Source organism: Apteryx mantelli, chromosome 30, assembly GCF_036417845.1.
Source record: "Apteryx mantelli isolate bAptMan1 chromosome 30, bAptMan1.hap1, whole genome shotgun sequence".
Taxonomy (NCBI): Eukaryota; Metazoa; Chordata; class Aves; order Apterygiformes; family Apterygidae; genus Apteryx; species Apteryx mantelli.
In genome coordinates this window covers 4,720,309-4,988,651 of record NC_090007.1, presented here as the reverse complement: position 1 = coordinate 4,988,651, position 268,343 = coordinate 4,720,309, and the positions used below count along the sequence as shown (strand labels likewise).

The window sequence follows — 268,343 nt, the reverse complement described above, 5'->3', positions numbered from 1 at the left end:
GGAGGCGGCAGCGGCGGCGGCAGGCCGGGCCCCGGCGGAGATGGAGCGGAAGAGGTGGGAGCGCTCGGCCCTGCCGCAGGGATGGAAAAGGGAAGAAGTGACCAGAAAGTCGGGGCTCTCAGCCGGCCGGAGCGATGTCTGTTACTATAGGTGAACGTGCCATAGGGGGCCCGGCCTACGTATACATCCCCAGCGTGGGCCCGTGCGCCCCGGTAGGTAATTCCGCCGGGCCCCGGGAGCTGCGGCAGGTTGCCTCGCTGCAGCCCCGGCGCCTGTTGCGGCAGGGCATCGTGGGCCGGAGGCGCCCGCCCGTTGGCGGGGGTCTCCGCGCCCCCCGGGATGCCGCGCCGCGAGGCTCCGGCGGGCCGAGGTGGCATGAAGCGGTGCCCGGGCGCGAGCGGCAGGCTGCAGGGGAGCCGGGAGAAGCACCTGCCCCGTCAGGTGCTTGTCTGTTGCTATAGGTGGATGTGCCGTGGGGGCTGGGAGCTCGCCCTGCTGCTTCGCTGTACTTATCGGATGGCACGTTCACGTGTATTAATAGACATCGCGAAGGTTGGGCGAGCACGCCCGCGGCAGCCGCGTTCCCCGGTGCCGGCTGTTGCCCTCAGACAGCTCTAAAAAAAGTGCCGGAGGTCCAGAGCGATGTGTGTTACTAGAGGCGCCTGTGTTGTAGAAGCCCCCTGAGCTGGGGTTGCGGAAGGCTGAGGACTGTCTGCTGTAATTGCATGTTTGGTGGTGAACACGTCGGGAGGTGAGCGCCTTTGGAAGGGGGCAGGGATCTTTGGGGAATGCCACTTATCCTTTTGGAGTCTTTTATGCCTGCCAAATCTAAACGTTTTATGTCAGAAAAGGTATTTGCAGAGTAGCCAGCGTATCGGAATGAGTAGTTACCTGCCTTCTTGAAGCTGTATCTGTTTCTCTTCCTAAATGTTAAGGATTTGGGGATAGGGTGAAGAAAACAATTTACCTGGTTACGGTGATACCTGCTACTACAGATGAAAGTCCAGGGGGAGAGCTCAGCCTGCGCTGCCAGAAGATGCATTAGCCTGTGAATGTTGCTATTGGGAAAAGCATATGGTTGGGGAGCCGCTTGCTCTGCCTGAAGAGTTTCTATTAATATAATTGTGTGTTTCGTATGGCTGTAGGTGGGCCATATGGATCCCTCTTGCATCCATAAGAGGCAGTCTCTAATGCACCCATGGGCTGTCCGCCACCCAAGAGCGATGTGTGAAGCTTGGGTCCATCAGCAGTTGGAGGAGCATAGCAGAAGTTAACGTGCTGTCCTTATCTGGCCTTTAGCGTCAGTGAGATGTATGCTGTCTGCACATGTTAGGTTTCATGTTCGGAATCAAATTATAATTATGAAAATAATGTTCCATGCTGAGCAGTATGTAAACCAGCAAATAGTCATCTTAATGAGCGTGAAGCTGGAAGTTTCTGCTCTCCTGTTGCAGCCTAGGATCTCTGTGGGAAGAAGAAAAGGCCACCTGTAGCAGCGAGAGGAGGTGCAGCTGAAAACCTACAAGATCCCTATTTTTCAGAGGACTTGGTTCATTTGTAAAGTTGTGATCTCAGAGCTGAACTTAAAAAAAAAAAAAAGAAGGGCAGAGAGGCCAAGTAGCATATTTTTATTTCCAAGTTATAATGGATTTTCCCTTTATATCAGTTTGGACCGAGATCAAAGGTATAATATGGCCCTGCTGCAGTAATTTTTGGTTACTGTTGCATTTTACATTACTTCAGAGTGGAAAATGTGTGTGTGGCAATTTATTAATACCTCTGCTATTTCTGCCTTTTGTTTACCTGGCTCAACTGCTAGGAACCTATAGATGCATTAAGTGTCTGTAAAAATTGCATGCATAGTCTCACATTGAAATTAATTGGAAACAAGCTCTTTCATGTGCAATCACCAGCCTTGAGCATTAACACCAATCTGAGGTGAATGGCGGTGGGGTGGCCATCACCACTTTTCTGAAGCGTTTTTTGGGGCTAGTGTGTTTTATATTTGGAAGTTTCCTTCTGTAATCCTAAATGCTAGAAGCATATGCTTTCTACACAAAAGTTTGCCTTCCCTTGAATGTGAATCTGCGTCGGGAGGTAAGACAAATGCCTGGAGCTGAATATGTTCAACCTGTCAGATGCGTGTCTGAATGTGCCTGGTGACTGGCTGGAAATTTAACTCTAGTGATGTAGTCCGTGGTCAGAAATTTTAGAAACACTCCTAGTAACCTCTTGCTTACCAGTAGTTGATTGGGCAGAAACTTTTTCGCTAGAATCTCTTGTTTCACCTATTTGGGACTTAAGATTTGGAAAAATCAGGAGGGTACCTGTGGCCAGTTTGGAGCTTTTGCACCAAATTCGGGGTGAGCAAGGTAAGTGCGGGTGCAGAGGATTTACTCCAGGTTTGAGGAAGGGAAGCCTGTCGCGAGGTTTGTGAAGCAGCAGGTTGCCTTTGAAAGAGTTCTGGCTGTAAATGCTTTCCTCGCTGTTTGTTCCCACTTACAGAAAGGAGTGCTTTGTATGGCAGTCTTTTTCTTCATAATATTTTCTGTTAAAAGTTTGAGAGTGTCTGAGATGTTTTGGGTTGTTGTTCACCTCTGGTTCAGGAAGGTGTGGGCACGTCTGCTCTAAACAGCTGGCTACTCTCTTTACTAGGCGAAGCTTATTTTGTTGTGGGTTTCTTACCGATGCAGCGCCTACGTAAAAAGGTCAGAAAAACATTTTTCAAAAAAACAAAACTCTCTTGGTCCGAATATTTTTTTCCCCAAAAAAATTGCGGAGGAGAATGCATTTCCTGAGAGCATCCTATGCTCTTTCTCCATTAGTCTGTATTATCCAAAGCTCCTTAAGTGAAACTCTTACGATTCCTGAGCTAGACCTTATAAAAATGGATGTTTATATCTGGGTTCATTACTCCATTACGGGACTGCCACTCAGATTTTTATTTATCAGCGGGGTGGTGTGTTTCTAGGAACTTGAGAGTTTTTATGTGTATACTCCCTTCAAGTTTTTTGCGGTTGGAGGCTATTTTCTCTCCCAAGTTATTGATCAAAGAAAGGCTCGGGAGCAGGGCGCGTCCTTTCCATGCTGCTGCTGGCGGCCTCGGTGTGCCCGTAAATATTCCTTGGGACAGATGTGGTGGCGAATGACAACTAGTAATTACCAAAGGATACTCTGCGGGCTGGTGGATGAGTAGAGGGCGCCCGTGTACTGAGGAGCCTGGAAATATCTCTATGCAAATGTGCCATTAAGTGCATAAAGATGTGAGGTGGGTTGTCACGGGAGTGGCTTGAAAAGGTCACCTGGTCTTGCTTATTACTTTACATCAGGGCTTTTATGTGCCTTTATAGGTGGGCGAGAGCCGTGAATATGTACGTGTTATCCCGTTGCAGTTACTGTGTTGGAGTGTGGGAACACCGAGGCAGATTTATGACTTGGTAGGGATACTGCAACCGGTAATTACATAAAGATACACTGCAACCATTAATCCCTCTCTCTCTCTCTCAGTACAATTTCTTTCCTAGAAAAAGAGGTGTACCTTCAGGCGGAAGTATTGCGAGGATCCAGGGATGTATAGCGTTATGAGTAGCCTCCTGAACTGGCAGGAGGGTCGCCTTCTCCTGGAGGTGGGATAGTGGGATGTGCAGCACCTTTTATGCTAAGCTAAGAGCTTGCAGGTTTGCACCGCGAGACGAGCGGTCGCTGTAGGAGAGGGCAGTGCGGGCTGTAAATACGAAGGTCCTTGAATGGGTTGGTGAAGAGCTGATTTTGCAGGAGGGAGCACAATTAAAAAAAGAAGGAAATGTGTTTCGTGTTACGCCCATCATCCCGCACTAAGGAAATGAGGTTTTTAAGCGTATGCTTTTGATCACCCTTTTTACCTAGGCTATTGCTATCTCCCTTTCTTTAAAAGGCAGACAACATCTGGGTTGTTGGGTTGGTTTTTTTTCCTTTTTCCTCTTTTGTCTTTAGCTTTCCAAGTTCTGCGAGTCTGGTGTATGCTAAATGGGGAGAGAAAAAGGGGAGGCGATTTCTTTAATGAGGCAGGGGGAGGGGAGAGGGCCTAGGCTTGCAGTCGGTTTTCTCCTTAAGAATATAAGGCGACGGAACAAAGGCCGAGCTGCACATGGAGAGCAGACACCTGGCAGCGGCCAGCTGCTGAATAGGCTGCGATGCATTCATCGTAATGCGCGCCCCGAAAAAGTCCCTGAATAACAAACGAGGGTTTCTTGGGTTTGGTTAATCCTGCCGTTCGTTTTTGCTTGCGTTTGTTTTGTTAACGCTGAGGCAGGCTGCGCGCACAGATAAAGCGTGGTACCTTTTGATGGACAAGCGTGTGAAATCGTTTGTAACTTTGCAGCGGCCTTGCTCTTCTAGCAACGCGGGGAAGGGTAAAAGACCTTAATCCGCGAACTAAGTACAGTGCACGCGCAATAGCAGTACCTGCAGTACTGTTTAAAGAGGTTGATTTTTTGCAGTTTTGTATCAGAACTTTCCTTCTGGGTCTCTCAAGCCTTAGTATACCAAAAAATATGAACATAGAAAAAGCCTTCAAATGTTTCACTCTGCAGTGGAAGGAGAGGATTTTCACGTTTTGAGCTGTTCTATGACGTTGAAGAAAGCACCCGAGCATTTTAATGCCTTTCAGAGTCCACAAATGCTGCTTCACCCTTTTTGTCTGTTGTGACTTACAGTAAGTATGAAAAAAAACTTTCCTGCTGCTCAAGTTTCATAGGGGTTTTTTGGCTTTTTTCCTTGCTTTTTGACCCTCTCAGCTACCTGTAGCTGGAGGCTCTACCGAACTGAGCATGCTCCTGGCACAAGGACAGCGCTGCCCCAGAGCACAGCCCTCAGTTTCTGTTTGCTCTTACCGAGTAAGTTTACTCCTGGCTCCAAGCTAAGTTGGAGCTTATTTCCCTGCTCTGCCGTTGCTCAGGTAGAGCTGGGTATAGCTGCCTTTTTCAGGGCACGTAGTCAGAACAGAAGTTTTTCTTCTCAATGCTTCGGCGCTGGCTGCTCTTTGGGGCCAAGCTTCCCAAAGAAGAGCTAGGACTCTTGAGTCATGGCAGATGCCTTTTTTTGTAGGTGTCTCTCAGGTCTGAGCTGATTTGGAGCAGTTCTTCAGATTTGTTGTAAAACCGTTGGAATGCGTAGGGAGCACCGCCACTGTCACGCGTGAAACTGTTTGTGATATCTGCTGCGTAGTTGTGTTTTGGAAGCTTTGGCCGTCCTTAAAAGGCAAGCTCAAAACTGCTTTTGTTCCTTTTTATTTTTCATGTCTCGCTATGAGTTGTTCTTGGTAGGTAAAACTGAATTAGGCTTCGATCTCAAGAAATGGTAGGCCCATTCATGGCCCTTTCATTTAAAATATTGTGATCTCCGAGTATATCTAGCTCTTTTGTTCTAGAAGCTGTCTCGCACTTTTAGGTGAGAGAACAAGGTGCTTGCCGCCTCAGCACAAACCAGTGTGGCACGTTATTCTCAGTGAATAATGGTGGATATTTCTACTAAGCCACTAAATCGTAAATTGGCGCTGAAGATACTGGAAGAGGAAGCAGTGTCATATTTTTCATACAGAAGAAATTTCTCTTTTTGACTTCACTGACGGCAACGGTGGCTGTGGCCTAAAAGCTGTTGGAGGTAGTTTTTCCTCTTTCTGGGTTGAGGCATATAACTCCCTTTATATCCTTAAGCTGTGGTTTCACACTGGAAGTCGAGACCCAGTCTCTTCCTCTCTGCTTATGCCTGCCACAGTGTCATCTTTTGCCCTGAGCGTTTGTGCACCTCCGCAGTGAACTGGCCCAGCTGAAGAATAACCAGCGATAAAGTGTTTCCTCTTCTTCTCCCTACACCCTAAAGCTGGGATATTTTCCCTCTCTGGTTAACTGCATCCGCATGAATGCTTTCGTGCTTGCAGAGTAGGTGTGGGAGGGATAGGTGTGGGGCAGCATAAGCAGCTGGGAGCAACCAGGGCTAGAACCTTCTCAGTTACTGAGCTCTAACAGGGGATGTGACCTTATATTTTCAAAAGGAGAGTCTCAGTAGATCAAAAACTGAGGGCATTTGTAGGCTAGTGGGGAGGTAAGCTTGCTTCTGAGGGATTTGTCTGAAAAAAACATTATAACACTACTGAGCTTTCTTTAAAAGTATGTCTCCATATATATACAGTGAAAAAATAACTGTTATTTTCAGTCATAAGATGCCTGTTGCCAAACTAACCTGTGTTTCTGTACAACAGAAATATATGGAGTGAGCTTTCGCCAGGCTGGTACTCAGGTTGAGTATGCAGGCTGCCTCATTGATACATAGGGGTGTCCTTGGCTTGCCAGAAAAGAGAATATTTAAAGATGCAGAAAATACAGAAATTAAAAGAAGAGGCATTGCTGTGATGCTAAATGGGAACTTTAAAAATACTCTGTGCTCGTTGTCTGTTTAGTTTTACACTGCATTCACACTGCATTGACTTATGTCTGCTTTATGCGTGAAATTATATATTCATTTAGCAGTGCTTTTTGTAGTAACACAAAAGTTTGTGTTATATTATTAAAAAGAATGAAGAGGTTGGAGCAATTTGTATCTGCTTGCCAAGTTGTGGTCTATCATGTACAATCAGATGCTTAAAAAGAATCTCTTCTGTTTTGCCTTTAATGCAGAGTTTTCTAAGGCTTCGACCTTTACTCTGTTGTTAATTAAACTTTGTAATTCTTTGCTTTGCAGCTCGTCAGCAGCTGACTTCCTTACTCTCTACTTACTCCTTAATGCTGTGTTATCCTGGAATAAGGTGTTCAGAGTGCTACCAAAGACTTGTAATCAAGGCTGAATGTACAATTCAAGGAGGGGAAAAAGGAGTCTGAGGAGCCATTTGTGGTGCTAGTCGAACATAACGCTCCTGTGAGAAGAAGCTAGGCTTGAAAATGGGCATTTATTATTAGAGACAATGGAGTAATGAGAGCTTTTGTGCAGACATCTTCCGTTTCAGTACTAGCGTGAATTATGCTTTATTCATTTATGCCTGGACTGAATTTTGCTCTTTGCTTATAAATTAAGTGCAGAATTTGTTCAAGTGTTTTTGTCTTTTCCACAATGGTCATGAAAAGGAGTTGACATGAATGCACTAATATCCATCTAGAATTGAATGCGGGCGGAGAAGGGGGGACTTCACTCTTGGAAGTTCAGTGTTTGTCTTCTCTCCTGAAAGAAATGAAACTTGCCTCTCTCCTGTTTTGCAACTAACACTGCTGCTGAAGTCCAGAGCGTTTTAATTTTCCTCCTTGTTTCTTTTCTATATCTTTTTCAGCCCAAGCGGTAAAAAGTTCCGAAGCAAGCCCCAGCTGGCACGGTACCTGGGGAGCTCCATGGACCTGAGCACTTTTGACTTCCGCACAGGGAAGATGTTGATGAGTAAAATGAACAAGAACAGACAGAGGATGCGCTATGACTGTTCTAACCAAGCCAAAGTAAGCCTAAGATGCAGTGGAAGCTTTCGCCTCTCCATCTGTTATTGTATTGGCCGTACTGCTTCTCAAAACGATGTCTGTGAGAGCATGCAAATTTGGTATTTTTGAATTAATGCTTTAAACTGGAGTTGTATGATACAATATCTCTATGGTGGGGTGTAGGACAAATACCGCAGTTCATTGGTTCTTCCACAGTGCTGATACCACTAAAATATTGCAGTACTGCTAAATCTTTGTGCAGAAGGGTTGGAGATAGGGCTGGAATCTGTCTCTCTTCTCTCGTCACTTGCCAGCCAGGCAGATGGTGGGGGCACCCACCCTTGGGGATTTTCACCCCTTCATGGAGACTTCAGTGCAACACAGAGCTGGGATTCCCTTCTCTTCTTTCACCTCCTGGGAATGCAAGATCACCTGCTCTGGCACAGTCTCCTCCAGAACCACAAATCTCCACTTGGCTCCTGTGCCTGTGCAGCAGCTCCGCTCTGCTCGAGCATTTTGTTTGGGGGAGGAGGGAAGAGTGGTGCTGGTCAGCAAGAACGAAGGGGTAACGCAGCCGGCCTCAAGCAACTTTCTAGAGCTACGGGCAGGCCATGCTGCGCTCTCAGCTTTGGCGTTGATCTAGGGAGAGAAAGCTTTTCAGGCAGAAGGATGAAGAGACGAGAGCGTAGCAAGGTCTTATTTGCAGAGCAGAATAAGGAATCTGGTTTTGACCCCTGGTAATTTTGATCGTTACGGTTTAATAATGATTGTAGTCCTACTGTGACACTGCCTGTCTGGCTAAATTGGCTTATGTTGTTCTTGAGTATTTGTAACAGATGCTGGAAGCTTTTCAGAACCCCAAAGTTTATTTGGTGTTTATCTGTGCACCCAGAAGGCTTAATGTGGAAAATAGCATGATGTTTATTCTTTAGAATATGTCAACCAGTCAAGAATAAGAACAATATTCTGATGTAAGTGACTGGAGCATTTACTTCCAGCACTAGGTGTTCTGGTGATGTTTTTAAAAGAAGAATGCCTTGCCTTGCAGAGACTACTAGCACGTGTGCAAACACACATGCGCGCACACACACTCCTCCCCCACCTCTCATTTCAAATTTATCATCAGCTTATAAACGAATTAGCACGCAGGTAATTCAGAATTATATTTGTCCTGAATACTTTGCTGTATATCATGAATAAATATGTTAAGCAGACACTATGTCTGCAATCTCAAGAACAAAGTATGTCCTAGAGCCATTTCAAGATTTGCAGGTTAGATCTCGGAACAAACAGCGTTGTTCCTAAGTTCCCCCTAACAAAAATGTCATCATATAGTGAAAACTTGATTATTATCAGCCCTGCTAAAACCTGAATTTAAACTGAGTTTTTTAGCTTTTAGATTTGATGTGCTTTAGTTGTTAAGATCTGGAGGTAAAAAAAGCAATCAAAATTCTCACTGCATTGTTGTGTTTATTGGTACCCACAAATGAATTTAGACATGCTTTTACAATGTCTTCTGGATTTGCAAACTCTTATCTTAATTCTGTGTAATATTTTTTCTAATTCTTACAAACTCAGCTTTAGTGACCCAAAGGTGACTTGTCATATTAAAATGCTAAAGCAAATTCAGCATTCTGACTTTAAGCTCTGTCAAAATTAAAATAAAACCAGTATGTATAAACTATAATGAGAGGAATCAGTATCTTAATTAGAATGTGAAAGAGTGGGAAAACTTCGTTAAATTTGATAGACCTGAGCCAAAATTTGAAGGTAGTTATGCATTTTTAGCAGTCTAAGTGATATAGCTTGAACATCAGACAAGTTTTCAAGTACGTAAATGCTTCTTTTCACCACTATATATCTTTGTTAGCCATTGTAGCATTTATTCAAACTGAAAATATTGTGTCTTTTTCCCTCTTTTTGTTGGAAATTTTCAGGGCAAACCTGATTTGAATACTGCACTCCCTGTCAGACAGACAGCCTCCATATTCAAACAACCTGTCACGAAGATCACAAACCATCCCAGCAATAAGGTGAAGAGTGATCCTCAGAAAGCTGTGGACCAGCCCCGGCAGGTAAGGTTTTCAGCTTAGTAGCTACTTTTCTAGAGCTAAGAAACTTCTGTCTTTGTTGTTTGGAGGGTCACATAATAAAACAGTTTAATTTTGTAACACTGAACAAGTGTTCCATGACAATTTGAAGAGTCTGAGATTTCAGAAACAACAGCTTATAGCGCTCCCAGCTTTTAAAATCAAAAAGCATTTCCAGTATATAGTTAATGTGCCATCTGCACTGAGTTTTGTAACTAGATTCCAACCTTTGTTAGGTCACAATTTCATTGTAATTAAAACTGCCTTTCCTTGATACTGAAATCAAGTCTAACTACAAATTTAAACAGGAGTCATAACCGCATTAGGGGACATTTGCATTATAACTAGAATTGCTGTCAAACGTTCCAACTGTATTAAGGGTTCTGTGTTTCAAGAAATCCCTGTTCCAGTATAGACTAGACTGTGGTGCTTCTGATGTACTAAGAGATTGCACCCCTGCGTGGACCTTTTCGTAGATTGGTGTCTCATTGATAATTATCTCTATCCATATGAATAAGGTCAGAAATTCATTTGGAATGTCATTATTAAGTATAAAATCAAGTGGTGTTTTGTACTGTGTATTTGCAGACAACAGAATACAGCAAAATTAAAGGAAATCTTTCAGCTTAATTTAATCTAGTGAAAGGATGCAAAAAGTGTGCTCAGGAACAAATGCAGCTTTGAAGCTAAGGCATTGGTAAAACGAGGCTTACATGTTCAAAGCAGCCTTTGGAAGGCGTTCTCATTTCATTGCTATTACCTGGAGCTGACAGCCTGTCACCTCAGCCGAGCTCCCAACAGGGGTTCTGTGAATCCTCTCCTGTAGCGAGTCTGTCTTTATACCTTTTGGAAACTAGGTATTCGGCTTCATTAGTCTGTTCAGACAGCGTCATCTGCATCGGTTATCAGTATATTTTGAACTCTTTCAGGTCTAGTGGAATTAAAATATACTGTATACCAAGAGGAATATGGTTTCTTTTAATAAAAAAAATAATAAAGGAAAGAAAAACATTCATAACTTTTCTCAAACTTCAAAAGTATCTTTCTGAAGTGAGATTTAGGGTGTATTTGAAATGAATTTTTTTCTAAAAGCAAGATGGTGGGTTTTTAGCACCATTTCCTAAGGGAGTGTGGCATGTGCATTTGTAGTGTTGTTTCTCCTTCAGTAAACCCCTTGGCTAGTTAAGACACTAAAAGGGGATGCTAACAATACCCTTTTAATGTGTTTTACAAAAAGTTGAGGTGGATAGAGACTGTACTCCTGTTGAGGGAGAGAGTGATATGTGAGTGCAATCTGTATTAGACAGCAAAGATCAGCTGCAATGCACAAAGATGTAAATCTGTAAATCTCTGTAGTTCTGCTGCTCACATTACTACCTGTTGTAACGCAGCTTCTTAGACTCTAACATTTGTATTTTCCATATTTAACCTTTCTTGTTTTTGCTTTTATGACAACATCAGAGCGTGTGTGTGTGTAGATACATATAAAATTTTTTTTATATTCCACTTTGTATTATATAGCATGGAATAGGGCAAACTTACTCTTTCTTGCATCCTTCTCTGCATTATGCATCTAAAAGTCTGTTAAATCAGAGCTTTAAAATATTTTACTGGACCATAGTGTATTTTAACCTCTGGTCAGCTGAATCCAGATTTTTCCTCAAATTTTCAAAGCAGTGCTCAGCCCTGTCGTGCACTTGGCTTAATATTCACCTATCTGAAAGTCACAGGCTAGAGGATATCCAGCCTGTCTCTTTTGGCTTTGACTGTCCTTATTCCCTTGTTAGGAGCTGGCAATCAGAAAAGTAATAGGGGTTGAGTTACATTCAGATTTTGGTGGCATGAAAAAGGGAAATGTGTGGACTGGGGTAAATTTTTGGTTTCTCAAAGCCTAGATAAAGCTGCTTTGTTGCAGGAGAAAATAGTGCTTTAGCTATTCATTGATCGTTCTTATGTTCAACTCACAGTCTCTATGTATATGTCTTTTTGTAATATTATCTGTCTTCCTACCAAAACAAAAGGGTTCACTTGTCATTTTGAGTACAAGTTTGAGAAAATCTGTTCTTTAGAATACCGGGAAGGACTAGGACTAGACATGGTGGTTTTCATAAGAAACTACTGCAGAACAATAAAATAATGCTTTACCTTGGAAAGAGCTTGGGTACAGTTTTCACATTCTTTAACTTAAATTCTGTGGCATATGTGAGACAGCAAAATAGGAATAGTAGTCTGAAAGAGCTGCCCCTTCCTGTGTGCCCTCTGAAAGAAAACAAGTGTTGCCTTACAGTTCAGAAGCAGAAAGAAGCAGTGAAAGTACCAGGCCCTGGAGGAAAGGAAAATCTTTGTCAAGGCAGTAAATCAGGACAGAGATGTTGTGAGATTGATTCTCTGTTGGCAATGAGGATTGCTCCCTGTCTTTGGACATGTCAGGCCCCTTCTATAGTAAATCAAGTATAAAATTGTCTGCACCAGCGTTCTTCCTTTTTTTTTTCTTTTTTTTTTTTTATAGTAGCAGGTGCTTTGTGTGGTTGTCAAATGCATTTCTCTGTTTTGTACCAATAAACACTTTCTTTGATGTCAGCTCTTCTGGGAGAAGAAATTAAGTGGACTGAATGCTTTTGACATTGCAGAAGAGCTGGTGAAAACAATGGACCTTCCTAAAGGTTTACAAGGTAATCGGAGTCTGCTCTTAACTCTAGGGTGGCATTTTGATATCAATCAGTGGTGATCTAAAGGTATTGTGTTTGACCTGCTTGTTCTCCGGTGTTCTTTAGCTGTGTGGACCATTCCTACTTCAGCAGGAACGGTTAGTACTCTGGCTAGAAGACTTGCATGCCCTGCATCCTGAGGGGATACTGAAGCATAGGGAGACAAAGTGGCAAAGTAGTTTCTTGACATTTTTATTTTCCAGAAGTAGTGCCTGTTTAAACAGCTCCCTTCTGCAAGTTGGGTTTTATGTAACAGAATGAGGCATTGATCTAGGTTTAAATAACCTTTGAGCCAGTCGTACCGAGGTTCTTGGAAGTGTTTAGGACTGAGACTTCTTGTGTGAACTTCTCTAAATGACAATACACAACTTTTCCCATTAATTGATTCTGTGGTCTTGATTCACTGTTCTTTAACTTGTGGAATCTTGGTTGTCTTTTTTGCCCCCTGCTTGTAGGGGTTGGCCCTGGTTGCACTGATGAGACCCTTCTGTCTGCTATCGCTAGTGCTCTGCACACCAGCACTATGCCCATCACTGGACAGCTGTCTGCTGCCGTGGAGAAGAATCCTGGAGTTTGGCTAAACACCTCACAGCCGCTTTGCAAAGCGTTTATGGTGACAGATGAAGATATTAGGTATTAACTGGAAATATCAGTTACTGTCTCTTTTGTGTGTGTGGTATAACTATACCCTCTTTTTTCAATGGCACGTTTAAATGTGTGATGGGGCCTATGGCTGACTGAATTAATTTGAATACTACTTCTTATGAAGGGGAGAAAAAATTGTTGTACAAAGTTGCTCTCATACAGAAATGTACTTAAAGCCTGTTATTACTAATTCTTTATTTTGGCCGTGCTCAGTTGTTCTGAGGCATCAGGGTTCCTACCTACATTTTTCATGTCAAAGCATGTCATTTTGTGTTGGAAAAGGTATCTTGAGTTTGAGCAACCTTGGTTAAGGCACCCCTAAAAAATGAAGGAGGGGTGGAACCCTAAACAGTGCAGTTCTTTTCACCGTTCCAGCCTGGTCTAATTAATTGCACTGGGGATTTCAGTTAACAATTTTTGCACTTTACTCCTGTGTGTCATCACAGGGCCAAATAAAGCATTAACTGCTGCTGTGGCAGCCAACAAGGATGTAGTTTATTTAGGTGTAGCTTGCTTTCAGGAACAAATGACGTTGCTGAATCGAGGTTGGTCAAAATTCAGCTTTAAGCAGCTGCTAATGTCTTTGTTATATTCAGATCTCTAACTTGAAATTGCACTACTCTGCATCCATTAACATTGTACAAAAGTAGAAATTTTTATTTGCTAGGTAAATCTTTTTGAATTTACAAGATGACTTTGACCAGGAAAAACTGTCTGTGTATAACTTTCTGATTTCCTGTGGCTGAGATGAAATAGGTGTCCCGTGAGCCACGGATTGCTGATCACTGCTTTACAGCTTCGACATAAAAGTAGCTGTAAAATTTAAGATTGTGACTGAAAATGAGAATGAGCAAAACCATGGAAATCAGAAATTTAATTTTCTCCGGTCTCAGTTTTGGAAATCTGAAGGTTTTATATTTTCTTGTTTAAAACTGTATTAGTGGTAATAACAAAAAAGGGCTTGAGTCAGCTGCTAGATTAGGTAAATTTCAGCCAAAATAAAAAAGGTACAATCAGTATTAAGGACTTGTAATAGAAAATGCTGGGTAACCTTAATGTTTCTTTCAACTTCACTTACAGTATAATGCAGAGCAATTTTTTTACAACATAATTCTCATAGAGGGCTTTTTGAAAGTCATGCTTTCCTGCCCGACCTCATGTATGAAGGATTTAAGATTCCTTTCCCCCCAAAGTTGGCAGCTCTGAGAATTAATGCAAGTGTTCATTAACTTGGGACAGGAAGCAAGAAGAACTGGTGCAGCAGGTGCGAAAAAGGCTGGAGGAAGCCCTGATGGCTGACATGCTTGCCCACGTAGAGGAAATAGCAAGAGATGGAGAAGCTCCTTCAGAGAAAGAAGGAGGTGAGGAAGAAGGGGAAGAAGAGGAGGAGGAGGAGGAGCAGGACCATGACCAGGAGATGGAGAATGTATAGTCCAGGTAATATGACAACTTCCTTTCTCGCCTTAAACTGTGCTGAATAGTGTTTCATTGAAGGCAGGAATATTTTCAAAGGGAATCTTAGCATATATTGACAAAATATTGTTTTCTAGCGCACACTTTTAAAAGTGAAGTAGCCATTCTATCAGGCAAAAATTTGTAGAAATTCAACATAATATTTTTAGAAGACACGTTCGTAGAAATTCAAAGTGACTATTCTTAGAAGTTAGAAAGGATAACCTGACTATCAAAAGAGGGAAGCTGCTGAAATGCATTATATGTGGCAGGAATTTGTAAGATGAAAATAACAGAAAAATACACTTTCTCATAATCTGGAAACAACACAAGTTTAAGATCATTTAACAGTAGTAACTACAGGATTCACAGAAGTGGGCCTTTACGTTGTGCTGCATGCCTTCTTGAAATCAATACGCCCTTTGCGATAACTTAAGTATATCTGACTTCCACTTGTGCAGTGGAACTTTCTAAGGGTGCAGTTACAATTTTGTTACCATCTTGTAAACTAAAATAGTTTGGAAGAGTAAATAATTGGTTTAGTAATTCAGAACAAAAGCAGAGGTATGATCTTCAACTCTACACATGAGGCCAAGCCAATATACACCAACTGAAGTTCTCTTAAATTTAATAAATTAGATAGGACAGAGTGAGCCGTGCTGTGAAGCAGGATGTTCCTTTGCTGTATTAATTTTGAAGTAACCCTAGCCAGGAGCACAATGTATCATCAGCGGAGCTCATGCAGTGAGATGAAAACAGAACTCGCTGATTTTAATTTTTGCCTGTTTTAAGTCTTACCCTAAGAAAAGCAATTAATGTTCTGTCACTGAGATGGGATAGCCAGTAGCCTTTGCTTCATTATGTAGACTCCAGTTGTGCCAGCCTGTGAGGCAAGAAACACGAATGTAGAGGAGGGAAAAAGACATCTTGGGATGAATAGCAGAAGAAAAGCAAAGCTCCTTTGAAGGGAGTGACAGCTGTATTTCAGTATCAGGTGGAATCAAGAGTGATTTATGTTCACCAATCCTTTAAGCTGGAAGTTGATTATAGTTGTGATATTTGTTCAGCTTTTGGAAGATACCATATTGTATCTGGGCTCTCTTCGAGTTTCTGTTTTACTGCATGATTAACAGTGGCTTTATTTTGGCACTAAATATCTTGCATTTCTTTCTACTACAAAGGTCTGACAACAGTAAAGAAGCAGAATAAATTATCTGCTGAAGGTGAAAAATGGGTGATAAAGAACTGGATATGTTGCAGATCAAGACTGGCGATGATGCTTTGTCCTTTAAGAGCTCACTTGCTGCAAAGATATATCAGTGCCTCTTAACTTACTGAGTCTTTTCTCTTTTTCTTCTAGGGAGTTCCATCTACGAATTCCCAGTATAAACCCTATCAGCAGGGTCAGCACAACTATTTACAAAGCCAAGAGTGTCTGCAGAGTAAATTGCACCAACAACCCAACTGTACCTATGAGCATTTTTGATGTACGCTTCAGGAAAAGTTGAGAAGCTGATGGTTCATTAATTGCTGGGTAGTTTTGAAGATGGAACTTGACTAAACTCTACTCCCCCTCCTTTTTCTAAAGGGGTAGGGTAATAGGGAATACAAAAGTGGGAGGGAATAAAGGAATATAAAATGGTGGGAGGGAAAATACTAGGAACCAAATTTCCTATCTTTTTTTTTCTTTTTTTTTTTTTGTGGGTCAGTGATAGGTGATACATTTTTTCAGGCTTTTCTATCAAAGTACTTTTAACAGTGACCCATAAAAACAATTTTCTCTCTAATACAAGTGAGAGACGCTGTTTCACTCCTTGGCTACTCTGCTGTAGGCTACCTGTTTGTACCAGACTGTAGGGAGGTCATTTTATGTTGTGGATTGTCATTCCATATGTCAGTTCAGGTCACTGAATTTCACTGTCCTCACAAGACCACATTGGTCTTGAAGTGTAGTCTCAGAGATGAACTGCCAGCGCCTCTTCCATCTGAGGCTTGATTTGTAGGGGAAGTTACACTCGAGGAATCGGTCTTACGTCAGTGGCAATCTGTTTTTATAGTTAGTTCCAGCACCACGCTGAATGCACTATCGTGCAAGTTCTCAACATGGAATTCTGTGCATGTCCGAGCATAGCCTAATAGCGTTTTGAAGGTAAATATACCCGCTCTATGGTATATTCTGCTTTGGTTAAAGTCTGGTCAGAAGGACCTTTTCAGCTCAAAAGGGAAGGATGACTCATTTCTGACCGACAAGGAGGACATTTTCCTCCTTTCTCTTCTGGTGCCAAGAACCCTGACCTCTGTTTTTGTGAGTGTGGAGGGAAGGGAATCCATTCCAATAGGTGTGTCTACACTTCTGCTTTCATGTGCAGTAATATTCTGACCTCTTTTAAAAACACGAAAGGAAAAAGGTTGATTTTTCTATAATTGATATCTAAAAATGAATCTAAAGCTTTTTATTAAGTATTAAATCTTTCTTATTTGCATGTGCAGTGAAGTGACCAGCATTTTGTGTCCAAAAATGAAACGACGTGAAACCTGCCTTAATGTGTTTATAAGTATTTGGCTTCACCATGGGTACCTTGATTGATTCCTCAGTCTCTTCTAGTACATCTGTGAGCATATTGGGGTAATTTGTGGCTAAAACCAGATTTATCTAGGAAGGATAGGGAGAGGGGAGGAAGATCAGAGTTTATAGTTTGGAGAATGTGTTGACTAGGTTGCAAAAATTATTTTAGTCTTAGGGTATTCATTGCATAATTTATGCATGGAAGTCTCAGTTGAGAGTACAGTATAAAGTGGTGGATTAAATATTGTGCCACTAACCAATTGTACAAGTTGTTGGTATCCCAAAACTTGGGGAAGAAAGTAGCTCCCAGAGCCTTTATCATGTAAGAATGATTAGCAATAACAGCAAGGGGCCAGGGGAATTGCCTGGAAAGTAATAGCCTTTGGGAGTAGTTCAGCTTAGTGGCCTGAATAGGTGCAAGCTCCTTGAAAAACATCCCATGCCAAAGTGATTGATGCGATGTTAACGTTTTTCTTAAAGGTGTGAAAATACAAAACCTCTTTGATATTGCTCATTTGGAGTACTGCAAGAAGACTGAATTGTACTTTGCTGCTGCTCTACCAGGTATTGCTTTGGGGAACCTTGCCTGGTACAGCTGCCAGTGAAAATTACTTTCCTTTTTGAACAGTCTGTTACGGTTATGATTCTGTAAATCTGTCCTCTTGTAATTCATTGTGTTGAATTAAATGTTTCTCACAAAGTAGAGATTCTTCTAGTCTGCGTCGAGCCCCTGCTTGGAGTTTTTGTGCTAGGCCACTTCCAGTTATCTCAGCAGAGAAACTCTCGTGTTTTTGTCATGGGCTGCGTTCTGAGATTTGGACCTCTGTGTCTGGGACCCAGAAGAAGGGAATACAGAGTTGTCAGCTTGTCTGCCAACTCTTTTGCTTTCACTGCATGTACTTTCCCTGTTAGCTTTCTGTTTTCCTTCAGTCCTTTAAAAAATTTATTAATATTTTCACTCATATGGAAGAGTTGATTGTTCAAAATACCAAAAAGGGGTCCAAGACTCCTATCACATCCAAAGAAACTTAAATAACTTTACCTGCTTGCCAAGACAGGTAAGTAGATAAAACATTCCTTTTAAATTAGCCTGTCTTCCTTATCATGTTGCTGCAATAATAATTGGATTAGTTTGTCTTATCACAGCTTACCGCTGTGGACATGACTGATGGGCATATAGTGGTTGGCCATCATTGAATAAATCCCCAAGATGGAGAAAGCAGTTGTTACTTGAGGTATATCTTATTAATCAGATGATTAGTAAAGGAAATACATAAGACAAGTAGATAGTAATTGAATGGAGTTGGGGCAAAACTTATTAATCTGTGGTTAATATGTAGCAGTTGTTACATGTGAATGTACTTGCAGTGGCATTGCCCATTTTTCAGTCTGAGACCAAGTTCATGTGTGCGGAGAAATACCAGTGAGGTGACGCTTATGAAACTCTTAATTCTTTCCAGAGATGGTAATGGCACCTTTCTGTAGCCCTCAAAGATTATAAATATATGCAATATAAAGCTGCAAGGCAAAATAGCCTTTGGTTTGTCCTGCACGCTGTTTGCACTGCTCAACTCTTTTGCCTGATTATTTTCTACAAAAATAATGGTACCAAAATAAGCTCTGTGGGCAGCTAATTATATTGAACTAGTTTAATCCTCTTTGGAAATGCTGTACAAGCATACTTTAATGGTCTTTGTGCATCTTCACCAGGAGGGTAGGCAACTGAGAGATGTGGCTTGAACGTGTCCAGTGCAGTTAAGGTTTTGCATCTTTTTCTGTAGTTAGTCTAGCTTTGGATACCTACCACTTCAGTTCACAGAAGCTGTATTTCTGCATTGCATCGTGCTCGGTCAGGGGGGCTTTAGGTTTTAAGTGGAAACAACAGAGCTGCTAGAGAGCCCTGGTTGGAGGAGATGGGGAAAAGACACTGGTTTACTTGATGGTCATAGATAGGGTGAAAACTCTCAAAATGCAGTTTTGCTCCCCAAAAGTGACTTTTAAAAAAGACACTCCATGTTACTTAAGAGTTCTGATTGTGTGTTGCGCAAAGTGCATTGGAGCTGTTAAGATCACTCAGGGTTTTTTTTTTTTGTTTTGCAAAACTAACAAAGTTAAAGGGAATTCAATTATTTTCCTGTTTGTGTATTACCAGCGTTGTTCTTACTGAATTCTAATTGGATAAAATTTTGTGCAGTCAATAAAAATCATGAGTTTGCATGGATCGTGGTACAGCCTGGATTTGGCCTGCAGAGCTTCTGTAGCTGGTTCTGCCGAAGAAAAAGTTAGCTTGATTCGCATCTGAAACTGAACTCGCTGAACTGGCTGTTGAGCAAGAAAAAGGGAGGAGTCTTGCTTGCAAACTGAGCATATTAGAAAGGGAAAACAGCCATGAATAATATGGTTGGACTCTCAAATCCAGGCATGGTCAGCCCTGCATGTGGAGCCCTTTCTGTTACAGCTTTGATTTTTTTTTTTTCCTAGTGATAAAAGGGGAAAAAACATTTTAAGTTAGAAGCCACTAATAAATGTGCACTCTGACTCTACTTGCCTTGTGACAGGAGGCTAGCTGAAACGAACTTTCCAAATCGAAAACATTTGTTTTCATCAATAAAATAGTTGTACTCTGGGAACTAAAAGCTTTCACTGTGTACAAGATGAAATCTGATGAATGAAAGCTTTTAGTCAATGCTGGTTTATCAGCTGCTGGTTGAGGTAATTTTGCTTTTGTATACGTCTAAGAGACTGTCCTATCCTTTCTATAAACTAAGAAAATGTTGGATGGGACCGAAAGCGAAGGTAAAAAATGACTTGTATTTTGCAGCTCTCTTGTGGAAAACTAATCTGGCACAAGCTGACTGTAGCAATTTGAGGAATACAGGGGAGAGGTGGCAAACTATCTGGTTAATTAAAAATTTCCTTGGGTCAAATTAGTATTTGTGCCAGTCCTGTGAAAGGAACACAGTTGTAAAACTCAGGACTATATCCACACCTTTTTAAAAGACTTAAAATCTGCTGGTGCTACTGTACCTTCTGCGGAGCTGCTGTATAATCCTGCTTCCCTAGTACATATTTTGCAGCCCCACAGTAGTATTCTCCCTGGTTTAAGACCTTCTCCTTTGAACCAGACAAGCTATTAATCTGCAGCTTTCTTCCCACGCCTGTTTCTTTTGTTTTTAAGACCTTAGATATTCCCTCTATTCCTTTATTCTTACAGTTTCTGAACTAATAGTTATTCATCCCTATTTAACATCGACTTGACTGTCACAGTTCACTTCTTTATCAAAAAAAAAGGACTTTTTAATCAAAACTTTTAATTGTTCTTTTAAGATCATTATCAACCATATTCACATTTCTCCTTTGCTGCTCCCCATTGGATGTTGGCTCCGTGGCGAGCGTAACAGTTCCGTATGTGGGAGAGCATTGCAGGCAATTACCATGTTCATAGCGGCTGCTGATGAAAGAGGGCAAAGGTACCCGATGCGGCAGCTCCCTCCAGGCTTCCAGGCAGCAGTCACTGGTTAGGAGCCGCTGTTGCAGACGGCGGGAGGCCCTGACACCTTAAAAACATAGCCTCGCTCGTGAAGGAAGCGAAGCCATGTCACCTCCATCTGGGCTCCTCGTACCTTCTGTTCAGACTCTTCCTCAGGTCTGATACCTACCTACACGCTTGACTCTTCCTGCTGACTGTTGCTTCCTTTTTTCCCACTCCTACGCCCTTGCAGGAGGTAGGTACAGCAGAACAGATGAGAGGGTGACTGATCTTTGAGCGCTCCTGACTCACGTCCTTTTTGTCCCGCTTTAAAGAGAGCCGGCTCTATCTAGACTTGATTCCCTTAGTCTCCTGAAGGAGGGTGGGATAATAGGTTTGAAGGACTCGAAAGTGTGTGTGCGTGGCGGGGGAGATGTTGGTGTGTAATGAAGACAAAGTAGGTTTTTCGGGAGTCAGATGGCCTTGTTTATTGGGGGTTGCGTACGTAAGACCAAACTCCAAGAATCCAGGTGCCCATGCAAATCTTTGGAAAATACCAGGTAATCCGTATGAGATAAAATGCATATTCTTAGCCATTGTCACTCTGGGCAGAAGTTTCCACGCACACAGTGGGACTGCTTTGTAACGGGCCCTTCCTTTACGACTGTTTGCAGTCCCTGGCGTTATGTATCTTCGCTCCCCGCTTTAAGCAGCGTACAAATAGACGCGAGACGGTGGTATGCTGGTTCATGCTCGCCCTTGGTCAGAATCCATTTTGCAGCACAGAAAATAGCGTCCTGTGTAGGAAGTAGCTAGCTAAAACTCGGATTTGTTAGCAAGGATCCAATGTGTTCCCCCCAGCAAAGGAGGGAAAACTGTTTCCATTTAGTTTGACCCCGTGACTAGCTGCACTATATGAGAGCAGCAGCACAGGAACCTGTGTCAGCTCATCATTCGCTAAATGCTGTCTGCGGTGATAGAGCTTTTATGAGAATGAGGAGTAAAAACATCCTGAGCTTTAGAGTGACCCACCAAATTGCATTTTAAAGTATTGGCAGGGTTATTGGTTAGCAGTCCGATTTAGTATCGATAAGTACTGGTGTAATGCTAACTGCTAGTAGTAATATTTTTCAGGTGTGTTGCAAAGCTCTTAATATTTACCGGGTTTTTCATACCTTGCAGAATCATAGATTGAAATATTTTGAAATCGTGCAGAGCTGGAATAGTAGGGCAATGAATAACCTCTTCAGTGGTTTGTCTGTAGTAGCAAATTGAGAAACTGCTTAGCTATAGACAGCTGGTTTTATTTGCGTGCATAAAATAACGGCCTTTTGATTAATAGACAGAACTCCCAAGTTTGAGCTTTCTGAAGCGGACGTAGAACAAACAAAGTTATTACCCGAGTTTGTTCGTAATTTGAGTCCAGCTTTATGTCCTAGATTAGCCTATCAACCACACTTTATTGGCATTTAGTGATCTGAAGGGCTGTGAAACTTTTGAAAGCTTGGCGTGCAGTCTTTTATTTTTCATGCTTTTATCTGATATGCAATTAATTCGTAGTTTTGTATTGGTTGGCTGCTCCACAACTTCTGGGAAGTCATTACCTGAGCGCTAGATTCTTCATTACCCTAATACATGGAAAAAATAGATTTTTCCTAATGGCTTCCCCCCAAGTGCCTTTTTTATGTGCTGCTTTAGTGGGGAAATGTGTTAAGATAACATTGTTGTGGGTGATGCTAAAAGGTTACAGGAAAAAAGACTGCTCGGCCTATAAAGCTGAGAGAATACTGTTGTCCATATTTTAAATAATATAATAGTTGGTCAGCTGTAGCATGTGCATCTAATACATTTTTTTTTTCCCAATGTCATATTGTCATTGACTCTTGTCACCTGGATCAGTCTCCATATGTTCCCTCAGTCAGCTACTTCCCGAAATGATTGATCTCAGACTTAGGTCATTTTTCAAGTTACAGATCTTGTCAATCTGTCTGGCTCCACCTACATGCAGTGATTCAGCTCCTGATGTGCTGAAATATTCCCTTAAGTCTTCCCACACACAAGTAAGGACTCCAGTTTTATGATTCTTCTCCGAGTTGCAGCACCTCTTCTGCACTGTGATGTACAGTAACCTGCTGCAAGCGTGTATTTTTGCTTAATGCTGGCATGAGCTTGAAGAATAGTGCAAAAAGTAAAGTCTGACCTCCTAAAGAGTGAGAGGAACTGCCAGAAGAGTTCTCAAAAAGTATTTCCCCCCCACCCCAAACTTTGGATGCCGTTTGTATTATCTGGCTAATGCGTTGTGCTTTAAGATATTGGAGAAAAGAGTTTTTTTTTTCCCCCCAAGTGCGTTCAGATTTCACCACTTTAGGGTTTGCCTGCAAAAGGATGGTCTTTATAGCAGAATAAATATTCTAGCTAGGGTGTTTTAACTTTTTGCACTCTTGATCTGGAATAAAAGTGGCTCGCAGAATTGTACTTGAGGGCGTTATACTCGCATAGCTGTGGTAATAATAATTACTGTGCTGTAGTTCCATTGATCTGTTTCCCCAGAAGATGGCTTAATGTGCAGTTACACCCCTGTTTTGCTTTAGTGCTGTTCTTTAATTCCCTGTACATACGTGTTTGTATTGGTCATTTTGGGGGGAGGCATCAAGGGCATCTTTGTTCGGATGCTCGGAGACTTAGTTGGGCAGAGGGCAGCGCCAAGCACCCTACTTCCATGCTACATCGAAAGCGCAGTCAATGTCCGTTCACGTAATGGGCGGCAAGGAAAGGCTGTGCGGTAAGCATGATGCCACGTGGTGAGGAGTGAATTCAGCGGACACCTTATCTGGAGGATAAATGATTTCAGACAGCACAAGCAGTGGTGAATGAACCCTCAGAGGAGGTGGGGAAAGCTCCTGAGATGGACTGGCGAGACAGGTTGGAGACAACACGTGAGTGCCGCCTCTGTTCTGTTGTGTTCAGGGCAGTTGGACCTTCTGTTTGGTTGGGCTTTTTGATAAGGAAATGGAATTGTGCCAAGGAATATGTCCAATTTGTATAATCCTTTTTCTCCGTTAAGGGAAGAAATGGGTCCTTTAAGAATCTGCTAGTGACTTGGTTTAAAAAAAAAAAAAAAAAAAGACGGCTTGGTGTCATGAGTGGAATTAAGAATCTAAGGAAAGAAGAAAGTGTGAGCTAGTTCTGCTGAATATGGAACAGATCAGAGACATAATATCTACAAGCCAGGTTTGCCAGAAGTACTTAAAATTAGAACTGGCAGTTTCTCTAGGTGTTGCTGGAGTTGATTTAGTGATTTCCCAGGACGACTAAGAGTACTGGAGGCAGAAATGGAAATGTTTGGGGCAAAAGCTGCAGCTTTTCAGGTGAGTTTGAAAGCCCGTGGGCTTGTCTCGTGGAGATGTGACGGCCTGTGGTGGAGACAAGGAGTGTTTTGGTCAGCTTTGCTGCGGTAGTTGAGTTGCAGCGAGGACATAGGGAGTAGTTTAGACAGGCTCAAGCTGCAGTTGCAGCCTTCTACCTTCATACAGATGGCCCAGAGAAGCTAAGTGAGACATGGTGCTGGTTGCTAATGATAGTTTTCTACACTTTCTGGAAATCAGAATGGCTCAGAAGAGAGGTTGTATGATTCTATCTCAAGTAATGGAAACCCCACTGTTTTTAGTAGTTTAGTCAAGTGTTTTAACTTACCAGATTAAATATTTGGGGAAATGAGAGGGGAGCTGCGTCTCACAGCCAACTGGTGTGGCCTGAAGCTGCGGGTTTTGCCAAATCTGTCCCTAGGGAAGTGGCTTCAATCCGCAGTAAGCACGAGCTCTTCATAACCAGTCTGGAGCCTGCCAGTTCTCTGAACTACTTGTGGTGCGAGGACTAAAAAGGGGAAAAGGATTCTGAGCGGAGAGGACTCCAGGAGCTGTGTAAGACCTGAAGACCCGGGGAAGGGCTGGTGTGTGGCTGCTGACTGATCTTGGTGACACTGAGCCGGGAATGCTTCGTGAAAAGCCTAGAAATGGCTACAGCCACTTTGCAGGAACCAACCAGGAGAAAAAAACAAACAGCTGGTCAAACTTGCTACCAAGACCTCGGAAGGTGAAACAGGAGGGAGTGGAAACTTCAAATCTGGTTCATGAAACTTCAGCAGCCAGAAGACGTTGATGTAATTGCCGGGTAAGAGAAATGGAAAAAAGTAAGGGAGGCAGTTGCTCTAAATGCTGTTACCCTGGTAGAAAGATTACTTAGAAATTTAAGATGAACCATTCAGAGAATCAGAAGTACCGGGTGAAAGACCCTCATTCCGCAGAGGAAAAGGGGAGTCAAGTCATCAACTGGATGGCAAAGCTTGGAAGCGCAAGAACTGGCCGTGCGGCTCCTGTGTTGAGGCCCCCGAGCAGCAGAAGTTAATGTTTAATAGGAACTGTGAAATGCGGGAGCGGAGTTGGCGTTCTGAACTGAGGGGTTTTAGGCCAGACACTGATAGTTCTCGTGATTTAAAAAAAAAAACCCAAGATGAATTGTTGAAATAGTCCCAGAGACAGTGATTGGGGGAGACGATTACTTGAAAATGGAGAAAATTAGGCTTGAGAATTGGACTTTGGAATTTGAGCAGGGAATTTGGACATTTGAGGTAGTGGGAGAGCTAATACTTGATCTTGGTATCATTACAGTGAATTAATGTGCCATCACTGCCAGGAAAGGTGTTTTAAAGCTCAGTTTGTGAAAATTCCCTTTAAAGCAATGGCCCGGGTGGAACAAATGCTTTGGAGGTAATTGTTTTGCAGGGAGCCGATTGCCTTTATCTGCTGGGAGAGAAACTGTTAAAAGGGCTATCTGCTGTGGTGGCTTTCCAGCAAGGGAAGTTTGGAAAAGGGTCGAGATCTCTGTGGTCTCAGGGGAGTTTTAGCTGCTGAAGTTTTTGTGGATCTGGAGCAGAAATGGATTTTGAATAAAATGACTTTTGCAAAATATGAACTAAAGGACCTAGTGAATGCAGGCCTAGAAGAAAAAAAAAAAGCTGGGAGAAAGGACTGAAAGTGAACCTGAAGATTTTTTTGAACTGTTCTCTTAACTTTTGTAACTTAAATGTATTTTGACCACTAAAGAAGAAGGAAATTTTTTCTCTGGTAAAACAGCGGCAGAACTGATCAGCTGCCTCCAGAAGTGGAGGCTGAAAGCGTCGCTGTGGGTTGCCTACAAGACAAGAATATGTGATGGCTCCCACCTCATACTCTGCAGAAACGGTGAAAACGGGTGGACAGCCACTTTAAAAAAACCACCTTTTTTTGTTGACCAAAAGGGTATTGGCTGGAAGAGGAAAGCTCAGAGTTGGCTTGGGTGATAAAGAACTATTTTATGTCTGGAACGAGTCATTCAGGGAGCTTTTTGGATGTCAGGCTGGAAGGTGTAGCTCTGCACCCTCAAACGCACACTAAATTTCATGAGATCTTGGTATATGTGGAAGGGAAGGAAAAGAAAAGACTCCACTTCCAGGTGCAATGAAGAACTGCTAAGTTCCCCTTACAACAGCAGGCATTTTGCTGTCCTGAACAAGGGCAGAAGGCGACCCCTTGCCTCCCGGCTCCTAACTCCCTCTGGTTTTGCATCGCTGGTGAGGTATTGGCCCAAATGAGGGGCAGGCTGCATCTTTGCTATAGCAAAGACTTGGTGTTAGACCCAGCCTAGAGCTGGCCGTACAGGGAAGGAGCGTGGCCCTGCGGCCGCAGCTTTGACGGGGATGCGCGGCCCCCAGAGCAGCGCGGAGGGGAGCGGAGAGACTCGGCTGCTCCCTGCCCACCCTTAAATGTGCCTCGAGGTAAAAGTTGCTGCGCGCTGCTGCGCCTGGCGCAGGTTGAGCCTCCGAGCAGAGCCTAAGCCGGCGCGTGGGAGCGCGGGCGGCCTGCACACCGCGTCTCCGCGTAGAGCCTTGGCGCGGGAGACGCGCTTTAAACGCTCCGAGCAGCCGGGTGCCCGGGCGCGTCGCGGGCCGCCCCGTCACTTCTCGTGAACGCGGGCGCAGGTGCGCGGTGGGTGTCTTGGAGGGGGGACGGCAGCGGTGTCAGCTCTTAACCTTGCGCTGCCTGCAGGTTGAGCTCGGTTCGCCGCTCCGCGGAGCGGGGTCAGCGCTGCCTGGCTGCGGCGGGGCGCTAACAGTGCGATGAGTTGTCTCAGGTCTCTGCATGCCGTGCGGAGTGTCTGCTCTCCCGTTACCGGTAGGGGCCAGCTCGCTTTTTTTTTTGTCGGGGGGGGGGGGGAAAGCTGTGCTTGCTCCCCGCGTTTGCCGCGCGGCCGGTCCTTCCCTTCCCCCCCCCCCCGTGCCCGGCGGCGGCGGCGCCCGGCCCCTTCCTGCCGGGCCCGGGGAGGGGAGGGGAGGGGAGGGGGCGCGGCGGCGGCGGGGCGCATGCGCGGGGCGCGCCCATTGTGGGGGCGGGTGACGTCGGGGGGCGGGGCGGCGGCGCGCGGCGGGGCGGGGCGGGGGGCGGCGCGCGGCCGCGGCAGCCGCGCTGCGCTGCGCTGCGCTGCGGGGGGCGCGGGCGGCGCGCGCACAAAGGCGGCGCGCGGCGGGGCAGCGGCACCGGCTCCGGCAGCGGCACCGCCCCCGGCCCGGGCCCGGCCCGGCCGCCGCTCGCCGCCATGCCCGGCTCCATCTACCAGCCCGACGGCGGCGAGGCCGCCCGCCGCCCGCCGCGCCGCCTGGCGCTGCTCAGCCCGCCGCCGCCCGCCGCGCAGGAGCCGCCGGAGCCCGAGCCGGAGCGGGAGCGGGAGGGGCCGCCGCAGGACGAAGCCGCCGCCCTGAGGTTCGCCCTGGACCAGCTCTCGCTGCTGGGGCTGGAGGAGGCGGGCGAGGCGGCGGAGGCGGCGCTGGCCGAGCCGGAGCCGGGCGGGAGCCCCCGGGCCGCCGGCGCCGCCTCGCCGCCCGCCGCCTTCGGCACCTTCGCGCCGCACCTGGGCGCGCCCGGCGCGCTGCTGGCCGAGCAGATGAGCATCCTGGGCGGCAGGAAGAAGAGCGTGAACATGACGGAGTGCGTGCCCGTGCCCAGCTCCGAGCACGTCGCCGAGATCGTGGGCCGCCAAGGTAACGCGCCCGGCCCGGCCCGGCCCGGCGCCGCCGCCGCCGCCGCCTTTGTCCGCGGGCGCCCCGGCGGCGCCGCCACCCCCCCCCCTTGCAGCCGCTTCGGTTCCCTCCGGGACCGGACCCCCCCGTCGGGGCAGGGATGTGCCCGCCCGGGGCCCGGCTGCTATTTGGGTCAGTTCTGGGGCTTTGTTTCTTTGTGCCGCGGCAGCGTGGAGGCGGAAACTTGCTGGGAATAAATCCCTCGCCCCTCCGACTCCTCCTGCGGCCGCCCGCTTGCGTTTTACGAGGAAGCCGCCGCTCTTTGTGCCGTGTTTTTTTTTCTTTCTTTCTTTTTTTTTTTTTAATGCAACCTTTGCAAAGATTAATTAAACTGTGTAGGCCGGCCGTACGGCACGGGTGAATAAACCCCTGCTGCATGCAGAAAGTTCTCAGGATTTGCCGGACTTCTTGCAAGCGCAAAGAAGCAGGCTAGTTAGAGAAGGACCCGAAATGGGTGAAGAAGCTTTAATTTTATTTTAGTTGCTGCCCTCCTTTTTTCGCCTCCCCCCCCCCCCCAGCTCTCCCCCTCGCTCGGGGTAACGCTTGGTGTTTCAGGCTCCGTGTGTGTAAAGGATATTCGTCGGTTCTGTGGGCTCATTTAAAATATGTGAAACTCTTCGGATATGCGATGGGGGGGGGGGGGAGCCCTCCTTGCACAAATCTGTCACCGAAGGACACGCGGGCACGCCTCAGCCCTCTCGCTGGGCGTGCGTGCCGAGCGTGGGCTTTGTCTCGAGGAAATCCAGAATAGGCTTTCGCCTCGGTTTCCCCTTAGAGCCAAGGACCCCCTATTTACGGAGGGGGGGGGCAAAAAAGGGTGGGGGGAACTTGCTTAGGGCAGCGATCCAGCAAGAACTGGCTGGTTTTGCCCAGGGGGGAGCGTGACCTCCGGGGCGTTTTCCCGTTGCTCAACTCTCGCACCCCGCCGCCCGCCTTGACCTGGCCGGGGCCTGGCGGCAGCGACGACAGACGGCGACGGTGACGACGACGACGGCGGCTCCCTCCTTGCCCCCCAGCCGGCCGGGGGGTGCTGGGGGGCCGGGGGTCGCCCGGGCCCCTGGAAGCGGGGCGCCTGGGCAGCCTCATTGTTCTCTTTGTTAGCCAGAGCCATGCTGTGATTAGCGTGGTGACATCATGCTCCGCGCTTCCCATTGGCCTGCGCCGCCTTCGGAGCCAGCGCCGCGCACGCCGGCCGGCCCCGGCTGCCCAACTTTCTGGGCTCCGCCGGCTGGGCCCGGGGTCCCGCCAGGCTTCGGGAGCCGCGTGCAGGAGGAGAGCGCCATGGCCGAAGCCGTGGGCTTGGAGGAGCTGGAGCGGAGCAGCTCGCCGCTGCCCCGCTCGGGAACGGCACCGGGCTGCTTTTCTCCGGGCGGGATGGGGATGCGCGTTGGGGGACCGCAGAGGAGTGGCCTGGCAGCTGCAAAAACCTCCCTGCCCTGGGGATGCCTTGGGGTCCAAGAGCTAAAAAGTAAAGTGATAAAAGGGTCCGCGGCTCCGCTGGAAAATGTGCAAATTCAGGGAGGCTGCAAGACCATTGCTGACTACTCCCGTCAGATGGATCAGGGTCACGAGCTGTCAGTCCGCACCCTTTTTCGGAGCCGTTTTGGATTAGTTGGAGCCCGGCGTGACCCTAGCGAGTTAAATGTCTGTGGAGGTCCCTGCCCCCGGACGCCTCGTGCGGGGTTTGGGTGCTCGCGAAGCGCTGCGGGCTGGCGGGGCTCACGGAAAAGCGCTGCAAAAGAGATGAATGTTGCATTGCCGGGGGGGGGGACGTGTAGCGAGGAGGGGCGACGTGGGGCATTGCGGGCCACGGAGGGGCCCTGGGGCCGGTGGCGGGACGGAGCTACCTGCTGCTGCCCCGGCCCTCTTGGAGAAGCAGCTTTCGGCGTGGTTCGTTGGCACTGAAATCATTCCAGGGGTGAAATACGCTGCTTGTGATAATGTGGGATAGGGTCCGATCCCCTTAAATCGTGTCCTTGTCACTCCAGGAAAGCAGAATCCCGGGAGAGTAGCAGGCCATAGCACTAACCTGCAGGGGATTAAGACCAAGCTAAATGGTTTTATTTAACTGACATTTTGGTGGAGGGAGAGGCCCCCATTTTGCTTGTTTATATGCAAAACAGGTTGCTTTTGCTTTTTCTGGCCTGGGGTGTCCCGGCTGCGGTGGGCACTCGGTGCTGCGCTTGGAGCCGAGGAGGGGGCAAAGGCTCGGAAACCAGGTGGCCTGGAAGAGTCTCTCCGCGCCGGGGCAAGGCCGGTCGAGTCCGTGGCTCGCTGCTCGGGGCCGGGACCGCTGCGACCCGTGCCTCCCCGGGCTGCCGCTCCGGTTCTGCGCCCTCCCCTCTGCTCCCGCGGCTGCGGTAACAAAGGAAACGAGTCTGAGGAACGCCGTGCTCCGAGGACGCTCGGATGAGATGGTGCCGGTGGCATCTGGGGAGTGACAGCCAGCCACGGGGTGGGGGACCAAGGTGGCACAGCCTGAGCAGCTGTGGATACCTGCCCTGATCAGGCTGTGACCCTCCAAGTGGTCTCGAGGGAGGGTTTGGGGACAATCCTGAGCTGCAAGGTGAGGCTGCGGGTTTGTGAGCTTTTGTGCAAGCCGGCAGTGGGGTGTGTGCAGGTAAATGGCTCTTGGAGGGCTTTGGGGACCCGTCTGCTTGTCCCAGCAGCCCTGTCACTTCTGTCGGGATGAATATTAACACGGGTGGAAGGCCCTAGCAGATGAGACCACAGTGCGGTTGGACAGTGCTTTCTCCATCAGACTGACACAAGGCTGTCCTGGCCAGGCCCATGCGTGACAAAGGGCGTTGGCCGTGATTTCTCCTATTCTCCTCTTTTTTTCTTTGCTTTTTCTCCCCCAGATCTATCAATTTAATCCTTTCCAGCAGGTAGCAGCAGCTCATTAAGTAAGTCTTTGTGTAAAGCAGACCAGCTTTTTCTTGACTGAGTTGGAGAGAGCGTTGCCATGAGCCCTCGTCCGGATCGGCGGTGGTGACGGGGTGAAGCGGTGTGTGCGAGCCGGGATCCGAGGCCCTTTTCGTCCCTCCACCTCCTGGTTGCTTCAGATGGCCCCGCGCGACTGCCGAAAGGCAACGTGGCCAAGCAGGCTTCTGTGGTCTGCCTTTGCATGCAAGCCCGTTCATGAGTCTTGCCGTGGGAGGGACCGTCTCCACGAAGTGCTGTGGGCATTAATTGCGGTGATGTGGGCTGATCTTCCTAACCAGCAAAAATAGAGTAATAACAATAATAAAACTTGTGCCAGGGATGGGGGAGATGTGGAGCACCCGATGGGTTGGGCATTGCAGAGTCGCCCTGGTCTCAGTGTCAACACCGTGCCGGGGTTGTCTCCCTGGTGTCCAGGTTTCATTGGTGCTTCTGGTGGAGATGTTTCCAACATCTTCTGCCTTGATGAAGCCAAGAGGGTGATGGTAGCCAGAGCAGCCAAAGGGCTCTGAGCTCGGCTCTTACCCCAAGCGCCTCTCGTGAGCCCGAGCCAGCCGCTGCTTCTCTGCTGGGCTCAGCTTCCCCATCTGTGATGCAGGGACTGTTCTTGGCTTTGCAAAGGATTTGGGAAAGTTGCTGTTTATAGAAGACGCTGGGGTGCTTGAAGGAAGATGTAGGGAAGGATGAAATCCAGCAGCTCTCCTCTCCGCCAGAGCGTAGCGGGTGTTTCAGCGCTTGGAGGATGCACAGAGACCGCCGGCCTCAGTTTCTGGGCCAGCCTGAGCATCTGTAAACTTGCGGCGTGTTGCTGGGCCTGCCGATGAATTTTCTCTTCTTTCTGAGCCCTGGGCTGCGTCTCTGTCCTGCCCTCTGCCCACCATGCCACATCCTTTTAGGCTGACCTGGCTGCCTCCTCCCACCTCTCTTGGTCTTAGCAGAGCCAGAAACTCCTGAAGTGGGTAGCACGGATTGATGCGATCGCTGAAGTATCTGCCTGTGAATCTTGGCTCCGGCACCAGCTTCCTCCTCTCTGGCCTCAGGCGAAGAGCCCAGCCTCCCTGCCTCGTTTCTCCCAGTGTCTGGAGAAGAAGCAAAGGTGCGATGTGCCTGCCTCCCGCAGTGGTGTTGCGAGGATGAATTAATTACTGTTTGCAGGGAGGTGGAAAGAAGGGCTCAGCGAGAGGGGAGATGAGATGTGATGGAGGCGCAACGTGTTCTTCTCCACGTCTGGCCCCGAGTCCTGGCACACCCCATGCTGGTGCTGTTTGCCTGCAACGAGGGGAATTGGGAGCTCCATAATGCAGGGCCTGAGACGGGAAGGAGAGGCTGGAGAACTGTCAAAGAGGAGGTGCAATGTCTTTTCCCAGCACGTAGCACATTCCAGAGGGCTCAGTGCGAGGTGTTAGTCTGCTCTGGTGCTGAGAAGGGAGCAGCCCTGCTGGTTAATGCCACCAAAGACTCCTCCTGGTTGCTCCTTGGGTTTTTGTAGCTTGGAGTTGGGTACTGCAAGCCTTGTGCAAAGCTCCATGTACAAATGGAGCTGTGGCCCAGCCGTGGGCCAGGGTAATCAGCTGGCATTGTCCAGAAGGGCAGCCCATGTGTGGAGGAAGCCACGCTGCGTCAAAGCGGGCTTTGGCCAAGCCATACTTGGGACCAGCGAAGAGGTCAGCAGGGTGTCGCGTGCTGCAATGGGGTTTTTCTCTTACCTGTTGCTTGAGTTAACGCCAGGCCCGGGTGGAGAGGCACTTTCCAGCCCTCTGCCCCAGGCTGTGCTCTGCTGGTTTTCATGGGCTCTTGCGGTAGTTGCAGCCCTGATCTGACTGTGCCTGGGCTGTGTCCTGGCAGAGGGTGAACCCTTCTTTGGTGGTGGTGCCAGGAGATGATGCTCAGGGAGACCAGCCGCCTTCCTCCCCGCATGAGCCTGGAGTGACGGAGGCTGGGCTCAAAGCAGCCCCCGTGTGGCCCCACCAGCCCTTCTCAAGCAAAGACACTTGGGCCCTTCGTGAGCTGCTCAGCCCCAACCCTGGGTTTTCCCTGTGGTCCCTTCTGTCAGCTGCGGTTGGGGTAGGTGACCATGGGTGGTGTGATGGGGTAACAGCTTGGACCAGGGGTTATCCTAAACCTTTCCAGCTGAATTCACCCACATCTGTGTGGTGGGACTTTCATCATCAGCTCCCTCTACCATCACAGCCTGGTTTTGGAAGGGAAATGCTACATTGGGACCTCTTCCTGCCCCGTGTTCCTCCTCTACCCGGAAGACATGGTGAGCAGGGCTGTCACAGCCCTGCTGCCTCCATCACTGCCTCGTCCTGGGGAGAATCCCTGGGGAGTTGCTGTGTCTTGTCCTAAGCTGCTGGTGATTTCTCAACCCTAGAGCCAGGTGGGCAAGAAGGGTCCAGAGCACTGTTGTGTTGCAGATCCGTAGAGCAGTTTTACAAAGCAAAGCATGTCGGGAGCCACACGCGGCCGGCAGAGCGGAGCTCATAGCTGACAACGGAGGGAGGGAGAGAGGGGGGTGAGCCTGCGAGGCTGGAGACGGGAGGATTGGGAGAGGAGCATCCAATGTGCACCCGTCTGGTGGCGTCTCTGCGGGCAGAGCTGGGCGGTGGTGTGACGTCTGGGGACTTGGCAGGGCTGTGCGTGCCTGAAACCCCCAGGATGAGGTTGGTTGCTTGCAGCTGAGCAGGTGCCTCTGGTTGCCATGAATTTGGCCCCTGGGGGGTTCGGAGCTCTCCCAAAGAGCCGTAACTCGGAGACTGAGTGACTCCCAGGCTCCAGTGAAACCCAAGCTGGAGCAAACGCAGTGAGAAGGGTTCTGTTCCGCCTGCATCTCCCCTGGATCTGCCTCTTTTTGGAGGGGGGACAACGGAAACCTGCTTTCAAAGCCACCTTATTCTTAGACTTGTAGCAAAGTCTGGCACCTCGTTTCCCTCCTCCCTCGTAACGTGTAATTAGTGCTGCACGTCGGCCCTCGGCCACCCCCGGCAAGCTAAAACACGGGAACGCCAACCGCTTCCACGGGGTTGAGACGAGGCGCTTTATCTAGCGACGGGGCGAGGGCACGCCGGTGGTAGGGTCCGGCGTTGAGCCCGGCCTCCTTTCCGGCGGGGCTGCACTCGGCTCTGCGTGGACTTCAGATGGATGCAGCCATCTGGGATGGGGGTTTTCACAGCGTGCTTGGGTGGGGGCGTGTTGAGACTGATAGAAGAAATATAAAAATGTCTCTTACCGGTACAGTTTACTCCCCCAGTTGCAGGTTGCCAGTTAAACCACGTGTGTGGCGCGCAGCGTGGATAAGGCTGGATATCTGGGGTCCGCTAGGCACATTTTGGGGCGCTTGGCCATAGGTTTTGGCATCTCGGAGCCGCCTAGGTTGCGTGGGAAAGAGCAGCCTCAGCTTAGCCGCTTGCTAGCGTGAGGACTGGATGGAGGATGGAGGTCCTACCTACGAGGTGGCATGTGTTTGCAGACCCTCAGCTCACTGCTCAGAGTGTGTTTAAATGCTTTGCGAAATCAGAGCGCCGGGAACCTGCCCGGTTTCTCTCCCGCTTGTAGCTGTGACTTTTACGGCATTGCAGCCAGGGACCGGCTGCCTGGAAGCCCCTGCGGCAGGCAGGGACCAGCCACCAGCTCCTGGGTTGCAGTTAGGTCCTGGGAGACATGGCAGGACTGGTTGGTCCCTGGTTGATGCCCGTGGGCTGGTGGGGCCGCGTGGACCAGCCGTGGCGCTGCCGCCTCCCGGGTGGGCGAGCTCCGCTCCCGCCGCGTCCCCGAGCGCCCGGCTGCTTGTCGTGCCGATAAAAGCTCCTTGGGTTGAGCCGCGCGAGCGCTATTCCTGGCTTGAGTGCTGACGGGGCTGCGGGCGAGCGGCTTCCCCTTCCCGTGCCTCCGTTTTTAAGGCTAGGAAACTCCCAGCACCTTTGCAGGGGACCTGGCGGTTGCGGGCAGCGAGGGGACCCCGCTCGCCTCTGCGAGCATCCCCACTGGGACGTCCCCATCCCGCCTGCGTGCCGGCCGGGTGCGTCGTTCCTGCCCTGCTTGTTTGAGCAGGGTGGAGCTGGCCGAGCCGGGCACCCCTTTAATTTTTAACCCGGGTTTCTGGCTTTGCCCTTAGGAAGGGCTGGGAAGGAGCAGCCGTGCCAACTCTTCCTCCGTCGCGCGCCGGCCACGAGCTCCGCGCTAGCGTCGGTGCGGTCGGTGCCGCCGGCGCGGCCCGCCTGGCCGAGCGGGGCGAGGGACAGCCTTGCCGTGCCGTGCTGCGCCGCCACGTCCCCCCGGCCCGAACAACTTTCCCAGCAGAGAGCTGGTGGAATCGCTGGAGCAGAGCCAACGGGGCCGATCCGTGGGAGCCTTGCTGCTGCCGTTGGCTCTGGAAACCAGGTTGCCTAAAGGCCTGGGGAGGTTCTGCCTTGGGGCACCTGGTGCTCCCCCTCGGCTGCTCTGCTGGAGAGTCTCTCCATGCTTTGCCGAGCATGGGAACTATTCTGGTTGGGGCGCACATCTGGCGTGAGCCCCACAGCTGGGCTGTTGTCCCCCTCCAGCCCGTGGAGGACACATCCATACCCAGCACGTAGAGAAATCGAGAAGAATTTCACTTTTGGCAAATTTTTTTGACTTTCTGGCATGAACCCTCAGGCTTTGCACCCCTCTTTTTGGAACGACTGAGTCCCGGGTCTGAGTCTGATTTCATCTCCAGTGCTTCATCTCTTTGCCACAGTCCCTCAAACAGCATCTCCCCTGGGGATATGTCACCGATGAAAGTGTCAGGGGGACCCAGATGGGGAAGGAGACTCGATGGCTTTGATCAGCACCTGATGTGGTGCCTCGTTGGCCATTTGAGGGCTTCTGTCTCTTTGGGAGAGCTCTAGCTGCGATTTCAGTCACGGCAGGGCTGGTCGGCCCAGGGATGAGGCAAAGGACATGTGTGAGGAAGGCAGAAGCCGGCCTGTGCAGGTCTCCATGTCGTGGATCCCCTCCTCGTGCAAGATGGGCACTTTACAGTGGATCGGAGCAGTGGGAGGAAGCAGCTCCCGTGGGCTAGAGATGTGGTTTGGTTTCCACGTTGCGCCCTGGAAAAGTTGGGCAGCGGAGCTTGCGCGGGGATCCTGGTGCGGGGCTGGGTCCCAAAAGACCATCTTTAGTACTCATCTCAGATGGTCGCTTGGCTCCTGGTGTCCCTCACTTGTCCTCTGCTGTAAATGAGACAAACCCTCATGGGCTACGTCTCCTTGAGACTGCAAGCCCTGTGCTTAATTTTGCCAACCCCTTCTATGCTGGCCTTGTTTTGCCAAGCCATGGAGCAGGGAAAGAGCTTGTAGCAAGTGCTGGAATAAATCTGGGAGAGGAGCACGGCACTTGGAGGCTCCCCGCTGCACACAGCCTCGCGGAGCCGGACACACGCTTGCTTAAAGCAGCCCGGCTTTGACGGCGGCTGGTTCTGCCCTCTGCCCTGCCCCAGTGACGGGGCCATTAGCTCCTTTGCTTCCCCCACCCCCATGCTGCCCCCAGCCATAAATACACCTTCCAGTTGTTGTCCTAAATTAGGAAAAGCCTGGACAAACCCTGCTCCGCCCGCATTCCTCCTCCGCCTGGTCCCGCGGCTGCTCAGCGGCTTCCCCGGACCCGGGGAGCAGGCGTGGAACCAGGCGGCTCTGTGCCCTCTCCGGCCCTGCATCTGCCTGGTGGAGTCCAGCAGGTTGCACGAAGGGATGAATTTGGACTTGCCCGACTGCCTGGAGCCAGGAACGAATCCCTGGGGCGATGCGAGGCGGGAGGAACACTTGTTTGATTGCAACAAGCGCTGGGAGATGACCTCCAAATGCTTCTGCTGTGACCTGTATGAAATCCAGAGTTGCTCCATTTTGGAGCTGTTGGGAGAGCTCGGCTGCTTTCCTGCTGCCCCAGCCGTAGCTGGCTGGTTACCTCCCTGTTCCCCTCCCAGATTCACCTCGAACGAGCCTGTCCCCGACCTCAAGTCAAGTCCTTTGCAGGCAGCAGGACGGCAGAGGGGAGATGTTCCCCTCCGGGCTGCTTGGCCACTCTAAGCTCAAGAACGGAGGTTTTGGGAGCTGGGCAGGGGCTGGCGCGAGCTGCATTCGAGGTTTTCAGTGGTGGCGTCTGGGGACGCTGGCTTTCGTCACCGCTTCGAGACTTCCCATGGGTCTCGGCTGCGGTTTCGAGCGCCGTGCCGCGGCGTCGCTCCGCTGCCCGAGTTGCCCTGGTGCCGCGCTGGCCCGCGGGGATCGGGTTGATCCTCTTGGCAGCACCGAGGAGAGCTGCGTCTGCGCTGGGAGTTGCTCTGCCGGGGGCTCGCGTCCTCGGCGCTGCGAGGCATCTCGGGTCCCTTTCCCTTTGCGCCAACCTCGAGGCCACACGGCCCCGGCCATCGCCGGGGTCTGCGGCTGGTGGGTCTTCGGAGGGCTCCTTTGGACCGCATCCTTGCCTGCCTCTCCTCCTCCAGCTGCCTCCTCCTTGCCCTGTGCTTCCCTCGGAGCGAAGGACAGCTGTGCACGCATGAGGCTTCGGTCGCGCCTTTATCACCCATCGGCTCCTCTGGTCAGGTCCCGCTCCCACATCCCGATCCCCAGGGCAAATGGGCTGGATGTGGCTAGCAGATGGGTCAGCGCAGCCGAAAAGCCGGGATGCAACACCCGGAACAGCTGCTGCTCGCCTAGTTTGACAGTTTTTTTACTTTAAATTATTCATGATCCTTAATGCCCTGGTAAATGCACTGCACTCCGGTCTCCAAGAATAGCACGGCTCCTGTTCGGGCTCCGCTCCCCGGCTGTGGCGAAAGGCAGCCGAGATCGAGCGCGGCTCGATGCGCCTGCTTGGGACGGACCTGCCTGGACGTCCTCCTCTGCCCCTGGCCCCGGCTGAGTCACCTCAACCTCTTGAGGCTTCTGGACTTCTTCCAGCCTTGCGATGGTCGCAGCAGCCCTGCCCTTCCTCGTGGGGAGGCTGCGAGGAGGAAGAGGAGCGCCTCGAGCGCGCCGTTCGCGGCGGAGTCAGCCGGGCGGCTGTAGCCGGGTCGGCCGCGGCTGTCTGCCAGGAGTCGAGCTCTCCCCGGCCCCGTGCGGCTGTTTATCGCCGGGGATCTTTGCAACCGGCAGCAAGGGACAGGGACGGTCTTCTGGCTCTGTTCCTTCAGCTTCCACCCCGGGGGGGGGCCAGGCTTTGCTTGGGGACGCGCTGGGCGCCGTGCAAAGCCCGGGCGGTGCGTGGGGAGGCGGGAGGCGAGGCGGAGGCTCTGCCTCGCGTGCCGGGAGCAGAGGGCAGTCGGCCGGGCTCGTCTCCTGGTGCGGCGCGCCTGGCTTATGCGAATTTAATTAAGTGCATGCGCTGGAGCGCAGGCAGAGCGGATGCAATGGGGCTGCAGGGAAGAGCGGTGCGCCCGCGGCCGGAGAGCAGGACCCTTCGGTTGGACGGGCGCTGCCGGGACTCGCCACCGAGCTGGACCGCGGGAGGAAAGGGGCAGGCGCTCGCGCGACGTTGTACGAGGCGAAGGCAGAGCTGGCGGCGAAAGCCCGGTCTCGGGCATCCCAGCCTGGGCTCTGCCCGCTGAATCCCGTTGCTTGTGCAGGGTAAACGGATCTTTCCAGAAACGGGAGAGCTGGTGCTGCCGTGTCCGGGGTTTTGCTAGCGCCCCTTCCGCCGAGCGGCTCCTCCAGCCGGGGAGGTTTTAGGCAGGAGCAGAGGGGCCAAGCGTCGCGTCACGTCCGTACGGGGAGAGGAGTTTGGAGGGAGCTGTGCCGGGGGCAGGAATGGAGCCGGCTGTGCCGGGGAGCCCGGATGTGCCCCATCCCTCCGGATCCCTCACTGCTGCTGCTGGGGGTGCTGCCCTGGCCGTTCCGGGGTTAGCCGCTGCCCGAGAGGCGGTGACAAATTTGCAAACTCCAAACGACCCTTTTCCTTCCCTCCCTTTCTCAGCGTCCTCCCTCCCGCGCGTCTCTCTGGCCGGGCAGATGCCCCCGTTGGCTGCCTGCCCCGGCCTCTCCCTTTCCCTCGGGGTTGTCCAAGCCCCTGGGAGCGGTGCTGGGTCGGCCCCTGCGTCCAGCGGGTCCCCACGGGAGGTGGTGGTGGAGGTGGTGGGCAGGTGCCAGGAGGCTCAGGTGTCTCGGACGAGCCCAAGCAGCACCCTGGGGCTGAGCCGTGAATTCCTGGCTGCGTTTGACCCGAGAGGCCCCTCTCTCTCCAAGGGGTTTTGGGTTTTTTTTCTTGTTTGTCTGTTTGTTTGCTGCAGGTGCAGAACCAAAGGGACCTGCGGGGACCTGCTGGTTCTGCACCTCTCCCTGCCGGGCGGTGGGCAGAGGAGTCAGCGAGTTCTCAGCCTTGACCTGTCGTTTTCCCGTCTCCTCCTCGCTCTGCAGGCTGCAAAATCAAAGCCCTGCGCGCCAAGACCAACACGTACATCAAGACGCCCGTCAGGGGCGAGGAGCCCGTGTTCATCGTCACCGGGCGGAAGGAGGACGTGGAGATGGCGAAAAGGGAGATCCTCTCGGCTGCCGAGCACTTCTCCATGATCCGGGCGACGCGCAACAAAGTGAACGGGCTGACGGGAGCCATGCAGGGACCCCCCAACCTGCCGGGACAGACCACCATCCAGGTGAGGGTCCCGTACCGCGTCGTGGGGCTGGTCGTGGGGCCCAAGGGAGCCACCATCAAGCGGATCCAGCAGCAGACGCACACCTACATCGTGACGCCCAGCCGGGACAAGGAGCCCGTCTTCGAGGTGACGGGCATGCCCGAGAACGTGGACCGGGCTCGGGAGGAGATCGAGGCGCACATCACCATGCGGACAGGCTCCTTCGTCGACGTCAACGCCGACAACGACTTCCACTCCAACGGCACCGACGTGTGCCTCGACCTGCAGGGCGGCGCGGCCGGCTTGTGGGCCAAAGCCCCCAACCCTGCCCGGCGGCCCTCGGCCGGCCTCCGCAACGACAGCCTGAGCTCCTTGGGCAGCGCCTCCACCGAGTCCTTCTACAGCGGGCGGGTGGCGGACGCCAGCCCCACCAGCCCCTACAGCACCAGCAGCGGCTTCACCTTCGGCGAGCCGCAGGCGCCGCTGGGCTCGGACGAGTGCGACTTCGGCTTCGACTTCCTGGCCCTCGACCTCACGACGCCCACCACCATCTGGTCGCCCTTCGAGCGCTCCGGCAACGCCTTGCAGGCCTTCGGCGGCTGCTCGTCCTCCGTGGGCGGCTCGCAGCGGCGCCACAGCGGCGCGGCCACGCCGCGCCACTCGCCCACCCTCCCCGACGCCGGCGCGGCCCTGGACCACCCGCTGGCCCGCCGCATCCAGAGCGACCCCGTCAGCGCCTTGCCCTGGCTGCCCGCGCAAGGCTCGCTCTCGTCCTTCTCCAACAGCACGGGCTACTCCTCCTCGTCCTCCCTGCCCGGCAGCGTCTCGGCCGCCTCGGGTTCGCCCACCGACTCCAGCAGCTCCGACGGGCCCCGCAAGAGCTCGCGCGAGTGCATGGTGTGCTTCGAGAGCGAGGTGATCGCCGCCCTGGTGCCCTGCGGCCACAACCTCTTCTGCATGGAGTGCGCCATGCGCATCTGCGGCAAGGCCGAGCCCCAGTGTCCCGCCTGCCACGCTCCGGCCACCCAGGCCATCCACATCTTCTCGTAGCCGCCCGCCGGGGCGGCCGGCCCTCCCCTTCCCACCCCCCCCCCCCCAACCCAACAACACAGCTTTTTAAGGACTTTTAACTGTTTAAATCAACCTTTTTATTTAACGGATCAGAGCGGGGACGCGGGGCGGGAGGGGGAGAAGAGGTGACTATTCCGTGCCGGATGGAAAGCCGGAGGGCGACGATTGCGGGGGCGGGAGGGACGGCCGAAACGAGAGGGGTCGGGAGGGCTGGGGAAGAAGGGACCGAAGACGACGATGACGACGAGGACGAGGAAGAGGGGCGCGAAGCTGCAGAGAGGAGAGAGGAGGGGAAAAAAAAAAAAACAAAAAAAATCAAATGTTTACAGAATAGCTTTAACTCTTAACCCGGCTGTGGCGGCTGGGAGGAGAAAGCCCAGCTGTTCTTCAACAGTCCTTTCCAAATAACAGTATTCAGTTTGCAAAGTTAAATAAACAGAACGAAAAGGTCCGGTTGCACTTTTTATTTTAGGACACGCAAGGGTTGTCTTTTATTTTTTTAAAAGCATTCTATTATTATTATAATTGTTTTGTCGTCCGTTCTTTTTGTATGTAGTTATTTTTTTGGATGAGTCTCGATGGTTCTATAAATATATATATATTTTTTTTGTAACACAGGTCTATCTTCTATTTTGCCAATGTGAAAGCTGCCCCAAATGTGTTAAGAAAGGACGGGGGGGGTCTTGGCCGGAGGGGCCAGGCCGGGGCGGGGGCGCCTCGTGGGACGGAGAGGGGCACGATGAACACGTCACGTCGCAAAAAAACAAAAACAAATTTCTATCTCCTTTTTATTTTGTGGTTGTTTTTTTTTTAGTTTTATTTTTTTATTTTTTACCTCTTTATGTATATGTAGGGAATTTATAGGAAAATATGTACTTTATTGAATAAATTTTAAAAACTAAAATATATTTTATTTTAAAAAGAAAATAACGGACCTTTAACCTTACATGGCTAAAGTACTGATTATATATTTGCTGAGCTGACTTGACGGTTATGAAAATTGTATCAAGAGTTTTATTTTTTGACTTCAAAGCCTTCTTAATAAAGACTTTTTACTATATATGAATCCACGGCCTACGTACGGTGTGTTGCCGCCTGGGACGTCCCGGCGCTGGCTCTGGGCTCCCGTTGCGTCCTCCGGCATCCGCTGCCGCGTCCTCGCCCCCCGGGGTGGAAGCGCGGCTGGGAATGGGGTTTTGGGCTGGGTCTACAGGGCACGAAGCTGCCTATGTGGTTCGTTAATGAGGCCGCCGGCCCCGGGGGCAATTAGAGATTCGGTGGTTTTGCAGCAGAAATTGCCCGTTGCAGGATGCCGGTGCTTTCTGCTGCCGGAGGGGGACGGCGGCACCGCGGGCACGGCGTGAGGTTGCTGGTCAACACCTCTACCGCCGATTTGGGGACTCCGGCTGCGCGGGGCAGGAGAGGGCGCCTGGGCACTGCTGCGTCCCCTCCGCTTTGTCCCTATCCCGGCGGGATCACCCCAGGACAGGGCCTGGCCTCCGTCCCCACTGCAAAGTCGGCACCGGCAGCGCCGTGGGGCTGGTCAGGCCACCGCAGGCCAGCGGGGACCATCCACTCGTGGGGGACCCGTTGGGCACCCATGGGCAGTGGCACCCCCATAGGGCAGGGACTCCAGACAGCGGCACCCACAGACAGCTGCCAGCCCACCCCAGGTCCCAGGGGGGCAAAATCCCCCCCAAAGACAAGTGAGAACCACCTGGGGACCCCCCCCCAGCTCTCAGTGGGTGCTCGGGGTGCCCTGGGTGCAGGGGGCTTAGATGGGGGGTCTGGGGTGCCCTGGATGGGGGCTCTGGGTGCCCTGGGTGCAGGGGGCTCTGGGTGCCCTGGATGGGGGGAATCTGGGGTGCCCTGAGCAGGGAGCCTGGGGGGTGCCCGGGATGGGGGCTCAGGGTGCCTGGGATGGGGCCAGTCCTGGGGTGTCCCAGACAGGGGGGGTGTCAGGATGTCCTGAGTTTGGGGTGCTCCAGACAGGGAATCTCAGGGTGCCTGGAGAGGGGGGGCAGAGGGTGCCCTGGCCGGGGGGGCCCTCGGGGTGCCCTGCATGGGGCCGGTCTTGGCGTGTCCTAGACAAGGGGGGCTCAGGGTGCCCCGGCCGGGGAAGGGGGGTCCCAGCCAGGCTCAGCACCCCCCCCCCCCCCGAGGGTCCCCACGGCCGGGGCAGGGGGTGGAACCGGCGGCCGAGCGGGGCGGGGACCCAGGCGTCCTGCCCCCCCCCCCCGCCGCCCAATTAGCGGCAATTAGCGGCCGCGCTGCCGGGCTATAAAAGAGCCCCGGGGCCCGGGGGTGCGAGGCACCGGTACCGGCGACACCGGGGGGTCCCGCCATGGCGGCGGGGGAGCTGTACGGGCAGGTGAGGCGCTGCCCGCGTGCTCGGCGCTGCCCGCGTGCTCGGCGCTGCCCGCGTGCTCGGCGCTGCCCGCGTGCTCGGCGCTGCCCGCGTGCTCGGCGCTGCCCGCGTGCTCGGCGCTGCCCGCGTGCTCGGCGCTGCCCGCGTGCTCGGCGCTGCCCGCGTGCTCGGCGCTGCCCGCGTGCTCGGCGCTGCCCGCGTGCTCGGCGCTGCCCGCGTGCTCGGCGCTGCCCGCTCAGGCCCGGGCTCGGCTTGCAGGTGTAGCCGAGGGGAAACGATTTCCCCTCGGTGCTTTGTGTTTGCCTGTTGTAATCCGGCAGGTGAACCGCTGCCGGGGACCGGGATGAGCTCCTCGAGTCCGTGCTGCGCTCGCTGCCTCCTGTCCTTGCTCCAGCCTGGAGTCGGAGCTGGGCTTGAGCTGTCAGGGGCCTCTTGCAGGCCTGGGAGCGCTGCCCCGCTCTTGAGGGTGTCTTGGTCATCTCGTCCCCGGGGCTCTGGCATCCTGACCTTGGGACTATGTGAGGTGCCATCCCTGATTGAGAAACCGGGGATTGAGCCTGGTCTGAGCGTGGCTTCCTGGGTGCTTTTTGCAGGAATGCTCTTGGGAGAGCTGCTTTCCCAGCTGCTGCTCTGCCTTGCATGCAGCTGGAGCTGGTGCCACCCCTGGGTGCCCACCAGCTGGTTGGGGGCCTGGTGCCCCACACGATGGTCCTGAGGGACCTATGTGGTGGGCCTCAGCTCGCTGACACTTTGCAGGGTGAGATACCCACCAGCGCTGGTGCATAGCACCTGGTTCTGCTCCCATGGCTGGTCCTGCCCCGCATGGGTGCTGTGGGCAGCCTGGCTGTGCAGGCGGCATCCTCCTTTTGAAGGAGCAGGGGGTCTCTGAAGCCCACAGCAGCCCCTCGCACATCTCCAGGCATGCCGACAGCGGGTTTCCCCCTCCAAAGCATGTTGCCTGCATTAGTGGCACTTGAAGCTTTTGCAAAGAGCCCTTCAGCAGGAAGGGCCGTCTGACTGCTTCCTTCCTGTGCCCGTGACGTGGGAAGGGATAGAGCTCAGCCAGCTGCACGTGTGCCTGGCAGCTGCTGCCTTTGTGGGTCTGCAGAGCTGGTGGTGCCTGGTTGGAGATGCCACCGGTGTGGGCAGATAGGATCTGAGGTCAGGAGGGCCGGAGGGGCACACGGGGACATGCAGGCTGGCGTGTGTCCCCCTCTCCCCGAAGAGGCGCAAGCCCGCAGGGGAGGTTTCTGCAGAGCTCAGGGGTGCGATGCAGCATCCCTGCACGAGCAAGGTGCCGACCTGGGTGAAGCAAGGAAGGTTTTCACGGCTCTGGTGGAGGCATCTCCCCCATATGTGGGTTGCCTTGGCCCGAATCACGGGTGGTGCTAGAATGGAAATGGCTGTGCCTAGCAAACCTGCCCTTCGGCTGGAAGTGGCTCAGCTGTGAGCAAAGCTAGAGAAACTAATTCCCCTGGAAACTGGAGGGGGAGAGTTGTGGTGCTCTGTGTGGGTGAAGGCTGCGTGGGTAAGGAGAAGCCACCATGACCGAGGCTTTTGTGTGCCGTGCCGGTAACCTCAGTGCTGAGATTGTGCAGCTGTTCCTCGAACGCGGGCTCGGTTGCCTTGAGCTTTTCCAGGTTGTGCATTTGGGCTGGAGGTTTCCTTGCTGTGTGTCAGCCCTGGGCTTCCTTGGAAAAGAGGTGGTGACCGGAGCACAGGCTGAGGGTGACCTGCTTGCCGCCGGGCAGGCTAGTGGGGATGCTTGTTCTTCCAGCCCTGCTTTTGGGCTGAAGCCTGTTAGTGCGTTAGTGGGAAGCTTTAGATCATGCAATTTTCACTCCCCCCAGCGGCTAGGACTCATAAACGATAATGGTTTCCTGTAGCAGAGTTTAGCAGTCCCTGCAACCTGATCTTGTTCCTTCCCCTTTTTTTTAAAAAAAAAAAAAAACCCTGCAAAGTCAAATGTTCGGTCTCCTAATGACTTCTTGGCTGTAAACCCCAAGTGCGGGCCCCCTTCCTTCCCCTGCTAGACTTGCAGACTATTCAGGACTTGTTTTATCCACTTTAATGATGCGTTAACACATGTGCCTTGCACACTGCAGCCCCGGAAAGCTTTGCTGCAAGCCAAGCTTCCTGGATTTGCAAAATCAGCAAAACGGGAATGTTTTTCTAGCCCCTGTTTCTAGCGAGAGGCCAGCAGCAGCCCACTGGGGCGGGAGCACGGTATGTTAGAGCCCCTTTGCTGCTCTGAAATGGCTCCTGGAGCTGGCGGAAAGGGATACAAGCTCCCCCCCGCTCCCGTCGTGGCCTGAAAGCAAAGCTGCATCCATTAGGAGGAGGGTTTTTTCTTTTTTAAACGCGCAATATGGCCTCGTCTCTGCCTGCTCGGAGCAGCAGGAGGGAGCGGCCTCCTGGAAGCAGACCTCGTTCTCGTCAGTCTGGCAGGGTTGCCGAGACGGGCGTCTGACAACTCGGTGTACAGAACAAGGGGACGCGGGCGCCTGTGCCAGCAACGGGGCCAGATGGAGCACCGGCTTCCCGGAGCGCTCATTGCCCTGCACCGGCTTGGTGCTGGGTGTTTGCCCCTGCTCTTGCCAGTCCAGTGGGGCACCTGCAGCATGATTTTTCTCACCTGGGTTTTGCACCTTGCAAAAGGAGCCTGGTGGTGTCGTGCTGGCTATTGCACCAGTGCCGAACATCTCCAGCCCTGCAGGGTGACTTCAAAAAGGCTTTTCTCATGTATTAGTGCCTGAGTCTAGGGGTCCAGAGCAGAGTTAGGGTTTGCATTTTTGCTTTCTGCCTTTAACATCTTTAACATCTGGTGTTTGGAGGCAGCCCTGGGATGGTGGAGGGGAGACTTCAGCTGGCAGCTGGGCACCGGAGGCAGGAGATGCTGATGGGTGCCTTGCACAAGGCTGGCCACTGTGCCCGGCCATGGGAAGCTGCAAGCATCAGGGAAGGGTACAAGGTGATTTGTCTCGTTGCTGTCCCTATGCTCTGGGCTGCAGCTGGGTTTCCAGAGCTGGAGGTGGTGTCTGGATCAGTGCAGCAGTTGGCTGAGGACCTTGCTGCATGTATATCTGCTTACAAGCTAGTTATCCCTCCTGGGAAGAAGCTAGGGTAGGAGTTGTCTTGTGGCTTCACCACTGGCTACTAGTGGATCCTGTTACCTTTATGTGAAATGACATTGTGGGACCTGGCATGAGCTGTCCTCTCCCCTCTGCCTCCTGGTGGGGATGAGCTGGGAGTTGAGCAAGGTGCTCTGAGGGTGGCCAGGCTCAGCGCCACAACTGCAGACCCTTCTTGCTGCTGTTAGGCCAGACCCAGCTCCCACCCTGCTGAGGCTGGAGCGCTTGCTGGAAGAGCAGAGACCCAAGGAAGCTGCTCTGACCCTAAGACTGGGGTCTCCAGGCTCGGAGAAAAGCAGAGTCCTGCCTTTGCAAGCAACACGGTGGCTCTGAAGCAGGCAGAAAGGTGCTTTTAAGCCAGTGCAGAGGACGCAGCGGGTTCGCTTGCAGGGGAGGCGGAGGAAACGGCTGGTGCTGCGTTACCGCGCTTGGGGCGCGGGGAAGCGGCTGCGCCTGTGGCAGATGGCGGTGCTGGACTGGTGCTGCTGCTATTTGAAGCATGTGGAGTGTGGGAGGGAAGACACCTTTTTATAGTCCCTCTTAATCCTGCACTCACTGGAGGAGGGGCTTTAACCCACCAGGCATCGCCGCTCACCGGCGGGGACTGGAGTCACTGCCCAACTTGCTGCTTGAGCTGGCCTTGGAGCTGTGCCAGGGTCAGTGCTGGAGCATCTTCTAAGCATCTTCCTTGGCTCCAGGGAGATGATGGTGGTGGCTCTGGCTCTGGGGTGCTTCTAGCTGGTTTTGAGCTGTTTCTTGCAGAAACTTTTCAGTGACAGGGAAAATCCCACAGGGTCTGTCTGCTGGCAGGGGGGAGGGACTGCAGGACTTGCAGTGCTGCCAGACCCCAAGGCTGGGGTGGAAATACTGTGGAGCAGTTGAGCTGCAGGAGCAGGTGCCTCTGCTAGAGCGATGCTGTGCGCCGGGCAGCCTGTCCCAGGCAAGAGCTGCACTGTGGCCTGCAGAGAGGGCTGCGGCGGTCGGTTCAGACCCTGGTGGCTTGGTGCTTTCCTTGGCTCAGCCTCTTTGCCATGGGTCTCTGCAGGGGTCCTCTCCTTCCTGTGTCCCTGCAGGGTGCCCGGGTGTGGATCCCTGACTGCACTGAAGTCTGGAGGGTGGCAGAAGTAACCAGGGGCTACGAGGAAGGAGACAATGTTCTCCATCTCCGCCTGGAAGATGGTTTGGTAAGGCTGGAGCTGCGTGCCCTGGTGGGTCCCTCCTGTGCTAGCTGAGCATCCTGTGCCTGCAGGTGGGATTCACCTTTACAGCCCCAAATGAACCTGGGCCCTTAAAGCAGGGAGCAGAAAGGCCAGTGGTGGTTTTGAACACTGCCTGGATGTGCCCAGTGGCCACTAGACATCTCTGACAAGTCTGCTCCAGCTGTTGAGGCCAGACAGTGCAGACACTCAGCACTTACCCCTGCGACCAGTCCTGCATCTGTCTGTACCATTGCTCCAAGCAGGAGCCAGGCTTGCTGGGTCCTGCCTGGCCCCCAAACTGCCTCCAGCTCAGCTTGCTGGGCCAGCTGGGCTTGCAGCTCCTGATGGCTGTGACCAAGGGCCCAAGCATGGCCTGCAAAAAGCCCCCTGCGTGGCCAGTCCTGCCCTCTGCAGGCTGTTGGCCAGGCTCAGCGCTTATCCTGCTCCCTGCATCCCCGCAGGAGCTGGCCTACCCCTTCGGGTCCCAGCTGCCACCTCTCTGCAACCCCGACTGCCTCTCCGGCGAGGATGACCTGGTGGCCCTCAGCTACCTGCATGAGCCGGCTGTGCTGCACTCGCTCCGGGTGCGCTTCCTGGAGGCCAACGCCATCTACACCTACTGCGGTGAGTCCTGCACGCTGCTGTGCCTGGCTCCCACCCCGGCAGGACTGGCGTGGTGTGCCTCTTGGGTGCTCAGTGGGGTGCAGGCACATGTCGTGCCCCAGCGTGACGTTGGGTTTGCATGTTCCTTTTCCTCCAGGTATTATCCTGGTTGCCATCAACCCGTACAAGCAGCTGCCCATTTACGAGGAGGAGGTGATTTATGCCTACAGCGGTCGGGAAGTGGGGGACATGGACCCCCACATCTTTGCCTTGGCAGAGGAAGCGTACAAGCAGATGTCACGGTGAGAGCTGTTGCTGTGCCAGGTGGTTGCTGCCCGCTCTCCCAGATCCCACCATCCCTGCTAGCGTGGGGCAGATGGAGGGAGGAAGGACAGCAGCCACTGCTTAGGGTGATGCTCCCAACTCAGGAGCATCCTCCAAGGCTGCAAATGGGGAGACTGAAGCGTGCTCTGGACCACGGTCTCTCCCCACGAGCCTTCCCCCTGTGGCTGTCCCAGTCTTACATCTCCATCCTGCAGGTACGGTAAGAAGCAGTCCCTCATCATAAGCGGCGAGTCGGGCGCAGGGAAGACTGCGTCGGCCAAGTATGCCATGCGATACTTCACCACTGTTGGGGGCAGCCTGGGTGACTCCAGCATGGAGGACAAGGTGCTGGCTTCCAGCCCCGTCATGGAGGTGGGTCCCCTGTCTCCACAGGCTGTGCCCAAAGCCAGCTCTGCATGGAGGCAGCTGGGCACTCCTGCAGGCTGCCCCTGTGTCCTTGAGCTCCTCATAGCCCTGGTTGACTCCTCACATGCTTCTGGGGCTTGAAAGTGCTCAAATCTCAGCCCTGCACTGCCCCAAGCCACATGGTCATCTTGCTCCCTGGATGCCCGTGTCCTTGTGCTGAGGCAACAAGCCATGGCAACTCCAGGTGTGGTCTGGGGGAGCTCACATCCCACATTGAGGAAGGGGTCCTTGTCCCTGGGTGCCCCAAGCACAGCTGGGCATGGCTTTATCCAGGCTCCCAGCACTGGTTGTGCTGCCTGCTGGGCTGATTGGTGAAGGAGGGAGAGGCAGAAGTCCTGGGTCCTACTGGTTTTGCTGCAAGTTTAGTGGGTGATGCTGTGTCTAAAATGAGTGGTGGTGGGGATCGAACTTCTCTACAAAGCCCTTGCAGGTGCAGGGTTAGCCAAACCTGCCTGCCTTCCCTCCCCACCAGGCTTTTGGGAATGCAAAGACAACCAGGAATGACAACAGCAGCCGCTTTGGGAAGTACATAGAAATTGGCTTCAGCCAGGCATATGTCACAGGGGCCACCATCAAAACCTACCTGCTGGAAAAGTCCCGGGTCACCTTCCAGGTGGGTCTCTGGGGTGGATGGGGACAGGGCTGTGTGGGAGCTGCAGGAGCTTGGAGACTTGCTGAGTCCCCCCATGTCCTGGTGCTCCCAGGGGTGAGCTGGGCTGAACCCTGCCCTCCAGGGCATCCTCCTGGGGAGCAACCCCAGTGTTGCTGGATTGAGCTGGGAAAGGGGAAGATGTCCCTTAATCTCTGAATCCAGGGCACCAGCGCTGCTGTGGGTGGACACAGCCCCAGGGTCCCTGCCCTTGCTGGGGGAGTGGGATGCCCTGAGGTGACCAGGCCACTCAAAGCTTTTTCCTTCTCATTTTTTCTGCAGGCAAAAGCAGAGAGGAACTACCACATCTTCTACCAGCTCTGTGCCTCAGCAGCCCTGCCTGAGCTCCAAGGCCTGGGTCTCCGTGAGTGCCACCATGTCCCCCCACAGCACAGCTCACTGCCAAGGACAGACAGTGCTTGGCCCCCTCCCCTTCCCCTGCCTTCTGCCCTACCCCAACTGGCTGGCCAGGTGCAGGGCCACCTGTGCTGTCAGCTGGGTGCTGGAGGGTGGCCCCTGGACCAGCTCTGCTGCCGTGGATGGGCACCCCAGTGCTTGGGGCAGGGTAAGGGCTAAGCCAGCCCAGCAGTGCCTGGGAGGCCAGTTGTGCCAGTTCCTGAGCTGATGCCAGCTGGTGTCTTGTCTGCAGGTGGGGCAGAGTCCTTCCACTACACCCGCCAGGGCCAGTGCACCTACGTGGAGGGCACTGATGATGCTGCTGACCTGGACAGCACACGGCATGCCTTCTCGCTCCTGGGTACTGTCCTTCCCCGGGCACCAGGGTGGGGGAGCCTCATGTGGGGTGGGCTAGTCCACATGGCTGTTCACCCACTACTTTCACCTCGTTGCTATTGCAGTGTCCTGGTGCGGGGGAGCCTGGCTGTCCATCTGACTAGGGAAACCTTGCCCCGCTCCTGCAGATGCTCCCATCCCCTCCAGCTTGTGCAATGCAGGGGGGTTAGACCAGCAAGTGGGGAGAGCCCTGTGGGGTTTTGGGTACAGCTCCAGGCCTTACAGGGCTCATTGGGCTGTGTCTGTGTCTGTGCCTGGCAGGGGTCCTGGAGACTGAGCAGCTGGAGCTCTTCAATGTCCTGGCTGCCATCCTGCACCTGGGCAACATCGCGATCAGGAGCAGGGACCGTCATGGAGATGGCTGCTTTGTTGAGGTGGGTGACGGCTTGCTGCTGGTATCCCTGAGCCTTGGCAGGGTGCCCATCTGCGTCCACATGGCATGACCCTGGATCTGGATTTCTTGAGCTGCTCTGGCTGCAGGAATTGCACCTTGGCTATGGGCCATGGGGTGCAAACAGTCTCTGGCCCAGCATGGGCCACCCTTGCAGCATTCTCCCACCCCAGCACCTGGAGTGACAAGGTTCTGTCTGTCCACAGCTCACAGACAAAGCTCTGGGCCTGTTCTGCACACTGCTGGGTATTGAGGAATCGCAGGTGTCACGCTGGCTCTGCTACCGCAAGCTGGTCACCACTGGGGAGACCTACATGAAGCCCCTGTCCAGGCAGCAGGCACTCGACTCCCGGGATGCCCTGGCCAAGCATATGTATGGGAAGGTCTTCGGGTGGATGGCAAGTAGGGTCAATCGTGCCCTGCGGTCACCAGAGGGACACCACACCTCTATTGGCATCCTGGACATCTATGGGTAAGAGGAGCCATGCTCCAGTCAGCTCTCCTCCAGGCTGGGCTGCAAAGAAGAGCATGGGTCTCTTTCCTGGATCAGCCATGGCAGTCTCTCCGCAGGCAGCAACTGCTCTAGCTGGGACTGTGGACAGTGTTTGTCTGCAGTGGTGTCAGCTGGGTGTTTGTGCCGGTCCTCAGATGGCTTTGCTCATCCTTGTGGAGCTGTAGGCTGGATGGGGTGGCTGTTCCCTACAGCTGCCTCAGTTCAGTCCTCTGCTACCCTCAGGTTTGAGATGTTTGAGCTCAACAGCTTTGAGCAGTTCTGCATCAACTATGCCAATGAGAAGCTGCAGCAGCTCTTCAACCTGGTAGGTGTCATGAAGATGTGCCTCTTCCCCACAGTGCTGGGAGCTAGTGAGGGTGGGCCCTGCACATCCCAGCTGTGCTGTTGTCTTTGGCTCTCTGCCTTGGGAATGCAGCTGGTGGCTGAGTTCCACACACTGTGGACACAGGGCTCTGGGAGGCTGCTGGAGTTGAGCATGGACCATGCTGAGATGCCTTCTCCTTTTTCCAGGCAGTGCATGGCTAAAAGTGCCCCTGCCTTCTCTCCCGTTCCCCAGGAGAAGGCTGCTCAGGTGCCTTATGGAAAGCAAGCTATTGCCTGCAGCCTGTGTTGGAGGCTGGCCACCTCCATCCCTTCCCAGCTCAGTTGTCTTCTGCTCTTCCTTCCCTTCAGCATGTCTTCAAGTTGGAGCAGGAGGAATATGTGACAGAGGAGATTCCTTGGGTCTTCATTGACTTCTGTGACAACCAGCCATGCATCGAGCTCATTGAGGGCCGGCTTGGCATCCTTGACCTGCTGAATGAGGAGTGCAAGGTGGGCGAGGGGTGCTGGCAGCAGGAGGCTGTGGCCATTCAGGGCCCCCAGCTGCCCCCTCTGACACACTTGCCTTTCAGATGCCCCAAGGCAGTGATGGGAGCTGGGCCCAGAAGCTTTATCAGGCTCATCTCGGCAGCTCCCACTTCCAGAAGCCCAAGAGGCCCACAGATGCCTTTGTTGTCTGCCACTTTGCTGGCAAGGTAGGGAGAGTTGTGGTGGGTACGGTCTTGGGCTGGGAGGGCTCTGCAGTGGGTCTGTGCCAGTGGGCATGGAGCCTGCCCCATGCTAGAGCTGGTGGCAGTGGCTCTGCCAGTCTGTAGCCTCCTGCCATCCCAAACAGCTGGGACAACCACCCATGTCCAGACACCTTCCCAGGCAAGGGAAGCAGATCCTGCTGGTTGTGCTGGAGCAAGTCTCTGGCCTCCAGCTCTCTGCAAGGCCCTCAAAATGGAAACTCCCTGGCTCTTGGGTGCCTCAGCACAGCCTGAGCCCAGTGACGGTTCCCAGCACCAGCAGCCTCCCAGCAGGGTGGAAGGGGTACAGATGTGGCCAAGACAAGCTCTGACTCATGCCAGGACTTTCTGAAGCCTTGAACTGACCCTAAGCAGAGCCCTGCTCTAAACAGGGCTGGGAAGCTCCCCAGGCTAATGCTGGTGCTGGCTTTGTCCCCTGCCAGGTGGAATACCAGTGCAATGGGTTTGTGGAGAAGAACAGGGACACTGTTCCTGAGGAGCTGGTCGGGCTGCTGCGAGCCAGCAAGGTGAGAGCTAAACTGCCCAGCTGTGCACAGAGCAGGGGCCATGCAGGGCAAGGTCTGGGTGACTTGTTGCGAGGGGATTTGGGGACTGGAAGTGCTGGGCAGTGTAGAAAATGAGCCCTGCGGGATAAATCCCTGCCTGCTCCCTCCTTGCCTGTGAGGGAGCAGGATTAATGCCAGGAGCTCTGCTCGGCGGCTTCCCTGGTTGGGTGCCAGCAGATGGGGAGGGCACCCTGTGCTCATGGCCAGGACGAAGGGCGCTCAACGCTGCCCTACCAGGCTGCTCCTGGGCACAGAGGCAGGTGTTGGCCCCCGGTGCCGGTGGATGTGGGGCTGGTGCAGTGAGGATGCTTCCCAGCAGATGGTGCCAGGCCCACGCTGATGCCCTGCTGGTGCTGCAAGGCGTGCCGGACCCACAGGGTGGACTAGGGGCTGGGTGGGCTTGGCCTCGTATGACACCAGCTGTGGGCAGCGCAGCCCTGAGATCTGGGTACACCCCCACCCCATTCCCGTGGCTTGGGTGTGGGATGCGGTGCCGGTTACCTCGGCCTTGCCCTTGCTGCGGAGGGCTGGAGCATCCTGCTGCTCCCGGGTTAGTAACGCTGTTATTTCTTCCCTCCACCCTGCGTGGCGTTGGCAGAAGGTAAGGGGAGGCTTGGAGGGCTCTCGAGCACACCTAGGAGGGTGTCCAGGGCTTGCACTGGGTTTCACCTGGGGGAAGCAATAGGCAGAAGCACAGCTGGCTCCTACACATCTGGCAGGCACTGGGCCACATCTGGGAGGAGTGCTCTGTAGCAGGGCAGAGGACTATGCGCTGAGCTGGCCCCTGCAGAGCCTGCGGGCTGTTGGGGCTGCATCTCTGGGCACTGGGTCTCAGGTGGCCTCGGAGGGGAGATGCTTGTGCGAGGTCTGCCTGGCTCTGATAGCTGCTCTGCTCTGCCCCAGTCCGCCCTGCTCGCTGAGCTCTTCCTGGAGGAAGGGGAGGGCACAGTCCCACAGTCCCGTAGGTCCAGCGGGCCCAGGCCGGCCAGTCGCCCTGGCCGGAGATCACTGCCCGGGAACAACAAGAACAAGAAGTCCATCGCCAGCCAGGTACTGAGCTGGGGAACCGTGTGCTGACCCCAAGGCAGGGAGGGTGCATGGGGCACAGATGCCCAGGGGTAGGGTAGCCATGAGAGGACCTGTCATGGGCTTTGCAGGCAGCTCTGCCAGCCCTGGGCCCTCTGCCCCAGCTTGGGGCTGCTGGGAGAAGGCCAGCTCAGCCCTGCTCCATGTAGCTGGTTCCTGGGGACCATGAGCCCCGGGACATGCCTGCCAGCCCTGACTGCACTTGTGTTGTCCTCTGCAGTTCAAAGCCTCCCTGCACAAGCTCATGGAGATGCTGGGCAGCACCACACCGCACTACATCCGCTGCATCAAACCCAACGACAGCAAGCAGCCCTTTGTGTGAGTGCTTGGCCGGGGGAGGCTGGAGGGTTGGGGACATGGTGTGAGGTGCTGTCACCCCCCAAGCTGTGTCCCACCTGCCCTAGCCCAGGAGGGCCCTGCACGCTGGGCTGGGGTCTGGCTGGGATCTTGTCCCAATTAGGCCCTCTTTGCCCTAGGTTTGACTCCAGGCGAGCAGTGGAACAGCTACGAGCCTGTGGTGTCCTGGAGACCATCCGGATCAGCGCTTCGGGCTACCCCTCCAGGTACCCTGGCAGCACCCCAGGGCTCCTGCTGGCCATGGCACCCACTGACTCCCTGACTGTCTCCCACAGGTGGATGTACCAGGAGTTCTTCGACAGGTACCGGGCTCTGGTGAGCAGGGAGGAGCTGACAGGCACTGATGAGAAGCGGATCTGCAGCCTTGTCCTGGAGAGACTGCTCCAAGTAAGAGCCCTCGATGTGGAGGCCATGGTATCCAAGCATCCCTTGAAGATGCTTCTCCCCATCTTTCTGCTGGCATGCCTGGATGTCTGGTGGGGTACAGCAACTGGTCCGGCACAGCCAGGACTGGGCGTGCTGGGAGACAAGGAGAAATTGGGATGATCCAGACCCAGGGGAGGCTGAACAAGGAGGTCAAGTCCCAGGGCAGTGAGCAGTGCTGTTGGCAACACAGAGCAGGGGAGCCTGGCTGGGATGTGCCTTGTCCTTGGCACTGACTCCTCCCTTGCATGCAGGACCCCAGGAAGTACCAGTGTGGGAAGAGCAAGGTGTTTTTCCGGGCTGGCCAGGTGGCCTACCTGGAGGAGCTGCGCTACCGGAGGCTGAGGGAGGCCTGCGTCCTGCTGCAGAGGCACCTGCGAGGCTGGCTGGCGCGGAGGCGCTTCCAACGCACGCGCACGGCGGCCGTCTGCCTGCAGCGCTATACCAGGGGCATGCTGGCCCGGAGGTGAGCTGGGGCCAGGGCTTGGGGTGCCTCCCCTGTGGAGGGAACAGCAGAGGCCTGATGCCATGAGCTGAGAAAGAGCTTCAGCTCTGGGGTGAGCTGGTCTTGGCTCTGCTTTGACCTGGGTGTCCCTGCGATATGGGCTGGGGGGTTCTGCCCTCCCTGCAAGCTCTGCCACCCCGTGCCCAGCTCTCTGCCCTCCCTGCAGGCTTGCCAAGGTGCTGCGGAGGACCAGGGCTGCCGTGGTGCTGCAGAAGAGCGTGAGGATGGCTCTGGCCAGGCGCTCCTATCTCCGTGTGTGCCGGGCTGTCCTCACTATCCAGGCTTTTGCCCGGGGCATGTTTGCCAGATGTCTTTACCGACAGGTAGGAGCCTGGTGGCGCAGTGGGAGTGAGGGGGTCCTGCCTGGATGGGGCCAAGCTGTAGCCTTGGAGGTGGGCATGGCGCAGCCCTGCTGTGCTCCTGCCCTGGTGCAAGGCAGGAGGTGCTGGGCCTTGCACCCTGCCATGCTGGGGCAGGCTGGGAGCTCCTTGCTGTCACCCTGGTCCATATCTGCAATGCTGTCACCTTCCTGTCCTCTGTGACGAGCTGTGGTCACTTGGCAGGCTGAGCATTGCTTGCTGGAAGCCCAGGGTGGGATTTGCAGGGGACAGTCACCCCATCATCTCCTGGTGACAGTGCAGACTGACCCTGAGCATCCCCAGTTGCACAGCACTGGCTTTCCCCTGGTCCCCCCTCTTTGCTGACGGTGCCACTGCCTCACCACTCTCCCTCCACAGATGGTGCGGCACCAGAAGGCCGTGGTGATCCAGGCTGCCGTGCGCGGCTGGCTGGCCCGTGCCCACTACGCTCGCCTGCGCGGGGCCGTCATCTACCTGCAGTGCTGCTACCGCCGGACCCAGGCGCGCAAGGAGCTGCGGCGCCTGCGTGCTGAGGCCCGCTCGGTCGAGCACTACAAGCAGCTGCACAAGGGCATGGAGATCAAGGTGATGCAGCTGCAGTGCAGGTTGGACGAGCAGGTGGGTGCTGCCAGGCTATGGCATGGTGTTGTGGCCAGGACTCGGGCTACAGCAGCCCCGGGGCATTGCTTTAACTATCCTCAACCTCTGCTCTCCTTCCGGATCCCAACTTCCTAGGGCAAGGCAGCAGCTGCTTGGGCAGACTGCTCTTTGCCAGAAGCTGAAACCACAGCATCCCATGTCTTTGGTCTCCTCCTGGCTGTGGGGTGGGAGCTAGCCCTGCAGATGCACATCACCAGGCAGAAATCACATATCCATTTCTCATTCCTGGATTTTTAGTGCTTCCCTGTGGACCTGAGGAGCTGTTGCCCCAAGGCTGGGTGGCTCTGTCCTTCCCCAGGCTGGGCTCCCTCCTGGGCGCTCAGTTGGGTGCAGCCTTGCAGCAAGGTGTTGTGCTGCTGGGAACAGCTCTGTCCCGGCACGCTGCGTTCTCCTACTGAGCTCCCAGCCGGTAGCATCTGCTGTCTCCATCTGCGTCGCTGTCTTGGCATCGGCTCTGGCTGCTCTGTCTCTGGGGGTGGCTATGGAGGGGTGTAATCCTGTCTCTGGGCATTGGGGGAAGCAGGCCCGGAAAAGCCTGTGGTCAGGACTGACCGGGAGGTGGGGAAGGGGCTGTGAAGCTATGGCTAGTCTCACATGTGGCTTCATCTGGGGTGATGCCTCATGGAGGGGAGTTCTGCTCTGGGTGATAACAGAGGCTCAGGGCTCCAAACAGTTCAGGCTGGTGGGAAATGAGGTACCTGGACTCTTGGGTTCACTGCAAAAGATCAGCCTGGATATGTGTGAGCTCCTTCTGGCACAGTGCACCACTTGATGGAGCTCGGGTGGGGACACACTGCCCTGCTCGGACCCAATCTGATGTGCTCTGCCCCATCGGCCCAGGCCCAGGAGAAGCAGCGCCTGTCGGAGCAGCTGTCGGCGCTGAACGCTGCCCATGCCGAAGAGGTGCAGCGGCTGCGGGCTGAGATGCAGCGGCTGCGGGAGGACACGGTGGGCGACTCCCATGTCCAGCACCTGCAGGAGCGGCTGGCTGAGCTGGAGCGGCACAGTGCTGAGAGCAGGCTGGGCCAGGAGGTGGAGGAGCTGAGACAGGTTGGATGCAGGGGAGAGGGTCCCGGCTGCTCCCCATCGCTTGGGGCAGCCCTGGCTGGACAAGCTTGGCCAGGGATGCTCTTACTCTTAACCCTGGCTTAATCCAGCCTTGGGCTCCAAGGGGCTCTCCAGGATCTGCTAGTTGGCAGTGCTGCTTGGGCACCAGTGGCTGGTTCAGGATAGACCCTGCAGGGGCCGGGCTGGGCAGGAGATCCCCAGGCAAGGGCAGGCAGCCGGGGCTGGCCCCGCACAGGGCTCTGGCTGTATCTGCCCCCTGGTTTTTCATGCAGCGCTTGGCAGAGGTGGAGGCTGTGAAGCTGCACCTGGGAGAGGAGAGAGATGCTCTGATCCAGCAGACGTTGGAGCAGTCACAGGATCTGGAAGGTAAAAGGCCTCTTCTGCCTGGCTCGTGCTGTCCCTGGGGAGTAGTCCGGAGAACTGGGTATGGGCTGGTCCTTCAGGCTGAATGCATGTGCCTGCAAGCCCCCTTGCAGGAGGGGGACCCTGGCCATGCTGCCCCCCTTCGGAGGGGTCCCGGCTCTGCCCAGAGCCATACAGCCTGCATCCTCCTTTCTGCCTGAGGGATGTCGCTAGGCCAGAGCAAGCCCCACTCAGGCCATGAGCACTTCCCATGTCCATCTGTCCTGCAGAGCAGCACCAGCGAGCAGCGAGGGAGAGCCGGGGGCTGCTGCAGGAGCTTGAAGAGGAGCGGGCTCGCTACCAGAGCCTGGTGAAGGAGTACGCCCGCCTGGAGCAGGGCTATGAGAACCTGCGGGATGAGGTGGCTTTCCACAAGGTGACAGACTGGCATGGACACGGAGGGGTTTGGGGTGGAGGAGTACCACAGCTGAGTGTGATGAATATAGCAGTCCTTGAACACCAGCCTTGCTAGGAAACCAGCTGAGCCAGCTTGGAGCAATGCCTCCCTTGGTGCCCTTGCAGGGCAGCAGGTACCAGGTCTCTGCCATGCAGCCGGCTAGTCTAGGGCAACCTCTGGCCTTGTGGGAAATGAGAATTGGGGGCCAAACCCCATGTGCTGGGATCCCTAAGCCAAGATAACCTGGGGTTTTCCAAAATCATCTTCCCTTCAGCTATTGCTCCTTCACAGTGGGACTCCCCTCTAGCAGTCAGGAGAAGCTGCCCTGTTCAGTGTTGAGCAGGGATGGTGGGATGTGGTAGAACAGCCTTGTGCTTCTCTCCATATGCAGCAAAGCACCTTCAGACGGTCCCCTTCGTCTGAGAGCTTCCTGGGCTCCGAGAGCAGCTACCTGTCTTCCATGTCCACAGCCCCCTCACGGGATGGCTCTGACCTGCAGGCTGAGGCAAGTTGTGACACTAGTGACCCAAGTGTGCCTGGTGAGGATGGAGGGGAGAGTGGTCTGTCCCTTCTCTTGCCTGCCCTATCGGGGAAGGATGTCTCTTGATGTACATGGTGTGGGCTGCTGGGCCAACCTCTGTCCCCTTCCCTGTGTCCAGGGGCCAGAAGAGCGCTGGCAACCAGTGCTGGAGGGTCAGCAGCCCCAGCCCGGCAGTGAGGCCATGCTGAACGGCAACGTGGGCCAGGACCCCTTTGAGAAGGCGTATCTCCTCCTCCTGGGGCAGCTCAACGCTGTCAACGAGGAGCTGGCCCGGACCCGGGAGGAGCTGCGGAGGGCCAGAGCTCCTGCAGAGCCTGAGGAGAAGAAACCCCTGGACTTTCTCAAACGCAGGGTGAGCACCCTTCCCTGCTGCAAGCGGGCCTGGACCCAGGCTCATGGCAGCTCATCTCACCTTGTTTTCCTCTCCCAGCAGAACATAGCTGAGATGCTGGGGCTGGCCAGGAGCCCGGAGAAAGCAGCTGTAGATGATGACTTGAAGCATGCATATGATGCTGTCCAGGTTGCCAATAGGTGAGTGCTGGTGGTGCACCCCCAAGGAGACTCTCTAGCTGAGGCCAGTTTGTACCTGGCATTTGTGACATGAGTACAGTCCTTCAGCTGGTGCAGATGGCATGCCAAGCAAACATGGGCAGGGTCTCCAGGATGGGCTAGGGACTGCCTGTTTGAGGTGCGTGCTGTGAGCAGTCTGCCCAGAGTGTGAGCATGGCTGGACTGTGGCTTTCCCTGCCTTTGGAGGAGGCCGGGGGAAGTGCTGTTCCCATGGGTGCACCGGGCACCTGGGGAAGGTGCCCCTGCCAGTCCCAGGCTGCTGGCTCTCCCACCCACCCCAGGTCTGCGGTCCCATCCCTGCATAGAGGGTAAGGATGCTCTGACCCTGGCCCCGAAGGCAGGAATGTGCCACCCCACAACAGGCTGCCAAGCTGGGATGTCTCAGGCTGCTGCTCCCAGGCGGTTCCTGCTCTGGAGGAGCCGGCCATCGCTAGCCCACCGCAGTCGCCATGGTGGGAAGGCATGTTCCAACCAGGCCCTGCAGGCTGCAAACCCTGTTCAAAGCAGCCCCTTCCCCATGCAAGATCAGCGTCTACAGCCTGAGCTCTGTAACAAGCGGCTGGGCTGGGAGTGAGGGGCAGCCTGACACCCTGCACCACACAGCCGTGGGCTCGGTGCAGTCCCAGCTCCCATTTCCTCCAGTGCACCCAGCTGCTTTTTCCCAGGGAGCTAGAGCATCCCACTATGCTCCCAAATACAGGCAACATGGGAACACCCATTTCTCAAGCTCCCTGGGTGCCCCAGGCTCAATAGGAGCCCTCCAAGGGTGGCAGAGGGTTTGGCTGGAAGCAGCCTGTTATTGAGCTGGCACAAAAATCTACATACATTTTTTTGTGCTCAAGGCTTGATGCAGGAAAACATGAGATGGGAGATGCTTCTCTAGGGGGCCAGTTAGATCTGTCATCCTTCCCTGGGTGATGGCCCAGCCTCGTTCCTCAGTTTCCCCTGCCTAGCCCATGCACGCCCTGTGCTTGTGCCCTGCAGGCTGTTGGCAAGCCAGCTGCGGGAGGAGAAGCAGCAGCATGAGGAGGAGGTGGAAGTGCTGCACCTGGACATCTGCTCCCTCAAGCAGCTGAGCCAGCAGCAGGCGGCCCTGATCCAGGACCTGCAGCGGCACCAGGGGCAGGAGGGGCTGCAGCAGCATGTCGTGCGGCTGAAGGAGGAGAACTGGGTAAGGAGGGGAAAACAGGGCACCAGGACATGGCTGGGGGCTGGCTTCCCCCTCCAGCCCTCACGTGAGCCCCAGGCAGCCCCTTGGGGAGCAGTGCAGGGGACCCTGCTGTCTCCTGCCAGTTTTGCCCCGTAGGAGGGTCCTAGGTGCTGGTGAGGGTGTCTGGACTGAGGGGAGGCTGCCTGAGCCTCACAAGCCCTGTGCCTGCCCAGGAGCTGGCCCAGAAGCTGGAGAAGCAGGAAAGGACCACACTGAAGCTCCAGAAGCAGCTGAGAGCCTATGCAAAGCAGATCCAGGACCTCACAGGCAAGTGCCTGCAGCTCCCTCCCAAGCAGCTCAAGCCAGGGAGCAGGGCCTCCCCCAAAGAGGGGTGCTGAGGAGCTCTGCTTGGAGCAGGGAGGCTGCCAGGTGCTGGGAGGACATGGCCTTTTAGCTGCTCTGCTGGGCTCATGTCACATCGTGTCCCTTAATGGGAGCTCCTAGGTATGGTCCTTGCTCCAGTGAGCTTGCATCCTCTCCAAGGCATGGTAAATGGGATCCTTCCTGTCTTGGCTGCCTCTGGGGACCTTTCCCTTTCCCCTTCTGCACTGTGGTTGAAGGAGCCAGTGCCTTGGAGCAGGTCCCCAACCATGCTGGAGTCCCTCAGAGGGGACAGCTGGAGCTGATAGTTGATAGCTCCTGGCTTCTCTCTCTGGGACAGGACCCAGTCCTGGTCCCATGGCAGGACTTGACCTGTGCTCCTCTCCCCAGTAAGGAGAGAGGCCACCTGGTCAGGACAGGAGCCAGCAGGGTCCCCAAAGATCTCTTCCCCAGCTGGGCTGTCCCAGGCCATGCTGGCCTGGAGAATGGAGGATGAAGGGCGCATCATCAGGACCATCATTACAGGTAGGATTTGGAGGGAGGGAGATTCCTTATCCCACATCTCAGCTTCGTCCCTGCAAGTCCTGGCAGGGTTTCTTGCCTGATGTGTGTGGGCTCCTTCTTCCCACACTGCTGGAGCAGGATTCTGCCCAGCTCGGGACCAGTTTTCCATAGCTGCTTGGATGCCAACTGTTCTCTCTCCTTTAGACTACAGACCTCAGAGCAGCCCTGGGGTGCTCCCGGACCTGCCAGCCTACATCCTCTTCATGTGCTTCCGGCATGCAGACCACTGCTGTGACGAACCCCGGGCCCGCTCGCTCCTGGATGCTGCTGTCAATGCCATCAAGAGAGTCATGAAGGTGCTGGGTCTTGCTGGGCAGAGCGAGGTGGATTTGTCCCCCAGGCCTAGCATGTGCCAGGCTGTTTCCAGCCTGAGCGTCTCCTGGGGTGGGAGGGTGCCCTTGGGTGCTGCAGGGCTCCCGCTGGAAGGTCTGACTGCATCAGTGGTGGTCCCCAACCTGAGGTGCCCTGGTGTGGGGCAGGGAGGCTGTGGCCCACTGGGTTTAGGGGACCAGTACAACCCCTCATCAGGCTGCAGATAGTGTGGGTCACGGAGCTAATGTGGGACCTGCTGCGGTCGCTGCCAGAGCCCCACTGACCCCATGCTGGGGCTGGGACTCTGCCCCAGCCCTCGTTGTCCCCTCCTGCAGAAGCACAGCGATGACTTTGACGTGGTGGCCCTGTGGCTTGCCAATGCCTGCCGGCTCCTGAATTGCCTGCGCCAGTACGGCAGGGATGAGGTAGGGCCGAGCCCCGCAGGGGCTGTGATGTCTCCCTGGGGAGGGGTGGGAGCTGAGCAGAGATGGGGTGACCATCCCAACCTGGGCTAGGTGTTGCTGGGCTTTGGGGCTCCATCCTCTAGGCCTACAGCCTGGGAATGTGCTGGGCTGACCTTGCGCCTTGCTTGGGCCCCACGGCTCCTGGAGGGCCAGGGTGGGTTCTCAGCAGCATCTCCCAGGACCACAGCCCCCTGACCCAGCCTGTGCCCTACAGAGCTACTGGCAGGAGAACACGGTGAGGCAGAACGAGCATCGGCTGCACAACGTGGACCCGCAGGGCGCCTGCCGCAGCCTGGGTGCCCTGGCCGTCCAGCTCTACCAGCAGCTCATCCGCACTGCTGAGAAGGGCCTGAAACCCATGATTGGTACGGCTGGGGCTTGGTGGGGGGCGCAAGGTACCCCGTGGGGTGGGAGCTGGCTCAGCGGAGCTGCACTTGGCTGCACAAACTGCCTGTTCCTGCAGCCATGAGGGTTGTACCGAGAGGGGCAGGGAGGACTCTGGTCTGAACTGTGGAAGGTGCCCTGAACTGAGGCTGTCCTTCCATGGTGAACACCTAAGCATCCTCAGGGATGGCCTGGAGGAAGTGCCTAAGTGGGGGGCCAAGTCCCTGGGGACATCGGGATGCTCAGTCTCCCCCATGCCCAGCTCTGCCTCCTCCCAGCATGTGGCCAACTGGGGGGAGAGGTGCCCCCAAGGGCTGGGGCACCTCTGCTGCCACCAGTCCCCCAGACCCAGGGCCGAGGTGCTGGATGCTCAAGGTGCAACGCATCATCTCCCCTCTGCTCTGGCCAAGCTGGGTACTCCAGCACGGCCAGGCTGAGCCCTCTCTGCCCTTCTAGTTGCTGCGATGCTGGAAAGTGAGACCATCCAGGGCTTGTCCTCTGCTCGCCCCCCCGGCCCCCGCCGGCCCTTGGCAGCCCCTGCCCACACACTGCCCGAGCTGCTGCTGCAGCTGGGCTCCTTCCGCGAGGCGCTGAGCCGCCAAGGACTGCCTGCCACCGTGGTGCACCAGGCCATCCGCCAGCTCCTCTTCCTCATCAGCGGCACCACCCTCAACTACCTGCTGCTGAGGAAGGATGCCTGCTCCTGGAGCCGTGGCATCCAGCTGAGGTCAGTCTGGGGTGGCCGGGCAGGGGGACAGCTCAGGTTGTGCACAGGGACCTGGCACATGCCTGCCTGTCTCCCTATGGCCTGGTCTCCCTTGCAGGTACAACATCAGCCAGCTGGAGCAGTGGCTGCGGGCAGAGGGGCTGCACCAGAGTGGGGCTCGCGAGGTGCTCGAGCCCCTGGTGCAGGCTGCCCAGCTGCTGCAGGTGAAGAAGGCCACAGAGGAGGATGCTGGAGCTATCTGCAGCCTGTGCACGGTGCTGTCGACACAGCAGGTACCATGGCGCTTGGGTTGGCCATGCACCCACCTGAGAGGTTCCCATCCCTCTGCATGACCCCCCCCCTCCACCCTGGGCCCACTCCGCCTCCCTGGGTGCACTGAAGTCTGGCAGACCTGAACATGGCACTGGGATTAGTGGGGCAGCTGGTCCCTGCTGATGGTCCCCTCCATCTCCTGCAGGTTGTGAAGATCCTACGGGCTTACACCCCTGCTGCCGGGCTGGAGGAGCGTGTGAGCCCCAGCTTCATCAGCAGTGTTGAGGTGAGTGGGACCCTGGGTCTGGCACTGTAGGGTGCTGCCCCACATGGGTCACCCCCTGCCCCAGGGCAGTGTGGGATGTTGGAGGACCGTCTCCCTGCAGAAACGCCTGCAGGAGCAGAACCCAGGGGGCCCCAGCCAGCTCCTGGTGGACACGTGTCACCTCTTCCCTGTGCATCTGCCCTTCTCTGCCTCCTCTGTGCACCTGGATGAGCTCCACATCCCTGAGAGCATTGACCTGGCCTTCCTCCTCCGTGTCTGAGCCCGTGTCCAGCCCTGCAGTGGTGCCAGTGCCCAGCTGAGCATCGGGATGAGCCTGAATCCCCTCCGGGACAGGAAGGCCACGAAGGCTTCTGGGTGCAGCACTTTTTATGTGTCCAGTTCCTTTTGGAAGCTATTTATTTATTGAAACTCATGTGCATTGTTTGTGGCGCAGCCAGGGCTTGTGCAGGTCCTGTGCTGAGGGCCTCAACCACTTCTTTTAATCCTTTGAAGTTAATAAAAGTCTTTGCAGATAACTTGGAGCCTGAGGCTGTTTTTGGAGGATGCTCTGCTCTTTGGGTGGTGCTACCCTTGGGTCCTGGGGCCAGGGGCTGGGTGTTGTGCCCAAGAGGGAGCTGGGGCTCTGTCCCCAGGTCATGGCTGTGGGGTGGAGGTGTCACAGGTGGGTCTGTGGGCACATGCAGCCCTGGAGGCAGTGGGGCATGCTGGTGTGAAATGGGGTGGTATTGGCTGGAGTTAGAGGCTGGTGCACATGAGCTCTGCTCACTTGTGAGCCAGCAGGACAGCTCAGCTCGATCCCCTTTAACTCCTCTGCTGAAGGTCTTGGCCTTGCAGGGGCTCAGTGCATTCAGGACCATCCCTTTTCCCTGGAGCTGGTGCTCTGGGCAGAGCTGCTCCTCTGGGCTCTTTATCAGTGGTGTAACCTCAGCTGTGAGAGCTTTGGCTTTGGAGACCTTCCCTTCAAAACCAAGCTTCCCCTGCTCAGCTCAGCTGGGGGGGTAAGGGATTCCCTTGGGTGCCTGTCCTCCCTTGCCCTGCAGCACCCCTGGACACAGTGAAGGGTGTGCTTTTTAATGTCAGTTATAATAAAATATTTTTACAGAGCCCAAAAAAGTCAAAATAGTGCAAAACATCTCACTGTCATGCATCCATGGTTGTCCCCGCTGGCGGCGCCGGGCGGGTATTTACAGACACACGGGCATCGTCGACAAATGTGCTACATGAGCAGAGTTGGTCGGTTCAATCACATGCCGAACAGGACGTCTCGGGGGGGGGGCACGCGGGGAAGGGGGGGGCCGGTGCGCGGCGGGCCGAGGTCGGCGTGTGCAGGGGCCGAGGGCTGAGCCCCAGCCCGGCCGCCCCGGAGCAGCAGTTAGAAAAAGGGGTGTAAACATTGAACGGAAACGAGAGTGAACAGCTAAACCCTTTGGTCCCAGGCGAATCCTATAGAAAAAGGGCCGGAAAGAGGGGACAGGCTGGGATACCCTGTTTCGGGAGGGGGGGTAGAGGTATATTGGCTTCAGGGTTAAATCGGGCCTCCCTCTGCCCTAGCGGGGAGCAGCCCCGCTAGCTGGGGGCTGTCGCCGTCACCCGGCGTCACCGCGCTCCCCGGGCACCCGCACGAGACACGCACACCACTGGTCACGGGGGGAATGACAGCAAATGGGAAATGGGGGGTGGGGGGGGGGAGCCTCCGGGCTTGGGGAGGGGGGGGGGTCTTGCTTGTGCCGCGGAGGTCCCTTGGGTGCCGCTGGGACCTTGCAATGAGCAGGGCTGGCCCGGCGGGTCCCGGCTAGCTAGAGCCGAGGGAGACGGGTCCCTCGTGCCGGGACGCACCCGGCCCTCGCCCCCCCTCCGGCTATGGCACCCCGGAGCTGCATCCCCTTGCAGGGAGGGGGACGGCAACGGGGGCAGGCAAGGAAGATGGGAAGAGGGGATCCGGGCCGGGGGAGGGGGGGGGCCACGGAGTCCCCATAGCCCTTCCGCGCTGTGGCCGCGGGTGCGGGACACGTCCGCGTCCCCCTGCCCCGGCTATGTACAGCTATTTACATATGTACAGAGCGCTGGGCCCCGCTCGGGGGGGGGGGGGGACGCGGCCCCCGCTCTGCCCGCCGGCGACATGGGGCGATCGCTCCGTGCCAGGCGCTTCCCAGCACCATCCCGCGTCCCTCGTCCCGGCGGGCCGAGACCCCCCCCCACCCCCATACCCACCCCGGTGCCTTCCTCGCGATGCTGCATGGGGTTAGGGGGCTCCGCGGGCTGCGGATGCGCCGTTAGGGTCCCCCCCACCCCAGGCACGCGGCGAAGGGGCAGATCTGCCCCATCGGCCATGCTGGGGGCTGGTCCGGCCCTGCGTCCCCCTCACTCAGCCCAGCCTGCCCGCTTCCCGTCGGGATGGGTCGGGGACGGGGGGAAGCATGTGGCTTGGCCATGCCCTGCATTGCCAGGCCAAAGGGGGGGGGGCTGTGCATGGCACCCGCATCCCCCCTCCGCGGTGCTGCCCGGGCCGGGGCTCGCCGGGTGCCGTGGGGACGGGAAGGAGGGCTCCTCCATCCCGGCTGGTCCGTATGGCTTATCCATGGCTGGAGGATGCTGTAGAAAAGGGGCCGGGAGATGGAGGGGTGGGGGGGGGGCCAGGGCGGCGGGGAGGGGGGGGTTTAACCGCTGCCCTCCTCGGCGGAGCGCGTGTCCGACTTGAGCTTGACGAACTCCTTGGCCACCTCGTCGTTGTTGCGCTGCGAGAGGATGCGGAGCACGGTGAGGCCGGTGTCGTCCATGTGGATGCGGCGGCCCAGGGGCAGCCAGCAGGCGCAGCCGGGCCGCTGCAGCACGTCGCGCAGCTGCAGCACGGCCAGGCCCACCGTGCGGTCCTCCCGCGCGAAGCAGTAGTCCTTGACGCACACCTGCAGCTCGTAGCACTCGGGGCCCGTCTCGGTGCCCAGCGTGCTGCGGTTTTGGGGGGGGGGAACACAAGGCACGGGCGGCGTTGGTGCGGCGCCGGGCACCTCCGGCAAGCAGCCGGCTCCGAGGCACCGCCGGAGCCGGGGAGCGGGACGGCGGCAGGATCGGGCCCGTCCCTATGCCAATGTGGGGTCACCCCTTGGGCCCCCCAGGGTGCTGGGACCCCTCAACAGGGCTGTTTCGAGGGAAACCTGAGTCATCGAAACATCCCCCCCCCCCAAATGCCTATTTTTTCCAATCCCTGCTTTCCCTAGGCACCTTTTGCCAATGAAAAAACATCAAAACGATCCCTTGGGGGGGAAAAAAAAAAAACAGGCATTTTCGGTGCTGCCACATCCCCGGAGGATGCTGGGCTGCAGCGTCCTTGTACCCCAGGGACATGGGACCCCCCCAGGACGTGGCTGACCTCCCCCCCGGCCCCGCGCCGTGCTGCCACTCACAACTGGAAGCTCTCGTTGTACTTGGGGGCCCAGCTGTTGTTCTTGGACTTGGTGGCGAATTTCCTCTTCTTGTCGCTCAGGTGGGGCCCGATGATGTTGACCTCGATGAAGGGCCGGAAGATGCCCGACGTTTGCCACTTGAGGTCGTTGGCGGCCACCACTGCGAGGAAGAGGATGGTGAGGGGCGGGGGGGGGCAGCTCGGCAGCCAGCCGCCCCCGGCGTCCCGGCCCACGGCGCCCACCTTTGACGGTGACCTTGTGCTCGCCGGTGCCGGGGTGGGTGAAGAGCTCCACGTGGATGGACACCTCGCCGACGGGATCGTCCACGCCGGAGCCTGCGTGGCGGAGGGAGGACGCGTGAGCGCGAGCCCCCTGCCCAACGCCAACCCCACCAGAGGAGGCAGGTCACCGGGCAGGGTGGCATCGAGCGTGGCCCGAGGTGCCCCGCGGCAGCCCGGCTCGCCGCAGCGCTGGGATGTCACCCTGCTCCTCCTCCTCCTCCTCCTCCTCCTCCTCCCTGCCCCACGTCTGCTGGCCCTGGGGCAGAGCCCCCTCGCCCGGGTGGCAGCGGGCAGGGACGGTGGCAGGTCCCGGTCCCTGCAGCTGGTTGTCACCGCTCAGCGCAAGGATGGGGACGTGTTGTGCGGCACCCGGGGGTGTAGCTGCTCTTTGCACCGTGCCCCAGGCTCTGCACCGGGCAGCAGGGACCCGAATGCGACCTCGTCCCACCGGGCAGCCACGGCTCCACCAGGGACTTTGCCCTCTCCCAGGTGCCCTCCGTCTCGGGGGCCACACCAAGCCCTGCGCCCCCTCCCCACACACCCAGCCTGGGGGCACTCGGGGGACCTGCGCCCAGCAGCAGCCCCCCAGCGCAGCCCCCCGCGCCCAGCGCCGTGCATGCACCCACGGGTGAAGGAGGGGTGCAAGGCAGAACGACAGGCTCAGTGGCTCGAACGGGACAAGTCAGGCCAAGGGGATCGAACCAAGAGCAGCAAAAAGCTCCGCGCTGGGGAACGGGGCAGGGAAAAGACGGTGGGGGGGGGAGGAAATAACACCAGGAAGGAGGACACGTCCCCACATGTCACATTGTGGAGCTCAGCACAGGGACGCCAGGGTGGGCGAAGGGGGGGGATGCACTTTGCCGAGGCGTCCCCGAAGCTTCGCTCTCCATCCTCCAGCCCCTCTACCCCCCCCCCCCCCGAGGGGCACCCCCATTCCCCCCCCCCATCGCTGCCACATGCTGAGCCGAAATGGAGGCGATGGAAGGGGGGGGGGGGGGTGTCTTGGTGCCGAGGCCAAGCATGGGTGCAGTCCCGCTGCGATGGAGACCAAGCGGGGGCCGGCGGGCCCGGGGTGCCGCGGTTTAATTTAAGGCCCGGCTGCCCAAACCGGGACTCTGCGTCTGTGGGGCTGACGGATTCGGCTCTGCCTGGCTTGGGGAAGGGGGGAAACCCGCTTTTGGGGGGGGGGGGGGGTCACCCCGCAGCCCGGCCCGCGGTGCCGGGACTGTTACTAGCCCAGGCCGACGGTGGCAGGCAGGGTGCCGGGGGTGGGAGGGGGGAGCGTTACACCTACCCTTCTCAGGATAAATTTCTTCACTAAGGGTAAACCTAATACCTTTTCCACCATGAACTAGCAGGAAGGCGAGAGAGAAAGACGGAGACACGGGGCAAAAAATGGAAGAAGAGAGAGAAAAAGAGAGAGGGAGAGAGAGAGACACGGTGTGCGTGAGGGGAGGAAAGAGCGAAAAAGAGAGGGAGGAGAAAACAGAAAGAGAAAGAGAGAAATCAGATATCGCAGACAGACGCACGGCCGAGCATCCACACGACACTGCAGCGACACGGAAGCGCCGGGCACGGAGAGGAGCCCCCCCCCCCCCCCATCCCCCCCCAACCAGGGGTCCTGGAGGGGGCCGGAGAGCACCCATGGGTGCAGCCGGGGCACCCCGGGGACGGCAACACGGCTGGCACAGACAGGACGAACGCCCCTTCGCGGGGCCGCACAGAGAGCGGACGCAAGCCCAGCGCCGAGACGCAGACAAGCCCGGGCAAGGGGGGGGGTGGGGGGGGGGGGGCTGGCACCTGGCAGGGGGCCACGTGTGGGGGCCCGTGACCTGTCACCGGGCAGCTCTGCACCCTCCTCCAAACTGGAGATGCCAAGGGACACATTGAGGGGTGGCAGCTAAACCTCTGGGGGTGGATTTGGCCCTGGAGGGTGCTCAGCACCCTTGGAGCAAGGGGAGCGCTGAAGAAGCACCCGCGCCCCACGGCCGTGCCCAGCGCGTGGCCTGCAGCCGGGGTGCTCAGCGCCCCCGCCACGGACCCTCTCGCTGTGCCTGGATCCGGCCGGTTCCCGTGAAAGCGGCCGGCTCAAATCCTCCGCATCCGGGGCTGCCCGAGGCGGCCAGCTCAGCGGCAGAGGTCCAAGGTGCTGCTGTTGCACCAACATGTGGTGCAAACCATTGGGGGGGGGGGGGGGGGGCCAAAAACCCCTTTCCAACCCCCCCCCCCCCCGCACCCCATCCTGCACACCGCGCCGTGGCGGGGACCTCTGACACCCAGCCTGGGACCCCCCCCCCAGCCCCACCACGACGGGCTCCTTGCGGAAACCTCAGCGGCGGAGCGGCCGTACTCCCGGCGCGGGGGCCGGGGCGGCGGGGGCGGGATGGGGATGGGGGGGGCCGGGGCGGCACATCCTACCCTGCGAAGCCTGAGTCTGCACGAAGGTTTTGATGAGGAGGTCGGTGGCCTGCGTGTAGAGGGACAGGGCGTAACGCAGCGACTGCAGGTCGGGGCTCTTCTCCAGGAAGGTCTTCTTCAGCCCCACACCGCCGGCGTGGAAGTATTGCTGGAAGGAGGGACGGACGCCGGGTCTCAGCGCCTCCGCCGGGAGCTCCCTGGGGCCCCCCCCGGTGTGGCAGGGTCCGTGCCACCGGACTGGCAGCCAGTGACGTCCCCGCGAAGCCCATCGGGCCACCCGCACGGGTGCCGTGCCCAGGGAGGCGTCCTCACCTTGATGGTGTCCAGAGCCAGCTCCACCACGGCGCACTGCTTGGGCGTCAGGCTCTTGGCTTCCTCCCGCACCATGTGGTCCTGCAAGGCACAAATCCTGCTCTCAGAGCCAGCGGGGCATCGGGGCGGCCGGGACAGCGTGCCGAGACCCGTGCCCAGCTCCCTGTGCTCCGGCTGTGCCGCTCGCGACGGTGTGCACACCGGGCACCCTCAGCCCTTACCTTCAGCTTGGAGAGTTGGCCCAGCTCCTTGGCGGCGTTGAAAATCATCTGGGTGCCCTGCGGAGAGCGAAGAGAAGGGAACGGCCCCGGTGAGCGAGCCGGCCGCGGGCAAGGCTGTGCGGGTGCACGGGGCCGGACCCGGAGCTGCGCCGGGCCGGGAGATCGCTGCAGCGCCGTAGGGGCTCCCCTCGCCCCCCCCCCAAGGCGCCGGAGATGGGGGGCTCCCGTGGGTCGTAGCCCCCGGGTGCCAGGTGCTGCCCGGTGGCCCAAGAGCTGTGCCAAGCTGGAGAGCGCTGGTCCATCATCCCCCCCCCCCCCCCCCCCCGGTCCCAGCACAGATTTGCAGCTGGGGGGGGGGGTCGGGGACCCCAGGGCAGGACCTCAGAGCATCCGTGAGCCTGCGACCAGGGACCTCGCGCCCCGGTCAGCACCAGCAGCTCCCACTCTAGGGTCCCATCCTGCTCCCGCCGGTGCCCGCAGGCCTGGCGCCCGCTCCTGTGTCCAGCGGAGCCTGGCACGGCACAGGGACACCGGGGACCCTGGATGGAAACCGGTCCCCGACCCGCAAGAGCAAACGCAGCAGGGAGGGAAGGCAGGGGGAGGCCAAACCGCGGGGAGGGAGCCAGCGGAGCAGCCCCGGCCCCCGGCTGGCGGTGCCACTGCCCGAGCGATACGGCCCCCCCCCCCCCCCCGCCATCTGTCCCCAAAGAGGTGCCCAAGGAAGGGCGAGCGGCCCCTCAGCACCCTCGCAGATGCCGCCCCAGCTCAGCGGAGCCCCTCGCTGCCGGACGGGGCTTGGCGTCGGCGCGGCACCCGCAGACCCGGCGCTTGGGGCCGGGTGACGCAGCCCCCCCCCCCCCCCCCCGCAAGGCTCAGCACCCCCCCTCCCCGCTCCGGCAGCCCTCCGCGGGCTGAGCACCAGCCCAGGCCCTGCGGTGCACAGGGCAAACTGGGCAAACTGGGGCAGAGCCAGCATCTCCCCTCTGCATCCCCCCCCCCCCCCGACCAGTATGTCCAGTCCCTCCCAGCAATGCACAAGCCCTAACCCTCTAACCGCTATGCAGCCCCCCCCCCCCCCCCCGTGCAGGGACCTGTCCCCACGTACCCTCACGTTTGTGCACCCCCATTAACCCTTTCCTTCCTGCCCCCCCCCATTCCCATTAACCCCTCCCTTGCTGGTCCCAGTACGCCCCAGCCGGTCAGCAGGCTGGGAGCCGGGGACGCGGGTGTCCCTCGAACGGAGCCCGATGGGACACGGTACAGAGCCGGGACCCCCCCCAACCCTGCAGAGCACGGGACAACGGACGGGGAGGAGGCAAGAGCAGGGAACAGAGGCAAGTGGGGAGGAGAAGAGCCGTGTCCTTACTTCAGTGTGACTGGGCAGCTTCACCCTGCTCTGGAAAGAGAACAGCAAGGGACAGTTACTGGTGGCCCTGGCAGCGGCCAGCCACAGCCTCGGGGCCCCCCGCGTCCCCCCCGGCCACGCAGGGTCCGGCCCTGCGATCTCCGCCGGCCCCAGCGCCGGGCTGGGCCCAGTCTGCTGGTGGCACTGGTTTGGCACCGGTTCGCACCTGCGAAGGTTCAGCCCAGTGCGTTTGCTAGTGTTAATCTTCCCGCCCGTCGCCCTTCTGAATACCTGTGATGAGTGTGCCAGGTCTCTGCTGCTATCAACCCGGAGGCGGGCTTGCTCCCCGCCTTGGCTGACTCCCGGGAAATAGCAGCAGGCAGAGAAAAGCAGTTTGCTCGGGAGCACTCGGCAAACTGGGGGGCGGGGGGGGAGGGGGCAGAAGCCAGGCGTCCTGGGCACCCTCGCTGCTCCTATCGCAGCATGGGGTGAGCCAAGGGCATCGCCCAGCCGGGCTCTGGAGCTGCTCTTCCCAGGATCTAGGTCTTGGGACTAGGCAGCTGGGAAGAAAAGCCCTTCTGGCTGGAACGGCTTTCCTGAGCACCCGGGGAGGAGATGGGGGCACCCGGGAAGGTGATGGGGAGCACCAGGATGAGCGTCTGGATGGAGGCAGAGCTTGGATGCCCGACCTGCCTGGAGAAACCCTTCCAGCAGGTTTGGGGGCTCAGTCACCCTTGCTGGGGCATGTGCTGGTGGGAAGCAGGCTTGGAGATCCAGGGGATCTCTGTGGCCACACGGCTCCTACACACACACACACACACACGCACCCCTGCGGGTGTCACCTCTTATGGGGGACGATGGGATGGGTTTGGGGACGGGCTCGTGCCGTGCTCAGCCTGCAGAGGACCAACTCCACGGGCACCCCGGGGAGCGGTGGGGCCCCGTCCCTGTGCTGCTGCAGCCGCTCGCCCGGCGGGATCCTGAGCTGCCCTTGCCCAGCTCCGTGGCTCAGCGTCCCCCACACATACCCGGACACCCCCACACCACCGTCCCGTCCCATCCCGTTCCCCCCCCGCCACGAAACACAGACCCGGGTCACCGTGCCCCCAGCCCGCACGCAGGCAACACGGCCCGGACAACACGGCACACCTCGACACGACAACACGCCACGCAGGCAACGGCACATCCAGACAACACGACAGAGGAAGCACGGACAAGCCCGGACCCCCCCGGCCCGCGCCGGCTGGCTCTGCCCCGGTGGGGGCGCGGGGGCGGCCGCGGGGCGGTGACACACGCAGGAGCCCACGGGCTATTTACCTTCTCTGTCCCCTTGCCATGTTTTCTCAAGAGCGTGCCCTGTAGAAGCAATGTCAGAGGTTGAGCGGCGGCGTGGCGGGGGGCAGCGCGTGCCGGGACTCGGGGAGGGGCGGGGGGGGCACGCGGGGCGGTAGCCGCGGGCTAGCGGCAAAGATGCTGCCGAGCTCCTAATGCCGAGGATGCAGGTGCTGCAGGTGACCGGCGCCGGAGCTGCTCCCGACGGGCGCTGGTGGCCCCGGCGAGGGCGTTTTGCACGCGGGGTGCAGAGCTCCAGGCCTGGTGATGGCCCTGCACTGATGGTTTGGGGGGGGGGGGGGGACAAGTTTAAAATGGGGCAAGAAGTGCCACATTGGGGTTTCTAACCAGCCTCTTGGGGTGTCTGAGGCACGGTTGAACAAACAGCACCTTTAGGGCTATGGGTGCGGGGGGGGGGGGGGGTCCCTGGGGGTGTTCTGCCCCAGAGGGAAACTGAGGCACACAGTGCTGGGGGGGCAGGAGGATCCCTCACCCCACAGCACTGGGACCCCCCCTGGGGCCGGGCAGAGCTGCCACCGTCCCCACTGCTCCAGTGGCCGTGGGAACAGCAGTCCCGGCTCTGCCTGACGCAGGGGCAGGAGACAGCCCGGCACAGATGAAGGGGACCTGGGCTGGACGCAGCACCCACGTCGGGTGCCCACAAGGTCTGGGGGGTGTCGCCGGGGTCTTTCCAAATGCCGCTCTTTGAAATTAAAGGTGTTGGGGCAAAGAGGGACGTACGTTTGTCCCCTGCAGGGACCAGGGAAGCGAGTGCCTGGGTGCCCAGCGCCGCTGCTCCTCTCTGGGAAGGTGCCAGCGGTCTCAGGGTGCTCAGATCAGGGGAGGGTGGGATTAGGGGTCGGAAGCAGCCCTTCCCACGCCCCGCAGGGCACGAGCACACTGCCACAGACCGAGCAGAAGACAACGGAAGGAAACCCCTCGGTCAAAGCCGTGCAAGGAACCAGCAGCAGCGCTGAGAAGGGGACCCAGGAGTCCGGGCTCCCAGTCACGTCTCCCAACCAGGGAAAAGCCTCACAGCTCCTGCTGGCAAGCTGCAGCCCTCGATCACCGAACAACCTCAGGCAGGGACCTCCGTGTCCCAGCGAGATGCTCTTCACCAAAGGCTGGGAAAACCTCTGCCCTCAGCAATCCCCCCCCCCCTTCCTCCCGGCATGGCCATAACCCGGCCACTGCTCCATAGGGAAACTGAGGCACGCCGGGCCAGGAATAGCAGCCCCATCTGCCTGGCATATGTTGCTCCCCTTCCTGTGTTTCTAATGAGCTCTCTTCCCCCGCGTCACGGAGCAAGACGACGGGATCAGCCTGGATTTGGCCGGCCCTGAACAGGTGGCACTGCCCCAGTCACATCCCCACTGCTGCCCCCACGTCTCCATCCCTCCCAGCCCATCGCTGACCCCGCACCCCAGCGAATCCAGCCGCCCGAGCGCCTCCAGGACCCTTCCACCCCCCTGCCCAGCACGGGGCCGCGGGCAGGCTCCCTGCCAGGAGCCGGAGCCGGTGCCAAGCGGGCAGCAAGAGGACGAGGGGGCCACAGAGGTGAAGTGAGTCGGGAGGCGGAGGAGGGCGAGGGGAGGGCACGGGTAGCCACACAAGACAAGAACCGGCGAGGTCAGGACCGACACACAGCGGACAGACAGACAGACAGACAGGGAGCTGCCGTACTTACAATCATCTGCCATTGAGAGGCGAGCAGAGCAATTGGAGAGAACAACCATCACATGAGTGTCGCGTCCCTCCGCCAACCCCCCGGCTGCCCCCAGGCCAGCCCCAGCCCCAGTCGCCCTCCCCGCCGGCCCGGGACCAGCAGAGCCATGAGGGCATCCCACGCTCAGAGCTGACACCGGGCACCGAAGCGCTCCAAGCCCATGTCCTGCTGCCGGCATCTCTGATTTCCATGGCACCGAAGTGGTCCCATCCCACCCCTCCTGGTCCTTCCCAGCTGGATGGCTGTGTCAGGGTGGCTCGTAGCCCAGCGCAGGGCAACGCGCTGGGATGAGCCCTGCTGATACCCGCCCCGCTCGAGGGAGGTTGCGGATGCAGAGCAGAAGCCTGCTCAACCTGCTCAATGTGCTGCTCCAGCACCCGGTCTCCAGCTGGCTCGGCCCATCTGCAGGTCAGAGCCTGAAGACAGACCCCCCCCCCCCCCCCCCCCCAGTTGGGCACTGCCCTGCAGCAAGACCAGCCTCCAGCAAGAAACTCCAAAAAATTGGGAAAAATTGCCCAGCAGCATTTTAAACCATCCACACATCCATGTGAGCCTCCTCTCCCCACAGCACAGGGCTTGCTGCCTCCAGGGCACGGCACGGCCACACGTGGCAGGGAAGGGACAGGGACCAGGGTTGGGATGGGGACCCAGCAGGGCTGAGGTCCTCGCTAGCACTGGAGCTTTGACCGTATCAGCTGAGATCACACAGTCCCAGCCGGGAGCGATGCCGTTACGGGAGAGCCCCGTGCCCTTGCTCCCCACAGGGCTGGCCCGAGCTTGTTCTGGGCTGGGGCAAGGTGCAAGCTGGTGGTGGCAAAGCTGGGCCACCTCGCTGCCGAGGGCTGGAGAGAAACAGCCTGTGTCATGTCATCCCTTACACACACAGTGTGAGAAGCCTCATGGCCCTGGGGGACCGGGAGAGGTGACACAGAAGCTGGCAGCTCCGGGGATTCCTTGTTAGAGCCCATCCAGGAGTCCTGGATCCCAGCTCCATGACAGCGACAAAAGCCACCGAGAGTGACAGGGAGAGGGACAGCTGTATGGCCAGCCCAGAGCCTTTGGTGTCAGTGGTCTCAGTGGAGGGGGACCTTCCCCTTCCCTGCTAGACCCCAGAGAACAGAAGCCCCCCACCAAAAGCCATTGGGATGGGCGGTGGTGGCCGCCCCATGAAGCCTTGGGGTGCATTGCTACATCCAGGAGCACAGAGACCCACAGCAATGCGAGACGGAGCCTCGAAGCCTTTAGAAAGCCTCTCTCCAAGGAATGATGATTCCCTGGGCTTTACTCTGCCCCCAGGTCTTTCTGGACCCATTCAAGCCATGAGCAAGGGTTCAGCCCCAACTCAGGGAAACTGTCCCCATCCCCGCATCATCCCTGAGCCTGGAGAAGCCAGTCCCTGTTCCTTGGAGCAATCCCAGCCCCGTGGTGAGGCTGATGTGCCACAGTTCAAGGCATGCCAAGAGTCACCGGATTTACCTCCTGGCGCAGGGCCCATGCCCACAGCCCGGTGCTGAAGAGGCATGGCATGGGATGCTGCGCCAGTAGCTTGAAGGGGAAGGACGGAGAGGAAAGGATCAATTTCCCCCTCCTGGTGCCACGATGGGGGTGGCAGGAGGGTGACAGTCCTTTGGTGAGATCAGCTGGATCACACTGGGCACCCAGCTTGAGCACGGACCTTTCCCTCCTCCATCTCTTCCCCGGCCATGAGCTGGGGAGGCAAGCGAAGCCCCCATGTCCTCAGCAGCCAACAAGGGCTCCAGCCAGTGATGTCCCTCATAGGCCACTCACACATGGGGCACAGCCTGAGATCAGCCACCTGCAGCTCAGCTCCAGGGTCCCCCATCCTGGTCCCTGTCCCCCAGCACTCACCGTCTGGTCGGTGAGCGGGGGCAGGACAATGGTCTTCTCCATCGTGTTCATCACCAGCTTCCAGAGCTCCTTCAGCACCCGCTTCAGCACTGTCTTCTCGCAGATCTTGGCAAAGAGGGTCAGGCTGCAGAGAGGGGATGGGGCTGAAGGTCTGAGCGCGGCACACCTGATGCCACCCTTTGCTTGGCTGCACCAAGGGCCCCAACCGTCCCTGTGGGATACTGGGACACGTCAGCCCTGCCTGGGTCCCCATCGTTCCCAGGGTGGCTTGGGGCAGCCCAGCTATCACAGGAGTTCTCATACAGACACTGTCATCCCCCACACTCACTTGCTGTCCAGGAGGTCCATGATGGGCTGCAGGACGTTGTCAGCATCCTGCGCGACGCTGCTGCAGGTGCTGGCGGGGACGTTGCCGGTGCCTTTCACCTGGCCCAGGATGTCGCCCATCTGCTTCACGCACTCCTCGATGTGCGGCTGGAAGCTGGGGGCCACAACGCCCGGAGGGCTCAGCATCCCACAGGCACACAGCCATGCTGCAGGGCCACCTGGGACCTGCCTGGCCTTGGCTCAGCTGAGCAGAGCCCCTGGCCTGGCCCCAGCTGCAGCTCTTAGACCCCCAAGAGCTCTCCCTGCCCAACAGCCCTCGTCCCCTTGCCTGGAGGTACCTGGTGGCGAAGATTCGGCTCAGCTCATCCAGGACGTTGTTGAGTTTCACCTGCAGCTCCTTGAGAATATCACTGGCTTCTGTGTCCAGCTGGAGAAAGGGGACAGGTTGGAGGAGACATCAGGGTCCCTCACCCAAGCCTGGGGCGTCTCTGCACCCCACAAGCACCACTGGGTAGGACAAAGCCCATCCCTGGTCCAACCTAGTGGGAGATCAGGGTGCCATGGGGTGGGACAGGGTGATCCATGCAGGCATGAAATGGGAGGAAAATGGGGTCTGCTCCAGCGCTGCAGAACTGGGGAAGGGACTGTCCCCAGGGAGACAGGACAGGGCTCCCCCCCAGGGACTCCCAATACAGACCTCCTTCCCCCCCATGGCTTCAAACATCTTCTCCAGTTGGACGCGGAGCTGCTGGATGTTGTTCATCAGGATGCAGGGCTGGAGGGGCAGGATGGAGAGGAGGGTCAGCACCGGCCGCTGCGATGTCGCAGGAACAAGCATCCACACCGCCGTCCCACACCCCAGAGACACCGAGCAAGGTGGCCATGCCACAAAACCAGGCTCTCTCCCACCCCGCCTGCTCGTTTTGGCATCTCCATTTCAGAGAAGGGGACGCGCACTGAGCGGGGATGCCCAGGCCAGCCACAACACTGATCCCGCATGGCAGCATTTTGGGGGTTGCCAGGCCTCCTTTGAGCCATCGGACATAGAGACCGAGGGCAGGACCGGTGGCAGCAGGGACCAGCTCTGGGTCTGAAATCACTGCCAGGGTCACCGCGCGGGAATGGCCCTGCCAGGCAGTGCCTGGTGGCCAGAAAGACGAGAGGGTACATCACCACTTTCTCCTTCTCCTTGGAGCAGTAGGAGGCGAAATCCTTGGAGATGATCTCGGCATATTGGAGCAGCACGTTGCTGATGGTCTGCAGCCGCACGAGGGATGGGACAGGCCCAGGGAGCAGCAAAGAGGAGGAGGAAGGAGGGAGAGAAACAGGAGGAAGGAGGGAGGAAAGGAGACAGTGAGTCTCATGGCAGCGAAGCAACCTAATGCTTGGATCCGCCGTGGGACCCCTGGGCCCTGCATCCCCAAGGATGTGCCGAGACCCGCGTGGGCACAGCCCTTCCCAGCCAGACTGAGCGCGTCTGGTCTCAGCGGGCAGCTCCGGCGTTGGCACAGCCGCAAAGGCATCCGCCACCAGCCAGCAAGCCCACGCGCCGCTCCCCTCCCATGCTGCAGTGAGCTGGTGGCATTTAATTAATTTAGATTAATTAAACAGTTAACTCATTAGTTAGCTAATCTCCCAGGCTAGCAAAGGAGGGGCAGGTTCACTCGAGCATTGCTGCTGGAGGCAGGTTGTGTCCCACGCGCCGGTGCCCGGAGGTGGCAGGCAGAGCCTAGGGCCAGGGCCAGCGCGGCAGGTCCCCACCTTGGCAAACCTCCGCATGTAGTGCCCGACGATCTGGGGGTCAGGGCACTCCAGCTTCTTGATGATCTCGAAGCTCTGGTTGAGCTGGGAGAAGACGTCCACCACGGAGCAGGAGAAGAGGGCGTGCTCGGACGTCTGCTGGAACTGCAAGGGGGAGAGGGAGGGTGAGCCAGAGACACGGGGGGTCCCTCGGCCAAGGGGACAATCCTCTGTCACCCACTCCAGGCTGCGCTGGCCCAGGGACACTCCTGCACCCATCTGCCCGCTGGGTAGAAGGGGAGAGCCTGGTGCTGGTCTTGAGTTAGAGGCAAGCCTAGCTGCCATCATACCCCATCTTTCTTGTCCCGCTCCAGCGCTCCGTGCAGGAAATCCCGCGACACCTCTTCATTCTCATCCAGCCATTGGATCACGAAGGGCTCGAACCAGCTGGAAGAGAGGCACAACCCCGATGAAGGTGGCCAGGTTGGGGCCAGCCCGGCGAGGTGGGGGACATCCATTGCGGCATGACCACGAGCAGCATCCCTCCCCGGATGCCCCTGAGGTCTGCACTTACGCGGGGTACTCGGGCACGCGGGTCTTGAAGGAGGGGAGCTCGGTCACGTACTCGTTGTAGAGCCACTTCACCTTGAAGTGCAGGTTCATGTAGTCGGCGCTCTTGCACAGGCGATGCTTGTCGTGCTCTGCACGGGGAAGACGAGAGTGCGATGGGGGCTATGTCACCTCGACCCCCCCATCCCTCGAACCGGGGATCTAAGCGGGAATCTCATCAGGGCCACACAGGCAGCTCTGGGGACGCCAAGGTGATGGGGCAAAGCCAGACTGGGCTGTAGGTGTTTCTAGGGAGGGATTTAAACTCAACATGATGTTAAAGGAGGTGATGAACCAGCCTCCCCCGTGCCCCAGCAGCCTTGCTCCTGCCCAGTGAATATTTAAGTGGGAACTGAGGGGCACTCACCCTCCATCGCGTACTTCATGTCCTGAGCAAAGAGGTTCCACATCACCTCGGCACTGATCTTCCCCACGTTCAGCTCCTGCGGGAACCTGGGGTGGAGGGGACAGCGCGCTCACCAGGTGACCGGAGCACAAGAACAAGCCCCTGTGGCCAGGGCCAGACCGCAGCAGGGACCTGCGTCAGCCATGGCATGGTCAGGGCTGTCTCCAAACCATCCCCAGGCTGGTGGGACTGGTGCATGGAGCCAGGCTCAGGGCAACCTTGACAGCAGTCCTTCGCCTGCTGCCCATGGTGAGCTCAGGTGGTTGTGTCCAGAAATGGGACTCCTGGGGTCTTTCCCCAGCTAACTTGCTGTGCAGCTTGGAGGTAAGTCACCCCCTAACTCCTCCCCTGCCCCATGCCTCAGTTTTCCCATCTGTAAAATGGATGTTATGACCCATTTCCAAAGCGCTAATTTGACCGTGACCCCCAAGAACCGAGCGTGGTGCCCTTTCCCCACGTCTACTCACTGGTTCAGGCAGGGTGTGTAGGAGTTCTTGTCCTCTTCAATAATGGAAACTATCAGGGTGATGAGTTTGGACCAGAAATCCAGGTTCTTGATGCTGGGGCCCTGCTCCTCAGGGGGCACCTCGCCTTTCTTGGTCTGGAGTGATGGGGACACAGGGGAGGCTCCGGTCACCCCCACGCCCTGTGAGGCTTGATTTCATGGTGGGGCTAATGGGGAGGCTGGTGGGCAGCCACCACCAGTTGCTCCTGGGGTGCTGGGGACCTGGGAGCATCCAAGGGCTCCACACAGTTCCCACATCCATTAAGGACATGGGACCGGTCCCGATCCCACGGCAGGGGGGCTGGAACCCTGCCCAAGACTTGGGGCCTGCTCTGCGTGGGGCTGAGCACCCTGGAGAAGGACCAGAGCAGCACAGGGGACAGGGGGAGAAGGGAAGGAAAAACCCAGTGGAGTGATGGAGAAGGGAAAGGGACGGGAGGGAGGAAGGCAGGGAGAGCAGGCAGGTCCCCCTGATTTTCCCCCACCACAGCTGGTGGCCCAGGGTTGGCCCCGAGTGTTCGGGGGTGGCCACATGTGTGAGGCCAGCAGGTCCCAGCTCTGCTTGCCCTGCTCACCGGGTCCGTCTGGTACTCGCGACTGTACAGCTCGTGACAGTTGTTGAAGATGTACTCGTAGGTGGAGTTGAGGCAGGCCTTCACGCAGTCCTTCACCACCTGGCTGGCTCGGGGTGGGCTTTGCAGCTCCTGGACCTGTGCGGGGAGCGAGATGTGGAGCCAACTGCATCGGCCATCACCGAAGACAGACCACGACTCCGGACAAGATCCCGGCAACCCTGGGAACCGCTGTGGGACCAACACTCTCCCCAACCCCGGACGGGCCTGGGGCCACGAGGGGTCCAAGGATGCAAATCCGGCAGGAGCAGGAAAGCCAAGGGCATCGCTGGGGCTATTGCCCAGGGTATTGAGGGTGAGGCTGCCCCTCCGGAGGGACGGGGAGAGAAGGCAATACCTTCATCCGGAAGAAGGTGATGCTGGTTAGCAAATCCACCGTGGATTTGAGATCCTGCAGCCGCTCGGGGCTGCTGGCAGGGAAATTATTCTGTGAAGGGGAGAGGAAAAAGCCGTCACATGTGGAGCGCAAGGGCCACCCAGCCCAGGTGCCACCAAAACCCCGGCAAAACGCCTGGGTCTTCCAGCAGGAGCAAGCAGCCACCTCTTCATGGCGGGGAAACTGAGGCACGGCAGGTCGCTTACCCGGTACATGGAGAGGTCGATCCGCAGGGAATTGTGCAGCTGGTCGAGGAGCTTGACGAACCGTTCTTTCTGCGGAGAAACACCCCGGAGCCAGGTAAACGGGGGAAAAGCGCCCGGGACCGTATCCCTCCCCCCTCCCCGCTTCGCCTGGCTCTCTGAGCCCCCCAGCCCCGACCCCGCGCCGCCCCACGGCTCGTCCCCCCCCTCTCCTGCCTTCCTGCGGGCCGTGCCCTGCCGGGGATGGGCGCTAGAGCAGCGCAGAAGGACGCCCGCGGAGAAGAGCCCGTCCTCGCTGGTGGCCGGGTGTCGTCAGCGGGCAGCGTGGAGCGGACAGCAGCAGTCGGAGGCTCCCGGGGCGAGTGTGGCCCCACCGGGATGCGGGTCCCCCTCGGCGACGGCGGGCAGTGCGGAGGCGAGAGCCCAAACGCCGCGGGCGCCCGGGAATCCCTTTCGCTCTCGCTGGCGGTCAGCGCTGGAGGGAGATGGGCAGGTACCTGCGCCCCACCGGCCAAAATGCCTCCGAGGCCGGGATTCGGAGCGGGAGAGCAGAGCGGTGGCGCAGGATCGCGCCTCTGGGCTCCGGGTGCGAGGCTTTCCAAAAGCTCCGAAGAAAGAGGGCACGGAAAGAGCCGCTTTTGCAAAAATCTTCCCAATTTTGGGAACGAGCTGCTTCGGGCCTCGCCGAGGCGATGCCACCTTGCCCTACCGGGCTGGATCTAACGCCAGGGCAGCTCTGAGGGATGCGGGAAGGGAAAAGCCCTGGGCGGGCGGTTTCCCCTGGGAATGAGGGGGCTCTAATTCGGCTCGGTCCAGGGACCTCGCGCGGGGCGAGAGGATGCTAACCCAGGTGAGGCCGTTCGGCTGCTGTGCCGGAGCTGAAGGAAAAGCAACCGATTCGCTCCGAAACGCTGTTCGGAGGCACTTTGCCGGTGTAAATCTTTGCAAAAGCCGGGAGAGCCCCGGTTTTAGCCGCAGCCAGCAGCGTCGGCCGAGCCAGGGACAGGGCAGCCCCCGGGGGGGGGGGGGGGGCACCCAACGAGCGCGAGCCGGGGCCGCGGGGGCCTCCGGCACAGCCGCTTTTCCACCGCGCAACGGCATCGCCCTGCCCTTGAAGCAGCGAGGTGGCCGGAGACGGGCCAGGGGTGGCCCTGAGCCCCGAGTCCTCGCGGGGGGAGCAGGGGGGGCCGCCGGCGGGGCAGGAGGGGGGAACGGGGCAGGCCGGGGGAACGGCGTGTCGGAGACACTGCTCCCCGGCGCCGGACGAGTCCCGCAGCCTGCGTTTTTTTTTTGCGACCGCAAACCTTCCGAGCGCTCGCCGGCCGGAGACGGCAAAGCCAGGCTTTGGGCCGAGACCGTGCGTCCCCGACACACAACGGCTGCAGCGCGCTTTAAAACTGCACACGCCAGGCACTCGGGCTTAAAGCGACAACGGCCGGGCACTTTAGGACCCGACCTTTAGGCTCTCTAAAAAAAGAGAAAGAAACAAGTTTTTAAAACCCTACATGTTAAAGAAAAGGCTTTTCGTGTGGTTTCCTTTTTTTTTTCTTCCTTTCTCTCTCTCTTTCCGCGTGACCCTGACACACAGCTCGCTCGGCCCTAGCTGTCCCCTGCGCTGGCTGAACCGGGAGATGAATCAAGCCGGCCTCTCTCCGCGCGCGGCCCTGCCTCCAGCCCTCGCTACCCAGCGCCTCGTCCTAGCCGGAGCCGGGCTCCGATCTCGGCTCGCCCCGCGTAAACACGGAGCGGCCGGGGTGAGAGCCCAGCCCCGTCCCCTGTCGCCTCACCCGCGCTCCCCGAGGGCCGACCCGTCCCCGCCGCAAACTCGCCCGGGCGCGCGGTGCCGCCGGGCGCCCCGTCTCCTCGCCGCCGGCGAAAACTGGGCGGCTCGGCGTGGCGCGAAGCCCAGGCGCCCACGGAGCGGGGCCAGCACGCACCCACGGGTGCCGGCGCGCCCTGGGGAGTTTGCTCCGGGCTCGGGTTGCACCCGACGTGCTCAGAGCCGTGCAAAGCTCCCGGCGAGCGGCAGGAAAAGGCTCCTCGCCGCCTGGCTTTCGTGGCAGGAGGTCGGATGCCGCGAGAATTTCATCCTCCCGCGGGAATGGCAGCGCCCGGGGGCTGCCGGCAACAGGCGGAGGGTTGTGTTGTCACCCATCGCTCAAAGCCAGGTCGAATTGCGAGCAAAGCTTCACCGTAATAATTTGGGGAGCAAATTTAGACCTTCTCCCAGAAGACGGTGGCTAATTCCCTTCCTGGAAAAACAGGAGGTGGCTTTATCTCGGGGCACGGCGGCTGCGGTTTGGAAGACGGGGGTTTTGCACGGCCCTTGGCGCCCCACGAGCCCCCCGCCCCCAACCCAAGAGAAGAGAGAAGAAGGAAGGAGTGTTTACGCACCATCGGACTTACCCCGAAATTGGAAGCGGCAAAGCGGTCGGAGGCGGAGACGTTGGTGGAGGCGGTGGTGTGCGCGTAGTAGGCGTTGATGTTGGCGAGCAGCGTGCTCATCACCGCCGGCACCCCCGGACACATGTATTTAGAGGAGAGACAGGCAAAATGCCTGGGGTGGGGGGAAAGGGAGAGAGAGGAGAGCGATGGAGAACGAGGGCGAATCAAGATCCCGGCAGGAAAAGAAGCCGCCGGCAGCCCTCAAGCGAGGCCGGGGGCGAGGAACTCACGTCATGGCCTGGTAGATGGACTCGACGCCGTAGCGCATGGCGAACTCGTCCACGATCTCCTGCGCCGTCTCGTCGAAGTACACCTTCCAGGCGTCGTCGCCCTTGGCGTCGGGGATCTTCACCACGCCGTTGTTTTGCAAATCCGTCACGAAGTGGAAGAGGTTCTGGGGGGGTGCAAGGGAGTCCCCTGAGGTCACCGGCCACCGGATGCGGGGTGGCCCGGGTGCCCGCGATCCCGTGCCGGCGCTGGTGGCCTGCTCACCTCGTGCAGACACGTGTACTGCACGTGGTACGGGGCCACCTTCTCCTCGCCTTTGATCTCCACACTGATGTGCAGCCGGATGGCTCCCGACACGGCCGACTTGTCCGTCCGCTTGTCTGCGAAGGGCAGAGGGAGAGGGCCGAGATGTGAGGGCCCCCCCGCCCCAGCCCTTTGCACGGGGCGCCCGGGGGCACCTCTGCCTCGCTCCCTGCCCCGGACGTGGGGCAGACGTCTGCTGGGGCCGTACAGCACCTAGCACCACCGGGCCTCGATACGATGCTGCCAATGCATTGTAATAACGGGGGATTTGGACCAAAACGGCACTAAACCCCCAGCTCGCCCAGGCTCGCTGGGTGAGAGGTGGCCCGCTCCGTGCCTCAGTTTCCCCCTCTGTGGTGGCTCCCTCTATAGCTGCTCAGTGCTCCAGATCTCCAGGGCAAAGTGCTTTGAGACCAACCCAGGGGAAACGCTTGATGGCAGTGGGTTCAGGGTATTAAATAATGGTTTTCGCAGCAGCCTCCACACTACTGCGATGAAACCGGCCCCGGCGCCGCGTGGCTGCAGGGACCTGGCTGCCCCGAGGGGGTCCGAGCTTACCGAGGTTGTACCAGACGTCCATCTCGCCGCTCAGGGTCCGGACCTCGATGATGGTCTGGCCCAGAAAGTCGTCGGACTCCCTCTTAAAGCGCTGCTTGACGCGGGACTTGATGTCGTCGTCCTCGTCCCAGACGCGGACCTTGATGCGATCGGAGGAGTTATGGCACTCGCTGCGGGGAGGGGGAAGAGAAGGGAAAGCTCCCAGCGTGAGTGGTGAAACCTTTCCAAGCCTCCGTTTCCCAAAATCAGAGCTAGCGACGGTCCCTCCCTCCCCACAGCGAGCGCCTGGAGCGCCAGCGCCGGGCTGCAGCTGGGAAAGGGAGCACCGGAGCCTGGTCCAGCCCCGGCAGCCAGGCGCCAAACCCTCCACGGAGCAATCCCGAGAATTTGCAGGGTTTCCTCTCCCTAAAACCAAGATATCCCCCCGCTACCCAGCTGCTTTGCCCCCTGCTCGCGGGAGGAGCTGGCCCGAGCCCGGCTGTTCCCACGCTGCAGGCACGGAGCCGCCGGCGCTGCTGTTTGAGCCGAGGACAGGGGACAGCGTGGGGGGGGGGGGGACAGGCGGCAATGCCAGCAGGACCCCGCTCCTGTCCCAGTGAGCCCCAGGAACTGGGCGCTGGGCTCCCAGTTACCCCAGCGGCCCCCTTCACCCCTAGAGCATCCCCAGGGCAGGATCGGGCCCCGATTCCACCCCGCACGGCAGCGGGTGCTCGGCGGGCAGAGAGCAGGCTGAAAGCCGGCTCAGACACCGAGCAGCCCGGCGTGACGGCCAGCGGCCAGGGAAAGGGGAGGGGGGGACGGAGGTGCACGGGGCCGACTTACAAATGGAAATTCTCCTCCCAGACCGGATTGAGATTGCCGTAGATAGTTTTAGTCCTTTTTTTCGTCTTTCCAACCTGAACAGTAACATACGGGTCACTGGAACCTGTCTTATCCTTGGCTTGCAGGCCCTGGGCACAAACGACTACAGCACGCCGCGCACAGCCGTCCACGCGTGGCACCACGCGGCCACACGACACACAACAGAGAGAACAGACAGAGAGAGCAGTCAATGGCGCGGCCGCGACACGCGGGCAACACACGTGCCGGAGCCGGCCGGCGAGCACCCGGCAGCCCCCCGCCACCCCCCGAGCCCCGGGGCCGAAGGCGCTCTGCAGCGCGGGAGGAGGCTCGGGGCAAGCAGTGTCCTTGGGCGAGGGTGAAAGCCGGATTCGCAGCCTCGGGGGAGTGGGGTGGAGGGAAATTCAGGTCGGAGCACGCAGAGCCCTCCCTTCACCTGGGGTTTGCTGCTAGCCAGGGGCAGATGTCTCCGCTGTCGCCCCAAATCTGCCGGCTCATAGAGGGTACAGTTTTGGGGGGGAGGGATGCTGGAGCTGTGCCCACAGGGACGTGCCGGTGGGATGCCATGCACTCCGTCGGCGCGGGAGGGAGCAGGGAGAGGCAGGGACGTGGGGGTCCCCCGCGGCATTGGGCACGCGCTGGGTTTGCAGACCGGGGAGGCGACGCTGGTGCCTACCCGTGATGCTGATCTTGGCTGACCACTTGGAGGTGCCGTCCAGGACGCTCTGCTTCACCGCCTTCATCTGCTGCGTGTGGGTGGTCTTGGTGACGCCAAACACCTCCTGGATCAGCTCGAAGATCTCGGGCTTGTTGCGCTCCCGGATCTTCATGCGGTCTTTGAGCACCATGATGATGTTTTGGGTCCGGTCCTCTGCTCCGTGCTTGGAGCTCTTCTCCGCCGCCCCTGGGAGAGGACAACAGCGATGGGCGACATGATGAGGACAGACAGCATCCAGGAGAGAGCTGAGCACGCCCAAGCTCAGCACCAGGGATGAACAAAATCAAACCTGGAGGGGTTTGGGCCCCGGTCAGGGCAGCTGTGCCCTGCTCACCGCCTCCCCCCATGCCCAGAGCAGGAATCGCTCTCCGAAATCACTGCCGGCTCTCTCCGGAGCAGCAACGCGGCGGGCGGGGAGGAGGCCGCGGGGCGCCGGCTCCTTACTCTGCAGGCAGTCGGCGTTGAGCAGGTCCTGACACTTCTCGTGACACTTCACGCCGCACTCGGCGCAGCGCATGCCCTGCCGGGCGATGCCCCACAGCAGCCCCTCGCACTCGTAGCAGTAGGTGGGCGTCGTGGCCGTCCACACCTCGAAGTTGTGGGGCGTCGTGCAGGAGATGGGGTACACTAAGGCTTGCAGGGTCTTCTTGTAAACATGGTTTTTCTGCGCGGGGGGAGGAAGGGAGAGGAGGGCAAGCTCACGTACCGGCGGACCTCAGGCACCCGCCCGGCCCAGCTCAGCTCTCCCGCCGTGAGCGCCCGAGTCGCAGCCGTCGGAGGCAGCACTTACTAGTTCCTCGTTGTTCAAGGTGCTCGATGCCAGCGCGGACGTGATTCCTGCTTTCCTAGACTGCACCAAGGACTGTCAGGAAGAAGAAACACGAATCCCAAGTCACGCAGAGCAGGAGGTGGGGGTCTCCTCCCGTCCCCTTCGGGCTCCCAGCGGCCCGGAGCAAAACCCCCAGCGCGGGAGGGCGGCAACACCCGGCTCTCCCGGAGGTCCCTGGGGTGCAGCCGGCCGGCGCATCGCGGGGACGGCGCAGCTCTGAGAGACGCCAAGGGCTGCAAAGCGCCGCTTTGCAACCGGTCCGGCCTGCGGCATTCCCAGTTCCACCCAACGGCCTCTCGCCGCGTGCCTGGGACCGCGGGGGGACGCGCAGGGCGCCGGGCGCCGCGGGTGGCACTTACCATTGCCTGCGGGCAGCCGGGGCCGGCAAGGGGGGGGGAATAAAAGGCGTTAATATTTCGCACCGGTGCAAGTCCTCGCCTCCCCCCCCTTGCAGCGAGCGGGAAACGAGGCGGCACCGAACCCACCCAGTGCCCCCCCACCGCTGGGCCAGTCCCCGTGAGCAGGGGGTATTTCGGCAGCGCCGTTCGCTCCCTGAACCCGCAGAGCTGGCTGCAGCCTGCAGAATCGCAGGGACTCTTTCCACCAGGCGGAGAGGGGAAAGGCAGCGACCCCCCCCCCCCCCCCCAACACACACACACACAACTAAGCCTGGCCAGAACCACTCCGCCGTCCCCTGCCGCCCGTCCCCGACACCCCGACATCCCGACACGGACACAACACTCAGCGCAGAAGCATCAGCAGCTGCCGGAGCGGGCAGGGTGATGGAGAGCGCCGAGGCGAGGGGGGGACAGAGGGACCGGGGAGTGGGAGGCGGGTTGGGGACAGGATGGGACAGGACGGGACGGGATGGGACGGGATGGGATGGGACGGGAGCACCCCGGGGAGGGCACAAAGAGGGGTGGCAAGAGGTAAAGAGAGGGCAGAGGAGGCGAAGGGCACCTCAGTCTGGGTGCGATGGGCGTCTGGTTTCCGATATTGCTGGATCTCGTCACCGGGGGGGGGGGGGGTGACAGCAGTGACCCTGCTGCTGAGCCTGGCTTGGCGGAGCCTCCAAATCGCAGCCTAGCACCACGGGCTGGATGGGACCTTTGCGCCCTGGCGAGGGGACAGGCTGCAGCCCGCCGTGACCGCGATGGGGACAGGGGCACTGGGTTTGCGCTGGCGACACAAGCCGGCGCGTGAACTGGAGCAGCGGCTGGAGCCACGAGGTGGGAAGGGAAGGGAACGGGCCGGGAACGTGTCGGAGCTCTCGCGGTGCCGGCAGCAAAAAAATCAGAAACCAGACGCCGCTACGGGAGGCCTCGGGCTGATGCTCCGCGTGGGGACGGGCCCTGGCAGCCGCGTTAAAGAGAAGCACCCGCCGGGGAGGCGCCGGCCCAGCCCGGCCCAGCCGTCCCGCAGCACCCTGCTCCCACCCCGCTCCCACCCCAGCTCCGCATCGGAGCTGCCCTCGCCGGCACCCACCGTGCACGGGGTGCCCTGCGCCACGGGGTTAACCGGCACGGCCAGGATGTGGGCGAGGACCCTCTTTAAAAGCCTCCCCCATCCCAAGCCGCTACGCTCGGGTGCTCAGCCCCCATCCCCAGGACCGATGCGCCCCGCAGGTCTCCAGGGAGGAGGGCTCCGTCCGCCGCCGGCGGGGCCGGGACGAGGCTCGGCAGGGCGCCCGCGGGTGCTCTCTCTTTAACCCCTCGCACCGCGCTCACCAGATCTCTGACTAGTGGGAGAGATTTGCGTCCAAGCTTAATGTCGGGCATGCTGTCAATGCAGCGCAGAAACCTTACCGCCGCCCCCCTGCAGCCGGGGACGGCCAAGCCAGGCCGGAAAAAAAAGAGAACAGAAAACACAAGCCACGTTAGAGCCAGCCGGGGAGCAGGGCACGGGGCGCCCGAGCCGCGCTACGGGAGGGCCGGGAGAAAGCCCGTCCCGCACGGCCGCCTCCGAGTGACGCCGGCTGCGGCGGCGAGAGTCCAGCGGGTCGGAGCGGGAGCGAAGCCGGCGGCTGGCGGGTGCAAGGCGTTAGGAGGAACCTCACCAAATCGCTAACTAGGGGGATGGGTTTTCTCTTGCGTATGTCCGGCATGCTGTCTATAATGATCAACCCACCGCCAGGCCTGCAAGAGAGACGAGAGTCAGCGGGGCCGGGGAAACCGAGGCGGAAAGGGACCCTCGAGCCTTGTGCCAGGCTCGCCCCGGCCTCGGGAAGCAGGATCCGGCAGCAGCCACGGGGACCCGAAGGACCCCCGTCCCCATCGCACGCCGGCTGGAGCAGCCAGCCGCTGCCCAGGGCCTTTCGGCAAAGCCCCGGGGCTCAGGGCTCATCGGGCTCCAAACTGTGGGAAAAGGGGATGCTGGGGAAAACTGCCGTCTTCCGCCCGGGTTCGCTTCAATGGTGTGACAGTGAAGTGCAGCAAAAAATAGCCCTTAGGGCTTATTTTGCTTTGGTTTTCCAGCATGGAGCAAAATAGCCGGGGTTTTGGAGCCGTGCTCCGAGCTGCCTGGCCGCTTGGGAAACCGAGGCAGGGTGGATCGGGGCGAGATGCTGATTCACAGCCTCCAGCTCTGGCAGTCTGGGCTCGTCCGTGGGAAAACCAGGTTTCCTCCGCAGACACCCGGGGCCCAGTGCGATTTTGGTGGGATTTTCGGTCCACTCCGCGTGTCTCAAGGCAGCCTATCGCGTTTTGCCTGCGGGACCCACGCGGGTGAGTCCTCGGGGCTGCCTGCCCCAGCTCGGTCCCATCCTGACCCACTCACCTCCTTGCCTCTCCCGGGCTCTTCCCACGTGGATGTGCAGCGGCGGCCAGGACCATCCCTGCCCGCTCCGTTGGCTCCTCCAAAAGCACCGATGCACCCGCCTGGGCATCCAGCCACCGGCATCCAGCCCGAACTGGACTCCGTCACCACCGCGGTTTGGGGACGCTTACCCCAACCAAGCCCCCGGCACGGCCTCCCCCTGCTTGCAACCCCGTGCGTGGAGGGAAGGGTTGCTAGTGCCATCGTCCCTAACAAAGCGGGGACAGCAGAGACCCAGGGGAGCGGAGAGCAGCCGGTCCCTTACTCACCCGCCTTTGAACCACAGCGACTTAGCTTCTCCATCGCCGTCTCCGCGGGCCTGCAAGACACGCGGTGCCGGTCAGGGGCGGCAGAGGCAGCGGCGCTGAGCCCCGCGCCAGCGAAGGCTGCGGCGGGCAGCCCGGCCCCGGGGACGCTGCTCTGTTTCGGAACGAACGAACGCCGAACCGGCGCCTTGCGGGCGCCGGGGAAGCGTGTAAAGGGATTACACGGCCAGCGGATAAAGCGCGTTCCTAAAAACGGCTGGGATCTTTCCAGCACGGCCCTCGCCCTGGGGATAAAATAATCTTCGAGAGTTTGGAGACGTGCTGGAAAAACGGCAGCCGGGTTTCTCCGGGAGCTACTGGGCTTGGCGAAGCCGGGGGGGAGACGGTTGCACCGTGCAAAGCGCCAGGCGGGCGAGGGATGGCAAAAGCATCGCTCAACGGGCTCTGCGGGCGCACGCAGCCCCAGAGCCGCCGGGGATGCAGAGGAGCCCGGGAAAAAGCCGCAGCCGGCCGGGAACGTGGTGTGCGCGCAGCCCCCCCGGCACGCCGGGCACCGTCTCACAGGTCCCTTGCCCGCGTAGGGAGCCGATTTTGGGGGGAGAAGAGCGGAAAGAGCCGATTTCTCCTCCCCGGCATTGCAAGGTGCCGTGGCGGCGCGTGCCCACGGGCGCCGGGAAGGCGCGGGGGGGGCGCGGGGGGGGGATGGGGGTCCCACCGCATGTGCTTACCTGCAGGCAGGCTACAGCCCTCCCCTGCGGGAAGGGGGGACGCGGACGCAAGGACCATGGTGGTGGAGAACTGAAAAGAGAAGCGGCGGGGAGGGGAACCGCAGCCCCGCGGAGGGGGCGCATCCGGAGCCAAAACAAAAAGAAAAGATGGAGGATGGCGTCTAAAAACAGAACAAAAAACGGTCAACTCAATAAACGGGGACGGGGCCGAGGGAGTCGCAGCAGCACACCGCAACCGCATGCAGCACACGCCGGGGAGGGGGGGGGGAAGCAGCTCCTCATCGCTCCCGGCCCCTCGTGCGGGTCCGGAGGCACCGCACAGCTCCCCGCTGCCCCGAGGGGCGTCGGATTTACGTGGCGTCGGGGACCGGCCGTGTCTGCAAGATGCCCGAGCTCTACCGGGCGCCGGATGGGGCCCCCCCCCGGGCGTCGCGAGCCCTCCCGGTGCTGCCGGCGGGCCGCGGGGCGGGCTCACCTCCTGCAGCTGCATGCAAACCTTGTTGAAGGCTCTCAGCCAGTTGGCCTTGGCTCGCGCTTTGGGGTCCTGGACCTCCGTCTCCTCCTGCTCCCTGCAACCACATGCAGCCTGGTCACTGCAGGGAACGGCCCCGGGGGTGACCGGGGGGGGCACATCCAGGCTGGGCAATGAGATGGCCCAGCAGCCCTAACGTGGGTTGGGTTTTTTTTCCTCCTTTTTGGACAAAAATGAGACATGGAGGGAAGAAGAGCGAGCAACCAAATGTCCCAGGCTCCTGGAGAGCCTGGTGTGACGGGAGACCAGAGATTGGTACCCAGGGTCCGGCTGGGACGAGGCCACGGAGAGTTCGGGAGATCCGTCTCTCCCCTCTCTATTGCCACGTAGGCAGAAATGCCCAAACCAGCCCTGGGGGGGCCTTGAATACATGAATCTGTGGTCCTCAGCGTTAATCTGTGGTCCTCAGCCCCCGGCGCGGCACCACCCAGCAGCCTGCCCGGAGAAGAGGCATCGCCACCAGACACAGCGCGAGGCCGCCTTCGCGAGGCCCGAAATACGTAGGGTTTTTTTGGAAAAAAAAGTTCATTTAGACATTCTTTTAAACCAGAGGTTCCCCCTACTCCGGTCTATAACTTAAAGCAAATAAAAACGCGAAAAAGCCCATCACACTTCCCCCCTGCACGGAGCAAGTGTGCTCAGCAAACCACGGAAGAACGGACGCGTTCAATAATTAAAGGCAAAGACTGACACCCGAATTATTCGCCCGCTGTACCGGGGACGCGGCCACCAAATCCTTCATCCGCACAGCGCGGGAGGCTGTGGATGGGCTTTTACCAGCGGCCCGGGAAGCTTCCTATGAAGGAAGCTTCCCGTTTCGATCGCATGTTGGTGCTCAGGCACCGGCTCCAAGCTGGAGCCACCCTCCAAATCCCAGGCTCAGGCACAGCACCCGGCACACCGGCCACGGCACAAGGTGCCCGGCATCACCCCGCGGCACCAGCCCTGGTGGCATCTCCACTACTCTCGTCCACTCCCAGCGTCCTCGGTGCCACCGGGAGCCGCTCTCCCTCCCGGTGCCTCCTACCTCTCGGCTGCTTTGGGGGGCTCGGGCTCCTGCGCCGCCTCCGGCACGGGGGCTTCGTCCGCTCCCCGCTGGGCCTGCAGGGACTCGGGGCTTTCTTGGGGGACGGAGGCATCCTTCTCCTCCTTCCTCTCCTCCTTCCTCTCCTGCGGCTGTGGCTTGGCCTGCGGGACCAGCTGCGCTTGCTGCGGTTGCGGCGGCTGTTGCGGCTGCGGCTGTTGCTGCCCCGGCGGTTTCGGCGGCGGCGGGTAGGCGTCGCGCTCCGGGGCTTGGGGCTCGTAAGCGCCCCGCTCCCGCAGGTCCTCCTCCTCCTCTTCCTCCTTGGCGTAGCCTTCCTCGTTCTCGCTGTAGTCCTCGTTGAACTCCTCCTCCTCCTCTTCCTCCTCCAGGTAGAGGTCGTCGTCCTCTTCCTCCTCCCAGCGGGGCGAGTCCTTGCGGTAGCTGACGGAGCTGTGGCAGGAGTGGTAGGAGTCGCCGTCGCGCTCGTCCAGCTCCGAGTCCCGCAGGCTCTCGTTCTCGAAGTCCTCGCTCAGCTGCGAGCTGCCCCGGCTCAGCTCCGCCGACGAGGCGTACCGGCTGCTCCCCGTGGGGCTGCGGGGCCGAGGGGCACAAGGACGGGGCTTAGACGGGGTCCCGGCGCCCCCGGACCCCCAGCGCCGTGCCGGGAGGAGAGGGGCCGGGAAGGGGCTGGCATGGCTGCGGCCGCCCCCCCCTTCCCGGGAAGCAGCGCCCGGGGGGGCGAGGAGGTGCTGGTGGGCGCCGGGATCCCGATGCAGGGATGCCGGCAGAGGGAATCGAAGGTGCAGACCCCGGAGACTCCCCCCCCACATACACAGGGAATGGACCCCCCCCCAGGCTGGAGCGATCTGGGGGGGCTGAGCCCGGGGACACGGGGGCAGCCGTCTGCCCCCCCTCGGCTCGCCCGCTGCCCGAGTGCGGCCGGATCTGCACCCCCAGCCGGACCCATCCTGCCTGCTGTTTCTGCCCTACCCCCCTGTCCTGCCCCCCCGGCTGCAAATCTGCCCCCCCCCGTGCCTGGCACCCCAGCACGCCCCGTACCCCCTCTCCGCCTCCAGGCGCCCCTCCGCTGCCCTCTGCTCCCCTCCGCCCCATCGCTCCCGTAGCCGCATCTCTGCTACTCCTCTCGGCTCCTCCTGCCCCACGGCCCCCCCTTCCACCTCCCCAATTTCCCTGCCGGCCCCTTTCCCACCGGCCACGCTCCCAGGCCTCTCTTCCTCTCCGTGCGCCCCTCCTCATCCTGCTCCCTCCTCCTCGCCGCAGCCCCCTCCTGCAGCCGGCGGCCCCCGCGGGATGCCGGAGCCCGGCAGGGCAGGACAGGGCAGGGCTCCTCCTCGCCCCCGCGGGGCCGGGGCGCACGGCGACCGCGGGGCTCCCCGGGGGGTGGGGGGGGAAGGGGGGGGGCGCTCACAAAAGCACGCATGCAGACAGTACAGGGACATGCCTAGGAAGAGGCCGACACCACGTCTCTGGCACCGGCAGCCGGGGCTCGGGAGCGGGCGAGGGAGGGCGTCGGGCAGAGCCCCGGGGCCGGCAGGGCAGCGGGAGGCAGCGGGAGGGCTTGGGAGACACCGTGGGGAAGGAGGGTGCCGGGGCCACCCAAGCTCGGCAGAGGTTGGTGCCGGTGAGGAGGGGTGCAGGCATGACCCAGCGGGATGGCGGGGGGGGGACATGGGCAGGGGGTCCCTGGAGCGTCAAGGGCTGGAGAGGGCACAGAAGCGCAGGGGACGCGGCTCGCGCTGGCATCCCCTCGCCTCCGCAGCCTGCCCCGGCCTCGGCTCGGACCGGGGGCCCTCGGCAAGCCGAGGGGTCTCAAAGCACCGCGCAGGGCTCCTGCCCTGCCGGGGGAGGGGGGGGGGGCTCCCTGCTGAAGCGCTTCGGGGCCCTGGGAGGCGACCAGAAACGGAGGGCGGCGTTTCCCTATGCTGGCAACGAGTCCCCAAGGCACCTCGCAGCCCCAGCTGCAGGAGGGGACACTGGTGAGGGACCAGGCTCGCGAAGCCACCCTGCCTGCCGTGGGGAACCGGCTGCTGCTTTGCGATAGCCACGGGCTCAGACATTGGGAATTGGCTACTGCTTTGCGATAGCCGCGGGCTCGGACATGAGGAATTGGCTGCTGCTTTGTGATAGCCACGGGCTCGGACATGGGGAATGGGCTGCTGCTTTGTGATAGCCGCGGGCTCAGACATTGGGAATTGGCTGCTGCTTTGCGATAGCCGCGGGCTCGGACATGGGGAATGGGCTGCTGCTTTGTGATAGCCGCGGGCTCAGACATTGGGAATTGGCTGCTGCTTTGCGATAGCCGCGGGCTCGGACATGGGGAATGGGCTGCTGCTTTGTGATAGCCGCGGGCTCGGACATGGGGAATGGGCTGCTGCTTTGCAATCTAGTCGTGGGCTCGGACAGTCCGGGCTGGCCAGCAGGGAACGGGACTGGGACACGAAGGAAGTTTCCTGGCGAACTTGGGAACGGTGCAATGCTCGAGGGGACGAGCCCGCTCATCACCCCGCGGTGCGGCAGTGCCGGGATGGGAGAGGGAGCGGCGGAGCGAGGCTGCCCTTGCCGGGACTGGTGTTGGCCTCACCACGGCTGCAAGAACCGAGCACAGCACTCTGCGACGGCACAAGGCACACGACGAGGTAGAGACCCACCTATCAGATAGGTCTAGGGACCGCCTGCTCTCAAGGGAGTGCTGGCGGCTGGTCCGCCTGCTCGATTCGGAAGCGGACTCAGCGTCGCTGCGCCCGTTTGTGGCAGAGTCTACGCTACCGTAGCGTCTGCCGGGGAGGAGAGGAACATGGTCAGCAAGGTCCCGGGCGCCGCGCCGCGCGCCCGCCGCGGCTCGGCGCTGCCTCTCCTCCGCATCCGCCGGGCGAAGGAGCCCAGCAGGGCGCCGGAGCTGCCGGGATGGAGGCTCCGTCGCGGGGAAGGGCTGCGGCACCTCGTGCGGGACGCTGGGGAGAAGCCGGGCCGTGCTGCAAGCGCGGGGACGAAGCGCCCGTGCAGGTGTCCCTGCCTGCGGCTCTGCCTACAGCCCCAGCCCTGCCACCTCCCGGCAAGGACAGTCTGGGGGTCCCCCGGGCAGGGACTCGGGGCAGGGGGGTGACCCGAAAGAGCGTGAAAACTCATCTGCCTTTTGAAGCAAAAAATCCCAGAGGAAGGGCGGCAGGGATGGTGGCAGGGACGTGCCGTGCGCCCAGGCGCTGGCACCGGCCCCCTCCTGCCCCTCTTCCTCGCCTCTCCGTCCTTCCCCTCCGCTCGTCCCCTCGTGTCACCCCCGGGCCCTCGGGAGCCTCTCCCACCCAGCGGGTGCCTGCCGGGCAGGGTGTAAAGCGCAGGGCCGCGGTGAGGGCCGGGCGCGAGTGCTACCTGATGGGCCGCTGGTCCGAATAGTCCATCTCGTAGCTCTGCATGGAGTCGGTGTAGGAGTCGCGGGAGCTCTGCTGCTGGGGCCGCACGGGGTACTGGTGCACGGAGGCGTTGGGCTGCGAGGTGGTGTAGTAAGGAGGCGGGATGCTGTTGCTGGTCTCGCTGCGGTAATCGCTGTCCCGGTCGTCCACAGTGCTGTCGGGGTCGTCATCTGCAAAGGGCCGGGCGGCAGCGGTGAGAGGGATGAGGGACGGACCCCGCTGCTGCCACCACCGTGTCCCCAGCTCCGTGGGATGATGCTGGCCAGGACAGCTGGGGGATGGTCGCTGGGGGGCAGGGGGGAGGGGGACAGCCCGTGGGGACAGCCCTGCCCGGGGAAGGGACGCTTGGTGCCGCCGACCGGCCCAGAGCTGCAGGCGGCGAGGCCGGAGGCAGGACTCGAACCCAGGACCCTCCGCGCCCCATCTCAGGCCACAGGGTGGCAAGCAGGGGCTCGTGCTGGGGACCGCCAGGCTCAGAGGAGAGGGGACAACGGGATACTTACTCTGCTGTTCTCCCCAGCCAAAATAATTCCAGTTGCCTACAAAGGAAAGGGGCAGAGACAATAAAGACGGACGCGGCGCCGGGGCGGCAGCGGGAGCCGGGTGGGAGAAAGCAGGGTCTCCCGGCATGGCCGGACCTGAGCCAGGCGGCCGGACTCAGGATCCGCTCCCACCTCCTGCCCCAGGGTCCGCAGGTCCGCCCCGGTCCCCGGTCCCAGCACGGGGGTACTTACAGCACTGGGAGCCGTGAACAGGGAGAGGCTTTTCCTGCTCCTCCTGGAAGGCGTACTGGGGCGAGACGGGGCCGGATCAGGGTCCGCACCACCCCGCAGCCCTGCGCAGCCCCTCGCCACCCCCGAGACCCGCAGGCAGGGCGATGCCGCCCCTCGCCCTGGCCCCGCTCTGCAGCGGCTCCCGGGGGGGACTTACATCGTCCTGGTCCCGCATGGCGTTGAGCTGCTCCAGCTTCTTGGCCCAATACCTGGCCTCCTCCTCGGGGATGTCTGAAAGGAGAAAGAGCCCCGATCTGTGGGGCAGATCCCCCCAACATGTCCCTCCTGGCTCGGGGCCACGGGCTCCGACCTGCCACCCTGGCCCAGCCCTGGCTGTGACCCACGGGGAGCCCCCGGCGGCACCCCGAGGCCGGGGGGAGGAAAGGAAAGGTGCAGCCCCGGTCCCTGGGGGCAGCGGGGGTCCGGGCGCCGGTACCTACCCAGCGGGAGCTCGAAGCGGGTGTCGAGGAGGATGCGGTGGAAGGTGGGGTCCTTGGTGCCCGAAATCTCGTTGTCTGTCATGATGACCTGGGAGTCGAGCGTGAGCCATTCCCCAGGACCCTCCTGCGGGGGTGCAAGCGGGGGGCTCAGCAGAGCTGCCACGGGGCCCCCACACCCTGCCCATGCCGAGGAACCCAAGTGTCTGGCAGGTGGGTGCAGCAAGCCACAGCCTGCGCCCACGGGAGCTGCCCCGGCTCCCACTGGGGTGGATGGGACCCTGGCCCCTCCGGCCACCCCAAAGCACAGGGCTCCCCCCTCTCCAAAGGGAAGCCAGGACTGGGGGTCCTGGGCGGGCACAGCCTGGGGGCTGCCCCGCTCCCTACCTCGTTGGACTGCCGGATGGTCCGGAGCGGGATCCACACTGTCCCCACCATGGTGTCCCAGATGAGCCCCTTGTTCCACACCTCCACCGTCAGGCCCAGGTCCAGCCGGTTGATCTCGCTGCCGGGACAGGCGCGTGGTCACCCCCCCTCGCCCCAGCAACCCCCCCAGGGACCCCCGCTCCTGCCCCATCCCCCCCCCTTCCCGGTCCTCGGTGCAGCCCCCAGTGGGCTCCGGGATCTCCCTGGGTGCCCCAGAGCTGGGGCACCCCGGGGGCCCTGCTGGGTGAGGAGGGGCCGGGGGGGGCAGGGGGGCTCGCGGCCCCGGCACACTCACAACATGAAGTCCTGCTCCCAGGACGGCAGGTTGCCCCGCACCGCGATGGTCGTGCTCTTGACATTTTGCACCTTCAGCGTCACGTAGGTGTTAAATTTCTCTGCGGGAACAAGGTGAGGGTGACGGTGGCACTTGAAGGGGGGGGGGGGCGCAGGATGGGTCCCCCCCGGGTGCCAGGGGCTGCCGCGGCTTGGCTGGGAGCCCCATCTCATCACGTCCCCCGTCCCCTCCACTCCATACGTCCCGGAGGTGGGAGCAAGCCTGGCATCCCCTTGCCCCCCCCCCAGCCCCTGCCACGTCCTGCCAGCCCAGGAGAGGAGCCCCGTCCTGTCCCCCCCCCCGGGATGGGGCCACTCACCTTGGGGCCCGTCGAACTTGGCCTTTTTAACTGCAGAGAGACAGAGAGAGAGGAGAGATTTAGCCCCGGCGGCCAGCACCGGGGGGCTGAGGACCCCCAGCGAGGGCACCGGGGGGGGGAAGGACCCCAGGCCCGTCCCCCAGAGACCCCCCGATAAAAAACCCTGCCATCCAAACATCTCCTTTCGACCCTAAAACAGCAGCCTTGTTCCATCGGGGGGGTCATTCGACCTCTTCGCCTCCCCCCCCCGCCTTTGAATTCAGGCCCTTTTGGGGCAAACGGATGGGGTTTCTCTACAGATTGCAGCGTTGGGGAAAGGGGGGGCGGTTTGGGGAATTTTCCTGCCGGGTTTAGCCCCCCACCAAGGCTTGTCCCCAGCCCCGGCCGGCTCTGCCCCGCTCCCGGCAGCGCCAGGGTTAAGGCTCCTTCGCCAGCCCGGCGCTCCCGCTCCCGGAAACCGCTGACCCGGATCGGGATCGGGAGCCGTCGCAGCTCGCGAAGGAAGCCCAGGCGCCGTAACGGTGCCCCCCCCCCGCTCCCGGGGCGCCGGGGACGCTCTCCCCACCCCGCACCCCCCCCCCCGGGCACCCCCGCTGCGCCCCAGCGCCGTCCCCGCTGCGGGCCCCCGGGGACGGGGAGGGCCCGGTTCCTGCCCCGCACCCCATCGCTCCGGGGCACCTCTGAGCCGGATCGTGCCCCGAGCCGCGCTCAGCACCACGAGGACACGCTCCGACTCGGTTCCAGTGCAGGATTTATCTCCCCAAATGCAGGATTTCCCTCTTTTAGGCAGCTGGTTACAGACCCCCCCTCCCACTGTGCTCCACCCCAGTGACACCAGTTACACCAGCGCAGGGGGTTACTGGGAGCCACCGCCGTGCAGCCGGCGGCGGTCGCAGGGGGGCAGAGCGATTTGGCAGCCGGGTTTTGCCAGCGACGGGGAGGCAAAGAGGCGCCGCGCAGCCGGGGGCCGGGCGCTGCCGACGCCGGGGGCCGACGGGCGCCGGCGATGGCCCCGGGGCTCAGAGGAGGGGACCGGGGGGGGGGAGGGAATGACACAGCACCCGGCGACCGGTTAAATGACGCGGGCGCCGACGGGCGGACCAACGTGACGGCGAAGGGATGAAAATAGCCCTAGCGATATCAAAGGTAATTAGATTTCAAAGCCGCGCCGCTCTGCAGCCGCTTATCGCCGGCCGCCGGCACCGCGCCGCCCCGGGGGAAACTGAGGCACGGGGCGACCGCCGACTTGGCACAATTCCCTACCAGGACCCAAACCCTCAGCCGGGCAAAGGGTGCCGTGCCACCCTCGGAGCCGGGACGGGGGGCGGCGGGCGGCTGCGTGGACGCGCACTGCCCCGGCACGAGCCTCGTGCAGACGGGGCAGCGCCCGCGCCGCGTGGGCGCCGGGAGCCGTTTGCACCCAGCAAGAGCAACGGGGGGGATTTGTGCGTGGCTCGGCTCTCGTCCAAGCGCCAGTTGCATTTTTGTTTAATAAGGAAAGCGCCTCGGGGAGGCTGCGGGGGGTCTCTAGCTAACCGGCCGGCCGGCTTTTTTCCTCGCTTTTTCTTTCTCTCTTTTTTTTCCCAGCGTCGCCAATTTAAAGAGTTCAAAACCCCACGAGTCGGGCCCAGACAAAGGCAGAAACGGGACTGAACATCACGCCGCTCCGAAAATAATTGGGGAGCTTTCAGCCCCGGCGGCTGCTTTGAGCCTCTAAGAGGCTCGGGAGCTTCACGGCTCTGTGCAGCTACGTTGCCCGGAGGGAGGTGGCCGGCTCTTTCCCTGGAGCAGCGTCCCGGGGAATCCCAGGACTCCCGGAGGCCCCGGGCTCGGGCTGCTGCCCTCCGGGGAGGCCGGCTCGGGGCCAGGCTGTCAGTCCGGCCGGCGTTTGGCTACCCCTCGCCCGGGGCATGCCGAAAACCGCCTCCTCCTTGCCCCGGCGGCCAGATGCATCCTCCGGGGCCAGGCGCTCCGCGCCCGCCGCTGCCTCCGAAACGGGAGAGCGAAGGAAGGAAAAGCTCCAAAAATACCCAGGCTGACAGGAACAAATAATTACCCGGGGACCACGTGGCTCTCCTGGCTGTCATCTGCCGCCGGGGAGACATCCTGCTGACACCATCTGCGGCCGCCGGCCCCGCGCTGGCTGCCCGGCCGCCGCGGCGCCTGGCCGCCGCCACTGCCCCGGCGCCCCGCTCGCCCACGGGTCCCCGCGGCTGGACGCGCGAGTGGGCAATCCGCTTTCGGGGTGGAAACCTCGGGAAAGGCCAAATGCAACCCACGTGCCTAAGCAAAGGGCTGGCGATGGCACGAGCCCTCGTGGGAGCAGGGTACCCCCAAAATAAGGTGGAAGAGCTGAAGCGCTTCGCGAATCGGTGGGAATCAGCCCCGTCCGGTGTGGAGGAGCTGTTTGACAGAGGGGGAAACTGAGGCAGGCGGGCAGGGACCGGCTCGGTGTCCGACAGCGCCTTCACGCACGGGAAAGGGGGAGCAGGGTCTTCCCCGGAGCACCCCAGGGCCCCGCCGGATCGCGGGGATCGGACTAAGAGCAACCGTGTAACCGCCGGGCCGGGCCGTGCTCCCGCTGTGGCGGGCCTGGCCGGCTGTCCGTCCGTCCGTCTGCCTGTCCGTCCACCCCCCTGCCCGTCCGTCCACCCATCGCGCCGTCTAGCTGCTCATCCGTCTGCCCACCCCTCCGTCTGGGAAGGGGCGGGGGCTCCCGGCCTCCTGCCCACGTCCCGGCGCGAGTCCCCACGTCCCCTCCGAGCGCGGGGAGGAGGAAGGACCCGGCGGGCTGGGATGCCCCAGTGCCGGGTGGATGCGGCTTTTCCACCCTCGGGTCCCCAGGAGGTAAGAAATGGGGTGATTTTTAAAGGAAAAAAAAGCTGCTCGCAGCCAGGCGAGGTGGCGCCCGGGGGCGGCGGGGGAAGCCGGCGCGGCCCCCGCGGCGGCCCCCAGCCTATTCCGAAGCCGGAGCGAGCTATTTATTGCCGGCCTCCCCCGGTTCCCTCGGCAGGTCCCCGTGCTATTCCCAGCCCTCCCCGGAGCTGCTCCGAGGGGCGGCTCTGCCGAGGGTGTCACGCCGTGTGACAGTCCCCGGCGCGGGAGCCGCCGTCTCAGGATCAAAGGCAGGTTCCCCCCCTCCGGCAACCCTGCAGAGCGCATTTCCCCCCCCCCCCAAAGTCCCCTGTCCGGGGGGGCCAGGGAGCGAGGACAGTGGCTGCCCTGCGGTGCTCCCCCCGGCCACCCTTTGCCAGCGTGGCCCTACACCGGGGGGGTCTCCAGGGCTGTCACCTCCCCTCCTTCCCCCCCCCACATGGGGAAACTGAGGCCCGGGGCAGGCTGCAACCTGCCATAGGTGCTACAGGCCGGGGTACCCCAAAGCTGGTGACAGTATCCAGCCGGGGGGGGGGCACACGCATCAGGCCCTTCCCAGGCTCCCCCGCCCCCTCGCAGGCAGATTTTGGCACCTCTCCCGCTGGCGGCGCCCCCCCCGCCACCCCCCCCGTCGCTGGCCGGGTATTTATAGCTCCTTGCCGGGCGCCTCCGTGGAGCTGTCGGGGGCTGGTGCCACGGAGCAGCTGGAGCTGCGATGGGAGCGAGGGGGCCGCAGCAGCACCCGAGGGATGAGGACACGCCGGGGGGGGGGCACCCACACACCCACCTGTGCTGGGGACAGCAGGGGCCACTCCCGGGCATGGGGATGCCACCGTGATGCCACCGTGCTCCTGCCCCCCCCCCAGGTGAAACCCCAGCAGCCTGCGGCCCCCCCAACATCGCCGGGTGTGTCGCCCGTCCCCGAACCTGCGCAGATGGGGGATCGCGCCCCCCCCGCCGTGCCCCAGCGGGGCGGCTCCTGCCAGGGGGTCTCAGCCGGGGTTGGGGGGGCGCATCCAGCCCCCCCCCCCCCGAGCAGGCAGTGGGGACAGTGGCGGGGCCGGGGGCCTCCAGGCTGCCCGAGGAGGGGCAATGCCCGGGGTGGGGGGGAGAGCATTTGGGGATTTGGGGGAGTGCAGTAGGGGTGGGGGGATTTGGGGAGCATATGGGGTGTGCAGTGCATTTTGGGTGGGGGGTGCGCTGGGAATGGGGGGTGTCTGGGTTTTTTTGGGAGGTGGGGGGGGCATAGCAGGGGTTGGGGGTGGGAAGGGGCTGTTTGGGGTGATCCCTCCCCCGGAGGACGGGGAGGGGGCGGCTCTCAGCCGCGGAGCCTGGAAGCGCCCCCCCTCCCCCTCCGCAGCGATCCCAGCCGCGGCAGCGGGGAGGCGCGGCCCCGTGGGGGGGGCGCACCCAAGCGCCACCGCTTGACCCCGCCGCAAACCGGGCCCCTCTGCCGGGGGAGCCGGGCGGCGGCAGGGCGGGGTGGGGCCCCCCCGGCACGGCCCCCCCCCCCCCGGTACGGCAGGGCGCGGCACGGGCCCCGCCGTGCGCGCCCCCGCCGCGGGCAGCGGCGCGCGCGCCCCCGCCGGTTCATTCATAAATCCAGGCGCCTCCGCGAGCGCCCCCTCCCCCGCCCCCCCCGCGCTGCGCCCAGCCGCTGGCCCCGCCCGGGCCGAACCACGCCACGCGGCGGGGGGGGGGGGCGCACCGGCACGGCGGGGCTGGCGGCCGCCCCCTCCCGCTGCGGGAGCGCCGGGCGGGGGGGTCCCTCGCCCCACGGCTCTCCCTCCACCGCCTCCCCCGCCTCGCGTGGGGCGCGGCGGAGGCTATGGGGAGGGGGGGGTTCCCCGCCGCTCCCCTCTCCCCCCCCGCCGCGGGGTGGCCTCGCCCGCGCTGCCGCGGCCCCTGGGCGGCGGGGGGCCCGGCGCGGGCGCGGTTTTGTGAATGGAGGCGCGGGGCGCGCGCGCACGCACGCACACACGCCGCCGCGCGCACCGGGAGCCGCCCCGCCGCCCCGCCGCCGCCAGCCGGGGCTCCCCGCCGCGGGCCGCCGGCTCCGCGCGCCGCGCCCGGGGCAGCGAGGCGCCCGGGCTGCCCAGCCCCGGTCTTTCCCGGTGCACGGCGGAGCGGGGCCGCGGCGGCGGCGGCGGCGGGGCCCCCCCTTACCTCCGACGCAGAGCAGAGACATGGTCCCGGTGGCGGTGCGGGGCGCTGCTCGGGGACCGGCGCGCTGCCCGGGGACCGGCGCGCGCTCGCGCCCGCCGCCGCCGCCCCCGCCCCGGCGCTAGCAGCCGGCCATCTTGCTTCAGCACCGGGGACAGCTCCTGACGTCAGCCCCGCCGCCGCCGCCGGGGGCCGCCCCGCCGCCGCCGCCGCCGCCTCCGCGGGGGCGGGGGCTTAAAGGAGCCGCGGGGCGCCGCCCCCCCACCCCCCCTCCCGCGGGGAGCGGCCCCGGACAGCGCCGCGGCGGGGCTGGGGGGCCCCCGGGGAGGATCCCCGGGGTGGGGGGGAGTCTGTCCTGCTGCACGGTCCCGGTATGGGGGGGGGGGTCTGTCCTGCTGCACGGTCCCGGTATGGGGGGGGTGGTCTGTCCTGCTGCACGGTCCCGGTGTGTGTGGGGGGTCTGTCCTGCTGCACGGCCCCGGTATGGGGAGGGGGGGTCTGTCCTGCTGCACGGCCCTGGTGTGGGGGGTCTGTCCTGTGTCATCTCCCTCCCCTCCACCCCCAAATGTCAGACCCCAAGGAGACACTGGCACTTGGGTGGGCTGATCCTGGGGCTGGAGGGCTGGGGGGGGGGGCTGCCATGGTCCCAGTGGGACCCGCACCCCGGCATGCCTGCACCCCGCCATCGCACCAACCAACCCGCAAAGAAAGATCCCACGTCGGGGGAGAAACCAAAGCCCCCGACTCTGCCATTCTGGGGGCAGGAACTTGGTCTAGATTTCATCCTGGGCCTGTGCCCATCCACCTCCCCTCGGGTCTTGGAGCCCAGTGGTGGAAAGCCAAGGACCTCGAGGCACCCTCCAAATGTGTGATTGCCACCATGCAGGCAGGCGCTATTTGGCCATTGCCCCCCGCCCTGCCTCTGCACCCCTGCACCCGATCAGAGGTGCAAGGGAGGAAACCGGGGCTGCAGCTACCGCCTGGCTCCCACGGAGGCCCCAGATGCTGGGGTCGAGGTGGCCAGGCTCTGCCCATGGCCCAAGGACGTGTCCCCACCAGCCAGAGTCATTGCAGAGGGACAAATTGGGTCTCTGAGATGGGATGTGATAAATCGGGCAGGTCTCGGATTCGCTCATGCAGCCCACAGCTCCCAGCGCCTCTGTAGTGTGAGCAAAGGTGGCACCGTGCCACTGTGCCACTGCCAGGGGATCGTCACATCTCCCGAGGACCCGGGGAAGGAGGGAGGAAAAAAAGCAAGGTGGCAAGGGAAACTGAGGCACGGGGCCATGTGCAAGGCCCTGCAGGACCTGGGTGGCCTCACCCAGTCCTGCATCCCCCACGGTGCCCCTCCGGCCACAGCGAGCTCTGCAGACTACAGCCAAGCACAGTCAGGACGAGGGTCCCTGCTGCCTCCTGGTGCCACCCCCGGAGCAGGGACCCCAGTGCAGGACACGGGGTGCAGCCAGGTCCCCCCATCCCATCTTGGGACCTCCAGCCAGGGAGCCCAGCCGGACGCCGTGGCACCAGGCGCAGGGGCAGGAGGCAGAAAGGTGGGTTGCCTGTGTGTGTGCAAACACGCACACGTGCACACACACACACACACACACACACACACCCTTGTGTGCACAGACACCCCCCCCGCATGCACACACACGTGCACACCCCCGCACGCACACACGCACACCTGTGTGCACCGGCACACAACCCTCGCCCATGTGCACGCACCCCCCCGCCACGTGCACGCAGACCCACGTGCACCCGCACGCACGTGGCTACGCGTGTGCGCACGCTTCCCAGGCGCCCGTACTTGCCGGGCTGGGTGCGGGGAGCCGGAGGGGCCCGTGGGGGACATAAGGGCCAGCCCCGGCTGTCCTCGGCGTGGGACAGCCCTGCAAATGCGACTGCGGCCCCTGTCCTGGTGCTGTGCCAGGCTGCCCACTGGCGGCTGCTACGTGCTCGGGAGGGGGGGGGGGGTCCGTTACAAAACCCAGCCCCCAACTCAGCCATCTGAGGACTGAGTTTGCCAAGTCTCAGCCCCCAATGCATGCCCAGGACAACCCAGGCCTCAGGGTGGCAGCAAGCCGGTGCCAAGCGGGGAGGCGACGACACCCGGGAGCAGGGTCACCGGCACCACCGGGGCTGGCATGGGGTGCCCCCACGCTGGCTCCCGGCGCGGCGCCAGGTGGCACCGCCAAGGGCCCTGCTGGCAGCGCGGGAAGTGCCACCCCCGGCAGGCAGTGGGGACGCGCTGGGGCGCTCGCCCACGGAGCCGACACGGAGCCCGGCGCGGCTGCCAGCTCTCCCCCTCGCCCGCGGGAAGGCGTTCGGCTCCGGGGGGGGACGGGGACAGCGCGTGGGCAGGGTGACGTGGGGGCACTTCGCGTCGCCTGGCCCATCCCGTGAAAGTCGGGGCGCTGCTGCTGGAGCCAGCCTGCTTCAGCTGCACGGTACCTGCCTCGAGCGCCGAGGACCCCCCTGCCCCGCACCCAGCCCCCCTGTGCCCCCCCCCCGCTTTGGCATTTGGCCCAGCCGCACGGGCCCCCACCGAGCACCCGTCACTGCGGGTGCCCATCCCAGCGCAGGGGCTCGGGGACACCAGGGCACGGCCACGTTGCAGGCGCATCGGGGGTGCAAAGGCCCCTCTGCCCCGGCCGGGGAGCTCGTGTCCTGCCTTGCCCCCGGCACCAGAGCTGCTGGGGAGCAGGACCCTGCGGGGGACACCAGGATGGCCGGGGGGGAGCCAGGACATCCATGGGCACACCAGGAGGTCCATGAGGACATCAGTTCTCCAGGCTGGGGACTGGAGGCAGATGGGGATGCTGCCACATCCCTGCATGACCCCCCCTGCCCCGGGGAGGTGCAGGGTCCCCCAAGACCCTGGCAGGGCTCTTCCCATGGCCTGGGATGCACCAGGCTGGCCTGAACCCCCCAAGGGTCTCTCCAGAGGTGGATGTATTTTGGGATCTCATCTTGCAGCATCTCCTTTCTGCCCCTTGCCCCTGCCAGCGTTGCAGCTCCGGGGCAGCAGAGCCGCACGGGACACGTCCCTTCCGCTCCCGATGGCCGCGCACATCGCGTGCCGGCACAGACACATGCGTACGCGTGCAAACACGCGTGCACACCTGCGCTCACACGTGCACGTTCACGCTCTGCACACACACACACACCCGGGCACACACGCACGTGCATGCAAACGCTCTCCCGCCCGCGCGTGCCTGCGCGCACGTACGCAGACCGCTTTCAAACCATCCGTTCCGAGCCAAGCAGGATGTTTAAATGAGGAGTTTTGTCTCCCCGTTTAGCGCGGCCCATCTGTCCCCCACCTCCACCGAGGTGCCTGCGCCCTCCCTCGGGCACCCTCGCCTCTGCTGGCAGCGGGCGTCCCCGGAGCCTCTCCCATGGCAGCCCCGACACTCAGCGTGGAGCAGCTCCCACGGCTCGTGGTCAGGTTTATTTTCTGCCCGAAACACTATTTTGGATAAAAAAGAGTCTTGTCTGAACGGGAAACGTTCACGAAAAGCTCCTGGGTCCTTTCCCAAAAATGCCTGGCTTTTGGTCAAAACTCAGGATAAAAAAATGGTATGAAATTAAATCAAAAGCAACATCCAGGCCCTGAAATAAATTATTTCCAGGAGTCGAATTCTTGCAGTCTTTGTCTCTCATGCTATTTCCCCCTCCACGCAGCCAGGCTGAGCACATTTCCCTCATCCCCGAATCACTAGTTACTTTGTCCCCAGTGGGGTCCGAGACCCCTGGACCCGGCAGTGCCCGGCGCCGTGCGGACCCAGCCAGCGAGCCGGAACGAGCACAGTCCTAATTAGGACCCGGCACCAACCCAGGTGTCTGCGATCCCCCAAGCTGGATTCAGGCCCCGTGTCCAGACCCAACGCTTGGAGATTTCGCAGTTTCCACCCGCGCACCTTTGGGGGTGGTTAAGCGTGGGGTGTCCCCGGCTCCCCCCGGAGAGGAACCGCCAAGGGCACGCGGAGCAGGTCGTCTTTCCGGATCAGCCCAGCACATCTGGGGCCTCTCTGGAAAGCGCGAGCCTCGACCGCAGGGAGAAGCCGGGCCGCGTTTTAACCACATGTGCAGGAGCTAACCGTCCCGCGACCACAAGAGACAAAGTCAAATTGTAATTACCGGGGAGCTGGATATTAAAAGTTAACGTGTTTGGACAATCCGCAGTTCCTAGCACTTGCTGGGCAACTTGGCTACTTGCAGCAGAGCCCCAAAACTGGGAAAACGTGTCCATGGATGGGGGTGGGGGGGCCAGGCTTGGGGGGGCATTGGGCCAGATGGGATCCGAGGAAAGTGCTCCATGTGCCGTGCCATGCCAGACGCTGAGCCCGGTACCCAGCCCGGCTTGGACTTAGCAGCAATTCCCAGGGCAGCAGGATAGGCCTGGATGGGTGGAGGTGGGGGGCATGTCCCAGCCTTTAACGCAGAGGGGACATCGTGGCATCCCCCGGGTGACCGTTAAGCGGGTAGGAAGTCAGGAACTAAGACGGCACTTAAATACAGTCATTTTGCTCCTGCGAAGAGGCAGGTCCCCCCAATCCCCTTAACTCTGCCCTTTGGAGACCCCTGAGATGCCTGTGTGCGTCCCACGGGGTGTCACCCACCGAAAATCCCTCCTCTGCAGACCCCTGCCCTCGAGGCTGGTTCCTCCGAGCTGGCTGCTTGCGTTGGCGACGATCCACTGCCCTGCTGCCACTGCGGAGAGAAAAAGCAACCCGCGAAACCTCGAAGGCCCAACCGGCTGTGGCAGAGCCGGTTCCTCGGCCCTGCGCCCTCCCGGAAACCCCCTTTAGTCCCTCTTTCACCCCGAAACGGTGGAACAGCACCGGGGGGAGCATCACCCTTCCCGCGGGCACGGAGCGGTGCCGCAGCGCTGGGACAGCCTCTGTGGACGCAGTGACCACCCACGAGGCCAGGCGGGAGCCGCGGCGGGCGGGCGGGCGGGCGCAGGGCCGGGGGTGGCATCGCGGAGCCGCAGCTCCCCGCCGGGCTCGGCTTCATCCAGCCCGGCGTTGACACCTCCGGCTTTGGCTCTGCTCCGGCTCGGTTTCGGGGTGGGGAAGGAGGGTCGTGGCCGATGGCGCCGGTGGGAGCTGAGCGGCTGGCGGGATCCGAGCGTCTCCTGCGCTAGGAGCGGGCGGCCGGGCAGGATGGAGGGCATGGACACGGACACGGACACGGACACGGACATGGGCACGGCGGCGGCGGTGGCCGAGAGCGCGGTGAGATGGCAGCTGTGCTACGACACGGCGGCGAAGACGTGGTGGATGGTGAGTGGGGACCCCGCGGCCCTCGGCAGGTCACTGGTGGGTTTCGTCATGGCCGAAACCGCTGGATTTCCGAGCGGGGAGGCCAGTTTGGGGTGAAACTGGGACTTTTTGCCAAAGGGTCGGTTGGGGGGGGGGCAGTTCAGCTGTAGCCGGGGCCGGGGCCGAGGGGGACGCGACCAGGTTGTGGACACTCGCCTGGGACACCCACTCGGATGTGGGTGTCCGTCCATCCGTCTGTCCATCCACCTCTGCAATGTGAGAGGCGCGGAGCCGATGGAGACAGAGCGTGCCGAGGTTTTATCCGGCGCGCGGGCACCGGGCTGGTGGCACGTCCCCGGGGGACGATAGCAGCGTCACGGGGCGTCCGAGTACGGGGCTGTCGGTACCCGCAGGGTGGCGGAGGTTTATCCCTTGCACGAGCTCCATGGCAGGGCTCCCGCGGCGCGACGGGGACCCGCCGCCGGCCGACCGCCACGGCCCCTCTTCCTCCCCGGGCAGCCGCCGTGTTTTCCTGATGCAGAGCCGCTGCCGGACCCGCAGGAACAAAGCCGCTCCGTGCGCCGGGCAGCGCCCACGCCGGCCGCCCCGGCCCCGCCGGCCCCGAACAGTGCCGGGGCTTCACGGCGAGAAAAGTGGGGCCTTTGAGGCAGCCCCCGCGGCCCCCCGCGCCGCTTCCTCGGGCCGCGGCCTCGGCCGGCACGCGCGGGCGGGCGCCGGGGCCGGCCTGACCCGCGGGACCCGGGCTGTGCTGGGACGCCGTGGGCGGCTCGGGACACTTCGCCGGCCGGAAAAGGGTTTGGCAGCGGCCCCGGGGTGGCATCGGGGAGGGGACGGTCACCGCGCAGCCTCGACGCGCCCTTGGCGGGGGGATGCTGCTGCTGGCTCGGGTGGTGGCCCTTGTGTTAGTGCTTTGGATGGAACTTGGTGGCGTTTGGGGTGGTTTTCCAGGGCCGGTGGCCCTGAGCTCAGCTGGGACGGGGATGGGTGACAGTCCGGGTGCCATCGGCACAAGGGGGTGCACAAACATGCGGAAGGCAGCAACTCCATGCGGCCCCACCAGAGCAGCTGGGCTGGGTGCAGAGAAGCACTAGACCCTTGTCCTGGCCTACCCCGGGCTCTGCATTCCCGGGAACGGGGCATCCCTTCCAGAAACCTCCCCCCAGATGGTCTCTCCGGTGGCGGTACAGCCAGAGCCGGCCCTTCTCCGGGATGCTCACTCCTGGCCCAAGGGCACACGCGGCTCACCCAGGTCCGGCACCCGGATGGGGATGTGACGGGTCGATCAGGCTGTATTGGCGCGCGAGGCCCCGAGTTGGCAGGTAGCGGCCACCGGCCGCAGCTCTCCGGCTTGCAGGAATGCTGCCGGAGAGGGAGAGGAAAGTGTCTCACCGGCCTTGGCTAGCTCCATTCAAGAAAGCCGCAGCAGCACTTTGCCTAAGCATCCGGATGCGGATAATCTGCTCCAAATGTGGACTGACACCCCAGCGGCCGTGGTGTGAACAAGGGCAGAATTTGCACTGGGTCACTTTTCTCTCGGCACGAGCGGCGTCAGTTCTCAGCCACCTCCCGTGACCTCTTGCCGCAGAGGGTTCGCAGGGATTTAGCCTTTGAGCTGCCAGCTAGGGCCACGGACGTCTCATTAAACCTCTCCATCACGGCATTTCACTAAGCCCAGCCAAGCAAAAAAGCCCCAGGAGCAGGATGCCGCCCTCCGTATGGTCCCTTCCCGCGCAGGCAGCTGGCACCTCCGCAGGGCTGGGCAGTCCCGGGGCAAAAACCCTTGGCATCGGGCAAAGAGATTTTTTGCAAATATTTGAAATCACCAAAGCATCCGAGGGGGGGGGACAGGTCCGGAGCTTCCCGGCCAGACCACGTCTCCGCAGAGGGCCCTGATACGTGTCCGAGCCCTTCGTACCTCCCCGGCGTCGCGGCGCTCAGCGTCACCCAACCCTTGTGCTGGCATCGTGATTTCATGGGGGGTCAAACAAGAAAAGTCTTTTTTTTCCCCAGCTCCCAGCAAAGTTTCGGGATTGGAAAGTTCATGGCCGGGAGGGAAACACTGCAAAGTGCTTGAAATGGGGACAAAATGCTCTAAAATAAGCAAAGACCTTTGCGACGGCTCAAAAGGAGCCCTTTGAGCGGGACCTAAAGGTCACTTCTGCGGCGTCGCGTCACGTGACGGGTTCGAGATTTTTGACTTTTATTCTCCCGAGTTAGGGGCCGATTTAGGAACCTCCCGAGTTTTTAGCAGCACAGAAAAGCAGCTCCCATCCCCGCCGTGCCGCGATGCGCCGGGTCCCCAGGGAGCGAAGGGACCCTCCGGGCCGGGCCACCGCGGCGGGGTCCGTGGCAGGGAGACGGGCCCAGGCGTCCGGGGTGGTGGTGGTGGGGGGGTGGCACCTCGCCACCGTGCCGGGCCACGGTTTGACCAACGGCTTCCCCACCACCCACGTAGGGACGGCTCAGCTCCGAGGTGGCCCCACGCTCCCGGGGACGGGCTCTCTGCTGTCCCCAGGGCTGGCCGAGCCCGTGGGCCCGTGGCCCGTGGCAGGGTGCCGGCGGCCCACGGCGGGCGGCTTGGCGGCCCGGCAAGCGCTAGATGGCAGCAGAAGAGCGCGCACGGCCACGGCCACGCTCAGCCCCGGCGCGGCGGCGGGAGGGCTGGGACGCCCACGGGCGGCGTGGCCGCGAGCCACGGGCGAGCCGAGCTCGGCAGCCCCGGGCTCAGCGCGGCGCTCGGCGACATCGCGTGGCCCCCGCCGTCCTCCGCCGTGGTTCCCCCCCCCCCCCCGAGGGATACTACGCCGTGGGCCCCGGGTCCTGCCGCCGGCGGCCCCGCTGCCACGGTGCTGCCGTTCCTCCCCGGGCGCAGCCTGGATTTAGGCCGAGCGGAGCCGGGCGCGGAGGAAGGGGCATCCGAAAAGGCGTTGCAGGGGCGCAGCCCTCTGCCCTCCCTCCTGCAGCCGGCCGGGCTCAGCCCCTCTCCGGCCTCGCTCCACGCCGGATGTTTTACCGGGGCAGCTTTGACAGTGGCTCTGCTGCTCTCCGACTAATTCCCCCCTTCCAAGCTCCTTCGCAGCCACTGCTGAATTTTAGCAGCTCCGGGTTAAACCGCACGGGCCGGACACACGGCCTGCAAACCGCGTCCTCACCGTGCAACCCAGCCGGTGCAGCGCCCCTTGCAGTGCCGGCACCCCAAAACCCCTCTGCCTGGTACGGTGGTGCCACCCAGACGGGTGCCCAGGGCTTTGCCCGCCTGGCTCTGCTCCTCGGGGACCCCAGGGGACCCTGGCCTGCAGCGCCTGGCACCTGCTCCTTTGGGTGCCCCGGCCTTGATGGGAGGCTGCCCCTTCCCACCCCAACGCACGCACGCACACACAGAGCACGTGTGTGTGCAGGTACACGCCAGACACACGCGTGTGCAGGCATGCTCACACCCAAACACGTGCACTCGTGCATGCACACACGCAGGCACGCACAAAATCCCACGCGTGCATGCACACACGCATGCACACCTGCATGTGTGCACACCCACACCCCATGCACACACAGCGGCATGCACACACGCGCGTGCACAGCCACAGACGTGCACGTGGGTGCACGCGCATGCATGCACACGGGCGGACAGGCACACGCATACGCACACATGCACACCCCCCAGCACACGTGCACGCACAGGCGCACCAACCCGGAGGCGCACAGGCCTGCACACACCCGTGCACACACACACGCACAGGCCTTCCAAGGTTGCTTGTTAAAAAGTACCCGGGTAGGTAAATAGTGTGCAAGGGGGGGGGCCGGGGCCGCTGGCCGGGTGGCCAGGGCCGGCGGTGCCGCGGCTGCGCTCGGGGGGGGGGCTCAGCCCAGCTGTTAATGACCCACGGCCGGTGCCAGCTCTCTAATCCGTGCAGAGGTTCAGGACAAACTGTACCAGCGATTATATAAACCGACTCGCCTCTATTTATTTAATTCCCTTTTATTTATTTACCGCCCAGCCAATTGAAGGCAGGGGAGTGGCGGATCCCCCTGCCCGCTCCCGGCTTCACCGCAGCCGCCCCGTGAGCCTGGCAGCAGGGCCCGGCGTGTCCCCTGACGGCAGCACGCCTGCACTGGGGACAGCCAGGCTGGCAGAGGGCCCCGGCATGGATAGCGCCAGGCCTTTGCAAACGTGCGTGCGCGACTGGGCTTGGGTGCACACGTGTGTGCATGTGCATGCATGCACATGTGTGCATGTGTGCATCCATGTGTGCACACGTACACAAGCACAGCACAGCAACGAGCGTGCATAAACACCCGTGCATGCGCCCGGGCATGCGTATGTGTGCATGCATGCATGCACCAGGGTGTAAACACGGATGTGTACACGCACACTGCCAACCGCCTGCAACCCCATGTGCAAATGCGCCCAAAAGCCCGTGTGCACCTGCACAAATGCACCTGCGCGCACCCTCAAACGCGTGCACGCCTGCATGCGCATAGCCCAACGCATGCACGCACGTGCACGCACGTGTGCAAATACCTACGTGTGCAAACACCCCCGTGCCGTCCTGCCTGCTGGTTCACCCCGAGGAGCGCTCAGGACGTGAGGACACGAGCCCCCGAGGGGTGGGACAGACTGCCAGGGCCCCCCCGGGGTGGCAGCAGCGGCGGCGAGGGGACGGGACCTGCCTGCGGCGAGCAGGGCTGAGCGGGCTGTGACCCCGAGGCCACGGGAAACCTGTCCCGCTGCTCCGCCGGCATCGGGGCACCCGAACCAAACCTGAGCCACCTTCGGGGAGCAGCGGGGCAGGGGGGCGCCGGTCCTTGGGCCCCGCCAGCCGCCCCCTCCCCGGGCCCGGCGGCATCGCCCGCCCTTCCCCCCCCTCCGTTACATAAACGCCCATTACAGGAAATCAAGGGGCAAATGTCTTACTCGAATTAATAACTGACTTCCTGCGGTTGCAGATTCACCTTCTGCGCTTGTTTATAAACCCCCGCTGCCGCCCCGCGCCGGTGCCCGGTTCGGTTAATGCTCCCCCGCGCCGTTTGCCATTAACCGGCCAAGGCACCGCGTGCCCGCGCCGAGGGGCCGGGGGGCGGCGGCGGCGACTCCGGAGTCGTCCGCGTCGCGTCCGGGCTGCACGGCCAGGAGCCGGGGGTGGGCAGTGCCGTCTGCTCTGCCACCGCCTGCCCGGCCGGCCTTGCCCACGTCACCCGACCCAGCTCCCGTCTCGAGCCCCGGCCATCCCGGCTACCCGCTCGCCGGCATCAGCATCCCAAATCCGCCGAGCCCTAAAGGGAGGCGGCTGCCCCAGCAGCCTCTCGGCGCTCCCCTTGCTCCGGTTTTATAACTCGGTGCTTTCCCGGCTCGCTGGGAGCCAGGAGCCGGGGAGAAGGGGCCAAGCCATTGTGCTGCGCTGCCGCCGCGCGCGGGAGAGCTCGTGCTCCCGGATGAACCCGGCTGGCTCAGCCGTTTCCTGGTGCGTTTCTTCCATATTCCGAAAAAAACAAACAAAATTCTTCTTAAACCAGTTAAGGTTGCTAAGAGACAACAATGCGCTTTGCATGGTGCCTTATTTACGAAACCGAGCTCTTAATGAGCTAAGAAACGGATGGCGAGCGGCTCGGAAATCTTGCTTCGCGGGGTGCGACACGACCGAGGGGCCCTTCTTCAGCCCCGCAAAATACCCTTAACTCTGCCCCGGCGGCGCTGAGCGCGGGCGGTGGGGAAGGCCCTTCTCCTCCACGGCGTCCCTCACCTCCCCTCGGGCCTGCGGCTGCCGAGGCAGCCGGGATTTTGTGCCTGGTGTCTCTGTGCCTGCTCGGGCAATGCCAGGCAGCCAGGCTCAGCCGGACACCGGGGCCCCCGCCGAGGGGAGATGCGAGGAGACAGGCTCCGGCGCTTTTCCCCGCTGGAGATGCTCCGGGTGCTGCAGACCCCCCCGGCTCACGTCCCCCCTAGTTCCCGGGCGATTTTCCCTGATCCACCCCATCCCTGCAAGACCCTGCCGGGATCCGGCCCCTCGCTCCGCGGATGCTCAGGCAGCATTTTGCAAGCGCTGCTCTGCCCCAGCTCCCCAGCTCCCTGGCTCCAACGCGCTTCCCGGCTTTGGGAACAGCAGCTTGGCGAAGGCAGCGGCGCTGAAAAGCACCTCCGGGGCCGTCTGCCAACCGCCCACCCAGCCGGGCGGCTGCCGGCAGCGCTCTGCCTGCGCAAAGCACCGCGCCGGGCCCTGCCTCCGTTTCCCTGCCCGACTCCCCGGCTTCACCCCGGGGGCAAGAACGGGCTGGTGGCGCCCACGGGGGCCGGAGACTCCGGCGGCGTCGGCTCCCGCACCGCGGGACGGGACCTGCCGTGGGACACGGCTGTGCCAGGCTGGGCAGTGCTGGCTGCAGCCTCGTGCCGGCGACGCCGCATCCGCCGCTTCCCAGCCCCCCCACGTGCGGAGCCGGGCGGGATGAAGAGCGGCGAGGAAGAGGAGGCAGGGAGACCCCCCGCGACCGCAACCCCGGGGCAACGCACGGCACGACGCAAGCGAAGCCGCGACCCGAGCGCTGCCGAGCCGCCGACCCCGCGGAGGAGGCGGCGGGATGCTCCGGGCGCGGAGCCTGGGAACGGCGCTGCCGGAGTTGACTTTGGCTCCGGTGGCTCCAGCTCCCACTCGCACCTCACACGTGCCGACACGAGCTTTTCCCGGCACCCCGGAGCCCACCGCGCCGCCCTGCCCGGCCCGCGCCGGGTACCGCTTTTCCCGGCTCCGGCTGCGCCTGTGGCAGCTGGGGGCCGGGGCCGCATCCGCGCTTCCCTTGGCCCCGGCCCCAGCTTTTCGGCTTAGCGCTCGAATCCGCTCGCGAGGTGCCGGCTGCTTAGCACCCAAATCCCCAGCCAGGGTTAAAAATAACCCCCCGGGGCTCGGCAGGTGGCAGCTGGCACCGCTCGGAGCCGCCTTGGCACGGCAGGAGCGGGGGCCCTGGAAATGCCAGCGCCAAGGGGGGGGACGGGATGGGGGGGGAATGGGGAGCCGGGGAGCCTGGTGCTGCCCCCGCTCCCGCGGCCCGGACCGGCGCGCTGCCCTTCGCCCGGGCACCCTCGCCTCCGCCGGTTCCTCCCATCGGGCTGCCGGGACCAGCAAATCCGGGAGTGTTTTCCAGAGGGAGGATCCGGGGTGTGTGGGGGGGCACAGAGAGGGGTTTGATCCCCCCCCCAGCCTTTCCTGGTGGCGCTGGGTTCGGTGCTGCCCTCGCCCTGCCCGCCCCAGTCTCTGCAAGCCCGCGGCCTCTGCCTGCGACGAGTTTGCAAGGCCTCAGCCCCCTGGGGGAGCCCGGTGGGCGTTTGGGGAGGCCGGACCCCAGCAACCCGGCGGAGCAAAGGGGGCTCCTCGCCTGTGCCCCCCCCCCCCCAAGCCATCCTGGCCCATCAGCAGAGCCGCGGCGAGGGATCCACTCTCCTTCCTTAAAACCCAGGCGCGGGGGGTTCGGCTCGCGCGGCGCCGGGGCCTGGCAGGCTCCCGGCCGTCTAGGACGCGCCGCGCCTGCTCGCAGCACGCTCCGAACATCGCCCGAGCCGTCACCGGTTTAAAAATAGCGTCTCGGCAGAGTGCAACCACGTTCCCTAAAAGCCATGTGGTTTGAGTTAGAGGATTAATTGGAAATGCTTATTTTGATTTGCAAAGTGATTGGATTTTTCCAGGGCATTTTGAAAGGAAAAAAATCTGAATTTAATTATCACTATTCCAAAAAGCACCATGGGACCGAGCGCTTGAGACTGTCTCATGTTTGCTTCACACCCCTCTCGAAAATGCAGGCAGGCCGCGTGGGATGGGACACGGATGCCGCGCCGCAACCCGCGCTCCGGGTCCAGGCGAATCCCCGGGCTCCCGGCGGCGGAGGAGGGCGAGCGGCCGGCGCCGTGCGTCACGCCGTCCCGCACCCGGGCACCCGGGGCGCGAGCGATGGGCACCGCTGGGCAGGACCCCAGACCCCATTTCAGGTCTCCCGGACCCTGCTCGGCTGCACCCCAACACAAGCACCGTCGGTCCCGGGGTTCCGGCTCGGCTCCGGCGCCGGCAGCTTCCGTGGCTGCTCGGGGCAGCTCTCGCAAAGCCGTGCTCGGGCCCAGAGCTGATGCTTGGGAACGATTTTCTTTCAGCGAGTTGCTTTGTTTTTACCAAAATGGATTTTCAGCAGTAATTGCCTTTTTCTTTTTTCTTTTTCTTCTTTTCAGGGGAAACATCATTTTCAATTATATTTCTTTGGGTTTCCATTGGAAAAAAATGAAAAGCAAATGCTCTCGCACGCCGGCAAAACGTGGAAAAAAAAAAAATGTCGAGGAATATTTTTGTAAAAATGAAAACAGTTTCATTTCTTTTTCAAGATCTCTTTTTTCCTGAAAAGAAACCGCAGTTGTTTTCCCAGTTATTCTAGTCCGACTGGTTTAGAGACAGACTTCCCAGTTCGGAGGCTGGAGCAGCCGCCACGGTGCTACGGGGTAAACGGCTGCCGCCTCCGCCGGCATCCCCGGTCCCCACCACCCCAAACCGGTGCCGGCGCTGCCGCTTTTCCGTTAGGATGATGGGTTGGGAGCGGGGTGAGAGGCTGGGATGTGGCCCGAAAATAGCACTGATAGCCCTGAAATGTGCAATCCGTTGGATTTTGGGAGAGGTGGCGAGAGCCTCGCCAGGCCCCGGCACCGTGGCTTGTCCCCAGCCCGGCTCTGCTGGCTCCCGGAGGCTGAGGGGAGATGGGATGGGGGAATGCCAGGGATCTGGGCTCCCGAGGGCTGAGTTTTCCGCTTCCCAACCCCTGGAGCACTTTCGGCGCTGGCCGAGGTGGCCACGGCGCCTGGGCAGCTCCGGCTGTCCCGCGGGATCCGGCACCATCCGTCCGCAGCCACGACCAAACCCTGCATCCGCCGGGACAGATCCGCGGCGAGCGGAAAACCGAGGATCACCCGGCCGACGGCGTCGAGCCGGGGCGTTTCGGGACCCGCCGGCTGGGGCAGAGCAGGGGCCGGGGCGGTCGCCCTGATTCCCTCCCGCCGGCGGCAGCTCTCCGGCGGGAGCAGCGCCGCCCCGTCCGGACTCCGCACGCGAGGTTTGATTTAGGGCCGCCGGGTTCCGGTACGTTCGTGCCCTTTGCACAGGAAACGGCAGCCGGGGGCCGAGGGGAGATAATAGATGTATCCGGTGTCTTCGGGAATCTTCGGCAATAGGAGCCCGGAGAGGGGGATGCGCGCGGAGGGGAAGCCGCTTCGCCCAGCGCCCCGAAGCGCCCCACGCCGCCCGTCCCTGAAAAGACACCCCAAAACGAGGGCGCCTCCATCCCCCAGCTGGCCAAAACATCCATCCTGTTTCTTTAAAGGCTTTTATTAGGGATACGATGCCCCGGGAGGCTCCGGATGTTGGCCGTGGGCACGGGGGAAAGGCTTCCCGTAGGCGTTTGGGCTGGCTCATGGGATGTACAGCGCCGTGCACCGGGAGGCGCGGAGCAGCACCAGCGCAGGCAGCGCTGCCTGCAGTATCTCCAGGTCTCCGAGCCCATTCCCATTCCCGGGGCCGGGTTCGATGCTCTCCCTCCGCGCGCTGGGATGTTCCTCCACGGACGCCCACGTGCCGTGGGAACGGGCCGGCGTGGACGGATGCCGCCCTCGGATGCCGAGCCCCGGGGGGGGGGCACCGGGGAGCCGTTCGCGGCGGGAGGCAGCCGAAAGGCGCCCGGCGAGGGAGAAGAAACGGCGCCGGCGGCGGGAGGCGGCAGGAGGATGTTTGCTGGCACGGTCACATGGTTCCCACCCCGTATTGACACACCGGAGCAAACCAGCCCCGGTGACAAACACGGTGCCACTTGGGTAAACACGGCCCCTCCGAGGAGCTGCATCCGCAGCCGCCTGGCTTCCTAGGAACAGAAATGGGGGGGGGGGGGGTGGAAAAAGAAAAAAAAAAAGGCGAGCGATCGCCTTAAAAATATATATATTTTTTCTTGGGAGGGCAGGAGATGCGCCGGGGGAGCCGAACGCCCTGTTTTTTGGTGCTTCCTATTAAAAAAAAACACAAAAACCCCCCCCCCGCCGGTCCAAACAGCGGATACAAAGTCCACTTGTCACCCTTAAATTCCAGGCTCCCGCCCCGGCGCAGCAGCTGGGTGCTCGCGCGCCGCCGCCGCCGCCGCCGCACAATAGCGCCTGTTGTTGCCTCGGCCCGGAGCTGGCGGCGGTTCAGGCCCGGGCAGAGCGTGCGCTCGCCGACGGATGGCGTCATCGATTTTAACTCTCCGGGCCCTGAGAGCTGCTTCGAAACCGGCCCCGGCGACAGGGAATCGCCCATTGGATCCCCCCGGTGCACCGGGATGACGCTTCGGGGAAACCGAGGCACGGCGGCCTTGCGCTGGGCGAGGGGCGAAACGGCGGCGGGTGCCGGCGTGCCGTGTCCCCCCAGCCCGTTCCCAAAAGCCTCCGCCGGCAAGAATTTTGCCTTTACGATCAAAGTTGAGACTAGCACCGTTCAAGGGCCCCTTGCGCCACCTTCCCAGCGTTATCGAACTGCGCCGGGGCCGCGATCCGGCCGGGAAGGGCCCCGCTTGCGCCGGCAGAGGCGGCGAGCCTCGCGCTGATGGAAGAAATGCCGAAAGCCCAGCCAGAGGGAAGGCGAAAAGAACCCGAAAACATTATTTTTCAGGATTTTTCCATAGCCGGAGGCAGAGCGCGGGGGCCTGGAAGCTCTTTGGGGCCGGGAAGGGTTTTTTAACCGTGCGCCGCACGTGGCACCCGAAACCCGCTGGCACCCGCAACCCGCTGGCACCCGCCAGCCGGTGCCGTCAGCCGCCGGGAGAGCGATGCCCGTTTCCGCAGCGCTTCCCTGGCACCAAACCCTTGGGAAACCGCGGCCGAGCGCCGCCGCGACCAGGCTCCGTGGCCTCCGCGCCCGGCGAGCGAGGCCCCGGCGCCAGGATTTCACACGAACGCCGAAACCGCAAAAGCCGTGGGGTTTTTTTTTCCTCTCTCCCCGCTAACCCGAGCGGCCCCAGTACCCGCTAATAAAAAAAATAATAAGGACATGGAAAATTCTCTAATATCCATTTCCAGATTCTTGGATTTGGATTGCGTTAATTCGAAGCAGACCCCGGAGGGGGGTTGGGGTGGTGGCGGGGGGTGCGGGGGGGGGAGTCAAATAAAACCAGCGTCGCAAAACGGAAAGCCAATTTTCACAAAAAAAAAAAGCCAACGACCCCAACGTTTGAATGCAGCGGCGAAGGAAAAGTTTTACGTGTTCTTAAAAACAAATGAGCGGAGCTATCGCTTTTAATTACGAGCCGATTTTCAAAGCCCTTATTACTTACAGGGCATTCAGCATCGGAGTCATTTTCCTCTCTCGTAAAATCATATAAGGGAAAGGGGGGGGGGGGGGAAAAAAGCAAAAAAAACCCGCCCGCTGTGTGCACGGAGAGGTTTGCGAGCCGAATATCCATGCCAATTTGTCTGCAGTAATTGGATTTAGCTATAGAAGGATGTTGGCAATCGATCGGGCGACTTGCTCAACTTTTCCCACAGAAATATCGGCCGATATTGCTTTTGCGCACGATTCGGTTGTTTCGGGTCAGGAGGGGTCTCTTCGCGTGGCCTCTTTTTTTTTTTTTTTCCTTTTTTTTCTTTTCCTTTTTTTCCTTACGTTCCCGCGCACCGGAAGGGCTTGAAGTTCCTTCTGGGAGAAGCATGGGATCCTTCGCGCTTTCCCTCCAAACGTCCGTCCCGCCGAGCGCGGCCTGGTTTGCTGCCCCGGCGAAGCAAACAGGAGGAGAAACCGTCTCCTCTGGCGGGAAAAGGCCCAATCCCAGGGCGGCGCGGCGAGGCGCTGGGAAAACCGTCGGCGAGGCCGGATCGGAGCACGGCGCCGTGCTGCAGCCGCCTCGCCGGCCGCGATTCCCGTGCCTCTCCGGGCACCGCCGCCGGATCGGGGCCTTTTGGCTGCCGTTGCGGTTTCTCCCCTATCCGGGGAAGGGGCAATTTGCTGGCAAACATTGTGCCAAGAAAAATCCAGGCTCGGGGCCGGAGCGGGGGGGAAGAGCGGGGCCCGGTGCCGCTCGCCGCCGCGGCAGCGAGGAAGCGCCGAGCGAGCCGGCAGCAGGTAGCGCGTTACCTAACCGCGCTGCTGTTTGCTTTGGCAGCCGCCTCGAATTCCACCCTTTTTCCTCCCCCCGCCGCTCGGCTCCGTGGCCGGCAGCCGCCGCGGGCCCCCTTTTGTCCTCCCCGGGCCGCGGGAAGCATGCGCGGCCGGGGGCTGCCGGCGCGGCGGTGGCCGCAGCCGGGAGCGCGGTGACGGCGGCCGGGTTCGCCCGTCGCCCGCCCGCGGCCTCGTGGTGCTGCCGCCGCTTTCGCTTTCCGCTGCGCCCACTTCCCCCCGCTCCTCCGTCCCCGTGCAACGTCGGAAGCACAAAAGCCCATTTTTATTATTATTATTTTTATTATTATTTTTATTATTTTCCCCCTTCCCTTGCTTTTTGGAGCGGTTTCCTCCCCGATTTGCAAACCTTGCATTTTAACCCCCCCCCCTCGCGCTGGTGGAGCTGCGGCTTCTGCAAGCGCCGCGGCACCTGCCCGCGTCGGGCCGGGTCGGAGCCGCAACGTGGCTCCGGGGAAGTTCTTGCGATCGAGCGCTGCTGCGTCTCCCAAAGCCGAGTTTTTCCTGGCCGCTCCCGGAGCACGAGGAGCGTCGCCAGCCTTTAAGCACCTCGGCAGAGGGGCGGCGGAAGCATCCGGCCTCCCCGGCTCTCCGGAGGGCGGAAAAAAATCAAATCTCGACGCTTTTGCATGGAGCAAACAAAGCGGGGGGGGGGGGGAACACGCACGTATTTCTCACTGTTTCGCCTACCCCTGAAACGGCAAAAAAAAAAAAAAAAATCGGAAAATATTTGCATTAAAAATAAGCCTCGCCGTGCTCCAGGGCAGCCCGAGAACGGCTGCGCTTGATTTCCCTCTGCAAAAAAAAAAAAAAGCACAACACACAACGCGAGGAAATGTTTCCCGCTTGCGTTTCTCTTGTTTTGCTAAAGAGTGAAATGTCAGCGTTTGCGAGCTCGCGGGCGGTTTCATTCCCGGCGGCGGCTCAAACGCCTCCGAAAGCCCCGAAAGAGCCCCGGCGGCCTGGCCCGAGCCCCCCGGCGCGGCGGCGACGAGAGCGGCCGCACCCACGACTATATGCGCTTACTTTTAAGTCGGCGAGTGCCGTGTTGGCAGCGGAGAGGCCCGCGCGGGCCAACTCGCCGATCTGAAACGCGACGCTCGCTCTTGGCAAAAATAACCGTGTTTCTGCGTGCGTTCCGGGGGGGGGGGATTTGCTCCTGGTGAATTCAGGCTCCCCGGCGCAGCGGTGCGGAGGGCTTCGGTGCAAAGGGGTTTTCTCCCCCCCCCTCCCCTTCCCCATACCTGGGCTTTGCAGGTTGTTTTTCCCCAAAGCCGGACGAAGAGGTGATGTCCGAGCCGGTTGAAAAAGGGGTAGAAAATCTTGGGGGTGTTTCTTAGTGAGAACCTGCTGCCACCAAAAAAAAAAAGAAAGAAAAAAAAAGAAAAAAAATCCACAGCAAAATCCAAAAAAAAACCCAAACCACCCTTTGAATTTTTACGGAATAATTTGCTAAATTTTGCTCCTGTTTTTTTTTAACTGCAATCCCCCACCACCGGCAGCAATTTCCCCAGTTACAAAGCTGCCTCACAAAGCCAGAGAAAAGACAAAAAAAATTTTTTTTTCCCCCCCTCACAAGTTTCGGCTTTTAATTGAGCCGGCGCAGACCTCTGCCTGGTTGGGACCTAGGCCAAAAGCCCGATGCAGGAATAAAGTAAATAAATGCTGGTCAAAACCAGAATATTCTCCTTAAAAGTTGCTTTAAAATCAAAGAAAAGCAGCTACAAAACTGCCTCTGTGCAGGTTATTCCCTTTTCTCTCCCCCTTTCCGTTGAGGGAAGCAGCTCGGGGGGGCCTGAGCGCCACAGCCGGCAGGATCAGACCCTCAACCCCCTGCCAAAAACGAGCCAAAAAAAAGGCTAATGAGCCCTGGGTATATTTTCCCGTGGCGCCACGGGGGGATTATCCAGCCCGGTGCTGCCGAACGGGTACGTGCCCCCGCTCCGCTCAGCCCCCAGGTTGGCATCGAGGAGCCTTGGCAGCATAAATCAACCACGAAATGCCCTTTATAGAGAGATAATAATAAAAAATAATAAAATATATATATATAGTGCTTTTAAGAGGGAAGCTCACGCTGCTTCCAGCAGCCCGGGCCGCGCTCAGGTGACGTCCGGCCCGTTGCAATTCGGTCCGGGCCCGGGAAGGGGCCACGGCGCAGCCAGCGCCGACCCGCTCGAGCGGGACCGAATTGGCTTCCCGCGGCGGCAAATTGCGCAGGGGGGAATATTCCCACCCGCTCGCGGCGCCGGTTTTAGAGGCGGGTGGTCTAATATAAACCGGAGCAATTAAACCGAGGGCCTGATTCAGCCTCGCCGCCGGCACGCCGGGCAAGGAGGAGCTCGGCTTCGAGCACCTGGGGCAAACTGGCGCGCAAACCCGCTAGGAGAAAAAGGATCAGATTCCCCCAAATCCCTCGGCGGTGGGTTTGGTCATTCGAGGCGGCAGGGATGACCTGCACGGAAAAATGAAATTGGGGTTGGGGTTTGGTTGTGGGGTTTTGGGGGTTTTTTTTTTGCCCCCCTCCTCCTTGTAATGATGTTTACAGGCAGCCTGGGAGAAAAAAAGAAAAAAAAAAGGAAAAAAAAGAAAAAAGGAAAAAAAGAAAAAAAAGAAAAAAGGAAAAAAGAGAAAAAAAGAAAAAGAAAAAAAAGAAAAAAAAAGAAAAAAAAGAAGGGAAAAAAAAAAGGATTATTTTATTCTTGGTGTTTTTCTGCCTGGATTTTGCACTAGTAATTAGGGCCGAGGCCGGGGATTGCGCCAGGGCACCGGGCGCGAGGGGAGCCACGACGGCGGGATCCAGCTCCCGCTCCCGTGCCAGGTCCCCATCCCACTGCCACCGTGACCCGCTCGCCCGGCTGCACCAAGGTTCAAGGCTGGACCCCCAAAAAGCGCCGGGGTCAACCAGGGCCGAGGAAAGAGCCACCCACGACACCCTTTCCCAGCCGGAGATTGCGGCCAGCCGGGATGCGCCGCCGCCAACCCCGGCCTCGGCGGGGCCCTACAGGTGCCCATCGCCGCACGGCGATGCCTTCCGAGCTTATTAAAACCGTGGCTCATTACTATTCCCGGCTGCTCAGGATTGGCCCGCGCGCCCCTCACCAACATAGGAGAAATCGGATTAATTCGGGGGGCGAGGGGAGGGGGGAGATCGCACGTGTCGGGGCGCTCGGAAGACCTTTGGGGCGGCTCAGCGCTCATTTTGGGCGGCGAGACCGGCGGCCCTTCCAGCTCGGCTTTCAATCGCCCGGGCAATATTTTAGCAGCGTTTTTAAATAAATAAATAAATAAATGGAATTAAAAAATAAATAAATATATATATATATTTTTTTGGAAAATAAATAAATAAATAAATAAGGCAGGCTGGCAGGCCCGGCGCACTATTCCTGCAAAAGCCCTTTCGTACCGTCTTCAAGGCGCTTGCCGAAGCGAAAATAAAAAGCCCGGCCCCGTTTTTCCGGCCCCCCCCCCCCCCCCGTTTCTTTCCGCCCCGGTGCCGGTGCAGGGCCCGGCAGCCTGACAGCACCCGCCTGGCCCGGCCACAAGGCACCCACCGGCATCGGGCACCCTCCCCGGGCACCCCGAGAGCGGCCTCCGCTCGCTCACTAAATCGTAGCATCACTCTGTTCCCCCCCCTCCAAAAAAAAATCACGGGGGGACGCAGAGCTGGTGGGGGGCGACGCCGCTCGGGACGGGGATTTGGGGAATTACTGCAGCGTCGGTAATAAGGAAAATCTTTGCAGCGGGGAGCGGAGCTGCGAGGTGGGCACCGGAGCGCCGAGTCGGAGCCGGTTAAAAATTGGCAAATTCTTCCCCGCGTTGGGTTTTTTTCTTCCCCCCCTCCTCGCCGCGTCTCACAACGCTGAGTGCATAAAATGAAAACTATATTCTCCGAGCAAAGTTGCTCCGGAGTTTACATTCCTCAAGGCTTATTTAGCTGGGACGGGGCGAGTTAACTGCTCATTTCAGCCAGGAGCCTTTTTCGACTTAAAACGGGGAAGTGGCTTTTCTTGGGGTAGCAGATGGCGATTGAGGAAAAAAGGAAAAAAAAAAGTTTTAGAGCTTGTAAATATAAAGAAAAAAATTTTTTTGTTTTTTGATAGAAAGCTGGAACAAAATTAGTTCTCGTTTACATAAGGCCGATCTCCGTACTTCGATGTCTGACAAACAACTTGAATGGCAGTAAAATAAACCCCTTTGAATGCACAAATTATCCCATGTAACGTCCAGTATCTGGGTATGTGCACGGTGAGTTTAGCGGGCAGAGGGAATATAGGGATGTATAAAATAAACCTCTAGTGTATACGAAATCCCTGTTAAAATCGAGCTGATCCCTTGTAAAAATGATCAGGGCTTGCAGAGTGCCCTTGCACGAGGAAAAAAAAAAAAACAAAACGGAGGGAGAAAATTAAGAAATAAAAAATAGCGAAGGTCTGTGTAGCTTCCTTTAATTTTATTAAAAAATATAATAAATTATTTAGCATATTATTTATCACGCTAAAATCATTTGAGCACAAGACCGCCAGAGATTATGTTCCTGTTTGTTCAAGACTGCGTAGCGAGCCTAAAAAACACAGCAACACAGCGCACACTTTGCCCCTTAATAAACCGAAGGGAAAAAAAAACACCTATTTTTTTTGTTGCCTTTATATATAAAAACCCCCAGTTATTAAAACGGATTAAAAGATTAACAGATTACTCGATAACAAGGGTTAAAAATACAGGTCCGGACATAAAAAAAAAAGGAGGGGGGGTGGTAAAAATGAACGCGTTTTGCTCAAAGCAGTTATTCCTCCTGCTCCGGAGCGAGGCCGGCGCGGGCACCGGGAGCCGCCGGGGGGCTCGGCGCCGGCACCGGCTGCTCCGAAGTTTTGGGGCGGCCCGAGGGGGGGGCGGGAGGCCGCGGCCCGGCGGCACCGGAGCCGGCGCCTCGCGGAGAGGTGCGCGGAGCCCGCGGGGGTCCCGTGCCCCCCCCTCCCCCGGGCTGCGCTCTGCAGTGACAGGTGGAAAGTGCCCGCTGCTGCCGCCCCCCCCCCCAAAAAATTGTGCCCCCCCCCCCCCGCTCCGGCCCAGCCCCGCCCGGGACCCGCGGGGGCGGCGCGGCGCAGCGCAGGTCGGAGCCTGCCGGCAGCCGCGGGGTGCGCAGCGCTTCCCCCCCCCCCCCCGCCGCGGCTCTGCCCTGCCCCGGCTGCGCGCTGCCCGGGGCGGCCTGTGGCTTTAAGAGAGCCCCGGGGGAGGGGGCACAGGGGGTTGTCCTGGGGGCAGCGCGGGGCTGAAGGGTGCCCGGGGGGGGGGCACGGATGGGGGTGGTTGGGGGGGGGCAGGGAGGGGGGTGTTACTAGGCGGTGCAGGGGGGTGTCGGGGAGGGACAGAAATGGGGGTGCCAGAGGGATGGGAGATGTCGGGGGGGGGGCAAGGATGGGGGGCGACCTGAAGATAGGGGCTGGCTGGGGTGGCAGGATGGCACGTGTCCGGGGGGGGGGGGGCACGGCTGGGGATGCCCGTGGGGCCAAGGATGGGGGTGTCCAGGGGACGGGGATGTCCGAGGGGGGCACGGTTGGGGGGTGTCCAGGGGATGAAGATGTCCAGGGGATGCAGGGCTGGGGGGTGCCCAGAGGATGGAGATGTCCAGGGGATGGGGGTGTCCGTGGGGGCAAGGATAGGGGGTGTCCAGGGGATGGAGATGTCCAGGGGATGCAGGGCTGGGGGGTGCCCAGAGGATGGGGGTGTCCAGGAGATGGGGGTGTCCGGGGGGGCACGGTTGGGGGTGCCCAGGGGATGGGGGTGTCCGGGGGATGCAGGGCTGGGGGAATCCGGGGGGCAGAGGTGGGGGTGTCCGGGGGTGCCCGGGGTGGGGGGTGCCGGGGATGCGCTGCGTGACGCCCGGTGCAGGGGCGGGCGGCCGGGCCGGCGCTGCCCGCAGCTCCTCCCCGCGCTGCGGTAGCTCCGCACCGGGGCCGCGCCGCGCCCCCCCCCGCGCCGCGCCGCGCCGCGCCGGGCAGGGCCGGGCCGTGCCGGGGGGGGCGGCCCTGCGCCTCCCTCCGCAGCCAGCCGGCAGCCCCGGGGGGGCCGCGCCGCAGCCCCCGCCACCTACCAGCAACTGCCATCCGGGGGCTGCCGCCGCTGCTCGCCGCGCTGCTGGGCGAGCGGGGCCGGGGGCCCGGGCCCTCCTCCCCTCCCCTCCTCCTCCTCCTCCTCCTCTCCGCCCCCGCACCGGGGAGGCTTCCCCTCCGCAGCGCCGCCGGTGCCCTGGGCGAGGGGAGGAGGAAGAGGAGGAGGCTGCGCGGGCGAGGAAGGGGAGGAGGGCTGCGATGGGGACGGGGCGCTCTCGGCTGCGAGGAGGAGCCGTGCCCGTCCTGAGTCGGGCTTTTTTGGGGGGGGGAGGGGGAGATGTGAGCCTTTATTTTTTATAGGCACCGCCAGGGAGAGATCTACCCATACCTCCATATATATATATATATTATATATATAGCTAGAGAATTTTTTCAATTTTTTTTTGGGGCCTTCCAAAAATAATCATCATCATAACCCACCCCCCCCCCGCCGCTCCGCCGCGCTCCCGCAACCTCCGCTCCGCGCAGAAGAGCGCGCGTAAAGGTCGCGGCGCATGAGGCCGGGCTGGGCGCGGGCGCCGCGCTCCCGCCGCCCGCGCTCCCGGCGCCCCGCGCCGCCCGGCGGCCCCGCCGCCCCGCCGCCTCCCTGAGCCGCCCCGGAACTCGCCGCCGGCGGCAGCCGGCCCGGCCCATGCCCCGCGGCGCGGAGCCCGGCCCAGCCCGGCCCCCGACGCGCTGAGGCCGGAGCATGGCCCCTGGGAGCAAGAAGGAGCCGGAGAGAGGGTGATCGCCCGCGGAGGACACTTTGCCGTTGTCGGTGGCTTTTTTTAGGGGGCTTTTTATTTTTTATTTTTTCTTTCTTCGGGGGCAACATTTTTTTTTTTCCTCCTCCTTCGGCTCGGTGGAAAACACACGTTTTAGAACAAAATACCAAAAAAACACCCTCTTTGCTTTGCTTTTCGCAGCAACTTGGAAGCCCGTTAATTGCACTTGGCTATGGTAGGTCCCATGACACTTTCATTTTCTCTTCTACTTTCCTCCTCTCCCCCCCCCCTTCCCCCGTGTGTGCACCCACGAGCAAAAGTTGGTGGCCGGGGAGGGGGCGGCGGGGGCGCGGGCCGCGCCGGGGGGGGGACGGGAGCGGGCCGCGGCGGCGGGCAGCGGTGCCGGTGCGGGGCGGAGTGGCGGGGCGCTGCCGGGAGCAGAGTTTAATACGGTGCCCGGGGAGGGGGGGAGCGGAGGCGGCGGGGGTGGGGAGGGGAAGGGGTGCCGGGGTGGCGGAGGGAAGTTGCCGCCGTCTCTCCTCCCCCTGCCCACCCCTTCCCCGCGGTATAAAGGGGGGGGGGCGGAGGGCGGGGAGCCGCTCGGCGGCGAGGTCGCGGCGCGGGGGGAGCCTCCGCAGCCCGGGGCGGGCGGCGGGCGGAGGGCTGGATGGAGCTGAAAATGGCCGCTAAAAAAGGGGCGGAGAGGCCTGGCAGCCGCACCGACTTGAACTTGGAAGTGACGCCCAGGAGGGTCGCCAGCAAGTCCGCGCCGCGCTCCGCGGGGCCGCCCTCGGCCCCGGGAGCCGCTGCCCGCCGGCAGGGCCCGCCCCGGGGGCAACGCGGCTGCTCCGCCGCCCCCCCCCTCCCTCCCCGCCGCGAAATGCTGGTGGGGGGCAAAAAAGAAAAGAGAGGAAAAATAAAATCCGCCCAGTCCCCGCAGTGCTCGGTTTTCCCGGCTTTGCTTCCTGCCAGGCCACGGGGGGAAATAACGCGGGTGGCCGCGGCCGCGGCGCGCAGCGGGGGCGCGGGGTGCTGCCGCCGCCCTCCCCGGGGCTCCGGCCCCGCTGCGAAAGTTTGCGGCGGGGCCGCCGCAGCCTCCCCGCTCCCGGCGCCGCGCTCAGCCGAAAGGCACCGCAGAGCCGTTTCGCCTTGCGGGAGAGGCAGGACCGGGGATGCCTGCGGCGATTTTTTATGCGGGGGGGGGGGGGAGAAAAAAAAAAAAAAAGAAAAACCCACTAAGATTCTCCTCTGGGAGAAAGCAAAAGTTGAGAGTGAAAATCAGTTGTGCAGGCGGAGGCGAGGCTGGGACGCACGGAGTGCGGGGAGAGGGTACGTGAGGATATTTTCCCCAGCAGTAGGGCTGAGCGGTGAAAACCCTTCTTCTTATTTAGGGAGAGCGAGGCAGGGCTGGAGACGCAGCTCCAGCAGCCAATGCAGCCGGGAGCAGCTCCCGACCAGCCCCGCAGAGCCCGGCTGCCTCCGACGGGCAGCAGTCCCTCCCTGCATTTCAGGTCACTGCAGGGAGCAATTAAAAAAAAAAAATATATATATATAATATATATGTATCTGAAGGGAGGTGAGAGTGGGGATAAATAAATCGCAAACCTCGAGAGCCTGCCATCCGCCATCCTGCAGGGCTGAAACTCACTTTCACAATTAGGAACCGGGGATTCCCTTTGTTTTTCTGTACGTGGCTCTCTCCCTCTCTCGCTCTCTAATTAGGTTTTATTAAAGCCTCCAGAATTGGTTGTTGTTGTTGTTGTTTCTGTAGTGAGAACTTGCGGTTTGGAGTTTGCCGGGCGCAGGGCTCCGCTTTTTCTTTCTCTTTCTCTCTTTGTGCACTCGGGGGCTGAGGAAGGAGGCGAAGCGGCCGAGAGCCGAACCAGCGCCGCCGGGACGCGGCTGGGCCCGGCGGGGTCGCCGGGGCCGGGGCTCGCCGGGGTCGGACCGGGCCCGGTGGGGTCGCTGGGGCCGGGCCGGGTCCAGAGGACGCGGCGCTGCGCCCGGGGAAACGGGGCTCCTCTTGGCGCTTCCGCCGCGGCACCGGGAAAGAGCGTAAAAATAATGATGATAATGAAAAAGGAAAGAAAAAAAAAAGCAAGCACGGGGGAAAAAAAAAATCTGAAAAAGCAACTCCGTCCGCCGGAATTAGCGGGGTTTGGAGGCTCCCGGGCGGAGGGGCGGTGCGCGGCCGCGGAAGCCGATAGCCGAGCGCGGTCCGCGGGGAGGGAGCCGCGGGGCCGCCGAGCGGGTCTCGCCGAGCACCCTGCGCGGGGAGGGAGGGAGGGAGGGAAAAGCAGTTCGGCCGCCGGTCCCGCCGCCCAGAACACCTCTCCGGGAGGCTCCGGTGCCGGCGGAGCGGAGCGAGGCGCGGTGAAGTTGGCGGGCGGCAGCGGCGGGGAGCGGAGCCCGGCGGGGTGCGAGCATCCCCGCACCGGGCACCCCGGGGCCGCCAGCGCCGGGACTCGCCGGTGGAGCGTCTCCCTTGGCTTGTGCCCAGAAGTTGCACATGAATCTGCAGTTTTTTTCCTCCCCTTCCCCTCGCCGTATTGGCTCCGTTAAAAAAAAAAAAAAAAGAAAAATCCCTGAGCTCGGCCAGCTCTGCCCGCACGTCCCGGCACGGGCAGGGCCGCCCGGGCACCGTGGGAGCCGGGGGGCTATTAATAGCCCCATCGCGGGGGTCCTCGGCCGTGCCCTCCTCCCTCCCCCCCGCTCGCCCCATGCCCCGCAGTGCCTCGGCCCTGCGAGCCAAAGGGGGTTCCTACATCTTTAAATGGGATGTAATATTTTGGGATGGGCTTTTTTCATAACGTCACTTCATTCCTCGCTCCTTTTTTTTTTTTTTTCATTTTCTCATTCTTTCTTTCCTCCCTCTCTCCGGTGCCCGTGTCTCGGATGGAGCCGCTTCCCCTCTAACTTCCCCGCTCGCCCTCTCCCCCGCCGCCCCTGCCTCTAGGCTGGGCGCGGATCGCCCCCCCTCGCCCCCCCCGGCGAAGATGAGCCTTTGGCCGTTTTAAAACGCAAAAACCCCGCGCTTTATTTCGGGGGGGGGGGAAGCCTTTTGCCCTTTTTTATTTTTATTTTTTGCCTTTTTTTTTTTTTTTTTTGGAAGTTGGACCCTTTTTATTTCCTCCTCGGCCCCCCCTCCCGCGGGGCCGCCCCCCCTTGCCCGGCCGCCTCCCCCCGGGCCCCGCAGAGCCGCGCCGGAGGAGAGAGAGAGAAAAAACGCCCGGACTGCTCCAGCCTCCGAAATGACTCAGTAACTTTTACGCCTCGAGTCTCAGCCCTGCAATTAGCCACTTTCCCAGCGCGGCTCGGGATGTATTCGTCTCCTCTCTGCCTGACCCAGGTAACCGGCCACGGCCACGGCCGCGGCCCCCCGCGCTCCCCGCCGCCCTCGGCCCGCTCCCCCCTCCCCGCTCCCGCCGCGGCTTTTCCCCTTTGGTGCAAAAGACTTTGACTGTTGCAAGGCGCAAAAAAAAAAAAAAAACCCAAAAGCAAAGCAAAAAAAAAAAAGAAAAGACCCAGCGAAAGGGCGGGCTGGGGCCGGTGCGGGGCTGCACGGGGCCAGCGCGGGAGCCGCGCTCCCCCCTTGCTCCCCCCGCGCTTTTGGGTGTTTTTTGTGTGTGTGTGTGTGTGTGTGTGTGTGTGTGTGTGTGTGTCTCTCTCTGGCGCTTTGGGGGTTTTTCTGCCTCTGCTTTCACTTGGGGCTCTTGGGGCGGGGGGGGGGGAAGGGTTGCGTTGTGGGTTTTTTTGTTGTTTTTGCTGCGCCCGGAGGTGGGTGGTGCGGGAAGCCGCCCGGTTTCGGGCTCCCGTGGGGGGGGGGGGGGACACACACACGCCGGTGCGCGGCCGGTGCCGTGGCGCGGCGCGGGGAGGCGGCGGGGGGGCTCCGCCGCTGCGGCTCCGCGCTGGCCGCGCCGCCTCTTGCAGAGCGTGAAACTTTTTCCTTCCCTCCCCAGCCCGGCCGCACATGTTCGCGGGGCACAAGGAGGGGGGGGGGGCACACGCGTTTTCTTTGAAATCCTCCAAGTTTGGGACAATTTGCGAGCCTGGCTGTGCTGCGCCCTGCTCGCAGGCCGCGCGCGGCGGGATGTTTGGGGGGCTCCGGCTGCGCCCGCGCCGGGGTGCCGCGCTGGCAGCGGGGCGACGCGTGATCCCGGCTGCCCCCCCTGCCCCCCCCCCCCACGCTTTAGGGGCTGTCAAGGGGATCGCCACCAGCTGCGTGCACGGGGACACTCGCGTCGCTCCAGGTGCCGCCGCCTCGGCGACGTGGCCCGGTGTCGTGCAGGGGCCGCGGCGGGTGGGCCGCAGCGGGCGCTGCGGTCGGAGTGTGGGCGAGGGGCTCCCCGAAGTTTTCGCCGCGGCGGGGGCGGCGGCGGGGGGGCCAGGCTGGGGCGTTTGCAGCTGCGGTGCTGCCTTTGCTCTGTCCTTATTGATCGCTGATATTTATTTAATTATTGAGCAGGCAACCTTCCCCCGGCCTCGTAACCTCTTCCCTGCTGGCAGCCTCCGAGCGCCGCGGTCCGGCCCCGCGCCGGGCGCCAGCTCCCCGTGCAGGGTCCGACCTGGGGGGTCTTGCTGCAGGAGGGCTGCTACCTTCCCCCCCCCCCCCCCCGGCTGCGGGGTCTCTCTGCAATTCGGAGCGCCGTTCCTCCTTGCAGATCTGGTGCCCGCGCCGGGCCTAGGCCTGAGCCGGGAGCAGGAATCTGGCCCCACCTTGGGAAGAGCCCTGGGGATTAGCAGCCACCCAGGAGGTGGGGGGGGGGGGGAAGGAGGTGCCCGCGGCAGCCCCGGCGCCGGGGCTCGACCTGCTGCAGCGGCGGCCACGACACCTGCTGCGTGCGGCGGCAGCGCGGGGCGCCCCGGCCTCGTGTCGCGCTCTTCCCGCGCCTGGCGCTGCGAGCACATCCCAGGCTGGCAAAGGCCTCAGCTCCTCGCTCCTTCCCCGGAAAGGAGGGGGCCAAGGCCACCGGTGGCGGGTTGGGGACCGGAGCCCCGCTGCCGAGCGGGACGAGCGCGCAGTCGGTGCCCGGGGCGGCCGGGCTGCTCCCGAAGCCGCCGTCCGAGCTGGGGCATCGTGGGCCCCTCGTGGAGCCACGCGGTGCCCGGGCGTCCTGCGACTGCAGGGGCTGCCCGCGGCCGAGGGGTGGGCACGGACACGGGCACGGACACGAGTGGACAGGGCTGGGACGGCACAAGTGACCCTGGTGAAGGTGCTCCCGGTTGCGTGGTTGACTTGGCAACACCTCGGTCTTTTCTTTTTCAAGTGTAACACCTTGATCTTTTCTTTTTCAAGTGTAACACCTCAGTCTTCTTTTTCTTCTCCTTCTCCTTTTCATTTTTCTCTTCTCTTTCTTTCTCCTTTTCTTTTCTCTTTTTCTTTTCTCTTTTTCTTTTCTCTTTTTCTTTTCTCTTTTTCTTTTCTCTTTTTCTTTTCTCTTTTTCTTTTCTTTTTTCTTTTCTCTTTTCTTTTCTTTTCTTTTCTTTTCTTTTCTTTTCTTTTCTTTTCTTTTCTTTTCTTTTCTTTTCTTTTCTTTTCTTTTCTTTTCTTTTCTTTTCTTTTCTTTTCTTTTCTTTTCTTTTCTTTTCTCTCTCTTTCCCCCAACCCAAGTCAGTGCTTACCGAGGGACCCAATATCTCAGTGTCATTCCCGGCCTCCCCCTCCCACCGGTCCCCAATCTGAGCCGGGTTTGCAGAGCCCGTTTTTGCCAGCTAACAGCGCTGGTCTGAAGGTGGGGAGCCGTGTGGTCGCTCGCTGGCCTGGCTCAGGCTGGCAGGAGCAGTTCTGCTCACAAAACCGTGCTGTTCCCAGCGCTGCGCTCCGAGGATGGGGGGGGAGCTGGTTTTTCCTACCCGGATCCAAACCTCGGCCTCGCCACCCATTGCTGCATTCGCCCTGGGAAGGCTCCGGTTTTCCTCGGCCCTAGCGTTGCATCGGGTGGGCTTGGCCGGTGTCTGCACCTCCGGCTCCCCCCGCCTCCCCCCCGGCCCGACCCTGCCGTGGCGAAGCGTTCCCGCGAGCCAAGCCATTCCCATCCCACACATGCTCGGCAGGGAGACTCACCCGGGCTCGGGGAGCTGCGCGGATGGTGATGTGGATACATTGGAACGTGCGCGGGATCCGCCCTGCGTCGGGCTTCGCCGCGCTCCCCTCCGGCAGCGCCTCTGCCCCCCGGGCCCGCTGAGCCGGGGGCAGCCGCGCCGGCCCCCTCTCCCGCTCCCGTTCCCGCGGCCTCCCTTCCCGACTGGAGCGGGTCCGATTCCGAGGCCGGCGTTGGCAGCCCGGCGGCACTGAAATAGCCCTGGCCAGGCGGGCACCGTACCACGCTCCCGGTGGTGGCCGGCTGGCCGGCGTCTCCGCCGGGAGAGGAGGGTGACTGTGCTCCGCTCGGCTGTCCCTGCCTGCGGAGGGACTTCCTCCCCCTCCCCCCGCTCACCTCTGTCCCCTCTCGGGGACCGGGCAGGAAGTCAAGATGGAGCTGCCCAGATTAGCAGGGAAGCGGGGCCGGCATCTCGGCCAAGGGCCGCCTGCGTGTGGCCGCGCGCGAGAGGCCTCCGGGCCCCCCCTTCCCGCGTGTCTCCGGCTGCAGAGCCGGCACGGGCCCCCCGAAAGAGCTGTGACAGCCACCACTTGCTCCTCGCTGCGCCTAGACCGAGGAGGCGACCGTATTTCTGGAGGCCCCGGCCAAGGCATAACGTGCATCCCGGGTTCCCGCGGCTGCAAGGGAGGAGGGGGATTTTCCCGCGTGCTGGGCGTCTGCCCCGGTTGGGATGCTCGGGCCGGCTGGGATGCTCCTGCTGCTCTTCCCCAGCACGGTGCAAGCGCTCCGGCGGGCAAGGCAAGGCTCCCGCCCGGCTTTGCTCGCCGTGGGGCAGCCCCGGCGCTCTGCCCGCCCCAGCTCCGCCGTCCCCCCCCGAGATGGGCTGCCTGGAGCCCCCCCCCCCCCGGGCCCTTTCCCGGCCCCAGCGCCACGTGTCACGCGGATGCATCCGTCGAGGCGGGTTTCGGCGGGGAGGCACCAGGCCTGCAACGCTGGGCGTGGGATCGGCAGCCGGGTGCACGCTGCCGTCCGTGCTGCGGCGGCGGGGCTGGATCCTGGCGCGGGGGGATCCTTGGCAGTTGCCGGGAATGGGCTGGACGGCAAAGCCCATGCCGGGGGCTGCTCCGGGGCGTGGAGGGGCTGGCGTCGAGGCCCTGGGAACTGGGCAGAGAAAGGCAGGCTTGGCTGGCAGGGAAATTTTGGCAGGGATGGACCAGGTCCGCGAGAGGTGTCGCGACCGTGTGGCCGGAGGCTCCCTTAGCGCGACGGCGCTGCTTTGCCTGCCTCTGTCTCCCGCTCCGTCCCCGGGGCTTCCCGCCCCACACGGTTCATCCGCCCCGCGGCGAGCTGCGCCGCCGCTGCCACCTGCTCGCGCCCGTGGCCACAGCGGGGTGCCGGCATCCCCCGGGGCACGTCTCCTCCGGACCTGCCCTAAAAACCCCTCGGAAAAACTCCTTCCCAAGAGCCGCCGCGGCGCTGGGCAGCGCTGGCTCCGGAGCAGGTGATGGCTCCGTGCCCAGCGCCAACCGGGCTTTTCGGAAGAGCTGCAGGGCCCCGGCGCTGCCGAGCGGGGACCCCGGTGGCGGAGGCTCACCCCTGCGCCGGTAGCTGCACCGAGCCAAATTCCAGCCGGGAGCTGAGCTCGGGTGCCAAAGCTTAGGAGTAACTCGCCGGGAACGGCGGGGGGAGAGAGCGAGGGAAGGTTGCAACACACTTTCAATTCTCCCGTCTGCGGAGCATTGTTTGGGAAAAACAATGCGGCCGTTCTTCCAACGTAACCTTCGGGAGCTGCCCGCGTTGCCGCGAGGCTCCCGCCGCGCCGGGCCCGCCTGCCCCAGCCGGCCGGGCCCTCCCGCTCGCCGAGGATCTCGCTGCTTCTGCCTGCTCTAATTTTAAATCCTCGGCCGGTAAAAATAGATCCCTTTTTTTTTTTTTTTTTTAAGGGCGATTTATGAACCCGGATACGAGCAGGACGGGAGCCCGCGGGGAGCTCGGAGGCCCGGGGCCGAGCTGGGGGAAGGCGCGCGGGTGCTGCGCAGGTGCGGCGCAGGGGCGAGCCGTGCGGGCCGGCGGCGGGCAGGATAAGCCCCTCGCTGCGCGCCGAAACGCTTCCCGACCCCGGCTTTAAGGGGCGCCCTTAGGTGAGAAGTGACGGGCCGGGGAGCCAGGTTGTCCCGGTCCCCGCGGCATCACCTTGCGCTTGGCTTAAATCGCCGTCCATCCGCCTCGCCGAAACACCCGTCAGCGATTCGCGCTCCTCGGCGGATCTGGCTTTCGCCTTTTCCTCCGCCGATTTATTCGCTCCTTTTCTCCGCGCTCGGCAGCGCGAACACGCAGGGTCCGGCCGGGGCCAGTTTCTCTCCGGCTGCCGCATGTGGAGGAGGCCGGGAGCGGATGGAGAGCGAACCCGAAGCTTGCACCGGTTGCAGAGGTGCAACCGCTTTTGCAGGTAGCCGCTCCAGCTAGGCAAAGCCCGACCGCTGGGCCCGAGCCCCCTCGAGTGCATCTTTAAGCGCGCGAGGAATTGCCGGGGTCCGTTGCCTTTTTTCCAGGCTGGGGACGGATGCTGGGAGCTGTAGGCTGGAGCCCGTCTGCCTTAGCCTGGCCGTATCTCGCGGTTGCAGCGGGGCCGCAGCTCCGGCCTGAGGATCGCGAGGTTGCAGCGTGGCGGCCTGCAAAACTTTTCCTTTCCCGGCTCAGATAAGCGCTGTTCGCTGAGCGCCGGAGCAGCGGGAAGGGGCTGCAACCCCCCGGCCGTGCTCAAGCGCTGCAGCCGGGCGGCACCGTGGATTTAAGGCTGAGGCTGTTGCTAATCGCGGTGGCTTTACCCGTGCAAACCCTATACGTAGGCTGAGCATAGAGGAGATGTTTGGCTTCATCGCTGCCCTATCCAGAAGGGATTTTACCCTGGGATCGCGCTCGCCCTGTGCCCCATCCATCCCCGGGGGAGACCCCGATTTGGGGTTGTGCCGATGCCGGGGGCGGAGGAGAGAGCGGGGGCTGCAGGGCAGGACCCGGAGGAGCCGGGAAAGGGTCGGCGAGCAGCCCCGCTCCGTCTTCCCGCGGAGCAGCGTGCCGGCGCATTGCCAGCAGCGAATTAAGAGCTTTGTTAAAGGCTCCCCCCACCCCGTCCCCGTCCCCGTCGGGCACGGGCACGCTCCCGCTGTCGGCCAGCACGACGTGCTTCGATTCGGAGCGGCGCGAGGGAGGCGGCAGCCCCGAAGGGACTGGCTTTCCCGGGTTTTCCTTGCGGCTGGAGCAGCCGAAATGGCACAAAGCTGCGTCTGTTAAAACTCTCTTTCTTTCACCCTACCTTGAGGACCGGAGAGCTGGGCATCCAAAAAGCTTTGGAAAGGCCTCGGGCTGGGGCTCTTCCAGCAAAACCGAGCCAGGACCGTCTCTCGCTGCGGCGCTTTGACCCTGGGTGCCTGGCGGCCTCCTTCCTAGCTTAAATAGACATTGCACCAGGGCCGTAATAATATTTGGAGACCCGGTGTAAATCCAGGTCTCCGGGGGCGCTGGCTGGGTTCTGCATCCGCACGGAAAGGGGGGGGGGAACAGCATCGCCTCCCGCTACTGCTGGTGGCCCAAAGGACCATGCGCGGGATCCAGGGGGACGGAGCTGGTATTGGAGTGGGTTCGGGCCACCCTCGGCCCGTCGCCGGCCCCTGATGCCCCTTCCTGTATCCCGGGGCCAAGCGCCCCCCCACCCTTGCAGGGACGTCGGCGGCCCCCCCCCCCCAGCTCCGTTGCCGGCGAGGGCGAAGGAGGGGAGGGGGGAAGGCAAAATCTCCGCGCGCCAGGCTGGCTGCCTGCCCGCCGCCCCCGTCCATGCTGTGTCTCTTCCTGCGCGGGGATGGATGTGCCAGCACGCCCGAGCGGCGCTGAGCATCGCCGCGAGGGGCTGGGCGCTGCCGGGAGGGCGGCAGCGAGCCGGCGAGGAGGAGGAGGAGGAGGAGGGGGGGGGGGGTCTGGCCCCCAAAGCCCCCCGCGCTCGGGTGCCGGCCGCCCCGGGGCCGAGCGCGCCGGGGTGCCGCGAGCGGGCGGGCAGCGGGGATTTTTCCCGCGGTGCCCGGGGGCTGCGGCGGGCAGGTCGGGGCAAGGCGGGCGAAGGAGCGGGCCGTGCGCCCCCGAGGCGGCGGGGAGCGGCGTGGGCCGCGGCAGGCGCTGAGCCGACGGGCGAGTCGGGCCGCGGCACCGCGGCGGCAGCGGCGGCGGAGCCCAGCTCCCGCGGCGCTTTTGGGTACCAGAGCATCTTTGGAGGCTCTGGAGGCAGCAGGGCCTGAACGCAGCATCCCTGCCCGGCTCGGCCGGGGTCATGGGCATCCCGGTGTGGGCATCCCGGCGCTGGGCATCCCGGCGCTGGGCACGGCGGGGACGTTTGCAAGCCGGGCCCCGCACCCAGCAGCTGGCAGCGGCCCGGGCGCGCGGCTCTCCATCCATCATGTCGGCCCCGGGCAGGCATCCCCTGCGTCCGCGCAGCGCTGTGCCAGCTTGGCCGGCACCCAGCGCCGGCACCGGCCAAGCCCAGGCTCTTCCCAAGTCCCGGAGAGGAGCTGGGAAGGGATCCCACGGCCCAGGTGTGGCCACGATCCCGCGCTGGGGGGGACCCGCGGGCCAGGCGGTGCCAAGCATTGATTTATCGGTTAACTCGCCGCCGCTTTAAAAGCGCATTAATCCTGCCTTCACCTGCCAGCAGCCATCTATAATCAGCGTTTTGGGCAGAATCCCCAGGCCGGGGCTTTGGGCAGCCGAACGCTGGGCATTCCCCTCCGAGCCTGCCGTATCCAGGCCAAGATTTCGGGAGAGGCCGGGCAGCACCGTTGGGCAGCGCTGCCTGGCACGGGCAGGCTGGGAGCGGGCCATCGGGCTGACCCCTCTCCTCCGGGGCTGCTTCAGGCCCCCGGGAGTTTGCTGGAGCCTGTGGCCAGGTGGAGCTTCTTTTCTTTTCTTTTTTCCGTTTTTTTTTTTTTTAATGGGGTTTTATCTTGTTTTTTTTAATAGGCTTTTACTCTCCTTGCAAAGGGCCCCTGCATTCCCCTCCCAGGGAAGCGCTATTTGCCCGGCTTTTGTCCAAAAAAAACCCCCAACGTGTTTCTGATCACAAAAAACCCAAGAAATATTTTCGCTTGCGAAGGGGGGGGGAAAAAAAAGAAAAAAAGAAAAGAAAAGAGAGAGAAACGCTGATTTTCCGAGCGCCACGTTTCCCCCGCTCCCCTAGCTGGCCCTTCCATGCGGCCCCCACCATAACGAGAGGCGCCGTTTTCCCGCGGGTGCCGTCCCCGCGGCGGGACCCGATACCGCGGCGCGGGCCCCCCGCTCCACCGCCGGCTCCCACCTTGCGGCAGGCGCGCCGGGGCGGCCGGGGAGCACCGGTGCCCTGCCGGCGCTCTCCCGGGAGCCACCCATCACGCCGGCTGCCGCAGAGCTCCCCGCCGCGAGCCCCGAGGACGCCGGGGCCCGTCGGCCCGCGGTGGCTCGGCCGGAGCCGGGAGCTGCTATTTCCTCCCCCCCCTCCCGGCTCCCTGCAGTCCCCTGGCTCCTGCCCTGCGATTCGGGAAAGTGAGACAGCAAGAAATGTAACGTGACCCTCGCCGCGCCGCGCTGCAAAATCTCCTTTAGTAACCTGTGCGCCAGGACAGGCGAGCGCCGCGGCGTGCATACCAATGAAGCGGCGCTGGCGAAAAGTGCCGAGTAAAGGGTTTTTGATGGAAATGGCATCGCATGAGGAAGAGAGGGAGCGGGCGCGGGCGCGTGCACGGCGCGGAGCCTGTGCCTGCATGCCAGCCGGCCCGGCACGTGTGGGCGTGCGAGGGTGCACGCACGTGTGCGCACGTGTGCGCGGGAGGCTGCGGGAGGAGGGGGGGGGGTGCGGGGCGCCCGGCGCCGGCTGCCCGTGCTGGCCACGTTGGCACCAACGGGGGTGACCGGAGGGGGGCTGCAAGCTGCAAGCAGCACCGTGGGGGGTTTGCAGGTTTGCAGGCTGCCGGGGAACTCGCGGGACCCTCGAGCGCTGCAGGATGCTGCGAGCGCCGCTCGGGGAGGAGGGTGCTCCGAGCACCGGCCGTGCAGGGGGCCGAGCGGCTTCTCGCGGCCCGAGCTGAAAAGCAGCCGCTGCTCTTCCTAGCCGCCGCGATCAAAGGCCGGCGCGGGAGGGAGCCGGGCCTGCGCGAGCAGAGCCCCTGGCTGCACGCCACCCCACCTTCCCGCTCCGCTCCCCCGAGAGTTTGTTAAACAAATTTCTCTAATTGCACAAGCCGAGGAGTTTGTTGTAGAAAACGCCGGGGAAATTCCCCTCGTCTCGGCCGCCCCTTCCCCGGCCCTGGGGCAGCAGACGCTTTGCAGGCGGCGAGCGCCTTTTCCCCTCCGCGGGGGGCTCCGGGCCGGGCCATCGCCTCGCCTGCAGCCCATCGGCCCTCCCGGCTCAAATGCACCGGAGGGGGGGGGATTCGGCGTTGCAAAGCGCAGCCGCCCCCATCCCTCTGCGTCCATCCTCCGGCATCCTCCTTGCGGAGCCCCCCCTGTGCCAACGGCCTTCCAAAGCCGCCCGTGTGCCGCCTTTGAAATCGAAACCCGGCGGCGGAGCGGGCGGCCGGAGGCGTAAAAGCCTCGGACGCGCGACGGTTTAATCTCTTTAGCGGGTCTGGGGCGGCCCGATCCGGGAGCTGCCGGGCTGCCGCTTAGCTCATCACTATAGATAGCTGGCAGCGGCGGACACGTGCAGGGCTCGCGGCAGGATTCGCCTTCTCCCTAGCGAAGCTCCGGCAGGAGAGGCGCGCGGCCCGCCCGGGATGCGCGGCGTGGGATGCGTGGGGTCGTTTAAAACGTCAGCGCGGGTTCGGGGTGCGGCGGTGCCCTACGGGTGGTTTTGCACCTTCTGCACGGATAGGTGCAAATCCCCGTTGTTCCCCGGGATGAAACCTGCCGATGCCGGCGGGAAAAGAAGCGTAACGTCCACCGGGATTGCTGGCACGGGTCGGCGGTTTGGACGGCCTGGCCGCGAGCCGAAACGCGGGGGGCTCGGCGGGGCGCAGGGTGCTTCACGGCGCCCACCCCGGGGCCGCACCACCCTGGGGCCGCAGCTTTCGCTTTTGCTTCCCGCGGGGTTTCGTTTCGGAGCCGCTCTCGAGCGAAAGCAGCACCCGGCCCTGGGGGCCTGCAGGGGGGATCCCCGCCGCCGGGACTCCCCGGAGTGGGGTTCATCTCCCCGAGCCGTATTTTCCCGCGGGAAGCATCGGGGCCGAACGCGTTCAGCACCGGCAGGATCCGGTGTCGATCGCCGCCACGGGCCCATCGCTCTCGGCCGAAGCGGCCTGGAGGCTCCTGCGAGGTTTCGGGCCGTGCTGCCTGCGCTGGTGCAAGAGGGCGTCTCGCCTCGCCAGCACCCCGGGGTGCAGGGCCGCCCTGAGCAGCCTCCTGCTGCAACGCCCCTCGCGAGCCCTTTGGGTGCAGCGGGGGCCACGCGCGGGGCGCCGGGCCGGGGCGCCGGGCCGGTTTTCAAAAAGCATCGTTGCCGGGGGCTCTAAAAATAGAGCCGTACTGGGATCTTAATGGGACTTTGTGGGAAACCTGGAAACATTTTCTCATCCCTGTAAATGAGTCCAGATGCATTAGCGATGACTGCATCGCATCCTGAGGTACCGCCGGAGGAAACCAGGACACGCTCGCCGGCCTCCTCTCCGCGCCGCGGTCAAGCGGTTCGGGAGGCAACTTGTTCGGCAGCTGAGCCGCGTCCCCCCCGCGTGCCGCTCGGGATGGTGGAGTGGCCCCTGCACCCGGGGATGCTCGACTCCGGCGTGCCCCGGGCTGGAGCCGGAGGGTTTCCGTGAGCCTGATGCCACCGCGCTCCAAGCAAAGCAGCCGCGACTGTCCTCCCTCCCCTGCCCGGGACGCCTGCGCATTTGCACGCCGCCGCGGGCACGTGCATGCTCCGTGCGTGCTCCGTGCGTGCTCCGTGCGTGCTCCGTGCCTAGCGCACTCGACGCTCTCCATGCCGCGGCCCTGCTGTGTCGGGGCTTTCCGAAGCCGCGCCGTGCTGTCGGCGCTGCCAAGCATCCCCGCGGCTCCCAGGCCCCGTTATCTCCCATCCCGGGGTTTCATGGCTCCGTGGCGGAGGCGAGCGTGAGCGACCCCCTCTCCCCCCCCCAAACATCCTCAGGCTGTGGGTGACAGCGTCCCCCAAGCGCTGCGGGTCCGGCGCGCTCCAGTGGCTTTCCTGGGTGCTCTGTGGTGCTGAGCCAGAGCCAGGCTCGCTGCAGGGACACCGGGCTGGCAAGGGGACGGGATGGGCCGAGCGGCAGAGAACGGCGAGCTCGTCACACGTCAGCAAGCCCTGGCGCGTCCTTTCCCCGTGGGGCTCTTCCTTGCCGTGCTCTCCCTCCCGGTACCCGCACGGCGGCCGGCAGCAGGGGAGCCCGGGCCGGGCCGAAACGCCCCATCCTGGCCCCGAGCCGGTCGGCCGAGCGGAACCGGCGGGAAGCAGCCCAACGTGGCGTTTCCTTCCGCTTCCCTTCCTTCCCGGGCAACGTCGCTGAGCGGCCGGGGGCTTGGCCCGGCGCTCCGTGGAGCTCCCAGCCCTGCTACGAGGACCTTGGACATGTCTCTCGCTCCGTGTGTCTCTCGCTCGGCGAGATGGTTCTCGGCGGCCAGGCTGGGCTACGGGCCAGGCTGGGCGAGTAGCCCGGGGCCAGCGGCTCCGGGAGGCCACGTCACGAGGCGGCTTGGCAGCGCTGGCGCTGCAGCGGGGCACTGTCACTTAGTGGTCGCGGTGGCCCCGGGGAGGCAGGGCACGCCGGGACGGGCCCTGCCCTGTGCCTCGGTTTCCCCCCCGGCTGGGAATGGCACCCGGCATGGGAAAAAGGGGCTCACGGTGGCATTGGTGGCAAAGCCAGGTTGATTTGGGGGACTCTGGGCTTGGGCTTCCCGGGGTCTCCGCTCCCCGTGGGCTCCGGCAGCGCCTCCGAGCCCTGGGAAAAGGTGCAGGGCTCGGCGGGGAGAGGGGACCTGGTGCGGCCCCGCGAGCGAGCATCCTCAGCGGGCGCCGCCGGTGACCGGAGAGGAACCCTCCATCCCGAACAGACTCCCTTTGTTCGGGACCGCGCGAGCCCGGGCGGCCCAGGCCTCCGCTCCCGGCATTTGGGCCGCCGCCAAAACCCTCCCGAAATATGACCCGGCTCGGCTCAGCCTTTGAGGCCGGCTCAGGAAAGCTGTAAGGTCGCTCCAAAGCCGGGGCAGAGCTCGGTCTTTGGAGAACGCCGCTCCTTCGGCCAGGGAGGGCTCGGTGGCATCGCGGGGCGCGCGGGTGCCGAGCCCCCCGCCGCCCCGTGCCTCAGTTTCCCCGTCTCCGGCAGCCGCGGGATGCAAACCCCCCGGGGGGGGGCCGAATCTCCCCGCTCCCGCCGCAGGGCCCGGCAGCCGGGGGCCCGAGCCGGGCGATCCTGCCGCGAGGTCACCCGCTCCTCCGCGAAAGGCCTGGGTTATTTTTAAACCGTGACTCGCTCAAAGCCTCCGGGGGCCTGGATCATCCGCAGCGCCGTAAACATGGCGCGCCCGGCTCGCGGGCGGCGGGGGGCACGGCGGCGCGCGGGGGCCGTTGCCCGTCCCGCTGCACCGGTCCTGCGTGGGTCCCCATCGTGGGGCTCGGAGACAGGTCCCCGTCACCCTCCGGTGCCATCCCCCCCCCCATTCCCAGCCGACACCTCCAGCAGGGAATTGGGGGCCCCTCTTTGCACCCCTGCATGTGCAATAGCGTACGCAGGTGGAGGAATTAGTCCCCCTGGGAAAGGCCAGGATGGGGAGCCGGAGCGGTCCCTGGGGACATGGGGACCCCGCTGGCCCTGCCACCCGCGGTGCCTGGGACAGGGGCTGCGGGGGGAGCGGGCCGGCCCGGGGGCCCCGCGGCCTCGGCGCTGACGCAGGGCCGGGCGGAGGAGCTGGCAGCGCCGGGGCCTGCTGGCGAATCCTTTTTTTTTTTCCAGTTCCATAAACCGTTTCCCTTCCTCGAAGCCCCGGGGGGGATTTCGGCTGGGAAGCCACGTGGCCCTGGCTCTGCTGGCCACGGGATGCCTCCGGAGGGGGGGACGACAGCACCTCAGCAGGCCGTGTCCCCCCCCAAGCGGGTCCCCTCCGTGCTCTCCCTGCGCCGCTGGCGCATCCGTGGAGCCCAGAGCCGGGGTGACGGGCACAGGGCAGGCTGCGGCGTTGTCCCCGGGCGGGATGACAGCTGTGTCGGCGTGCATCCCCGGGGCGAAGGGCAGCTCGCCACGTGAACCCGCACCGAGGGGCAGCCCCGGACCCCCTGCACCAGCCCCCCCATCCCAGCTCCTGCCCCGTGCCGGCTGCTCCCGGCCGCCGCCTTGCCACGATGCTCCCTCCCCGGCGAGGGCTGGACGCGCTGGCGTGGGCCCAGGCAGCGCTGGCACCTGAGCCCCCGGCTGCAAAGAGAGCTGCTTTTCTTCCTGCTCTTTTCCAAAGCAACTGGCAAGTTCCCTGCCTGCCGTGGCCTCCCGCGACCCGTGGAAGCGGCCTCGGCGAGCTCCCCGGGCTTCCGGTTACAGCCCGCGCCACCTGCGAAAGCGATCCGCCGGCATCGCCTTCCCCCCGCCGGCAGGGAGATGCAGGCAAGCGGGCGCCCGCCCGGCTGCCCGCCGCCGCCCTCGGGGGCTCCCGTGCAGGTGCGGGATCGGCAGGGCAGGGACGGGCAAGCGGGGAGCTTGCAAAGGTCCCTCGTCCGCCCCGTCGGGGCTTTTTGGGGCGCCGGCGCGTGCAGAGGCGGTGAGGGGTGCGCAGCCCGGCTCGGGGCTGCTGTGGGTCTGGACCCGCGTCTCTGCCCATCGCCGGGTCTCCCGGGAACGGTCGAGCTCAGGATCTCCAAACGGGGTGGCTGCATCCAAATTTGGGGAACGGCCCAGCCTGTGCTCAACCCTGGATCTGGATGTTCGTCGGCTGATGCCTTTCGCGCCCGGGTCTGTCTGATTTAGCGGCGCGGAGAGCGAGTTGCCCTGCAGTCACACTGTGTCCTGCGTTCGCCTCCGCCGGCGCCGGCGGTTGCAGCCGGGCTGCCATGCTCCCTCCTGCTGCCCTGCGCCCGGGACCCTGCGCCGGGGGTGTTCGCCCCGGGGTGGCACCCCGGGACCCCGCGCTGGGGCTGTTAGCTCTGGCTATACCCTGCTGAAGGGCGCAGCTGCTGCCCAAGGCGCTGCCGTGGGGCACGGAGGTGCAACCCGCTCCGCACATCCCTGCATCCCCAGCAGTGCCCGGCCGGACAGCCGGCTGCTGTCCAGGGTGGGATCCGGACCCGCCGGCTGGGTCAGGCCCAGGCACTGACTCCCTGCATGCCCAGTTTGCTCTTCCCAGTACAGCCCAAGCGGCTGAACACCGCCGGAGCGGGCAGGCGAGGGAGGCGGCGAGAGCGCATCCGTTCCGCAATCCATCATTTCCCTGCCGGCCTCGCGCTGAGCCCTCCTCGGCGAACACTTTCCGCCTTTGTCCCTCTGCCGTGTTTGTTTTCTCGGGCCCTTTTGTCTGGTGCTTCGTAGCGCTGCAGCGTGACCTCACGCGCGGGAGCCGGGACGCCCGGCTTCTCTTGCCGCCGGCCGGCCGTGCCTCAGTTTCCCTCTTCCCCGCGTGCTTCCCTTCGCCTGCGCCAGGCAGCGCCAGGAGGCCTCGCTAGTCGTTGCAGAGCGGGCTGCGAAGCCCGGCCGCGCCATGCCGGAGAGCAGCAGAAATTAAGAATAAGCTCTTGTTAATAAATACTTTATGATGAATCCAAATAGATTTCCTCCTCTGGAGCAATTATTGTAAAATGGGCTCTAATACGTTGCAGGGGCGGCCCCGAGAAAGGTTGGGTGGATTTCAGGGACTAAGTGCCTTCCTTCAATATCCTCTAATGAGCGCTTTCAAATCATTTGCATCTGTCTCTGCAACAGGTCTCATTACCAGGTTAACTTATTACCAAGAGCCGTTTCTGCAAACAGTTAATAAGCAGCTACCGGCAGATTTGCACATGCAAATAGCTGGGCGAGAGCATTGGGGCCGCGCGTTCGGTGCGAAGGGGCTCCGCGCGCTCCGGAGGAGGGAAACCGAGGCACATAGCCAGGGCCAGCGGCAGGGCGAGTTGGTCCCGGCGGGAGAGCCAAGCCGGGCGGCCTGGCTCCTGCCCCGTGCTCTAATCACTGCTCCCCACTGCCTCGCTTTTGTTCTCCGGCGCGGATTTACGACAGGCGCAGAGCGAAATCAGGCTCTGGATTACGCCAGGCTGGCCAGCGCCGCGCGGATTAACCCCCGCGTTCGGATCCCGGCTGGATTATACCCCTCCTTATCCAGCTGCTGGGGCTCCCCCTCCGGGGAGCGGGAGCACCGGGACCTTTTTGGGGGCGAGTGCCGAGCGTGGCGCATCCCTCCGGCTGGGGCTGCGGGGGCTCGTCTCTGCCGCCGCACCGCCGGGGAGGGACGCGGGGCCGGGCAAGGCAGGCCCGGCGCTGAGCGCCGAACTTGCCAGCCCCTGCCCGGGCTCGTCCGGCCCCAGGGATCGGGAACTGGCAGCGGCGGAGGCCGTCGGAGCCGGCAGCATTTTTGAGGTGTGTGGTTGGCTGGCGGAGAGGCTGAGCATCCTTTAATAAACTAAAGCCTGTGTGGTCCCCACGGGGGCCGAGATGCCGTGAGCCGGTCCCGCACCTCTCCGCGCGCGCAGGCAGCGGGAACGGCCCCTCGCTAGCCTCAGCACCAAGCGCCGGCGGCGATGCCGGCGGGGAGCGAAACCCGCTGCCCGAGTGACTGCGCCCCCCCCCCCCCATTCTCCCTCCTCCCCCGTTAAAACTGCACGGGAATTTCCGGAGGAAACGGTTTTTTTCATTGGAAAATTCGGGCTCTTGCACCGGGCCCGACCTGTTTGGACAAGGCGCCGGTGCAAAGGATCGGCGGAGGCCTGGCCGGCCCGCGCCGCCGTGCCCGGCCCTGCTTCCCGGCTCTGCTTGCGGCACCGCAGCCTCTCGCCCTCCCCGGCTTTTTTGCAAATCCCGCTTGCCGCCACCTTCGCAGGGCAGAAAGCAAAAGCCCGGCAGCCGCGGGGCCGGATGGGAAAGGGCCCTCGAAAACCCCTCCGGAGCGAACGCTCCGCCGTTAAAGCTCCCCGCCCTGCCTGAAAGCGGGAACGGGGGGCGCGAGGGGGCTCCGCCGCCGGGGCCGGCAGCCCCCCGCCGCCGGCAGCCTCCTCCCCGGGTCGCGGGCTTACAAGCCCGGGCTGGAAGGGGCCCAAGAACAAGCTCCGCTGCCAGATTCCTGGCCGGAAATGCCCTAAGAACAGCCTTTTCTGCGGTATTGCAGCATGTCTCTGCTTCCCAGCCCAGCAGAAACTCGGCAGCGCGAATGAAAAACAACGCAAGAAAAAGTTAACCAGAGCTTTGCCGGCTCCTCCGGAGAGGCAGGCGGAAAAATGAGCCCCCTCGCCCGCCCGGGAGGGTGCAGGCCGCTCTCGGGGCGCAGGGGCTGGGGCTTTTCGGGAGCGGTGGGGCGACGGGGGCAACGTGGCCTCCTGCTGCCGAAACGCTCCAAACGAACGGCCGGCCGGGCGGAGAGGGCCGGAGCCGCTGGCTGGAGCGGGCAGCCGGGAAGAGGACCCGGGCGTCCCGGCGCTTCAGGCAGCGCCCTCGGTTCTTCCCGTCGCCCCGTGCGGCCACGTGACCCCCCCGCTTCCTCCTTTGCCGCCCGCCGGTCCCGCTCGGATGGGCCGTGCCGGGGTTGCTTCTCCTGGCGCGTGCAGCGCCTGGCACTGCGGCCGGAGCCAGCGCGGCACCGTCAGCGCCGTGGGCACCGTGGGGGTGAGCTGGTGACGGTGGCCCCAGAGAGGCATTTTCTTGGCTTTCCTTTTCCAGGGCAAAGCTTGGTGACACCCGGAGTGGGAAACACTCCAGGCACGGACAGGTCCATGCACCCAGCTCCGGGGCTCTCAGGCTGCTCCGTGCCTGCCGGCTCGTGGCATGGGGGCTTTGGGGACACGGAGCTCCCACGCGGCTGGTTGGGGCATGTCACATTCGAGCCCTCTCTGTCCCCCTCCATCCGCTGGGCGCCTGCCGGGGCTCTTCCCTGGGAAGGCAACAAGCCCGCGGGCCACCTTTAGCCGAGCCAAAGCCGTCCGACCGTCTGTCTCCCTTGCCCCCGGGACCTGGCCTGGCCTGGCCCCGCTAAAGCGGATTAACTCCGTGGGGCATCTCTGCGCGGGATAAGCCGGGCGGGAGGGAAAGTTGGCGAGTGGCTGATCGGCTTGCAGGAGCTGCCCGGCTTTCCGTTCAGCTCCGATGCCGCCTTAATCCCGGCGCGGGGGCAAAGGAGGGGGCTCTGCCCCCGCTGATGCCCCGAGGCGGCTTTGGGGGCTGCGAGGGCTGGCGGTGTCGGAGAGGAGCTGCTGGGTTTAGCCACGGCATCTTCCTTTCGCACCATTTTTGGGAGGGGGGGTCCGAGCCGTGGGTCTGGCTGGGGTCCGAGCGGTGCCAGCGCTGCTGGGGCAGGGCGATGCAAAGCGAGCGTCTGCTCGGAGCCCCCCAAAAGCAGCTGCCGCCCTAGAGCTCAGGCCAGCGGCAGGGCACAGAGCATCCCCGGCCCTCGGCAGTGGCATCGAGCCGCCGGGCCAGTGGGATGTGGGCGCAGGGTGGGCAAAATCTGGGTCCCCCCAGCCTGCGCCAGGCCTGGAGGCAAGGGATACTTGGTGGCTCTGCGGTGCGGGCGAGCAGCACCCAAAGGTGCTGCCTGCCCGCGGGACATGCCCGTCTCCCCAGCACAGGGCTCACCAGGCCCTGGCACTCTCCCAGAGGTGCCGGGGGTCCCCGCGGTGGTGCCCCGGGTGGCAGCACCCCGGGGACGCAGCGGGGCGGCAGGGACGGGGACAGTGCCCCTCACCTCGCCCTCTGGCCAGCCCTGGCCCTGGCTGCCCCGGGGAGGGTGTCGGGGCCGGGATATGGCAGCAATTTGTAGGCTTCGTCTGAATAACCGGCCACCAAGGAAGATCAGCCGCCCACCGCCCCGGCCAAGTATTGTTTTTGGAACTCGCCGCTTCTTTTTTCGGCTCCTGTCTTACTTTTCTTTGACCTTCTTCCCTGATTTAAGACACATGCCCAGCCCTTGCCCAGCTGCACTGAATTAGCGGCTCCTGCCGGGGAGGGAACCAGGCGGCTGTGTGGGGCTGCGGACGCCCCAGGAGCAGCCGGCAGGGATGAGATGAGTCCCTGGGCAGGGATGGATCTGCATGGTTGAGATGGCTCTTCCAGCAGGATGAGTCCCTGGGAAAAGGATGGGTCCCTGTAGTCAGGATGAGTCCCCATGCTTGAGAGGGGTCTCCTGGCAAGGATGGGTCCCCATGGTTGAGGTGGGTCCTCATGGTTGAGGTGGGTCCCCTTATGTAGGTGGGTCCTCATGGTTGAGATGGGTCTCCCAGCAGGATGAGACCCCATGGCAGGATGGGTCCCCTGCCAGAGATGAATCCCTGTGGTCAGGATAGGTCCCTACAGGTTGAAATGGGTCCCCACAGTCAGGATGGGTGACCCAACAGGGATGAGTCCCCATGATGGGGATGGGTCCTGGGTGGAATTGGATGCCCCGGCGGGGATGGGTGCCCCAGCGGGGATGGGTCTTGCGGTCAGGAGGTGGTGGTTGCACCCGTGCCAAGCGGACGCCCCTTCCCGGCTGTGCCTGTCCCCGGAGCGGTGCCTGTCCCTGGCTGTGCCGACGTGGGGGATCGGTGGGGGTGCCCATCGGTGTCATGGCTCGGGCGATGCTGGTTTTTGGAGGTGCTGCCGGGGTCGCCGGGGGGAAAAGGTGGGTCGTCGGCTGCAGGGCCAGCGGGGGCTGTGCTGGGGGTCCGCGCTGGCCGTTAGCGGGGTTTGAGCCGGTGGAGCTGGTGTGGGAGCTGCTCGGGTCCGTGCTGTGGGGCCGGTTTGGGATTAGCGAGGTCCGTTCTGCCTCGGGGGTCACCGTCTGTTCCAGCCGGGGTCACTCGGGGACAGGGAATGGCATCGCCTGCCCCGCGGCCGGCAGGGTCAGCCGCTGCTGCTGGAGCCGCTCATCCGCTCGCCCCATCCGTCTGCCAGGCTAAATCCCGTCCGGATCCATCCCTCCCGGGGTCCTGCCCGCAGCCGCCTCCGAGCAGGCCCGGACTCCTGGGTCCCTCTGCGGCTGAGCGGTGGGGGACCGGCGGGATGGGGAAAGGGCCACGTTTACACCCTCCGTCTCGGAGCGAAACCGCCCCGAGAAGAAAAACAATCCCCGGGCAAAAAGTGCTGCTTCGCGCAGTTCTCGTGTTTTCCTTTCCCCGCTCGCTTTACGCCGACGCCTCTCGCAGCCAAATTAGCCCCGGAGCGGGAGAAAGGGGCCGGGAAGGGGCGAGCCGGCTGCATGCGGAGCCCGTGCACAACGGTCCTGGCCGGGGCTGCGGGTCGCTGGCACGGCGGTGCCCATCGGGAAGCGCTGCGGCGGCTGTGCCGTGCTGTGCTGGCGCCCGGGCTGTTTTCCCGCTGCAAGCCCAATTATCCTTAATGGGAGCCACATTCGGAGGGAGCAGCGAGCCCGGAGTTTCAGGGAGGTCTGGCACAAAGAGGCCCCGCTGGTGCTTGGGTTTCTCCGCCACGGATCGGCTGCGATTTTGGCCTCCCTTCGCGGCTCTCGCAAAGGCGGCCGGGAACCTGGCGCGCTTGGTTTTCCAGCGGCAGGCGGTCCGGCGACGCCGAGCCCCTCGTCCCGGCGCGAGGGCTCCTAACACCTAGTAATCTCCCTCCTCCCCGGGTGTTTTTGAGCCCTTTTTTATTCCCCCCCCACCCCGCCGCCGGCCAGGAAGCACGGACTTTCCGAACTGGGAAAATCGGATGCGGGAAAGCTCGGAGGCAGGGGGAGATGGAGGCACTTTCCTTGTTTTCTTTCTGGGATGGACTCGCTCAGAAACGCTGGCCAAATGGAAAAAGACAGTCAGAGCACGAATTGCTCACTGGGCCGGGAGCCAGCAGCCGGGCCGGCCAGAATTGGGGCGAACGCGGGGAGTTTCCTGCCGCCGCTCGTTCCCGCGGGGAGCCGCTCGGTCCCGCGGGGAGCCCCGGGAGCCGGCGGGGTGCCGGGGGGGGCTCCCACCGGCTCCGCCTGGCACCGGCGCCGGTTGCGCTTCGGCGGATGCTCGTCACCTGGCGCGGCCGCGGGGAAATGTCAGCCTGGATTTCTGTGCCTGTCGGGAACGGATCCCGGCGCGTGTGGGTGGGAAGGGGAGAGGGTTAGGTTACTGCAGACACAGCACGCGTTACGTAAGCGCCTTCCCCTCCGCAGCCCGACGAGCTCCATTACACCCAAGCCATCCCGAGGAGTTTATTGGCCTGGGAGAATCGCAGCCGGCAGGATTTATGGGCGGCTCTTCCCTGCTGCGCTGCCGGCTGGGAGGAAGGGCAAGGGAAGGGGGGAGACGTCGTCCCGTCCCGTCCCCCCCTGCTCCTGCCTTTCGCCGGGGCGACGGGCCAAGGGGGTCGAGGGTCCCCGTGGCCGGCGGATGTGCGGCTCCGCCCTGACCCCCCCCCGCCCCGGTCTGGAGGCCGCCAGTGCTGGTTGAACTGGGCTGGAGCCCAGTAGGGCGAGTCGTGCCGCGGGCGAGAGCGCGGGAACGTCCCCGGTGGGTTCCCGTCGGCTGCCTGCCAACCCGTGGGAGCAGGGAGAGGACCCAGGTGTCGCGGTGCCAGCTCCCTCGCTGCGAGCGCTAAGCCAGCCCAGGGGGTGGTTTTGGGAGGGGACCCAGGAGTCCTGCCCACGGAGGGGGGGACCGCGAGGCCGCGCGGTGCCATGCCGTGCCGTGCCGCCGGTGGGTGACAGCCTGTCCCTGTGCTCCTTGCAGGATGAGTTCCACCCCTTCATCGAAGCACTGCTCCCCCATGTCCGGGCCTTCGCCTACACCTGGTTCAACCTGCAGGCCCGCAAGCGCAAGTACTTCAAGAAGCACGAGAAGAGGATGACGAAGGATGAGGAGAGGGCGGTGAAGGACGAGCTGCTGAGCGAGAAGCCCGAGGTCAAGCAGAAGTGGGCCTCGCGCCTCCTGGCCAAGCTGCGCAAGGACATCCGGCCCGAGTGCCGCGAGGACTTCGTGCTCTCCATCACGGGCAAGAAGCCCTCGTGCTGCGTCCTCTCCAACCCCGACCAGAAGGGCAAGATGCGCCGCATCGACTGCCTGCGGCAGGCGGACAAGGTGTGGCGCCTCGACCTCGTCATGGTCATCCTCTTCAAAGGGATCCCGCTGGAGAGCACCGACGGCGAGCGCCTGGTCAAGTCGGGCCAGTGCACCAACCCCATCCTCTGCGTCCAGCCCCACCACATCAGCGTCTCCGTCAAGGAGCTCGATCTCTACCTGGCCTACTTCGTCCGCGAGAGAGGTAGGCGCCGCGCGCCCGGCTGGGGCTTGGGAGGAGGGGCCGGAACCGGGATCTCTCCCTGCTAGGGCTGGTTTTCCGGCCAGGATGAGCCTCTTTGCTATTTCAGAGGAGCCTGGCACTTGCCTCCCTCCAAATTGCTGCCGTCCCATCCGAGCGTGGGTGCCCCCACCCTGCTGCTGCCCAAACAGCCCCGCTCCACCTGCCCCGATCCCCCCTGGTGCCCAGCTGGGACGGATCCTTGCTCCCCAAGGATACTGTGTGCCAGCACGGGGAGGCCGTGGCGCTGGACTGGGGATGCTTGTGGCACCGGGCATCTCCGGAGGGGTCCGCTGGGGACGCGTCTCCCCCTGCCATGCGCCGTGCCCACCTGCCCGGAGCCGGCTCACGGCGGGGTCCGGGGCTGCATGCGGGGAGCGCGTGGGCTGGGAAGGGACAGGCTGTTCCCGGCACATCTCCGGAGGGCTGGGAGCCATCCAGCAGGGACAGTTTGCTGCGTTAGTAGCCAGGCTCCGGGCCCGTCCCCTCACCTGGCGCCTGGGTGAAAACTAGGACAGGAGAGGACGGGGAGCCTGACCTGCTCCCAAAGCCTCTACGACCAAAAGGGGGAAACTGAGGCACAGTGAGCCAGGGCGACGGCGGCTTCCAGAGCTCCGGCCGTGCCAGGAATAGATCCTTAAGCCATCGTCCTCGTCGCCAGCTCACGCCACCTCCCTGCGCGTCGGGCAGATGAAGCTTGCACCGGCTCGGGTCAGGTCTTATTTTATCCAGGCGGGTTTAGCATCGCCAGTTGATAATGTGCTGGCACGCGCCGCTCCGACGAATCCCTGCCAGTGCCCGCGCGCCGGGGCCGGCGAGGGATGCGCAGGTGTGGCTCTCCAAGGAAAGGACCTTTATTTTGGCCTGAGCGCTCAGGTGCTGTGAGTGATTTGTTGGGCCCATAAAAGGTCTCACGTTATCTTGCTCGCTGGCTCCCGCTGTGCCTGACCCCGGTGTGCTCCGCTCCGGCAGCGAGGATGGGGATGCCCGGAGCAGCGGGGAGACGGTGCATGGCCTCCTGCCAGTGTGGATTGCTTTTTGGGGGGGGGGGGGGGGATCAGGGCTTGATTTTGAGGTGCCTAGGAGAGGACGTAGAGCCAGGAGGGTCGGCGATACGCGGCCTCGAGGGGGCTCGCAGGGCTCCCCACGCGGCCGTGCCCGGCAGCTCGGTGCATGGGGCGGTTTGCAGGGAGCCGTTTGCAGGTCGAGGTCCCCTCGCCCCGGGGCCGCAGCGGCGATGCCCTCCCCGAATCGGCCTCCCCGAACCGGGCACGGGGCTGCGGCGTGCAGGGCCCATCGCCGCCGTCGCCACCGGGGAGGGAGCGCGGGGCCCGGCTGCCTCCTCCGCCCTGCGCTGCCGGCGCTGGCCGCGGCCCAAGGACAGATAATGACACCGAGGGGGGCACTTCGGTGGCTGTAATTCCAACAAAGGGGATTGACAGAGCCATAAATCACGGCCCGGCGCGGGCGGCCGGAGACGGCGCTGCCCCTCCCCGCCGCGGGAGCGGATGCGCCGCGTGTCGCCCCGTCTCCCCGGGGAGCCGCTGCGGTCCCAGGGGCTCCCTGCAGCCCCCCTCGCCGGCTGTGCCACGGGCCGTGGATGGGCTATCCCAAAACCCTAGTGAGCTCCGGCGAAGGGCAAGTCCCAACCTCCGCGGTTGCCCGGCTGTTAAAGAGCGGGTGCCATCTCGGAGGGCATCACCCTCGTCCTGCCGTGCCCGGCCGGGGGGGGCAGCTCTGCCGCGGCGTTGCCCAACGCTGCCCGGCGCCGCGTGCGAGGCAGGGCTCGCAGCCGCAATCCAGGGCGTCGCTCCCCAAAACCCACGGGCCGGCTCTGCCCACGCCGCGGCGGCCTCCTCATTGCAGCCCGGTGGCGGTGGCGTCCCCGTCGCCCGCGTCGGCAGCGAGCGGCGCTGGGCCTGCGGCGCGCGGGGGGAGGCCGCCAGGAATGTGCAATAAAGCGAGAGACGGAGAGAAAGTGGGGAGGGAGGCGGGGGAAGGAGCCGGGCTGTGTTTCCAGTGGGAACCGCGAGGAAGAGAGGGAAGGAGAAAGCGGCGCGAGGGATGTGTGCGCCTGCACGCCGGCGCAGGCGGAGAGGCGCCCGGGAAGGGAACCGGGGTCCCGGCCTGACCCCGGAGTAAACCAGGAATTACCCTGGCGAGCCGCGATGCGCCAGCGTGTGCGGCCCCAGCGGGAGGGAGCCCCGGCCCCCCCGGGGTGGAGATGGGGTGCCCCGCGCTGGGCTGGTTTGGGGGGGGGGCATGGGTACCCCATGCAGGATGGGGTATGATGTGCAGGGGGTGGTACTGGGGTGCCCGGTGCTGGGCTTCACTGGGGCACTGGGTGCCGTGCTGGGGACACCCTGTACTGGCAGGGATGGGGTGCCCCATCCTGGGGTACCCTGCACTGGGAGAGGGACCCCGTGCTGGCTGGGACGGGGCACCCCGGGCTGGGGGCACCCCCGGACTGGAGCAGCCGTGATGGGGACCCCCAGGATGGGGACGCCCGTAGCAGTTGGCACAGGCACCCTGTGCTAGGTGGCACGGGGCGGCTGCGCCAGCGCCGGTGGGTGTCCCCGGCCGGCGAACCCCCCCCCCGCCTCCACCCGCCGCCTCCGACCTTGACCCCGGCGTCTGGGTCCCCAGCAGCCTGGAGTCACCTGACCGTCTAATTGGGAACACAGCGGCTGTAAATACTCGCTGATAAGGCCTGGCAGCCTCTCACTTTCCCTGTTAAGGTCGCTCCGAGCCCCGGTTAAGGGGGAACGGCCCCCGCCACCGGCCCGGCCCGGCCCGGCCCGGCCGCTGCAGCCGGGGGGAAACTGAGGCAGGAGGCAGCCGGGTGCCACCGTCGCCCTCCCGGCGGCACCGCGCCCGCTGCTTCCCCCCTCCGCACCCCGCTCACCCCGCTGTGCCCGCCTCGAGGGCGGCAAACCCCTTCCAGCCCCCCCCGCCCGGCAGCCCCGAAATGGGGAGGGGGAGGCGAGCGGGACGGGGGCGCCCCCCCCTGCCTCGGTGGCTGCCCACGGCTCCGGCTCTGCCGCAGCCCCCCGTTATCGGGCCGGAGCACGTCGGCGCGGCCCCCCCCTTCCCCCCCCCCCCCCCCCGCCTGCGCCCAGCCCGCCCCAGCGGCCCCGTTTCGCTGGCGTCAGCACAATTTCCCAGCCGCTGCTCCGGCAACGCGAGGGAGGGGGAGGCCGCCGGAGGAGCCCCCGCAGTCCTGCCCCCCCCCCCCCCCCCCGCGGAGGGTCCGGGCGGTTTGGGGGGGAGCTCAGCTCCCTGTCCATCCCCCCCCCCCCCCAGGCTGATACTCTGCGCTACGGCGCTCCTGTTTGCCCCCCCATCATGATGCCTGGAAGACCCAAAGGGCGTCCTGTGTCCCCTGCTGTCCTGCCGCACGTGGGGAAACTGAGGCACGAGTGATGCTGGGGGGGGGCAATGGAGCTGCCCTAACGTACAGCTCCTGGCACGGCCGATCCCACGCGTCCAGCCCCAGTGAAAGCAAGGGGGTCCGGGGAGGGGGCACGGCGCAGCCGGCCAGAGCTGCATCGCCCCGGCTCACCCGGGGGCCTGGGTGCCCCCTGCCCACCCCCATCCCTTCAGGGTGCCCCCGGCACCTGCCCTTGTCAGCAGCACCGTGGGGCCACCGGCTCCTCTCCGGACCCACGGCGAGCAGGGCTGGGTGCCCCCAGGCCCGCGGGTGCCCTCTGCACCCACTGCCCCGAACCACACTGGGCCCTGCACCCCAGCAGTGGGGCCCCCAGCCCAGCCCCAGGGATGGGGGGCAGCAGCACCCCCGGGGGGGGGCATAAATCCAGCCAGGTGGCTCCGATGCAGGCAGAGAGGGGGTGTCGCGGGGGGCACGGGAAAACCGGGGGTGCTGGGGCAGGAGCCCCCGCCGCGGCCTTGGGGGCATCTGGAATTAATATGTGCCAGGTCCTGGCTATTCCTGCACCGTGATTTATGGGGTGAGGGGGACGAGATGGGGTGCTGGGGCCGGGGTGCTGGGGAGCAGCCTGGGACCCTGCTCGGCCCCGTTTCCCCTGCTCACCACGGTGCTGCCCTGGGTGCAGGGGCGGCAGGGTGCCCGTGTCTCCGCCGCCCCGTTCCCCCGCCGCCCTGTGGGCGCAGGGTGCAGGGGAGAGCCGGACGCCTGGGTGCGCTCCCCAGCGTTCAGCGCCTCCCCCCAGCCTGAATCCCCCCGCTTCTCACGCTGCGCTGGAGCGGGGGCGTCCCCCGGCACCCCGCTGCGCCCGGCAGGCTGCTGCGTGCCCGGCTGCTCTTGGGTGCAGGGCTGGTGCAAGACCGGGCACAAGGCTGGGTGCAATTCTCATTGCAGTTCTCGTTGCAGGGCTGGTGCAGGGCTGGGTGCAGGGCTGGGTGCAGGGCTGGGTTCGGTTCTCTTTGCAGGGCTGGCTGCAGAACTGGGTGCAGAGGTAGGTGCAGGATTGGGTGCAGTTGTCTTTGCAAGACTGGGTGCAGAACTGGGTGCAGGGGTGGGTGCAGGACTGGGTGCAGAGCTGGGTGCAGGACTGGTTACAGGACTGGGTGCAGGACTGGGTGCAGTTCTCTTTGCAGGACTGGGTGCAGGGCTGGGTGCAGTTCTCTTTGCAGGACTGGATGCAGGGCTGGGTGCAGGGCTGAGTGCAGTTCTCTTTGCAGGACTGGGTGCAGGGCTGAGTGCAGTTCTCTTTGCAGGACTGGGTGCAGGGCTGGGTGCAGGGCTGGGTGCAGAGCTGGGTGCAGGGCTGGTTACAGGACTGGGTGCAGGGCTGGGTGCAGGGCTGGGTTCGGTTCTCTTTGCAGGGCTGGCTGCAGAACTGGGTGCAGAGGTAGGTGCAGGATTGGGTGCAGTTGTCTTTGCAAGACTGGGTGCAGAACTGGGTGCAGGGGTGGGTGCAGGACTGGGTGCAGAGCTGGGTGCAGGACTGGTTACAGGACTGGGTGCAGGACTGGGTGCAGTTCTCTTTGCAGGACTGGGTGCAGGGCTGGGTGCAGTTCTCTTTGCAGGACTGGGTGCAGGGCTGGGTGCAGGGCTGAGTGCAGTTCTCTTTGCAGGACTGGGTGCAGGGCTGAGTGCAGTTCTCTTTGCAGGACTGGGTGCAGGGCTGGGTGCAGTTCTCTTTGCAGGACTGGGTGCAGGGCTGGGTGCAGGGCTGAGTGCAGTTCTCTTTGCAGGACTGGGTGCAGGGCTGGGTGCAGGGCTGGGTGCAGAGCTGGGTGCAGGGCTGGTTACAGGACTGGGTGCAGGACTGGGTGCAGGACTGGGTGCAGTTCTCTTTGCAGGGCTGGGTGCAGGGCTGGGTGCAGTTCTCTTTGCAGGGCTGGGTGCAGGGCTGGGTGCAGTTCTCTTTGCAGGACTGGGTGCAGGGCTGGGTGCAGTTCTCTTTGCAGGACTGGGTGCAGGACTGGGTGCAGTTCTCTTTGCAGGGCTGGGTGCAGGGCTGGGTGCAGTTCTCTTTGCAGGACTGGGTGCAGGGCTGGGTGCAGGGCTGGGCTCTGCGCACTGCAGTGGGGGAGGGGTTGGCGCTGCAGCCCAGAGCTGGGCGTGTGGGGGGGGGGGCGGGGAGGGGGGGGGGAAGCTCGGAGGTCGCTGGTGAAAGTCAAAAGCATTGCAGTAAAATGGTAATCAATCTCCCCAGTCGATTGTGCCAGGACCTTCGAAGCATTACAGAGAGATTCCTCCCCGACTGCTCCCTACGATAGCAGCCAGCCCCCCCGCAGCCCCATCCCTGCGCCCCCATCCCTGCACCCCATCCCTATATCCCCATCCCTGCACCCCCATCCCTATGCACCCATCTCTGCACCCCCCCACCTGTGTACCCATCGCTGCACCCTCCACCCCTGCATCCCCCAGCCCTGTGCACCCATCACTGCACCCTCCACCCCTGCACCCCCCCATCCCCGCACTCCCCCATCCCTGCCCAGTGCTGGATCGGGGCCAGGGGAGCAGATGGGGTCTGGGAGCTGGAGGGAAGCAGGTGGAGAGACTTGGGGGGGGGTAGTCCCAGCCCCTCTGCCCTTTGGGGGTGCTCCCTGTCCCCTGAGCTCCCCGTGGGGTGCTGGGGACCCGGCAGCGGAGGTGCTCAGCGCGTCCTGGGCGTCTGCCCCCATTGCGAGCTTCCCCCCACGGTGTCCGGTGGGCGAGCCCGGCCGGTCCTTGGGGGGGGTCATTGCACCCCGGGATCCCTTGGGATCGCTGGCGGGGGAGCACCCCGTGGCCTGGCCCGGCAGATGGGTGCCGGCAGGGAAAGGGGAAAGCAGCGGGCGCGAGAGTGGCACCGCGGCGGCCCCGGCACGAAGCAGCCTTCCTCCCGGGCCGCCCGCCCGGCCGCCCCCCCCCCCCCCCGGCGGCGCCGAGCGCGGGCAGCACCCGCGGGAAGCACGGGCGGGCGAGGGAGCTGCGCTCGGTGCCAGCGCGTCTGCAGCCGCCCCGAGCCTGGCAGCCCGTTATCTCCCCTCGGCAGCCTCGCCGCTGGCTGCGGGGAGCCGAGGCAGATGGCACCAATCTGCCGTGGAGGCCGTGCCAGGCCTCTCGTCCCGAGCGCGCCGGATGGCCGTGCCAGGGCGCCCGTGCCAAATGTCTGCGCGGGCCCTTCCAGATGGAGGAGCAGGCGTTTCCCCGGGCAGCCCCGCTCCGGCAGCCCGCGCGCAAATATTTATCAGCACGGCTGCAAGGAGATTGACAGCGGGCACAATATTTGGGCTCTGCCTTTCGCAGACGCGCGCCGGGCGCTTCGCACGCGGACAGGCCCTGATAACTGCCCCCCCCGCGGCCCCCCAGATAAACACACATGCAAACACCCCCCCCCCCCCGCAGGTATCTCTGTGCCCAGCTAAACGGCTGCGCTGTGCGGGAAAGCCGGGCTTGAGGTCGTTGAGATAGGCAGAGGCTACCAGGTGCATGAGAACAGGAGGCCGGTGGAGAAGACCTCTCCCAAAAAAGGCACAACCGTATTAGACATCAGAGAATCTACACCGGGCGGCTTCCTCCCCGGGAGAGCTGGGCTCCCCGGCGGATGCGGCGCACGGCGGGGCTGTAGCGGGGCCGTGCCGGGCTCCAGCGACCCCAGCAGCTCCCCGTGCCCCTGCAGCATTACGGCTCGGGCGACCCTGGCCCAGCCCGCGAGCAGCCGCGCTCGGGTCCCGCGGCGCTGCCTCCTCTCCCTCTTCCTCTCCTGCGGCGGCGGAGACGCCCAGGGCGGCTTCGGCGAGCTGAAGCGCGCTCCGAATCGATTTGCCGGCGACCTTGGAGAGGTCAGGGCTTCCCCAGCTCTCCTGCAGCGCGCGCCGAGCCGGTAGTGCGTGGGAGCTGGGGAGCTAGCTGGCACCGCCGAGCGCTCGCCGCAGTCCCCGGCCGGCCCCCGAGGAGCCCCCGCAGCCCGTCCCCAGCGGCCGGCTCCCGCCTGGGCTCTCGGAGCGTCCGTGGGCACAAACCGAGCCGCTTGCACACCGCGGGGCGGGGAAGGGGGCGTCACAAGTGCAGCGAGCTGCTCCGTGCTCAGCCCCGCGGCGTTGCTCCCCGCAGGAAATCGCTCGAGGGGTCGGCGCTTCTGCTGGGAGAGCGGAGCAGGGGCACGGGGCGGCCGGGATGCGCTGCCGGTCGCCATCAGGGCCTGGCGAGGGGTGACGCCTGGCGCGGCGCGTTCCCGCACCCGCCGGGGGCACGCGCAGGCGCCTGGCGTGGGGAGGGGGCCGGAGCTGCTCCCAGCGCCATTCAGCGCCCGATGAATAAAAGATGAGCGGGAGTTTGTCTCGCTAGCACCTGCCGTCCCCCGCCTTCGCCACCCGCCCCGTCGTCGTCCCCCCCCCGAAACCCGCCCCGCGCGCGCTGGCAAGCGCCGTGCCCTCCCCGGGGCCTGCAGTTGCCATCCTGGCCGGGCGCCCGGCTCCGTGCCGCGCGAGCGAGGGGACAGCTGGGGGAGCAGATGCCAGCGGCTCACTCCCTCCCGGCTCGGGGCCCGCCGGCGGCAGCGGGCACGGAGGGAACAGACGCCGCCGAGCCCCCGGCGCGTTAATGCTCCCGCCGCGACACTTCCCGGTGACGGGGCTGGCACCGACAGCTGGAGCCCGGGTCCTGCCGGGATCCCCTGCCAGGCCGCCCCCCGGCTCCCCACCACCGTGGCTGCCCGGGGAGCGCGGTGAGGTTGTGCCGCCGCGTGCCGTGCCACCGTGTGCCATGCCGCCGGAGTCTGTTTGCCGCTGGAGCCCCGCACGGCGTCTCCCAGGGAGGGTCCGGAGGTGCTTGCAGGCCAGCGTGGTCCGTGGCCTGGGGCGCCAGCCGGCTCGCGGTACCCGTGCCCGGCTGCGGACGTGCGCCAGGGATATTCCCAGAATGCCCTGGGAGAGATGCCAGCGGTGGGGTGACCCAGCGCAAAGGCGCCCGTGTGTGTGCGTGTGCCGCAGGGAGACCGCGTGCCCGGCACAGCCTGGGGACACGGGCACGCCGAGGGACCGTGCCACGGGACCGGCCGTGCCGTAGAGCCCTGCCGTGCCGTAGAGGCTGCCGCGCGGGGGAACGTGCTGCGCCGTGGGGCCATGCTGCACCGCGCCATGGGGCTGTGCCGTGCCCCCAACGCAGCAGGGAGGGGACCGGAGCCGCCGGCAGTGGCAGCCCCGGCGCCCGCGGCCCCCTCCCCGTGGCAGCTGCCGCGGGGGCTCAGCCTTGGCACCGGCGGGCGCCCAGGCCGGCCGGCAGCTGCCAGGCCTCCGGCGGGCGGCGCGGTGCCAGGCCGCGGCAGCTGGCACGGCCCGGCCGGGGCAGATGGCGGCAGGTGGCGGGGGCCGGGGTGGGCAGTGCCGGGGGTGGCCGGGGCCCGTGGCGTGCCGGGGCCTGGCGTGGCCGGACCCTCCCGGCACCACACGCACTGCCCCGGCCCTGCGCCATCTCCCTGCTTCCTCCCACCTCGCTGGGTCCTCTCCCTCCGCCATCGCATCCCTCCTCTTCTTCATCTCGCCTTTTCTTCCGCCCTCCCTTCCTCCTTCCCTTTCTTTCTAATTTTCTTTCTTTCTTTCCCTTCTCTTTTCCTTTCTTCCCTTTCTTTCCTTTTCTTTCTTCCCTCCCACCTTTTCTCCCTTCCTCTTTTTCTTTCTTTCCTTTTTTCTTTCCTTCCTTCTTTCCTTATTTCTTTTCCCTCCTTCCTTTCTTCCCTCTCCCTCTCCCTTTCTTTTTTCTTTCTTTTTCTTTCTTTCCCTTTCTTCCTTTCTTTCTTTCTCCCTTCCTTCCTTTTCCTTTCATTTTGTTTCTTTCTTCTATTTCCTTCATTATTCCTTTCCCTTTCCTTCTTCCTTCCTTCCTTTTCTTCTTTTTCTTTCTTCCTGTCTTCCTTTCTTCCTTCCTTTCTTTCTCTCTCTTTCCCTCTTTCTCTCTTCTCTCTCTCTCTCCTTTCTCCTTTCCTCCTTTCCCCTCCCATCCGCTCTACGCGCGCCCAGCTCCGGCCCGGCCTCGGCACCCCCGAGAGCCCCCTCGCCCTCCCCACGCCAGCACCCAGCGCGCGAGGGCTCAGTGCTGGCATCGCCGCAGCCAGGGGCACCGGAGCCACCCCGCTGCCACCGCGCCGGGGGGTCCCGGGCTGCCGGCGTGCCGCAACCCCGGCACCGAGAGGCTCTTCGTTCGCTGCCGCCCGTCGCCGCGCTCCTCGGCCCAGCCCTCCGGCGCGGGCGCTTCCAGCGCCTGGAAGAGGCCCAGGCCTGGCAGCGCTGCCGGCTGGGCGAGGGGGCGGCTCCGGCAGCCCGCCGCGGAGCAGCGGAGGGTTCCCACATGGCGCGGCCCTCGCCGTCTCCCGATGGCGCCCGGGGGTCAGGCGAGGACAAGCCCGCTCGGCTCCCAGTGCCGAGGCGCTTAAAGGCGCCGGCCGACGCGCTCGCGCCTCCCCGGCCTCCCGCCTCGGCCAGCTGGCTGCAGCCGGCTAACGTGGCAGTGGGGGAGCGTCTCCCGCCCGCCTCCGGCCTGCCGCCCTCCCCCGGCCCCCCCTCCGGCCCTTTGGGGCTTCTCCGGAGCCTGGGGGGGGGGTGTGCTGCGAGCTTCCCGAGGGCAGTGCCACGGCGGTGCGGACGGCGGGTGTCGGTGCCGGCGGCGCCAGCCCCCGTGATGCTCCCGTGAAGCCCCGTCCGTGCTGCAGCCACCACGGACATGGATAGGGATCGGGTGTTGCGCACTTCCCCGGAGCAGTGTCCTGGTCCCTCTCGCCCCCCCCGCAGCGTGACAGTTGGGGAGCGGGGTGCGCGGGGGGATGCCGAAGCAGGGCCCAGGGCTGGGAAATGCCTCCCGCTCCCCCAGCCCGCCCGGGAGGGGGCCCTGGAGGGACGGCACTGGGAGGACTGGTTTCGGAGGCGACGGGTGCGGGCGGATGGGCCCCGACCACATCCCCAGCCGCATCCCCGGGCTGTTCGACGGCGAAGCTGCCGCCCGGTGCTATTTCTGCACTCCCAGGCCTCAAAGAGGCCCAGCAGAGACCCGACGAGCTCGTGTCACCCCGGCAATGCCACATGCCTCCAGGCGCAGGCAGGGGGCGAGCACCCCAGCCCGGGCAGCAGAGCTGCGCGTTAGAGGGGATCCCAGAGGGATCCTGAAGCATCAGCCCAGCCGGCGGGGCCACCGGGGCCGGGTTCAGCCGGGATTTACCCGGAGCACACAGGGTTTCTCGGGGTATTATATAAGAGGAGGTTACACAAGCGGGTCTGTTCCGGGTTTTATGTAAGGGCTACTTTAGCCTGCGCGAGAGTGAGACGGGCAGAGCCGCTTAGACGAGCGCTAATGAGGCTGCCGAGCCCTGACGGGGATGGGGGGCCTCGGGGGAGGGTGGAGAGAGGGACCCCAAGTGCTAGTCACCCCCTCCTCTCAGCCCTCGCTCTGGGTCTGGGTGCCCCATACGGACCAGGCTCCCTTATGTATCCATGCATCTGTGTTCCAGCTAGGCTGTTCACTCTGGGCCCTAGTGATGCATGCCATGGCTGAGGGACAGACGCACAGACCCATGAGGGGCTGTGCATCATTTCCGTTTTGGACTGAGGGTGCTGCGGCTGAACAGACACAGAGGGAGAGACAGGCCCTGCCCCGGAGGAATTAGACCTGTATCGGCGCCGGGGGAAACTGAGGCACAGAGGGGGAGCCTGCAGGCATGGGTGCTTGTCACTGCGCCTGCCGGCACTGAGCCCTCTCCCAGCTGAGCAGAGCCAGGCAGAGAAGACGGGGGAAGGCAGAAACCTGCCATCCCCGTGGCTCCCCTCGCCGAGGAGCCGGGGCTGCCCTCGCCGGCACCCGGCGGCTCCGCCAGCCCCGAGCATCCTCCGGCATCTCTGCGCCTGCGCCCCTCGCCGCGCTCCGCTGCCGGTAACATCCGTGCCCTGTTACCGTAAGCGCTTGGGCACGGAGCCAGGGCTCTCACGCAGCTCGTGCCAGGGCCTGGCAGCCGCTGGGGGCTGGGGCACCGGCCCCCCGGCCCCGGCGGGCAGCAGGGCTCGGCCCAACCTGCAAGGAGCCCCCGGTAGCCCCGTGAGCCCTGGCACGGTGGCGGGGGGGGGGGGGCAGCCCTTCTTCCCTGGGGGAGCCTCGGCTCTTGCCGCCGTGTCCCCTGGCCCTGCCGGTGCCCGGCCCCAGCGGGGGCGCAGCGCTGCCCGGGGGGTTCCCCGTGGAGGAGACGGACGGGGGGCCGTTCCCACGCGCCGAGGGGCATGAAGTCAGCGTGGGGGCGGGCGGCACGGTGCCAGCCCAGCCCGCTTGGGAACGGGCCCCGCGTGCCAGGGGATCCATAATTCAATGGGTGGCATCAATCCAGGCTGCCAGTGCGCCCAGGCAGCCCGGGCAGCCCTCGCCACCCCCCCCCCCCAACCCGTCCCAACACACACACTTTTCTATTTTTAAGAGAACAAGCTATCGACCTGTTTGGGCACTGAGATCTCCCCCCTGCTCCGCACAGCGGGGTGGCCGGCGCTTAACCCCTTCCCCGCCGGGCCTCTCCGTGCTCCCTGGCTGGGGCAGTGGGGCAGCGCCGCCGAGGGGAGTGTGTTGGTAGAGCCCCAGCGCTGAGGGTGAAGCGCAGGCCACCCTGGGGGGGTTATTTCTCCCTAAATCCCCAGCTCCGGGACTCAGTTGGGCTTACAGATCCTTCTATCCAGAGCGGTGCTGCTCCTGCCGCCGGGAGCACCTCCTAGCAGGGAGGCCAGGCGCCAGGGTGAGGGGCAGGAGAGATGCCCCATTGGCCCCAAGCCCTTCCCGCCTCGCCCCAGCACCCCAGGGCACAGTGTCACCTGCAGCGCGGCAGCAGGGATCCGACCCTGGGCATCCCTCCGTCCCCCCCTAATGACACAGCCCTGGCACCCGGGAGCGCAAAGGATGCGGGATGGGAGCCGGGCTGGGAAAGCCCAGCCTGAACCGCAGTTTTTCCAGGGATCCTCAGGGCTGGGGCGCATGCGTGAGCCAGCGGGGAAAGTGGCAGCTTGGTGGGAACCTACAGACAGTTAAAGGGGCCCGTGATGAGGACGTGGAAGACGTCACGTCGAAGCCATCAGCGCCGCGGGGTGCGGAGGCACCGTGGGGAAGCCGCCGGGGGGTGCGCGCAGCCGGCACGGCAGACCCGGCGCGAACCTGGGCCCCGGCGCGCTGGGTTTCGGGGGCACGGCCCAGAGCGGACGGGAGATGCAAAGCAAACGCCCCCATGGGGCGAGCGCTGCCGCGGGGCCGGGCGGAGGGCGGGCCAGCGCGTCGCCGCAGGAAGCGCGCCATGGGCGCCGCGGGGGAGCACGGGCCGCCCCGCGCAAACACCTGCGCGCTCTCATCTCCGCGCTCGCGGCTCCCTTTGAGGCTCGGGCAGGAAGCCGGGCCTGGGGCGGCAGGCAACGGCGGCACTTCGGGGCTTTTGGTGTCGCCGGCGCACCCGAGTTCCTCGTTCGGCGCCGGAGGGAAGCGCCCGGCCCTGCCGGCACGGTGCAGCGCGGCGCGGGGCGCTCGGCCCCACGGCGGCAGCTCGGCGATGCCTTCGCCATTTTAGCGGGCGCTGGCCCTCCGCAGGCAGCAGTCACATGGCGGTGAGCGCAGCGCTTGGCCCGGCCGCTCCGCTCTGCTCCGCTCCGGAGGAGGCAGCCAGAAATGTGCTGGCAGCTCGCGCGGCGTAGCCGTGACGCTCCCCAGCAGCTGGGGAGCCCGCCGGGTACCTGCGCCGAAAATCCCGGCTCAGCACCGGTCCCAAGCGCTTCCCGGGGAGGGCGCCGGCCTGGCGCAGCTCCGGGGACCCCGTTTCCTCCCATCTTTGCTTTTATTTCTCCATCGCCAGCTTGGCCGGGCCGCGGGGAGAGCGCGCAGCATTGCCCAGGAGGGCACGTTCCCGCTTTCAAGTCTCGGAGCGCCGCGGGGAAAGCCCCAACCCACGCCAGGGCGATTCAGCCCGAAACGCTGCACGTGCCTTCGAGGCCTGGGCAGGTTTTTAGGGCCTGCAACACGGCGGCTGGGGAGCTGCCGGGGGCTGGTCCACTAGCCCAGGGCCGGCCTCGAGGTGCCACTTCGTGCCCAGGCTCTGCGGGCACCTTCGGGGCAGGCGAGGACGTGCGGGAGGCCCCAGCCGCGGAGCCGCAGCGCTGCCGGGATAGGGTGCGGGCGCAGCCCCCCTCGAGCGTCCCGCCGTCGAATGAAACCGAGACGCTCGTGCTCCTGAGAGCGAGGGCTGTGCCGGGGTTTCTCAGGGGGAGAGAAGGACGTGGTGGGAGCATCCTGCGGCGAGCGACAGGCCGTGTGGGGCACCGCAGCGTGAGCAAAGGGCCATGGGGGGTATCTCGGGGGGGAAAGGACCGTGTGGGGCATCTTGGGGTGGGCAAAGGACCATGTGGGGTGTCTTGGAGGAGTGAAGGACTGTGTGGGGCATTTTGGAGTGAGCGAAGGGCTGTGTGGGTTATCTCGGGGTGGGTGAAGGACTGTGTGCAGTATCTTGGGGTGAGTGAAGGGTTGTGTGGGGTATCTTGGGGTGAGCAAAGGGCTATGGGGGGTATCTCGGGGGGGGGAAGGACCATGTGGGGCATCTTGGGGTGGATGAAGGACCATTTGGGCATCTTGGGGTGAGCAAAGGGCCATGTGGGGCATCTTGGGGTGAGCAAAGGGCTGTGGGGTGGTATCTCGGAGGAGTGAAGGACCATGTGCAGTATCTTGGGGTGAATGAAAGGTTGTGTGGGGCATCTTGGGGTGCATGAAGGACCATTTGGGCATCTCAGGGTGGATGAAGGACCATGTGGGGTATCTTGGGGTGAGCGAAGGGCCATGTAGGGTATCTTGGGGTGAGCGAAGGGCTATTTGGGATATCTTGGGGTGAGTGAAAGGACCATATGGGGCATTTCAGGGTGAGCAAATGGCCTCACAGGGCACCTCGGGGTGAGCAAAGGACCATGTGGGTTATCTCGGGGTGAGCGAAGGGCCACGCAGGCACCTCCGAGGCCCCGGGGACCTGCCTGCCCCGGCGAAGGCCTGGTCCCGGCGGGGTTTCCCAGCGGCCGAGCGTCGCCGGGACGGGGCGGCCGGCTGCCACCTCGGCGTCGGCGCCTCGCCCAGAGCCCGGCCCGCCCGCCGCGGGGGCCGGGGAGGCGCAGCGGGCGCGGGGGCGCGGGGCAGCCCGCTCCGCGGGTCTCTCGGCTCTAACCGCTAGACGCCGCCCCGTTGCCTTGGCAGGCCTCCATCGCTAACCACTTCCAGAGCCGCTGCGAGATTTGTTTTTTTAAGAGGCGAGGAGGGGAGGGCGCGCCGCGTCCAGCAGCGCCCGGGCTCGCGCGCGCCCGCGGGCGCCCCGGGGCGCCGCCACCACCGCTGCCGCCGGCTCGCCCCCTTCGCACCCCTTCCCCGGCGAACGCCACCGGGGCCGCTTTCTTCTGCCTCGCCTCCCGCTTTCCTGGCACCCGTTCCTGTCTGTCCCGTTGCCGCCTCCTCCCTCCCCGCCTGGGAGAGTGACGCGTTTCGAAAGAAAAGGGAAAACAGAGAGACGGAGAGAAGGGGGGGGGGGGAAACACCCCCCTCCCGCCGCCACCCCTGCAGGCCTCGCCTGGCACGGGGCCGGCGGCCCCCCTCCGCCGCCCGGCTCCCTGCATCCCTCCCCGGCTGCCGGAGGAATTTGCGCTCCCTAAAATGGCTGCCTGGAGGAAACTTGGCGGGCGAGCGGGGGCGCGCGCGCGTGTGCGGGGGGCCGGGCACGAGGCGGCGCGCGGGCGCGGGGCGCGCCCCGGGCCGCTCTCCCCTCGCGCGCCTGAAATGGCTGCCGGCGCGGGGGCGGCACGTGAGGGGAGAGGGACGAGGGGGGCGGCGGGGGCGCCAGGCCAAAAATTTTTCCCCCCCGCGCTTCCCTTGGCCCCCGCGCGCGCACGCGCGCCGTCGCCTGCTCCCTTCGCCGCGCGCCGGCGTGGAGGGCCGGCTGCAGCGGGGGGACGTGGGGCGGCGGGGGGGAGGAGGGGGGGACCCCCCTCCGGCTTGGCCCGGCGCCCGCGCCAAGGCGCGCCGTTGGGAGCGCCGGCACAAAATGGCTGTCGGGCCGGCACGGGGGAGCCAGGCCGCGGCGAGGGGAGGCGGACAAAATGGCTGCGCGCCCGCGGCGGCGAGCGGGCCCGGGGGGCTGCCGCGGGCACCGGGTGCCGGGCCGGGGGGTGACACGGTCCCGGCACCCCGCTCGGCTTCACCTCGCCGGGTGAAAACAACCACCCCGGGGGGCCGTGTGTGCAAAAAGGGGTTAGGGAAAAGCGCGTGAAAGGGGGAAGAAAAAAGAAAAAAAGGGGGGGGGGAAGAGGAAAAAAAAATTCCCCCGCCAGGCTGGCTGGCAACGCCGGGCCGCTGTGTTTTGACTGTGTTGTTTGGATTGTCTCAGCCTTTTCCCGGCATCAGCCAAAGCTGCGAAAGAAAAATGCCGAAGGCCAAACGGGTGGGAGGAGGAGGAGGATGGAGGGAGCGAGAGAAAAGAGGGGAGAAGGAGGGAGGGGAGGGGGAAACAAAACAAGACAAAAAAATCACAAAAGTTTTGGAAGGGCTTTGAAACCAGCCTGGCCCCACACCAGCTCCCGAGGCGAGCGGGAGGCCCGCTGCAAGGCCGGGAAGCGGCGGCGGCGGCGGCGGCGGGGCCGGCGGCGGCGGGGCCGGCCGCCTGCGCTGGGTGTCAACGCCGCCGCCGGTCGACGGCCGCTCGCTGTGGGCAAGAAGGACGCTCTGCTGAAGAGCAGCTTTCGTCCCGTTTTCGCACGGCGCCGCCGGGCCTTGGTCGGCGCGGGGCTGGCGGCAGGGACGGGGCTGCGATACGGCCCCCGGCTCGGGGCACAGAGGCACCGAAGCTGGTGGCGGGCAGCAGGGGCTCGGCCCGACGTGCAGCCCCGTCCCCGTGCCCTGGTGCTGTCCCCATCCCTACGCTTGCACCCGCTTCGCTGCCTGCTCTAACTGCCGTGCCGCAACCCCGGGGAGAGCCCACGGGGCCGGGATGCTTGGATCGGCCCCGGGTGCGAGCACCTGACCGGCACCGAGCCGGGAAACTCCCTGGGAATGATGCTGAGCACTGCTCAGCACCAGACCGCTGCTCCGGCGTGGCGGGACACGGCTCTGCCCAGCTTCTCCCTCCTCCTGGCCACTGCGGGTCCGGCACGTCGGCTGCCCCTCGCCGCAGCACCCGGCCCCACAGCCGGAGCAGGGCTGGGCGGAGAGGGAGGGCGACCGCCGGCAAATGCAGTGCAGGATGCTGGAGAAACCAATAACGCTGAGCTCAGCGTCTGCACGGCTGCCCAAGGAGTCGGATTATTTTTAGATAAGATGGAGCAGGGACAGGCCGTGCCGGGCTGCAGCCCGCCCAGCGTGAGGGTGTTTCTGCCGCGGGAAGGGGAAGGGCACCGGGGGGGTTGTGGCAGAGGCTTCCCCGGGCACGACAGCTCTCCCAGATGGAAAGCACGCCACGACGGCGGGGGGGGGGTTCTTCCCGTTGGATGCTCCTTTCCCCGAGGAGGGGTTGGCCGGGGTGCGCGGTGTGGATCCGTCAACCTGCTCCGCTTGGTGTGTCCACCACCAAGGTCTGGACCCGTTTTGGGGAGCGCGAGGGGGTTTGTGCCGTTGGGGGCCGATGCCTGCGGTCCTTGCTCGGTCAGGCCTCCCCGGGAGGTGGGAGGGCGAGGCAACGGGAGCTGGGAATGGCGAAGCACGTGGGGCATCCGGAGAGGGTAATTCCCAGCCAGCGGTGGGACTGCCCGGTGGGACAGGAAGCCAAGTGGCAGCGTGTGTCACGCCGCCCGACAGCTGGAGGAACTGGAGGAAGCGGCGAGGCAGGAATCTCTCTGGGATGCTGGGATAAGTGCCCGAGCGGCAGGTCGGTCCCTCCCCGGCCGGGGGCTGGAGCACCAAGGGTTACGTTTCTGCAGGAAGTGCAGAATTGCCACATATCCTGCAGGACCCGGCTGGGACGGGATGCGTTTTTGCACCCGCGCGCGTGCACTCCCGCACGCCCATCCCGACACGTGGGCGCCGCCACGCGCTGCCCTCCGCCCGAGCGCGCCCGAACGAGCCGTGCGAAGGGAACATGGGGGTGACGGGGGGACGTGAGCTCCCCGTTGCCCTCAGTTGGACCCTGGCTCTTTCCAGCGCTGCTCTTGCAAGGAGCCGGGGGCTGGCACTGGGGTTGGCGTGGGGCACGTGTGATGGGGACGAGCGGAGGCGAAGCAGGCAGAGGCCTCCCAAGGCACCGTGCAAATCCGGGGGGGCCTCAGAGCCTCGAGGAAACAACTTCTGCATCCCAGCACGGGGGCCCAGCGCACGAAACCGCCCGGCGGTGCAAACACGCCGCGACCGGCTCTGCCGCGGCGCTTCCAAGAGCTGCCGGCGCCGCACGGAGGGCCGCTGCAGCCCCCCGGGGCGAGCGCAGCGCCCGCGTGCCGCCGAGAGCGGCGGCGCTTCCCCCCCGCCGCGGCGGTGCGACCGGGGCGCTTCGGTGGCGCCGGCGGCCGGGAGCTTCCTCCATTACCGGCGGCGGTGGGCAGCGGGAGGCCCTGTCTGCCGCGGCGGCGCATTAATCGCGGCGCGGCGGCCTGGCGAGCGCTGGCGAGCGAGCGCAGGGCGTGGAGGGGCCATTACGGCACCAAACCATATTACATAACGCGGCCATTAGTGTTCGTCTGTCACCATGGGAACCCCGGGCCGGCCGCCGCACGATGCAGTTTTAACCGTGTGAGGGAAGGGGCATCCTCCGTGCGCGGCGTCCGGCTGCCGCCCCGGCTCGCTGCGGCCGTAGCGGGCCACCGCAGGGAGGGACGATTCCCCGGCGGCAGGGGATGGGCCGGTTTGCGTGCAGCCCTGGCGGGAGGTGGGAGGCAGCTTGCCGTCCCGTGCCTCAGTTTCCCCACTTGTGCCATCAGCCCTGTTGTCCCACCTGGGGTGGCACCAGGCGTCTGAAGCTCTTTCGGGGCTGGGCAGCGGTGGGTTCGGGCTCTGATCGCTCTGAGCATGGCTGGGTGGCAGGCAGGATGGTGCCTGTGCCCAGCCGTGCCCTCTCCCACCATGCAGGCTCCGTCGGGGCATTCGGATGAAGTCCCGCATCTTCCTCTCCCTCGCTTGCAGCAGACCAGGCCAGGAGCCGTGGCTGCAGCAGCCCGTGCTGCGGCCGTGCCCACCGGTGCCCACGTGGCAGCGGCACGGCTGCAGGAGCACGCTTTGACCCCGTGCGGGGCTGGCGCGGGAGGCTGGGGACGGTATTCGGCTGCACCCAAGAGCGACGTCTCACCCCGTTTCCTCCCGTTGCAGATTCAGAGCAGAGCAGCAGTCCCAGGACGGGCATTGGCTCGGATCAGGAGGACAGCAAACCCATCACGTTGGGTAAGTGGGGGCACGGGGGGGTGGAGGGGGTCAAAGACCTCCCTTCCAGCCGGACGTGCCCGGCGTGCCCGTGTGCACGGGCTCCCTCGAGCGCTTGTGTCCCTGCCCGGCGCGGGGCTCCAGGCAGGCTGGGTACCATGGTGGTGCTTCCAATTGCCCCGCTCGCATGGGGTATTTCACCTCCAAACCCCCTCTCCCGGGGTCAGGACACCGCAGGAGACCCTTGGCTTTGAGGTCTTTTGCCGGGGCAGTCGCCAGCCCTCGTGGTGGCGGGGAAACGCAGAGGAAAGCGGAGCAAACAGTGGGATCCCCTCCGTGGCAGGATGTTTTGGGACTCGCCTGGGTCCCGGACGGCGCGGAGCTAACAGTGCACAGCCTGGTACCCCCAGGGCCTGGATTAGCCGCATACACCCACCTCCACCCACAGCAGCCTCCAGGCAACACTTTGAATCCAAAATGATGATCCAGGAGAGATGGGTCTGGACCAGGACGTCCAGGTCCTAGCGGCAGGGCTGGAGCAGGGGGCTGTTTTCAGAGCTTGGTGCTGTATGGAGACAGGTCCCACGGGGACAAGGGACATGTGAGCCCATCCCGGAGCGCCTGGGGACCTTGCAGCGGACACAGTCCCGTCGACACGGCAAGCGCTTCCCCTGCAGAGCCGCGGCCCAGGCAGGAGGAGCAGAGCAGGTTGGCAGCCTGGAGGGTGGATTTGCCGCCAGCAGGAAGAGCCGGGGGGGAAGGTCGGGGGGCTGAGGGAAGCGGAAAGGAAAGGATTGGGTTTTGCTGAATGGAAAAAGGCCGCAGAGAGGAAAGTGCTGAGCGAGGGGCTTTCTCTGCACCGTAGGAGCCCGCCAGCTGCTCCGCAGCCTCTGGTGACTCCCAGACCCCGAGCGAGCCGCGGCCCCGGCATGTTGCAGCCGGAGCGCTGACTCAGCACGGCAGGGCTGCGGCGTTCGCGCCTCGGCTCGCTGGGGCGGGTGAATGATGGCTGCGGCTCCAGGCTGGTCCCCGCAAAGGGATGGGGCGCCGGGCGAGCCGGGCACAAGGCGGTGCGTGGCATGGGGAACAAGTTTGGCACAGCCTCAGCTCCGGGCACCGGGCACGGCTCAGGGCAGGCGGAGGGGCCGGCCGGACTCTTTCCTGCTGAGTCACGCTGGGGCTGCGTTCGATTCGTGCCGACTCATCTGCGGCCAGGGCGCAGCTTCCCTGGGACTTGGCTCTCGCTGCCTCGACTGCTCCGTGCCACCAAAGCCCCCGGGTGGGGGCCGCAGCCAGCTCCTGGCCCTGCTCCCCCTCGGCTGGGGCGCCGGGGCTGCAAAGGATCCGGCCAGCCGCGCGGCCGAGGATGAAGGGTCCCACGCTGTCGGCTCACCGGCACACTGCCCCCAGAGCGCGGGCCCCAGAGCGCGCTCAGCCATGGGGAAACTGAGGCACAGAGCGGCCCTGGAGTGTCTTTTCGCCCGAGCGCACTGGTCGGGAGGGTCATGCGAGCGGGTCTGGGGGATCCATCCTGCCCCATTGCTCAAGGAAGAAAGTGGAGCTAAACATACTCATGGAGGACACAGCAAAACAGATTAAGGACGGGGAACCAGCAGGCCTTAATGGGGACGTGGGAAGCAGGAACCGTCCGGACGCTGCAGGAGGTCGACGGGGCGGCGATGGTTTGGAGAAGACCCTCCAGGCTGATTAACGGAGTGGGGAGATGTCAAGGAGAAAATCCCTCTCAGCGCAAAGGCCAAGGCGGGGACTGATGCGCCGCGGGAGTCGGGGACGGAGGCGGCGCCGCTCGAGGAGGGACGATGGGGAGATGCTCACAGGCTCTGGCTGCTGCGGGACCAGAGCCGAGGGAGTCCCGCAGGGCGGGATGCCCTCAAGCAGTGCTCCCCGCCCAGGGATGAGGAAGGCTCTGGAGATGCCGACAAGACGTGCGCCCAGACACCTTCCTCCATCTCGCGCATCCGGCTGGCTCAGCACCTCCGGGAATGGCCCGGCGACCGCCGTTTTTGCACCCGGAGCGCCCGGCTGGCCCGGCCCCTGCGCAGGGCTCCCCGCACCCAGCGTGACCTGCCTCAGCCCCCTTTGCTCCCAAAGGGACCTGGGTGCTCCGGAGGGCTCCCACGACCCCCCAGCGAGCCTGGCCAGCCCCATCGCCTTGCCCGTGGTCCGGGAGCGTGGCCGTGGGTGCTGCTGTGCCAGGGAGCACGCGAGGGCAGGACCCAGCCGGGGAGATCTGGGGTGCGGGGGGGACCCCGGGGTGAGGGTTGGAGCCGAAACCGGTGCTGGGGCAGGCGTGGGGGGCCCCACCGCCTCTCAGTGCTCTCTCCTCTCTCTCCTGCGCAGATTCGACAGACTTCCAGGAAAGCTTCGTGACCTCGGGGGTGTTCAGCGTCACCGAGCTCATCCAGGTGTCCCGAAGTGAGTGCCGCCGTGGCGCAACCTCCCCGCGCGGTACCTCGCTCCGGCTTCCCGGGCCTGGCAGCGCCCAGCCAGCCCCGACTTCCCCGTCGCCCCCGCGGCCCCGGGGCAGAGCCGGCTCCGTGGGTTTGAGCTGGGCGCTGGGGGAAGACACGTGCAGGCACAGCCCGCGCTGACGGCCGCGTCCCCGGCCCCCGCGGGGGGCGATGCTGTGCCCCTCCTGATGCCCCTCTCTCCTTGCAGCGCCGGTGGTGACGGGCACGGGGCCAAATTTCTCCTTGGGGGAGCTGCAGGGTCACCTGGCCTACGACCTGAACCCCTCAAGCACAGGCATGAGAAGGACGCTACCGAGTACCTCCTCCAGCGGGTAGGTGCCGGGGCCGGCGGGCTGCGGGGGCGATGCCGGGGCCGGGGCCAGCCTGGGCACGGCCATGGGCCGCTCGCCGCCTCGCCGGGTGGGAAGGGAAAGGCAGGTCGGGTCCTGCTCCGGGCAGGCGCTGGGCTTGCTGCGCACAGCCCTGGGTTGGTGCGTGTCCCGCCGCCGGGACCCCTGGCGCGGAGCCGTGCATGGAGACGCAGCCCCCCCGGGCTGCCCGTGCCGGGCTGGGGTCAGATGCAAAGAGCCCCCTGCATCCCCCAGGCGCGGGCAGAGCGGGTGCCAGGCAGGCAGGGGCGCCCTGCCTGCCTCCGCTGCCTGCCAGCTCCCTGCCTGCCACGGCTCCCTCCGCAAGCGCATTCCTCCGGCCTGGCCTCCCGCCCGCGCGCCCCAGCTCCCCGGCCCCGGAGCGGTGCCAGGCGGCACGGAGAGGCTGCTCCGGCGTGCCGGGGACTGCCTGGGTCCGGCCACCTCTGCCAGCGCCCGCGCTGCACCCCGGAGCGGTCGCAGGGCTGGGGCCGACAGGGGCCGGAGGGGTCCGTGGCACGTGGGGATGGTGTGGGGGAGAGGCCGAGGTGCCCGTGATGCTGGAGAGCGGAGCGTGGCCGCGGAGAGCATTTCCCCATCAGGGAAGGCCCCGTTAGCCATTACGCTGGCGCTAACGCGGCCGCCGGGGCAAGGCCAGGGCAGCCGCGCGCCGGCTGCTTTATATATATAGTTGCATTAAGCATCTTTAAGGCTCCGCGGGCCGAGCCTGCGGTGGCGTAAGTCGATTAGCGCCGAGGCGAGGGCAGACGCCCTGGCACCCTGCGATCGGCCCTGGTGATGCCCGCCAAACGCAGCCCGGCTGGGCAAAGCCACCCCGGGGGCAAGTCCCATCCCACCACGTGCCGTGCCGGGGCTGTGCCCCGGTGTCACTGGCACCCGTGGCCCTTGTGGCTCCCGTGCCGGAGCTGGGCCGGGAACCCAGGCATCCGGGCAGCGGTGGGGAGGCCGGGTGGGAGGATGCTCCAGCCTGACCCTTCCCTGCTCTCCGGCTCCCCAGGAGCAAACGGCACAAGTCCGGCTCCATGGAGGACGACATAGACACGAGCCCCGGGGGAGAGTACTACACCTCGTCCAACTCGCCCACGAGTAGCAGCCGCAACTGGACAGAAGACATGGAAGGGGGTAGGTACCGGCGGGCCCCGGCTCTCTATAGGCGCCGGGCTGCTGCTGCACAACCCTCCTCGCAGGGTGCCAGTTCTCTCCAGGGGCCTTGGCATGGCTATAGGGCCCCCCATCAAGGCACTGGGTCTCTATAGGTGCTGTGGTGTAGCTATAGGCCCCCCCAGGAGGTCACTGACTCTCTACAGGTGCTGTAGTATTGACATTAGCCCCCCTCCATTAAGGCATTGCCTTTCTATAGGTGCCACAGTGTTGCTATAGGGCCTCCCTATGAAAGCACAGGCCCTCTATAGGTGCCATGGTGTTGCTATAGGCCCCCCTGTGAAAGCACAGGCTCTCCATAGGTGCCGCAGTGTTGCTATAGGGCCTCCCTGTGAAAGCACAGGCTCTCTATAGGTGCCGCAGTGTTGCTATAGGGCCTCCCTGTGAAAGCACAGGCCCTCTATAGGTGCCATGGTGTTGCTATAGGCCCCCCCTGTGAAAGCACAGGCTCTCTATAGGTGCATTGGTGTTGCTACAGCCTCCACTCCAGTCGAGGCACTGCGCTCTATAGGCGCTATGGGGTGGCTATAGGCCCCCAGCAGAGCCCTGGTGTCGAGGCTCACTCTAACAGAGGCCCTGGGGGTCCGGGCTGCATCCAGCCCCCCCCAGCCGTCTCCCCAAGCCCTCCGTGCCGGCACCCTCCCGGCGGGCACCTCGGGGCACCCAGCCTGCCCGGCCCCCCCCCCCCATGCCCACCCCGGCCCCACAGCGGCCTCTCCCAGCCCCACGGCTGCCGCGCTCGCTGCGGACAGCTTGCTTTCTTGCGTCGCGTTTTTTTTCCCCTTCCTGTCTAGACAGCCCCAATTAGCTGTTCATTAAGAAAAAGGGGGGCAGGGGCGGGCTGGGCTAATTAAAGCGATGCTGCCACGGCTGGCACGGCCGGCTCCCAGGCTCCCACGCCCCGGGGCGCTGCGCAGGGCTGCAGGCGAGGGGAGGCAGGGCGGCGCGATGCCGCTCGCCTTTATTCATCCTCCGCTTTTATTCCGCCTTTCCACTCCCTTCGCGCCCAAAAGCGGGAGGCGGGAGCCAGCACGGTGCTTAACACCCCCCCCCCTCCATCCATGCGCGTCCCCGTCGGCACGCGCGCGGGAGACCTTGCACACGCGTGTGTGCGCCGGCAGGGAGATCCCCGCGCCGAGCGGGCTTTCCCACGGCTCGACACGCTTCGGCACGCAGGGGACACGCCGGGTTGGAGGCCGGAGCTGGCCGGAGGGCGCAGGAGCTCGGCAGCTGGGGAAACCCAGGCAGGGAAGCAGCAGCCAGTTTCTAATGGGCACAAAGTCCCTTTGGAAACTTGCTCACGGAAAGAAAAGGAGCCTCCAAGTTTTCCTCTCGCATGTTCCGGGCAAGCCGGGATGGCCGCAGCCCCCCTGCGGTCCTGGCGGCCGGAGCGGCCCCCGCGGAGCACCCCCAGGCCCCGTCACTGCCGCCGCAGGGACACGGCGAGCCTGCCCTGGCAGGGCTCCCTGGGACCGGGGGGAGGAATCATCCCATTTTTGCCAAATTTATTTGTGCAAAGGGGGAAAAAAAAAAAGCCCAAATGGGATTTTCATTTCAGAGGAATTTTTTCCTGTTGGAAACTTCCCTGGCTTTTATTTTTAAACCCAGCCCTTTCACGGAGGCTCCAGCCCCCCTTCGAGGCTTTGTTCCTCTCCCGAAGTGCGGCGGCTCCTCTCTCCCGGCTCTCCCGCCGCGCAGGGGCCCCGCGCGGGCAGCCCTGGCACCCGCCTGCCCCGGCCCGCTCCATCCCGAACCGGGACTGTGCCTCGTCCTGACCCAGGGCTGGGCCCTATCCTGACCTGGGACTGTGCTCCATCCCAACCCGGGTCTGCGCACCATCCCAACCCAGGACGGTGCCCCTTTTTGAACCAGGATTATGCCCCATCCCAATCCAGGATTGTGCCCCATCTGAGCCTGGGACTTTGCCCCATCCCGGCCTGGGACCATGCCCCAGCCTATCCCAGGACTGTGCCCCATCCTGACCCGGGAGCGTGTCCCAGCCCGGTGCAGGGCCGAGCCCCGGTGCTGCCCAGGGCCGAGCCCTGGGGCTGCAGATGGGAACGGCAGGAGGATCCCGGGTGGCCGTTGCGGCAGCGCATGCTTGTGCTGGGGGGGGGGGGCGGCAGCCGCAGGGAGACAGGATTTAACCACCCGCCTCAACTCTCGCCTCCCCCAGGCCTGGGGCCGGAGCCAGCCTGGGGAGGGCCGTGCCGGCACGTTCCTCCCGGAGCCGGGAGGCCGAGCCGTGCCGCCGGGGCCCCAGGCACGCCGCGAGCGCCCGGCCCGCTGCAGCCGCCCTCGCCGCCGGTTGCGGTGACGCAGCCGTCCTCGGCAGCTGGCCGGCACCCGAGGAGGGCAAAGGCACGGGTGGGTGGCGGGGGGTGCACGCCTGCCGGCGCGGCGTGCGTGCCCGCGGCTGCACGTGTGCGTGTGCTGCTGCGGGGCCGTGCACACGTGTGCCCGGGCGTGCGTGCGTGGCGGGGGGAGCCGTGCACGGGAGCGCCTGCATCCCCGCTCCCGCGGCTGGAGGCCTCATCCCCGGCCGGCGGCGGCAGCGGCGGGGGGGGAGCCCCCGGCAGGACGTGCTTAGCCGTGGCGGAGGGCGGGGGGGGTTATTTCAATCCCGTACTGGATGTTCTGGGAAATCCTCCTAAATGAGCGTCTGAGAACGGGCTAAACCCATTAACGGCGGCTGGGCCAAATGGCCGGAGCTAAAGCCGGGGTGGCAGGGGATTAACTCGCCGCCCGGCCGCCTCCCGCCGGGATGGGCTTGGGAAACCCAGGCGTCCTGCCCCGGGCGAGGGTGACCCCGGCTGTGCGGCGAGGGGTTCCTGGGTGCGGGATTTGGGGCTGCACGGCCCCCTTTGCATGGGCAGGATGTGTCCCCGGGTCCTGGGGCCCCGGTTCAGGCTCCTGCCCCACTTTATGGGGCTCTTGTGGGTGTTTCCCGGCCCCACGGGCGCCGCGGGGATGTTGGGTGCCCAGGTTCAGCGGTGGTTGCGGTGTCTCAGGGTGCCCCCATTTATACACACACACACACACACACACACACACACACACACACACACCCCTGCAATTGCACACCCAGGGCACACACACACACATACACACACCCGCACAAACACACTCGTACCCGCATATACACCCCCCCCCGCTTTGGTCACGTGCGCATCAGGGACACACACACACCTCCCTGTGTGCGTATACACCCACGGTGGCACCCACGTGCACAGACACATGCACACGCATGTGCGCACACACATACATGCACACAGGCATGTGCACGCACACACACAGACATCCCCGCACCACTGCAGACGCACACCCGGAGGGGGACACACGCATGTGCACACACTCATGCTGATGCACACACATACTCAGGTGCACACGTGTACACACACACGCTGATGCACATGCATGCACCCTCGTGCACACACACGCACGTGCACATACATGCAAACATGCAAGTGCACTCGTGCGCACATATGCACACACATACCGATGCAGAAACACTCATGCATGTGCACACGTGCACACATACAAATACATGGAGGCACACACACGCACACATGTGTGCACATGCATGCACACACGTAGACGCACACGCATGCACATGCATGCACATGCATACTGATGCAGAAACTCATGCACCCACACATGCACACATGCACATAGATGCACACATGTGCACACACACGTAGATGCACACACATGCACACACACACATAGATGCACACACATGTACACACGTTTCCGTGCATAAATTGCCCCGTGCTCGGAGCCAGGCTGGCAGGACACCAGGGCCCCCTCCAGTCCCCCCACCCCACCCCAGGGTGCTGCCGCCTGGCAGCGCTCAGTGTAACCCTGCTCCCCGCTTTCCCCAGGCATCTCCCCCACCGTGAAAAAGACGGAGATGGACAAGTCACCTTTCAACAGCCCGTCGCCCCAGGACTCCTCGCCGAGGCTGACCAGCTTCACGCAGCACCACCGTCCCGTCATTGCGGTGCACAGCGGTGAGTGCGCCCGCTGGGCTGGCGGGGGTGCCAGGGCGGGGGGGTGGGATCCCACGGCCGGAGCACGGCTCGGGGAGGGCGAGCTCGGTTCCCGCGGAGCCAGCGACTTTGGGGAGGGGAGTTGCAGCAAGGCGCTGAGCCGCGCCAGCGGGGACGGACCCCGAGGCCGAGCTTTGTTTCCCGGCGGGGAAACTGAGGCACAGAAAGAGAGAGAAAGAGGGAGAGAGGTCCGGCCGTGCCCGAAACGGCGCTGGGAGCGTGGCGGCGAGTCGGCGCGGGGCTTGCAATGACGGGCCGCCCGGGCTCCTCTTCCTCTCGCCCGCTGCAGGTATCGCTCGAAGCCCCCACCCTTCATCCACTCTGCATTTCCCCACCACCTCCATCCTCCCCCAGACGGCCTCCACCTACTTCCCCCACACGGCCATACGGTACCCGCCTCATCTCAACCCGCAGGACCCGCTGAAAGATCTCGTCTCTCTGGCCTGCGACCCGTCCAACCAGCAGCCCGGACCGGTAAGGAGCCGGCGCGGCCGCCCCGTCCCTCGGCCCCCGCCGTCGCCGCCCCCCACCCTGCTCCCCGGGCCTGCGTGCCGAGAGATGTCGCCGGAGCCGGTGGCACCGGGCTGCTGCCAGCCCTGCCGGATGCGCCGGGAGCCGTTGGCGGTGTCCGCCGGGTGCTCGGAGGGGCGATGCTCCGAAGGAGCCGAGAGGCCCCCCCACCTCCACCCCGCGTCCTGCCCCCGGAGCCTGTAGCATCGTCTTCCCGAGCCGGACAAGTCGGAGAGAAGCGCAGTGTTTGGCGGGGGGCTGCGTGGGGGCCTCCGGGTGCCTCCCCTGGGTGCTGGGTCCCAGCCCGGCTCTTCTTCCCGGGGAAGCAGCAAACCTCCGTCGTGGGAGCGGGGACACCGCCAGGTTGGCAGGAGGGGGCTGAGCGGTTTCGGCTGCGTCTGCCGGGTGGTTTGGGAGCACCGCTGCGCCTCGATCGCTTCTCCGTCTCGCGTCTCCGGCAAAGGGGGGGCTGTGGTCCGCCCCAGCCGCTCCGGGCCCCCGGCACTGCCGCACGGGGCCGGCGCGTCGTAGGGGCAGTGGCAGAGGGGGCTGAGCCGTCATCCGGGGCCGGGGGCTGTATGCTGGGACCAGTGGGTGTGTGACCGTCTCCGAAGACCCGCTGGCGCCTTCAGCACCCTTGAGCGCGCCTGGGAGAGCGCCGGGCCGAGCCGCCTCCCGGGGCAGCGTCCGTGCGTCCGGCTGCCCCGCGCGCCCGGCCCGGCTGACCCGTCGCCCCGGCCGTCGTGCCGCCGCGCCGCAGCCCTCTGCGGAGCTGCAGGTCCCCGCCGTGCCGCCGCGCGGGACGTTGGCGCTGGGCTCCCCTTCGCCCAGCGGGGCCGCCGTCTCCTCCGCGCCGCCCCGAGGCCGTGGGCAGCGGGCGGCCGCGCTCCCGGCTACGCCGCTGGCAAGGCCGAGCGCTCCGGGAGGCCGGATACCCCGGCTCTATCGCCTTGGATGCAGGAGGTCTCGCCGATGGCACCTCTGGGAGCCCCAGGCTCCCGGGGTCCCGCCCGTCGCCGGCGAGGCCTGAGGCCAGGGTGAGGGGCACGGGGCCGCTCTTCGCCCTCGCGGAGGCTCGGCGCCGCGCCGGGGCTCGCGGAGGAAGGTTTCGGGCAGGCGGGGGAGAGCGGGGGGGGCCCCCGCCGGGGTCAGGCGGAGGGAGGTTACAAAGGCGCCTTTGAAGGTGGGGTGGGAGCGAGGGGGCGGCGGAGCCGGCGGCGCTCCCCTGCCTTTGAAGCCGTTCCTGGGCTCCTCCAGGATCCCCGGCTCCCTTCCCCCCCCTCCCCGCCTCCTCCCCAGCCCCCCCAGGTTTTTGATGTAGCGGCGGTTGCCTCCCCGCTGGCGCTGCGCCACCCCAGCGGGGTGCCACCTCCCCGCAGGTGGGCGCTTCAAAGGGCTCCCGCAGCCCGCGGACAAGGCAGGCGGGGGGGGGGGGGGGAACGGGGGCCCGGCTCCGGAGTGCACCGCCGCTTCCAGAGCGAGCCGCGGGGCCCCGGGGTGTCCGCGTGGCTCCCTACCCCGCTCCGTGACCCGCCACGGCTCCGCCGGGCGCCGCCACCCCCTCCCTTCCTGGTCGACGGCGACATCCGCTCCGGGCTGCTCTGAGACCTAACAAACTCGTCACGGTGGTGAGGACCTGAGGCCGGTCCCCCCCGCCCCCCCCCCCCTTGGCGGAGCCCTCGCTTCCCGCAGGGAGCCCCGACGCCAGGGACGGCCAGCGCCAGGGACGCTCCGGCAGCGGCGGCCGGCGGCGAGGAGCGCCCGCGCCGGGGCCCCGCGCGGCAGCCGCTCTTGCTTCCTAATGGCTTTTGCTGTCTGTTTTTCTGTCTGTGTTGTGTCCCCAGTTAAATGGAAGTGGTCAAGTGAAAGTGCCCAGCCACTACCTGCCCACTCAGATGCTGGCTCCGCCACCTCCCCCCGGCATGCCCCGGTTGGCCGTCTCTCCTGACACCAAATCCGCCACGACAACTTCCGAGGGAGGGACGACCTCACCGACGTCACCCAGTAAGCACCCCGCGGCGCCCACCCCCTCCCGGCATGCCCGCTGCCACCCTCCCTCCGGCCAGGCCTTGCCCCTTCCTCTCGCCCCACCGTCCCTCTCGGTGCCGGGGGTGTTGTCCCACGTGGCCTCCCCGGAGCCGGGGGGACTGGGGAGAGCGGGAGCAGCCGGCACGCAACGAGTTTGCTGGGTCTCAGGCAGTTTCGTAGCGGGCAGGTCTTGGACGAGCGGTTGCTGCCCAATTTTCCCTCTTGGGCCTGGCCCCGGGTGCCACGGCGGAGTCAGAGTGCTGCGGGCCGGTCCGCTGGACCGGCCGGAGCCACGGATCCCTCGGAGACGGCCAGAGGAGCGTGACCGGGGCGGCAGGTCCGGGCTCCGCCTGGCAGATTGGTGGCAGGCCACGGCTTCATCCCCAAAAACCGCACGTGGCAAACGGCGGACTTGTGCGGGAGTCAGGGAAGTCACGTCACCCCTCCGTGCCTCAGTTTCCCCACTGGACAGCAATGGCGCCGGTGCCGGTAGCGCAGGGACCGGCCAGCGCTGGTGTGGCACGAGGACACGCGGCGACAGACGGCGCCGGGAGGGCTCGGGGCGGCCGGCGCGGCCGCGGCTGGCGATCCCACGCGCCCGCTCGCCTCCCCGCCGTGCCCGGCCTTCGGGCTGCGCTCGGGCCGCGTGCGGCAGCGACGGCGGTCGAGGGGCTGCGCGGCCCCTGCGCTGGCGTCGTCATCGTCCTTTTGCCGGCACGGGAGCTCTTACCGCGGGAGTCCTGCGTGCCGGGGACCCCCGGTGCGGTTGGGGTGTCTGCGAAACGAAGCGAGCGCAAGGACCGGGTGCAAATGCCCCGAAAGCCTCGGGGGGGGGGGGAACCACTTAGGGGACCTTCGTTAGCAGCTGTGACGGGCTCGTCCCCCTCCGCTCCACCTTGGGTGGCTTTAACACATCGTGCAGGAGGTGGTTAGGGGTGTCGGACCCCAGGGATGCGGCAGGCAGACCCCGGCATCGCCCCGGCGCCGGCGTTTTGGGGCTTGCAGGGTGCCCGGTGCCCTGGGCTGGCATCGGGGACGCCTGCCCACAGCGGGAGGACACGATGCCGTCCCTGCAGTGTGGGGGGGGATGTCCTGGTCCCCAGCGTCGGCTGCAGGGACGAGTCACGAGGAGGGTCGCGGCCAGCCCTCCCCGTGGGGCAGGGCACCGCCGGGCACCGAGCCAGCGCCCTGGCACTGCCCGGCCAGACCGTGGGCGCCCGCAGCAGTGCTGGGAGCCCGGCTCCTGCCATCCTCCCCGCCGGCCCCTCCGTGACCTCCCGTCCCGAAATGCCACCTCCAAGGCAGCCATTGCCCCGCTGGGCGAGGGCAAAGAAGGGTTGAGAGAGTCACGAAATGCATAACGAAATCCTCGTGCGGCCGCTCCGCCGGCACGGCGAGGCCAGGCTGGCGCCGGGACGCACGCGGCCCCGGAGGTGGCACCGGGCAGTGCCGTGTCCTTCACCGCCGTTCGAGCAGGCCGGCTGCCTTGGTGGCACTGGCCCGGCGCGCGGGTGGCAGGTGGCAGGTGGCGGGGGCAGATGCCAGCTGCGCCGCCGGTGAGCCCAGGGGCGCAAGTGTTCGGGGACGGCGCCGAGGAGCTCAGCCGGGCGGGGGGGGGTCCCGCTGCGGGACCCCCCGCCCCATCCGTGCCGCGGGGGCAGGAGGCAAGAGCGGGCCTGGGGGACGCCGGCGGGTCCCAACACACGCGCCCCGCGGCACCTCCGCTCGCGCCGCCCCGGCGCCCGCACGGTCGCGCCGCCGGCACCCGCAGCGCCCCGGCGCGGCGCCCTCGCTCTCGGCTCGCGCCCCGAGGGCGGCGGGGGCGCGGGCGAGGGACGTCTCCCGGCCGCCGGCCCCGAGCCACCCGGCGCCGCGGTTGCCTGCGAGCCGGCCGCGCTTCGTGGCCGGGGAGGGTGGTTCGTTTGCGGCGCAGCCCGGCAGCCCCGGTTAACGAGCTCTCGTTTGTTCCCCAGCCTACTCTGCACCAGGCACGCCCCCTGCGAACCGTTCCTTCGTGGGATTAGGACCAAGGGATCCTGGGAGTATCTATCAGGCACAGGTGAGAGCCCGGGATGCTGCTGGGAGGGGACCGGCCCGCCCTGGCCACGGGCATCGCCAGCTCGGCTCCGCTCGGCTCCGCTCGGCTCAGCCCTGCCCGGTGTATCCCACGGGGCTCCGGCTGCCCTAGGACCCGCTCTGCACCCCGTGTTGCGGGGCGGCTCGGTAGGGCTCGGCGGATGGGGGGGGCCACGTTTGGGCACCCCGCATCCCGGCAGGGGCAGCTCGGTGCCGCTCGGCGCCGTGCACCCGGAGGAGAGGGCGGCGCGGGCGCCCCAAGCGTCCGAGCGGCGGCGGCGGGCACCCGGCCCCGTTTCCCCGAGCGCTGGCCGGCAACGTGTGCCCGTCCCCCGGTGAAAATTAAAGCATCAGGCTTTCGGGGGCACCCCTGGCGGGGGGGGGGGGGGTCTCCCCGAAAGGGACCCCAGGGCAAAGGGGTCCGGTGCCACCGTGCCCAAAGGTGACGGAGCCGTCGCCGTCCGGCGCAGGCCTGGCACCTCGCCCTCCGCTCGCCGGCCTTTGGCTGCGCCCGGTGCCGCCCGCGCAGCATCCCCGGATGAGGGACACCGGGGGGGGACGGGACGGGACGCCCCGTGCCCGCCTCCCCCTTGCTGGGCGGGAGTGGGCGCCCCGCTGTGCCTGCCGGCCGCTCCGGGCTGCGGCGCGTGCGGTTCCAGATGCTTTTAATTAGTCCTGCTTATTTTTTAATCCGTATTTCATTAGCGGGCGCTAATGCAGTGGACGTTCCCCATGGTGGGGGGGGGGTGCTGGCAAGGGGGGGCCCAGGCCGCGTTGCCGGTGGGGCACAAAGGACCTGCCCAGTTAACCCAGTTGCACCCGAGCACCAGTCGGAGCCTCTCCGGAGGGCTGCAGAGAGGCCGGGTCGGGTCCCGCTCGCCGGCGCTCGGCTGGAGTCCGGAGGAAATGGTTTCTTGCTGCCTTAAGCGGCAGCAGCCCTTGGACACGCTCCACCCCGGAGGTCGCTGCGTTTCAGGAATGTCCTCTCCGCTTCCCTTTCCGTCTTCCTTTGGACCAATATGGGGAATCCCCCCCCCCTCCCTCCCCAGCAAATATCTCTAAAAAACACCCCTTCAGGCCAGGCCGGTGCTGGAAGGCGCCAGCGCCTCCTCACACGTGACACGAGTCCGCCGGCCTCAGCCCGCTCCGCGGCGGCGGCGCCTTCGGGAGGCCGCAGGCCCGGGGCGGACGGCGGACGGGGCGGACAGTGGACAGGGCGTCCCCGCGCTGTGCCCTCACCCGCCGTGGGGTGCTGGGAACGGGGAGGGCCCGCAGCTCCGCCGGGGTGGGAATTCGTGCGTCGCCCGGCCGCGGGCCCCGAACACAAGGGCTGTTTGTGCAGCGTCTCTGGAGGGGCCGGCAGGATCCAGGTGAACACTGGGCCCATTCACGGCGCCGCGGCCTCCGGGGAGCGGCGCTACGTGCCCGGGAAGCCCGGGTGCGCCGGGGCGGGCGGCCGGGCCAGGGCCGTCGGCTGGGGGGGCAGAGCGGGGCCCTCCTGCCCCACGGCCCCCCCAGCGCCCTGGCACCGGGGCAGGAGCAGCGCCATGGGGGGGCCGTGGGGGTAAGGTGCTGCGCCGTGCCGTGGGGCACCCCAGGGTGCTGTGCCAGGGACAAGATCTTGGGGGTCCTGAGCTGTGCCGTGGGGCACCCAGGGGTGTTGTGCCGTGCTGGGGTCAAACATTTGGGGGTCCTGAGCTGTGCCAGGGGGCACCCGCGGGTGCTGTGCCAGGGATGAGCTCTTGAGGGTCCTGAGCTGTGCCGTGGGGCACCCAGGGGTGCTGTGTTGTGCTGGGGTCAAACGTTTGGGGGTCCTGAGCCGTGCCAGGGGGCACCCGGGGGTGCTGTGCCAGGGACGAGCTCTTAGGGGTCCTGAGCTGTGCCGTGGGGCACCCAAGGGTGCTGTGCTGTGCCAGGGACGAGCTCTTAGGGGTCCTGAGCCGTGCCGTGGGGCACCCAAGGGTGCTGTGCTGTGCCAGGGACGAGCTCTTAGGGGTCCTGAGCCGTGCCGTGGGGCACCCAAGGGTGCTGTGCTGTGCCAGGGACGAGCTCTTAGGGGTCCTGAGCCGTGCCTTGGGGCACCCGGGGGTGCTGTGCCGTGCCAGGGACGAGCTCTTAGGGGTCCTGAGCCGTGCCGTGGGGCACCCAGGGGTGCTGTGCCGTGCCAGGGACAAGCTCTTGGTGACACCGTGCTGTGCCGTGGGGCACTCTCCAGGGGGGTGCTGGCTCGGTGCTGTGGGGCGCCCCAGGGTGCTGTGCCATGACAAGGGGGCACGTGGGGCCGTGACCTCCCCCCCCACACACTGATCCTCGGGGCTCCGCGGCCACCCCAGGGCTCCAGCGGCGCCAGCCCCATCCCGGGGGGAAACCGAGGCACGGCGCAACAAGGCGGCTTGTCCCCCGTCGCCGCCGAGGGGCGGCCTCGGCCCCGGCTTTCCGGGCTGCGGGTGCCCCCCTGGCCGTCCCCGGCCACCGCTGTCACCCCGGCGCCTGCCCGAACCCTGGGGGTGAAACCGCAGAGCCCCAAACCCGCCGCTGGCGGGGCCGAGGCCTGGCGCAGCTGGGTCACGCGTGGCCGGGGCGGCCGCGGGGGCCGCGCCGCCGGCGCAAGGGTTAAGGGAAGCGCGGCGGGGCCGCCGGGGAGGGGACCGCCGGGGAGGGGACCGCCGGGGAGGGGACCGCCGCGAGCCGTCTGGTTGCCAACGGAAACCAGACATGAGGTAATCGCGGGATGAACTTGAACTTGGGGGGGCCGCCGGGGACACAATGGCGGGGCGGCGGGAGGCCCTTGGTGTCCATCCCCACCCCGCCGCCCGCTCCTCCGGCCATCCCGGGGCTCCGGCGTTGTCCCCCCCGGCGGCAGCGCGGCCCCCCCCCACCCTCCCGGAGCGGGGATGGCTCTGCGCAGAGAACTGATGCAGCTCGGTGCAGGCGGAGCGGGGATGGGAGGGCCCCGGAGAAGCCTAGCGGCTCGCGCGGGGCAGCAGCCGCGCGTTCGTCCCCGCCGCCCGCGCAGCGCCTGGCGCGCGGGGCCCCGATGCCACCGTGCCGCCGCCACGGTGGTGCCCGGCTGCCGTGCCGGCTCGGCGCGCCGTTTCGGCCGCTCTCCCTCTTTCTCTCGGCGCGGAGACTTTGCGGAGCGTGCGCCGGCGGCGGGGTCTTGGCATCTCGGCACAGCGGGGACGCGCGATGCCGGCACAGGGGCGCCGTGCCGTTTTGGCACAGGGGGTCCCGCGGGGCACAGCAGCGATGTGGGATCCCGGGTGGCATCCCGGCACAGCGGGGCCGCAGCACCGGGGCCTGGCGGGACCCTGGGACCGCAGCGTGCCGGGGCCGGGGGACATCAGCACCGGCAGGACGCGGGACGTCGGCATGGGGAGGCGCAGGGAAGATGCGGGATCCCGGGTGGGATCTCGGCACGGGGACGTGGGGTCTCGGCGCAGGGAGGACGTAGGACATCGGTGCCCGCGGCGGGGGGGGGACCCGCTGCCCGGGCTGGGAGCCGGCACTAGCTGGGTCATGCCAGGGCCTCGCGCCCAGCTTCCAAGCAGAGGTTAATTAGCTCATTAAGCGCTGTCCTGATTGCCTGGGGGACTGTTTGGTCCCGCTGGATCCCTTCTCTAGGCTGCCCGGCTCCCGGACCGGGGTGGCAGCAAGCCGGGGAGGGTCCGGCCCTGCTGCAGGGGACGGCAGGCAGGATGAGGCCGTGTCAGTCTGGGACCCGGCACCCAGGATTTTGGGGAGGGCATTCGTGCCCCGTCGCAGGTCTCGCGCCCCCCCAGCGCGCTTTCGGCAACGGCTCTCCCTCCATTGGGGGGGGGGGGGGATAACTCCCATTTCCGAGATGGGAAAACTGAGGCCCGCGTGAGGCGCTGTTGAACGCGGAGGGCTCGCCCGGGGCTGCCCCCGGCCCCGACGGGCTCGGAGGCACCGGGGGGCCAGGGCCGGCGGTTCGGAGGGGGGGGCGGCGAGCCTCGGCGGAGCAGAGCACTAACGCTGGCCTCTCTCTTCTCTCCCTGCTCAGTCCTGGTACCTGGGATAATCGCAGCTGTGCCACCCCTTCGCCTCCCTTCTCCTCTGCTTTAGGCACCCTGAGAGGAAAAAAAACCACGTCCCAGAGCACCAGGCCCAGCCTTTCGGTGAAGACGGAGAGCGCGAACTAACGACGACGACGACAAACAAAACCCATAACGGAAGGAAAGAGAGAGAGGGGGAAAGGAAGAAGGAAAAGGTTCAAACTTTTTTTTAAAAAAAAAAGGAAACAAAACAAAACGAAACCCTACAAAGACCTTCCCCCCCGCCCCCCCCCACCGAGGCGACGCGCCCACGTCCGATTTGCCAGAAAACAAACAAACAGACAAAAAAACAAAAAACAAAAAACACTATTTGCCCTGTCGGCCGACCTCGCGGCAAGAGACCCGACACAGCTCGTGACAGCGATCTCTTCCAGAGCAGCAGCAGCAGCAGCAGCAGCAGCAGCAGCAGCGGGGCCGCGGCGCTGGAGACCTGCCGGCCGCTCTCCGAAGGGTTGTATATGCAAAATTGTCTTTACTCTTTCATTCTTGCCTCTTGTGAGTAGAAAAGAACAAAGCTCCCCCCCCCCCCCAGCGCGCCCCCCCCGGCCCCCCGGTCGCTCCCAGCGCGAGCGGCAAGCTCTCCGCCGGGCTCGGGGCCCGGCCGGGCGGCAGCCCTTGGCGTGAGTCGCGGCGGCGGCGGCGGCGACGGGGGGGGGGTCACGTCTTGCTCTCGCCGCCGCGCTTGGCTCCCCGGTGCCGTTCGTTCGGGGGGGGGGGGGCACCCGCGCCGCGAGCAGGCGGGGGCATCGCCTCGGCGCCGGCGGGCCTTGCCGGGCTGGGGGGGGGACACGGCGCGGTGGTGCAGGCGGGGGGGCACGGAGCGGGGTGACCCCCCCCCCGCCCCCACCCCCCCCGGCACGATAACCCATCTCCCTGCAACCGCCGCAACCGCCGGCGCGACGCTTTCCCTCCCTCCCGGTTTGCACGGCTTGCGTCCGTCTGTCCGTCCGTCCGTCCGCCCGCCGCGGCGGCGACGGGGGGGGGGTCTCGGGGCGGCAGGCAGTGCCGGCAGGTCGGGGCCGAGCCCGGGGGGGGGGGGGCCGGCCGCGGGGGGGGGCGCGCGCGTGCGTACACAGCTATGCATTCCTGCGGACCGGTACCGTGTGGGCTTGCGGCGAGAGGGTTCGATTGTGTTGCACATTTTGTAGGAAATGCACTTTGAAGAGGGAATCCTGGAAAAAGGAAAAAAAAGAGAAAAAAATCCCCAAAAAAAAGAGCAGGAGGAGGAGGAGGAGGAAGAGGAAGGAGGAGGCAGGAGCCCCCCCCCCAGCACTGGCTTGCCGGGACGGCTGGTTTGGGGGTTGTTGTTGGTTGGTTTTTTTTTAATGCAAAAAAAAAAAAAAAGACGGAGAGGAGGAAGGCAGGAGGAGGAGGAGGAGGAAGAGCGGAGCCTCTCCGAGAGGAGGACGTGTCACACGGCGGCAGCTCCCGCGGGGGCGCCGAGCCTGGCAAACCCCCCCCCCCATGCCGCTGCCGCCTCTCCACTGTGACCCCCGCGGCCGCCCCCGCGCCCGGGCAGCGCTGCCCACTGCTTCAAGTGCCTGAATTTCGGGGCGGCGGCGGCGGCGGCCGGCAGCCCCCGGCGCGGGCGAGGACGGCGAGGAACGGGCGGCCCGGAGCGTCCCCGCCACCGCCTGCCTTTTGGAGGCGACGGCCGGCGATGGAAGAGGAGCCCCGCGCTGGCCTGGCCCCGGCTCGGCCGCCGGCTCCGGCGCTCGCTGCCGAAGGACGCCGGCGCGCCCGGGAAGCAGACGGAAGGAGGCACGGCGGCTGCGTAGAGCTCACCGGTGGAGCTGTGGCCGCTCCCGGCCCGGAGGAGCCGTCGCTTCGGCTGCCCCGCACCAGGCTCCGTTGTGTCCGTCCGTCTGTCCTGCGCTGCCGGCAGTGCCTTAGAGTGGAGGGGACCCCCGGCACGCGCCGACGCCAGGCGGCCCCTTCCCTCCGCCCGCCCCGCAGAGGAAGAGGAGGAGGAGGAGGAGGAGGATGTTGCGATGGGTCGAAGGCACCAGCCGTCTCTAGCAAGGGACTTTGGGGCCGCCGTCGAGGCCGGAGCCGCAGCGGGACGCCCGGGACACCCGGCCCCTCTCCACCAAGGGAGCGGGAACGCCACGGAGGCACACCGCTGGCACCCAGAGAGACGGAGACGCCGGGGCAGGAGGGAGGCCACCAAGAGGCATCCGGAGGCCCGAGGCAGAGGCGGCCGGGATGCCGGCGGAGCCGTGCCCACCGCGCCGGGGGACGTCACCGATGGAGAGCCAGGATGGGATCTCAGCCCCGAGTTGCGCCCGGTATCGCCTCCCGCATCCGGCTGCCCCCGATGGCCACGACCGCTGCTCCCGCTCGCTGCCGCCTCGAACCCGCCCTGCCGCTGTCCGCCGCCGTCCCCTCCCGTCCCCTGGCCCAGTGACACCGGGGACGCTCTCCGGCTCGCTTCCGCTTCTTGCTTCCCCCCATCCCGGCACGCTCGCGCGGCCGCCGCAAGCCCGTTGGGGCTCCTGCCGCTCCAGGCCGCCAGCCCAGGGACAGCAAAGCCGAGCTGAGCTCCGGGTCGGATCCTGCCCAGCGCGGGCGGCCAGTGCTGGAGGCGGCTCGGTGCCCGTCGGGTTGGGCGCAGCCTGGCACCGAACAGAGGGAGGCGAGAGAAGCGGCGGCGGGGGGGGAGTCCGGGGAGAAAGGGCTGACGCAGGAAATCCCAAAAAGACGAAAAATAACCCCCCCCCCCCCACACACACACACACAAAAAAAAGGAAAAAAAAGAGCGCTTGGCGGAGAGGGAAACTTTTTTTTAAAAATACGAAAAAAAGACAAAAAAAAAAGACAAAAAAAAAAAAAGAGACAAATAAACTGCATGGTGCTTTAACAGGATCTCGTGACCTGGCTCAACCCATCAGTGGATGGCTGATGCTGTGCATGGCAGACTGTATTAACCGGCTCTACCTTCCCCCCCCCCCGCCCGCCCCCTTCAGAAAAGAGAAAAAAAACAAAACAAAAAAAAAAACCACACACACACACAAAAAAAAAGACAAAAAAATTCTGTACAAAAGGAAAAAAAAAGAAAAAGTCCAAAAAAAAAGAGAAAAAAAATCCATGTTTTCCTGATTTGCACGAAAATTTTATACCACATGATGTGCCTTGCCTTCGAAGACTTAAGTATTACCGGAAACGATAGCACTGCACAGGACTCGCTGCATGCGCCGGGCGCCGAGGCCCGGGGGCTTGGGGACGTTCGCTGCCGGGGGCGCCGGGAGCCGCTCGCCGGCGCGGGAGCCGTCGTGCATGTTTTGTTCTTGCGTTGGGCCGCGGGGCCGGAAAAGTCCCTTTTCTCTCGGTGTTTTTTTGTTTTTTTTTTTAAAACTGGTTTCCCCTCGTAAACGTCTTCCAGTTGTTAATACCAAGTGCATCCTGTAGGAAAACACACACGAATATGCAATACCTGTTTTGTCTACGTTGTTAGGGCTTTCGGCTCGAGGGTGCCGCTCGCTCGCGGCTCCGAGCGCCGGCCCGGGCGGGTGATTTTCTGCTCTTCGGCTGGGGGGGGGGGGATCAGGCCGTTCCGTTGCTTTTCCGCTTCTTTTCTCCTCCCGTTTCGCTTGGAGCAACCCAAGGCAGCGAGCGGGCAAAGTGCCGCCGGTGGGATGGGGAGCTCCCATCCCGGAGCGCTCCCAAATTGGGTGTGGGGGGGACCCCGGTCTCCGGGCGGCCGGCAGCGTGTGGGAAAGGGCTGGGATGCGCTGATGGTCCCGCCTGGATGGAAATGCCCATCGACATCCCCCCTCCCGGGGGGAAGATGCCCTGGGACTGAGCTGCCCCATTGCTGGCGGGGGGGGGGGGGCCAGGGCATCCCTCGCCCCTAAAGCCTCGGGGCAAAAAGAGGTGTCCCCCCCCCCCCCAAAATTGGTTTCTTGCTTGATGGGGCGAAATCGGAAGAATTTGGGTCCTTGGAGGGGCTGGTGGCTCCGTCCAGGCGATCGCTGCCCGCCGCCGCCCCCCCCACCCCGCCGCTCGTCCCCCCCCCCGCCGCCTCCCTCCATCCCCATCGGCTTCATCGGCGGCGGCGGCGCCTTCGCCGGGACTTTGCATATTCCCTGCTGCCCGCCGCGCCGGGGCGCTGAGCCGCCTGCTCCAAATCGCGACTTTTGCCTTAAAAATCGCCACCCAGCTCTTCTTTGGAGGCGAAAAAAAAAAAAAAAAAAACCAACAAAAAAAAGCCTCTTCTCGTTTTCGACGCAGCCCCGAGGCCCCGAATTCACGGGGCTCCCCGAGCTGGCGATTTAGGCAGGAGGTTTTGGGAAGGCCGCGTGCAGCGCCCCAGGGCGAGGACCCCCCCCCCCATGGCCCCGGGAGCAAATCACTGCTTTTTTAATGAAGAAACGTTGTCGCTGTTCACTTTTTTTTGGTGTCGAAAGTATTAGCTGGTGGTTTGGGGGCAGGAGAGCGGCCGCGAGGTGGGGGGGCGACGCGCGCGCGGCGCCCTTCGGGGGCTCGTTGCCTTTCGGTCTCTCTCCCGCCGTGTTTTTCCGATGATGATTGTTGCGTTTTCCACGCCGTGGGCCAGGCAGGGAAGGGTTTGAAGCAAGGAGTGCATGTTTTTTTGGGGGGGGGGGTTGGGAGGGCAAATTGGAAAGTCCTTGGGAGAATCCTCTTTATGCAACGTGCAGTATTGTTTTCTGCAAGGACAATGCAACACAAGTAGCGTTAGTCTAGTGTTTAAAAAAAGTAAAAAAAGAAAAAAGAGAAAATTGCAAAAAAAAGGGTTTTAAGGATAGAAAAGATTCAGTTTAAAGCAAAAAAAAAAAAAAAAAAATTTTATCACACATGACCGGAGTGACAAACGCAGGAGTGAGCGGGTCGCGTGCCCGCGGCGGGGCCTCGGGGGCCGTGGTCCCCCGGCTGGGAAGTAGCATCCTTCAAGGCATCCCCAATCCAATCCCGTTAGTGCAAGAGATACCGACACAGCAGCTCGGGTTGTGTTCGAGCATGGAAATTTAGGGGGGGAGGCGAGGGGCGCTGGCGCCCCTCGGGCCTGGGCCACGCAAGACGAGAAAGTCCCCTTGCCCCGCCGGGGAGGGGGGAGCAAGTCCCCCAAACCGGCCCCGCTGGGGACCCCCCTTTGCTGCCTTTAAATCCTCGCCAAGGCCGATCCCGAGCTGGGAAGAGCCGAGACATCGCGCTTCTGGCCGGCGCTGCAAAACAGCCACAAAAAAACCGCCCTCGGAAAGAAAAGCACCTTAAAGACAAAAAAAAAAAGAGCAAAAATCATGGAATCACCCTCCCCACCCCCAGGAACCCGAATCCCGGCAGGCTGCGGCCGGCGCTGGCAGCGCGGGGGGCTCGGGCCCAAGGGGGCTTTCTCGTGCGCGTGGCCATGGGGGTCCCGCGGGGCCGGGGAGCGCTCGCCGCCCCCGCCGCCCCCCTGCGATATTTGCACTGCTCCACTCTCACACTTGGCTTTCCTGCTCTCGTTACACCCAGCCCCCGGGGGGGGGGGACGGGGGACGTGGGCCGCATCCTGCGTGGGCCGCGCCGCCGCGGCGTCGCCCCCCCCGAAAAGCCCCCGCAAGACCGGCTCTGCCCGGAGGGAATATGCAAAATCCACTCACCGCCATCTCCATTGCCGTTTGCACCCGGGGCCGGGGGGGGGGGGTTGGCAGCGGCGCCGGGGGGGGGGGGGGGAGATGATCACTGAGGTTTGGGGGGGTTATTTTGATGATTTTTTTTTTTTTTAAGTCGTTCGCCGTGATTTTTCACCGCGCCGCGCGGGGCGGGCTCGGGCCGGGGGCCGCAATCAGCTCCGCCGGCGGGGCGGGCGCGGCGGCGGCTCCCCCCCCCCCCCTTCGCCGGGGACCCCCGGGGGCTCCCGCCGCCGCCGCCGCCGCCCCGAGACAATCAGGCCGCGCAGCAGCCGCGCGTGGCCTGGGCGCGCGTGGGGGGGGGGGGGGGCGCCCGCCGCGACAATCCCGCGGGGCCCCGGCCCGCCGCGCCCGCCGCCGGCCCAGCGCTCGCTTCGGTATTTCATGCACTACAGTTTCTCTAGAGGGTTTTTAATTGTTTTCGTTGTTGTTGTTGTTGTTGTTGTCGACTTCTTGAGAAGAAAAGCGTTAAAAAAGAAAAAAAAAAAGTCCTCGCGACCTATAAATAAAAAAATAACCCTGTACATATATATATATATATATCCACATATATATATATATGGCGCTGCAGGGGCTGGGGCTGGGGGCCGCGCCCGCCGCCGACCCGGCTCCCCGCGGGGACGAGCGGGACCGCGGCGGCTCCCGGCGGCGGCTCCCGGCGGCGGCTCCCGGCGGGAGCAGCCGCCGATCCCGCGCGGAGTCCCCTGCGGGCCACCACACAGTTAAGGTACTTTAAATCGCAAAGTAAGGAATATATATATATATATATATATATATATAAAATATATATATATATGTATGTATGTATGTAATTTTTTTTTTTTTTTTGTACTATGAGTTTGAAATTGCTGCTTTCTGTTTCTCTGACTCACATATCGATCTGGGGGTGTTTCGCGGCTGGTGCCCACCTCCCCGTTCCCAGCCCGCCGGCTCCAGCCCGGCCACCGGGGGACGCGGGGTGCCGGCGCTCGGGAGCCGGGACGCGGCCGGCGGCGGCGCGGAGGGCCCGGCCCGGTGCTCGCCGCTGCCCTGCCCGCAGCCCCGGCCCGGCCGCCCTCGTCTCTCGGTTCTTCTCCATCCTCTTCCCCCCCCCCCCCCCCCGCGGCCCCTGCCCGTTGCTGCGGGGCGCCCGGCTCGGCGTGCCCGGGGGCCCCGCTCGGCCCCGGTGCCGCCGGAGGCGACTGTTTTACACACGCAGAACGAAGCGAAGTTTGGGGGGGGGAAAAAAAAAAGAAAAAAAGAAAAAAAAAGAAAAGAAAAAAAGAAAAGAAAAGAAAAGGGCAGAAATCCAACAAAAAAGAGACGACGGAGCAGCCGGCAGGAATACGACTACATCAATACCAAAAATCCCCGACGCAGTGCCTCTCACTTACTGCCGGGTGGCCGTCGCCTGCTTTTTTGGGGGGGCTTTGAGCTACTCAGGGCCGAGGCCCTGGCTCTGCGCAGCGGGATGCGACCCCGGCCCGGGCACCCAGGCCGCCCGCGGTGCCATTTCTTTTCTTTTTTTGCCTTTTTTTTTTTTCCGGGTTCTTCCTTCCCCCCCACCTTCCGTGGAGAAGATTTGGGTTGTTTTCCTTTCTCTCAGTTATATTTTACAGACATTACGGCAATAGTTATTCTGTTTCTCGCTTCTCGCTTTGCTGTACACATTACACACACCTACGAACACACCAGGGCAGGCCGAGCCCGGGGCTGCCTCCGCAGACAGTGCCTTTCTCGGCAAAACTCTCTGATCAAAATCGAGCCCCCCCCTCCGGTTGCAAATCCTCCCCCCCCCCCCGCATGACATCCCCCGTCCGCCCCTTCCCCTGCTCCCCCCCCCAAAGCCCCTTTCGCTCGTCTCCCTGGTGCTTCACGATATTTGATTATAACATTGTATGCAGCCATTACTGATTAGCAGTCGCTCCTACCTACATACAATTTACTGAAAGTGACTATGGTTTTTTTTTCCCCCCCCTATGCAAAAAACAGAAAAAGAGGAAAAAAAAACAGACAAAAAAAAGACAAAAAAGACAAAAAAAGAAAAGAAAAAAAATGAGAAAAAAATGTATAAAAATTAAACAAGCTATGCTTCAACTCCACGCCGCGTCTGCGCTTCCTTCGCCGCCCCTCCTGCCCCGCTGGGGAAACTGAGGCACGGGCTGGGTGCTCAGCTGGGGGGGGGGGGCACCAGCCCTCTGCAGCCCCCCCACGAGGAACCCAGCGTCCTGGCCAGCTGTGCTGGGGATCCAGGGGGGGCACTGGGTTGTACTGGGACAGAGCCCCCCATGCAGAATAGGGCGGATCAGGGCACAGTCCATGGGTGCTTTTCCCCCTGGTGGTGCTGCCCCCCACCCATGGGTGCCAGAGTGGCCCCTGCTGGCTGCAGGGTCGGTGTGGGTGCCCCGGGGACGCGTGAGAGCGGCTCAGGGGGGATTAGTGTGGCAGCTGCTGGCACCACGTGGGCACGACCTGGCCCCGCTCGGAGAGCCCGGGTCACGGCAGGGACAGGGGCACACGGACACGCACATGGGCACCGGCGTGCACGGGGACGCACGGACGCGCGCGCGCACGGACGCAGGCACGCCCGTGGACACAAACGTGGGCACCCAGCTGCGTGCGTGCACAAACGACCGCACAGCCGCGGGGACACGCGGACGCAGGGACACGCAGACGGACACGCGCGCACGTGTGGACGCTCACGCAGATGCGCGCCCCAACGCCCAGCACGCCCGCCCGCCCGCCCGCCCGCGTGAGCAGATGGTTGCACATACGCACGTGTGCCGGGTGCCCCCAGGCATCACGTTGCACCGCGGGGCATGGCGGGACTGAGCACCCCCCCCCCCCCCCGCATGGGACATGGGGACACGTGGCAGAAGGACATGGGCAAGGGGACATTGGGCAGGAGGGCGGGGGGTGAGGGGGCACAGGGCAGGGGGGCATGGGGCAGAAGGACACGGGGCAGTGGGCATGGGGCATGGGGACATGGGGACACGGGGCAGAAGGACACAGAGCAGGGGGACGTGGGGCCTCAGCCGTGTGTCACCCGTGCGGCTCCGTCCCTGCCCCGTCCTGGCTACTGGGTGATGGGACCAAGCACTTTGGCTGGCAGGAGCCCCCCGAAACTGCCCCCGCACCACCCTCCACCCTGCGGCACAAGGGGCTGGCACCCGCATTGGGGCAGCGGGTCCGGTGGCCGCGGCCAGGGCCAAGCACCTGGGTACCCGGCTTCTCCTGGGGTGCAGGGGTGCAGGACGCCGGGGCCCCATGGCCGGGTTTGTGGCTCCGGCAGGACCTGCGCCAGGGTCGCTGAGCCTTGGCAGCTCATCTCATGCCAGGCCAGGGACACGCGGCCGCCGGCCCTGTGCCTGCAGGGTGCTGGCTCCCTCCCATGGGCACAGCGGTGCCGGGGGGGGGGGGAGGCACCCAGGACCCCCCCCCACCCAGCACCACGAGGGGACCCAGGGTGGCATTGGGGGGGGGGCACAGCTCCCCTGTGGGGCTGGCCCAAAATGCCCACAGTGGTGTGGGGTGTTGGGGCAGTGCCAAGGGGCCCATCACCCTGCCGCCGGGCCTGCGCTGGCCCCCCCAAGGTGGAGGCGCTGGCTGCCTGCAGGCTCAGGCCACCCGAGCCCCCCCCCCCCCCCCCGGGCGCCACAGCTGCAGACACTTCACCCCTGGGCAGGCGGCAACCTTTACTGGTGACTGTGGTACAGCTGGGGGGCGGCCCCCCCCCCCCGGCGTGCCCACCCCCAGCATCACCCCAGCTCCGGCGTCACCCCTCCCCATCGGTCCGCCAGCCAGGCCAGCACCGTGCCGGGTGCCCACCCACCCAGGGGCTCCGGGGCTGTGCCCCCCACCCCAGCCCTCTGCCAGGCCCAGAGCTCTGTGGGGTGCAAGGTGGGGGGGGGTCCCCAGCTCAGGGCTCTGCCCGCTGCCAGGCCCTGCCCTGCCAGGGTGGGTCTTAGCAGCTTTGGCTCCCAATGCCAGGCGGGATGGGGCAGCCCCACACCGGAGCTGTGACCGGGAGGGGGGGGGGAGGCAGGCAGGCGGCTCCCCCCCCAACCTTTGCCCTCCCCAATCCATTCCAGTGGGCACCAAAATCCACCCCAGGTCTTGGTGGCAGCCGTAGGGGCTGCCGCTGGCACTCTTCACCTGCTGCCCGCACCAGCAAAACCCGGACTGGATCCCTGCCCTCCCGGACTGGGGTGAGAGCGAGCACCAGGGACTCCCCAGCACCCACTAAAGCCCAGGGCGCCCAGCTGGAAGGGGCACCCAGTAGTGAGGGCGGCTGCCCCCAGACCCCACGGAGACCCCCGTGCCCGAGCAGCCGGGGCTGCACCGGGCCGCGCAGAGATGCCAGCGGGGCTGCGGCCGTGTCCAGGGGGGAGCGGGGTGGCCCTGCACAGGGGCGATGGGGCTGCGCTGGGCAGCGTCTCACAGCGACGTGGCTTTGCTCTTCTCCTCCTCGTTCTCCACCGCTGGGTTCTCGTAGGAGGCCTTCTCCACCCTGCCGGAGACGGGAGGGCGTCAGCAGGGCCCAGGCGTCCGGCGGCAAGTGCCCCGGGCGCCCCCAGCCCGATCCCCAGGGCGTCCACCGGTGGCCTTCGGCATACGGGACAAACCCGTGTCCCCCGTGCGCGGCGCTGGCCCCCGCCAGGCACAGCCCATGGGCTTCACCCCCGCGTCCTGCCCACGCTGGGCCGCTCCCGAGTGCAACGGGGTGGGAAACTGAGGCACAGAGCGGGGCCGGGGGCATTTTTTTGGCCGGAGCGCGTTGGTGGGCACAGGGTACCCCCACAGCCCAGGACACGGTACCTGTGAATCTCTTGGCTTTCCTGGGACTCATCGCTCTTCCTGCAAGGAGAGAAGGGGGGGGTGAGCGCTGCTTGGGGACAGCCCTGTCCCCTCCCCGCGCCCCCCAGCTCCGCCCCGGTGGGCACCTGGTGCCTGGCACAGCCGAACCATGCACCCCCCCCCCAGGCTGCCCCGTGTCCCCGAAACGGCCCAGCACCGGGTGCCGACGCAGGGTGCGGGCGAGGGACCATGGCCCGTCCGCACCGGCCCCACCTGCGTGTCCTGATCCGCCAGAGCCGGTTGGCGAGCAGGACCACGAAGACGATGAAGAGGAAGACGACGACGGCCGTGAGGCCCACGAGCCAGGGCTGCAGCTCCTTGGAGCCAGTGGCTGCAAGGCAGGGGGACGGGGACGGAGTCAGGGCACCCATCCTGCGGGGGGACGGGACCCCTCCAGCCCAGGGACACAGGGGGCTGGGACACTGGGGGACACCCAACTACCTCCTCCTGCACTGTCCCTTGGGTGCCAAGCCCCCGTGACGGGCAGAGCCACCCCCGGCACTGCCACAGCCGTCCCCTGTCCCCGTGGGTGCGTGGGCTGCGGCAGGGTGGGGGTCTGGCATGGAGCGGGGCGTCAGCTACCCCCAAATCTTGTTGATCTGACCCCAAAATGGTTGCTCTGGCGATGCCCACGGGGTGACGTGCACCCGCTGGCGGGGTGACACACGGGTGCCCTTCTCAGGGAGGGCTCCCGCCAGCCCCAACCCGTTGGTAGGGCACTGGGACGGACTGGTCCTACTGGGACCCCGGGGTGCGGGCGAACGGAGGGACGCAGGTGGCACCTACCTTCTTGTCCCTGCGCGGTGGCCGTGAGGACGAGCAGCAGCAGGAGCGAGAGGGGCAGTGGGGCCGCGGGGGCCGCCGGCCTCTGCATTTTGGGCTGCGCGAGACACGGGGAGACGGACGGACGGACGGACAGAGCACAGACGGACCCTGCACCCCGAGGCGGGCTCGTCTCCGACGCCGCTGCGGGCACTCTGCACCACAGGGCCAACGGGCGCTTTTATTGGGCTCAAGAGGACAAGTGCCACCACTGCCATGGCAACGGGGTTTCTTTAACCCTTGGGAGGTGGCATCTGGGCCCCGCTGGGCTCAGCCCAGGCTGGGGCAGGTCCTTTGGGACAAGCCATGGGCACCTGGCGCCCGCCCCAGGAGGGCGATGCTCCGCCGAGGAGCAGGGTCCCGGCCGCGGTGGGGAGACGAGGCCCTGGGACACAGAGGCTTGAAGGGAACGCAGCCACCAGGAGATGTCCCCATGCCAGCCCACAGTGCTGCTTGGGAGCAGCACAATTTGGGGTCGGATGAGAAAGATTTGGGGCTTCTCTTTCTATTTTTTTTTAGAAGCACAGCTGTTTGCCCCGAAGCCCAGGAGGGCAGGATTTGCTCCCGGAGGGGCTCAGGTCTCTTCTGAAGCTCAGCTTCACCTTACAGGTGCTCAGCCCTGGCCTTGGGGGAAGCTCTTGGCCCATGGGGACCTGCCACCATCTGGGGTGGGCAATAGGTGGGTGGGCAATAGGTGGGTGGGCGGGTGGATGGGTGGATGGAGACATGGATGGACAGATGGATGGGTGAATGCATGGATGGTGGGGTAAATAGATGGGTAGATGGATGGATGGACAGACAGACAGGTGGGTGGATGGATGGGTAGGTGGGTGGATGGATGGGTGGGTGGGTGGATGGATGTACGGACAGATGGGTGAACAGATGGATGGATAGAGGGAGGAACAGATAGATGGGGAATCTCCATCCTGCCCGGTGCCCCTGCCCCATTCCATCCCCTCTGCCCCACGTTGGCACTGGGCCTGGTAGAGCAACGGGGCTCTGGCAGGTCGGAGGCAGCATCCTGCCCCCACGAACACGGCTCCTGCCCTGCCAGGCCCTGGGGAGGGGGCAGCAGGCCGGGCCGGGGCCGGTACCCAGGGCGGGCAGTGCCGGCGCACCCACCGCTGGCCCCCTACCCCCACCAATGCCAGTTGTGGGGTGGGGGGCAGGTGGGCAGTGGGGCTGGGCCGGGGCCAGCAGGCACCCAGGGCTGCCCCACCGGGGCCTGGCATGGTCCAGGCAGTGGGGTGGGGTGGGGGCACGCGAGGGATCCCCGGTTCGAGCCCCGGTGCCGGCAGGTGCCCCCAGCGAGCGCTCGCCCAGCGGCCGCCTCTGCCCATCACGTGCCCGGGGAGCGACAGGCGCCCATAAAGAGCTAAATATTAATAGCGTTATCGGCGAGACCTTGGCAGAGCCGGGGGGGAGGCAGGCGGCTCCGCTCCGCCAGGCAGGGATGGTCCCGTCCCCCCCCCACCGGGACGGTGCCGCCCGCGGGCGCGCGGGGCTGCCGGTGCCCACGCGTCCTTCCCGAGCCGGGCCACGCACTTATCCATCACGCGGAGCGGGCGGGTGGTTTCCCACGCTCGGGCCGGGGTGCGGCGCCGGGCGCGCGGACACGGGTGGGCAGGGAGGCGCGGGGCGTCCCCGAGCCCTAGAAGAGCCTCTTCTTGCGGGAGTCCGCGAAGGAGATGATGGAGTTACGTGGGGTGGTGGAGGGCAGCGCTGGGGCGATTTCCACGCCTGGCAGGGCTCCGGCGCCTTCGCCCTCCTGCTCCTCCGCCGCCGCGGCCCCGTCCTCCTCCGGCCACTCCACGTCCAGGACGTTGCCTTCAGCCATCACCTCCTTCTCCTCCTCCAGCTTGGGCCCGAAAGCCCAGTCTGCAAGGGCAGAGACGGAGCCCTGAGCGGTTCGGCACTGCCGTGGGAGAGGCCGGGCAGCTCCCAAACCCCGGCAGCGACCGGCTGGGCACCGGCATATCGGGCTGCCTCTACGGCAAGGAGCTCAGCCCTGCTGGTGCCAGGGCAGCGGGTGCCCACAAGGCCAAGACCACCAAGGAAACCACCCCGCTCCCGCCGCTATTCGGTCCCATAAGGAGCCAGAACGCTCAATGCCGCTCGGCACCCGCGTCCCCGGCGTCCCCGGCCCCCCGCGCGCTCACCGGCGAAGTCATGCGCCAGATCCTTGATGAGGTGCCCCACGATGGCGTAGGCCACCGCCAGCACCAGCGCGGCCGCCATCACCAGGTAGAGGACGTAGCGGGGCAGCCGGATGCTGTCCAGGGCCGGGGGCTTGTAGTCCACGTACAGCACCCCGTCCTCTTCAGGGGGCGACTGCAGTAGGTGCCGCGGCCCCGGTGCTCCCCCCACGCTGGGCGGCAGGGTCTCGTTGCCCCCCGCGAGGGCCATTGCCAGCTGCCCCCGCAGCCCAGCCTGGAGCCTCCGCTGTGCTGGGGATCCCAAGGGAGAAGCAGCATTGGGGTCCCGGCCCTCCTCTGTGCCCGCGGGGTGCCCGGGAAGGGAGCCGGTGGCTCACGCTGCCGGCACAGGCAGGGCGAGTCCCTGCTCCGCGCGATGGGGAGCCGCTTGCCGGCCTCCCCCCTCCGCGAAAGGACAGAGCGGTCGAAGGAAGGAGCTTAGCGCCTGTTAATCCGGGCACGGCCCAGGGAGGCTCAGCCTGGGGGGCGGTGAGCGCTCGCTCGCTCCCCAGGACGGCTTGGGGCTCCCGACATCCACCCCTGGGTCACTGCTGCAGGCATCTCTGTCCCCTTCCGAGCAGGGAAGTGGCGGTGGGATGGGGACAAGCGCAGGGACGGGGAGGGATGCCCAGTGCCCTGCTCAGGTCCTGGGACAGGGTGCTTCTTGCAGAGCCCACTGTGCCGCGTGGGCTTCAGAGAGAGCAAAGCCACCCAGCGGCACCCACAGCGAGGGGTTGGGCATCCTCCCAGATGCACCCGCTGGGTGCAGCATCTCTGGGCCCAGCATCTCTCCTTTGATGAGGATCAGAGGGGTGCAGAGCCCGGACACTGCCCAAAAGTGACCTAGTGCCCTCAGCACTAGGGCTTGACGGTCAGGAGGCTGCAGGGCTCGGGGCTGGGCACGGATCAGCCTCCGACCCCAGCCCTGATGCCCACCAGCTCCAGGACGACTGGGTCCTGTGCCCTCCTCCCCCACCAGCTGCCCAAATGACCTTGGGGGAAAAAAAAAATCCCTTCCCAGGGTGGATTCGCCAGGGAGGGATTAAGGTGCTGGAGTTAGAGCCACTTGGTGCGGCGCCAAGGCAGGGCTCGTTGCCGGCGCCCTCCTACACCGCACGCCAGGGCCAGGCCCCAGCGGCCATCCCGGCCCTGCTGCGCCCGGGCCTCCCCCAGCCGGGCAGCGGCCACAAAAACGCCAGTTTTCATTCCAATTTGGGCTTAAAAGGAGTTTGAAGGACTGGAGGATTTCCGCAGTTGGGGGGAAGCAGAGGCGAACCTCCCAGCAGAGGGATCTGGGAACGCTCAGCCCGGCCTGAATGAATCTCAGCTGGAAACGTGGGCACGTGGAAGCACTGGAGAACAGCCGGAGCAAGGGTTAGAGCAGCCTGGCGCGATAACCGGGGACAAACAAGCTGGTAAACACCAGCGAACGCGTTCACAGCGCGCCCGAAGGCCTGTGCTCCGATAAGGCCCCAGCGCAGAGCCGGCAGCAGCCTTCCACTGATAACGCGGCAACAGGGAAACGGCACCTCCCACGGCCCGGCCCCATCCCCATGGCCCACGGGGGACAGAGACAGAACCGAGGACCGACAGCCCCTGGCCCTTCTCCTCCATGTCACGCACCAGCAGCCCCGGCCACAGCACCTGGACACGTGTCTGGGTTCTTGTAGGGAGGAACAGGCGACTAAAATCATCGTGTCTCCAGTAAAACCCCCTTCCATGGGGTCCTGCACTGGGCCAGACCGGGACCTGGGCTGCGGCTCTCCCCTCCACCCAGGCGCCAGAGCCCTGGGGATGCTGAGCCGGCCACCTTGCCGGGGAAGCAGCAGCTTTAAGGACTAAAAGGATTGAGGCTGTGAGAGTGACTCATAAAGTGACTTTGGCCAAGGGAAAAGCACCTGTAAGCAAGCAGCAGGCAGCTGCACCCCGCTCAGCGCAGCCGCCCCCCCGGGAGCACAGGGCACTGGAGCACGGGCAGCATCGGCTGCAGGTGCCCCGTGCAGGCGCTGCCGCGTGGCAGCACCATCAGGGGCTCCCAGGGCATTGAGCCACGAGCCATCGCTTGGGCAACGTCTGCCCCGTGGGCTGGCCGGAGCCAGGGCGCTGTGGGGAGAAGGTCTCTGCCCCCGCACCGTCGGGGTCCCCCCCGCTCCGTGCTTTTCCCCGTGGCAGCAGCCGCAGGGACTGCCAGCCCGGTCCCAAGCCTGCAGCGCTGGGTACGCACCCAGCCGGGCAGGGCGAAATCACAGCTCGACTCACGTGGCAGCGCACAAGGCCAGCGCTTTATTTCCTCCCAGCCCCGCGCACGTCCACGCCGGGGCAGCCCAGGGCATCTGGGTGCTGGGTGACGGCAGCAGACACCAGCCTCAGCCCTGCCAGGTCTGGTTAAACACAGGGGAAGTCCGGGCAGGCTCTGCCTCACCCTGTAAGCCCTAATCGCACAGCGGTTCCCTGCAGAAAGAAAAACCACAGCCAAATCTTCCAGACTTTGCCACGAAACAACCTCCAACCTAGGGCAAAGGCTGCTGCAAGCGCAGAAGCCTGCCCCGACAGGAGAGGCCAAACCCACCCCAGCTCCTCCACCATCCCTGCAGCCATGATGGCAAGGAGGAATCCAGCTCTGCACCAACACCAGGAGCAATTTCTAGACACTGCGTAGCTACAACCCACGAGACTGACGGCCTGAAGCCAACCCTGGCCCCTCCGGAAAAGCTAAAGCAAGGTAAGCAGAGCTTTTTCACACCAAGCTACCATGGCAGGGCAGTCCCAGAGCAGCCCCAGGCCCCACGCAGCTGCGATAGGCTCCGACATGCAGAGAAGAGCCCACCCAGCCCCAGCCCCAAGACGGGCTGCAGGCAGGCGATGCTGATCCTGCCAGCCAAAGAGAAGGGGAGCAGGCCCAGGAAACGGGGGGCAAGTAGCAGCTCAGCCCGGATTTGGACAAAGAAACAGGCTGCAATGTTGCCAGAGAGCAAAAGCCGGTTCCTCCTTCATCTACGCTGGGGCAGGGCACAGATCCGGTCTTGGAGGCCCCGTGTGTCGATGGAGGTGGCCACGTAGGGCAGGGAGAGCAGGCCCGGGGGTAGCAGGCAGCTCACCCTGGCCAGCGCTCCCCAACTGAGGGCTCAGGCGGAGGCCTGCAGCTTGCAGAGCCCGTCCGCGTACTGGAACTGGGAGCCGTTCTCGTACTCGTACATGTCCAACGCCACCTCGCAGCTCTCCCGCACCACGCGCTCCTCGTCGTGGGCAAAAGCCCGCAGGGTCTCCAGGCAGGACGCCCGGGCGATGGAGCCCAGGGCCTCGGCACACTCGTGGCGCACCATGGGGCTCTCGGCGCGGCTCCGCAGCGCGGCCGTCAGCTGGGGGACGCAGGCCTCGTGCTGCATCTGGCCCAGCACGTAGCCGATCTCGTGGCGGAAGAGGGCGCTGCCGCACCGCAGGCCTGCGGGGAGGAGGCGAGAGTGAGCCACCACTGACCCCAAAGCGTGCCGGGATGCTTGACCAGACCCTCCCCACCCAAGAGGGGCAGCAGCTGGCAGGGGGTTGGCTGCTGAGCGGCAGGTTGGCCTAGCGGTGAAGAGCAGGTGGTCACCACGCCTGACCCATCAGGGACTTGGGGACAGGCCTGAAGCGCTTAGAGGGAGTGCTGTCCCCCAGGGCGCCCGTCCCACGTTGCTCCCTCACAAACCATGGCCGCAGCCCCAGCCGGACACCCTCACCCCGCAAGGTCCAGCAGCCCCGATCATCTAGAGTGGCTGCACGTGCCCGCAGCAGTGCCCCACGGCTCAGCACAGGCGAGAGATGCCCCCTCGTGACTACGGCAAGGCACGGTGCTGTACCCATCTGCCCAGCGGGCACCTTCGCTCACCCCAAGGTGTCTGCGCTGCCCGTGGGCCGTGTCTTAAGGTGCCTGGAGCAGACTGGCAGCGCAGCCATAGCCCCAAGCCCTCGTGTGCTGCAGAGGAACCCCTGCGGGATCAAGGTGCCACAGCACAAGCTCACAGATCACTGCACACCTCATTTCACGGCACAGACACACCCTCGGCCTGCCCCGGATGGCTGGAGAGCCTCATCCACCTCCCTTGGGCCGGTGGAAGGAACAAAGGGGTTCTAGGCTGTGCTCCCACTCAGGAGACGTTCATTCCCATCCTCAGAACTAATTCCAAACCCAAGGATGAGGATGGCTGACCTCTGCATTTCCAGGTCTCCAGCACCCAGTTACACAGGCCCCACCAGAAAATGCCAGGTCAGACTGGCAAATCTAACACCAACATTACAGGCCATAGCTTCTCCCACCGGGACCCATAGAAAAAGGAGGACTGGAGGAGGGAAAAGGTGCTGTGAAACACCAGGAAGGATGGAAGACACCCGAGATCTTTCAACTTCCCAAAAAAGGGCTCCCAGAGAGCACCGAGCCTTTTATGATGCTGCTCTTTTGCCATGGCAAGCAAGCAGTGGAACAACAGCTCTAGAAACAGCAACGTGAGGAACTTACCCAGAGCCCTGCAGCTCTGGCAGCCCTGGATTTGGGAAGAGCCAACCCTGGTTTAACTTGTAGTGACTGATAGCAAGGAGAGAGCAGGCAGCCCCAGGCTGGTCCTTACCGTCAGCCAGCGCCAGCACTGCCTCCTGGCCCCCCAGGTTTCGCAGGGCAAACATGGCCCTGTAGCGGTCAAACAGAGTGCGCGACTCATCCAGGAGGGTTTCGCGGAGTTTGGCAATGTCTGTCTCTTCAGCAGGGGGAGCGGGATCCACCGACAGGTAGGGGCTGGCGCCTGGCTCCTCCTTGTTCTCCTGAAGCCACTCCAACCTCTTCACTGCCAGTTGACACGTTTCTGCCACCTGCAGGGACAGAGACGGGAGCCTGGCTGCAAGATAGACCGTGAAGTGCTCCGGGCACGTGCCCAGGGCTTCCCTACCGCAGCCAGGCTGCACAGATCAGACATCCCGCCAAGCACTCGGCTTCACCTCTTCGTCACTTGGCTCTGACAGCAACCATGCGCTGCTGATCCGGGACACTCCCAACTGAAGGATGTGATGCTGGACGCTGGCACACAGCAAGACACAGCTCACGATGCTGCTCAGCGCTGACTGCCCCCAGCATAGTCCAAGTTCCTTGGCCAAAGGCCACCCAAGAGAGACCTGTTTCATCACCCTTCAACACCAGCAGCACTGAGCCCCATGGGAAACAAGCCCCCAGAGAGCCTCACCTCAACCACGGGATCTTCCGAATAGCGTTTCAGGACATCCAGCACATCGGGATTCCCAATAGCACCCAAGGCTTCACCTTAAGGAAGGACATGTCAGGACATTACTAAGATACCTAAGGAAGTGAGGTGCCCATCCTCACTTTCAGACGCTGGGTGAAGAGGACCCTGCCGCAACCTCCGGTCAGGCCTCACCCTGCTTTGAAGCAGGGACATGGGCCTGACTCAGACACATCTTAAATGGCACAGCCATGCAAACAAGCATGGTAGGAGGCACCTTGGCCAGCAGAAGAGGGAAGGCTTGGTCAACCAGTCTGGCTAGAGGATGGGATGAGGTGGTTATGTACTTTAGGGTTTTCCGAGCCGTGACGCTCAAAAGGAAACAACCTGTATTTCAACAGAGGCTCCGTGGTACCTCCCAGCACCCTCTCAGGTGCAGCTCGGTGACAGGGTGACATCCCTACTGCTGGATGCCAGCAGAGATGGTCAGCATGTAGCAAAGGCAGGTTGGATAGGGCCTCACAGGGCCATCACAAGCTGCTCAGTACTTGGGGAGTACCCACAGCTCCACTCACAGGCCAGACTCTTCCCCTGCACCCACAGCCACAGGGGCAGCCCGAAAGCACGCGAACCCCGAGCCATCATACCCGCCTCGTGCCTGACCATGGGCTCCTGGCGGGTGTCCTCCAGCACTTGGACCAGCACAGGGATGGCCGCTTCATCCCGCATCTGGCCCAGGCAGTAGGCCAGCTCGTGCTTCAGCAGCGCTGAGCTGTCCCCGAAGGCTCGGCTGATCCAGTCCACGGCCGCGCGGCCGCCCAGGTTGCGCAGGGTGAAGAGGGCCCGGAAGCGGGCTGGAAGCGGCTGCGCTGCATCCACCAGCGTCTGGCCGATGGCCTCCACCTCCTTCTCCGTCACCATGGTCCCGGCAGCAGCAGGAAGCAGCAGGCTCCGGGTCGCACGCAAGCTTCCGGCAGGACTCTCTTCCAGCGGGACTCTGCTCCAGTCACGCTCTGCGGCCACCTGCGCAAGGGGAAGAGGGTCAGAGGTGCCCACGGAGGGGCCAGGGCGCAGCCAGGGACAGTCCCCAGGCATGGGGGCATCTCCAGCGCCCAGCAGGGTCCCCCACCCCGCGGGGGGGCAATAAACGAGGTCCTGTTCGGCCCCCGCTGGGCCTGATGCTGGCGGCAGCTCCCAGGCTGGGGCCAAGCGGGGAGATGGCAAACCCCAACCCGGTGTGGGTCAACTGGACAGAACCGCACCTCAGGCACCGGACAGGATCGGACCTACGGGAAGGGACTGAGTAGAGCCAGACCGGATTCAACCAGGCCCCGAGGGGCAGGACCGGACCGGGACCAGACCGACCCAGGCCGAGCTCAACCGGGCCCCCCGGGAGCCCAACACCTCCCCCTGCCGGGACGGACTGAACCGAACCCGACTCCTTCCAGGCGGATCCCGCGGCCGGGCCGGGCCAGAGCGGACCGAGACTCATCCCCGGGGACCGGACGGGACCGGACGGGACCGGACCGGGCGGGACAGAAGAAGCCGGGAAGCCCGGAGACCGAACCCGACCGAACCGGATCCCCCGAGAAGACAAGGACCGGACCCCCCCGGGGCGGGGCTGGGCCGGATGCCTGAGACGGGACAGGACGGGGAGGGAAACGGAGCGGGCCAGGCCGGACGGGACCAGACCGGATCCCCGGTGCCCAGACCGGCCCCGGCCCCGGTTCCGCCCCGCACTCACCGCGCGCCGCCATCGCAGCCGCTCCCACGTGACCACGCCGGCCGGCTCCTACCATCGCAGCTTCCGGGCGGGGGGGGCCGCAGCCACCGTGCGCCCACGTGGGCGGCCGCATCCGCCTCCCCCCGCCGAGTGGGAGCGGCCCGCGGCGGGCAGCCCCCCCCCCCCCCCGCGTTGCAGCACAGGAGCGGGGGGTGGGGGGTGGCGCATGCGCAGTGGCGGCGGGGGCCAGGCCCGGAGGCCTGCGGCGGCGCTGAGGAGGGGGCGAAGGCGCAGGGCCCGGGGGGGGGCTGCGGGGCTGCGCCTTCCCCGGGGCTGCCCCATCATCCCCTCAAGGCTGCCTCATTGCCCCCCAATGCTGCCCCATTGCCCCCCAAGGCTGCCCCATCACTCCTTGGGCTGCCCCATTGCCCCCCAAGGCTGCCCCATTGCCCCCCAGTGTTGCCCCATCGCCCCCAATGCTGCCCCATCACTCCCTGGGCTGCCCCATTGCCCCCCAATGCTGCCCCATTGCCCCCCAGTGTTGCCCCATCGCCCCCCAATGCTGCCCCATCACTACCTGGGCTGCCCCATTGCCCCCCAGTGCTGCCCCATTGCCCCCCAAGGCTGCCCCATCGCTCCCCAATGCTGCCCCATCGCCCCCCAAGGCTGCCCCATCGCTCCCCAGGCTGCTCCATCGCTGCCCCATCGCCCCCCAGGCTCCTCCAGCAGCTCCAAGGCTGCCCCATTGCCCCAAGCACAGGAGCAGAAATAACTCTCTTTCCCCCTCTGGTTGGTGCTCCAAGCTCAAACACCAGCATTTTTGTTTTCTGTATGATTTTTGACTCCACGGTGCTTGGGAAAAGCCCAGCATCTCCCAGCAGTAGTGGTACCATGTGGCTGCCTTCATATTTTCAAATCCAGCACCACGTGCGCGACCTGCCTCCAAGACTCAGCCCGGGGTACGGCACCCCTCGCGGCACCCCAGCCAGCGCGGAAACACACTGCTGTAACCTCAGCGCTGTCGCCGCTGTGCGCAAACACTCCTATCGAAGCAGGAGCTTGGCACGAAGGGCACACATGGGTATTTACCCATCCGGCCACAGTAACGCGCGCCATCATCCGCTGCTAACTTGAGCTGAACGTGTTCCAGGTTGCTCCTTCCCACCCACTCCGCTCTCGGTGATCCTGATTTTCCATCGCTGTCTCCTTGACTTTGCGATTTGTATCAGCACACAACAGGAATGAGGCTAGGGGTGTTGTGATCCTCGTGCTCAGCCACAGAGAGCCCTTTCTCCCCTGCTCTGGGCCAGGAAAGGAAGCCGGGAGCTTCGGGAAGGCAAACCCAGTGAGCCCTGCTGGCGTTTGCACTGAGCTGAGAAATGCCTTTTTGTGCAAAGAAAAGCAGGACTCCCCCTTTTGCAATGCGGCGACAAAGCCAGATGATGGCTAGTTCACCGTAGTGTGCAGGTGTCTGTGTCCTTTCAAACTGCAGCTCTTGGAGAGAAGAAAAATCATTCTTGTGTTTAAAAATCAATGGCTGATCCTAGAAGCACATAAAAAAAAACAAAACAAAACCAGTTTTCTTGCCCAAAGATGCAAGGGGGTGTCTTTGTGCTGAAACAAGCTGCATGGAGTTCCCAAGTCGCCCTTTGCCATGGACTCCAGCGTAATACCTTTCCTGCTGATACCAGCTTTCCTTGCTGGCATCAGCAGATCCTCCTGACTAAGCACAGTCACCTTTTTGATGCAAAATAGAGGGAACCACTAGATTTCCATGATAAACAGGCCATCAAATGCCAGCACAGGTGTGAGGAGGGGGCAGGTTGCAAACAGGCCCCATCCAGGTCTGGCTGTACCTGCTGCAGCTGAGCAGCCCACACCGCTGCTCCGACGCCTTTTGCCGAGAGGCTGAAGATTTGGGGTTCAAGCCAACGCGGTTCATTCTGGCCGAGATGGGGAGGTGACAACCGATCTACTGCTGGTGGTCCGGAGCATCACCATCCGCGCCGTGAGCTCTGCCACGCACCTCAAACTGGGGCAGCCGGTGTTGTTACAGCCCCAGCTGCCCGCCGAGCCCCTCAGGCACAGGATACCGTCTCGGTAGGACGGGTGGCACGGCGAGACGTGTCTGTGCCGTTCCCCCGCCTACCGCCTTCCCATAAAGTGCTGATGAAGGTGCCTTTGTGCTCTGCCCTGGCACGGCCGAGGCGGTGTGCCATGGGGCTCTCGCCTCTGGTGGGAGGACAGCAGAGAAGGGAACCACAGCAGCTTGATTTCTCAGACGATATCAGGCAGAGCCGCGCGTTTCTAATCACACCGGTGCTGTGGGCTACAGCCAGGCTGGGATCTGGCCGGCGATGCGTCTGCCCTGCCCTTCCTTGCAGAGGCGTGAGCAGACGCTCGTGTTTCACTACCGGTGGGATCTCTGCAGAGGCTCGCGAGGCTGCTTCGGAGAGTCCTACTCCTCCAGGAGCAGCCTCGGGTCCTGCTTCTGTCTCACATCTTGCTGCTGTCTCTCCTTACATCGCTGAAATGCCGCCAGCGCCTAACAGAGCTCAGAGGCGCTGGCACTGCCCAGGCCTCAGCTGCGTGGAGGGTGCAGATGGGGAGGGACGTTCTGGGCCAAACCGCAGACCATCACGGCAGTAACCCCGTCAGAGACAGGGTGAGGAAGGGGATGAGGCTTGGATCTGAGGCTGGAGACAGCTCAGCCCACCCAAGCCGAGAGAGAGCACAAACTAGCTGACCAGATGCCAGAGCAGCAGTTTGCAGAGGTGATTTCATTTCTGACGCCGGTGCCAGCCCCAGGCAACTTACTGCTTTTCTCTGCCTCTTTCTTCCCTTCCCCTCCCAGGTGTATTTACATAAGTTTCATACCCCCAAAGGAGTTTTGCCTTCTGATTTCAGGTCTGAGCATAGCACCCTTGGGACAAAGACTTTCTTAATATGTCACTACAGTGAGCTCCTGAGCTCAGTGTGGCTGGTTGACGTTACTATAACATGGCTAATAGCTGTTAGTTCTTGGCCCCTCGCCTCAGCATCTAAGTGCGTCCCAGTTTGGACACACACCGTGGCAGAAGTGCCGGCATTCAGGGCACCTCACGCAGATCTGGGCTCTGGCTGCTCCTTCCTTCAGGCCCCGGTCACCCAGCAGTGACAGCTTCCATAACGGCTGGCCAACTCCTTCCACTCACCCTGCACTCTGCAGACCCACATTTATCCTGCAGAGAAAGGGAAAACCAGACAGCCCTCCTTCTAGCCAAACCTAAATCCCCCTTTTATTTATACAGCACAGAACACATCACAAGATCATTCAAATCCTGGAAGAGAACAAGGGCATGAAGAACATTCCACTGCCTGAAATCACCATGGCAAAAACAGTATTAGCATGATGCAGCTGGCCTCCTTCCGGCAAGCGACTGAGCCGGCAAAGGCTGGTCCATCCAGCCCATCCGACAGCTTTCCTCGCTCTGCTGGCAGCATTTTGCAGAAGGCGAGAGGATGCAATCCTTGTTGAACAGCCCGGTATCACTGGGCTACTGTCACATTTACTGGAGTTCATGGGAAGTCCGCGAGCAAGGATGTGCGTGGCTGTTTCTTCCTCCCTATCAGCCCTCCCCGCAGGTCTCAAAATACTGGCACATCAGCTCGCGCACTTGCTCGGCCCGACCATCCTCCATGGAGGCAGGCGCGGGCTGGCACGGCTTGGGCAGCTCGGTTGGCTCGGTGCCCTCCAGCCACTCCTCGTTGAAGGGGTTGTCGTGAGCTTCACACACGTTGTGCAGGATGCAACAGGCGAGGACGAGGGTGGGCAGCAGCTCCAGGCTGCAGTCGTCGCACTTCAGGAGGATCTGCCAGCGAGCCTTGAGGCGGAGGAAGGCGTTCTCGATCACGCTGTGCGCCCGCTTGAGGCGGTAGTTGAACTGCAGCTGTCGCTGAGTGAGCTTCTCATCCTCCTGGTAAGGCTTGAGTATCCAGTCTTGCAAGGGGTAGGTGGCATCGCCCAGCAGGACGTATTTCTGCGCCTTCCCCATGAAATGTTTGGGAGGGTTGGGGCACAGCCGGCCCTCCTTGGCCAGCACCCACAAGCTGGAGCTCTCCAGTACGGCGCTGTTCTCCATGCTGCCGGGGAAGGCAGTGGAGACGTCCCAGAACTGGCCCAGCCCGTCCACGGTGGCCTGCGTCAGGATGGAGTGCCAGCCCTGGCCGTTGCAGTAGTCGGCGCTGAGACGCAGAGGTGGGTTGATGGGGATGTGAAGGCTGTCCAAGGCACCGATGCAGTGCGGGAAGCCCCAGCGGGCACGGAAGATGCGCACCATGTTCTCCAGCTCCTTCTCGTTGGGCAGCCGGAGGTAGAGCGGCTTCAGCAGCAAGACCACGGCGTAACTCACCTCCCTGACGCACGTCTGCACCGTGGCGGGCCCCACGCCGAAGAGCGGGCTGATAGTCTGATACTCCACGTTGGTGGCCAAGTGCCACAGGGCCACGGCGACTCTCTTCTCCAGGGGCAGCGTGGAGTGGAAGTGAGCACCGTGGTGAGCCAGCCCTGGCCGCAGCTGGTTACACACGTAGAAAAAGGTCTCCTTGGACATCCGAAACTTCTCCAGCCAGTCCTGGGGCCGGAATTCCTTCATGACCACCCGTTCCCACCAGTCTGCGTTCCTGATGCTGGGCCATGCGCGGGGGTAGAAATAACAGCTGGTTCTCCTCCGGCGAGCGATCAGGAGCTGCAACGTCACGGGGAGACAACGCAGGCATGAGATGGCGTTGCGCCCAGGCCCCCACCCTCCTCTTCATGATTCACTGCACCTCCATCAAATTGCATTTGCAGAATCTCCGAGCGCTACCCAAATATTCAATCCCTTCCCTACAGGGAAAATCTGCATCATTTTTTCCCTAGGTGAATCTGGACAAAAAGTCCAAATTTTGCATATGAGAAACCTTCTGGAAAAAAAATGTCCTTTTGGGGGCAGTCAGCATGCTGCTTCTTTATTTTTAAACAAGTATTATTCACTTTCTTGCAGGAAAGTGAAATGCAGGCTTGGTAGTTATTTGGAAGCGGGAATTAGCATCCTGCATTCCGGGCGTTCCAAGGGGAACGGTCTTTCTATCTGTTTCGAAATTCTAAAAAAACATCTTTGAACTGAAAGGAGGCTTGTTTTGCCTTCCTGGCTGCCAGGGAAAGTGAGCTCACAGCGTTTCCTCCCAGACATCCCCTCCCTGCTGCCACATTTCCCCCCCGCTGCCATCCATGTCCCCAGGTCCTTCGTGTCCCCGTGTCTTTTGTATCCCCTCTCCTTCATACCCTAGGTCCTTCCTGTTCCTCCATCCATGTCTCTTATGTCCTTCCTGTCCCTCATCCTTCATGTCCCCCGTCCTTTGGGTCCGCCGCCCATGAACCCCATGGCCCTGTCCTTTGTTTTCCTCTGTCCTTCATGTCCCCTGTGTCCTTCATGTGCCCATGTCCCCCCATCCTTTGTATCCATTGTCCTTTGTGTCCCGCCATCCTTCATGTCCCCCACCCTTCATGTCCACTATGTCACCCCATTTTCAGGCCACCCATGTCCTTCACATCCCCCCATCCATCATGTTCCTGTGTCCCTCATGCCCCTTGTCCCTTGTGATCCTTATGTCCTTTGTGTCCCCCCATCCTTTGTGTCTGTGTCCCTGCATCTTCTGTGTCCTTCACATCCATGTCCCCTGTCTCCCATGTCCTTTGTGTTGCCCCACATCCTCCCACATCTTTTGTGTCTCCCCGTGTCCCCATATCTTTCATGTCCTTCATGTCCCCCATACCCCTACGTCCCCCATCTTTTGTGCCCCCCGTGTCCCTGTAACTTTCATGTCCTTTGTGACCCCAGAACCCATGTCCCCCCATGTCCCCATGTTTCCTTTCAATCATGTCTCCTGTACCCTTTCCTTCATATCCCCCCGTGTCCTCACATTTTTAATGTCCTTCATGTCCCCCATCCCCTATGCCCCATCCTTTGTGTCCCCTGTCCCCCACGTCCTTTGCGTTGCCCCACATCCCCCCTGTTCTTTGTGCCTCCCTGGGTCCCCACGTCTTTCACATCCTTCATTCCCTCATGCCCCTGCGTTCCCCTGTCCTTTGTGTCCCTTGTCCGCTGCACCCGTGTCCTTTGTGTCCCCCTGCATCACCCCAGATCTTACGTATTTCATGTCCCCCGTGCCCCCTGCCTTCGTGCCCCCTCGTGTCCCCCATCCCTCCATACCCTTGGCTTTGCCCCACGCCCCCCGTGTACTCCGTGTCCCCCCATGTCCCTATATCCTTCGTGTCCTTCACGTCCCCGTACCCCCGTGTCCCTCCGTCCTTTGCGACCCGTGTCCCCGGTCCCCGTGTCCTTTGTGTCCCCTGCACCCCCGTGTCCCCCCCTTCGCCGCCCGGCCCTCCCGCCCCGGCAGCGGCCCGCACATCCCGCCGCCACCGCCGCCCCGGCCGCGCCGCGCCGCCCCGGTCCCTGCCGCGGCCCCGTCCCCGTCCCCGTCCCCGTCCCCGCCGCCGCCGTCACCGTCATGAGGCGCTTCTGGCGCTGCGTGTAGTACTGCCGCAGCCAGGCGGCCCGCTGCGCCTCGTCCCAGCGCCCGGCCATGTCGCCCTGCGGGCCCGCCCGCCGCTGCAGCAGCAGGTAGAGCAGCAGCAGCAGCGGCGGCTCCTGCATTTTCAAATCGAGAGCCCGGCCTGCCCTGGAAGGGGAAGGGCCGCGCCGCCGCCGCCGCCGGGTCACGGCGGCCCGCGGGGGGGGAGCGCGGGGGGGGGGGGGAAGCGCGCCGCGGCCCCGCCTGCGCCCCGGCCCCGGCCCCGGCGCCGCTCGGCTCGGCTCCGCTCGGCCCGGTTCGGCTCGGCTCGGCACGGCTCGGCTCGGCTCGGCTCGGCACGGTTCGGCTCGGCACGGCACGGCACGGCACGGCTCAGCTCGGCACGGCACAGCTCAGCTCAGCTCAGCACAGCCGGGCTTGGCTCGGCTCGGCACGGCTCGGCTTGGCACGGCACGGCTCAGCTCAGCACAGCCAGGCTTGGCTCGGCATGGCACAGCACAGCTCAGCGCAGCTTGGTTCAGCTCAGCTCAGCTCAGCTCGGCTCAGCTTGGCACGGCTGGACTCGGTTCGGCCGGATCGGGCTCAGCTCAGCTCAGCCTGGCCCAGCTTGGCTCGGCCTGGCTGGGCTTGGCTCAGCTCAGCACGGGCTTGGCTTGGCACAGCTAAGCTCGGCATGGCTCAGCTCAGCTCGGCTCAGCTTGGCTGGGTTTGGCTCGGCATGGCTCAGCTCCACTCCACTCCACACGGCTCAGTTCAGCCCAGCCAACCACCATCCTGGCACAGCCCCGGCATGACCCGGCTGCGCATAGGCCCACAATGGCACGGCACGGCTCAGCCAAGCACAGTCCTGGCACAGCCCAAGGACAGCGCGGTCTAGCTCGGCCCGGCACAGCCCTGGGACGGCCCGGCTCAGCCCACCATAGTCCCAGCATGGCCTGGCTCAGTTCAGCCCCGGCACAGGCCCCGCTTGGCCTGGGCGATTTCATGGCCCGGCCTGCAAGCCAAACGCAGCAGCCGCAGGCGCCGCTGGACAGCATCTCCCCGGTGTGTGTGTGCACAGACACTTCCCTCCAGACAAACGCTGTCGTCCCAAGACCCCAAACGGAGGCTGTGTGTTTGTGCCCCTCTCCGAGGTGACTCCTGGCTGTTGCTGTCACGGAGAAGATATTTTACTGAATCTGGATCCGTCCCAGTTTGCTCCTTCGCCCCCAGGGCCTTCCGCGGGGCTTCCCTCGACCTGGGACAAAAGGGTCTGGCACCAGCCTGGCAGCCACCTGCAACCTCCCCTCCACTCCAGTGATTTACACACTTGATCAGCTTTAAGCTGCGACATGTCCTTGGGCTCTGCGGGTCTCCCAAGTTCAGATGCTCTATTCATATGCTTAAAGCTAAGTGCACCGGGTGGTTGCTGGCCTGGGGCTCCGGAGCCCTTTGGCTTTTGTATTTCACGTTGCACAACCAGCCCAGATGGAGTCTGAAATATCCCGACCTGTTGTGTGGTCCGTTGTGATTAATACAAGTGCATTTAGTTTGCTGCACGCACAGGAAAGCTCAGAAAGACAGGCTGGACTCCTGATTTGGGGAAAAACTCGCACTAGGGGGGGAAAAAAAAAACAGTGCAAGTTTCTTGATTCTGCCTCAAAAGTGGTGCAGGATGCAATGTCCCCCCCAGAGTCTTGTTGGATTTTTTGGACTTCCCCTGGGTGCGGGGATATTCCGTGTCTCCGAGTTCCTGTGCGATGACTGGGAATCAGGGCCATCCCTCCAGGGCACTGGAAAAAAAGGCTGTTAGGATGCTTGATTTCTTGAAAAATCTGGAATTTTTTAAAAGGAATTATTCAGGCTCACACCAGTTGTCAATTATTAGCTTTTTGTTGTTGTAAATATATCCACAGAGGTGAGCTTTGAATAGGAATTTGATTAATCACAGAAGACTGAGCATCATTAATAACATGGGAGCCATATGCCTACGGCTTATTGCACCACAGCAGTAAAAATAGTAGTAAAACCAAAATCACGGCTGCATATTGCTTATACAGGGCAGGCTGTCGGCTGAAGGCTGGCACTTGATTATAAAAACACTTGAGTGTTACAGCTAGATAGAATTTGCGCATATGAAATATTTCATCGCCTTTGATCCATAATAAATTTACCAAGCCCTGTAAGGCCCATCCTGGCAGAAGAGATCACAGCGGGAAAACAGTGGGAAAGGCAACTCAGGTTGCTCTCGGCACTGGCTCTCGCACAGTCGCTTGTGATGGGAATGGCTCGAGGGAGCCGCGTCCTCGCTGCTGGCGTAGTCCAAGAGGGCTGGGAACGGCTCCCAAGACTACCGCTCTCACTCCACTCTCTAAGAAAAGCCTAGTGGTTGAGCTCCCGTGCCAGCCTCCTGCTGGAAATGGCTGAGACGGAATATTTGGGAGATTTCTTAACAGCTGCTTACTCAGATTGTTGGAGCAGTGACTGCTGGCTGCAAGCTGTACTCACAGCAGCAACCCCTGGTTGCTGCGAAGCAGGTTATTCACCACAGGACTGTGCGATCACCGACAAGCTCTCAAAACTGCTGTAGGATTGCTGCCTTCAGCAAAATCTAGCAGTTTGTGCTTCATTTCGAGCTGTCCAGGCAACTTGCCTGTGCTGCCAGCAGGGGAATACTCAGAGCCCGTCAACCGAATCTCTCCATTGACCACATTTCTGGAATCGGTGGCCAACCCTCCCCTCTTCAACCGTCCCATTTAGCCTAAAGCGAAGAGCAGAGAGTGCTGCTTCGTGAGCAAAACCAGAACAGTGATTAGCTGGACTTTTTGCCCCCCTCATCACGGGCACGAGGTTTCCCAGCGGGTTCAGAGAGCGAAGGATGCAGTAGCACCTGCATCCCATCGCCCACGGCAGTGTTCAACCACCAAAACCTGCCCCTGCCCGGCTGCGTGACATCAGCGTGCTGCGAGGTGATGTCCGGGTGCGTGTGTCCCCCAACCCTCTTCCCCGAGGTCGTGCTGGATCTCGCCCCACGGGTTTCTACGAAGCCGAAGGGTCCCGGCCCCGGCCCCGGCCCCGGCCCCGGCCCCGGCCCGCTGAGGGAACCACTCGAGCGCCGCCGCGGCGCCGCGGCCAGGCCGCAGCGGTTGCTAAGGGCGACGAGCGCGCCCGCCGCTTCCTGTATTGATTCGAACGGGGAGGGGGCGGGACGCGCTCCCGTGATGCCCCGCGCGGGGGCGGGGCCGCGGGCGGCAGCGGAGGGCGGGGGCAGCCCGCTCGCAGGCGGCCGCCATATTGGGCAGCGCTGCGGCCGGCGGAGACTGACAGGAGGAGGCGGAGCGGGGCCGGGCCGGGCCGCGCCGGCCGCGCAGGTGAGGGGGGCGGTGGGGCCCGGGGCCGGTGTCACGGCTCCGGCGGCGCGGAGCTGGGGGGCGGGCCCGGGTCTGGCGGGGTCCGGCTGCGGCCCGGCGGTGCCGCAGCCCGGCCGGGGTTGGTGGGGTCCGCACCGCGCCGCGGCGGGGCCTCGCCCGGGTGCGCCCGGCCGGTGCCCGCGGTGTCCGTCCCCGGGGCGGCGGGCCCGGCCTCCCCGGCCCTGGGGCCTTTCCCCGCGCCGTGCCCGAGCTGCGGCCGGTCTTGAGCAGCGAGTGCGCTTCAGCGCCCGACGTGACCGCGCTCCTCAGCGGTGCCGCCCCCCCCCCCCATCCCCACCTTCTTTTATTTTTCTTCTTTTTTTTTTTTTAATGGTGCTTCGTCAGGCCTGACAGGCCGAAACTTAATCGCTCTGAGGCAGCTCACAAGTCACCGCGCCGTGTTGACTTCTGTAATAAGGCCGCCTCGCGTGGAGGACTGCGTGTGCCGGCTGTTTGAACCTGCCCCCGCCGCAGCCCCGCCGAGGGGATGCGGGAACTTTGACGTGTCTGTTGAACCATCTCGAGATGGTTGTGTGGCTCTGCCCAAAGCTGCTAAAAGGCCTCCAATAGACCCTTTATTCAGCCAGCGTTCCCTGACCTGCCTTGAAAAGACTTGTTTAGAGCTAGAGGAGGGGTCAGCTGCTGCCTTCCGCAGTACTCCGGTTTCTTGGTCAAATTGGTAACATGAGTGGTAGCCGTGATGGAGATTTTTGTGTTGTGGATTCTAGTAAGGGAACTAGTAACCTGCTACAGAAACTTTTACCATAAGTTGCTTGTTTATATATGACATAAGGTAGTGATATGTCATTGTTCTGATGGCTCCTCGGTGGTCTGAGGGAAGTGAATACCGATTTGTGTCTCTCATTAGGTTTTTAATGTGTTGTTAATGTCTTGCAAATAGAAAGCAATACACATGTTCAGTGAGTTACAGACTTTAAGCCTTAAAAACATGAACTGAGCATCCATCCGTGCATGGTGAGAGAGTGAGCATTTTTTTGCAGTAGTCATTAAAGCTAAACGAAGTCTGTCAGATCATCTTGGAGTCATCTATCAAAGATGTCTTGGGCTTTGTTGCTTGGATGAATTTTACTTGATTTGTTGCTCTCCTGAAGGCATTGTGCTCATTTGCTTGGGAAGTGCTGAGTTTTATTGAGTTAGTGTATTTAATGATGCTAGCCTAGTGTTTTGTGCCTAAGGTTCCTCACTGAGAGCAATTTGCCAGCTGGTAACAGCATCTCATATAAAAGATTGATTTTTATTATTATTATTTATTTTTAATGCGCAAACAGAATTTTTTGGGCTGTTGACTGAGGCTGCTGCATTTTCTAAATTCTATGACTTACTCTTTTTTTTTTTGTGACTTGACCGGGGTACCATTGCATCTTCGGTAGTTTAAACCTTATGATAAAGCACAGACCTTTTGAATAGCCTGGCTTTTCCAATAAAGCTCCATAAACAAAGCTGCTGGTGAATTTTTAATCTTGGCTTTTAGTGTACTGACTTCTGATAAGGCTTGCAGTAAAAGCAGACCTTTTTATCTAGATCTGATGCTCTTAACAACTGTTCGTACTTTGTTTTGAGACATTGGAGAAGATAATCAGATAACTGTATTTTGTGGGTTCTTGTATCTTTGTAAAAGGAAGCAATGTTATGAAAGTTGTATGCTAGTAGCTATTTGAAAAATAGACTTTGGACTGTTTCAGAGCTCAGCAATCTGTGGGCAGGTAAATGTTGTGAAAGTACTATTTGGGAGATACAGTGCCTTGAAGAAAGGATGTCTCATGTTTTGTGCTTAAAAGACACTCTTGGTTTTCCTCTACCTCTTGAAGTTTGTATACTCTGTCCTATTGTGTATCTATGCTACTAAAAGTAAAAAAGCCCTAAAGATTCTGTAAAATGCTGTAACACGCATACAGTAGACTTTCTCTCATGCTTTTCTTTACTCTTAAGTGAGTCTTATCTGAGCCTAGAACACTTAACATGGGGAAAGCTCTGCTCTTATTAAGATGCCGTACCCTTAAAGCTTAAGTACTGCACTCCTTGCATTCCCACTTCCTTTTCATTAAGTGGCTTGTGGTACATGCAGTAAATACAGAATATATTAAATGTCTTCTAGGTAGTCACCAAACTGAACACCACCATATGGTTGTGGATGCCTGGCCAGAAGTAAATCTCTATTTCTACTGTCTGTACAGTGGCTTTTCCAAAATGCATGTTTATGTGGGGAAAGCTGCCATCAGGTGACAATCTAAATAGAACTGCTCTTGGCATATTTGGCCCTCTGCTTTGTCTGCCAGCTGTCTTGGCAGAGGCCAAAGACTGGATGGATAGAGATTGCCTATAGCTCAGCTTTCGTATCTTAGTAAAGATACGGTGGTGGGGTAGTATGTAGAAAGCTGTGTGGGTTTTTTTGATTGTGCCCTCTGTCTTGTGGGGCAAATAGGGTAGCAGCATCTGGACTTACCAGTTTGGTGCATCTTATGACACGGACTGAGGTGAAATCTCAAAACAGAACTTTGCAAGATTAACTTGTATCCCCTGTATGTCATGTACTAATTTGAGGAAATCATGCCCAGTTCCTCACCTGGCATTTGGGAATGTCTGTTACCACCTGCAGAAGGCAATAGCATTTCATACCTGTTTTGCCCTACTGCTTCCCTAGTGCAAAAGCACAGACAGCAGTAACTTGTTTCATTACATCAGCAGGAGCAACAGAGCAGATGGAAGTAACAACCTGTTCGGTACTCAGTCTTAGTATTTCTAGAGCATGATCTGCCAGTGTTGAACCAGATTTTTAATTCATCCTTCAGAACTTTAATTAAGCCTATGCAACAGTGAAAAAAGGAAGAGTCGCTCCTTGTCTAATCAAGGTACGTTTGCTAAATAATGCATCTCTAAAACTAGGGAGTGTTTGTTTTATATGCTGCCTGCATTATTTGTTTTATCTTCATAATATATGAACCTATCATGAGGCTATCTGTTAATTACGTGCAGAGATTGCCTTTTGACCCACAGGCAAGAGATGACACAGAAGTGACCTGGCATTGAGGATGCGTTATGTTTTAATGCTGAGTGTATTTCCCAGCATACGGCTTCCTGCACCGCTAAAGACTCTGTTCTGTATTTCGACCTCCTTAGGAACAGGCGTATCTCTCTGATTTATGGAGGGAGACAGGAAAAAGGAGAAAAGAAGAAATAATCGCTATATATAGGCAATAAAAAGGGTTTAATGGTGATGCTTTTGAGAGATCACCTGCTGAGTACCTGATTGTCATGACCGGTCTGCTTAGATAAAGCCTGCACTCCTAATAGACTGTTGTAAACTGCATTGAGATGTGTGTTGAATGAAAAGGTGATCTGCGAAGATAAAGTAACAAACATACAATTTTCCTGATTTATTAAAAGCTGCTTGAAGCAAACTTGGAAATCCTGCAGCCAGGGGCCGGGCTGCTACATGTATACAACTGTGTGTGTGTGTGTTGAGGGGATCTGCTAGTTCCTATGGTCTGATCTCTGTAATTGAGCTTTACACTTGTATTTGAATCACGAGTAGAAGAGTTGAAAATGTACTTGTCTTTGAGTATGGCATGGCAGACTTTACTCTGTCAGCCTCCCTTCTTTCCTTCTCCCCAGAGAGCAGTGGGATTTGGGTGGGGGGGGAGGAGAAGAAACCTATCCTGGAAGTGATGACAATATCTGAGTGTCACCCATGTGAAAAAAAGTAGCAATAGCAATGTTCTTAGTAGATTTCCTGGAATCTTCTTCTCGGATGGGGTCCTACATCTAAGGAAGGCTTTTTTATTGTTGTTCCTGACTTAGTTAAAATCTTTCAGGCGTGTAATGGTATACTGAGAAGAAGGTGTATTAATGGAGAGAGATTGTTATCCTTAGTAAAGGCACTTCCAAAGATGGAGGTTTTGTACTGGGTTTCCTGTAGGTCTTCTAACCCTGAATTTCTGCTGGCATGTAAAAGTTCATGCTCTGTCCAGAGCTCTTTGCTCTGAATACTTCATCTTTGGTTCATGCAGGCTTTCTACAAGGTTCTGTGACCTCAATTGTCCTAAACTAGCAAAGCTGCACTGCGGTTTGTTGGTCAGGGTTCCTCTGTCACCTAGCTAGGACTTTTGCTATTTGTTGCTTTGAAAAGTGAAAGGACTTTGCAAAGCCCTGAACTACTTTCAGAAGCTGACTGGAAGGCTGTAGAAAGTCAGGTAGCTTGTCTGCAAGTGTAGGTGCAGATGCAGTGAGTTAGAGTCAAAGATTTGTCGCCTCCAGTCTGAATTACAGGTTGGGCTCTTGCCTGTGAGGAAGGGATGATGTTTTTATGACACTGGAGGCAAAAGAAGGCGTGAATAGCTGCAGATATCACTGATCTTCTAGGCTTAGTATAGAGTCGCAGCATCTCAAGTTTCTGTACTGCTGTTATGAATCAGGAGGTTGAGTGGATGCAGGAGATGAAAAATTCCTTTGAGTCACCTTGCCTTTCAGATTGAACTTGGGTTTAGCCTGAGCCTATTGTTGGTCATCTAAAAGTTGGGTTTTTTCTTTTTGGCATTTGGACATTGTAGAGTTGATGATAGTGATTACATAGGAGGTCTGTTAGTTCCCTGGGTAGGAGGAAGTTGTTCCCAGAATGCTTTGACTTGTACAGGCATTGGAAAGGCAGAAATAATATAGATCCTTGCAGGACCCGCAAGGAAAGAGTAGTCACCTAAACATTACGGTCTGAAACACACTGATGCAATGTAATAGTTTCTGCAGTGATGTAAGGTCTCAGTTTATTGGTGAAATATTGAATCTCTGCAGCCTTCAGGAGTGAAGTATAACAAAATAAGGGTGGAGGTCTTGTATGTCACCATGATACAGAAGTAATATTTTCGTTGCTATTAGCATGGTCTCTTTGTAATACCTGATTGTGAAGAATCGTCTTTATTTCAAAATAAAATATTAGCTTCATTGCCTCACACTTAAAGTGTAATCTGCTATTCTCATATAAGGTTTACTTTTGTAAATTTTTTTTTTTACACTAATACCTTTGTAAATCATTGGATAAGAGATTGCGTAATTATTTAAAAAAGGTAAACATTGGTAAAATTTACACAAAGCTCTAGCTTTTTGTACTACTTCTGCTTTTAAAAGAAGATTAGTTACTTAAAAAGAAATGGTTGTTTGGCATAATAGGTAAACTTCGTGACTGTTGCTTAAATTTGGAGTAGCTCTACTTCAGATTGGCTAAGAGCAGAGTATCTTGCTCCTACTAGACATTGATGGTAGCACTCTGTAGCTGGCTTTAGTGTTCTGTATGCATTTGTAGTAGGCTTGACTTGGGCTGTATTTTAGCACTGTTGGTTTTCTTACAGCTTGTTCAAAAGGCTAGAAAATAAGAGAATCCATAATAACTGGAAATACTCTTTGCTACTCCAGGGTGAGGCAGCATGAGCTAACTGATCCAACAGCTTTCTCCTGCCAGAAAGGGCCATTCCTGGCTACACATTCTCTCTGCTTCCCTTGTGCCAGCTTTGGCTCTCATCGTACCCCTCAATGAGTTGATCCAGCTTACTGAACCAGTAGAAAATTTCTACTCTTTTGGGCTGAGTTAATTTTCTGTCATCTTAGTGAGCCAGATGGACTTGCAGGGGGGTCAAACAAGAGCCAGAGCTAGCACAGAGGAAGTGCAGCACTGTTTAGCTGGGATAGATCATTGGAAGACTAGAACATGTGGGGTTGATTTCAAAACCCTGATGTTCATGACTTAGAAGCTAAGTGATTTACTCATTCTCCATCCTCTTCCTCTTTGTAAATTATGGAGTTCATCCTGAGAGCTTTTAGATGCTCGGCACCTGAATAATAGTGTTTTCTCTCAAAATTAGCACTGGGGTGCTATTAAATATCAGTGCAAAGAGAAAGTAACCTCTCTGGTTTTGGGTAGGCTCTTGCTATCTCTAAATTCATGTGTGAAAGTGGGTGGGTTTTCAATTTCCTGAAAGTCAGGGAAAAAAAAAAACCCAGAACTTTGCTTTAAGAACTGTAAGTTATCTTCTTGAAGAAACAAAAGATCTTGAGGAACCAAGTCTGTTATGAATTCTTCTGGGATACGTATTTTGTTATTAATTAACCAGCTAGTTTATGCTTGGAGGGGAAAGGGTTCTTTACTCCTGGAGAGGAACTTGTGTATTTTGACTATTTTAGTGTTTTCTTAAGGCACCTTAAGTCTTATCTTTGGGTTGGTTGTATTTTATCGTAGTTAGCATTTCTTTTGGAACAATAATTCTATGCAGAGTGGTGGTGCCGAACAAAAGTATGTTGTGTTCTTTTTATTGACACAACTTTAATGTATTCAAATACATAAATGTTTTTTCTCAATATGGATCTGTTTTTAATAAACCCGCATGCAGAATGCCAGGCAGTTAGCAGGGAAATAAATGCAGTTATTCTGCAAAATTGTTGGTTTGCTGTTTGAGAGACAGCCCGTACCTATTTGGATTCGTTAGCTAGAGCTGAAGTTGTGGCCTCAGAGGTAGGCTTTGTTGTTGGCTCCATCATAACTGAACTCTTTTTGTTTTGGACATGGCCTACCTGAGCAGGGCAAGAGTCGGACGATCCTTGACTATCTTTTTGACATGGAATTGTTTGAGCTGTTCATAAAAATGTAGGTAGTTGGGTGTGTAGGTGTTAAACATAAGAGATGCTGCTGAAGGTGAGAGACCGCAGGATCTGATCCTCTGCTGATGAAATTGAGAGACCAGAGGAATACCAAAGGCAGGAGAACTTTTAAATGTACAGGTGCAACATATTCCTAAATTTAAATGGGGCTGAGGGGAGCAGAGGAAATCTTGGTATAATTCAAATACGATTAATTTTATGCTGATGCTTTATTTTGAAGCACTTAAAGCCTGAAAAAGGTTGTTTTGGGCTTATTAGGATTATTTTCATGTTCTGCTTTTGCAGTCTCTCTTCTCTCGTTGTTTACATATGCTGTATTTCTGATTAAAATAACTTCTAGTCTAAAATTTTAGAGCTCTTTCATTGGCTTTCCAGACTGTACAAACTAATATGTATGTTTAATAGCCAAAATGAAAATCTTGCTTTGCTATGTAACTACGTATAGATCTCTCACAAATACTGTGATGAGCCATTTTAGGAGAACACTTTAAATGTGTGGTGTCATCTATTTGATGTATGCTCCTAGTGCAGGTTCTGCAAGCTGCTCTCCTCCTTTATCCATGGTGTATAAATGCATTGTGTTGAAACGCTTGGTTGAGAGATCCCCTTAGCCTCAAAGGTAGATTTGGAAGATGGGTGAATAAGGATAGTGTTAACTAAACTAAAAAGTGAGGAATAGTGTTTGCTGTGGGGTGCATTAATTTTTTTTTTAACTTCCTTTGTTAATAACATCAAGGACTTTTCTAACTTTTCACTCAGTAATGCCCCGTCTCTGACATTGCATTTTATTTAGTAGAAACTGATTACTGTCAAATTTAGTAGATTTCTCCAATTTTGCCTCTGAAAGAGCATACGGGAGAAATTTCTTAAATTAAAAATAATAAGTTGGGGGAGGAGGGTGACAGAGGTAAGCAGGTGTACTCAAAAACAACTTGGCATTATCTATTTAAGGAATGCTTCTATAAAAGTGTTAGCACGTTTTATGGCAAGAAAACAGAAAGGTCCCTAAATTTCTGTAGTTTTTAGAAGTTCAAGTTCCAGGACTAACAGACAGCTTTGATTAAAAAAGAAAGTAGCTATGCTAGCTAATAGATGACTGTAGTCCAGAGTTCATGTACTTTATCATCTTGCTTTCAATCTGATTTTGTAAAATAATGCAGTACTTGCATCTCACTGGCTTACAGCATGTGCTGCTGTAACCTCTCTAATTTGGCAGTATGCCTCCAGTTTTTAAGGGTAAACCTTGGGCAGATTTTCTGTTCTTAGAGGCAAGCCTTTTTCACAGAAAATCTCGTTCAGATGGCAGCGGGTAGCTGCAGGCAGTTCCGTCGTGGGCCCTGTACGTGGCAGTGTGTAGCCTGTTCCTATACGACTTTCTCCCAGGACAACTGTTGGTGTGCAGTTGCCTCCCAGATTTTGCCACAAGTTTGTATCTTGAGGCGACTCCATTTGTGTAGCTGGGACTCTAGCCAAATGCAGTAAATGTTTATACAATAGCAGTGAATGAAGATCACTCTGTGTTCTGCAAAACTTCCATATACCTGTGTATTGTGGTTTTCTGTGTGGAGTGCATGTTAGATTCCACCTTTTCCTTTGGAGATGTTTATCTCGGATTGAGAGATGAACCTGGCATGCCTGGTTCTGGTATTGGCATTTTTGTATCAATGTGAGCTGGTGAGATGTGCAGTGTACCCTCTGTTCTCTTCTCTTGAATTTTCGGGTTGAACGTTGCAAAGGTGCTCAGAGGGATGAAGTCTTCCTCTGTCCATTCTATTTGTCAGTTCTCCCTCCTTCCGGACAAAGGATAAGGTATATGTAGGTTGGAAGAGGCTGGGCGCTAATAGTGCTGTTACCTTAAGAGCTTGGAGAACGGCTGTGACTACATATCCTCTCAGAAGTGTTAACTAATGTGCATTCTCATTTAGCCAGCCAAAGCTAGACTATGAAGCAGTCTTATCCTAAAATGTATGCTTGAAAGATGCTTTGTAAGGTGGATTGCAGCATAGGTTAACATTGCCTATAGTCTGCATAGCCACAGCAGAGCAAACTCTCTGCTAGCCAGGAGGAGTAGTTGGGGCAGCATGGGCATCAGGCATTTACCCAGTGGGCTACCTCGTCTGGAGCTGCCTGTGCTTCTGCAGTGGCATGGCTGTACGTATCCAAACTAGCTTCAGCGTAGTGGTGTGCGCTGCTGTCGTTCCTCTTGTCTGGGGTGTAAACCTGGCTGTGGTGGTATAGGCTGTAGATGGCCTCTGTGATTTTTGTGTACCTGAATACCTAACACTTGCTAAACTGTGCTGCTGCAGTTCACAAGAACGGGCTCAGCTCAAGTATAAGGCTGCACTCTGTGCTCCTGTTGTGGTTCTCATATGCTTAGGTCCTATCGGAGGCAAAACGCTAATTGCCTGTGCATGTGAATCAGCAACCAAGGGCAATAATGCAGCAAAACACTCTCATCAGCAGCCTTGTGCTGTGTTTTGTCACGGAAGTTTGATAACACTGCTCTTGAAGGAAGGTGGTCTCAAGTTTGAAGAATGGGCTTAGACTTCAGTTTTTAGATTCTGCCAGTTGTTTGTGCGTGTGAGCAACTTGTAAAGTGGACAGAGAGGCTAAATAGCTTGAAGGCAGAACATGTTGTGCCACGGTTCTGCTCTTCTGCAATGGCTTAATTCATTAATCATCTGAAAAGCACCTTAAACCTCTCTGGTCAGCTGTAGAAAATAGATGCTAAAGAGGCTGGCTTCTATATGAGAAGGTGTGATATTTTGGTAACTTTCTTCTTCTGACTCTTGCAGCAGACTAGCTACTGTTTGGACTTCATGAAGATAAATTCCTGGGACTGCTGAACTCCCCAACTCCCCCTATCCTTCCCACCATGGACCAGGATTATGAGAGACGTCTCCTACGCCAAATCAACATACAGAATGAAAACACAATGCCTTGTGTAAGTACAAATATGCCATGATCTTAGTCTGACTATTAAGTCGTTGTCTGTCTTGCATGTGAATGTTTTAACTTGAGCTTTTGAAAGGTATGGGGCCTCTTCTAAGCAAACCTGAATCTTTTGTTGAGCTGTGACTGGGTCTGAGTTCCTGAGCTGTTCTAGGAGTGACCAAATAACTTAACACAGTTTTTGCAACCTAAACTGAGTTTATATATTTAGAAGCTTTGTCTTCTAAACGGTCATGATACCGTTGTGTAGCTTCCTAATGCCTTTTTATGTTGAGCACTAAGAAATCTCAGTAAGTACACGTGGAACGCAAAAAGTTGGAGGCTAACAAAACAGCCTCAAAACTGGAGACTAAAGTATCTAGAGAGGAAGTCCGAAAGAGTAAGAAAGATGGTGTTTATATATCTTGGTCCCTAGGAAGGTTATGGAGCAAAGCCTTCTGGAAACCATTTCCAGACACATGAAGGATACAAAGGTGTTTGGGAGCAGTCAGCACAGACTTACCAAGGGCAGATCATGCCTGACCAACCTGATAGCCCTCTGTGAAGGCATGGTTAACTAGAGGGATGAAGGGAGAGAGTAGATGTTGTTTAGACTGACTTTAGCAAGACTTTTGACAGTCTGGCCCAATATCCTTGTGGCCAAATTGAAGATGGGTGGTCTGCAAGATGGGTGGTCTGCAAGATGGGTGGTCTGCAAGATGGGTGGTCATCTGGCAGGAATGCTGGGCTCAGAGTAGCAGGCAGCAGTCTGAAATCTAACTGGCAGGCTCAACAAAGGTAAATGTGAAGTCCTACACCTGGGACAGAATAATACTGTGCAACTGGTCAGGTTGTCACTGACTGCTTTATAAAGCAACTTTGTGGAAAAGGAGTGGCGGACACCTTGGGCTTGAGTCAGCAGTATGGCCTTGTGGCAATGAAGTTTATCTGTGAATTGGGCTGCTTTCATGACAGTTAGTCAGCAATCTGAGGAAAGTAATTATTTCCATCCTTGTGAGATGACTTCCAGAGTGTTATGTATTGTTTTGGGTTTCACAGTACAAGAAAGATGGACAAGATAGAGCAAGGCCAACAGAGGCCACCAAGATGGCCTCAGGGAACAAGGGGTCCAGGGAGCTTGTGGAGTCTCCATCCTTGGCGATACTGAAAACTCAGCTGGGTGAGACTGTGACCCTCAATCTAACTTTGAAATCAGCCCTGTTCTGAGAAAAGGGCCTTTCCCACGTAAATTATTCTATGAAAAAAGAATGTGACCACAGTCAAGGAACCTGCAGCTTACCTCGGAAGGAGTCTGCCCAACTCCAGGCTTCTATGTATGTATATGACAGTGCTCACTTGAGAAGGGGTGGTGAGAAAGAAGCTGCTTAATTTGCTCTTTTGACAAAAGATCCAGTGACCGTTGAACTATGGCGTGCTCACCGGCGTGCTCACTAGCTCTGTTAAGAGAATAAACCAGTATTTGGCTCTTCTAGCCTTATTTAGCTTTGACAAAACCATTTTGATGTTTTTCAGACCCCTACCGTGACCACCATTTGTTCTTGCATGTCTTTTATTCTTTAATTTAGGTAGCAGAGATGAGAAGAACACTGACACCTTCCAATTCTCCAATGTCTTCTCCTAGTAAACATGGAGACAGATTTATTCCTTCAAGAGCTGGGGCCAACTGGAGCATTAACTTCCACAGAATAAATGTAAGTTTTTCTCCCATCTCCTAAAGCTCAAAGTCTTGGAATTGAGGAAGCAGTGCATTTCATTTTGGCTGGCAGAATTGTTCTGCTTATCTTCTGTATCAGGGTCTTCTGCTACCCCAAAAGAACTGTTCTGAATGTAGATCTCTTGGCCCACAGCCTGGCAGCCTGTTTGCAGACTTCTCGGTTTGGTATTTTATGTGTATTGTGAGTTTTCGCTATGGTGATACCATGTTTCTTCCTTTCAGGAAAATGAAAAATCACCAAGTCAAAACAGAAAAGCAAAGGATGCTACATCAGACAATGGCAAAGGTTAGACCCTCTTTCTACCACTTATGCTGTGCCTACAGCTTTTTATTTCAAACTGATGCCAATTTTGGAAATCAAAAATGAACATTGGCACTTCTATGCTTGTGCAAAAAGTCAGGCTGGTGTTTGTGGGGTAAATGCACACATCACGAGAGTGTTCTTCTCAATAAGCTGCTGACTGAGCAACTGAAAAGCAAGAGGTTATTTGTATGCCTTGATCTATTACATCATGGAAATACTTTTCTTATGGAGTGGAAGGAGGGGAATCTTGCTACTAATCTAATTCCATACTTGAGCCCCAAGCATATTAAGAGGACCTGTGAACGTAGAAGTTGGGCATGTCACTCTGTTGCTCCTTGCAGAGCTACTTGCTTGTTTGGAGTTCTCTGCCTAAACACTTGTTTGGGTTCACAGATGGCCTTGCTTACTCTGCCTTGCTGAAGAATGAACTCTTAGGAGCAGGGATTGAGAAAGTTCAGGACCCACAGACGGAGGACAGGAGGCTGCAGCCATCCACCCCGGAGAAGAAGTCTCTCTTCACCGTAAGCTGACAACTTTGCAGTAAAACCAATGGGGATTGCCTGTGCCTTCTTTATGTTGTAAGAAAAAAGCACATAGTTCTGTCAAGTTGCTAGTGCAAGAATTATTGTTGTCACTTTGTTAACATAAGCTGTGATGAAATCTGGTGGCCTGTAAAGAAATCACAAATGTCTGCAGCAAGCTGCACACTTCCTTTTTCTATACTGGCAAGGAAGCTGAGTTGGGGCCAAGCTTTTCAGACGCTCTAAAACTGTGGGCAAGTGACCAAATCAAGGTTTTGAAACAACAGAGATGAGATTTTTTTTGGTATGATTTTGAAGCACCCAGAAAAGGGAGGAACTGAAAAGGTTAGGAAATCTGCCAGTGGGTGTTGGATTTAGCTAGGCATTGGGTACCAGCGCCTGTGTTGCAAGTGATCTCCTAGGTCTTGGACATGCTCAGATTCTTATTAGATGGATTTTCTTCCTGCAGTATTCTCTCAGCACAAAGCGCTCCAGTCCAGATGATGGCAATGAGGTGTCGCCATATTCCTTGTCTCCTGTCAGCAACAAAAGGTAATACAAATTCATCACAGGCTGCCAGAAGGGAAGGGTTGGGACAGAGGATTGAGGTTCTCTGGGGTTCTAAGGCAACCAAAACAGCAATATGAATTAGTTTTGGAAGTCTGGGGAGGTTAAGCAGTAGGGACAGTCGAGTTCTCTAAGGATTTCTAGAGATGCCCAACCTGCTTAGATACCTAATACTTCTTGGCCAACCTTCAGTGAACCTAATTCCTTCCAGTCTTATTTGCTGGAAAGAATTTTGCAGCCTCTTTCTGTTTGTGCATTTCTATAGAAATGTGGATATACTTTAAAGAGTGGCTATAGCAGTCTGTACAGTCTGCTGTGATGTGTAAAATCCTGTAGTTGTGTTTGTATCTGCTCTTGTAAACAGTCAGAAGCTGCTAAGATCACCTCGAAAACCAACGCGGAAAATCTCAAAGATTCCTTTCAAAGTGCTGGATGCCCCAGAGCTGCAGGATGACTTCTACCTGAACCTGGTCGACTGGTCCTCTCTTAACGTCCTCAGTGTTGGCCTCGGGACTTGTGTTTACCTATGGAGTGCTTGTACTAGCCAGGTAAATGATGTTTGCCATCCAGAGAGTGAATTGCTGGTTGTAGGTGTTTTCCCAGCCATAGCATCTTTCAGAACTGTGGAATGCCCTGTGTAAGGGATTCAGCACTTGTAATGCTCTGTCCCAAGTATTTAGTTTGTCAGGCAGCTGCTAATATAGTGTGATGGTAGCAGATGTTTCTTACTTCGTTCTGTCTTGTTTTCAAGGTAACCCGATTGTGTGATCTGTCTGTGGAAGGAGATTCTGTAACATCTGTGGGCTGGTCAGAACGGGTCAGTATAACATTGTCAACCACAAGAGCTGAAAGACTTAAAATTCAGACACTATCACTGTAGCCATGTAACTCTTTCTCAGAAGTTGTGACTTCTTGGGTCATTTTCCTGTCTTTCTCCAAGCTCCCTGTATGTTTTTGAGCAAATGTATTTGCCTGTCTGCACTCATTTCTCTGCTGAATGAGAGGGGATGGAGGGCAACCTCTTTTAGCTTGAGGCTCTCTAGGCATTTGATAAGATGTATGGGAAGGGAAAAGAAACAGTTCACTTCTCCAGCTCTGGACAATTAAAATATCACAATAAATATGTTCCAGCTGGGCTAGCCGGTTCTCTTCAGTAGGGGAAAAAATGCGAGATGGAAAAGTACTGTGTGTTTTTAATCTTGTGGGTTTTATCCTCTGCATCTGGCTTTTGTTTTATGTCCACCTCTGCTTAATGGCTTTACTGATTGTGGGTTTTCTGTTTGTCTAGGGGAACTTGGTAGCAGTTGGCACTCACAAGGGCTTTGTACAGATCTGGGATGCGGCCGCAGGGAAAAAGCTTTCCATGCTGGAGGGGCACACGGCTAGAGTTGGTAAGGAGATGGGAGGCAGGAGGGCTCAGGTGTGCTGTTTCTTTAAAACTGACTCCCCCCCCCCCCTTGTAAAGGAGGGATCTGCTTGAAATAGCAGGATTCAAAAATTACAATGATTGATATTTATCCCCTGCTGTGTTCTGCGCAGTCTTTAAAATATTATCACTTAGTAATCACTGTGTTCTGATCTTGGGTGTGGTGGTGCTTGAGTGGTTATTGCAGCATGGTTGCAGCAGGTGTTTCCTCCCTGTCTGAGACATTTTAGGTTTGGTTACAACATCTCTTTTTTTTACTGCTACTGGCTTCTGGTTTCAGCCCTCAAACAGGCTGCTTTACACTGAGATTTCCAGTTTTCTCATTCTTCAAGGACTGTTTTTTTTTGTTTTTGTTTTTGTTTTTTGTTTTTGTTTTTTTTTTTTGTTTTTTTTTTTTTTTTTTTTGCTCAGAGGTGTTGTGGATCTGATCACTGGAGTAACGTTTGGGAAGTCAAGACACCTTCCAAGTTCTATTTCTATGCTTTACTGCACTGTGAAATGGGATTAGTGATGCCGTGAATGAGTTTGTGCTGCTTAGTCTTTCTTTGTATGCTATTTTAGGACTTCAGAGAGTAGGTATAAAGGAGTTCCCTAAGCACTTGATTTTTGTAATCCTCCTCCAACTGTGGTGGCTGTTCTGCCTACCTTCTCCCACAGGACTCCTGCAACATACTCTTATGTTGTTGCTCTGCCTGCATCGCAGGTGCCTTGGCATGGAACGCAGACCAGCTTTCTTCTGGGAGTCGAGACAGAATGATCCTTCAGAGAGACATCCGAACCCCACCTCTACAGTCTGAGCGGCGGCTCCAGGGCCACAGGCAGGAAGTTTGTGGGCTCAAGTGGTCTACAGACCACCAACTCCTGGCATCTGGAGGAAACGATAACAAGGTATAATTCTTGCTAGTCATGTGAGGCTCAACATCTCTGGATCTTCACCAAGAAATGTCAGACTTTCTTTCTTCAAGGATAATCAGTCTCTCTGAAGGAGCTCTTGTTTCAATCCTTAGACTGTTCCCAACCATAAATACTGCTAAACGTCTACTCAGTCTCTTCTCTCCCTAATAAAATCAAAAAGGCAAATTTAATTATGCTTCTATATTTGGCTGATTAAAACTATAGGGTTTTGAGTTCAACAAACCTACTCCTAAACTGCACTTCCTGATCTTGTTTAAGTAATGTATAGTCAGGTCTGTTGTAATAATGCTTATATATGCAGAAGAAAATTGAGTTTAAAAGTTTTAATACTTATAACTCAGGCTTGTAGTTCACTGAACGCCATATGGAAGAAGCATCTGTTATGAAGTAGCAGTGTTCAGAGCCCTTTGGAAAGGGTTGCTAGGTAGTGAATTTGCCCAGTGTATGTGTGACAGCATAGCTGTACCAAGTTCTTCCTGCTCAGAATATCTTCTAATAAACTCAAACATATTTCTAAATGTGTGCTGGAATAATCCAGTCCCAAAGACGAAAGAAAGTCTTGGGTTCGTATTCAGTGATCCTGTGTCTTTGGCTTCATAAGCTTAACTTAAGGACTGTTTTGTTTCCTTGTTACCCAGTGGTAAAATGGCCCCTCAGTTGAGTGCGGTGGCAGGGAGGGACTGGCTTCAGGGCTAAAATAGCTAACTGAGATGCATGTGCTTGGGCAGAGCTGTGGGAAATCATCCTGTTGCACAACCGCCCTCATCAATCCCACTGCGACATCGTGGTTTGTGGGTGTTGAAGACACGTGACTGCGGTGCAAGTTCAGTCACATCTCTTCTCTCCTCCAGCTTCTTGTCTGGAATCACTCCAGCCTGAGTCCTGTCCAGCAATACACAGAGCATCTTGCAGCTGTAAAAGCTATTGCCTGGTCTCCACACCAACATGGGCTCCTCGCCTCTGGCGGTGGAACAGCTGACCGCTGCATACGGTTCTGGAACACGCTCACCGGGCAGCCTTTGCAGTGCATTGACACTGGGTCGCAAGTGTGCAACTTGGCCTGGTCTAAACATGCCAATGAGCTAGTAAGTTCTTCCTGCTCCCTGTTCGGTCCTGCTGCTGAGCTTTCTTGTGCAAGGAAGCATGATTCTGACTTCCTTCTCCCCTTTCAGGTGAGTACCCATGGATACTCGCAGAATCAGATCCTCGTCTGGAAATATCCCTCGTTAACTCAAGTAGCAAAGCTAACAGGACACTCGTACCGAGTCTTATATCTGGTAAGCAATGGCCATGTCTCGAGTGAAAACTCTTGTAGCTGTGCATTTGTCTGTGGCTGTGTGTGCTGAGAAGAGACCCAAAGAGCGCAATGCCAGTGGCACTGTAAGCTGCCTGTTGTCTAGGTAGAGATAAGAATGTTGCCCTGCAAGCAATGAAAAAGCTCTGTATCTGGTTTTCTTGCCTGCAAGGGATACTTTGATTTGCTGCTATGGAAATGTGAGGCTTTATTAATGAATAGCAAAGCCTGCCAAAACTCTTCTGAGGAAGCGCAAGCATCTTCTCTTATTCTGTTAAGACTTTTGCACTGTTTTTTTGTTGGAGATTGCAAGCAGTGGAAGAATTTGACACTTGCAGTCCTCCCAATTTGGCATTAAAATGTTTGGTGCAGTTAATCCACCTTGATTTCTTACCTTCTTTCTTACTGTTACATGGGGCTTTGAGGGGCGTTGTTACAAAATAGCATCAGCATATTTATCATCTCTGTGAGTAGGTTGCAACGTAAGTGACTAATGTTACTGGCATTTGCCAGTTCTATCACACTTCCTGTCTTAGCACATATTTATAATCCAGGGAGGAATAGCCTCAATTACAACTGGCTTGGATTTCTTAACACAGGAATCCTTTTTATGTTAATTCCACCCATGTGTTCCATAGCCTCATAAATAAGATGCAAGCGCTCAAATTGGCACCTACTGAGACTGTGAATAAGGCACATGAAAGCAGAGGTAGCTGTTTGGTTTCTCACCGTCAGCCAAGTAGGAAGGAGAGTTATATCTCTCTGATACATTCCAATGAAGATTTATTTTCACCCTCAAAAATGTAATAGTCATTAAAGGTTGTTCTCTCTTGGCCTTAGGCAATGTCCCCTGATGGGGAGGCCATAGTTACAGGAGCCGGAGATGAAACCTTGCGGTTCTGGAACGTCTTCAGTAAAACTCGCTCAACAAAGGTAAGGATGCATCGTGTGGATGGGTGCAACTGTGTTCTGCAGGTAGGCTCAGCCTTTGAGGGTGGATTTGTTCTGAGCTTGCTCTGTTCTGCTGCCTTGCCTCTGAAGATCTCTTCATTTCTCCTATGGATGGAGGGATGTATGCAGTGAAGGGTTAAACCTTACGGAGATATAAAGGGATTTGCAGTCATCAAATGAAATAAAAGGTTGCCTCTGTGCACCAAAGACAGTATGACAGAACGTCATTCTCCTGTCTGTTACAGGGCTGCTAAACATAGCGATGAAAAGCTGCTGGCTTTCCAGGAGCAGTGGTGCAGGGAGCTCACCCTGAGCCTACCATCTTCCCTGCTGGCATTCTGCTGTGAACTGCCTGTGTCCTTGAAGATAATTATCCCTTAGTTCCTTACATAACTACTTAAGAGTGGCTTGGGTGGAGATGTCCTGAGAAGTGCCACTTAAAAACTTGCCTTCAGTGAAAGCAGATTGTGCCAGAAGCTCTGAGAACTTTCCTGAGTATCTCACAGAGGCAGTGAAGAGTGGCAGAGAGATCTTAAGGAGCGATCTGTGGGGAGCTGGTGTGCTTATTGCTAGGTCTCCATCAGGTTTCTGTTGGCTCTAGGATACAGTTTCCCACAAAGCTGTGGGAATTGCACATTCCTCTGCCACACTCCATGTTATCATTGGGAAATGGAAAGTATAGGAACATTTATGGTACTGGACTTTGAATGATGAGCGCAGAGCAGTTCCTTGGGCTAGAGGTGCCTCACTGGCTTTGTAATAAAAGGAGCGAGTGGAGTAACATTGCAGCAGTGCTGTGGAGGTGCCTGTCTCTGGGATTCACTTTGAGGGAGCTCTGCACTTAGTATTTGCTTTGTCTTTTCTTTTCAGGAGTCTGTATCCGTTCTAAACCTCTTCACCAGGATACGGTAAACCCTCTGTATTACAACCCAGGAGACCACAGTCTGACGTACCAGGATAAAACCACTAACTTGGTGTGCATGGAACCCCAAACAACCAGCCAGAAGGGGAGTGAGTGTCAGTGGCGCTGGAGGATGGATCTAACAGATGCTAATTAAATATGTGCTTGTGAACCACATTGGGCAGTATTTGGGATGGGGTTGGGGAGGGGAGGGACTTGTCAAAGGTTTATGGATTTATTCTCTGTAAAGGGGAACGGGTACAAGAGATGTTAAAACAGCATCCTCCAACCCTTATTCTGTATACTGGAGAAAACATGTACGATACAGACCATTAAGACCGGACCAAGGCCATCCCAACTGCTGTGTTGTCTCCTCTTAGGAGAGATGAGTATCCTTGCCTTTGCGGGAAGGGGTTTAATGTGCTGCTTTGGGTCCCTCTGTCCTAGGATGGACATCTCTGGAGGTAGGAGCTAGCCAGACTTGTTCAATGCAACTGGTGCAAGGGGACTAGACTCCAGACTGGGCGTTAGCCTCTCTGATATCTAAGGACATTGTTTATAGCCTGGGATCTACATTACATGAAGAAACTGGAGAACTGCGTATTTTTCTTCGCATTTTTTCCAAATAAAACAGGTACTGCAGTACTTGATACAACCATTCCCGTAAGACAGTTTAATGTTGGCACGCTTAACAACTGGCTTCAAACAAATAAATTTTTGTGCTCTAAACTTTAAAGGAGACTTAAAGAGGCCCCACCTTTGAGGGAGCACATTCAAAGAATTTTAAAATTGCTATTGCATGTTCTAGGCTGATCTCCAAACTTTTAGTTAACGAAGAGGAAAAACAATGTCTTAAAATGTATTTGGAGCTTCCCACGGTGCCATTTGTTGCAGGCTGGTTGCTCTGGAGTCTTTCTGAGGACAAAAGCAGTTGAGATGTGGTTAAACAGAACAACTACTGTAGATCTTTTTCAAAGAAAGCATTGCCTCTTCTGGCTGGAAGGGGGAAACACCATGGCTGGGTGAGGGGGTTTTTCTTTTTTTACGCAAGGAAGAAGTGTTGCTTTTTTATCTCCAAGTCAAAGCCAGGGACCTGTTGTTTGTTTTGTTTGTTTGTTTTCTTTTTTAAAGTTGTATGGGATGAGAGTGCCTGCCTGTGTGTTTGGAGCCTGTGTGATGAGTGCAGTGGGATGTGATGCAAAGCACTTGTGTGTATGTGTTGTTTTTAATTTAAAGAGAAGCTGTTACGCTTGCAGCAGCCTGTTCCTGTCTTACTTTGTACATGTGCCAACGCTCTCCCTGCTGTGCACCTGGTTCTTCTGCCTGCCTCGTGCCCTCTCTAGTACATTTGGATGTGAGTGCTGTTTCCTGTTCTCCTTTGGATTTTCCTGGCTGTGTATATAGACCTTGACCCGTTCTCTGTAGAGTGTATAGGCAATCTTTTTTTTTTTCTTCTTTTTTTGGAAACCAGACTGCAGGGGTGGAGGTGGAAATACAACTGCCTCTCCGCAGTGCCACCAGTATCCTTAGGGTGAGCCTCTGAGACTGGAAGGCTGGTATGGAGAAGGGCAGTGAAGCGCAGCTCTGTTCACTACAGCCTTGACCAAGTGTGCCATTTACACCAGTGCCTGGATTGGGCTCCTCTGTGGCTTGACACTAACTCCGCGCGTTGGAGGTGCTTGTGAGGTGCTTGTGTGCCGGGAGTTCCCTGCTCCGTAGCACGCTGACAGCACTGAATCTCGAAAGCCCAAAGCAGCAGCCACAGCAACTTATTGTAGCCTTGCTTGCCTCAAACATCATTTCAACACAAGTCTACAAACCTAATTTCAATGTAATTTCTAAAACACAATTTCAACACAACTACTTTATTGTAGTACTTACTGCAGGAGCACGAGGCTTTGTTAAAAATTGTCTAATGGCCTCTCAATTCCTCCCCTGTTGCTTGTTACGTTCACTGGTGTTGTTAAACTTGATGGTGTGGAAGGACCACTGAAAAGCACTGAGGAGTTGTTAATTAAGTCAGATCTTTAAGTTGGGAAGCAGGTTTGAACTGAAAGGCCAGCGGCAGGGAGTCATGGCCTGTCACAGGTGTCTGTCCTGCTGTAATGCCACCCTTTTTGGGGCAGCAGAGCCTGGGAAAGGGGGTTGCTTACACCAGTGGGTGAAGGTGGCTGGTAGCTGCTGCTGTAGATTTCTTTCCTTCTGTGTTCTGGGCTCTCTCCTACTGAAATGCTGATGTGCAAACCCCTTGGAGACACTTGGAGATCGGGTTCCACCTCTTGCCCTTTGACACTGGTGCCTTCCTTCGAGGAGTCCCTGGAGCAGCCGGGGAGATGGGCAGCGTGGTCCCCGTGTCCACAGCTCGGTGCTCCCTGGTGTCCCAGGGCCCAGCTGGGCCCCGCAGATGCTGTCGAGGGGGGGCAGCCCCCTCGTTGCTCTGTTCCAGGCGCCTTGCTCCTCTTCTGCCGGGCACTTTCACAAACTATTTCTCACTTTTCTTGCTTTGGAGCTGCCTTGTGAGCAGGTCGGCCTGTGACTTCCTCTTCCATGCTGTTTGGCAGGGAGGGCTAGCGATTTCCAACCCCTAGCTGGTCCGTGGCTGAGCGGCTTGGCTAACGAGCGCGGAGAGAACGAGCTGTTCAGATTGATTTAGCTGTTACAGTACGGCACAAACTCCTTCCCCCACTCCGCTCGCAGCTGCCAAGGCAGGAGCGGAGTTCCCAGCAGTGCTCTCTGCAGGTATTTTGCCGCAAGAGTGTGCGTTTGTGGGTGTGTGCGTATGTCTCGGCTCATATAGGCAAGTGGTGTGACGCTGTTGGCTGGCTGGAGCGTGCTGCAGTGTGTTAACTGGGGAAAAGAGCAAAACTGTTGTAAGCTTGTGGGTTTTTTTTGTTGTTTTCTGTTTTTTATTTTTTTTTTGGTGTATGATCTGTAAGTACTGAACCGTGCAGGCGGGTTGAGCAAAGGGTCCTCCCAGAGTTTATGCGATAAAGTCTGCAACCTCGTGGCATTGTTATATATAAGGCATCATACGGTGGAGAAAATATAGAGCGTTGTAACTTTTCCATGTAAAGCAATTTAACTGGCATTAAACAAGTTGTGAATTTAAGTCTGTTGCTGTCTGGAAATTGCATCTGTGAGGCTTTGCCCATGTGGGGAGGGGACGGCAGAGTCTGCAAGCGAATGCCTGGCTGCTCCCAACACGGTGACTCCACTTTGCTTTCCCACTGTGGGCTGAGAGCCACGGAGGAGTCTCCGGGTGCTCCAGAGCCTGGGCTCAAAGGCCCCAGGGTCTCTGCAGCAAACCCCCTTGTCAGGTCTGAAGGCACCAGGGTTTTTAAGCCCTGATCTCGCATGCAGTTTATTGCTACTGCCCAGTTCCCACCCACCAGCTCATGTTTGCTTTTCTGCTGCTAGAAAACCAGGAAGGAGCAGCCCAAGGCCTCTCTGGGCTTTCCCTGTTCCCCTTTGTGGGGAAGGAAGGGACTGAAAGTGTCCCTGCCCTGGAGCAACTGCCCCTGAGGCCTCCTCCCTTCGAGCGCTGCCAGCTCCTGGCCTGTTGCTGGGGCTGGTTGCTGAGTTCCAGTTCTGGCAACAATAGCCTGGGGCCCGGTGGCCCCGAGAGGCAGCCGCAGGCATGGAGCGGTGGTGGCACAGACCCTACGTCCCGCAGAGCACCCTTGAGACGGACTTCCCTCTGCCCCTGTGCAGGTGAGACCCTTGCCTGCCGTCGGCCCCCGGCAGGGGGAAACCTCTGTCCCTTGCCAGGCAGCACGGGATGGAGAGCCGGGGACTGCACGTCCTCACCGCAGCCCCACTGCCAGGACTTCTCCAGCCCTGCTGCCCCTCGGTTTCCCCAGGGCCAGCGTGGAGGAGGGAGGAATGTTCAGTGTCCGAGCACTACTGCAGCTGGCTGCTGGGGGACGAAGCAGCCCTGGGCCAGATGTGGAGACCCTGTCCCTGGGGTTGCCCCAGCACCCCCATCCAGCCCTGACAGCCATCGGGGCAAGATCCTGCTGCCCCTGGAGACATCCTGGAGGAGATGCATTGCCCTGGGGCCTGGACAGATGTGTCCCCTGCCACCTGTGGCACGAAGCCCTCACCTCTCTCTCTTCCCACCTGCAGCGACCAGTACGTGACGCTGCGGGGGCCCCGCCGTGCCCCAGTGCTGAAGCAGGCCGTGCGCTGGAAGTACACCCCTATGGGCCGGGATGCCGTGGGCCAGAGCTGGTCCACGGGGCCGAGCAGCTGGAGCGAGAGGGAGGACACCTGGGACGCACTGCCTGGCAGCATCTCCTGCCCGGCCTTCCGGCGCTGGCACCAGGCCCACGCCAGGCGGGAGTGCCTGCCCCCGGGTAAGGAGCTGGGCAGGGACGGGCTGTCCTGCACCTGGGGGACAGACAGCCTGTCTCGGGGACAGCACTGAGGGTGGGCAGCGGACTGGAGGGAGGAAATAGTTGAGCAGAGAACTATTGCTGCCTCAGTTTCCCCACCTGGAAAGCAGCTGCAGTAGCCAGAGCTAGAGCAGTGGAAGCTGCAGCTGGACGAGGTTGGGGTTGAGCTTAAGGCCGAGGAGCGAGGGGTTCACGTGGCGAAGTGGGGCATGGTGCCACGTTCCCTCTCTTGCTGGCTCTGCTTGCTGCTCCACAGCTTACACCCAACACCTGCGGGAGACAGCATGGTGGGACCCCGTTGTCCCTGCTCAATACCTGGGCCTTGGCACCCGCTGGGGAGCCTTCCTGTGGCAGGAGAAGCCCATCCAGGGGAAGGAGTACGGTAAGGGCTTGGGGGGCAGCCAGGTGCTGGCCGAGCGTGGCTGCAGGGCACCAGGCCTCCAGCTCTGCCTCCTCTTCCCCTCTTCCCCTCTGCTTTGCAGTTGTCACCCGCAACCGGAGCCCCAGGGAGCTGGGGGGCAGCTCGGGGTATGTTCCAGGCCTCCACTTCTGCCGCCCCCCCTTCACCACCAGGGATGTCTGCACCTGGAGTCGCCTCCACCACCAGCCCTCCACCAACCAGTAAAGGTTGCCCTGCAGGACTCCTCCTGGGCCATTCTTGGGGGACAAGAGATGGAGCAGCAGGGACAGGCGGTGGACAAAGTGGTGGCTCCAGCTGCTGAGGGGGCTGCGCAGGCTCCACCCTTGAGTCATCAGGGAAGGGGACAAGCTGGGGGGCCACCCCACCCCAGAAGAGCCCCCAGTGGACAGGCAGCACTCAGTGCCCAGATTCAGGTCTTTATTAATAAAATAGTTTGGCCCCTTCGTCCCTGCTCTGCAAGGGGCCCCACAGTGCCAACGGCCTCCTGGGTCAGCTGCAGTGAAGGTGGGCTGGAGACCACCATGGTCTGACGACAAGGTGCCCACACCTGGAAGCTGCCCCTCCTCGTGCTGCGGAGGCTGTAGGGACAGAGCTGGGCTGGCTTGTCCTGCTGCTGCTTGGGGGAGTGAGATGGGGCCCCACAGGGTTGGGGGGCAGAGTCCCAGGGCTGGAAGGCACTTGGTGGTTGAGCCCTTGCTTGCTCCCTCCTCGGCCCATGTCAGCCTGTCCCCGAGAGGCGTCGGAAAGGCTCGGTGCGGCCCTGGAGCGCCCGTCCTGGTTGCTGGTGCCCAGGTGACAGCAGGATGCCTGCTGGCCTCATGTCTCCTTGTACCTGTAGGAGCAGAGGGGAGCCAGGGTGAGGGCACAGGCACATCTGTCCCCTCTCGCGCTGGTCCTAGCTCCCCGCGGGGCCGGTCCAGCCTGCAAGCTGTGTGCTGCTATGCCGGGGGTGAAGGGGGCTGCCGGCCCCCATCACCTCCTACCCCCCCACTGCGGGTCCCCAGCGACTCACTGGTGCTGCACGCTGAAGTCCGGCCAAGCGCCCAGGGATGTCAGCTGCTGCTCCAGCTCCACGATGCGCAGGCCGATGTACCCCGAGGACAGCAGCAAGGCCACCATGCTGGGGGACAGGGCAGCGTCAGGCACGGGGCAGTAACCGTGCATGGCAGGGATAAGTGGGGCACGGTGCCGGGGGCAGAGCCCAACGCACAGGGCCAGCATCGGGGCAAGGGCTCCGGCACGCTCCCCTTGGGACGCCACGGGCAGGAGAGACGGTGGTGGGCAGATGCCCGAGGGATGGTGGGGGAGTCTGGGCTGCCAGTGTCACACTGGAGGGCTGCCTGCGCAAGGATGTGGGGGGGAATGGGGAGCTAGGGCTTGGTGGCATGCAGGGTGCCAGGCAGCCCTGGGTGGCAGGGGCAGGGGTGAAGCTATGAGATGCATGAACAGGTCCTGGGGACTCACAGCAGCAGGTAGATGATGATGACGGTGTTGAGGGGGCTCGCCCGGGACAGCCAGTCCTTCACGGTTGTCTTGGTCTGTACTGCAGCGTGGGGTCCCCCTGTCAGGACGAGGCTCTGACCTGCGTTGGGTGTCAGGGGACAGTGGAGACAGCTCTTAGGCACCACGGCTGAGCCCAGACAGTGTCTCCTTCCCCACTGCCCCATCTGACCCACCCCAGAGGTTGTGTGTGGCTTTGCTAAGGGCCCACACTCACCTCTGCCCAGAGCAGTCACGTCTTCATCCTCCTCAGCCTGGCTTGGCTTCAGGCTTAGTCCATCTGCACAAAACCAGACGTTCACTGAGTAACCCAGGACTGGGAAGGGAACTGGGGGGTCCTGGTGATCCAGCAGGACATACTAGGTCCCCACAGGAGGATCCTGCTCTCCCTAGTGCCATGCGTGGTCCCACATGCATTGTGTGGGGATGGGGAGGAGTAGCAAAGTTGAGAGCTGTGACCGGGGCAGAAACAAGGACGAGGACACAGTCCTGAGGGCTGAACACTTGTGCCAGTGCAAACAGGGCCGTGCCGGATATCTGGCTGCAGCGTGCAGGCTGCACCCGTGCAAAAACCCAGTGAGCGTGTAAGGGAGCAGTGACAGCACACCGGGGACGCTCAGCTCCGGAGCCACCACTCACCAGGCTGGTCTAGGAGGCTGTTGAGCTCCAGGGTGCTCTGCTCCAGGTCGGAGTGGCTTGAAGTCTGCAATATGAAAAGCTCCAGTTGCAGAGCACCTCCCCGGGCATCAGCCCTGCCCGCTGCACCTCCACCACAGCCACAGCGAGACACGGTGGACCCACCGATACTCGGCTGAGAAAGGTGCTGGAGATGACACGGTGACCTGCCAGAGAAGGAGCTGGCACACAGCAGAGCCGCTGCGGCCAGGTATGAGCCCCGAGCCACTGCGTGACCCCACAGTTGTCAGAGGTGCCAGGACAGAGCCCAAAGGCTCCTTGAGGTTCTGGGGCCTGCAGGCACCCACACAGCTTGGGAAGAGGGAGCGAGGGATCCTGGGTCACCTCCGTGGGGCCAGGGCAGGAATCCCCCAGGGCAGCTCAGCAGGGTAGAGCTGCCTCCACCCTTGTCTGACCCGTCCAGGCACAGAGCCTGGACTCCTCCCAGGTCCTGGCAGAGGGTGACAGAAGGACCATGGCAGCCTGTACGTCCCTCTGCCTAAATCCCGCTTCCAGCAATTTCCCATCTTTACCAGAGTCTTCTTAAGGATTTGCTCGGTGCAGCCGTTGAGGGGAGAGGCCAAAAGGCTGCTGTTCGGGCTGTTATCCTGGACAAGGAGAAAAGAAGGGTGGGTGGGTGATGGGGGGAGGCTGGGTCAGCTGGAGAGACCCCCCAGTCCTCGTAATGCGGGGGTAAGAGAGCCCCTACATCCCCAGGCCCCCAGGCTCCCGCGGCGCGGCGCCTACCTGCAGGTGTTTGCAAACCGACTTGAGGAGCTGGTACGTGGCCTCCCGCCGGCGCAGGGACACGAAGAGGAACTGCCGGAGGAGGAAAAGGGGTTTGCACTGCTTTCCCAGGGAGCTCCGAGCACAGCCCGCAGCCCTGCCAGCCACAGGGATGGGGAGCCGGCGTCCCGCGGCAAAGGGACCGGCGCCTGGGAACCCCCGACATCCCCATAGTGCCAGAACTGCTGAGTTCTGGGGCTGGTCTGGGGCTTGCCCGTCCCTTGGGAGAATTCATTGGGGCAGTGGGAGAGCAGGATTCAATCCCCTCCTCTGCCTGGAGGGATGTGACACCCCGGTGATGCTCAAAATGTGCCCAACGCTCATGGGGATGGTTTGGCTGCTTTGCCTCTGCTCCCAGCTGACACCAGTCCTGCTGCTTCCTTACACCCCGTCTCCTCATCCCATCTTCCCCCGCTCCGCTCTGACCCTGCTCTCACCTTCTCTCCCTCAGCTGTGCGGATGCTGAGTGCGTTGGGGACCAGGAGCGCTGTGTTCGTCTTCTTGAGGGTGGAGATGGAAGGGACAGGGACCACGACCTGGGCCAAGAGGAGACCAAACAGTGTGAGGGGTTGTACGGCACCGTTGTCCCAAGAGCGAGGAGGTGCAGGACATGTGCCAGGCTCGGAGGGCTGAAAGCCTTCCAGAAACACACGCCAACCCCACGCGTGCCATATAGGCACACCAGCCCCACACTGCCGGTCCCCTGCCACCAGCCAGCTGGGTCCCACCTTGATGTCTTTGCGCAGGATGCAGGAGTGGAAGCAGATGTAGCTGGAGGAGATGTAGAGGCGGCCATGGTAGGGCACTTCTTTCTGCCAGGCACAGGAGAAACCTGGGGCAGGAGAGAAGGGACAGGCTCAGAGGGGAGCTGGGAGCGTGGCGGGAGCGGGGACCGGGCTCGGGGCACTCACAGTCCAGCAGCACTTCCTTCTCGGCGATCTCCTTGAAGACCTTGCAGAAACTTGCGGCATGCTTGCTCAGCTGCGGGAGAGAGCGAACGAGCGTCAGCGGGAGGCAGAGGAGGCCGGGGGTGTGGAGATGACACGGAGCCCGGGGACAAGGCAGAGCCCTGGCACCAGCGGGCTCCCTGCAACCCTCACTTTATCTCTACATCTGTCATGAAACTGGGACGTGTCCTCCCCTGGCTCCCTGGCCCAGGCAAAGGGACGTGTGCACCCAGGGGACATCGCTGCCAAGGGCATACCCGGCTCCGGGAAGACCATCGCGGGGGGAGCACAGGGCTGGAGCTGGGCCCCCCCCCCTCCCAGGGCAGCCTGGGCCCCTTCTTCACCCCCGGGACCTCCCGAGGAGCCAGCCCGGTCCTGCAGACTCACGGACAAGGACAAGCCTCCCTGCTTGCCCGCGGCGGCGTCCTTCTCGGTCTCCTTGCAGAAGGAGGGGTCGTAGGTTTTGGACCTGGAATGAAGCAGGGAGCAGGGATGAGCAGGGACGTGCCGGGCCGCTCCTGTGCAAGTCGTGCCTCCCACCCCGTGCACCGACCCAGGCGGTGGTGGGCACTGGGTGACAGTAGGGTCTGCTCTTCCAATGCCCAAGGGAGAACCCAGCGAGGCCGAGACACGGCCCGGCCGGACTGTGGCTTGGGGACGGGGTCACCCATGGTGCAGAGCCCACCTGGTGAGTGTGGGGTGTCTCCTCTGCTGGGCGTCCACGTTGCCCCGCTCCTCCAGGCTCTGCCACTTCTGCTCCAGCATCCCTTTCTTGCTCTTCTTCTGCTTCCCCGACATGAAGGAAGAATCCGCCTGGCAGCTGGGAGAGAAGAGGGCAGGTTAAGGGACGGGTCCCCATGCACCCCTGGACCAGCTGGTCGGGCTAATGCCAGCCCGGAGCCGCTGGCCCGTTCCCTGTCCCCGCGTCCTCTCAACAGCAGCGCGGCACGCGGCAGCTCCCGCGCCAGCGGATGGCCTTGCTGCGGGGCTGGCAAGCCCCAGGACCAGGCGTGGGAAGGCACACGCGGGAGCAGCGATTCCAGCAACTCCCTGCCCTCCTCGCGTGCTCGGGGCGACCCGGGATCGGCAAACACCGGCTCCTTCCCGGCTGCCCCGCGCGGGAGCCTGGCTGTTCCCCGGGCTCCGCCGAGCCTGCGGGAATGCAAAACCCGGGCAGGACGGGGCCGCGTGAGCATCGCGACGAACCTTTGCGGCACCTCCGGAGGAAGAGGCAGGGGGTGAGGAGGCACCGCCGTGCCGGGGCTCTGCCGGGCTCCCGCCTGCCCCCGGGCCCCCCGTGTCCCCGGCCGGGCGCCCGCGGCACTTCCCTGCCCCGCTGCGGGCGGCCGGGCTCGGCGGCGGCTTCTTCCCACCTGCTCTGCCGCAGCCCTGGAGGGAAGCAGGCGCCCAGAGCGCTGCAATTCTTTCCGTTCGGACAATTTACAGGAAAAGCCGCGCCCCGTCCTCGCGCGCAGCCCTGCCACGCCAGCTCGCACCCCTCCCCGCGCCTTAAAACGCGGCGCAAGCAGAAAGGCGAAATTCCCCCCCTCCCGCCTTCCCTCCGGCCCGAACCCTCCCTGGACACGGGCAACCGTCCGCGAGCTGTGGCTTCCCTCCGACGGCGCCGGTGGGCACCAGGCAGGGAGCCGATCTCTCCGGGAGGAGACAAACAGGCTGCGGCGGGTCAGGAGCTGGATCAAAGTTCACGGAGCCAAATCCCTTCCCGCGGGACGGATCCTGCCCGGCCCCACGCGGTACCTCGTGGCCGGGAAGGCTGAGACCTCCCGTCCCATCCGGCCCGCGCCGGGGTCCTGCTTTCTGCCGTCCCTGCTCAGCTCCATCTCCAGCCTGCCCAGCTCCCACGCACACACTGCTGCCAGACCCTGCCCCTCGGCCGCAGCTGCCTCCTCCTCCTCCTCCTCCTCCTCCTCCTGGTGAGGAAGGGCGGGCTGCCACGCTCGCCCGGCCGGGACCTGGCTCGCTGGGACCAGCCTAGGCAAGTTCTTCGGGGAGGCGTCGGGCCGGATAGCAGCTGCCCAGCCACCCGCGCCGCGCTCCAGGACGCTCTCGCGGCTCCGCTCCCAAAGGCCGAAGGGTTTCCGCCCCAGGGGTCCCTCAGGAGAGGGCCGGGAGGCAGGATTCCAGCGCTAGCGCTGCCAGGGTGCTCCCGACCCCGTCTCCAGGTGCTCCTCCGCAGGGCTGCCCCGGCAGTCGCCGTCTCCCGCCTTGCCAAGCCTTCCAGCGGGAGGAAGGGGATGTGGCGGGGATGCCCAGCCGTGTGGGATGGAAAGGGAGGTCTGCTCCGGCACGAAGCTTCCTCACGGCCAGAGCCCAAAACCCGCAAATTCCCCACCGGCCGTGCAAGCAGGGCCCCGGCAGGGAGCAGCGTCGGGGCCCCCCGGAGCAGCCGGGTGCTGGGTCCCACCGGGGCTCGGAGTCCCACAGGGTGCTGGAAACGCTGGAAACACCCCGGACGCCTGGTGGAAAGGGCAAAAACCCAGGGCCGGGTGCGCAGAGCGCGGGGGCGGCCGGCCCCAGCGGCGGGTCGCGGCCCCCCCCCTCGAGGCCTCGGCAGCAGCGCGGCGCCAGCCGCCCCCGAAGCAAACGGCGGACGCGCCGCCGGCCCAGCCGGAGCCGCCGGCCGGCGCAACGGGCGGCATGGAGCCGAATGCGCCCCGGTGGCATCGGCCACCTGGTGCCGGCTCCCCCGCGAGCGGGGAGGGAGCCGAGTCTTCCCGCGCGCCGCTTCTCCTTCCCCGGCAGCCGGGGCGTGTTTGGCCTCCTGCCTTCCCGGGGGGGGGGTTTATTTCTAGGGCATGAGTAGGTGGCTTGGAGGAGCTGAGCGCTGGGAACAGACGGAGCACTGAGAAAAACGGGGAGGAACGGGAAAAGAGGTGGGATTCGGCTCACCTGGCTCAGCGCAGCCTGCCCTGTGCCTGGCGGCAGGTACCGAGGGTGCCCGCCGCGGCTGCGGATCGGCTCCCCGCGGTGCACGGCGCCGTACGGTCCCAGGAGGGACCCGGAGGCCGGTCCTGCCCTGCCCTAGACTCACCTACTCCGGAGGATGGAGGGCATCCACAATCCGGGACATCTTGGGGCTCAGGAGTTTGCCCGGGATCCATCCCGCAGCTCGCCGGCCTGGTGCGTGACCCAGGATTCGGGATGGAGGCGGCGCTCTGCCTGCCGGCCCCGAGCCCCCAGCGCCGCCGCGGGAACGGGAAGGCCACGCATCACCCACGCGGGGGTGACGGGCAGCGCGCAGCGAGGCCGGGGAGGATCAAGGTCAGGAGGGGGAAAAAAAAACCCAACCCGCCCCTGCGGGGTCACTGGAGCATGTGCCAAGGCCACCGCCGCCGCCTCCCGGCTCCGGGTTCCCTGCGGATTCGCACCTTGCTCTCTGGACCTGCTGCCATAAAGCCTTTCCCACCGGCACGAGGAACCGGCCATAAACCGCGATTTACGGCTCGGCCAGCGCAAACAGCTCAGCGCCGCGTGGGGGTGCCGGGGCCCCGGATCCGCATGCCCAGGACCCCCGGATCCGCATGCCCAGGACCCCGGCTCCATACATTCCCCCCTCTCCCGGGGCCCCGACGGTGCAGATCCCAGACCTCCAGCTCCGCAGCCCCCAGGATTGTGGCCCCCCCCAAGGCCCCCCCGACCCCAGGGGGTCCCCCATCTGCTGGCCCCGCAGCGGGCAAGGGGCACGTGCCCCACACCGTCCCCCTGCCTGGGCTTCCCCGCGCCCCACACCAGCCACACGCGCCAGCGCAGGGCACCCGGGGAGGCACACAGGGTGCCGCGCACACGCGCACACAACACCCCGTGAGCACATGCACACCCACGGCGACACACGCACGCTGCGTGACCACCGGCGTCTCATGCCCCGGCAGGTGAGTGCACACACCTCCCGGCACCCGCCTGTCACGCACACACCCACTGCACACCTCCGGCACACGCACACCAATACACGCACACACGCACATCTCACGCACCCCGGTGCGCACACACACACATCCCAGCACACACACAGCCGTCGCAGTCCCACACCCCCCATCCCACACACTCACATACGCACACACAGACCCTCACTCGCACACACCATCACACACACACACACACCCTGCCACACACTAACACACACAGCAGGCACACATGCACACACACACACACACACACACACACGTGTGCCCTGTCACACGCACAATATCACTAACGCACACATACACCCTATCACACGCACACATAGATCACACATATGCTGTCACACACACACACACACGCAGGTACACCCCCACCCCACACACACACACACACACACACACACACACACCCCTCACCCCTCACCCCTCACCCCTCCCTCACCCCGGCACTCACCGCCTCCCTCCCCGCCGCTGGGGCTCCGCGGCCGCCCCGCCCCCAGCTCTGGCCCCGCCCCCAGCTCTGGCCCCGCCCCGCCCCGCGCGGGCCCGGCGAGACGCAGCGCAGGCGGCCCGGCGCGAGCCCACGTGGGCGCGCCCCGCGCCTGCGCACACCCGCCCCTCCGCGCCCACGTGCCCAGCACGTGCAGGCGGGCGCGGCCCCTGCGCGGCCGGGGCACACGCGTGTGCGGACGCACACGCACGTGGGCCTGTGCTCACACGCCTGCAGCACATGCACAGGCATGCACACATGTATGCACACACATGCATGTCACATTCACACAGGCCCTCTACACGCACCCCCTAGGTGCCATCACCTTTCTGGCCCACCCCAGTGCCCAAGGCACTCGCGGCCCTCAGCCCCCCGAGCCCCTGTTCACCTATGCGCTCTGTCGCCCATGATCTTGTCCCAGCACTGCGCCACCAGGCCCAGGCAGGCTCTGCTGCAAACCTGGACAAAGCTCAGGCGCCAGGGTGGCGCCATGCCCTCCCTGCTGCCCGGGGGTCTAGCACCCCACGTGGAGCCAAAGGGTGCCAGTGCTGCAGGCCAGCCGCATTCTGGGGTGCTGGGTGCTGTCCCTGTGCTCAAGGCACAGCACTGCAGCAGCACCTTGCTGGCAAACTGAGCTCTCCCAGAGCTCAGCTCTCCCACTGGGAGGTAGCGTGGTTTTCTGCCCCATGTGCTGTTATTAGCAGCCAGGGCTGGTACTAGGAACCTCCTGCACTGTTGTAAAATTCAAATAACCACGCAGCTTTCGCTCACCCCCCGAGCACACTTAGAGTTAAAATTAACTTCGGGGCTGCACAGGCGGGAGGGGTGCGGGGAACTCTCATTGGCTGTTCTCCCCCCGGAGGTGGGACACAGCGGGGCAAGAACCAATCAAACGCCACCGCGCGGCAGCCATTTTCTTTGTGGGCACAACCCCAGCAGCGACAGGCGGCAGCAGCCATCTTTGTTGAGGGCAGCGCCTTGCCCCGTGCCTGAGGTGGGGACGGCGGGCACCCTGCACCCTGTCCGCGCCGGTGCTGAGGGGAGGGCGCCAGGGTGCCTCCCCCCCCGCCGCCCCAGCCCCACACGTGGGGTGGCACCAACAGCACCATGCCCAGCATCACCCCCCAGCAAGTCCAGCCTGTCTGGAAATACGCAGCCGGCTCCTGTTCTTCCCAGCCATGTTAGCCATGGGGCTGAGGGCCTGAAGCACAGGACCACGCGAGCTGGGAAAGGAGGAAGAGAAGCCCAGCCCAGCCCAGCCCCGGGCCTCACGGCACCTGCCCAGAAAGAATACAGGCTCCCCAGGAAGAGGCATCCTTTGACAACAAGAGCGTTTATTCAAGTTTAGAGGTTGTTTTGTGGCTGTTGGTCATTCCCCCCCCCCCCCCCATTTTCCTCCTCCTTTAAAAAAGTGCTATATAAAGACACTGACCTTACAAAAGCTGTTAAAACCAAGGGCCGGGCAAGCCTGTCCCACAGGGCCAGGGCTGACCCCCCGCAGCCCGGCCCCAGGCCTTCTAGTGTTACACTTGTGCAAACACACAGGGACATCCTTCAGCAAGTCCCCAAGGAGAACGTGGAGTGACAAGTCCTGTGCAAAGTGACAGAGAGGCAGGGCAGTGGCTGGATCCCACCTGAGCCCAGCTCCTCAGTCCTGGTGCCATCCCTCCCGTCAGGGTCCCTCCAGGCGGAGCTCAGCAGCATGGACATCACCGCAGCCAGGGACACGCGCCCAGCTCAGTTGACTGTGTTGCTCCGGCTCCTTCCCTCTGTGCTTTCTGTCTCGCTCGGCTGGGTCCCTCCTCCGTTCAGCCCCAGCAGGGAGACATCATCTGTGGGGACACAAGTAATGGCTTAGGAGCTGTTGTAGCTTGCTGGGGTGACCCAGCACACGCTGGCCTGGTCCTTAGAGGATCTCCTGCCACAAGCAGAAGGGCCCCAAGGCTGCACAGGGACTGGGCAACTTTTACTGTGAGCCCCACAGATGGGGGGTTCAGTGCTTTCCCCCCACCCTAGAGTAGAGCAAGAAGCACCCAGAAGGGCTTGAGATGCAGCTGATGAGCTGACACCCATCCCCAGCTGACAGGTCCCAGGCACAGCAAGGGGCACCTAGATCCCAGCCCCTCACATCTGGCTACCACCAGGGACAGCTAGAGGGACCTCCCTCTCCACACCTCAGCCACCCACGGGCTGCAGGGCTCAGCACAGCCATTGCACAGCTGGGCAGGGGCAGATCCTGCCCCCCTCCAAGGCGGCACAGCAAGCAGGCACAGCCCCCCAGCATTGGCACAGCCCAGAGCATTGCCAGCTCTGGGGACAGGGACAGCAAAAGCAAGAACACAGGGAGCTGGGGCCTGCCTGTGTGCCTACCATGAGGGTCACCCGGCTCCCACCGGGCAAGGCTGTGAGCTTCCTTGCAGCCAGCCTTGCCCTGGCATCTCCCACTGGGATAAAGCTCCCAGCACCTTGCTGCAGTCAGGGTGATCTGGAAAGACACTTTCCCTTCAGCCCAGGCTGGCAGAGGACTGGGGGACTGCCAGAGCCCCCAACCCCACACCTGCCCCCTCCCAGGGCTACCAGCCCCATGGTCACACTCACGGAAGCGAACCCGGATGGGCCAGATCATGATGCAGCACAGAGACACTGTGGCAGCCACAGCAATCCCCCCAGTGACCACCACCATCACCCAGTGGTAGAAGCTGATGCAGGCAGAACAGCAGAGCTCGGTCCTGCAGGGAGAAGACAGGAGGGGCTGTGCTTGGTGGCAGGGACTGAAGCATGGCCCAGCACTGCCCAAGCACCCTGGGGCTGCTGACACCCTCCCGCTGCCTGGCAGCTGTCCTAAGCACTCAGCTGGGTCTGCTGCAGGCATCAGGGCTGGTTCGCACTTTGGCATGAGGGATAGGTCCAGAGCAAGGAGAGGGGGCAGCACCCTGGACATCTTGTTCCCCTACCTCTCAGCTTTTGGGCTCAAAAATAGAAGTCAAGGAAGGATTTAAGACAAATCAGAGCTGGTTTTCACTGGTGTCTCTCACTAAGGGTATCGGGGCATGCTCCGAACAAGGGCTATTTGCTACCTGGACCCCAACAGATCTGGCTGAAGATGTCACTGGGAGGGTTCCCGCTCTTCAGGGACACTTACGGGCATGGATGCAGATTCTGGATTGCCATCACAGCCAGTCCGTTGGCCATCTTGTCCGTGAAGCTCATGGCCCCGTAGACGAATGCACTGCTGTGCTGCAAGGGGAGGGAAAGCCTCGTCTCCCACTGCACTGGGGCCTGCCTGTGCCACACATCCCAGAAGGCATCAAGAGCAAGAGCCTTGTGCCCTCTCATGGGCAGAGCCCATATTACACCAGAGCCCAGCAAGCAGCAGGGGCTAGGCATAAGGGACAGGGCTGCCTGGATCCCTGACTGCTGCATACCCCCACAGACATCTCCTTAGCCCCACTGTGACACCCTAGCTGAGCTGCGGTCCAGCCCAGCCAGACGGTGCAAACATACCGTGTTGGTCCCAATGAGGTCAGCCGTCATGGAGAGGGATGTGACCAGGATAGTGGCCGAGCCAGCCCCAAGCAGCATAGCCGCCGCGTAGATCTCCACTCCCATCTGCCTGGTCAGGGTCACCCAGGAGGCAAAGGCCAAGATCACCAGGATGCCCACGAAGTAGGTCAGCTGCTCCACACCAGCACAGGGATGGGCAGAGGGAGAGGGGAGAGCTCAGGCTTGGCTGGTCACGCTCCAGGCCCAGCCAACGCTCAGCAAGGCAGGGGTGAGCAGGGAGAGCGTCCGAGCCAAGACCAGAGTCAGCCCTGGTGCAAAACACCCTCAAGTCTAGAGACACCAGTCAACACTCCCCAAAACAGCAACTGCCCAAGAGAACAGGGGCGTGATGCAGAGAGACCATTTCCCCCACCCCACAGCCCCGTGCTCCAGCACCAGTATGGTACCAGGCAGCAGCTGTGGGTGGGCATGTCCTCCTGCTTGGCTGCCAGCTGCTCCCTAGGACTGGAGGGAGAGCTAGGACCATTTCTTTAACAGCTCTTGGTCCAGGAGCCCCCAAAACACAAGAGCCCTGCAGTGATCCAGGCTGCTTTAGAGTTTTGGCTGCAGCCTGAGCTGGGTCCTGGGGAGAGCTGTAGGTACAGTGCCCACGCAGGGCACAGGGACAACCCCAGCCATGCCCCGCACCCAGCTGGTGAGAGGGGGCCTTCCCAGGGATGGTGTTTGCTCTAGACCGGAGGGGAGATGCATTGGAGGGGCAGCCCCTGCAGGAGACCTGCACACCCCACATAGGCAGGGTGGCACCAGCCAAGCCCTCCTCCATCTCTTGTGGGCACCTCTGGACTCTCCCAGACCTGCCAGGGCTGAGCAGCATAGACCAGCTGTAGGCCAGCACTGCTTTCCCTGACCTCAGCACCCTTAGAGAGGTGCAGGATAGCCCATGCTCCCTCACCTGGCTCACCAACTCCACAGCCTCACTGCCCTGCAGGACCACACTGCGGCAGGAGGCTGCTTGACAGCCAGGGCAGAGGGTATGTGCAGGGGTCCCTGCTCTGCAGTCACGATCAGGTGTGCCGAGTGCTCTGCTTCCAGGACACTTGTGGGAGCAGGATCTGGCCTTCCTCCCCAACCCCTGCTGCTCAGGAGCAGACTGTTATACCCTGCCCCACCAGGCTCCCAGGACTCACATTTCGGCCTATCCACTTATTCACAGGCTTCATGAGGAAGGAGGAGAGGAAGCCACTGACGTACATCATCAAGGGGATGGTGGCAATGTATTTCTGGGAGAGACAAGGACATGGAGAAGATGAGCTCCAGGCCCTCAGCACAAGACCCCTGCCCAAGCAACTTCAGCACATGGGTGGAAACCTGCCCTGTGCCCACCTTGGGCAGCAGCAGTGAGTTGGTCAGGTACATGGCAATGTAGGTCTGGGACAGGTTGACGATGAGCCGGGTGGCCATGTAGAGCACTGCCACCTGCAAAGAGAGAGATGGCAAAGACATGGCAGTGCTGCTCAGCCTGTGCAAACTGGAGATGGGAGAGGCTGACACCTCCTGTGCCCAGCCCTGCCATGGCACAGAGGCTGCTGCACACCAAGACAAGGACAGGCCACCTGATGTATTAGGGGGGTGCCTAGTACAGCCCCATCCTCACCCCTACCAGGGAACACATCCCTGGGCCAGAGGATGCCCCAGCCCAGGCCCAGCATCTGGGCAGGGTAGCGTCCCAGGACAGGCGCTGTGGTCCCCACTCAAAGCCAGACACTGGGTGGCTGTGCCCCTGTCCCTGTTGTACCTGGTAGAAAGCGGGCTCCAGCAGCCAGTGTTTCCAGAGCAGCAGTGGACGCGGGGGGCTCGCCGGCTCCTTGTGCAGCAGGGGTGTGCTCTCCTCGGGCTGGGGCAGCACGCCCAGTGGGTATGGCTTCTCTTTGGTGCCCAGGTGGAAGATGAGGGAGAACACAGCACCCAGGCCCACCACAATGAGGGACAGGTTCTGGTGAGACAGAAGAGGTGAGCATAACAAAGGGTGCCCCTTGCCTGTCCACCATCCACCCCGTCCAGAAGACTGGTGGGCAAAAATGGGCTCCTAAAAACCCATTTTTGGGAGCTTGATGCTGCCCCTGTCCAATGCGGCAGGTGAGATCTCAGGGCACTGAGATTTCAAAACCCCCTACTACCCCCTGAATTTAGCCCTGTCCTGCCCAGGGAAGAGCCCTTCCACTCACCCGAAATACAGGGACATCCTGGATGCCCAGGTGCTCCATGCGCTCAGGCTGCTCCACCTGCAGGTTCAGCAGAAGCCAGGCCAGGCCGTACACAGTGATATTGGCCATGACGGTGAAGGCATACCTGGGGGAGTCAGTGCGTCCAAGTGATGCAGAGGGATGAGCACAGCACAAACCCCAAACCAAGGCTAGCCCCAAATCAGGCAAGGTACAGCCAGCTTTGCACTGCATGGTGATACCTCCAAGAGCACACAGTGACTGGCCAGCCCTGGCCATGCATTCACCATACTGAGGCACCTCCAGCATCCTCCATCCAAGCCTTGGGGTAAGACTGGGAGGAAACCAAGCTTCTTCAGGGTCAATCTGTCCATCCCCAGGCACAGTTTCTCTCTGCCCTAAGGATGCCCCAGCTCACACACTGCTCACCAAGACCTGGAGCCCCTAAAGCAGAGCTCAGCTGTGTCCTTGGCTCACGGTTATTCTAGCACCGGCCCCACATCCTTCCTGCGTGGGGCGAGATGTTGTACCCGCTCACCCTGCCGGAAGGGCAACTTCCTCCCACCAAGGTAGATAACCAGGCCCTGCTCCGTCTGATAAACACTTTTCCCCACAGCCTGATCCTGCCAGATAAGCAGGAGAGCCAGGCTCTGCACACGGCTGCCCAGCCTGTTCCCAGGGGCCATTCCCACTGATGGGACAACCACAGGGCAGTGCCCCAGCCCAGCTCTCCTTGAGGGGTCCAGGAGGTGTATCCTCCTTGGTGAGCATTGCCCTCCAGTCCCAAAAGAGAAGTGCTCCCAGCTCAGAGTAGTGCCAGGTGGGCACTGCTTTTGTTCTGCTCAAAGGCCAGGTACAGCCACCAGCAGGATACAACCTGGAATGAGCTCATGCCTGGATGCACCCTGAGGCTGGGCAGAGGGTTTGACACCCTCCCCAGCCTCTTCCCCAGCAGGATCTCCCGGGGCATCCCCACAGCCCAGGGTAGGAAGGGAGCTGTCAGACAGCCCTGATTCTCCCACCAGCAACTCATTACAAACCCCATCTGGTTTCATGAGAAGGGTCTGAGATCTCCTACAGCATGGGGTAATGGTCACATTCAGCACAGCATGGTGATGGCTGCATCACCAGCATCACTGGCACTGGGACCTTCTTGCCTGGTACCCAGGGGTTTGGGCCATGGACCCACAAGACCAGCATCACTGGGACATCCTGCAGGATACCTGCATGGCCCAGCACTTGCCCAGCTATGCCCAGGGCAAGGAAGCACTCAGATCTGTGGCACCCAGGGGCTCTCTGCCATGCAAACAAAGGGACCTGGTGCAGGCAGGGCCACTCCTACCAGCTCAGGGGACACCCTAGGCCTGGCCACACTCACCTGAAGGCTGTGAGCTCCACCTTCTCATGGTCATTGGTCACCAGCTCAGGGATGAGGGACAAGTGGGAGATCTGTGTGGCTGCCCAGCCAAACTGGAAGATGACGATGAAGGGGAGGTAGTAGATGAAGGCTGCCCACTGTGGAGTGTTCTCCTTGCAACCCAGGCAGGGATTAAAGATGAAAGGGAAGGACAGGAGGACGCAGGTGGTACCTAGAGAGGGGGAGACAGGCAGTGAGAGGCTGCAAGCCCTGTTTCCCTGGGATCCCAAAGGCCACAGCTGGCTCGTGCACCCCACAAGTCCCATCCTGAGGGCAGAGGCTGGTGGACAGACACAGCCAGTCCTCTGCTAGGACAGCTCCTACCCCCAAGGGCTGGGGAAGAAGGCTGGCTCCTTCCTCAGGCCAGGTAAACCATGGGGAGCCCTAGTGTTCCCATCACCCTGCCTCATCCCGCACAGGATGATGCCTTTCCCTTTAGCACCCAGCATTTAGAGATAAGCAGACTGGGGAAAGTTCACTGACAAGTGTCAAGAACACCCCAAAATCCAAAACCACCTTGCACCTGCCCCATCCACCCCTCAAACTGTCAGGGGACAGACCCTTCACCCCCACACACACACCATTGGGGCCAGGGACTCCCCAGTACACCACAGTCAAAGGCTTCTCTCCCCCTCTCAGGGCCTGCAGATAATCAGCCCCAAGGACACACGCCTCCCCTCCGCCTGCCCGTGGGCGATAAGGCACCTCGCAGATCAGGATGGCTCTGGGCTATCCTGCAAGCCCAGGGCTAGCCCATCCACCTCCTCGTCCCTTCTCCTGTAGGGCTGGTGGAGTGAGCGCGCCTTCCTCCATGCTTGCAGAAGTCACCACCAGAGCCATGGCCTGTGACTCCCCCTCCCAGGCAGCTTGGCCTTCATCCCAGCACAGTGGGAGACAGGAACAGATCTGCTCCTGCTTGCAGGTCCCAGGACAGCATGAAGCTGGCATCAGACGCCGCTCCACCACGCTGGGCTTCAGGAACAAAGAGAAGTTCCCAGCTGAGTCAGTGAAACCAAACCCAGCTGCTTCCTCCATCGCAGCATAACAGTGTCCCCTTCACACAGGATGGGGACGCCTGCATGGAGCAGGCGGGGACATGCTTGCTTCTCCCTCCCCTTTCTCAAGGTTACGCATCAAATCCACTGAGACACTTCGCTGCTCTCAAGGCCCAGGAGCTGAAGCAGAGATGGCTGCGTGCCCTGGACATCGCTGTACTGCGCATCCCCCGCTCTGCCAAGGTTTGCAGCATCTATCAGCTGCAGAGCCACAAGAACCAGTTCCCACGGTCAAGGGGAACCTGCAGCCACTTTGTGAGGTCCCCCAAAAGTCCCCTCTCTGCTGAAGGTTGCACAGTCTTCCTCCTCCTAAGTGATTTCTCCCTCTACCACCCCCAAATGGCAAATTCCTCCCAATCACTTCCACCCAAGGAGGAAGCTGGAGAGGCACACGACCACCCCCAGCTGCTGTGGGGCCAGGACAGAGCAGTCCGCCCTGCTCCAGAAGGATGCTGGGCCCAGCTTGCCCCCAGGGCATTGCCAGGGTGGCTCTACCCCTGCCCCAGGCCAGCAAGGGCAGGCAGCAATCGCAGCTGTGCTCAGACACCAACTCTGTACCGGCTTGGGTCCCAGCAGGGCCCTGGATGATGTCCTGTGTCAGCTCACATCCATCTCTGGACTTCCAGGGAGCATCTGCCCCCTGAAGGACAGGGGACTTGGACACACATTGGTGTTTCTGCCCCCAGCAAGCAAAGCTGGGCAGCCATCCTCCAGGGACAAGGAGGGTCTAAGAAGGTCTGAAACCTCAGACCAGAATTCATGCATCTGTTCCATGTTAAAGGGCTGCTGGGTTTAAGTGAGCCAGTTTGGAGGATCAACAAGGCTCTGCCTTCCTCCGAGTCTGAGGGCCCTGCAGAATCCCCTAAGGGCTGCAAGGGACTTACTTGCCCATGACCCCTGGAGAGCAGGGGGGCAGGAGCTGCAGTCCCTGACGCTTGGGCTGCTGCAAGCTCCACATCTGCCCTCGCAGCCCCAGCACCCACACACAAGCCAGGAGTCATTGCTAGCACACACGAAGTTCACATCGGTCCTTCCTTCCTCCCAGCCCCTTGCAACCCCAGGAACGGGGCAGCCAGGCCCCACCACCCCTCCTTGCCTGGCTCACAGGCATTACCTGCAGAAGGCAGCTTGGCCATTCCTCCCCATCAAGTCTTCACACGTGTGCGGCTTCCTGCTCCCTGCTCTGCAGCGATGGGTGGTGGGGCAGGCAGCAACCTTGCCACAGGGGCATTCTCCATGTAGGTGACCCTTACAGAGCTGGGCTCCTCTAGGCACAGGGCTGTGAGCTGCCAGCCACAGAAGAGCCTCAGCCCAGCTCTGCTCCTGCCCAACATCTGTATATCCCTAGGGTCCACCCAAACTAATGCAGCTTCATCGTGAGCCAGAAGGGTCGTGGGGGGCATCCGCTCTCCCCGAGCCAGGGGTCTAAGCCCTTGGCTGGCAGGAGGCAGCTGCCAAGCGCCAACTCTCTCCTTCCACTCAAGGCTTGCAGGACTGGAGCTCCCGATTTCAAACACAGCCCCAGAGAGCAGCAGAAGTCACCACCTCCCCTCCTACTCCCTAGTTCCCTGCTCCTCCACCATGGAGGCGGCCCAGCTTCAGCCCCCTCTCCCAGGAGGGCCCCCAGACCACCAAACCAGCTACCAGGGGCAAAGCCAGCCTCCTGTAAGGTGATACCAAAAATCCTGCACAGGACTCCTGGAGCACCCCAGGAAAACATCCCTGCCTGTCCCTGCTCCACCCCATGGGCAAGTGACAGAAGTCCAAGCTCTCAACTCAATGTTGCATCCCTGAAGCAACCAAGCCTTCCAGGAAAGGGTCACAGGAACATCAGGCTGTGAGTGGGTGAGCACATCACAGACACTGCAGGCAGGAGTTTGGGACAGCACAGCCAGACTTGCTCAGTCACACAACCTACATGAGGCTCATGGCAAAAAAATGTTCATTATTTCCACTCTGTTGTTGTAGGAATCTGCTCCAAAAGTCTGAGACCAGGCCAGCTTGTGGAGCAAGGTGCCCAGGACACATGTCCCAGAGCAGGCCACAGCATCTCTGGAGCACCGGTACCCAGCAGCTCTGCAGTCAGCCAGACCTCCACTGCAAAGGTAAGATACTGCTGATAGCAACTCATGGTAACTCCTCCGAGGCTGCGGTTTCACAACATTTCCTCCGATCTGAGCACGGGTTGCTGCCAGACGGGCCACCCTGCTCCCACGCAGAGGATTTAGCCACAGTGTGACCAAGCAGAGAGTAGGACCGGCAGAGCTAGCTCAGACTGAGAGTTTGCTGGTCCCGCTCCCTGCAGGGACACACTGCGGCCGGACAAGGGAGGCAACGGGGTAACACCCACTTTCCACAAACAGCCCACAATTTGACCAGGGAACCACAGCCTTCAGAGCTTGACTGTGCCTCCAGCCTCCATCCTGCTCCCTAAAGAAAGTGGGGCAGGACTGGAGGGCCAGAGCAGAGCTCACAGCACCAGGATCTTGGGCCACCAGTCAGTCTCTTCTGCAGCAGGGAGCTGAGTGAAGCAGGGGCTGCCTCAACCCCATTTCAAGAAGTGCTTCAGGACTTCCCCTTTCACTCACACTAGAGAGCACCCAGCTGGACCAGACCGCAGCTTGTGCTGGGAGAGCTGGTACAGCTTCAGCCACTTCCTTAAATCTAGAGCACAGATCTAGCAGGCACTGCAGCTGGGGGTGAAGTTGTCCCCCCTCAACACCAGAAAAGGAGACCTTCCCTGGCTCACCCGAAGTTTGAAAGCCCAAACAAAGCAAAACGCTGGGGAATCAGCTGCCTTATCAGCCCTTGACTATAATTCGGTTACATGAAGCGGTTGGCCGCGATAAATTCAGTATCAAGATAGCATCCACAATACAAACATCCTCTTCTCCTTCAAAAGGAGCCAGCACTCTAGCATTACTGCATCGTTGGCAGGAGGAAGCATCAAGGGTCCTTATCTCTGGCTGTAGATGGATATTTCTTCATGCTAACTGACCCATCCCCTGCTTGAGACATCACCAGCTCAGCCCTGCCAGGAGGACTAGGGACAGGGCAGACCCCCGTGCCTTCTCATGGCTCCAAGGACCCTTCCTCCAGGTCACACTGTCCCCTCAAGGACAAACCATGACACTGGCGTCCCCACCAGCCCCAGCATTTCATCGCTTTTTGACTCCACGACATGGTTTGAGCCAAGCACCTGTTAATAATTCATACAGACCCAGTGCCTCTTCCCCGTCCCCACGGGGCCCTTACTCATCAGGAGCCTGGCTGCCTTCACCCAACCACGTGAAGGGTGCAGGGCACCCTGCCGGGAAGGTTACAGGGCAGAGCTGGCACTGCTTGTGCCCGCTGCGGAGACCCAGCAACACCGCTGCCATGAGGAAACAACCCTTGCAAACGCAGCACTTTGGGGTCAAGATCCGCTGCAGCAAGTGCCCCAGAGCCTCCGAACCTGCTTGGTCTCCATGCACCAGGAACAGTCCCCAGCACGTGAAGGGCCCCGTGCCCAGCTATGCAGAGCAAGGTCACCCACAGAGACAGTCACTGACTGCAGTGGCAGGAGCTGTCTGGCCACAGGCAAGTCCCAGGTAAATCCCCAGGCTCCTGGGAAAACCCAGACTTAACTCTAGGTTTGGTTTCCACTGTAGTATCAATCAGCTAAACACCCACCTCTTGCCCCTAACCTGGTGCCATCCCTGACATGTCGCAGCTGGGTGACGCAGGGCCACCCTGCAGCCCCACACCACCACGCAGGGAAGCCAAGGGACCGTGAGCCCACCACTAACTGCTGGGCATGGGGCTGGGACAGCCTGGGCAGCCCACACCACCAGCACAGGCCCCTGACGGTGCCCAGGCAGGGCAGGGACATCACACTGCCCCTTCCCCCTCCAGCCTAGGCTGTCCCTGCCCAGGGGGTCCCAGAGCACCTCCTTCCACCCCACTAATCCCCAGGGCTGCCCCCCTCTGCATGGGGCACCCCAGGCCCTAGCTCACCACCACAGGGGCTGTCACCCCCCATATGGGGCACCCCTGGGACCCCTCTCCTCCACCCAGGGCACCTCAGCCCCAGCCCTGCTACCCTCCAGGGCTGTCCCTCTCCATGCAGGACACCCCAGGGCCCACCTCACCACCACAGGGGCTATTCCCCATCTACATGGGGCATCCCAGGAAGGTCACCCTTGGGCTGTTCCCATCCAAGTGGGACACCCTAGAAGGACTGTCCCACAACTGGTTCCCCCCCCCACACCCCCATGCAGGATAACCCTGGGGTGCACCTACCCAGGGCACCTCAGCCCCAGCCCTGCTACCCTCTGGGGCTGTCCCTCTCCATGCAGGACACCACAGGGCTCACCTCATCCCCATGGGGGCTGTTGCCCATCGATGCAGGACACCCCAAAAAAGCTGCCCTGGGGCTGTTCCCCCTCCATTTTTGCAGGACACCCCTGAGGTGCACCTACCCAGGGCACTTCAGCCCCAGCCCTGCTCCCCCCTCTGCATACAGGGCAGCCCAGGACAGCATCCCCACGGCTGCCCCCCTCCATAGGGGACACCCCAGTCCCCCCCTCTACATGGGGGGCACCCAAAAAGGCACCCCCAGGGCTTCCCCCCTCCACATGGAGGACACCCGACAACTGCACCCCCAGGGCTGCCCCCCTCCATACAGGACACCCCAGTCCCCCCCTCTATATGGGGGGCACCCAAAAAAGGCACCCCCAGGGCTTCCCCCCCCCCATATGGAGGACACCCCCCCCCCCCGGGCCGCCCCGCTCCCTACCGACGAGGTGCCAGGACTTCCTGCGCCCGTAGCGGCCGCAGCCGGCCGAGCGATCGGCCTCGTAGCCGAGCAGCGGCGTGCAGAGCCCGTCGGCCACCTGCCCGGCCAGCAGCAGCCCGCCGGCCAGCCCGTGGCTGTAGCCCAGCACGGCGTGCAGGTAGAGCAGCAGGTAGGTGAACCACAGCGAGGCGCACAGGTCGTTGAGGAAGTGCCCGGCGGCGAAGCTCAGCCGCGCCCGCAGCGGCAACGCCGCGGGGGCCCCGGGCCGCGGCTCCGCCATGCCGGGCCTGGCCGCGCCGCCCCGCACCGCCCCGGCCGCGCCGCTTATAGCCGCCGCCGCCGCCGCCGCCGCCCGCCCCGGGGCCGGGCCCCGCGCTGCCGCCAATGGCGCCGCCCGCCCCGGCACGGCGCTGCGCGGGGCGGGCCCGGCCCGGGCTCCCGGTGCCGCCAGGGAGGCCTGGTCCAACCCCCCGGCCCGGCCTGGACCCCTGCTACCGGCCGAGGCGGCCTGGCCCGGCTCCCCGGTACTGCCCGGGGCAGCTTGGCCTGGCTCCCCGGTACTGCCCAGGGTGGCTCGACTCCCCGGTACTGCCCAGGGTGACCTGGCCCGGCTCCCCGGTACTGCCCAGGGCGGCTCGACTCCCCGGTACTGCCCAGGGTGACCTGGCCCGGCTCCCCGGTACTGCCCGGGGCAGCTTGGCCTGGCTCCCCGGTACTGCCCAGGGCGGCTCGACTCCCCGGTACTGCCCAGGGTGACCTGGCCCGGCTCCCCGGTACTGCCTGGGGCGGCCCAGCTCCCCGGTACCGCCTAGGGCAGCCCAGCTCCCCGGTACTGCCCGCGGTGGCCTGGCCCGGCTTAGCTCCCTGGTCCCACCCAGAGCAGCCGGGCCCGGTCCCCCGACACCCCCGGTACCGCCAGGGTTAGCCAGCCCCAGCCGGCTCAGTCCCCTGAACCGGGGCAGCCCACGTGCCCAGCATCACCTGCCTCGGCCCAGGGCCGCACCGCTGCTCCCATCCGGTGCTGCCCGGTTTGGTCCAGCCCTGGCAGCGGGGCGTCCAGCGCTGCGCCCTCGGTACGCCCAGCCTGTCCCCGGCACCGGGGTGCCCCAGCCCCTCGTCCTGGTGCTGCCTGCTCCCCACCTGCCTCAGTTTCCCCCATGCACAGCCCCAGCGCGCCATCCCCGCAGAGAGGGACTCGCAGCTCCTCCCCGCTCGCCAGGCACTGCACCCTCGGCCGGGTCGGCTGCCGGGTGCACTGTGGGTGCCCAGGAGCGCTGCTCCGGGCGGGAGACGTTGGGGGACACCTCTCCGCTGCGTCGCCCTCTCAGGGCACTCTGGGCTCCGGGGACTTGGTTTTGCAGGGCAGATTGCAGATTGCAGGGGGTGGGTAAAGTGTCGGCCGGTTCCCAGGTGATTTTTGGGGCCAGCCTCGTGTTGGAGAGGGGTGCACGAAGCCAAGGCAGGGCCGGCAGGGTCCGGGTGCTGCTCAGCCCCTCTGCTCTTCCTCACGGACGTGCCGGGTGCCTAAGGGGATTGGGCTACTGCTGGCTGGCAAAGGGGGATCTTGGCACATCAAGTCGCTGCCATACCTGCCCTCTGGCATCTTGTCGCCCAGGAGTGGGGCAGAAAGAGGGGAACACGCTCTAGGGTGCGAGAAGGGGTAAGAGCCTGCACCCAGCTCGTTGCTTTGGGCTACGCTGGGTGTCCCCCTTGCCTGCGAGTCTGTGCTCCGGCTCCACCCCGCTGGCACCCCATGCTCCTGCATGCCCTCGGGCACCGAAATGCCTTGGAGGAACCCAGCCCAAAATGCCCATGCAGGAAACCAGCCCCACAGGTACCTCTGGGACTGTCCCATCAGCGAGGCCAGCCGCAAGCGGGCATGGGCCACCCAAAGGCCCACGGGGCTCCCCTCCTGCCTGCGCGGGATGGGGCCCTCCTGTGCCCGGGTCTCCTGCCAGGAGCGTGTTTACACGCAGGATCATGCTAACCGTGTGAGTCATTGTGTCCCGAGTGAATTATTTATCCAGCGCTGCAGGTGTGCAGGGGCAGCAGGTCCGTTCCGCACCAGCTCACATCCCTCCGCGCGTCGGGAGGCTGGAGGAGCGCCCAGGGCACCCTCTGCTCTCCCGTCAGCAGCGCTGGGCATCGCGGTTCACGTGATGGCTTGGCCCCTGCTGAGGCTTTTTCTGGCAGCAGGATGTGCTTAGGGGTAGCTGCTGGCTCAGGAGCCCCATCGCCTCGCTCACCCGTGCACGGGAATCGCTGGAGAGGTGCTTTTTAGCTTGGAAATGGGATATGTGTGATCACGTAACGTGAGCGTGTGTCCACTGCCCGTACTGGAAGAGAGCTAGTCAGCTCAGCCCTCATCCCGCAGCAGAGCCCACAGAGAAAGGAGCCTTCGGGAGGCAAGTTTTCCTCTGCTGTGAGACAGTTTCTTGGTGATTATAGGGAAGTTCAAAGCAGTCTTGCTGGTTAAAATGGGTTCTTAGAGGCTCTCTGATCTCCAGTTCTGCTTACCCTGCCTGGGCAGCAGGATAAACCTCCTCCCAAGGCCTCCTGTCCTTGCATCTGGAGCCCTCCCTCCGACGCCTCCCGCTCTGCCCAGGGTGCCGATGGTGACAGTCTCCGCTTGGCTGATCAGAGGCCGGAGCATGGACTAACCCTGGGGCTGCCGCTGTCCCCTGCCCGCGGTGGCCTTGCTTGGTTGGGTTGGCATCCGAGCAGGGCCTGAGCGATGCCCGGCCTGCAGTGGGGATTCGGGGTGTCCTTCGGGTGCTGGCTCCCCTGCCCGCTGTCGGGTGAGGGCTTTGCCTGCTGCAGTGGGGATGCTCTTGGCTGGCTCCAGCTCCCCTTAGGCAGACTGGGAATCGTGCCACGGTGCCCCTGTTCTGGCTCTTGCCCCGATGGCTCCCGTGCCGGCAAAAGCACCTTCGTGCAGCCCTGGGTGCTGCTACCACTGGGTACCAACGCTGGGCTGCTGGGCACGGCCCCAGCGCGGGGCAGAGCCGTGCACGCGTGGGGAGAGGGCTGCGGTCCTGGGGCAGGCGGCTCTGCGGGGCGGCAGAGGAGAAGGGGGCCCCGGCATGCCCCTGCTGCTCACCCCCTTCCTAACTCTGCCGCCCCGCCAGCCTCCGCAGAGATCAGCTGGGCGAAGGACAAGCGGAGGGTGCAAGAGGCAGATCGCTCCGGCCTCGGCTCCCAGTGATGCTTCGTCCCAAAGTTTTCCCCGTTTTGCACCATGCAGTCGGCCTTGGCCTTCGGTGCCCTCTGCACTGCCCTCGCAGGCAGTGGGTCGTCGGGCTGGGAGGGAAGAGGTGACCGTCACTGCATCCGCTGGCCCTTCGGGTGGCCGGAGCGGCCGGGCGAGCCCCAGGGCCGGGATGCTCTGAACAAACAATTTGCGTTATCACGAGGTCTTGTGATTTCTGCTGAAGCTCCCCAAGGCTGCAAGGGAGGCCGGAGCCGGGCTGCGGGCCCTTGCATCACCCGTTCAGAGTTTCCTCCCCATCATGTGAGGATGGGCTGGTGAATCAGGGAAGCCGAGAGGAAGTGAAAATAAAAACAGTGTCTGGACAACAGAGCTGATGAAGCACATCCGAAGGGTGGAAGGGAAAAGCATCGTGTCTGTCACCCAGGAAAAATTCCTGACTCGGTGGCCGGGGCTCTGTGCGGCTCCCTGATGTGTGGCTCGGTCCCGACCCCTGCAGCCCGGCCCCGTCACCACTCAGGTCCTGTCCGCTGTGACATGCTGTGAAAGCATCTGCAGTTTCAGAGAGCTAGAAATCACCTGCCTAATTTGCCTAAAGGAACAGTTTTAGCAAAAACTCCCTTGGTGATTGAAATCCCCCTGCCAGGGTGGGCCACAGCATCCCCCAGCATTTTGTCTTCGTGCTGCTCAGGCCAGGGCTGTGACGGCCCGTGCAGGGCCCAAATCCCTGCCGCGGTGCCACCGGTGATGGCAGCCCCAGGCACCAAGGCTGTGGGGATCCCTGCTGCTGGTGAGGGGAGGGCTCCCGTGTGTGGGGGGCAAGCTGGAGCCCCGGGCATGTCCACCGGGGTCCTGGGCAGCTCAGCTGAACGCGTGTGCCTGGCATCGTGCCCCTGGGGCATCCTGTACGCTGGGCATCGTGCGCCCTGGGCATCCTGCGCCTTGGGCATCCTGCACCTTGGGCATCATGTGCTCTTGGCACTGTGCATCCTGGGCATCTTGCACCTTGGGCATCGTGTGCTCTTGGCATTGTGCATCCTGGGCATCTTGCACCTTGGGCATCGTGTGCTCTTGGCATCATGTGCCCTGGGCATCCTGCACATTGGGTATCCGGTGCCCGGTGCATCGTGCGCCCTGGGGATGCCCCACGCACAAGAAAGGGGCTGGTGTGGTTCTGGTGTCACCAGAGCCCTGCCTGGCCGAGGCTGTGGCTGAGTCTGTGCAGCCCTGGATTCTTCCCCAGGAAGGGGGTACACGGGCCACCAGACCCGACTCGCCCGGCAAGTCCCTCTCCCTTCCCTTGTCCTGACCCCGACCGTGGGGCCCTGCTGTGAGCAGAAGCAGGGGAAACCTGTTTGGGGCTTTACTGTCCTTCGAAGAGCTGGGGGGGGGGTTGTTCTTCGGGGTTATTTCCCCAAGGAAGGGACAAGGCCGGTGGGCTGGAAGCAATGAAAAATATGTTGTTTTACCAATGAAGCATGGCTTTGACCCAAGTGTCCGTTTGCTGCTCCCTGGCCTCCCTGTGCATGAATGAAGCCGTTGGTAAGGACTTGTGCTGCTCAGCATATTTATCTGCATGTTCTCAGTTTACGTATTTTTCTGTTAGAGAACAGCGATGAGAACATATTTCGGAGACCAGATGATTAGCGTCTTGGGGGGGCTCATTTCTTTTATTCATTCTTTTTTTTTTTGCATGCTCAGGTCAGGCTTCTTTTGAATAGAAACCGAAATTCAGAGAGCACAGTTTTCCAACCGGATTTGAGATGACAGAGGTTTTAGATGTATGCTGGCTTTGGAAGAAACAAATTAAGAAAATTTGAGTGTGTGTTTGAACACGACTGATTTATAACCCCGAGGATGCACTGGCACCATTATGGAGCTGAACTAATGGTCTCTTCACCCCCAGTCTTTAAAGCTCCTAGAGCTAATAGACCTCATCCTCTGCTGCCAGGCTTTATTTAGAGATTAAAAGGAGCATCTGCACCGCCAAACTCTTCTGTGTGCACGCGATTCCTCCACTTTGAAGGGACTAAATGAACTGAAACAGTCAAAAGACTTCACAGGGGCCCGTGGTTTCCCCACTTCGGGGCTGCAATTTGCACTGATCGTGGCAGCCTGAGCTGCTCGTGTCCTGCTGTAAACAAATGTAAGAGATCACATGGGGCTGGGCATTAAGAGATTATCCTGATTAAAAATAAACCTGCTTTTAAAAAACAGTATGTTATGACGATGCACCTCAGCTAAATAAGGCTGGGATTTAAAAGGTGTATATTTTTACCTAGTTTTATAAAACGCCGATGATGTTTTGCAAAGGTTTCCCCAACTAGGCTGCGATTTTCCGCGTCAAAGCAATTATTTTTTGAAGGTTTCCACGGACGCAGCCCAGGTGTTTCTGGAGCGTGTTGAGCGTGCACGCGTGCATGAGCTGCAGCCCTACTGGCGCGCTGAACGGATGGCCCAGGACAAGGGGGACCCAGTGCTTGGTGCTGGTGCCAAAGGCCAGGGGAAAGGCTCGATGCCTTCTTCGCACCGGTTTGCATGGTTTGGGCCAGCCACCGGGTCAGACCTCCCGGCACCCAGCCCAGCGGGGAGTGAAGCATCGCCCACGGCTGAGGAGGGTCGCGTTGGGGAGCACCAAAACCAATGGGACACACGCAGCTGTGTGCCCACTGGGACCTGACGGGATGCGCTGAGGCTGCTGGGGGAGCTGGTCCCCTCTGTATCATCTTGGATAGATCGTGGAGGTCTGGGGAGGTTCCTGCTGGCTGGGAAAAGGCAAGTGTCACGCCGATCTGCATGGAGGGCAGGAGGATCTGGGGAGCAAGGGGTCAGCCCCACCACAGTCCCTGCGAAAGTGATGGAGCAAATCCTCCTGGGAGCCGTTTCCAAGGGGGTGAAGGGCAGCAAGGTGGCCGGGAATGGCCGGAACGGGTTTACCAAGGGCAAACTGAGCCCCACCAACCTGATTGCCTCCTACGATGCGACGACTGGCTGCGTGGACAAGGGGAGCAGTGAATGTGGTTTTCTTTGGCTTTAGCAAGGACTTTGACACGGTCTCCCATAGCATCCCTCTAGCCAAACTGGGGAGGTCTGGGCTGGATAACGGACAATAAAGTGGGTGCGAAATTGGCCCCACTGCGGGGCTCAATGAGGGGTGATCAGTTGTACCAAGCCCAACTGGTGGCCAGTTGCTCGTGGTGTCCCCCAGGGGTAAATACTGCGGCCAAGACTGCTTAATGTCTTTATTGATGACTTGGAAGATGCAAATACGAAGACCTGCACCTGCTTTGGAGTAATCCCATGAGTGGGACAGGCTGGGGCCACCTGGCAGAAGAGACCTGGGCGTCCTGGTGAGCAGCAAGCAGCAGGACCAGGGCCGGGAAGGCCAACCGCATCCTGGGCTCTGTCAGCCAGTGGGTGGCCAGCAAGGTGAGGGAAGGGATGTTCTCCCCGTTTTGGTGTTTGCGAGCCGGACGCT

At 61.5% G+C, this 268,343-nt stretch overlaps 13 protein-coding genes across 29 annotated transcripts in view; 6 read left to right on the top strand and 7 right to left on the bottom strand.

Moving 5' to 3' along the window:
• The window catches only part of MBD3 (methyl-CpG binding domain protein 3), an 18,398-nt gene extending 798 nt beyond the window's left edge, over window positions 1–17,600 (top strand). Inside the window, exons 1-7 of one of the 2 annotated variants that reach the window (XM_067312779.1) lie at window positions 1–54; window positions 7,298–7,457; window positions 9,374–9,511; window positions 12,108–12,198; window positions 12,690–12,867; window positions 14,119–14,316; window positions 15,692–17,600. The exon at window positions 1–54 is cut by the window's left edge and continues 27 nt beyond it. In XM_067312779.1, coding sequence (XP_067168880.1) covers window positions 41–54; window positions 7,298–7,457; window positions 9,374–9,511; window positions 12,108–12,198; window positions 12,690–12,867; window positions 14,119–14,311 — 774 coding nt within the window. In that variant the 5' untranslated portion in view covers window positions 1–40 and the 3' untranslated portion in view covers window positions 14,312–14,316; window positions 15,692–17,600. The remainder of the gene's footprint in view (window positions 55–7,297; window positions 7,458–9,373; window positions 9,512–12,107; window positions 12,199–12,689; window positions 12,868–14,118; window positions 14,317–15,691) is intronic. The other variant, XM_067312778.1, reaches the window with a different exon arrangement.
• A 9,396-nt stretch (window positions 17,601–26,996) lies between these two features.
• Window positions 26,997–40,283, top strand: MEX3D (mex-3 RNA binding family member D). The gene is made up of 2 exons (XM_067312648.1): window positions 26,997–27,438; window positions 38,790–40,283. Exons 1-2 carry the CDS (start codon window positions 26,997–26,999, stop codon window positions 40,052–40,054), a joined length of 1,707 nt encoding a protein of 568 aa, XP_067168749.1. The 3' UTR covers window positions 40,055–40,283.
• Window positions 40,284–42,370: 2,087 nt separating this feature from the next.
• LOC106484091 (unconventional myosin-Vb-like) lies at window positions 42,371–63,442 on the top strand. Its single transcript, XM_067313087.1, has 37 exons — window positions 42,371–42,446; window positions 46,648–46,758; window positions 47,235–47,397; window positions 47,534–47,678; window positions 47,916–48,072; window positions 48,599–48,739; window positions 49,058–49,139; window positions 49,425–49,532; window positions 49,829–49,941; window positions 50,165–50,430; window positions 50,695–50,776; window positions 51,145–51,285; window positions 51,366–51,488; window positions 51,965–52,048; window positions 52,991–53,137; window positions 53,394–53,491; window positions 53,650–53,736; window positions 53,806–53,917; window positions 54,208–54,419; window positions 54,625–54,781; window positions 55,196–55,435; window positions 56,318–56,527; window positions 56,818–56,911; window positions 57,178–57,323; window positions 57,736–57,849; window positions 58,004–58,237; window positions 58,316–58,416; window positions 59,440–59,626; window positions 59,839–59,932; window positions 60,377–60,511; window positions 60,695–60,846; window positions 61,198–61,287; window positions 61,541–61,691; window positions 62,167–62,437; window positions 62,535–62,709; window positions 62,895–62,975; window positions 63,076–63,442. Exons 1-37 carry the CDS (start codon window positions 42,420–42,422, stop codon window positions 63,232–63,234), a joined length of 5,190 nt encoding a protein of 1,729 aa, XP_067169188.1. The 5' UTR covers window positions 42,371–42,419; the 3' UTR covers window positions 63,235–63,442.
• Window positions 63,443–65,632: 2,190 nt separating this feature from the next.
• Window positions 65,633–102,742, bottom strand: UNC13A (unc-13 homolog A). Its single transcript, XM_067312593.1, has 46 exons — window positions 102,721–102,742; window positions 97,681–97,710; window positions 97,323–97,422; window positions 96,989–97,106; window positions 96,605–96,728; window positions 96,322–96,395; window positions 96,126–96,180; window positions 95,895–95,930; window positions 95,351–95,561; window positions 94,633–94,758; window positions 91,967–92,554; window positions 90,883–90,976; window positions 89,683–89,732; window positions 88,327–88,414; window positions 86,959–86,964; window positions 86,561–86,632; window positions 86,215–86,434; window positions 85,729–85,956; window positions 85,035–85,176; window positions 84,213–84,382; window positions 83,616–83,731; window positions 83,354–83,517; window positions 83,073–83,235; window positions 80,682–80,750; window positions 80,437–80,526; window positions 80,043–80,177; window positions 79,430–79,563; window positions 78,924–79,009; window positions 78,522–78,648; window positions 78,298–78,394; window positions 77,969–78,112; window positions 77,381–77,464; window positions 76,905–76,982; window positions 76,546–76,634; window positions 76,209–76,361; window positions 75,881–76,004; window positions 73,973–73,978; window positions 72,271–72,309; window positions 70,975–71,004; window positions 69,609–69,665; window positions 69,388–69,468; window positions 69,076–69,223; window positions 67,952–68,008; window positions 66,619–66,711; window positions 66,377–66,536; window positions 65,633–65,921 (listed from the first exon to the last, which is right to left on the bottom strand). Exons 1-46 carry the CDS (start codon window positions 102,740–102,742, stop codon window positions 65,633–65,635), a joined length of 5,367 nt encoding a protein of 1,788 aa, XP_067168694.1.
• Window positions 102,743–126,883: 24,141 nt separating this feature from the next.
• NFIC (nuclear factor I C) lies at window positions 126,884–187,464 on the top strand. 5 transcript variants are annotated; one of them, XM_067312738.1, is made up of 11 exons: window positions 126,884–127,206; window positions 150,870–151,401; window positions 170,168–170,239; window positions 172,580–172,654; window positions 172,898–173,021; window positions 174,076–174,200; window positions 178,124–178,252; window positions 178,581–178,765; window positions 180,646–180,805; window positions 182,803–182,888; window positions 186,930–187,464. In XM_067312738.1, exons 1-11 carry the CDS (start codon window positions 127,204–127,206, stop codon window positions 186,945–186,947), a joined length of 1,509 nt encoding a protein of 502 aa, XP_067168839.1. In that variant the 5' UTR covers window positions 126,884–127,203; the 3' UTR covers window positions 186,948–187,464. The 5 variants fall into 5 exon arrangements, with proteins under 5 accessions (XP_067168839.1, XP_067168843.1, XP_067168840.1 ...); XM_067312742.1 differs by lacking the exon at window positions 126,884–127,206 and adding an exon at window positions 130,114–130,320; XM_067312739.1 differs by lacking the exons at window positions 126,884–127,206; window positions 182,803–182,888 and adding an exon at window positions 130,117–130,320.
• An 8,925-nt stretch (window positions 187,465–196,389) lies between these two features.
• On the bottom strand, window positions 196,390–198,407 carry SMIM24 (small integral membrane protein 24). Its single transcript, XM_067312892.1, has 4 exons — window positions 198,234–198,407; window positions 197,661–197,778; window positions 197,409–197,447; window positions 196,390–197,100 (listed from the first exon to the last, which is right to left on the bottom strand). Exons 1-4 carry the CDS (start codon window positions 198,319–198,321, stop codon window positions 197,028–197,030), a joined length of 318 nt encoding a protein of 105 aa, XP_067168993.1. The 5' UTR covers window positions 198,322–198,407; the 3' UTR covers window positions 196,390–197,027.
• A 1,513-nt stretch (window positions 198,408–199,920) lies between these two features.
• Window positions 199,921–200,675, bottom strand: SMIM44 (small integral membrane protein 44). The gene is made up of 2 exons (XM_067313086.1): window positions 200,429–200,675; window positions 199,921–200,147 (listed from the first exon to the last, which is right to left on the bottom strand). Exons 1-2 carry the CDS (start codon window positions 200,673–200,675, stop codon window positions 199,921–199,923), a joined length of 474 nt encoding a protein of 157 aa, XP_067169187.1.
• Window positions 200,676–202,727: 2,052 nt separating this feature from the next.
• On the bottom strand, window positions 202,728–207,507 carry DOHH (deoxyhypusine hydroxylase). 2 transcript variants are annotated; one of them, XM_067312962.1, is made up of 6 exons: window positions 207,416–207,507; window positions 206,319–206,694; window positions 205,675–205,751; window positions 205,069–205,306; window positions 203,563–203,906; window positions 202,728–202,915 (listed from the first exon to the last, which is right to left on the bottom strand). In XM_067312962.1, the coding sequence occupies exons 2-5, from the start codon at window positions 206,590–206,592 to the stop codon at window positions 203,590–203,592; spliced, it is 906 nt and encodes a 301-aa protein (XP_067169063.1). In that variant the 5' UTR covers window positions 206,593–206,694; window positions 207,416–207,507; the 3' UTR covers window positions 202,728–202,915; window positions 203,563–203,589. The 2 variants fall into 2 exon arrangements, with proteins under 2 accessions (XP_067169063.1, XP_067169062.1); XM_067312961.1 differs by having other exon boundaries at window positions 202,728–203,906.
• A 3,140-nt stretch (window positions 207,508–210,647) lies between these two features.
• On the bottom strand, window positions 210,648–214,136 carry LOC106486013 (uncharacterized). Its single transcript, XM_067312773.1, has 2 exons — window positions 213,925–214,136; window positions 210,648–212,121 (listed from the first exon to the last, which is right to left on the bottom strand). Exons 1-2 carry the CDS (start codon window positions 214,072–214,074, stop codon window positions 211,003–211,005), a joined length of 1,269 nt encoding a protein of 422 aa, XP_067168874.1. The 5' UTR covers window positions 214,075–214,136; the 3' UTR covers window positions 210,648–211,002.
• A 3,105-nt stretch (window positions 214,137–217,241) lies between these two features.
• Window positions 217,242–238,658, top strand: FZR1 (fizzy and cell division cycle 20 related 1). Of its 5 annotated transcripts, none has more exons than XM_067312667.1 (14): window positions 217,242–217,302; window positions 226,803–226,948; window positions 228,522–228,647; window positions 228,893–228,956; window positions 229,368–229,495; window positions 229,965–230,047; window positions 230,427–230,610; window positions 230,814–230,879; window positions 231,351–231,453; window positions 232,192–232,376; window positions 233,255–233,488; window positions 233,576–233,680; window positions 234,538–234,630; window positions 235,519–238,658. In XM_067312667.1, exons 2-14 carry the CDS (start codon window positions 226,880–226,882, stop codon window positions 235,558–235,560), a joined length of 1,482 nt encoding a protein of 493 aa, XP_067168768.1. In that variant the 5' UTR covers window positions 217,242–217,302; window positions 226,803–226,879; the 3' UTR covers window positions 235,561–238,658. The 5 variants fall into 5 exon arrangements, with proteins under 5 accessions (XP_067168768.1, XP_067168767.1, XP_067168769.1 ...); XM_067312666.1 differs by having other exon boundaries at window positions 226,800–226,948; XM_067312668.1 differs by lacking the exon at window positions 235,519–238,658 and adding an exon at window positions 234,894–235,506 and having other exon boundaries at window positions 226,800–226,948.
• A 313-nt stretch (window positions 238,659–238,971) lies between these two features.
• TEKTIP1 (tektin bundle interacting protein 1) lies at window positions 238,972–240,684 on the top strand. The gene is made up of 4 exons (XM_067312984.1): window positions 238,972–239,260; window positions 239,675–239,904; window positions 240,200–240,325; window positions 240,426–240,684. The coding sequence occupies exons 1-4, from the start codon at window positions 239,187–239,189 to the stop codon at window positions 240,566–240,568; spliced, it is 573 nt and encodes a 190-aa protein (XP_067169085.1). The 5' UTR covers window positions 238,972–239,186; the 3' UTR covers window positions 240,569–240,684.
• An 83-nt stretch (window positions 240,685–240,767) lies between these two features.
• On the bottom strand, window positions 240,768–249,199 carry LOC106484853 (GRAM domain-containing protein 2B-like). 5 transcript variants are annotated; one of them, XM_067312979.1, is made up of 13 exons: window positions 249,071–249,199; window positions 244,958–245,092; window positions 244,660–244,741; window positions 244,237–244,306; window positions 244,054–244,157; window positions 243,763–243,861; window positions 243,287–243,358; window positions 243,073–243,147; window positions 242,504–242,567; window positions 242,082–242,144; window positions 241,829–241,946; window positions 241,377–241,484; window positions 240,768–241,196 (listed from the first exon to the last, which is right to left on the bottom strand). In XM_067312979.1, the coding sequence occupies exons 1-13, from the start codon at window positions 249,172–249,174 to the stop codon at window positions 241,181–241,183; spliced, it is 1,110 nt and encodes a 369-aa protein (XP_067169080.1). In that variant the 5' UTR covers window positions 249,175–249,199; the 3' UTR covers window positions 240,768–241,180. The 5 variants fall into 5 exon arrangements, with proteins under 5 accessions (XP_067169080.1, XP_067169083.1, XP_067169081.1 ...); XM_067312982.1 differs by lacking the exon at window positions 249,071–249,199 and adding an exon at window positions 247,325–247,781; XM_067312980.1 differs by lacking the exon at window positions 249,071–249,199 and adding an exon at window positions 246,031–246,120.
• Window positions 249,200–250,071: 872 nt separating this feature from the next.
• MFSD12 (major facilitator superfamily domain containing 12) lies at window positions 250,072–261,950 on the bottom strand. Of its 3 annotated transcripts, none has more exons than XM_067312936.1 (11): window positions 261,658–261,950; window positions 255,787–255,997; window positions 254,412–254,535; window positions 253,982–254,179; window positions 253,570–253,662; window positions 253,374–253,466; window positions 252,187–252,357; window positions 251,825–251,919; window positions 251,281–251,411; window positions 251,053–251,167; window positions 250,445–250,514 (listed from the first exon to the last, which is right to left on the bottom strand). In XM_067312936.1, the coding sequence occupies exons 1-10, from the start codon at window positions 261,935–261,937 to the stop codon at window positions 251,061–251,063; spliced, it is 1,503 nt and encodes a 500-aa protein (XP_067169037.1). In that variant the 5' UTR covers window positions 261,938–261,950; the 3' UTR covers window positions 250,445–250,514; window positions 251,053–251,060. The 3 variants fall into 3 exon arrangements, with proteins under 3 accessions (XP_067169038.1, XP_067169037.1, XP_067169039.1); XM_067312938.1 differs by having other exon boundaries at window positions 252,187–252,291; XM_067312937.1 differs by lacking the exon at window positions 251,053–251,167 and having other exon boundaries at window positions 250,072–250,514.
• Between the last annotated feature and the right edge of the window lie 6,393 nt (window positions 261,951–268,343).

What these genes read in the sequence shown, in the direction of transcription:
- DOHH (XM_067312961.1), bottom strand. Translation starts at nt 206,592, where the DNA reads ATGGTGACGGAGAAGGAGGTGGAGGCCATCGGCCAGACGCTGGTGGAT. An exon ending in CATGGTCAGGCACGAGGCGG is followed by an intron (nt 205,752 to 206,318) that starts GTATGATGGCTC and finishes TCCTTCCTTAAG; the next exon opens with GTGAAGCCTTGGGTGCTATT. An exon ending in CGGAAGATCCCGTGGTTGAG is followed by an intron (nt 205,307 to 205,674) that starts GTGAGGCTCTCT and finishes CTGTCCCTGCAG; the next exon opens with GTGGCAGAAACGTGTCAACT.
- NFIC (XM_067312742.1), top strand. Translation starts at nt 130,291, where the DNA reads ATGTATTCGTCTCCTCTCTGCCTGACCCAG. An exon ending in CGTCATTGCGGTGCACAGCG is followed by an intron (nt 178,253 to 178,580) that starts GTGAGTGCGCCC and finishes CGCCCGCTGCAG; the next exon opens with GTATCGCTCGAAGCCCCCAC. An exon ending in GACCTCACCGACGTCACCCA is followed by an intron (nt 180,806 to 182,802) that starts GTAAGCACCCCG and finishes TTTGTTCCCCAG; the next exon opens with CCTACTCTGCACCAGGCACG.
- LOC106484091 (XM_067313087.1), top strand. Translation starts at nt 42,420, where the DNA reads ATGGCGGCGGGGGAGCTGTACGGGCAG. An exon ending in GCTCTGACCTGCAGGCTGAG is followed by an intron (nt 57,850 to 58,003) that starts GCAAGTTGTGAC and finishes CCCTGTGTCCAG; the next exon opens with GGGCCAGAAGAGCGCTGGCA. An exon ending in CGGTGCTGTCGACACAGCAG is followed by an intron (nt 62,710 to 62,894) that starts GTACCATGGCGC and finishes CATCTCCTGCAG; the next exon opens with GTTGTGAAGATCCTACGGGC.
- UNC13A (XM_067312593.1), bottom strand. Translation starts at nt 102,742, where the DNA reads ATGTCTCTGCTCTGCGTCGGAG. An exon ending in TGGGAGGAGAATTTCCATTT is followed by an intron (nt 84,383 to 85,034) that starts GTAAGTCGGCCC and finishes CCCTCCCCGCAG; the next exon opens with CGAGTGCCATAACTCCTCCG. An exon ending in ATGGACCTCCTGGACAGCAA is followed by an intron (nt 76,005 to 76,208) that starts GTGAGTGTGGGG and finishes CCCTCTCTGCAG; the next exon opens with CCTGACCCTCTTTGCCAAGA.
- LOC106484853 (XM_067312979.1), bottom strand. Translation starts at nt 249,174, where the DNA reads ATGGCGCCACCCTGGCGCCTGAGCTTTGTCCAGGTTTGCAGCAGAGCC. An exon ending in GAAGGAAGTGCTGCTGGACT is followed by an intron (nt 244,158 to 244,236) that starts GTGAGTGCCCCG and finishes CTCCTGCCCCAG; the next exon opens with GTTTCTCCTGTGCCTGGCAG. An exon ending in AAATCCTTAAGAAGACTCTG is followed by an intron (nt 242,568 to 243,072) that starts GTAAAGATGGGA and finishes TTCATATTGCAG; the next exon opens with ACTTCAAGCCACTCCGACCT.
- LOC106486013 (XM_067312773.1), bottom strand. Translation starts at nt 214,074, where the DNA reads ATGCAGGAGCCGCCGCTGCTGCTGCTGCTCTACCTGCTGCTGCAGCGG. An exon ending in GCCAGAAGCGCCTCATGACG is followed by an intron (nt 212,122 to 213,924) that starts GTGACGGCGGCG and finishes GTGACGTTGCAG; the next exon opens with CTCCTGATCGCTCGCCGGAG.
- MEX3D (XM_067312648.1), top strand. Translation starts at nt 26,997, where the DNA reads ATGCCCGGCTCCATCTACCAGCCCGACGGCGGCGAGGCCGCCCGCCGC. An exon ending in CGAGATCGTGGGCCGCCAAG is followed by an intron (nt 27,439 to 38,789) that starts GTAACGCGCCCG and finishes CTCGCTCTGCAG; the next exon opens with GCTGCAAAATCAAAGCCCTG.
- SMIM44 (XM_067313086.1), bottom strand. Translation starts at nt 200,675, where the DNA reads ATGGCCCTCGCGGGGGGCAACGAGACCCTGCCGCCCAGCGTGGGGGGA. An exon ending in TCTGGCGCATGACTTCGCCG is followed by an intron (nt 200,148 to 200,428) that starts GTGAGCGCGCGG and finishes CTGCCCTTGCAG; the next exon opens with ACTGGGCTTTCGGGCCCAAG.
- SMIM24 (XM_067312892.1), bottom strand. Translation starts at nt 198,321, where the DNA reads ATGCAGAGGCCGGCGGCCCCCGCGGCCCCACTGCCCCTCTCGCTCCTG. An exon ending in CACCGCGCAGGGACAAGAAG is followed by an intron (nt 197,779 to 198,233) that starts GTAGGTGCCACC and finishes CCTGCCTTGCAG; the next exon opens with CCACTGGCTCCAAGGAGCTG. An exon ending in TGGCGGATCAGGACACGCAG is followed by an intron (nt 197,448 to 197,660) that starts GTGGGGCCGGTG and finishes CTCTCCTTGCAG; the next exon opens with GAAGAGCGATGAGTCCCAGG.
- MFSD12 (XM_067312936.1), bottom strand. Translation starts at nt 261,937, where the DNA reads ATGGCGGAGCCGCGGCCCGGGGCCCCCGCGGCGTTGCCGCTGCGGGCG. An exon ending in TGGAGCCCGCTTTCTACCAG is followed by an intron (nt 253,663 to 253,981) that starts GTACAACAGGGA and finishes CTCTCTTTGCAG; the next exon opens with GTGGCAGTGCTCTACATGGC. An exon ending in CAGAATCTGCATCCATGCCC is followed by an intron (nt 251,412 to 251,824) that starts GTAAGTGTCCCT and finishes TTCTCCCTGCAG; the next exon opens with GACCGAGCTCTGCTGTTCTG.
- FZR1 (XM_067312667.1), top strand. Translation starts at nt 226,880, where the DNA reads ATGGACCAGGATTATGAGAGACGTCTCCTACGCCAAATCAACATACAG. An exon ending in ATGAAAACACAATGCCTTGT is followed by an intron (nt 226,949 to 228,521) that starts GTAAGTACAAAT and finishes TCTTTAATTTAG; the next exon opens with GTAGCAGAGATGAGAAGAAC. An exon ending in TTAACTTCCACAGAATAAAT is followed by an intron (nt 228,648 to 228,892) that starts GTAAGTTTTTCT and finishes TCTTCCTTTCAG; the next exon opens with GAAAATGAAAAATCACCAAG.
- TEKTIP1 (XM_067312984.1), top strand. Translation starts at nt 239,187, where the DNA reads ATGGAGCGGTGGTGGCACAGACCCTACGTCCCGCAGAGCACCCTTGAG. An exon ending in TTCCCTCTGCCCCTGTGCAG is followed by an intron (nt 239,261 to 239,674) that starts GTGAGACCCTTG and finishes TCCCACCTGCAG; the next exon opens with CGACCAGTACGTGACGCTGC. An exon ending in CATCCAGGGGAAGGAGTACG is followed by an intron (nt 240,326 to 240,425) that starts GTAAGGGCTTGG and finishes TCTGCTTTGCAG; the next exon opens with TTGTCACCCGCAACCGGAGC.